The 288,358-nt window shown below is 39.8% G+C and overlaps 6 protein-coding genes across 7 annotated transcripts; 2 read left to right on the plus strand and 4 right to left on the minus strand.

The window, feature by feature from the left end:
- Positions 1-53,152: 53,152 nt before the first annotated feature.
- On the minus strand, positions 53,153-73,732 carry otomp (otolith matrix protein). Its single transcript, XM_020919152.2, has 9 exons — positions 73,648-73,732; positions 72,469-72,605; positions 72,083-72,185; positions 67,749-67,934; positions 63,837-64,011; positions 61,832-61,899; positions 56,096-56,280; positions 54,738-54,909; positions 53,153-53,292 (listed from the first exon to the last, which is right to left on the minus strand). Exons 1-9 carry the CDS (start codon positions 73,730-73,732, stop codon positions 53,282-53,284), a joined length of 1,122 nt encoding a protein of 373 aa, XP_020774811.1. The 3' UTR covers positions 53,153-53,281.
- A 4,613-nt stretch (positions 73,733-78,345) lies between these two features.
- On the plus strand, positions 78,346-99,282 carry acvr1l (activin A receptor, type 1 like). The gene is given in 12 exon segments (XM_055158435.1): positions 78,346-78,379; positions 78,420-78,548; positions 87,405-87,479; positions 88,337-88,585; positions 89,834-90,045; positions 90,440-90,539; positions 90,626-90,772; positions 94,358-94,415; positions 94,417-94,631; positions 95,801-95,998; positions 96,378-96,508; positions 98,573-99,282. Coding segments are annotated over 10 exon segments (1,512 nt in total). The 5' UTR covers positions 78,346-78,379; positions 78,420-78,548; positions 87,405-87,409; the 3' UTR covers positions 98,705-99,282.
- Positions 99,283-104,837: 5,555 nt separating this feature from the next.
- Positions 104,838-123,665, minus strand: d2hgdh (D-2-hydroxyglutarate dehydrogenase). Its single transcript, XM_055158426.1, is given in 11 exon segments — positions 104,838-106,582; positions 106,584-106,645; positions 109,956-110,121; positions 112,508-112,650; positions 112,739-112,882; positions 114,430-114,598; positions 115,975-116,168; positions 116,381-116,520; positions 118,928-118,985; positions 120,090-120,426; positions 122,013-123,665. Coding segments are annotated over 10 exon segments (1,596 nt in total). The 5' UTR covers positions 120,409-120,426; positions 122,013-123,665; the 3' UTR covers positions 104,838-106,381.
- A 152-nt stretch (positions 123,666-123,817) lies between these two features.
- On the minus strand, positions 123,818-163,568 carry LOC110163880 (RNA polymerase II elongation factor ELL-like). The gene is made up of 12 exons (XM_020928889.2): positions 163,296-163,568; positions 159,580-159,624; positions 159,372-159,493; positions 153,452-153,612; positions 139,401-139,705; positions 137,823-137,947; positions 135,593-136,061; positions 132,883-132,955; positions 131,308-131,371; positions 127,629-127,800; positions 127,487-127,531; positions 123,818-126,060 (listed from the first exon to the last, which is right to left on the minus strand). Exons 1-12 carry the CDS (start codon positions 163,422-163,424, stop codon positions 125,932-125,934), a joined length of 1,839 nt encoding a protein of 612 aa, XP_020784548.1. The 5' UTR covers positions 163,425-163,568; the 3' UTR covers positions 123,818-125,931.
- On the plus strand, positions 163,423-179,045 carry LOC129411059 (ankyrin repeat domain-containing protein 34A-like). The gene is made up of 5 exons (XM_055160793.1): positions 163,423-163,585; positions 169,314-169,534; positions 170,691-170,870; positions 176,213-176,414; positions 178,106-179,045. The coding sequence occupies exons 1-5, from the start codon at positions 163,423-163,425 to the stop codon at positions 178,621-178,623; spliced, it is 1,284 nt and encodes a 427-aa protein (XP_055016768.1). The 3' UTR covers positions 178,624-179,045.
- A 5,881-nt stretch (positions 179,046-184,926) lies between these two features.
- zgc:110158 (uncharacterized protein LOC553590 homolog) lies at positions 184,927-257,507 on the minus strand. Of its 2 annotated transcripts, XM_020928885.2 has the most exons (18): positions 257,268-257,507; positions 234,843-234,915; positions 231,316-231,377; positions 220,772-220,856; positions 200,768-200,857; positions 194,001-194,084; positions 189,638-189,697; positions 189,494-189,560; positions 189,105-189,169; positions 188,940-189,001; positions 188,800-188,851; positions 188,672-188,707; positions 188,534-188,588; positions 188,337-188,407; positions 188,099-188,177; positions 187,995-188,023; positions 187,803-187,904; positions 184,927-186,337 (listed from the first exon to the last, which is right to left on the minus strand). In XM_020928885.2, the coding sequence occupies exons 1-18, from the start codon at positions 257,321-257,323 to the stop codon at positions 186,308-186,310; spliced, it is 1,158 nt and encodes a 385-aa protein (XP_020784544.1). In that variant the 5' UTR covers positions 257,324-257,507; the 3' UTR covers positions 184,927-186,307. The 2 variants fall into 2 exon arrangements, with proteins under 2 accessions (XP_020784544.1, XP_020784547.1); XM_020928888.2 differs by lacking the exon at positions 194,001-194,084.
- Between the last annotated feature and the right edge of the window lie 30,851 nt (positions 257,508-288,358).

A 288,358-nucleotide genomic window follows, 5' to 3' on the forward strand; every position in this document is an offset into this window, starting at 1 on the left:
TTTCCTCAACCCAAACAGACCTGAAATTGCCCGTTTCTACTGAATTACAGATAAAACGGTGGCTGTTCACTTGAAAACTACCACTACAAGTAGAACAGAGCATTTTGAGATTTGGAGATGTAGACAGACAAATAATAAATGGTTGCTTAAACATGTGTGGGGCGTTTTGGGGCCTCTCTTCTTCACCTTCACCGTATGGATTTCCTCACACGTGGAGAGGGAAGCCTGGGGATCGCTGTACGGAGACGTGGAGGAGCCTGGATTCATGTCTTGCTGGAGGGGAGATGGCATGATTCAGTGTGTGATAGTGCTACAGGGAATAGTGTGTGTCTGAGGAGAGGCGGTTAGATCCTGCAGCCCACAGATCACAGGGAATTTCATCGACAAAAGACAGCTCCACAAAAGAGGAAGTTAGTGAGCGCAGTTTCGACGGGCAGTACATGGAATGGATTGGATCTGTCTGGTGTAAAAGTGTAACTAAGGCTGTGTTCAGACTGCAGGGCTTAATTTGGATTTTTTGAGAAATCCAATTTTTTTGGTGAGGTTGTTCACATTTCCAGTTAAATGCGACTTGTACGTGATCTCCAGTGTGAACTTTCAACGCCCCGGAAGTGTCCTACATGCACATTGGAGGACACGACGACATCACACACAGCGAGCGTGCTCAGTGTTTACGGAAGTCGCCTAAAACATGGCATTTTAAAGTTGCAGTCTGTCAGAATAATTTTATTATCCCATATTTGCTAAATACTTGTGTGATATTCTATGCCTATGAGTTAACCATTTATGTACTACAATTCTTTGATTTATAATGTACCAATCACTTGTCACTTGTTGAATAACCTCTCTGTGTTTGACAACTGTGTGCAGTGTCCTATCGCTCTAGTGAACCTCGAGATGATTCCTCACATGAAGCCAACTCCCACTGTCACACATGCAAGAGTTATGATGGTGTCTGACCTAAGACACCCCCTGATTGTTAATCATGTTTTATGTGTTTGTACTATGCATAGCTGCATCAGTTTCTTATTATGTCTTTGCTGTTTCCCCTTCCCCTTGAGAATTATCATTCTGTAACTAGGGCCTCCTAATGAAATAAAAAGAGGAGAACGGCCTTGAGGCATCAGAACGTGTGGAGACTGTTGGTTTTGATGCCCACTCTCTGCCCGTTCTCCTCGCGAGTAAAACTGAATTAATCTCTTGTCTTTCTTCTTGTTTTTAATGTTTAGATAAACCTAACAAGTCGTAGCCAGAACATATACAGCTTATTTGTTTTAAAGGGACAGTCCGGAATTTTGGACATAGGACCTCATTTCCTAGTGAGCCAGAGTGTTGGAGACGTGTGGAGACACTTTTTAAAATATTCCATCCAGTCCTTGTCTTTGCAGAGGTCTCTGGTGCTAGACTAGTGCATGTCAATGGCCATAGTTATTCTGCCACTAAAAACCCACCCAGTTTTACCCACTCCACAAAGTAGAGGTCTGCGTGGGACAGAATTTTCATTCCCACTCCTGCCAGCAAATCCAGCAAGATGGGGACGTTCGCTTTCTTAAGCTCTATCGAACACGGAGCAGGGAAAAGAATTGTCTAAATGTCTGTGAGATTAGACGACACACACAAATTTAGGCTGCTTAAAATGCTTAATGCCAAATAAAATATCCAGGACAAATTATGCATGATATACATACATTCATCATTTGGATATTTTACTTTACACTTATTTAGTTTGCAGGACTGCAGTTTATTATCCCACCTGCCGTGTAGACCCGCTCCCGCCCGCGCCTCAATGAGCTTTCAAACTGTTTTGCGTCAGGTCCTGTGGGAGTGCAGGGCTCTACAACAAAGCACCCGAAGCATTATTACGCCACACTGTCGATGCACTTTGTCAGTAAGATCGGTGCCAGGTGATATTAGTCCGCCGCTGCCGAGCTTTCTATCAGGAAGTGCAACTCGCTGCTGCTGCTCAGACATAAATCCTTCAAATGCAAGGTTGGTTTTACTTCTAAAATTATTCTGTCAACACAGACATTTACATCAACAAGCAATCAATAGTTGTGGAGCGGGTAAGTGTTTTTAGTGGCAGGAATAACTATGGCCATTGACATGCACTAGCCTAGCACCAGCGACCTCTGCAAATACAAGGACTGGATGGAATATTTTAAAAACTGTCTCCACACGTCTCCAACACTCTGGTCACAATGAGGTCCTATGTCCAAAATTCTGGACTGTCTTTAATGTAACAAGTATAAATACCGTATCATCGGAACCGATATCATAGAATCAATATTTGATCCAGGAAATGTTTCAGTATTGGCACCGATATCCAATACCAGAATCATATCAGTGCATAGCTACATATAATTTTACTTAAAGGTTGTATAGAGGATTTTCCAAGGAACGAGAAATCCAGCGACTGTTTGTCCTTTTTCAAATGTTGCGCATGCGTGAAACCACCCCCCCTCCCTACAGCTCCTACGTAGAAAGCCTCCTTAACCAGAAACCGGTGCGCTGCCATGACTTGTAAACAACTAACTACAGTGTTGGTTAGGCAAGCGGAGAAGTGAGGAGCGGGGGGAGGGGGTGCGCGGAATTTCATGCGCGGACAAGAAGTGAGAAGCAGGGAGAAGAACGGAGCAGGGAGCAGGGAGAGGAGAGGAGAGGGGAGCGGGGAGAGGAGATTCCGTGAGGAGCAGGGAGAAGAGTGGAACGGGCAGAGGGGCGCAGAGATTCCGTGCGAATGAACTAGCTACTACTACAACACGCAGCAGCAAGCGGACTCTTTCTTTGCCTTGAAAATTAACTTTCAGACATAGGATATCGCATTCGTGTCCTGAAAAACGTTTGTCTAACTCTTGGAAATAAAGTACGTTTTCATAATAAGCAGAAGTCCTGTCCAGGAGTAATTTGTGGACCAATGCGTCAGTCTTTAGACCCTCGTCTGCTTCATCGCACCATCGCTGGAATGAATCTTCAAGAATCACCTTAGTTTGGTTTCACTGCTTTTCCCCTTGTCTTCTTCTTTCAGCGACCTCAAAAACGGACTTTGTTTGGGGCTAACTGCTCATTCTTGTCGCCATTGCAACAAACTTTGTGCGAATGCGAGGAAGATATAGGTCAAAAAAAGCCGCTAAGAACTGTTGCGTTGGTGGAGTAAACAGCGTCTGTGCGTCTTGCGTCTGTGGACTGTGTGACAGTCGTACGTAAACCACGTAATGGCAGCGCGCAGGCAAGTCAGTTACGCTAGAAACGTAGGGAGATTGATTGACAGCCTGTCAGTTAACAGATAACGAGGCAGTGTCGTTATCTATTCAAATGTTTAGCCCACCACGTCAGAGTTGATGAATTTTTATTCTCTTTTTTTTGGTCATCATAATTACAAGGCTACTGCACCTCTATATTGCTATCATTGACAATTTGAAACAAAAACAAAAAAAAATAAAAATCCTCCATACAACCTTTAATATTACACTTTGGCATGACATGTCCTCTTTAAAGCTCATATTCTGTATTATTATTTATTATTTTAATGTTTATATGTCATTATGCAGATAACAAGGATTAACAAAAAGTCAGTTTAGCAGAATATTTTCCTCTTAAAAGGTATTTTCTCCCCAAATTTAAATATAACAACCCAACATGTGTCTCTTATCTAACTCATTCTCCACAGTCCAGCACCCGGACGCCGCTCACATACATCCTCATTAAAACCACTTACTTGACAATGCACACGTTCTGTAGGTTTGCCTGTCATCAGCGCGGCGGAAGCGTTCGCTGTAAATTGAAGCAAACGTTTCAGCCTCGTTACTCCCCCCGTGTCCCGCCGCACTAATTAGGAAGTAATGGGCGTCATTTAGCGCGCATAATTCGCACTATGTGACAAATGCAGCCTCTTTAAAGTTAATGCTGCGGCCTGATTATTTATAGGGGCCTGCTCACCTCTGGTACTGCTGGGTGGAAGTGGAGCCGCCGTAGAGGACCTTCAAGATTTATGCCTTTGCTAAAATACCATTAGTCTTGCAAGTGACTATATTTTCCTCAGTTAAATGGTGGAGTAAGTACATTCGTTTTATGAGTGTATTAGTGTGTAACTCTATATAGTGTTGGGATGTGAGGTAGAGTAGGGCATCATTTTGGAATTTGCTAAAAACGATACTCTTACTCATCCTGACAAACCTTTTCTCTTGTAGTCAGTACTGTCACACTTGTAAATAATTAGGACAAATCAAATGTACAATATCTGCGTACACTGAGTGCGTTTACATGCATATTACCATCTCGGTTATATCCTGGTTATGGCAGTATAGACGCATCAAGAATCTCGGACTTCCGGTCATTGCGCAGCACATACTGGGAAGGATTTTCCGAAAAAGTGAGCATCAAACCGCCATGTTTGATTTCCCAGTGGGACGTGTCTATTGACAAAGCTGATCTTTTCAAGTCTTTTGAACCATATCACTTTTGTTTCTGGTTCTGATATTGTCATATTTTAGTTTTGGGATTCAGACATCGTAATTGTGTGGTTGTTGGATCCTAACAGCAGAAAACTGCTCGAAATTTGTTTGCGAACTTCATAAATGCAAAAGGGAATCAGATCTGTGACTGCAAACCTCTGTTCAAACTGTTTCCCTTCCCAACAGAATTGAAAAATAGTGAAAGGCGAAGGCGATGGGCAACATTGATACACAGGAAGGACGAAAAAGGAAACCTTTGACTTCCTAAATCATCCCGATTTTGCAGCAAACATTTTGTATGAAATCCTACAGAAAACGTACATGATACAGACAGGACAGAGCAGGAGACATGCGCAGTAGAGCTCAGGGAGGTGATGCGCCGAGGAAAATGCTCATTTGATTGTGTTTTGAACAGTTATTTTGCACTTCATACACAGCCTCCTCATGGAAAACACAAAGAAATACAGATGATGCAGCTTTTAAGTTAAAGGTGACTCATGTGGCTGTCGAAGAAGGAAACAGACCTGCTACACGTGAGCTCGACATCAGTGAGTCGGTGGTGAGATTTTGGCGAAGGCAGACGGTCTGAACTTGAAAATGTTCTTGAAGACGTGGACACCTGCAGCTTATCTTCAGGTGCGGCCTATTTATGTACAATTTTAAAATGTTGTTCAAGTTTAGTTGATGTGGCTTATATTCAGCTGCGCTCAATAGTCCGTAAAATACTGTATAAACCATAACCACTATAGAGCCACATCAGCCTGTGTGAGATTATAATGTGTTTAATGCAGCTTTGCCACATTTGTTTAGTTTTTACAGAAATGAAACTTAAAACCACATGGCTCATTTGCATAAACTGTAAGCACTGGAAAAAAAACAACAGCTCATTCCTTGTGCCTTGATGCAGTTCAGCTTCTGTTGGACTAAAGGACAGTGGATTATATGTGTTCTTTCTGTGACAAAGGGATGTGCTGATGAAGGTGAGTTTGTTGGAGATGGTTCAGGTTTAACTTTTCAGAGCTCATACCTGTGCAGGTTATACAAGTGCATATTGTACATGTGCAGGTTCAGCACAGCTCTTTTTTTTTTTTTTCAAACTTTTCTTATATGTGTTTGAAGATTTTGATACATTTAAAGAACAAAACGAAACAAAAATGCAGACCATAATAAAACTAAATAATATTCAGAGCATCTAGTGTACGCAGCTTCTGAGTAAAATAATAATTATCTATCTTCACAGTATTATCATATCGAAGCCAAGACATCGGCCCATTTCCTCCAATATCTGATACATTTAGCAGTAGAAAGTCTCAGTGAAAATGTCAGTCTCTCCATGTCGTAAATTTCGTTAACTACTTTGACCCAGTCAGTAAGTACAGGTGCATCTTTACACAACCACTTCTTGGTAATGGCTTTCTTTGCTCCAGCCAACACTAATGACAAAAGATATTTATCTGATTTCTGTGTTCCACATGCAATATTACAAAAAAAGAAAGTAAATTCCAATGACAAGTCTAATCTGAATATACTTTGACTCAGCACGGCTCTTTAGTTTACAGTCATTTCATTCATGTATGGTCACTTTATTTATTTTGGTTACTGTTGTGATGAAAAGACTGAAAAGTGTTTGTCTTTTGGACGCATTCAAACTCAACTTTATGTTGCAGTAACCGGGATACTGCGTTTACATGCCACAGTATCCCGGTTACTATCGGAATATCCCAGCTACAGTATCCAGGGTTCTCATAACTGGGATACTGGATTATTTGTGATACTGAAACCGGGATACTGTGTATACATGCACTATGACCAAACTAGGATATTCAAAAAACCCAGTCATAACCAGGATACTGATGTGCATGTAAACAGTTCATTATAAATAATTTGTTCGTGTGCAGTAAAAGTTCATAGGGGCAATAGACTGGGGTGTTAATGTTACTTGTTACCCAGGGGCCAAAGGCTGCTGTGGGCTCTGAGGGGGGTCACTCTGTGTCACTGTTGACTCTTACAAAAACCTCCAGCAGATGCCCTCTGTGTATATGTGGCTCTGCAGGTCACATGTCGCGCCTCATCGTGTGGTGACCCTGCAGCAGAGTCGTGGCCGAAGGGAAATTAGCAGCATTTTCAAATACCTGGAAGCGGTGGCCAAGAGACTTTTCCTTCTCTTAACAGAAAATTACAACCGAGGCGGGCAGGGAAATAAGTAAGAACCCAGGCCCAGTGAAAAGTACAGATGGTAGTTTCCCAAATTATGAAATGCTGCAAGTGTCATGTCAGTCGAACACTTTAGCCTTTTTTGCTTTGATTTCTTGGGCGACAGATCTAATTCTACACCCTGTAGCACCTGTTAGCACGGCTCCCTGCTGAGAAAGTCTAATTAGCATGTAGCGCGGAACAGATGTGTAAATCTGCCTTTGGCTTTCAGCGTTTTTCAACCACGCACAACCTTACAGCCGCCTTTTGCATTCATGAGGAAAACTACATCTTAAAGGATTTTATGCTAAATATTATACGACTAAGAGCTTTTAACCGTGTTACAATTGTTTTCCTTTTGTTTGGTTTGTACTTTGTACTCAGGGCCCAGAATCTTTTGCTACACCCTTGCAAAGAGCCATCGCTAGCGGTTTATGGACTGCTTAGAAGAAGTCTAGAGTTTAACCCTACGTTCGATTGTCTTCGGACTTTCACTTGGACCTCGAATTTGACGTCACGTCCGAGCTTGAAGCATATTATTATGTTTCACGTGTTGGACTACGTGGATTATGATTTTCACTATTCCCTCATCTTATGAAAACACTGCCACTTTAATTAATTTAATTTTTGAAATTTTGCACTTCATTTTATGTTATGATTTCTCTTCCATTACAACCTTAGGGACATTAACGCTCATTAAATCAAGTATTTGTTCAATATTGGCCTCACCACAACACCAACTACCAAACCCACAGGCAGTGATACAAAAGCTGTAAGATTTTGCAGTAACACAAGTGACTGAAATTGTCATTTAAACCACCAAAGTTTCCAAACACTATGAAAACACTTCATATTTACACGTTACAGTGGGCGTAACCATCTTGAATTTTGACTCTGAATCTTTGCTCAGTCGACTTTTTTCACCACCAAGGTCCAAGTTGTGGCGTCCCAGGACAAGGGGCGTGTCACACAACTTCCTCGGAAAACCGATTCGGAACACAGGATTATCTGAGATGCAACAAAACAGACAAAATCAAACTGAGTTTTTGAAACATGTGAATGAAACAAGACACAAAGTCAGAACGCCGTAACATCAGGTTTGGTCAAAAATGAGTTCATGTCATTTTGTTTGTATTTGAGACCTCCTTTATCATGTGAAGAAATATTGTGAAAAATACTCAAAATGTTCCTTTGACCCTTATTTGTCAGTTCCTGTTCTCTGCTTTTATATCAAGTGCCAAAAATAAGGAGTCGTGCAAAGACAAAAGGAAGTAACAGTGTATGTTTTGTTTGTGATTTAGTTCATAAGTATAATTTATTTTTAAAATCCAACCTCTCACCTCCTTCTTTGGTCTTAACACATTAAATAAATATACCTTTTTATTCAATTATACTTATATACTTATGATGATATTTAATGTGAAAGTATTTTGTGTATTTATTCATACTGTACACACTATATTGCAGAGTCAAAGTGTGTAAAACTGTTTAACTGTGTAAAGTGTCGCGGCACGATCCTGATCAGCACTAAACAGGAAATCCAAAAGCTCTTCTATATCATTTCAAACAAACCCCATGATGACTGGAGCTTGGTGATGTGTTCTTATCATGGATGAAGTCTGGGGAAAATCAAGCAAATAATGATCATGTCAGTTTCTGCCTTTTGCTTTTGCACGACTTCTTATTTTCGGCTCATGATACAAAGGCAGAGAACAGGAACTGACAAATTAGGGCCAAAGGGCAATTTTGAGCTCAATATTTTTCGCATTCAAATATTTCTTCATTGTAGCAACTAGCTGACAGATTTTGGGAGTCCTACCTATTATACTTTTGTCCGGACAAAACAGAAACTGTGAAGTCATTTTTCTCAGTTTTACACTCAAGGCGAGTTAAGTTACGTTTATATGATGACAGTCTGAACAGAAGATGCAAAAGTGGTGTCAGGTCTTTACTTTTAATTAATTTAATGATTAGACGAGCGTTTTCAGGAGGAAATCTGCGTGCATTAGGTGACGCAAAAGTGTGTGGAATTTCATTAGGGAGGCAGGTCAGACGGGTACGTGGTGACGATAGATGGTGATGTATGCAGTGTTGGGGAGTAACAGATTACATGTACTGGAGTTACGTAATCAGAGTACAAATTATGAGTAACTGTATTCAGTTACAGTTACTGTTTCAGTGAGTGGTAATTGGATTACAGTTACTTTTGAAATAAGTGGATTACACGGCGGTATTTTCCTGTTTTTACATTTTGGGCTATATCCCTTTTTCTTTTTCTTTTTCTTTTTTTTCGTAATTCCACTCATTTCCGGACACTAAACCAGGACTAAAACCAAGGACTAAACCAGGACTAAAACCAGATCTAAACCAGGTCTAAAACCCAGGACTAAAACCAGGACTAAAACAGGACTAAACCAGGACTAAACCAGGACTAAAACCAGGTCTAAACCAGGTCTAAACCAGGTCTAAACCAGGTCTAAACCAGGTCTAAAAACCAGGACTAAAACAGGTCTAAACCAGGTCTAAACCAGGACTAAACCAGGTCTAAACCAAGGACTAAAACCAGGACTAAACCAGGACTAAACCCAGGACTAAAACCAGGACTAAACCAGGACTAAACCAGGACTAAACCAGGACTAAAACAGGTCTAAACCAGGACTAAACCAGGTCTAAACCAGGACTAAACCAGGACTAAATCATGCTGCGTGGACGTGTTTCCTCCTCTTCTATCAATAATATTTTTAATACAGTTCAGTAAAGTCTGGGCTTTTTATTTTCTTTTATCAGACAAAACATCTTACGTGAAAATATCCTCGTCTTTGTTTCTCTACAGCAAATCAAGTAATCCAAAGTATTCAGATTACGTTACTCACTTTAAGTAATTTAATGGATTACGTTACAAACTACATTTTGGGGTCTGTAATCTGTAGGAGAATACATTTTAAAAGTCACCTTCCCAACACTGGATGTATGTGACATAAACTTGACGTGAGCAGATCTGACCAGAGTTTTGCGTCTTGGGCAGTGTAGACAGAAAGGCTACGGCGGAGGGTATTCAACTTTTCCACTCTGGAGTTTGGTTTCACATTTTTGCATTTTTAAGCCCCAAAACACCATCACCGTCTAAACGAAAGGCACTTCCAATAAAATATTTCTCGTTTTCACTTGCGTTCTCGTGTAAACAGGCCCTTAAGGCACAGGTGTCAAACATATGGCCCTGGGGCCTGATCCGGCCCTACAAGACGTTTAATCTGGCCCTCGGCTGATTTTCTACATTTCTAAAATATTTAAATTTTCTATTAAAATCTTGTTAATTTTCTTCGGTGCTTATCACAGCAGCGTCTCTGTACGTGGCCCCTCCCACCAGAGCAGCACAAATGAAGACTTGTCTCTTTCCAAACACTTTTAAAGGACGATCGTTTTGACTGTTGACCGTGACACCCTCATCAACAAAATGTCAAAAATGAGAAAAGTGGAGCCGAGTGCAGGATTTTACAAGAAAAATTTACTTATTCCTATTTGCAAACAAGTTCATGTTAAAATGTTTATTTGAAATTGCATTTTTCTTAAAGTTTCAGGTTGTTCATAACATTATAATATTTTGTAAAAGAAAGAGTTCATCAATTAAAAAATAGATTTCTGTAATAGATTTGTGTTTCTCTGCACAAATATTTGAACTTATTGTTATTTTTGGGGTTTATATGACATGAGTTTTCTGATCCGGCCCCTTTGGGATCAAAGTAGGTTGGATACGGCCCCCGGACCAAAATGAGTTTGACACCCCTGCCTTAGGGTCTTTGTTTGTGTAGGTCAGACAACTCCGGGTCTGTTTTCGATGAGGTTACAACATTATAACACGGCTTAAACTTCACAAGAGTCAATTTTGCATCATACACGACCTTCAAAATGACTGAGAAAATCAATTATATGTCCTGTCTCAAGTGCACTGTATCTTTACATGCCCCCTGCTAATAACTGCATAGGTGGCACTCCAAGGCCGCGCTCGAAAGGTTGCCCCGGTTCAAGGATGCTCAGCCCGGTGAAGCTAATATACTTGTGCTCCTATTGCAACGCGTGGGGGTCAGATCTCACAAGGACGCCCCTGTATTTAAACCGGGAGAGGGGGGGGTTTAACAGAGCGTAGCAGCTGCCCACCGAGACCCAGAGGAGAGGAGAGGGGGCGAGCTGGAAGCGTTTAGCCCAGATTGGCGAGGCTGAGGGCGGACGATGCTCATTAGGGGAGAGTGGTATTTTGGGGGGGGGGGGCAGGTGAGGGTCCCGGGTCACGGTGAGCAGGGGGGGCAGGTCAGTGGACAGGACCTAGTGAGGTGAGAGGGGCGCGGGTTAGTGGAGAGAGGAGAGTGTGTACTAATGAGGAGGCAGGGTTACGTAATGTTTAATGATGTAGAATATCACTGGTGTCACAGTAGAAAAGGAGGAACTGATTTGTGGTGAGGACAAGAGCGTTAAAATAGGTCCACTCTAATACAGGCAGTGTTGGGAAGGTGACTTTTAAAATGTATTCCCCTACAGATTACAGATTACACATACCCCAAAATGTAGTTTGTAACATAATCCATTAAATTACTTAAAGTGAGTAACGTAATCTGAATACTTTGGATTACTTGATTTGCTGTAAAGAAACAAAGACGAGGAAATCGTAACAGAAGATGTTTTGTCTGCTAAAAGAAAATAAAAAGCCCAGACTTTACTTAACCGTATTAAAAATATTATTGATAGAAGAGGAGACATGTCCGCCCAGCATGGTTTAGTCCTGTTAAATCATGTTTTAGTCCTGTTTTAGTCCTGAGTTAGTCCTGGTTTAGTCCTAGTTTAGTCCTGGTTTAGTCCTGGTTTAGTTGTGTTTTTAGACCTGGTTTAGATCTAGTTTAGATCTGGTTTATATCTAGTTTAGATCTAGTGTAGACCTGCTTTTAGTCCTGTTTTAGTCCTGAGTTATTCCTGGTTTAGTCCTGGTTTAGTCCTGGTTTTAGACCTGGTTTAGATCTGGTTTAGATCTAGTATAGACCTGCTTTTAGACCTACTTTTAGTCCTGTTTTAGTCCTGATTTAGTCCTGGTTTTAGACCTGGTTTTAGTCCTGGTTTTAGACCTGGTTTAGACCTGCTTTTAGTCCTGTTTTAGTCCTGGTTTAGTTCTGGTTTAGTCCTGGTTTAGTTGTGGGTTTAGACCTGGTTTAGATCTAGTTTAGACCTGCTTTTAGTCCTGTTTTAGTCCTGAGTTATTCCTGGTTTAGTCCTGGTTTAGTCCTGGTTTTAGACCTGGTTTAGACCTGGTTTAGATCTGGTTTAGATCTAGTATAGACCTGCTTTTAGACCTACTTTTAGTCCTGTTTTAGTCCTGATTTAGTCCTGGTTTTAGACCTGGTTTTAGTCCTGGTTTTAGACCTGGTTTTGACCTGCTTTTAGTCCTGTTTTAGTCCTGGTTTAGTTCTGGTTTAGTCCTGGTTTAGTTGTGGGTTTAGACCTGGTTTAGACCTGCTTTTAGTCCTGTTTTAGTCCTGTTTAAATCCTGATTTAATCCTGAGTTAGTCCTGGTTTAGTCCTGGTTTTAGTCCTGGTTTTAGTCCTGGTTTTAGACCTGGTTTTAGACCTGGTTCAGACCTGGTGTAGATCTAGTTTAGACCTAGTTTAGACCTGGTTCAGACCTGGTGTAGATCTAGTTTAGACCTGGTTTAGTTTCCGGGAATGAGTGGAATTACTGGAGGGAGAAAAAAAAGAAAAAAAAAGAAGGGATATAGCCCCAAATGTGAAAACAGGAAAATACCTCTGTGTAATCCATTTATTTCAACAAAGTAACTGTAATCCAATTGCCACTCACTGAAACAGTAACTCATAATTTGTACTCTGATTACGTAACTCCGGTACATGTAATCTGTTACTCCCCAACACTGAATACAGGAAGGTCCTATTGCACAAAATCAACTGTTTGTTGCCTCCTCAAAAATGATGTAGGGAGTGTGTCTGTGTCATGGGAGAAAAGTAGGAACTGATGTGTGGTGAGGACATCTGCTTATAACAACAAGGCGTTCGTCAAATCTTTGGTTGATTAGTCTGGTTTTCAGTGGGTTCTGACTGTTCGACAACAAAGTGTAACATTTACTTTAATACAATAATCAGCATTTAACAATAATCAACATAAAACAAAACATAAAGCAACACCCACAGCAAATACAAAACAAAACAAAAAAAAAGCCCCCTCATTTCCCGCCGACCACACACACCAGCACAAATATGGTTAAATAAAACAAAAGTAATGTGGTCGTGCAACATAAACACACCGCTAGGCCACCTTACATTGAGTGCGTATACATGCACATCAGTAACCCGGTTATGATCGGGTTTTTTGAGTATCCCGGTTTCTTGATGGTGCATGTATACGCAGTAACCCGGTTTCAGTAACCCGGTTATGGCAGTATCCCGGTTATTAGAAACCAGGTTACTGTAGCTGGGTTATTCCGATAGTAACCGGGTTACTTGTGGCATGTAAACGCAGTACCCCAGTTACTGCAACATAAAGTTGAGTCGCATGCGTCCAAAAGACAGTTTCCAGCCTTTCACCACAACAGTAGTGACATAAATAAATTGACCAACATAAATAAAGTGACCAAACGAGTGAAATGACTGTAAAATAAAGAGCTGCGCTAAACCTGCACACGTACAATCTGCACTCGTACGACCTGCACTCGTGTGACGCTGAAAAGCTAAAACATGAACTATCTCCTATACTCTATATGCACGAAACACACTTACCATCATTAACACCTCTTCTGTCATAGAAATAACACACATAATCCACAGAGTCGTGTCATTTAGTCCAAAAGAAACTGATCACATCAGCGGCGCAAGGAGCGAGTTGTTTTTATCACCGCTAGCAGTTTATGCTAATTAGCCAAACGGTCTTAAGTTTCGTTTCTGTAAAACGTAAACAAATGTGATCACAGCTGAATTATATGATCAAACGGGCTGATGTGGCTCTATATCGTTTATGGTTTATATGTTGTAAAGTTGAGTTTATTTATGCAGAAGATTTTAATGAAGAATCTGCACAGTGGATTGTGGGAGATCTCGTAGCTCTTTAGCTTCTTATGCTAAAGGAGCTCACGGTTTGTATTTTTCCTGGTTTATGAAATTGATTTAAGTTAATTTTTGCGCCTGCGCATTTGTAAGATTATGTCAAGAAACCGGGATACTCCATTTGATCATGTATACGCGGATATGAGTGTCCCGGTTTCTCAGTGCGCATGTAAACGCAGTAACCCGAATACTGACATAACCGGGATATGGCTAATAACCGGGTTACTGATGTGCATGTATACGCACTCATTGATATATTTTGGTCAGTTTATAATTGAAATTGCTTTTGTCTCTCTTTCTTCCTTTTTTTTTCCCTCCCATTTTTAGCCCCTATACTTCAACTAATATTATTTTCACCATCATCATTTCCTTTCATCAAACTCAAAGCATCATTTTAAAGGCATTTCCATCTTTTCCCCATTTTAAGTAAACATTTTTAGTCCCTGTACTAATATTATTTTCTGTTGTCTATTCTCTGTTCGCTCCTTCATCACGTCTGTTTCTGTTTCTCTCTCTTCATTCCCTCGTCTCTCGCTCCCTGTCAAACTGCAAACACGTCGGTGAGGATTTTATCGTTTCTTCTTGGCTACATGCGATGAGATCTGTTACAGCTTCACTTGTACGCTTGTACGGAACTTAAAGGTTGTATAGAGGATTTTTTTAAGGGAAGAGAAATACAGCGACAGTCCTTGTGCGCGTTCAGAATTACTGTTGAAGTTTCCTGTCTAGAAGTAATTCAGCGACCGACGCGTCAGTTTTTAGACCCTTCGCCTGCTTCGGTCGCGCCATCGCTGGACGAGATCTCCAAGAATCACCTCAGTTTGGCTTTGCTCCTTTTCCTCTTCTCTTCTTCTTTCAGCGACCTCAAAAACGGACTTTCTTTTGCGGCGAACCGGTCGTGGATTCTCGTCCGCCGCCGCGATAAACTTCGTGCAAAATGCGAGGAAGCGACAGTTCGAAAAAGCCTCTAAGAACCGCTGCGTAAACCACGTAATCCCCGCGCTCCGACGAGTCAGTTACACTAGGGAGTTTGATTGACAACCCAACAGCCAATAGAAAATGAGGGAGCCTCGTTTTCTATTGGCTGATGTTTATCTGGCCTCAACACGTCCACAGTTGATAGATTTTCGTTCTTTTTTTTTGGTCATCATAATTACAAAGCTGCCGCGTCTCTGTAATGGTATTTTAATCTTTCACTGACAGTTTGAAACTAAAAAAAATCCTCCAATCCATCCTATCAACTGTTCTTCCTAGAGACTTACGTAGCATGTTTTGGGTTGATGGAGGAAACCGGAGTGCCTGGAGGAAACCCATCCAGGGTCTGCACTACTCAGGACGCTTCCTCTTTGTCCGTGGAGCGACTGGGAGAGGAGGGAGAGTTGTGTCTTTCCTCTCGCTCCTCAGATCAGAATGACCGGACAAGTTCCATGTCCCATATCAAACACTGTGAGTGTGCACTGTGACTCCTCTTTCGTTTAATAAGATCATTTTAAAAAGTTGCACTTTGTACAATAACAGAGTAGTTATATTTATACACTAAGCACAATTTAATATAAAACACACTTGTATGTCTCTGGTTTATTTGCCCCGGAAGTTCTGTTGGACTTACCTGAAAAATCATTACAATTTTGTGGACAAACATATGCTCATCTTTTATAGCGGTGTGTTTACTTTCGCGTCCTAGAAAGTAATTGTTGAACTTCATGACGAGAAACAGGAAGCAGCAATAAACTCTCCTTTGTTCAGCTGACTCCATAGAAGTGTAATAAAAGTAAATATAGATCCATGGTTGACACTGTGGCAAAACTTCTGGAGCAAATAAACCAGAGAGAATAAAATATCAAAACTGAAATGAATGGAGACAGTTTTTGTTTGGTGTTTGAAATAAACTTTAAATTAAATATTGGAAATAGAGGTCAAAATCTTTTTTTTTTGTTTGACACTAAAACAGAAATCTGCCCGTTTGCCTCCTTTACCGCTTGTAAAGGAGGGAAACGGGCAGATTTTTTACATTCAAATAGCTCTTCTTCAGAAACTAGAGGGACTATTGAAATAAGTAAAGTATCAGAATGTAGGACAAAGTTAACACTCCAACAGGGTAAAGTTAAACCTGTGATATTCTTTCAAGTTGTTGACAAAAAATTTAAAAACTCATGTTGGTAACGGAGGGAATGAAATATGCAGCATTTTTTGGGCAATAAATCCAAACAGTGATAACTCTTGGTTCTCACTTACATATCCTTAACAAACTGGTTTGAATATTTGCTTCATATAGTTTTCTACCATATGGTACAAGATTAGGGTGAAAAACCTCTTACTTTTTGACTCATGAGATTTTTTTATTAAGAAAGGTCATGGTAACGGAGGGAAAAGTAACGGAGGGAAAATTGTGCAAACAAGTAGAAGGTGCATGATTTTACATAATTTGTCAACTTTTTTCTTCCAAATACTTTAATATTACTTCAAAATGAAAGGAAACTATTTCTATAAAATATGTCAGTCCTTCCAAGCAATTTTTTATCATTTTAAATACTTTAATTTTTTTAAAATCATGTACATTCATCAACAGTTCAAAGATCGAATAACACAAGATATGATGAAATACATCAATTTATTTACATTATTTTCAGGTCTTTGAAATTTGGGAAATATTTTTTGTTCCATGTTTCATACATGATCTGTTTAAAACGTATGTAACTTTAGAACCAAAAATGGTACAGAAAAAAGGTCAACAGTTTCATAAAACTAGAGTACATATGTATCTGTTCAATACATTTTTATATCAGATGCATTAACTTGAATTTTTGGCCTTGCTGTTTACTTCTGCTTGACCGGGCCCAAATATGAAATAAACTGTTTTCCCATTTTTGCTTCTTGTTCTTAATTGAAATTCAAAAGAACGAACGGTACACGGATCTGTAATCCACATCTCTTTTCAAACAGCACTTTACATTAGATTATACTTGCTCCAGTTGTCTTGAATGCACATCACGTATTTCATAAACATCCCTTTTTAAACCGTATCTCCCTCTGTGCCTTGGCCTCCCGGGGAAGCCCTTCATCCCTCTTGACCCGGGGGCCGTCCTCACATCTGGCGCACCTGTCCCCCTGCCTGTCCCTGTCTCTCACCTGCGCTCACATGTGACAGCGTACGACAGCACGAGGGCTTTTAACGCGGCGAGCAGTGGAATATTCATAAGCGTGGCTCTACTTTACGCACTTAAAGCGGGAGGCGGAGTGATTTGTGCTTCTTTGTGGGGTGAGCTGGTTTAATATTAATGCTGCTGTGTGGGAGAGCTCCACTGCGGTTTGTTCTGCCCTATTTCCCTCATGTGAAGCCGTAGCAGTGGGTTTGTCAGAGCAGGTGAGATATTACGAGAAGTTATTCAGTTTCAGCACCAAGATTAAAAAAAAAAGTGGATCAGATTTTTTTTCCCCCAATCTTTTGTATTTAAGCAAAATGTGTCTCGCCCCAGTACAGATATAAGCAGTTCATAAGGTCAAAATAAACACACTGTATACTAGTGTCGTAGTACTCGACCACTTTTATACAGCTTTGGTCTTGTCTAGGACTTGTCTAGGACTAGAGCACATTTGGACTCATAGCGCTTGGTCTCGTCTTGGTCTCGTCTTGGTCTCGTCTTGGTCTTGTCTTGGTCTCGTCTTGGCCTTGTCTTTGTGGTGCTTGTTCTCGGTCTTGTCTCGGGTCTTGATGACACTTGGTCTCGGTCTTGTTTCAGTTTTAATAACGCTTGGTTTCAGTCTTGTCTCGATCTTGTCTCAGTCTTGATGGAGCTTGGTCTCAGTCTTGTCTTGTCTTCGTGGTGCTTAGTCTCGGTCTTGTCTCAATCTTGTCTCGGTCTCGATGGCGCTTGGTCTCAGTCTTGTCACAGTTTTGATGACTCTTGGTCTCAGTCTTGTCTCAATCTTGTCTCGGTCTCGATGGCGCTTGGTCTCAGTCTTGTCTCAGTCTTGATGGCAGTTGGTCTCGGTCTTGTCTCGGTCTTGTCTCAGTCTTGAAAACAATTATTTTTTTAAATGAATCGTTATGAGATTTTTTCATTTTGGTTTTGGAGACAAATAATGAAGAAAATAGTTCTTTTTTAATTTTCTTATTTTTGGTTTTATTTCATAAAACGAATGAACGAATGATACATGGATTCCTGCTGTTGCGTGGTGGTCTCTGGAGAAGCGAGTCCCATGTGCAAACCATAGACAAACGGGAAACAGCGAAGCTAGAACTACGTGCACAGAACAGACTCACCATTAGCAGAACACCCCCCTGTCACAGAAAGAAAACATACTGTATATTCCACTGAGTCGTGTCCTTTAGTCCGACAGAAGCTGAAGGAGAAGAGCATTAAGAGCTGTTTTTTGAGCCATGCGGTTTTAAGTTTCATTTCTGTAAAACATAAACAAATATGCGCAAAGCTGTGTGGATAGGGAAGGGTTGTGGACACAGAAACGACGAAAGGACGCAAATTATTTCCGATACAGTGATTTGTTTCAGTGTAAACATAACCTTATAAATGCACTCTCTCCCTTTACCCGTCACATACAAATGTTTGTTTAACAGCAGTATAAAGAGAAGGTATTTTACTTCTAAGGGGTATTAACTGCGTAACACATAACACACATTTTGATCACCACGTTTCCTTTTACGGTTTTGAAATGCTATATTTGCTGAAAACTAGTTTCTGACACTCTCCTCCCTTTGCTCTCGCTTCAGAGCGCTATCGCAACACAATCAGAGTGCATCCTGCTAATGAAACTTCTCCACATCTGCATCGTGTGTGAGTTGTATATTTCTGGAGAATTGTCGTGTGGGAGCATGGGTGTAGGCTTGTGGGCTGAATTTGGAATAAGAATTTACCGCTAACCACAAGGAGGGTTTGAATTGTGCAAGAGAGAGCACTAAATTACGAAAACATGCACGGATGACAACGAAAGCATGTTGTTGACGAGGAAACAACGTTGTAACATAGCAGAAAAAAGCTCAAATATAATAATAATAATACCACCTCTTATAGTTTGACTTTCACAGAGCTTCGCATAGAGCCACTACTCCTCCACACTTACAGCAGAACTTATTTTTATAGAAGCAAGTCAGATTTTTTTTTCCACTTTTCTATTTCGACTTTTGATTGCTGTTTCCTGCTCTCTTACTCACCGTAAAATCAAAACCTAATAAGTTGAAAATAGTATTCTGCTCCATGCTGATTTTATAACCAGTCTTTCTATTTTCTCCAGAGAAGAATCACACTTTTGGACTTACCTCATGCGGTTAACAAGTTATTTTCTCAAGCCCACATCGCTGACTGTCACATGTGATGAATTGACTTCAACAAAGCAGTTTCAACAGTTTGTGAAAAGAAACAACTTAGGAGCCATTATTCCAGCCCGAGTCACATGGTTCAAGAAATAACTCGAGTCAGAGTAAAACAGTATGTGGGAAAACGTCTACTCGAGTAAGAGTAACTTGTCCATATTATGCTGTTTTCTGATCTGTGTTATAATGTTGTTTCCTCATCACAAACAGATCTGGAGTTGTGTCTTGTTTCAATCACATGTTTAACACAAAAAACTGTATATTTCACATGAGATTATTTTAGTCCTGGATTTACAAATCTTCACTCAACAAAAGTAAAATGTAGCTGTTAACTTGAAAACACAACAGAACATTTTGAGCTTTATAGACATAATAATGCCGTTTTACTCAAACACCTGTGATTGAAACAAAACACAACTCCAGACCTGTTTTTTGAGGAGGTAACAACCTTCTAATACAACTTAAAGCTCACAAGAGTCAAGTTTGTGTGAGATAGGACGTTTAAAGAGAAACTGTAACATCTGGTTTATAATTTAAAATTAATTGGAAGGACAAACAGCATTAAATAATGCACAAAATCAGGTATTTCCAAAGGATAAACACAAATATTAGAAAAACTTAATTATATCTGAAGCAGCACTGCACTCCCTTTGGGGTCATACAGACCACAAATTTCTCACCCATCTCCCGCTTCCCTCCCCTTGGGGATCCAAGTATTATGAAGACAAGTAAACCTTTATCTCTTTGATTAACTTTGTTTATTACATCCATGATGATAACAACTGTAATACGAATAAAGACATCCATTCATCCATTTTCTTCTGCTTAATCGCTTTCCAGTCTAAGCAGGGACTCCCAGACTTCCTTCACCCCGGACACTTACTTCAGCTCCTTCAGGAGACCCCAAGGTGTTCCCAGGCCAGCCCAGACATAGACCCTCCAGTGTGTCCTGGGTCCTGCCGGAGCCTCCTTCAGGTGAGACATGCCCAGAACTCGTCCTGAGGGCAACGCCCGGAGGCATCTGGAACAGATATCTGAGCCACCTCTTGACGTAGAGGAGCAGTGGCTCTACTTCGAGCTCTTCCCACATCTAGCTCCTCCAGCGCCCGATCTCTCTCATGGTCATGGTCATGACAGTAATGATAATAAAATGTAATACAATGATAATAATACTAACTTCTTGGGGTCTCTGTAATATATTCTTGGTTTTACTCTCAGTCTAAATCTATGCTCAGGCACAAAAACAAGACACAATATGTAGCCTGTGTGTGTGTATTTTTAAAGGTTTCCAGATTTCTTCAAGATTAAAGTCCAAAGACCCCAGAGACACTGCATTTCTCGTTCCTGGGGAGCAGTCCTCTGTGGCCACAATTTTCCTGATCTTGTTTTGATCTCGATCCATCTCAAAGGTAACTCGTATGTCACAGTGTTTCTGTACGTTCACTGGTGGTGGTTCCTCACGTCTGTCTTCTTCATTTGCTGCTCTCACAACTGCATTGACCTTGCTTACTCTTCTGGGTGCAGCCGAACATTGTGCAGGACTGCGTTCAGACACGAGGACCATCTCTAACATGGCATCACTTATCGTCCGCATTTCTGCTTCACTCTCACCTGCTTCCACTACAGCTGCAATTATGGATCCATAGCAGCCGCTGTGGCTTGTGTTCCTTGTGTTCCTTGTGTTCCTTGCTCCAGACTGTCGATCCATGTTTAAAATTGTAATAACTTCTTTTATACAGACAAGGTGGTGGAGTTTAATAACTAGGCCAAAAACTTGACTCTGACTGTGACTATTTATACAGTCTGGAGAAGTGGAAGAGCTAGTTTGTGTGTGTGTGTGTGTTGTATTTATTTAATGATGTTTTCTTTTCAGGTTGGTGCTGTTGTTTCCTGCTGTTACACTCTAAATCGACGCTAGGGAGCAAAAGCAAAAGTGTAACTCTAAAAGTTTCCAGATTTACTCAAGGTCAAAGTCCACATACCCCAGAAGTCACTGCATTTTTCATGTCTAGGGAGCAGTCCTTGGTGGCAAAAATGTTCTTGATCTCATTTCAATCTTGTCTATCTCAGCTAATTAGTATGTCACAGTGTTCATGTATGTTAACGGGTGGGAAGTCTTGACGTCTGTCTTTCTTCATCTTAAGAGAGATCGAAGACTGCATGCTCCAGTTGAGCCACTCCTTGGGCTTGTGTACAGCTGTTTCACTTTCGTGTATGCACTAATGTCTGCACTAATGTCTGCATTGTGTATATATTGTGTATTTTGTGTATATATGGCTCAAAGCTGATTGTACGTGTGTATATGGCTCATAGAAGTATAATAAAATCTGGAAGATGTGCTCAATGATGCATGGGCCCCAAAAACATTTTCACTTCTGCATTTACTTCCTCAGTAGGGACTAGCTCCTCCCACCCGTGTGACGTCTGTAACGTGCACGGCATGGAGTGTTTGGACCAATCAGAGCGAGAGCTGTTAGAGCGGAGCAAGTGGGCTCAGAGCGGTGGGATGCTAAGCCTTACAATGCTAAATTTTAGGCGCATTGAGGATTTAAAACGTTTAAAACCTTATGTTTTGAAAATAGAAAAGAATCGTAGAAAATCTGCTCTTTGTAAAAGTTACTCATGTCCTGTCAGCTGAACACGGGCAGTTTTTCCCAAAAAGCGCATTGTGCTTCTTTGGGAGAATTCTTTCTGAGTCTAAGCTCCCTGGAGCTGCAGTACCTGGAGTGACCACTAGTCTGTCTCGAGCAGGGACACAGGGGCAGGCCTTTTCCAGTTTTTATTATAGCTCCATGATATGGCTCTGTCTCCCTCTGGTGGTCAAAGCTGATGGTACATGTCTGGTGGTCAGTGCAGACAGACGGTGCGCGCACACACACACACACACACACACACACACACACACACACACACACACACACACTGTATCTATAAGTCCATTTGACCCGGTCACATAACGGCCATGTGTGTCACAGTTCTGCTTTTTGTTACGTGTTTTCCCCAGTCCAGCTCCGTTTCCCAGTCTATTCCGGTCCTTCCTCCTTTACCTGCAGCTGCCCCTCATTCCGAAATCAGATTGTCAACCTGTCAAGACGTACACTCAAGCTTTCCCTGAACCTCTGTATCTCTGTCCTCGGTTGTTTGTGTTTAGTGCAATCTGATTTATTTCCTTGCTGGTCTTACCTGCTTGTGTGTTTATTTCCCTGCTTATTTTCCATGTAGAGTATTTCCCAGTTTTTGGATGATATTTTCGTTCACGTTTGATATAATCATATATGCCTTTGTTGTTGTCAGTCTGATTTATTAAATATAATATAAACTATAAATTATCATTACCTGTTAAAGGACATGTTCTGTTATTGAATGAAGCCTTTGTTTGCCTGCACGCTTGTGTTGCATTTGAGTCTTGGTTTTATATTGTCTCTGTTCTTCGTGCCCTGTGGTGTTTATGCTCTTTATTTATTTGGAAACTGTACATAAGTGATAAACACAAATGTTCAAATCATTTCATATTGTCAACATGAAGTCACTTGTAGAGGAACCACAACTTTTACTCAAGTAAGAAGAGTACTGTTACTTCAAGTAAAAATAATACACAAGTAAAGTACTCTGAGAACTACAATTCCGTTAGACATTTATTCCAGAAAATGTACTTGCTCCTTATGCCAGTATCAAAGTTAACTCATAAGCAGAAGTAACATTTAGCTGAGTTGTTTTCTAGGAAGACAAAAGCGTAGAAAGTTTTGTGCTGAGAACAGTTTATGTCGTCTTTATTTGTCTATCGATAATTACAGAGGCAGAGAAAGAGCTGTGAATGCAGACTCACAAATGAACCAGGGCCAAACAGCAACACGCAGATACAGAAGATACAACGCGCCGTTTTACTCTTTTTTTTTTTTTTTATTGATTTAAACGTGTGGAAAAATAGAATCATGTCTTGGTTAAACAGTGGAGAGTTTGAGGGACTAAAAGAGGGATTATGCAAACTCAACTTTCTTCTGTCTTTTACCTCCTCATCCTCTTCTCTGTCTCTTCTCCCTCCTACCTCCTCTTGTCTCTTCTANTGTCTGTATGCGGTTGAGGCCTCTGAACCACAGTATCTGGCCCCTCCTGAGCTCTCTCTCTGCACAGTCGATCTCCTCTTCATCCTCGGCCAGCTCCTCTCCCTCCTCCTCTCCCGGCTCCAGACCCAGCCCGGCCTCCTTCAGACAGGGCAGCCGCTCCGTGGGCACCGTGGCTATCAACTACAACAACAACAACAACAGCAGCCCATAGGACTCAGTTACATGAACTTGAGTAATTTTTTGGAGAAATTGTACTTTTCAGAGTACCTTTCTAGCAAGATGCTTTTACTCCTACCTGTGTATTATTTTATTGAAGTAACAGTAACAGTACTTCTTCTTGAGTAATATATTGTACATGTAACCACTGTGAGTAAGTCTAAAGTGACAGAAGCTTTATGTGACAATATGAAATGATTTGAACATTTGTGTTCCTTGCACCGCTCCTTCAGCTCTGATTTAGTTTGTCTAATTTTTGTGTCTGTCCTGTCTGTAATAATCAGACATTCTGACCTGACAGTTTGTGTTTCCACAAGTAATTAATTTTGTACTTCAGTACAACTGTTGGCTACTCTCGCACCCCTGTGCATTAGGTAGTTGCTTTTTTCAACAAAACTCTAGGTAAGTTAGTAAGTTAGTTGCGATTATTCCAATTTGCAGAATCAGCTAAATAAAGAATTTGCATATGATGTATTATTAAATAACAATTATTGATTGTAAAACCAGAATTTCTGACATGACTAAATATAACATATAATGTAAAAAATAATACTGTATATAATAAATAATGTATAATCTGATGAAATAAAGATATGTCCTCTGACCTGTCCCCAGAGCAGCTCTCCCACTCCCACAAACAGACACCAGAGCCACTGCTCCACGTTCAGAGGGGCACAGCTGAACGGCTTACCCCCGAACTGGACTATCACAATCTGAAAGAACAATAAAAACATGAGTTAAAACATAGAACTGGACTATCACGATCTGAAAGAACAATAAAAACATGAATTAAAACATAGAGCATGGAACTATCAGCATCTGAAATAACAGTACAAATACAAAACATGTTATATAGAGCAATGAAAACTGGACTATCACCGTTTGAAACATGGCTTATATTAAAGTATACACATGATGTAAACCAGTATACGGGTTATGTATACCAGTACAGGGGTTATGTAAACCAGTATACGGGTTATGTATACCAGTATACGGGTTATGTATACCTGTATATGGGTTATGTATACCAGTACAGGGGTTTATGCATACCGGTTATATGGGTTATGTATACCAGTATACGGGTTATGTATACCTGTATATGGGTTATGTATACCAGTACAGGGGTTATGTATACCAGTATATGGGTTATGTACACCTGTATACGGGTTATGTATACCAGTATATGGGTTATGTATACCTGTATATGGGTTATGTATACCTGTATATGGGTTATGTATACCTGTATATGGGTTATGTATACCAGTATATGGGTTATGTACACCTGTATACGGGTTATGTATACCAGTATATGGGTTATGTATACCTGTATATGGGTTATGTTACACCTGTATATGGTTATGTATACCTGTATACGGGGTATGTATACCTGTATATGGGTTATGTATACCTGTATACGGGTTATGTATACCTGTATATGGGTTATGTATACCCGGGTTATGTATACCATGGGGTTATGTATACCAGTACAGGGGTTATGTATACCAGTACAGGGGTTATGTATACCAGTACAGGGGTTATGTAGCAGTACACAGAGAGAAAGATGTCACGAGCATGGGGCACAGGGGTTAGGACTCTATTGCCTGTTGCACATTGTCACAGATTCAGTTCTTGAAATGAGTGAAGCCTTAGTAGTTGGTAGTTTTTTCAGTCCAGGTTGATCTTACAGGTAGCTTTTTTGTCCCACCTCTGTTTATCTTACACAAGACATTAGTGAGTTCAGTTTCTCTTGAAGCACTTGTGCGTCTGGGCTGGAGCCACTGGATGACCCGTCCAGTCACAGGGCAGAGATGTGGTTGCTTGATGCTTTTAGTGAGAGTTTCCAGATTCATAATGTGATGGTCTCCGCTCAGAAAGACAGATCAGTGTGAGCTGTGCAGGGTTAGGGCTGGATGTCGAAATATGAGTATAAGAAGTGACTGAATAATGCATGATATTGATATTTTTCAGCTGATGTCAACATTCCATGCTAACAGGAGGTACTGATTTGTGCTGTTAACAGGGTAACCAGATGTTCCTATTTACCTGGGACAGTCCCAGTTTTGAGCCCTGGGTCCCCTGTCCCAGCAGATTTATCTAAAATCAGTGATTTGTCCCAATTTTTTGCAAGACATGTCCCAGGTGTCCCTATTGTTTGTCAAATTCGATACGGCATAAGAGAGGTATAAATTGTCATTTGTTTAGGTAAAATACAGAAAAGCTGCTTAAAAATTACCAAAACACAAAGAAAATGTGACTATACTGACTCATGAAATGGGTGGAGTGCAGCACAGTTTTCTTTAATTATGCACTCGATAAATACCTGTGATATTCTTTCAAGTTGTTGACAAAAAATTTAAAAACTCATGTGGTAACGGAGGGGAATGAAATATGCAGCACTTTTTGGGCAATAAATCCAAACAGTGATAACTCTTGGTTCTCACTTACATATCCTTAACAAACTGGTTTGAATATTTGCTTCATATAGTTTTCTACCATATGGTACAAGATTAGGGTGAAAAACCTCTTACTTTTTGACTCATGAGATTTTTTTATTAAGAAAGGTCATGGTAACGGAGGGAAAAGTAACGGAGGGAAAATTGTGCAAACAAGTAGAAGGTGCATGATTTTACATAATTTGTCAACTTTTTTCTTCCAAATACTTTAATATTACTTCAAAATGAAAGGAAACTATTTCTATAAAATATGTCAGTCCTTCCAAGCAAATTTTTTATCATTTTAAATACTTTTTAATTTTTTTTAAAATCATGTACCTTCATCAACAGTTCAAAGATCGAATAACACAAGATATGATGAAATACATCAATTTATTTACATTATTTTCAGGTCTTTGAAATTTGGGAAATATTTTTTGTTCCATGTTTCATACATGATCTGTTTAAAACGTATGTAACTTTAGAACCAAAAATGGTACAGAAAAAAGGTCAACAGTTTCATAAACTAGAGTACATATGTATCTGTTCAATACATTTTTATATCAGATGCATTAACTTGAACTTTTGGCCTTGCTGTTTACTTCTGCTGGACCGGGCCCAAAAATGAAATAAAGTGTTTTCCCATTTTATTGCTTCTTGTTCTTAATTGAAATTCAAAAGAACGAACGGTACACAGATCTGTAATCCACATCTCTTTTCAAACAGCACTTTACATTAGATTATACTTGCTCCAGTTGTCTTGAATGCACATCACGTATTTCATAAACATCCCTTTTATACCGTATCTCCCTCTGTGCCTTGGCCTCCCGGGGAAGCCCTTCATCCCTCTTGACCCGGGGGCCGTCCTCACATCTGGCGCACCTGTCCCCCTGCCTGTCCCTGTCTCTCACCTGCGCTCACATGTGACAGCGTACGACAGCACGAGGGCTTTTAACGCGGCGAGCAGTGGAATATTCATAAGCGTGGCTCTACTTTACGCACTTAAAGCGGGAGGCGGAGTGATTTGTGCTTCTTTGTGGGGTGAGCTGGTTTAATATTAATGCTGCTGTGTGGGAGAGCTCCACTGCGGTTTGTTCTGCCCTATTTCCCTCATGTGAAGCCGTAGCAGTGGGTTTGTCAGAGCAGGTGAGATATTACGAGAAGTTATTCAGTTTCAAGCACCAAGATTAAAAAAAAAAGTGGATCAGATTTTTTTTCCCCCAATCTTTTGTATTTAAGCAAAATGTGTCTCGCCCCAGTACAGATATAAGCAGTTCATAAGGTCAAAATAAACACAATGTATAGTATCTAGACCAAGAGAGAGAGTTAGTGGGACCAGGACCAGAGACCAGGACGAGACCAGGACTCGACCACTTGGACTCTAGATCAGACTTAGACCAGAACTGAGAAAGGGACCAGTGAGACCGAAACCAAACCAGACAAGATCAGGACTAGACCAGACTGAGACCGGGACCAGGTCCAGGACTGAAACCAAGACTGAGACCAGGACTGAGACCGAGACCAAACCAGGACAAGATCAGGGCTTAGACCAGAACTGAGAAAGGGACCAGGACCAGGACTGAGACCAGACTGAGACCAGGACTGAGACCAGGATGAGACCGAGACCAAACCGGGACAAGATCAGGACTTGACCAGAACTGAGAAGACCAGGACCAGGACTGAGACCAGGACTGAGACCAGGACTGAGACCGAAACCAAACCAGGACAAGATCAGGACTTAGACCAGAACTGAGACCGGGCAGGTCCAGGACTGAGACCAAGACTGAGACCAGGACTGAGACCGAGACCAAACCGGACAAGATCAGGACTTAGACCAGAACTGAGACCGGGACCAGGTCCAGGACTGAGACCAGGACTGAGACCGGACTGACCGGGACCAAACCGGGACAAGATCAGGACTTAGACCAGAACTTGAGAAAGGGACCAGGACCAGGACTGAGACCAAGACTGGACCAAATCAGAACCAGATCAGGACTGAGTCCAGGGACCGGGCCAGAAGAAGATCAGGACTGAGACCAAGACTGAGAAAGGACCAGGACTGAGACCAGACCAGGACTGAGACCGACTGAACCGGACTGAGACCGCGACTGATATCGGGACCAGACTGGGACCAGAATCTGAACTGAGAAAGGACAAGGACGGGACTGAGAAAGGGACCAGGACCAGGACTGAGACCGGGACCAGACCAGGACAAGATCAGGACTGAGACCATGACTGAGGAACCAGGACAGGACTGAGACTGGGACCAGGACTGAGACCGGGGACTGATACTGGGACCAGACTGGGAACAGATCTGAACTGAGACCAGGACAGGACGGGACTGAGACCAGGACTTGGAGTGAGACCAGGACCAGGACTGAGACCAGACTGAGACCGAGACCAACCGGGACAAGTCAGGACTTAGACCAGAACTGAGACTGGGACCAGGTCCAGGACTGAGACCGGGACTAATATCGGGACCAGACTGGGCAAGATCAGGACTGAGACGGGACCAAACCGGACTGAGACCAAGACTGGGACCAAATCAGAACCAGACCAGGACTGAGACCAGGACCGGGCCAGAACAAGATCAGGACTGAGACAAGACTGAGAAAGGGACCAGGACTGAGACCAGATCTGAATGAGACAAGGACAGGACCGGGACTGAGAAAGGAACCAGGACCAGGACTGAGACCAGATGAGACTGGACCAGGACCAGACTGAGACTGAGACTTGGACTGAGACCGGGACTGTACTGGGACCAGACTGGGACAGATCTGAACTGAGACCAGGACAAGGACGGGACTGAGACCAGGACTGAGACTGGGACCAGGACCAGACCAGGACTGAGACAAGGACTGAGACCGAGACCAGACTGGGACTAGATGTGAACTGAGACCAGAACTGAGACCGGACAGGGACCAGACTGAGACCGGGACTAATATCGAGACCAGACTGGGACAAGATCAGGACTGAGACGAGACCAAACCAGGACTGAGACCAAGACTGGGACCAAATCAGAACCAGACCAGGACTGAGACCAGGACCGGGCCAGAAGAAGATCAGGACTGAGACCAAGACTTGGACCAAATCAGAACCAGACCAGGACGGAGACCAGGACCGGGCAAGAAGAAGATCAGGACTGAGACCAAGACTGAGAAAGGGACCAGACTGGGGCAAGATCAAGACTAAAACTAGGACCAGACCGGGACAAGATCAGGACTGAGACCGGGACAGAGACGGGACTGATACCGGGACCAGACTGGGACCAGATCTGAATTGAGACCAGACAAGGACCGGGACTGAGAAAGGGACCAAGACCAGGACTGAGACCAGGACCAGACCAGGACAAGATCAGGACTGAGACCAGGACTGAGAAAGGGACCAGGACCACGACTGAGATCAAGACCAGACCGGACAAGATTAGATTGAGACAAGGACTGAGACCAGGACTTGAGACTGGGACCAGACCAGAAGTGAGACCAGGACTAAGAAAGGGACTGAGACCAGAACTGAGACCGGTTTAGTCCTGGTTCAGTCCGGCATCTCATTTTAAGTCACGTAATAAATGGGAAACGGCCGCTACCTGTTTTTTTCATTATTCATTTCGAAAACTGAAAAAACAAATTGTTACCTGTTTTTTCATTTTGGTTTTGGAGACAAATAATGAAGAAAATAGTAGTTTTTTTCATTTTCTTCTTATTATTTTTTTTTTTGAAAAACAAATGAATGAATGACACATGGATTCCTGCTGGTTTTCTCTGGAGAAGCGAGTCCCATGTGTGAGCCGAGGTAAACTCAGGAAACTGGCTTATTGTCTCACTCTTAACTCACTGTCAGTCATTCTAAGGTCCCATCCACACTTGTACGTATTCGAGTTGTTTCGTTGTGGATGCAGTGTTTGTCCACACTAATCCTTCAGAGACGGAGCGATCTTTCATCGTACGGATCTTTGTGCTCTAGTTGCCGTCCTTATTGGACACGTCACTGTGACTTGCACCTTCCTGATTCGCTGGTTTGTGACATCCATGTGAGGCTATTGCGGAAAACTGTTTTAAACAAACCATAGACAAACGGGAAACAGCGAAGCTAGAACTACGTGCACAGAACAGACTCACCATTAGCAGAACACACCCCCCGTCACAGAAAGAAAACATACTGTATATTCCACTGAGTCGTGTCCTTTAGTCCGACAGAAGCTGAACTGAAGGAAGAACAAAGCATTAAGGAGCTGTTTTTTGAGCCATGCGGTTTTAAGTTTCATTTCTGTAAAACATAAACAAATATGCGCAAAGCTGTGTGGATAGGGAAGGGTTGTGGACACAGAAACGACGAAAGGACGCAAATTATTTCCGATACAGTGATTTGTTTCAGTGTAAACATAACCTTATAAATGCACTCTCCCTTTACCCGTCACATACAAATGTTTGTTTAACAGCAGTATAAAGAGAAGGTATTTTACTTCTAAAGGGTATTAACTGCGTAACACATAACACACATTTTGATCACCACGTTTCCTTTTACTGTTTTGAAATGCTATATTTGCTGAAAACTAGTTTCTGACACTCTCCTCCCTTTGCTCTCGTTTCAGAGCGCTATCGCAACACAATCAGAGTGCATCCCGCTAATGAAACTTCTCCACATCTGCATCGTGTGTGAGTTGTATATTTCTGGAGAATTGTCGTGTGGGAGCATGGGTGTAGGCTTGTGGGCTGAATTTGGAATAAGAATTTACCGCTAACCACAAGGAGGGTTTTGAATTGTGCAAGAGAGAGCACTAAATTACGAAAACATGCACGGATGACAACGAAAGCATGTTGTTGACGAGGAAACAACGTTGTAACATAGCAGAAAAAAGCTCAAATATAATAATAATACCTCCTCATATAGTTTGACTTTCACAGAGCTTCGCATAGAGCCACTACTCCTCCACACTTACAGCAGAACTTATTTTTATAGAAGCAAGTCAGATTTTTTTTTCCACGTTTTCTATTTCGACTTTTGATTGCTGTTTCCTGCTCTCTTACTCACCGTAAAATCAAAACCTAATAAGTTGAAAATAGTATTCTGCTCCATGCTGATTTTATAACCAGTCTTTCTATTTTCTCCAGAGAAGAATCACACTTTTGGACTTACCTCATGCGGTTAACAAGTTATTTTCTCAAGCCCACATCGCTGACTGTCACATGTGATGAATTGACTTCAACAAAGCAGTTTCAACAGTTTGTGAAAAGAAACAACTTAGGAGCCATTATTCAAGCCCGAGTCACATGGTTCAAGAAATAACTCGAGTCAGAGTAAAACAGTATGTGGGAAAACGTCTACTCGAGTAAGAGTAACTTGTCCATATTATGCTGTTTTCTGATCTGTGTTATAATGTTGTTTCCTCATCACAAACAGATCTGGAGTTGTGTCTTGTTTCAATCACATGTTTAACACAAAAAACTGTATATTTCACATGAGATTATTTTAGTCCTGGATTTACAAATCTTCACTCAACAAAAGTAAAATGTAGCTGTTAACTTGAAAACACAACAGAACATTTTGAGCTTTATAGACATAATAATGCCGTTTTACTCAAACACCTGTGATTGAAACAAAACACAACTCCAGACCTGTTTTTGAGGAGGTAACAACCTTCTAATACAACTTAAAGCTCACAAGAGTCAAGTTTGTGTGAGATAGGACGTTTAAAGAGAAACTGTAACATCTGGTTTATAATTTTAAATTAATTGGAAGGACAAACAGCATTAAATAATGCACAAAATCAGGTATTTCCAAAGGATAAACACAAATATTAGAAAAACTTAATTATATCTGAAGCAGCACTGCACTCCCTTTGGGGTCATACAGACCACAAATTTCTCACCCATCTCCCGCTTCCCTCCCCTTGGGGATCCAAGTATTATGAAGACAAGTAAACCTTTATCTCTTTGATTAACTTTGTTTATTACATCCATGATGATAACAACTGTAATACGAATAAAGACATCCATTCATCCATTTTCTTCTGCTTAATCGCTTTCCAGTCTAAGCAGGGACTCCCAGACTTCCTTCACCCCGGACACTTACTTCAGCTCCTTCAGGAGACCCCAAGGTGTTCCCAGGCCAGCCCAGAGACATAGACCCTCCAGTGTGTCCTGGGTCCTGCCGGAGCCTCCTTCAGGTGAGACATGCCCAGAACTCGTCCTGAGGGCAACGCCCAGGAGGCATCTGGAACAGATATCTGAGCCACCTCTTGACGTAGAGGAGCAGTGGCTCTACTTCGAGCTCTTCCCACATCTAGCTCCTCCAGCGCCCGATCTCTCTCATGGTCATGGTCATGACAGTAATGATAATAAAATGTAATACAATGATAATAATACTAACTTCTTGGGGTCTCTGTAATATATTCTTGGTTTTACTCTCAGTCTAAATCTATGCTCAGGCACAAAAACAAGACACAATATGTAGCCTGTGTGTGTGTATTTTTAAAGGTTTCCAGATTTCTTCAAGATTAAAGTCCAAAGACCCCAGAGACACTGCATTTCTCGTTCCTGGGGAGCAGTCCTCTGTGGCCACAATTTTCCTGATCTTGTTTTGATCTCGATCCATCTCAAAGGTAACTCGTATGTCACAGTGTTTCTGTACGTTCACTGGTGGTGGTTCCTCACGTCTGTCTTCTTCATTTGCTGCTCTCACAACTGCATTGACCTTGCTTACTCTTCTGGGTGCAGCCGAACATTGTGCAGGACTGCGTTCAGACACGAGGACCATCTCTAACATGGCATCACTTATCGTCCGCATTTCTGCTTCACTCTCACCTGCTTCCACTACAGCTGCAATTATGGATCCATAGCAGCCGCTGTGGCTTGTGGTCCTTGTGTTCCTTGTGTTCCTTGTGTTCCTTGCTCCAGACTGTCGATCCATGTTTAAAATTGTAATAACTTCTTCTTTTATACAGACAAGGTGGTGGTGTTTAATAACTAGGCCAAAAACTTGACTCTGACTGTGACTATTTATACAGTCTGGAGAAGTGGAAGAGCTAGTTTGTGTGTGTGTTGTATTTATTTAATGATGTTTTCTTTTCAGGTTGGTGCTGTTGTTTCCTGCTGTTACACTCTAAATCGACGCTAGGGAGCAAAAGCAAAAGTGTAACTCTAAAAGTTTCCAGATTTACTCAAGGTCAAAGTCCACATACCCCAGAAGTCACTGCATTTTTCATGTCTAGGGAGCAGTCCTTGGTGGCAAAAATGTTCTTGATCTCATTTCAATCTTGTCTATCTCAGCTAATTAGTATGTCACAGTGTTCATGTATGTTAACGGGTGGGAAGTCTTGACGTCTGTCTTTCTTCATCTTAAGAGAGATCGAAGACTGCATGCTCCAGTTGAGCCACTCCTTGGGCTTGTGTACAGCTGTTTCACTTTTGTGTATGCACTAATGTCTGCATTGTGTATATATTGTGTATTTTGTGTATATATGGCTCAAAGCTGATTGTACGTGTGTATATGGCTCATAGAAGTATAATAAAATCTGGAAGATGTGCTCAATGATGCATGGGCCCCAAAAACATTTTCACTTCTGCATTTACTTCCTCAGTAGGGACTAGCTCCTCCCACCCGTGTGACGTCTGTAACGTGCACGGCATGGAGTGTTTGGACCAATCAGAGCGAGAGCTGTTAGAGCGGAGCAAGTGGGCTCAGAGCGGTGGGATGCTAAGCCTTACAATGCTAAATTTTAGGCGCATTGAGGATTTAAAACGTTTAAAACCTTATGTTTTGAAAATAGAAAAGAATCGTAGAAAATCTGCTCTTTGTAAAAGTTACTCATGTCCTGTCAGCTGAACACGGGCAGTTTTTCCCAAAAAGCGCATTGTGCTTCTTTGGGAGAATTCTTTCTGGGTCTAAGCTCCCTGGAGCTGCAGTACCTGGAGCGACCACTAGTCTGTCTCGAGCAGGGACACAGGGGCAGGCCTTTTCCAGTTTTTATTATAGCTCCATGATATGGCTCTGTCTCCCTCTGGTGGTCAAAGCTGATGGTACATGTCTGGTGGTCAGTGCAGACAGACGGTGCGCACACACACACACACACACACACACACACACACACACACACACACACACACACACACACACACACACACACACACACACACACACACACACACACACTGTATCTATAAGTCCATTTGACCCGGTCACATAACGGCCATGTGTGTGTCACAGTTCTGCTTTTTGTTACGTGTTTTCCCCAGTCCAGCTCCGTTTCCCAGTCTATTCCAGGTCCTTCCTCCTTTACCTGCAGCTGCCCCTCATTCCAAAATCAGATTGTCAACCTGTCAAGACGTACACTCAAGCTTTCCCCGAACCTCTGTATCTCTGTCCTCGGTTGTTTGCGTTTAGTGCAATCTGATTTATTTCCTTGCTGGTCTTACCTGCTTGTGTGTTTATTTCCCTGCTTATTTTCCATGTAGAGTATTTCCCAGTTTTTGGATGATATTTTCGTTCACGTTTGATAATCATATATGCCTTTGTTGTTGTCAGTCTGATTTATTAAATATAATATAAACTATAAATTATCATTACCTGTTAAAGGACATGTTCTGTTATTGAATGAAGCCTTTGTTTGCCTGCACGCTTGTGTTGCATTTACCTGCGTGATAATGAGTCTTGGTTTTATATTGTCTCTGTTCTTCGTGCCCTGTGGTGTTTATGCTCTTTATTTATTTGGAAACTGTACATAAGTGATAAACACAAATGTTCAAATCATTTCATATTGTCAACATGAAGTCACTTGTAGAGGAACCACAACTTTTACTCAAGTAAGAAAGAGTACTGTTACTTCAAGTAAAAATAATACACAAGTAAAGTACTCTGAGAACTACAATTCCGTTAGACATTTATTCCAGAAAATGTACTTGCTCCTTATGCCAGCATCAAAGTTAACTCATAAGCAGAAGTAACATTTAGCTGAGTTGTTTTCTAGGAAGACAAAAGCGTAGAAAGTTTGTGCTGAGAACAGTTTATGTCGTCTTTATTTGTCTATCGATAATTACAGAGGCAGAGAAAGAGCTGTGAATGCAGACTCACAAATGAACCAGGGCCAAACAGCAACACGCAGATACAGAAGATACAACGCGCCGTTTTACTCTTTTTTTTTTTTTTTATTGATTTAAACGTGTGGAAAAATAGAATCATGTCTTGGTTAAACAGTGGAGAGTTTGAGGGACTAAAAGAGGGATTATGCAAACTCAACTTTCTTCTGTCTTTTACCTCCTCATCCTCTTCTCTGTCTCTTCTCCCTCCTACCTCCTCTTGTCTCTTCTACTTCCTCTCCCCCTCCTTTTCTTCCTCTCTCCCTCCTTTCCTACCTTTTTGCACCGTCTCTCCTTCTCTGCCTCCTGGGTCCCTAAATCTCCTCTCTCCTATGTCCTCTTTCTTAGCTTTTTGTCTTCTTTCCTACCTCCTTGCTCCCGCTTTTTGTCTCTGGCTTTTACCTCCTCATCTTATTCCCTTCTAAGTCCTCTCCTTCTCTCCTACCTCTCCCTCTGTGCCCTCCTCCTCTCTTCTACCTCCTTACTCCCTCTCTCATCTCCTTCCTTTTCTTTCTACCCTTCTTCCTGTCTCCTATCTCCTGGCTCTTTCTCTCTTTTCCCACATTTTTGCTCCCTCTCTCCTTCTCTGCCTCCTGGTTCCCTATATCTCCTCTCTCCTAGCTCCTCACTCACTCCCTCTCTCATCTCCTTCCTCCTCCTTCTCTCCTCTGTCCCTCTCTCCTTCTCTCCTGCCTCCTCCTCCTCTCCTCTAACTCCTCCCCCTCTCTGACCTTCCCTCTCCTACCTCCTCACTCCCTCTCTTATCTCCTTTGCCTTTCTCTCTCCCAACTCCTCTCTCCTACCTCCTCACTTCCTCTCTCATATCCACTTCTCCTTCTCTCCTCCTCTTTCCTCCCTTCACTCCTTCCTCCTTTTTTCCTCCTTTTTCCTACCTCCTCTCCTCCCTCCTCTCTCCTAACGCCTCCTCCTCTCCCCTACCTCCTCACTCCCTGTCTCATCCCTTTCCTCCTTCTCTCTCCTAACTCCTCTCTCCTACCTCCTCACTCCCTCTCTCATCACCTTCCTCCTTCTCTCCTCCTCTCTCCTAACTCCTCTCCTTCTCTCCTACCTCCTTTCTCCTATCACTCCCTCTCACCTCCTTCCTCCTTCTCTCCTCCTCTCTCCGACCTCCTCACTCCCTCTCTCATCCTCTTCAGCTTTCTCTCCTCCTCTCTTCTAACTCCTCACTCCCTCTTTCACCTCCTTCTTCCTTCTCTCCTACCTCCTCACTCCCTCTCTCATCTTCTTCCTCCTCTCTCCTGCCTCATGCTCCTCTCTTCTAACTCCTCTCCTTCTCTCCTACCTCCTTTCTCCTATCACTCCCTCTCACCTCCTTCCTCCTTCTCTCCTCCTCTCTCCGACCTCCTCACTCCCTCTCTCATCACCTTCCTCCTTCTCTCCTCCTCTCTTCTAACTCCTCTCCTTCTCTCCTACCTCCTTTCTCCTATCACTCCCTCTCACCTCCTTCCTCCTCTCCTTCTCTCCTCCTCTCTCCTCTCTCTCTAACTCTCCTCTCTTTCACCTCCTTCTTCCTTCTCTCCTACCTCCTCACCCTCTCTCATCTTCTTCCTCCTCTCTCCTCCTCTCTCCTCTCTTCTAACTCCTCTCCTTCTCTCCTACCTCCTTTCTCCTATCACTCCCTCTCACCTCCTTCCTCCTTCTCTCCGACCTCCTCACTCCCTCTCTCATCCTCTTCAGCTTTCTCTCCTCCTCTCTTCTAACTCCTCACTCCCTCTTTCACCTCCTTCTTCCTTCTCTCCTACCTCCTCACTCCCTCTCTCATCTCCTTCCTCCTTCTCTCCTCATCTCTCTTTCCTCCCCACTCCCTCTTATCTCCTTCTTCCTTCTCTCCTCCTCTGTCCTACCTCCTCCCTCGCTCCAGCGCTCTGTGTCTAATCTCTCTCGGTCTTGTGTGCATCTGTTGTGTGTTTGTGGGACAGGATCGGAGCGCTGGTGAGTGATGGTGGCCGGCGTGTGAGCTGATCGCATTAATGCTGCTCTGATTGGGACACATCCATCATTTTATTCAGCGCAATGAAGAGGTAATAACTAGCTTCATCCCGCTAATGGAAAGCACTGTTAGCGGGCGATTCGGACTAAACGCCGCTAACTAGACGCGCATTAGATATATGAACGTTATCGCAGCCCTGTCCTCCGTTTCTCCTTTAGGTCCCGGTTCAACTCGTGTTACTGTATATAGTGTTTATAATGATGTGTTGTATCATAATAAGTGAAAGGGGAGAGAATCAATAATCACTGACGAAGCTGTTTCATAATCGTCCTGTATAATGTGTTTTTCAAGCATAATCTAGATCTATTCTGCTTGTGTCTGCGATATAGTTCAACTCTATGACACTCGTGGATCATTATGTAAGAATTAGCACACTTTAAAGTTTAACATTTATCTATAATGACTTTAGAAAATGACTTTAAAATGACTTTAGAAAACTGTGATGCCCAATGGGAGCTGATGTTTCTCTAAACGTCACTACAACAAAGACCTGTGCAGCTGTCAACACCTCCAATGGACAGCTTCAGATCATGCTCGCATTTAGAGGATTTCTTTTTTCATTTGTACCAGAATGACTTTGCGACACTGCAGAATCCTACACGTACACCTATCACAGTAGTAAGTAGATTAAATTGATGAACAAAGAAAGAACAGAAAGTAAGTGATTAAAGATTACTCAAACATTCAGGAATCACTCCAAATATAAATTTTGCAAGTAAATGGTGAGAGGAAACAATTATAACATAGTTAAAAGCTCTGGAAAGTCATTTTTGCATAACAGGTCCTCTTTAAACCTGCACTATGTAATTATTTGCTAAAATTAGATATGAAGGACTCATACATCATCTATCTCCTATTTACAACTCCATCCTCAAACCTAAATCTATACAAACAAAGAAAACAATAGCTGTGGCCAGGTCAGGTCCAGAGGTATGAAAGCTTCATTACGGCCCGGAATGAAACTCTACACTCAGTGCAAGTTTAATAGGCCGAGCTAACTAACAGAAACTGTAAACAAGTAGGTGTGTTAGTTTCAGAGTAGTTTCATTGTTGTTAGTTCCTTCCTTCAGACAGGTATAAGGAAGTGTCCAACAGCGTCTGACCAGAACTGAAGAAGCACCTTGGAAGAGCTGCAAAACATATTTGACCAAATAAACTTTTGTCCAGTAGACAAATAAAATTTTTCCTTTTTCCATGGATTCTCCCTAACCAGGCTGGTGCCACCAAGGTCAGGAATCAGAATACACTCGATGGTTTGCAAGAAGCCCGGAAGTGCGAGTCCAGGCACTTCCGGGGCCTTCTTCCCTTCTTCCCATGGGATTTGGAAAAAGCTTAATATACCAGTTAGCGGTGCATTACATACATCACGACCAAATAGCAGCGATTGGTTAAATAAAAAAGTCTACTGTTGAGTGAACGAATTCTAATGCTGTGTTTTCCACAAAGTGAAACCAGCTGATGAATCAGGCTAGATTCTGCCTGGATGACTGAGGGATTGTACACAAAGCCAAAAATAAACTAAATCAAAAGCTTTTTCATTACATTTTTATTCTCATGGAATCACGTGGGTGATGTGCCACCTCCAAAGAGTTACATAATGCATTTACTTTAAGTAAATGTGGACACATTAATAAAGCCACCTATGTGCCGCCTCTTCACAAGAGCATCCAAACTGTGGTTATACTTTAATTCATAATCAACCATGCCAGCAATACTGAAAAATGCTGGTTGAATAAGCAAGCACTGTACTTTAGAAACATCTTTAAGTCAAGTTATGAGTCAGGTTTGTGAAGAGGCAAGCACGTTCATAGTACACATGGTTTTCAAACTTTCTTTTAGCCATTAAGATTATCCAGACTTTCAAATGTTCTGCAGCAGCGTTTTAAGAGGAGGTGTAAGAAAAGTTGGTCTGTATATCCGCTAAAGATTTACTTCTAAGCCACTGTCCCTTTTGTACTTTCTCACAAAACCTTAAGATAATTAACTACATTATAATAATTGAGTGATTTCATACGGCCGTGCACTCAGATGACATTTCAACTGGATTTTACCTCTCCTCGTTACGTCATCACACTCTGCTCATCTCGAGTGCTGTACTTTTCTTACGGGTCAAAACGGCGGACGACACTCAGACGCCCTTGAGCCCGACCTTACCTGGGAACGTCGCCTTCGGGTGCTCATTACCGCCAAAGCCCCCGCTGTCACCTCGCCTCACCCGATCTGGAGTATATGACCCCTTTAAACTGCGCTGGTAAAACACACAAGTCAAACATTGGAAACCCTATTAGTGCTAAATGTGACAGTTAAACATTTAGGTAATAGCCAATTAGAGATGGCAAGATCGGGGCCTAACAAGGCAGCCATTTTGGGATGTAGCCAGCGCTGGGGACACTGGATGGATGGCGAGGGGCGCTATAGGGAGCTGACTTGTCCCTCGTCTACTGTACAGCGCGGCGTAAGTGCTGTCAGACGCGCAGTAAAGCAGGGTGTGTGGGCGCAAACGCAGAGGAGGGAGCACTGCTGATTAAACGGTGTGGTGAATTTAGTGAGCGGCCGGGAGCGTTCAGAGCAGCACGTTTATCACAAGTACGAGAGGAACGCACGAGCCGGGACGAGCGACCGAATGTTAAAAAGAAATGGAAAGAAATATAGCCGTGCGTTTCAATCATAAATATACAAGAAAAACCTCTAGTGGCCGCTCCAGGTACTGCAGCTCCCGCACTGCAAAAAACTAAATCAAAAGTTAAGATGACTTGAATTAAGAAAGTTTTATCATGATTTGAGTAAATTTCAAGTAAAATTATCTGACTTTTAGTACTTAGAATATGAAAATACATCTTGCTACACTTAAAATAACAAAAACAACAACTTTTTGCACTTAAAATAAGAAACTAAATCTAATGTAAGCAACAATTAAGAAAGGCACACTTATTCCATTGGTAGAAAATTTTACTTGTCAGGTTGAATCTACTCAAATAAAGTAAAATGTTCTTAATTTACGTCATTTTAACTTTACTGTTCGGATGACAGGGCATTGACAACTTTCACAAAGGTTGGATTTTGTAGGGATTCTTTTCTATTTTCACAACATAATTTTTTTTTTTTTTTAAATCCTCAAAGCACCTAACATTTAGTTCTGTAAGACTTAGCCTAGCCCCGCTCTGAGCCTGCACCAGCTCCGCTCTAACAGCTCTCACTCTGATTGGTTCAAACCATTGAATGTATAAAAAAAGACTAAGTGTGACGTCACCCACAGCGTTCTGAAGAAGAGCTGAATGAAGCTCAAGATTCTAACGGTTACAGGAAAGAATTTGGAGCCAGGCTCAAAGACAAAATAGCGAAAAAAATAAATAAATTCAGGATCATGTAGAGCGGGTTAATACGAACATTTTAAGACGGGTGTCCAAACTTTTTTCATCAAGGGCCAAATATCTAAACACAGACAAAGCAGAGAGCTGATCGAGGGCCGTAGACTGGTGAATAATTGAAATATGTGCATGTTTAACATGTTAGAATGAGCCATCAGTCTTTATTCATGCTTAAATCCTTAAAACCACACACTAAATATAAAACAGTAAAAAAATTTTTTTAATTGATGCAAGGTAATTTGGGCCAATTCACCTCGAACTCTGAGGGCCAAGAAAAATTTGTCTGAGGGCCGCTTTTGGCCCCCTGGCCATAGTTTGGACATGCCTGTTTTAAGACCAAAATGACGAGGCTCACAGCAGCAGTTACAGAGAAAAGGACGACAATATTCCAGTGTAAATCAATGGGAGCCAGAGTGAGAAGCAGCTGGAAGAGCCACATGTGAACTTCCTATATGGAAAACAGCGGCAAGTGTGTTAACTATGTCCCTTTATATATAGAGTCTATGGTCCAAACGCTCCACGCTGTGCAGGTTACAGATGTGGGAGGTGTTAGTCTGTATTAAGGAAGTAAATATGGAAGAAAAAATTATTTTGAGCACAGAAATTTCACAGAAATTCAACTCAAGCCATCTGACTTATTTACATTTTCTGTAGAGCCTCTAGCCTCAAGAGCCAGAGGAAAGGTATGGGATTGAATTTGCTTTGGTTGCAGCGCCCCCCTAGTGTCCGTGTAAGTCTGCTGTTTCTCTCATCTGTCTCCAGTGGGCAGCGTCATTATGGAGGTGACATGAACCATTACCCAAGCTGAAAAGAGGACGTATTTACAACCAGGGCCGTCCCAGGAGCCCCGGGGTGGGTGTGGGGGGTGGGCAGGGCTGTTCTGTGGAAGAGGACTGGATCTATACTGCAGGAAAACACGGAGTATGAGGGAATATATGTGCTGGAAGTTCAAAAGTAATGTAGTCAACTTGGAACATTCAAAATCATAAACATTTTGCATATTAATATTTTGCGTCATCAGATTTAAATATCCATCTTGCAGCTATGTGTTTACTAAATTTACCTGGAATCTCCACTTTCTATCTTTTTAAACTATTTTTGATTTAGATTATAAGGAAGATTTTTGTAATTCATTTTCCCCAGAAACATTATTTCGAGTGTCTACATTTTAAGAGTGTAATAGTGCCATATTTTGAAACCCACGAGTAAAGCACTGTACAGTTTATCAGTAGAATTTCTTAATATTGTACATGCACTTATTCTTTAATTAAAGCCACAGTATGTTAGCCTGATTCATCAGCCGGTTTCACTTCGTAGAAACCATCTGACCTCGCACCGTTAGCATTTGTTCGCTCAACGGTAGACAGGTACTTTTTTAATTTAACCAATCCCCTTTATTTGGTTGTGACGTATGTAATGCGCCACTAACGGGGCTAACTAGTATTAAGCTTTTCCCAAATCCTGTAGGAAGAAGGGCAATAACGTCTTTCCCCTTGATAAAATCCACCAAACATTCTCTTTGTTCTGGCTTTAAATCCTCGGGAATCGTTGCCAACACAGAATATATGGCTCTTTGCTGATTGGGTGATGCCCGAACTCGCACTTCTGGTGTTCTTACAAACCGTCTAGTGTATTCTGATTCCTGACCTAGTTGCTGGAGAGAAATGAAATTGTGTGGAGACACTAGGTAGCGCCAGTTACAGTATGTAACTTTTGAGCCAAAAGATAGAGAATCTTAAAATACAATACAATAAAAGCCACAGGCCAGTGAGGTACAGATCTTAGCCAGAGAAAAGAATTGGTTTGAAAGAGGAGTTAAAGAAACTATTTATGTTAAGAAAGAGAATCCATCTTTGAAAAGAAATAGAGGAATCAGACACCATCTATCTCCTGTTTACAACTCCATCCTCAAACCAAAATCTATACAAACAAAGAAAAAAATAGGGTTAGCCAGGTCAGGTCCAGAGATGTGGAAGCTCCCATTATGTCCCTGAATGATTCTGCTAATATGACCCCAGACTCAGTGCAGATGAATAGGCCTAACTAACAAACAGAAACAAGTAGGTGTTTTAGTTTCAGAGTAGTTTCAGTGTAGTTAGCTCCTCCCTTCAGGCAGATATAAGGAAGTGTCCACCAGTGTCTGACCAGAACTGAAAAAGCAGTTTGGATGAGCTGCAAAACGTATTCGACTAAATAAACTTTTGTCCAGTTGACAAATTAAATTTCTCCGTTTTGCCACTGGACAAATGAGGGATTGTACACACACCTTGAGAAAAACCACGAGCCAACCATCTCTGGACGGGTAAGAAAGCTGGAAAAGGATACTAAAACCCAAAACATGCTGCATAGGTCTTCAGGAAGAACAGTTGATAGCAAAGGTCAGTTAAATACAATAAATCAATGAACCTGCCCAGGGACGACAGGTGGAAATTAACTCTAGTGCTACAACCTGGTACAATACATCTCTCCTGTTAAGATTAATGTAAAAATAGTCCGTCTAATTAAATACATACATACATACATACCTACATACATACATACATACGTAGCTACATGCATACCTACATACATACATACATACATACATACATACATACATACATACATAATACATACATACATACATACATACATACATACATACATACCTACATACATACATACATACATACGTAGCTACATGCATACCTACATACATACATACATACATACATACATACATACATACCTACATAATACATACATACATACTTACTTACATACATACATACATACATACATACATACATACATACCTACATGCATACCTACATACATACATACATGCATACATACATACATACATACATACATACATACATACATACCTACATACATACATACTTACATACAGACAGACAGACAGACATGCATACATACATACATAATACATAATACATACATACCTACATACACACTTACTTACATACATACATGCATACATACATACCTACACACACACATACATACATAATACATACATACATACATACATACATACATACATACACATACATACATACATACATACATACATACATACATACATACATATATACATACATACACACATACTACATACATATATACCTACATACATACATACCTACATACATATATACCTACATACATACATAAAAAGGTTAGTAGAGAAGAGGAATCATTTACGCTTTAACTTTAGATGTCGACAGAAGCAGCTTATACAAAAGACTTTGCAGAAGAAATCACCAGAACCAGGGCCATAGGGCGGTCAGGTTTAACCCGGCGTTACCTGAGGGGGAGTCTCAGCCTTAGAATTAGCCGTCTCAATCATGACATGGAAAACTTAAAATCTGAAATTAGAAAATTTCAGGATCACTTTTTTTAGTCCACAGAAATGAAGAAGCAGTTTGGATGAATAAACTTTTGTCCAGCTGATAAATTGAATTTCTCCTTTTGCCTGGTTTGATTCTACCTGGACGACTGAGGGATTCTACACAGACATCCAGCTCCAACCGTTCACGACAAGGAACCGTTCAAAAGAGCCGGTTCATTACTAGCGCTGCCCGTATCACATCTCTAACATTAGACATAGGAGATGTAGCGGGGAGAGCGGGTAGATCCAATAACAACTAATACGATTTAAGGCTAGGCTACGCTAAAAGCTTGCGCGGACCCTGAGCTAACAACCGCGCCACCCATCATCCCATCCGAGCGCCCGCCGCCCAGGCCGACGCAGCCCCAGCCGGAGCGCGCGCGTCCTGGGGTTATCGGCGGAGCTAAGCATGGCTGGTAATTGAATAATGACAGTAGAGCCTTTGATGGATCGCCTGTCAGTCTGCCCCCTCCCCGGTCTCCATCACTGTCACACGCAAACGCTAGCGCTACAACCTCTGCCCAATCGTCTCCGGCTGTTGTCGTTAGCCGCTAACAGCAGCGCCAGACACATAAACAAGCGCACGTTAGCATTTAGCCTGCGCGGGTGTGAAAGTAGCTGTCAGGGCTGATTACAAGATAAAAGTAATCAGCTTAAACACAAGAAAACAACCGGGTTAACCTAAGGAGCGCTGGTTACGATATTGGTTCACTGTGCAGGTCTGTGCTTGGCTGTCACTGTTTTTACCTTTTGGGCTTTTTGGTTAATGTAGTTTGGTTTATTATTGTTGGAATAATTACATTAGGCTTAATGTTTTTCTCAGAGAATGTGGCCAGTTTGCTTGTAGAATCATTTATTTAGCCATTTCATTATAAATTTCACATTGAACAAGCACAACAATAGCCTACATATGTGTGAAATTTGTATTCTATTCTATTTTCTATTTTATACTGTTCTGAACACACATTTTTTCTTTATTTAAAGCTACACTCAGTAACATTTTAGCCAAAAATAGACCATAGTAGAATCAGGGTTATCAGAGTCATGGAAATCCTGGAAAAGTCATGGAATTTTGTAAAATCAATAAAAGTTTTGGAAAAGTCATGGTATTATCTTTCACGCAACTACGGCGTTCTGTTAAGTTATCATTAGTCTATTATGAATATTTCCGAATGCTTGTTTAAAAGAGACGACAATAAATGCACTGACAGTATTTTGAATGTTAAAAAACTATAATCCCAAACCATAAGGTGAGTGTAATATTTAGCCCTAAAAGTCTGATCAATTCTATATATGTAGGTGCCGTAAAATTCACTTTAGGTCATGAAAAAGTCATGGAAAAGTTTTAAAATTTTGTCAGTGAAAAAGAGTGGGAACCCTGTTGAGTAAAATTAAAGCATCTTTTATTGCATTGAAAAACATGCGTCTTTACTGTGAGCGGGCTTGCATCTCCACAAGCCTGACTCTTACTTGGCCTAGAGGAACACCTCGTCCTGCTTGTTTCCATGGAAATATTTCCTCCGGCTGTAATCTTCAACAGTATGGCATAAAACATATCTATCTCCATGGAGAATGCTCTGAAATCGCCTATGGATCTCATCAGTGAACAGTGAGTACATTTTCCATTCATTTTTTTCCATAGATTTTTCAAAACATTCTAATATTAAAGAGTTCAAAAACATCACAGAGACTAATGAGCTACATGCGAACTAATATCCATAAGGAAGTGGCTGTAAGTCCAAAAAGCACATTTAAAACACAAGATTCTGCAAAATGTTTTTATAAGTTAAAATTATAAAGTTATAGGTTGTGTGGTTGTTAGTTATCACACAGCTGATGAGCTCTGAGGAAACTTTCAATCCTTTTTTCTGTTTTTTTCTGGGAAGTCTATGGAAAAAATTAGCGAGAAATTGAATTCCAAGAACCGGGTGGTGGGCAGTCACTGTCGAGCTCCTTTGTTTTAATTTTCTGTCTTTATGGAGTCATGCAGGTGACATGTCACTTCACAGAGAGAACATGCAAACTCTCACCCAGGACCTTCTTGCGATGAGTCTGACGCACTAATCGCTGTGGCTCTTTACAGAACAGTGATAGCGTAAAAAGAGCATAGCCAAACATGTAATTATGGTAGTTACATGGTAATTACTCTTGAAAACAGCACATCTGGACAACCACTTAATGTCACTGTAGTGTGATCAATCCTAATCCTAAACCTAAACCAGCATGAAGACTAGAAATTACTACCAAACCTTGTTAGTATTTAAAATGAATTGGCAGAGAAAGCTTTTAAAATAATGTGTCCGCACCTGTTTGTCTCTGTGAAGGTACTACTCTGTCTGGAATGTTCCACTTTAAAATGAGGTAATAATGCCTGTTTTTCAAGGTCTATAATTTCACCTGTAAATGAATAAATGTAAAACTTAAGATCCTGTGTTACACAAAATTGACTCTTGTGAACTTTAGGACATGTTTGAATGTTTTTACCTCATCAAAAACAAACCTGGAGTCATGTTTTGTTTCCTTCTTGTTTGAGTAATTCTTTGTTATTAGTCTGTCTACATCTCCAAAGCTCAAAATGCTCTGTTCCACCTTGTGATGTCATGCAGAAGTAGTTTTCAAGTTAACAGCTTACCTTTAGTTCAGTGTTGGTTATTCCAGGTCTGAAAATATCCAGATGATTGTAGTGAAGGTGGGTAGTGTTTAAAAATGCAGCGGAGCTCTTCCTGCAGTGTTGTAGTCAAAACTGCACTAATCGAGATCAAGACCTGTCTGAGACCACAAGGTCCCAAGACCAGGACAAGACCAAGACCTCTGAGGGTTGAGACCGAGACAAGACCGAGATCACGGCCCATCAAGACCAAATCAAGACCATCTTTGTAATTTTTGACATTTATTTGTATTTTAAAGTGGTTTTGGCACATATATATCAATGGTTTTATAAATCTATCTCCATTTTATCACTTGTCGAGTGTCAGACCTCAAGACCAAGACAGGACCGAGTCCAAGCGCCTTCAAGACCAAGACAAAACCGAATCCAAACGCCTTCAAGACCGAGTCCAAGCGCCTTCAAGACCTGAGTCCAAGCACCTTCAAGTCCAAGTCCAGGTGCTTCAAGGCCAAGTCCAAGTGCCTTCAAGATCGAGACAAGACCGAGTCCAAACGCCTTCAAGACCGAGTCCAAGCACCTTCAAGATCGAGACAAGACCGAGTCCAAACGCCTTCAAAACCGAGTCCAAGCACCTGCAAGCCCGAGTCCAAGCACCTTCAAGACCAAGTCTGAGCACTTTCAAGACCAAGTCCAAGCGCCTTCAAGACTGAGTCAAAGCACCTTCAAGGCCAAGTCCTAGTGCCTTCAAGACCGAGTCCAAACACCTTCAAGATCAAGACAAACCCGAGACCGAGATGAGACTAAGACTGCAAAAAAATAAAATTTAAATACGGTCTCGAGGCTGGTTTCTGAGTACTACAACACTAGCTTCCTGTATTACCACATGACATCACAAGGTGCAACAGAGTGTTTTCTGTTTGAGAGAAGAAGGGTTTTTGTTTTGAAATGAAATACAACGCAATCAGATCTGCCAGATGTTTTTGCTGAAGAGACAAGAAAATTGCGTCATATAGGCCCTACTGTGGAACATTCCAAACATAGCAACATCATCTCCATGGAGACAAGCAAGCAGCAGACCCTTCATCAGAAAAAGAAATGTGACTTACTCTCATTCAGTTCTCAGTCCTTGATATCAGAATTTTCCCATTTGCACTCCACTGTTTTGGAATAATTAGAAGTCCGATTCTACAGTATCATAATGAAAGGGGGATTTGGCATTGTTGGGATAATTGGCTGCTGTATTAAGACTCCGCAACACAAATACTCGCGTGTGAATGACATTAGGCGGGATAAGCCTGCATTAGCCTCCACTAATGAGGTGCACTGGCTTCACAGACATCTGCAACAGTGCACACCCAGCAAACAGTCAGAGCAAACTGCACTTTATTAGCCGATAGCAAGAAGTTTAACCCTGCTGGTCCCAGCCACACAGTGAGACTGATAATACTCAAGAATAATACACAATTTGTCCATTATTATTATAGACCTTTTAATAGCTGCACAAATTCATACAACAACTATAAGTGGATTTAACACAATATAGCATTTATTTATTTATATGCATGGGAGTAAGAAACACAATTTCAAATCTTTATGGTTTTTTATATGAAGAATTGACAATAAACTTTTTGAACTTGAACTATAGTAAAAAGCAATTCTACTAAACAGTATAGTACTTCGGTCTGCCACTTTCTGCCACTCTCTCCATGGAGATGTCTTTGCTTGGCTTTTTTGGAATATTGCACAGTATAGCATTACACTAATCATCCATCCAGTTTCTTCCGCTTATCCGGGGTCAGGTCGCGGGGGCAGCAATCTAATCAGGGACTCCCAGCCTTCCTTCACCCCAGACACTTCCTCCAGCTCCTCCAGGGGGGACCCCAAGGCGTTCCCAGGCCAGCCGAGAGACATAGTCCATCCAGTGTGTCCTGGGTCTTCCCGGAGCATCTGGAACAGATGCCTGACCCACCTCAGCTGGCTCTTCTCAACACTGAGGAGCAGCAACTCTACTCCGAGCTCCTCCCGTGTGACTGAGCTCCTCTCCCTATTTCTTAAGGAGCGGCCAGCCACCCTGTGGAGGAAACTCATTTCAACCGCTTGTATCCACGATCTTGTTCTTTCGGTCATACCCAAGGCTCATGACCATACAAGAAATTTGCTACTGTCATGAAAATCCTGGAAAAGTCATGGAACTTGAAAATGTCATTTTCCAGGCCTGGAAAAGTCATGGAATTTTGTAAATTCAATGAACGTTTTGTAAAAGTCATGAAACTTAAGTATCTCTTTCATGCCACTACAGCGTTCTGTTAAGTTATCATGAGGCTATTATGATTATTTCCAAATGTTTGAGCCTTTTGTTTAAAAGAGACGACAATAAATGCACTGACAGTATTTTGAATGTTAAAAAACTATAATACCAAACCATAAGGTGAGTGGAAAGGGTTAACATTTCATATTTAGCCCTAAAAGTCTGATCAATTCTACACATGTAGGTGCTGTAAAGTCATGAAAAATTCACTTTAGGTCATGAAAAAATCATGGAAACGTTTTAAAATTCTGTCAGTGAAAAAGAGTTGGAACCCTGAGTTTGTTAAAAATGTGATATTTGAGAAAACATTGTATGTGTTTCAGAAATCAATAAAAGTACATCAGATTTTGTAATACTCTTTAATACAATTATGAGATGAATTTACAAAGTGGCAGTAGATATAGTCACTGCTAGCAGGGTCTCTGATTGGAACCCACCCAGACCCTGTTCTTTCTTTTCCCTGTAACAAAACACTGATCCGCCCATACCAGACATGAGAACGCACTGATCCAAAAAATGTCAAGCTATACAAGCCATGGGAAACTAGGACTGCTAGCAACACAGTCACGTAACACAACGAGACATACACCTACGCTAGCTCCGGCTCGTGTGCCAGGCTGACAATTAGGGCAATAATAACAGTAGCGTACGTACAGGAAATAAGACGTCGATAAGCTTGAATGATAATAGCACCGTGTTGTTCAGTGCCAGAGACTGCAGGCCCTGTGAGAGAGAAAAAGAGGGGAGGACGCTATGTACAAAAGCTAACGCTAAGCTAATGTGGCTAACGTGTGACTTGTTACGTTTATACATTTATTATGTTTGGCTTGCCTATGTTAAAAGTTGTACTATGCTGAATATTGGGCTGGAAATAATAGTATGTTGTTAAAATGTGTTAGTTGTGTTGTTAAAATTCTATATATTTAATACGTTTTACTTTTAATGTAAATGTAAACAAAAGTACAGAAGTTTACATTTTAATCTCATTGTTAACGTCACTAAAAACCGACACGTTTGATTATTAGTACTTGTATTGAAAATAAAGTGGGAAAATGATCTATTTCAGATTTATTATAATATTAATTTACATAATATTAAACAAAACTCTATATATAACTCTATATGCTATATCATAAACATAATTTAGCATAATAGCCTATTAGCCCTAACGTAGAGTGTCGAGATTTGCAAAATAAAAACAGGGACATCCCCAGTTTGAGTTGGTTGGTAATAATAAAATTGTGAAAAAAGTGCGAATTAAGGAAAATTGTTAAGCACTAATGCAAGTCAGTATAGTCAGGTTTTCTTTGTATTTTGGTCATTTTAAGTAGCTTTTCTGTATTTTATCTAAACAAATGACAATTTATGCCTCTCTTTACTGTTCGCAGGGCGCATGTTTCCTATGTTCCCACAGACTTATGTTCCCTCATTTCTAAGTTTTGCTTTGTTGTTGTTGTTTTGTTTTTTCCAAAATTGGACCCTATGTTCCCACATTTCCTTTATCATCAATTTGCATCAGATTTTATCCTCATTTCTCCCAATTTGGTCGTCAGTTACACCCAACCTATTCTCCAGCTGCAGTTGACCGATGTAATGTTGAGGTCATGGTGCAAAGGATCGTAGGTTGAAATGACTCTGAATCATCCCTTTAAATGCAGTATAAAAATAAAAATGATTTGAATTAGAGTTTCTTTTTTGAGAAAAATCTGAGAAATAAGAAAAATCTTAGAAATGAGGGAACATAGGGCTGTGGGAACACAGGGCTGACCCCGTTGGGAGATATCAAATTTGTCAAAGATAGGGACACCTGGGACATTTCTTGTATAAAACTGGGACAAATCACTGGTTTTGGATAAATCTGCTGGGACAGGGGGACACAGGGCTCAAAACTGGGACTGTCCCGGGTAAATAGGGATATCTGGTCACCCTACCCTAACGCTAAGTTACTGTATTTTTCGCACTATAGGGTGCTCTGTATTATAAGGTGCACTGTCATTGAATGGTCTACTTTCGAACTTTTTTCACAAATAAGCCGCACAGGACTTTAAACAGTAAACTACAGGACTGGCTTTGTAGTTTACTGAAGTCGTGCTGGGACACCCGAGTGGATTCATGTATAGGGCGCTCTGGATTGCGAGGTGCACAGTCGTTTTTTGATGGGGTTGGAGGCTTTTGAGCGTGCCCTATGGTGTCGAAAATACGGTAGCTCAAATGGCTATTGTGAACTCTGGAAATGTCCAACTATTGTAGCCTCATTTGTAACTTTTTAATTAATTCTGTAGGAGTCTTCTAACAGTAAGCTAGACTCACAAAATAGCATACTTTAATTATTATTTTAATCATAGTTTTCACAACATTTAATTTCTTTGGACACAGTTCCTGGCTGCTCTCCCCGGCTTCATTTCCTGCATCAATTCACACCAAAATGTTTGTGTTACAATGCAGTTTTCCTTCCATTTTTTAATATATATTTTTTTAAAGCTAAATTGTGGTAGCTAAATGGACTGCCACCACCTAAAAACAAGCTAACAAGCCGTTTGGTTTCCAGCCCTGCCATTGTTTGTTAGTGATGCCAAACTCCAAGGAACAGTAACATAGAAAGGTCGCTTTTTGAATTGTATTTTTGGCTTCCGTTGAATGAGATCGCCGCGGGGGCAGAGCCAGTTTTGAGTTGAGTTTTCCAACATAATAATTGAGGCTATGTCCAAACCAATGTCTTTTGAACTGCAAATGTCTTAACTTTTAACAGTTATATTACAAACTGATGTGAAAATTTGTGTTATTATATTATACATTTTTATTGGATAGCATAAAACGTCGAAGAATGGTATAAGCATCCAGGATATAGCATTTTGTTTACGGTTTTGTTTTCTTTATAGCTTTGATATTTTTTGATATTGAGAAACTATGTGAATCAAAATAAGTATTGGCTATATTTAAATATCTCTATACATTTACATAATCAAAATAAATAGGTTAAGAAGTAATGTAGATTTTATATATTAAGCCACATAACGCTAGATGGTTAGTCATGAGCAGTCAAAATGTATGTTAGTATGAATGTAGTATTAGTACAATATTATGAGATTATTTGAGTTAAACGTTAAAAAGTTAGATTGAAAAATTAAATTAGCCTATTTAATTACTAAAAACATCTGCCACTTTAAAATCATAATCTCTAATTTAGGGCAATAAAGGCCTGTGGTTTAATGTCAGTTCAGTCTTTACAAAATGTGCTTATGTCAAACCATAAGATCAAGTTTTTCCCTTTCTATAACTTTTAAAGGGACAGATCGGAATTTTGGACATAGGATCTCATTTTACTAGTGAGCCAGAGTGTTGGAGACGTGTGGAGACACTTTTTAAAATATCCCACCCAATCTTTGTATTTGCAGAAGTCGCTGGTGCTAGGCTAGTGCATGTCAATGGCCATAGTTATCCTGCCACTAAAAACAGTCTTAGCCACTCCACAAAACACCCGAAGCAAAACTATTATTACACCAGACTGTCGATGTAAAAGTCTGTGTTGATAGAATAATTTTAGAAGTAAAACTAATGTTGCATTTGATTTATGTCTGAGCAGCAGCAGCGAGTTGTACTTCCTGATAGAAGTAACTTGGCAGCGGCGGACTGATATATGAGAAAATAGTCCCTCAACATGCGACAATTCATGCGATGCAAGGTTAGTTTTATTTTCATAACATCATTCTATTGACACAGACATTTACATCGACAGTCTGGTGTAATAACAGATTCGCTTCAGGTGTTTTGTGGAGTGGGTAAGACTGTTTTTAGTGGCAGGATAACTATGGCCATTGACATGCACTAGTCTAGCACCAGTGACCTCTGCAAATACAAGGACTGGATGGAATATTTTAAAAAGTGTCTCCATATGTCTCCAACTCTATGGCTCACTAGGAAATAAGGCAACATGTCCAAATTCTGAACTGTCCCTTTAACTCTTAATGGGTGTTAATATATTTACATCTAAGTTTTATGGTTATGTCGAGATTGGGAGCAGGGCAAATGATTAGACTTTGTGGTATGGTTTGGTGATAGTGGGGATCACCCATATTGCTACTTAGCAGCTAATGTGATCAAAATTTCCTGGGGGTGTGATGCTAACTAAAAGAACTGTTCAATCTGAAGCTGCGAGACTTTAATCTGAGTTTTATTTTAACACAATCTGACCTTAAAGATCTGTCAACCATCCAGACCTTTTTGTTGAAAGTCAAACACTTAAACAGGACCATAAAAGCTCTTATTAAGCGCAGACTCTTGAAAATGTGTGACTATCTTAAAACTTTTTTAGTTGTGTTTTTTAATGTGTGCGTTGTGTGCCATAGTAACTAGCCTTCTGCTTTAAGAGATGTTATTTCTTTGGGAAATACCATAGAAAAACTCGAGGCCCATATGAGAGAGGGACATCAGCACATTCAAGAATCTGACACCAAAAACAACACCACAGTCTTAACATGCCCCAAAGGAAATGAAATGAGACACTTGTTTTTGTCTGAGCTACACAAGCCGGGGTTTTTAAATATCTTTCCAGTGACTATAGCGAGAATGTCTGGTTCACATGAGGACTTGGACAGTAACAGGGGAAAGCGTGGAGCCTAAAAGAGGGGAGCAGAGGAGAGGGCAGACGCAGCAGCGGCGGCGGGCAGATGGTGGGGCCGGAGCGCCGGATGGGAGGACAGAGATGGACGGATGCACTGGGGAAGGCCCTTCTGTTCCATCAGCAGAAGCCTATCGGACAGAGAGCACGCAATGAGACCAGTCATGTCACATGGGAGGTTTTATACGGCAATTTAGGTTTATTTTGGATTTTAGATATTGTTGGACCACAATACTGTTATTTTACATATACAGTTTAAAAATGTGTATATAAAACATGCTGTACTTTCAGTTTCACACAAAATGGTATTTGACTGATGCCATCTCACTGTTAGTATCTAGGGGAATAAGCAATAGCTGCACCATAACTACATCAAACTACATCGACCATGATCCTTTGCTCCGTTTTGGTACAAACTACATGAACAAATAACAGTTCTAAGCACTTTTAAATCTTAGTTCTTTGAATTAAGTCTTGTCAAGGCATTTTAAGAGGAAAAAGTAGCATATTCACATTTTTGTTAGCCTCCACAAAATATCACAATAAATATCGTACCGTGAGATGTATATCGTGAAAATATTATACTGTGAGATTTGGATATCTTTACATCCCTATTAGTGTCTGTTTGTATTCTCACTGCCTTTTTAATTGAACTGTTATGCATAATGGCACTTTTTTGTGTAATTCTTGTTGTGTTTTTATGGTGACCATGTTTACCATCTGTCCAGGGACTACAGATGAAAAATAGCCTCTGGTTAATTCTGGTACATTTACAGAAATGTTGATTAATGTACACTATCCCTGCTAAATAAACCAAATTTAAATAAAAAGTAGAGAAGCATTTTCAAGCTACAATTAGCAGCCTGGTTGCTGTCAATATTGCCTGAGGAATATCAGTCTGGTCACCATGCCGGTCCTCACGCCTTGAGGCAGACTCAAACATGGTCGTGCAATCAGATGTGGTTATTTCAGCAATGCATATGAAACAACAGAGCTCACTGGTCAACTATGAATTTTTTCCCACTGTGCATGGACGTTTTTGTTTTAAGTAAAAGACAATATCTCCAAATGCTTCACTTAAACATGTCTTGAAGAATTCATATTATGCAAAACTGTATCTTTTCATGCTGGTTTCATTAATCCATAAATCCAAAGTTGACATCTTTGAGCACTCAGAAATGCTCCGTTGGCGTATGGGGTGTCATACATAAAATTCTGCACAGTTTTAAAACCCATAAACCATCACCTGGATCTACAGTATTAGCATAACATTCACAAGGGTTTTGTCAACTTTTACGTTTATCATTCCCGTTGCTACAGCAGCGAGAGCTTTAATACCCAAATGTGTCTTTGGAAATGGAGGTGAAGTTTATAAAATATATTCTCCAATATGCAGACAGAAACTGTGAAATATTATAAAAAGTTAAAAAAGCATGTTGAAAAGTGAATTAAAGTGAAAATGCATGATACAGAATGTGTTTTTGAATTAAACAAAACTATTCCAAGTACAAAGGCTCTAAAAGTTGATTTAGCAAAAAGATAAACCCCTTTTATTATCTATAGCTGGTCTTCTTACCCTCACACTCGAAGGCCTGCAGCACGGCGGTGTAAGAGGGGCCCAGCCAGGAGGTGTAGCTGGTGATGATCCTCTGCAGGTGGTGGGTGGAGTCACTGAACATCAGGTCCGGTTCTCCGTAGGCCGCTGAGCTGTACATGTGGAAGCTGTCGGTGGAGTTCCCAAACGCGTTCTGCACCACACAGGGAATGAGTGACAGATGAGAGCCTCTATTACATCTGCTGACATTTGTGAATGACTTTATGAAGGCCTTTGAGATATGGGAAGAGTATATTATATTTAAATATCTCTTTGTCTTAAGTATGAGTATGGCAAAAGTGCACTCAACTCCCAATGACAATATAGTGCACACAATTTGACATAACTTTTTACAGTATTGATGCTTGTTCAAATGAGTACTTGTTTCGGTTTTAGTATCAGTTAGTATCTAGGTGTTGATTTATTTTTATTTTTTTTACAGTCCTTGTAAATAGTTGTTGTTATCTAGAATTACTTAAAGAAGACACAACCCCAAGTGTGTGTTTTTGATGCACAAACACCACTATAACATGGTCAAAAGCTGCACTACATAACTTTTCTGCTTGAAAAGAGAGACCTGCGTGTCTCCATGGAGAGTTATTGCTTTGCCTGAGATGTTCCACAGCATTAAAATAAACATATCTATCTTGGAAATAATCTCAATTAGGCTACGTGTGTTTGTAGAAAACAAATTGAGAAACATGCAATCTTAGGCTACGGTTATATGATGATGGTCTGAACAGAAGACGGGAAAGCGGCAGCGCGTCTTCACTTTTTATTCCATGTTTATACAAGCGTTTTCGGGAGGAAATCTGTGTGCGTACAGTGACACAAAATAAGTTGGTGAATCTAGGTGGTGATGTATGTGATGTAAACGCGTATGCGACGTGAGCAGATTTTACCAGAGTTTTGCGTCTTGGGCAGTGTAGACGAAAATGCTACAGCAGAACATATTCAACTTTTCCACTCTGGAGGGTGGTTTCAGATTTTTGTGTTTTTAAGCCCCAAAAACCCCGTCACCGTCTAAACAAAAGACATTCCTGATAAAATATTTTGTCGTTTTTGCCCACGTGTTCTCGTATAAAACATGGCCTTACTGTGAGTGTTGTCGTCTCTCCACAGATCTAAACAGCAACTTGGCCTAGTGACGTTACCTCCTTTCCTCCATGAATAATGCCATACAGTGGAACATGGCAAAGAAGCATCATCTCCATGGAGACAAAAAGGTGACAGACTCTCCCAGAAAAGTTTCAAGAGAAATAGATTCAAGATGTCCGGATCAACCAATTTCAAAGCCAAACAGTCTATGTAAACAACAGATAGACCACCAGCAGACAAACCTGAAGTCTCTCGAGGAACTTCCAGACCCTGCACCTGTCTTCAGGCCGGACCACCACAGCGTTGGTGGGCACAGAGGCCAGGTGGCACTGCTCGAACTCCTCTGGGTTTGCCTCAGTCCCATCAGGGCACAGCAGCTTCAGGTCCTCCACCTCCATGTCCAACGCCCACGACTCCTGGTTCTTCCCTGGGCATCAACAGAACAAGACCTCAAAAACATCAACGACTTGCCCTGATGTAAACCAAACAACTCGTAGCACTGGGTACCCGCAAATAGTTGATGAAACGGTTTTAACGTTCTGGAATTTTAATGCAGGTTGGTGGCGATTACACACGGGCGGGTCAGGTGAATCAAATGAACGACAAACGGGAAAAAAATACTTGACGAGCATCCAGGACATCCATTGCCCTGGACAGAAGTACCATTCCACGGCCTTTTCCCGGAACGATGGACCAGGCTGGTTTAGTCTTGGTTTAGTCCTGGTTCAGTCCTGGTTTAGTCTTGGTCCAGTCCTGGTTAAGTTCTGGTTTAGTCCTGGTTCAGTCCTGGTTCCATCCTGGTTTAGTCTTGGTCCAGTCCTGGTTAAGTCCTGGTTTAGACCTGGTTTAGTCCTGGTCCAGTCCTGGTGTAGTCCTGGTCATCGGCTCTGCAGTTATAGCGTGTATATATTTATAATTTGGAAATGACACGGCGTATTTTCAGTCCTGGTTCAGTCCTGGTTTAGTCCTGGTTTAGTCCTGGACTATTGGGCTGTCGGACTAATAGGTTGACCCCGATTTATCCAGGCGTGGGCGGGTAACTGGTGGAATGTTAACAGTCCGGGCGGGTGCGGATTTAACTTAGATTTAATCAGTCGGGTGTGGTGCTGTACTATGCGGGCGCGGACTTGTGCGGGTCTCCAAAAATGGACCCGTGCAGGACTCGGCCTCCCACCTCCCTCCAGCTGACCACCGAACCAGATCTAATCATCCTTCCAAGTACAGGACCTTAAAACTCTGTGTGATCCAGTATAAACATGTTTTTTTTTTTTTTTTTTTCCATGCACTGTCCTAAAATGGAAGCAACTACCACCCCCTTATCAGAAAAGTGACTTCAGCATGACTTTAGGGGGCAAAGTGAACAATGAAACTGGTATAAAACCACATAGGAGCTGAGGATTTTCATTCGATGACATCACGCAGTGGGACCAAGCCTTATTCAAACATGCATATTGTCTAAGCTGCTCTGAGGTTAAAATAAGGCTACTGCGTCCTGTCTGCATTAAAATTAAAAAGTGTTATATTGCTTGAGAATCAGGAAGTGTGCAGTTAGCATGCTAGTTGTTGTTAGCTTTACCGTCGCAGTGCAACTCCGCTCTGGTCTCTGAAAGTCGTAAAAAGAGCTCATTGTGGTGAATAATTAGGATGCTCGGAACGCACCTGCAAACCATTTAAAATGAACTAGTGCTGTTCATAGGTGCAGAAAATAAATTAAAAACATTAGATATATTAAGGGATTTAACAATGCTTTTTCTGTAATCAAAAAAATAAGAATCAGTCTAAAAAAAAAAAAGCAGTGAGTGAACCAGCAGGTCGTTCATCACCTCTGCCTCCTCGAAACGTCACATCCTTCTATTAAAGTGCACTTAGCAAATGGCTCATGTAAGACTGATGCTGTCATTGGGCCGTCATTGGCACGCTCCTAATGAACACGAACACATGAAGTTATAAATGGATAAGATGGCTGAACTTGACTCAAAAATCTTAGATGGGCATAACACCAAAAATCTGTAAAAAAATAAAAAAATGTTGGATTGAAAAATGAAACCGATAAAATAGTGTTGCTAGAAAAATGAACATTTCTAACTGGATTTTTGACGCTATAGTAACTAAAAACAAATAGCCTGCTGACTGCACACTTCTTGATTCTTGATCGATTGAAAAATGTATTTATAAATTAGATGCAGCTCAGATCAGAGAGTGTTCTTTTAGGTCTAAACCAACTGGATTTCATATGGAATAAGAAAGCTTTCAGAAATATGTGTGTGCATAGGATAGAAATCCGTGCATATTTGAGAAATTCGTGCGTATTTGGCTGTAGTTGAGCATAAATTAAATATTCATGAACTCTCGAATGAGTCCAGTCGTACATACAATGTGTTGTGTATCACAGATGTGACTTTACTGTCAAAAAATACATCACTTCAGGTTTAGTCCTGGTGTAGACCTGGTTCAGTCCTGGTTTAGTTCTGGTTCAGTCCAGACCTGGTTCAGTCAGTATGTGGCGCAAAAGCCTGGCATCTCGATCGATGTTTCTTCTGCACAGTAAATAATGCCTGTGAAGTGATGACGTATTTTTGTCTGTGAATTTGTATTTGTAATGAAGAAAGTGTAATCATAAATTTTCATTTAATGATTGTAATTCTTGATGTTGTAACTTTTCAATTTGTATTCTGATGGATAAAATACACACAACACATTGTTGTGGACTCATTTGAGAGTTTACGAATATTTATTTTATGCTGAACTACAGACAAATATGCACGGATTTCCCAAATATGCACAGATTTCTATCCTATGCACACAAGTATTCCTGAAAGCTCATGTGAGGCTCATTCCAAATAGGCTCTATTCACGCTTACGTCACAAACCAGGAAGACGTTTGGAAACATGTGATGACAACTTCCTGTATAGTTCCTGACACTGGGCTCGCCGACCAACTGTGATAAAACCCACTGAAGTAAATGTGATCAGCGGTAAAATGAAGACTGCAGATGTATGTGCTGTTTGGAATCATCTTGAATTTGGTGCGTCAGTGTGGAAATGATGAAAACTGAGATATTGTTGTAATTGTTGATTATCCGAACATAACGGAACGCTACAATGACATGGAGATGAAGAAAACTGGGACATTTTCTAATTTTTCCTAGATTTTGTCTTACTTGACTTACTACAGTCAACAGAGCCCGCCGGAAGTTGTCATCGCATGTTTCCAAACATCTTCCTGGTTTGTGACGTAAGCGTGAATAGACCCTAGTGTAACATAAAAACTTGACCATCATGTGTTAGGTCATGTTTATAAATTTAAACTCTAAATCTTACATACAGCTCCTTTAAAAAGATAAACTTTCTATGGAAATAATAATTGGTCGCGTTCAAAATCCTATCATAAAAGCAACAAGAACAACTCCCGGATTTCTAAATGACTAAGGCAAATCCCAGTGAAAAAGCCTGAGCGAGAATAACTCCGGTAGACTGGCCACAAGCTGGTGCAGCCCTGACCTCCGATAATTGCCGGACATTATTGACCATATGAGAAATCACGCTTGGTTTGCAGCGTCTGTATCTTTCCTTTCTCAGCTGTACAAGCCGAGTCTGTGTAGCGTGACTTGGGTAATGATCGCCATTCATTCTGGATCTGGCCCAAAGGGGGACCATATGCACCGAGTAACCAAGGGAGCCGGCCATTTTGTCGTCAGAGCGGGTGTCGCCGTTCTAGCTTCATTTTTTTTTTTTTGCCTGTTGTTTGGTTGTTTTGGTTTTAAAAAGTACAGCTGAGTTCATAAGCGCTTTTCACAACCCTCAGAGCCCAATCAAGGTAAAGCTAACAATGACTTGGACCTGCACTTGCTGATTCTCTGACAATAAAACTCCTTCAAATTAGATGCAGACTTTACACAGCTGACTTATTGTGACCTCAAGGACTGCTTATACAATATATCTGTACTATTTGCATAATCTATATCTATCTGTATAGTCTTGTACAGAGACTTAGAATTATTCAATTGAAAATTATCTGGGACACTGTCGTCTCCCAGAAATTTATGGGAAAGACCTGAGATCAAATTTTGGAATTTTAGAATATAAACTTTACAATATGGCCAAACCTCCTTGTCAAAGTTTGATCTCGTCAGATCTCAGAAGCTAAGTGGTGCCGGGCCTGGTTAATATTTGGATACCATATCATACCAACTTTTGTTATAAAGCACTTTAAAAACTTTACAGCTGGTCAAAGGATAGACAAGGACAATCACAATACAACCCAATACACAAATCAAACACAATATAACTATTAAAAAAAACAAAAAACAGTAAGCTCTTCAACAACAAGAAATGTACACCTCACTTGTTAAAAGCCAGTGAGAAAAGGTGCGATTTTGGGAGTTATTTAAAAACAGGTACAGACTCGGGATGTCTAATCTCTAATGGCGACTGGTTCCAGAGCCAAGAGGCCACAACAGAAAATGCACAGTTCCCATGCAGCTGCGTTTAGTCTTTGGGACGGCGAGCTGGAGCTGGATTGCTGACCTGAGAGTGAAAAACGGGGCATAAAGGTGAACTTGATCTAGCAAGGTAGGAGGGCTGTAGGCCGTGCAAACAGTTGAAAGTAACTAAAAGAATTATAAAATCAACTCTAAAAGACGCTGGGAGCCAGTGGAGAGAGGATAAAATAGGTGAGATGCTCTTGTGTTTCCGTGTTCCAGTTAGAAGTCAAGCCGCTGAGTTTTGGACTCATTGCAAACAGCAAAGTGCATTTTGGCTGACACCAACATAAAGTGCATTACAATAATCCAATCTAGTTGTCAGTATAACAGTTTCGAAGTGTTCTGCTGACAAAATAGGCTTAATTTTGGCCAGTTGCCTCAGCTGGAAAAGAAAAAACTAGACTTTACAACAGCACTAATTTGCTGATCAAATTTTAGATCTGTGTCCATGGGAGGCCGCTGGGAAAATCAGGTGTCACCACAGGACGCCAGTAATAAAAAACTGTTGTTGTGGTATTTACCCACATTGCCCAGTATGAGAGTGGTGTGTTTGTGAGTGTTGGTGGTGGTTGGAGGAGCAGATGGCACAGATTGGGAGCCTCGCTTCTGTCAGTCTGCTCCAGGGCAGCTGTGGCAACAATAGAAGTTTACCACCACTGAGAATGGAGTGAATGAATAATGCACCAAATTATAAAGCGTCTGGAAAAGCGCCATATAAGACTAATGCATTACAATTGTTAATGTCATGAGAGAAAATTTGGAGAGTCCGTATTTCATGTTCACTTCACTGTGGGTCCATTCATATCTCTTATCAAATCTTTTTTTTTTTTTTTTTTTTAGGAAGTATAGTTTACCGTAAAATCCGAATCACTAACTTGAATAAACTGCATTCAAAAAATCTTGGTTACCCCTGTGTTTAACCACTGCTTCTTCACTACAAAAAAATTAAATGCTGACTCTGTTTATTTGAATATTGTTTCACCTTTATCCATCTCAATATTTTATCTTAAATGAATGTAATTTAAAGCTGCACTATGTAACTTTTTGGTTGGGGGACCATCACCTACTTGCTCTACTTTACATTTATTCATTTACAGATGGTTTTATAGCCCAAAAACGCCTACAAAACCAGGCATTCTGACTGTAAGCGGGGTCACCTCTCCACAGATCTGACCTGTAACTTGGTCTGGTTTGGACTCCATGAAAATAGAAAGAAGAAAGGTTTGATAATTACTGTTAAAGGGACAAACGCATTTAACGGACCCTCCAATGCAAATTTTTAAATATCACTATAAAATGTTAATTATTTGCTTCCAAGATAAAATAATTAATTGAAAAAAAGATCATCATATATTTAAATCGTGTCAACATTTTATTCTTTTCTAATCAGTGAATCTTGTGTTAAACTGTTGAGCCACACTGACATCCTGTGGTCGGAGATGGAACTGCAGCAGACTCTTTTGTAAAATAATAATCCCTTTTTCAAACACTCACCATCCAGATTGTCAAATACTGTTGTGTGCTTAACAAAGGCCACGTCACCCAGGTTCTCCGCCACGCACCTACACAATAAAACACAATCAGAGCCATTCAATTAATCCAAACATGAACCTCCGTGCGTTTATATCAACACGACTCAAGAGGGCGGCGATAATCTCCCTCCAACCCCACGGTTCTAGTTACACAATTTATTAAACCAACTTGAGTGGCGCTGTATTCCCTTCTCAAATACAATTATTACTGTGCCAAGGGCTTGTACACACAGACCTACTGCAACGTGATTAGGGTACAGAGGGGGACTTACCGCGGTTTAATATACACAGTGACAGTGGAGTGTAAGGATATGGGGCTAACGATGGAGCCACGGGAATTCATTACCAAATAAAGACAAGTCTCAGTTTCCTGTAGGAACTAGCTGCAGGTCCAAAGCTTGCAGATGAAATAAGTCAAGTGTTTTAGCTATTTATTTCATTTCAGCAACCGTTTCTGGCTTTTATTCACTTCTAGATACAGCACAATTCTGTATTTTGTGAGCCCAGTATAGCCCAATATATTTTTGGTAAGTGTTATAAGTAACATTTTATAATAATGGTGGAACATGTAAGATTTAGATTTTCAAAAATGGCATACAGATCATCAGGTCATCTGTCTGTGTCCCCAAATATGAGCTAAACATGTTCAATTCAAGCATAGATTTTACGGTAACACTTTATAATAACTACACCTTATTTAGCCTTAAAGCATGAATAAAGACTTAATTAATAATGAACAAAGACTTAATTAATAATGATTCATGCTTAGTAAATGTTTAATAAAGGATAATTAGCCTTCACTTTAGAAAAGCTCTCCAAAAGACTTAACAGATAACAGCTGCCTGAATTATCATTGCATTGCATTATTAGTAAATCATTCTCTCATAGCTTACTAATGATTAATAAATGTTCAAATGGTTAGTTCATGAGTAATTAAGTATGAAATAATTATGAGTAACTCAAGACACAATGGATTCCAGGCACTCCAAAACAGTAGAAAAAATGAACACATCGCACGAGGAAAAATATAATTAAAAGGCCTTTATTTGAATGGCCAAAGCCAACATGTTTTGACCTTAACTGGTCTTCATCAGGGCTAGCCGTTAAAATATTGCATAATAGATTTGGATATTGTTACATCCCTAATCATGAGCCTCTCCACCATATCATGAGCTTTCTCACGATATCACAATAAATATCATACTGTGAGGTTCATACTGTGAGGATATCGTATCGTGAGTTAAACTGGGGCTTCTGATTTTCAAATTGCGAAAGGAAGAAGTATATATTTAAATGTATCAAATAGAGGATGTAACGATATCCAAGTCTCACAATACGATATCGTCACAGTAAGAACCTCAAGGTACGATATTTATTGCGATATCGTGGGAAAGCTCACGATATGGTGGGGAGGCTCACGATTAGTGATGTAAGAAAATCCAAATCTCTTACGATATTTACTTTATTTTCACGATATACATCTCACGGTACGATATTTATTGCGATATTTTGTGGAGGCAAAACCGCTAAAACACTTAATATGCTACTTTTTCCTCTTACAATGCCTTGGCAAGACTTAACCCAAAGAAATACGACTTAAAAGTGCTTAGAACTGTCATTTCTTCTTGTAGTCTGCACTGAAATGGAGCAAAGGATCATGGTCTATGTAGTTCCGTCTGTCTCTTTTTAGCTATTGCTACAAAACAACTCTTAATTTAAGCAAAGATACTTGTAATTCTATATATTGTGATGGTCCATGATATTATTGTGAGAACTTTAACGATACGATATCACGATATTTTGGTTATTGTTACTTCCCTAGTATCTAACATCAGTAGCTTTCACAAACCACTTGGTAAATTGTTAATATGCACATGAATTCATTCTGTGTTGCTTTTACTATATACTCTTTGGTCGAAAAACTCAGATTTTCCCCATAATCTTTCCCTGTCCAGATTGCAGCGTACCTGAGGGCCCCGGTCTCTCCGTAGTGCCTCTCGCGGTGGTTGTTGGCGCAGATGTGGCGGTCGTTCTCGTCTCCGATGCAGGCCTCGCACAGGTTCTTGGGGTTGGTTCCTCTGGGGTCGTGCTGGGGGTCCTTCACGCCCGGGACACAGCTGTAACCGAAGAAGTTCCCCACGGCTGCTCCGGGACAGAAGACGAAGTATGTGAGACGCTCAAAGAAGGCATTGATGGAGAATGAATGGTGACGCGGTTTTAGAGCAAAAGTTCTGTTTCGAACCAAGCAGCTGGAACAGTCCAAGTGTCAGATTTGCCAGGAAAGTAGAGCAACTTTTTTTGTACAAATTATATATACTAGGATCATTTAGTAAGTATTATTTGACAGAGCAAACCAAATTTCTATATCAATTTCAGTACTAAGGAATAGACTCAATACTCAATACAGATTCAAGTACCACCATGATAATAAAAACACTTTCTTTAGACACTAGAGTGTGATTTTTAACTTATAACAAAATCATAGTACTTTCATTTATACTACTATTTATACTATTATTAAGAAGTTCCCAATACGATACATACCTCGATACGTAGGCCACGATACAATGTATACCTCAATACAATGCACTTTCGATTCGATATGATATATTTCAAATCGATTCAATATGGTTCAATAAAAATATTGACTAAACGATGGCTGTGGTTTAACAAAGATGTGTCTTTGTTAAACCGCTTCTTATGCAAAGTTGATGAAACACATTCATTTTAATAATCAAAGCAGTGAAAATGTCAAATAAATGAGTTTCCTTCCCCTAAACAAGCAACAAATCTGAAGCCTGATTCATCAGTTGGTTTCACTTCGTGGAAACCGTCTGACCTCGCAGCATTAGGATTTGTTTGCTCGACGGTAGGTGGGTACTTTTTTTATTTAATCAATTGCTGCTATTTGGTCGTGATGTATGTATTGTGCCAAATCCCATAGGAAGAAGGGCAATAACGTCTTTCTCCTTGATAAAATCACCAAACATTTTCTTTGTTCTGGCTTCAAATCCTCAATCTTGGGAATTGTTGCCAACACAGAATATATGTCTTCGTCTACATCAGGGGTGTCAAACTCATTTTGGTCCGGGGGCCGTATCCAACCTACTTTGATTCCAAAGGGGCCAGATCAGAAAACTCATGTCATATAAACCCCAAAAATAACAATAAGTTCAAATATTTGTGTAGAGAAACGCAAATCTATTACAGAAATCTTTTTTAATTGATGAACTCTTTCTTATTATAATATTATAATATTATGAACAACCTGAAATTTTAAGAAAAATTCAATTTCAACACAATGTTTTAACATGAACTTGTATGCAAATAGGAATAAGTCCATTTATCTTGGAAAATCCTGCACTCGGCTCCACTTTTCTCATTTTTGACATTTTGCTGATGAGGGTGTCACGGTCAACAGTCAAAACGATCGTCCTTTAAGAGCGTTTGGAAAGAGACAAGTCTTCATTTGTGCTGCTCTGGTGGGAGGGGCCACGTACAGAGACGCTGGAGACGCTGCTGTGATAAACACCGCAGAAAATTACCAATATTTTAATAGAAAATATAATTAAAATATTTTTGTAGAAAATCACCCAAGGGCCACATTAAAGGTCTTGGAGGGCCGGATCTGGCCCCCGGGCCTTATGTTTGACACCTGTGGTCTACATCTCGACTGCTTTGTTTACTGTTGTGCTGTTCCACAAAAGGGACCCAGACAGGTGCTTGAGTTTGTCATGGCTTCACAGCTCTTCTCTGATTGGCCTCCGAGGTTCTTGCAAACCGTCTAGTGTATTCTGATTCCTGACCTAGTCGCTGGCAAGAAATGAAATTGAACGGACATACAAAAGCACTGTGATAAAATATTTTAGTAAAATATACCCAAAAATACTCAATACAATAAATTGATATTTCGATATTTTTGCACACCCTTACTCATATCTGCGTAGTGGTCCAGGTTGGTTCCATATTGGTTCATGGGCGTATATGAGTCTTTGTGCTCTTATACTTGTACTGATACAGCTCAAGATCATTCTAAAGCCATTCAGAAAAGGTTCATTTCTGTCCTGTGAATATGACTTTTTTTTTTTTGTGTGTGTCAATACTTGCTCTAGTTTCAGTACTAGTTTTACTTTCGATTAGTATCTGATTCTCGATACTTGACAACCGTAGAGTTTTTCCAATTAGCAATTCGCAGGTTCCAATTATCTATGTATAATGTCTCTGCAGTCACATTATCCTGTCTCCATGGGGTCTCATTATGTAAACTCTGCCTTTTGTACTTACGTTAGCAGTTTACAATTCATTTCTCAATTGTTAAAGCTCATTATAGTGCACATGAACTCTGAGCTAGAGCTCTTGTGGGCGTGGAGCTGGTTGCTATCTGCAATGTTTTGATTCTGTCCTGTAAATCTTGACTTCACAAATGTTTAACACACAAACCCTTTTCTTCTCTCAAACAGAAAACACAGTAATACAGCAAGTGCTCCATTGTGTTTTTAAACTCCATACACCTTGACTAGAATAATTTGGAAAAATGTTCTGCTTTAAGAGGAGAGATGCGTTGTACCTGGTTGAAGCATCAGTGCTCATTTCCACCTGTAGTCCCTGGGCAGGTGATTGTATTTAATTGACCTGAGCTATCAACTATCAGCTGTTCTTCCTATGGAGCATGTTTTGGGTTGATGGGGGAAACCGGAGCGCCCGAAGGAAACCCATCCAGACACGGGGAAGAGAAATGCAAACTCCACACAGAAAGGCCCGGGTGACCTGGGGATTGAACCTGGAACCTTCTTACTTGCACTCAGCATCATACTGCCACACTGCTATTTAGTAGTCTTAGTAGTTCTATTTCCCTGTGTTTGAGTGGGTTTCTTCTGGTTTCCCCCCAAAACATCCTCCAGCTATGGTAGTCCTGACCAAGACTAGCTCAAGATCTGGAGATGGGTCCTCTGAAGTGACACTGTGGCACCTTCTGCTGCTGACAGGTTTAACCCCAACAGCACTGAAGATGGGTCAAATGCAGAAGACAAATTCCTCTACGTGGACAATAAACGATAACCTAACAACCTTTTAATTACTGTATTGTATTATTTCCCCATTGTGGGACAAATACAGGTTCTCTCGTCTTCTTATCTTTGTCTTATCTTTCTCTAATCTCACCTCCCTGTCTCCCCACCGCAGCAACAGCAACAGCAACAGCAGCCTCTCCATCTCCTCCTCTTCACCACCACACCTCCCAGACCACATACGGCCCTTTGGTTGACTCTGACCGGCCCATTTAAAATAATTTGGAATTACGAAATAAACAGGAGGGAAGGAGGCCCCAGGGAAGACCTAGAACACGCTGGAGGGAATATGTCCCTCGGCTGGCCTGGGAACACTTTGGGGTCCCCCGGAGGAGTCGGAGGAAATGTCCAGGGTGAAGGAAGTCTGGGAGTCCCTACTTAGACTGCTGCCCTCCTGACCCGGCCCCAGATAAGTGGAAGAAAATGGATGGATGGATACAAAATTTTATAATTTTACCTATTGCAGGGACTAAAGCGGCATTGCTTTTTATTTTTCAGGTGTTTTTTGTAATGCAAACCTCACTTTTTTCATTGCTTAGTCATAACATAAACTCTTACCAGTCTCACCAGCTCATCAAAACAATGATATTTACTGCTTTTTTATAAATAAATACGATTAATATTATGCAGAATTGAGTTAAGCATTTTGGCCGCCACAATATTTTCTGTTTCTCATGTGACCCGATGGAAAAAATCATTGCCCAGCCCTGCTCTAACTCACTGGAGGATATATTTTCTTTAACAATCCCACCAATTTCTCCATGTTCCCCTCTGACCTCTCTTCCTGCAGGGATCTGTGCACCAGGCTCTCACCTCGGGGGAAGTTGCACTGCTCGCCCACGCTGATCTGGGAGGTGTTGACCAGGTACCCGATGGGCACGGTCCAGCCCACGGTGGTGCGTATCCCGGGGTGACACGAGCTGCGTTCGTGCATCTCCAGGAGGGACAGGTCTGCGGAGGAGCGACGCGCCAGGGCGACCACGTAGTAACTGATGCCATCTAGAGGAAAGAGGAGGGAAGTATTTTAGATTCTTGGCTTATTTTCTGGTGGAAGGTCCGCCAAATGCTTTTTTTTTTTTTTTTTTTTTTTTTTTTTTGGAAATGCTGTTGTTTTGTCTGGATTCTTTCACAGTATGGCATTAAACCTTTCTATCTTCATGGAGACTGAACCAGACCAAGTTACAGGTCAGATCTGTGGATTGGCGGTACCGTTCACAGTCAGAATGTTTGTTTTTCTAGGTATTTTTGAGCTATAAAACAACCTGTAATTGAAAAAAATGTAAGGTAGAGCTGTTTAATGTCACACTGTGGAAATTTCCAGGCAGAGCAATGACATATCCATAGAAACAAACACGTAACAGACCCGTAACCAGAGAAATTACACAATGCACCTTTAAATAACGCTATAAACATTAACATTCCTAGAGAGGGTGAACCTAACTGGAGGCACTGCTCTGTTCTAAACTTTGTTACTCCAAATTATCTGACATTAAAGTGCTTACTTACATACTGATTTTGTGTTGCTAAAGGAACATAGGACCTCATTTCTTACTAATCTGGCATCGTATTGTAATAGGAAAATACTGTTATTGCTTCTACTTGTAGTTATTCACAGTTTTCATTGTGTCTGATTTATATCCTGTTTTGAAGAAAGCTGCTCAAGTCTTATTGGGGAGTAACTGTCCTTGTATAAATTTTGGGGCATCACGACCCAGCACAAATGCAGATGTTTCCTTTCTTTTGGTAATACTTGTTTAGACACTACTATACGTGTTTTGTGAGTCTGATGCTGGTTCAGACAGAGTTACATACTTGCACTGAACAGACTTGTCCTCTTATCCTCTGCCTCTCTTTGCAAAGATATGTAATAAGCTTTTATTTTGTTGCTTCAGTGGATGTTCATTATTTTTAAAAGATAATTTTCCACGACCGCATGAATCGTTGCGTGTTGAGGGACTATTTTCTCAGCAGCAGCGGAATTTTACTTTGCCGGTAAGATAGGTGCTAGGTGATATCAGTCCGCCGCTGCTTTCTGCCGTTTTCTATCAGGAAGTGCAACTCGCTGCTGCTGCTCAGACATAAATCCTTCAAATGCAAGGTTGGTTTACTTCTAAAATTATTCTATAGACACAGACATTCACATGGACAGTCTGGTGAAATAATAGATTTGCTTCAGATGTTTTGTGGAGTGGGTAAGACTGTTTTTAGTGGCAGGATAACTATGGCCATTGACATGCACTAGCCTAGCACCAGTGACCTCTGCAAATACAAGGACTGGGTGGAATAATTTAAAAAGTGTCTCCACACGTCTCCAACACTCTGGCTCACTAGGAAATGAGGTCCTATGTGCAAAATTCCAGACTGTCCCTTTAAAAGAAGTCCCTCTCAAATAATTTTATCAGGCTGTATTTGTGTCTGCTGAACCCATAGACATAGACATATATGCAGAACCCCCATAGAGCGATGTGCTGCAAAGTATGTGGTGGTTTTCAGAATCTAGAATGAAATAATGTCATACTGCCAGATCTCCTTGTTGATTACATTTTACTTTGCCATGAAATATCCAAAAGGTAAATTCAGTTGAACCTGATCATTTCTAGAGTAGAGGTAAGATCTTAAGACCGAGCCCAAGCCCGACCCGACCCGAAATGTCAATCATTACTTCGGGTCGGGTCGGGCTCGGGCTTCAAATAAATATATGTTTATAAAATGTATGCTAAAACGATGTGTGGATACTAAACTAAGGAATACTTGTTATAAAATAAATAATATGGATAAAACAGAGAAGTAATGTAATGTAATTGCTATTTAACTACTAAACAGGATCCGCAGAGCCAGAGCTCTGCGCACGTGAACGCCCCCTCTTAATTTAATAATCTTCCCCTCCGCAAGTCTGCATCTATTTTGACCTGGTATCCCCAATATGGAGGAGCAAGAAGTTAAACTAAAGGCAGGAGAACTGAAAAGACAAACACGCACCGGTAAGAGTGAGGTGTGGAAAAGCTTCAAATTGATTGTTGAAAATGCTACAGAAACTTGCGTTGGCTTCGCTGAATGTCGTCAATGTGGCGCTTTGCTTTCATACGAGAGCAAAAAGACTGGCACCTCGACGCTGAGCACTGCTCCTCCTCCCGAGTCCTCACAAATAAAATATGACATTTCGGGTTTGCTTCGGGCTCGGGCCTGCAAATCAAGTTAATTGGTCGGGCTCGGGCCGGGTCGGGTTTTAATACCCGCGGGTCGGGTCGGGCTGGATTTTTTAGGCCCGATCTCACCTCTATTCTAGAGACCAGACCCAAGAGCTCCCTGTATTACAATATAAATACAAATCTGCATGTCAACAATATTTATTTTAGCTGCTCTCCATCTTTATTGAGTAGTATTGACCTAAGAATGTTGTGATGTCATCTGAAATACAGCAATAAGTGATGATTACTGATTATTGTTTTTCCATGTGGTTGAAAATGTGCAATATTTGTCTTGCCCCAGTACAGATATATTATATAAACAGCTCTTGAGATCAGAATATGTCCACTACCTCTAATTATAAAGCATTTCATTGTGAATTAGTTGTAAAAAGCGCTCAGACTCATTGCAATTCATATTTATGATGCTCTGAATGTATAAGTTAAGAGAGGAATAACTTTAGCTCACAGCAAAACATTCAGAAAGAACTAGAACGGGTAAACATCATGGACATCATCATTAGGGTTAGGGTGAACACATTTTCAAAATCAAAAACTGGCACACCCCTGATTTGGTGTGGTTGGTAATAATAATAAAACTGTGAAATGAGTGCGTAATTAAGGAAACTTATTATGCACTTGGTCCATTCATGACAAAAATGTGAGTCAGTATAGTCACATTTTCTTTGTGTTTTGGTTGTTTTTAAGCAGCTTTTCTGTATTTTACCTAAACAAGTGGCAATTTATTCCTCTCTTTACTGTTGGCAGGTATCAAATTGGTCCAAAATAGGGACACCTGGGACATTTCTTGTATAAAACTGGGACAAAGTGGTTTTGGATAAATCTGCTGGGACAGGGGACACAGGGCTCAAAACTGGGACTGTCCCGGGTAAACTGGGACGTCTGATCACATTAATCATCATTAGCTCACGCAGTTTTGTATTATATCTGCTTATTCGAGTCTAAGTCTGGTTGGAAGAGCAAACCTGCAAAATTATAAAGCTATAATGCTTTATATGTACAAATGTAAGAATTTATCTATGACTTTAAAGCAGAACTAAGCAACATTTTTTACCTAATTAAATGGCTTTGTAAGTCCATGTGATGGTTAAAGGGACAGTTCAGAATTTTGGACATAGGACCTCTTTTCCTAGTGAGCCAGAGTGTTGGCGACGTGTGGAGACACTTTTTAAAATATTCTATCCAGTCCTTGTATTTGCAGAGGTCACTGGTGCTAGGCTAGTGCATGTCAATGGTCATTGTTATCCTGCCACTAAAAACAGTCTTACCCACTCCACAAAACACCAGAAGTAAATCTATTATTACACCAGACTGTTGATGTAAATGTCTGTGTTGACAGAATACTGTTTGAAATAAAACTAACCTTGCATCACATGAATCGTCACATGTTGAGGGACTATTTTCTCATATATCAGTCCGCCGCTCTCAAGCTTTCTATCAGGAAGTGCAACTCACTGCTGCTGCTCAAACATAAATCCTTCAAATTCAAGGTTGGGTTTACTTCTAAAATTATTCTATCAACACAGACATTCACATAGACAGTCTGGAGTAATAATAGTTTTGCTTCGGGTGCTTTGCATGCACTAGCCCAGCACCAGTGACCTCTGCAAATACAAGGACTGGATGGAATATTTTAAAAAAGTGTCTCCATCACTCTGGCTCACTAGGAAACTCTGGACTGTCCCTTTAAATACATATTTTTGGAGTGTTTGAGGCATTTATTGTCTCCACATGCTCTCCCTAATATTTGGCAACATTATATTGTTCTCATGTGAATATACTGCCTTATTTCAACAAAAGAAGAACACATTTTATTTTGTGTCTGTTTCCCAACAGTTTGTTCCCATAAGGAAGCTGGGGAGCTCTATTGTTGAAAGTGACTTAGTTCTACTTTAACTCATGAGTGTTGTGTTAGTTTGTCAGTTAAACCTGTGGACTCACCGATCCCATTGAAGGACTCTCCTGCGGTCAGCTCCAGCCCGTGGCACAGACCGGCCGCGTAAATGTCATCTGCAAACATGGACGCTGCATCTGCTGTGCCATTCTAAGAAAAAAAAATGTTAAGAAGTATTCATATGTCATTATATAATAAAATCAGACATAAGAAAGTGATTTGCTCAAAGACACAAACCACAATAGGAATTATCCTCCAACCATCATCAAAAATGTTAAAAGCCTGCAATAACAGATTTATATTTTTAAACTTTTGTGTCTCATTGTATCAACTTACTTCTAATATACAGTAGACCAATAAACAATATATCTTGGAACTGAAAAGTTCACAAAAATACAAACACGTTTTTCTTCTTCTTAAAGTCTGCACTTACTTTGATTTTGGTGATACAGTCCTGGGCGTTGTCTCCTCGCACACATTCTAAAGTGCCTCGAATGTTCTGTGCTGTGGCGTTACTGGACAGATCCAGACACTTCTGCTCCTCTGCCTCTGACACCACGCACCAAGAAACTGGGAAAACAGAAGCACACAGTCAAATCTTCATCACACCACATACAGGACCAGCATACATCAGTTCTGATTTTAATCCTGATTATTTTGTCAGAACTCAAGAAGGATAATTACATAATTTCATAGATTATCTGACCTTCAAATTTAATTTAACTGAGAAACTTAAAATGTTTGTTCGTGCAGCAAAAGACACTGAACACTGAAGCAGTATGCTGATCTCTGATAATCTGTTACACCCTTGTTTTTCAAAATGTGGTACCAGTACAGTAGTACTGGTGATGGTTGTAATCCTTTAGTAAAGCTACAGTATGTAACATTCTGGAGGTGACACATCACCTGCATGGTTCCATTGAAACAGGAAGTTAAAATCATATTTCAGAACATTCTCCTTGGAGACAGATGTGTTTTATGTCGTGTGGTGGAAGATTATAGCCAAGGAAACATTTCCATGAAAACAAGCAGGAGCAGGCCCTCCTCCAGGCCAAGTGAAAGTCAAGTTTGTGGAGATGCAAGCCCACTCACAGTAAAGATGCTTGTTTTTCAGAAAAAAATCAGTGCAAAAAAAATAAAAATAAATGACTGTGGCATTCAACTCAACATTATTTTCATTTCCACATTTGTAGAAGAACTACATTCTAGTCATGCTGCAGCGGAAGATCTAGTTAAGACCTTGTTAGATCAGACTGGAAACAAATGAAATAATACTGGAATGACCTTCACAGAACATCCCAAGAGATATTTAAATGTTTATTTCCCTTTGCAATAAACGATTCTTTGGATGTGCACCACAGGACTGGATGAAGAAGGATAGATACAGGCCTTGTTGGTTGAGAGTAAGAAGTGTATAACTAAAAAAAATGTCATCACAGAAAATGCCAAATTTGATAAAATAAAGAATAAAAAAATACCTTGTTAGATCCCAGATTGTTCTTTAGACAAGATACTGACATTTTTTTACTGATTTGACCGTTTTTGCTCAGACACCAACAGACACTAAACTTGGACTTTGCATCGCTCTAAAAATCGATGATATAAATCTTACCTGTGCTCTTATAGCCTCCCCTCACAGACAGCAGAGACAGTAGCAGCAGGAGCCCTATGCGGCCTGTTCTCTCTAAACACACCATGGTGACTCTGGCTGGGCACCTGAATGATCCTTTTTTACCTTAAGCCCAAAAAGCCAGAAAACCTGCTCCTTCCTGCTCCATCCCTTATAAAGCCAAGAGAGAAAACAGCAGGAGTCAGATTCATCATTCTGGCACCTCCTCCTAAGTGGCTAATCCTTACCACAATCTCAACATCTAGGATTTCTTTCGCAATTATCCCGAGGAGTTAGACATGGGAAGGCTGGGAGCAGCTGAGGTCACCTGGCGCACTAGGGGCCTTAATTAAAAAGGGCCCCAAACAATGTGTCTCTATGTGGGAGCAACGGATACGTCTGCTTCAGTCCTCCGGAGATGTGGCCCCTGAGCAGAACAGGAGCCCACAAGACCTGCCATTGTGCACCACTTCTGCTATTAGAACACAAAAGAATATATGTTAGCTGTTAGCACGATGACAGGAAGTGGAAATATGTGCTGTGTCACTTTTCTGGGGGCGACCGTCATGGCTGCACAATGTAAAGCAAGAGAATCGAAATCTGAATGGATGCAATTAGCAAATTAACCAGCACAGTAAGATAGATTTTCACAATATTTATGAGTTCACAAGCTCATAAATAAATGCTCCTGGCCTGGTTTTTGGTGGGCGGAACAATCACAGAGCAGCACTGAGGTTTGAACATCAAAACTGAAACGCCCCAAATGAACCAAAACAAAAATGGTGGCAACAACGAACATACTTCAACAGATTTAAGCTCCAATACAGATTATTTAGTTTGTGGAAAATGTACAGAAGAGAAGTGCTTTGTGCATTTGTGAATAGGGAAGATGTCTGTATGATGAACAGTGTTGTGCATGAACGAGTTCAAAAGAACGCGTTCATTGAACACGTTCATTTTTCAGTGAACTTTGAACTGAACGCAACACTTTTGTAAATCAAGAACTTGAACGTGAATTTGTTCAAATTATGTGTGATGAACGATGTACGTCACTGTTGGGGTTTAGTTAAACGTCGGAATTTGACGAGTGACGATCTGCTCGCACTTCACCTCGCGAAACCACAGCCGCGTGTCAACGCGAAGGCGACTCCACCGGCAGCTTTAGTGGAACATACGGGCTCTTGTGTCTCTCAATGAGAAGTCGCGTTTAGCTGCTTGTATTTACCTTCTGTACAGGCTGACCACGGCAAACACAAGGATTTCAAAGGTAAATTTCAAAGCACAAATTAACAGTGTATGTGGATCTGGACTCTTTCACATGATACAGAACTGCCCAGGGAGCACAATGTGCTGATGGTAAATGCACAAATACAACAATAGATACATGCTCTCTGTGTATTTTGACGGGGACGCTCGTGTAGAGCGTCAAAAAATAGGATGGATCCTTTTTTCTGAAATCTACACGCACAGGACGTGCTGCTCTGCGCGCGTATTATTTTACTTGGTACATATGTCAGTAACGCGCGTCATAATGCTTTTTTAACCTGGATTGAAATGGTGGGTTTTTCGTTTTTCTTCATACAAACTTGCTAAAATCACCGCGATATCAGCAGCAGTGAAACGCCGGAGGTGCGCCCGCGTAGACCGTGATCCTGAGCGAAAGGACCGACGCAGAAGTCCGCGCTCCACCGAACTAAACGCAGCTGACGCACGACCGCACTCGGGGTTCTCTCAGGGGCGGTCCTAGATTCCAAGTTCTAGTCCAGGATTAGTCCTGGTTTGGTCCTGGTTTAGTCTTGGTTTAGTCCTGGTTTAGTCCTGGTTGAGTTCTGGTTTAGTCCTGGTTCAGTCCTGGTTCAGTCCTGGTTTAGACCTGGTTTAGACCTGGTTTAGTCCTGGTTTAGTCCTGGCTGAGTTCTGGTTTAGTCCTGGTTCAATTCTGGTTCAGTCCTGGTTTAGTCTTGGTTTATTCCTGGTTTAGACCTGGTTCAGTCCTGATTTAGACCTGGTTTAGTCCTGGTTTAGACCTGGTTCAGTTCTGGTTTAGTCCTGGTTCAGTTCTGGTTTAGTCCTGGTTCAGTTTTGGTATAGACCTGGTTTAGTCTGGTTTAGACCTGGTTCAGTTCTGGTTTAGTCCTGGTTTAGACCTGGTTTAGTCCTGGTTTGGACCTGGTTCAGTTCTGGTTCAGTCCTGGTTTAGACCTGGTTTAGACCTGGTTTAGTCCTGGTTTAGTCTGGTCCAGTCCTGGTTCAGTCCATATGTATATGTATAAGATGCTGAACTTTTGCGCTGCAGCGCAAAAGTTCAGCATCTTCACAGTTATTTTGGTGAGAGTAAATTAAAAGTGCTGCAATAGTCGTGTAATGTTTTACATTTTAAATACAGTAATATTGTAATGTAACAAATGACTTTGAAATGACAGTAACAAGTCATAAATAACACATTACAGTTTTAAAGTCACTTGTCCAACAGTGTATCTTGTAAAGTTGTTGTAAACTAGAAGTCAGTTTGAAAAATAAATGCAGCCTTTCATTTACAGATCTCATCTAAATATAAAATGAACTGAACTTTGAACTAGTTCGAAATTAAAATTGTGAACTATGAACGTGAACTATTCACTTTGAACAAGTGTGAACTGAACTTTGAACTAGTTCATGAAAAGTGTGAACTTGCACAACACTGATGATGAATAATGCTGAATAATGCTCTGTAAAGCGTCTGTAAAAAAAAAAATGTCTGTGAAAAGCGCTATATAAATAAAGACTTACTTACTTACTTACTGTATTTTTCTCTTGACTGGATATAACAAAAGTTAGATTTTTCAGCTTGTGCCACTGCAAATTTTTGTCATGATTTTCTGCTAAATGCTCACTCCAGTCATGGTTCATTATGACTGGAATACTCTCTATTTGACTATTACTTCTTCATAGTACTTCAAAATAATACAAAAATTCTAAATGCATTGGAGTAGAAAAACTCGGGCAAAACAAACCACATGACTGAGTAAAGTACTGTTACTGCTCTACTTCTCACCACTGGAGGCTGGTGATTTTTGGATGGTTGTGAGAGCAGATTAGCTTGGTTAGAAGAAGGGCATATTAAGTTGCATTCACCTTTTAAAGAAAAGAGAGGTCTATTCACAGGGTCAGCAGAGGAAGCAGAGGAGTGAGACAAGCAAAAGTTGCATTTTTAAAAAAAGAATTGTATATTAAAATTTTGATTTTAAATTCCATAAGTTCCTATGTGTCTCCAGATACAAGGTAAACATGTTCAAATCAAATGTAGATTTTACTGATGACAATTCTTATGCTCTTTCTGGATCTGGACGATTATCCAATCAGAAAGCAGAACGAACCTCACATGAATCATTTGGGTTTTCTCTGATCTGAATGGTCACTACCTAAACTCCAGCACCAGCAGCCACTCATGAGTCAGTGCTAGTGCAGCCTCTGCAGCTCAGGGAGGGAATTCTGGATTTTCTGAGCTTTCATGTGAAGCCTGGTCTTTCCATACTGGGAATATGGGTGTCACGACATCAAATTATTATTCTACCTTATGCAAAACTGACTCTAGTGAGTTTTAAGTTATAGGTTAAGTTATAATGTTGTTACCTCATCAAAAACAGACCTGGAGTTGTGCTTAGTCATTCCGCACTCTTCTCTCTAATTTATGTCTCTCTTTTCTAATTTTCATCTTTATGATTATTTATGTTTTGATTTGTTTTATTATGATTTTAATGTATTTCTTATTCTGTAAAGCACTTTGAATTACTTTGTGTACGAATTGTGCTACACAAATAAACTTGCCTTGCCTTGCCTTGCCTTAGTTTTAGTCAGACATGTTTGAGTAATCCTTTATTATTAGTCTGTCTTCATCTCCAAGCTCCAAATGCTCTGTTCCACCTTGTGATGTCATGGAGTTAGCAGCTACCATTTACCTTTAGTTCAGGTCAGAGACTGGCATTTCCAGGTTAAAATTATACATATGAATCTATAAAAGGTCTATTAAAGGCTATTTCAGAGAAGAACTCATCTTAAATATGTACGATCTTTTATTTATTTATTTATTTATTTTTAATTCAGCATGGTCAAATAAAGCATCAAAGACACATAAAAACACATAAATAACACTTACGGTACCTGGGGTGATATGCAGTCAATTACACAAGAGAGCAAAAAACAAAAAACAAAACAAGACCAAACAAAACAAGTACACTTAACTAAAAAAAAAAAAAGTCACATAAAATTTAGCAGGGAGTGATACTGTTATTAAGTATTTCCTATACTGTAGATAGATGTATGTTTTAATAGCCTTTTTGTTTGTTTGTTTTTGACCGGTTTTATTGTCTGGAAATATAGATTTAGACAAACATTATTGATCCACAAGGGAAATTATCTGGACACAGTAGCTCACATGTCACAATGATAGAATAACAAAGAGCAAAAATATAAATAGCAAAGTAAATTCTAAATAAGTAGCAAAATTATTGTTATTTATCATTATTTATTATTATTTTAAGTCCATTTTGTTTCGTGTATATGATATTTGGCGAGCACGATCAGAGTTTGAATGAAAAAACAAACAAACATAAAACTATAATAAAAAAAACAAACGTGCTGGAGGATCGTCCCGCCCCACAATGCATCTGGGTGCTAATGTTTTGATGACGTCACGGCTGGGCGGGCAGTGGGTGGGCTCAGGGTGATGCTGGGTGCTGTTGGGTGCTGTTGGGCGCCGCTCCGCTCCGCTCCGCTCCGCTCCGCTCCGCTCCGCTCCGCTCCGCTCCGCTCCTCTCCCACCGAGAACCACAACAACAACAACAACACGACCCGGGCTTGTCTTCCACCGCGATGCCCCCGTCTCCCCACGCCGCGCGATGAGCTAGTTCCCCCGGGGGCCGCAGGTAGGTGCGCCCGCTCTCCCGCAGCCTCACGCCGGCCTCCGTGCGCCTCTTTGTGCGGTTAGCCTAGCATGCGGCTAACACACCACGGGACTCCCTAAAAGCTCGGCATTTCGTCCGGGGGCGGGCACAATCTGCACATGTAATTAGATAAAATATTACGGTTCAGACACATTTACAGTATTTTTGAACAAACTGATCCCTTTATTAGTTAGCTATCTGTATTCTGCACTAAACCATCTGCTGCTTTTACTACTATTATTACTTCTGTGTGTACAAGCCTTCAGTCGTGCAGGAAGAATCCATGGCAAAAGGAGAAATTAAATTTTGTCAGCTGGACAGAAGTTTATCGAATACGTTTCGCAGCTCATTCAAGCTGCTGGTCAAGTGCTGGTGGACGCTTTCTTATATCTGCCTGAAGGGAGGAGCTAACTACACTGAAACTACTCTGAAACGACTCTGAAACTAACACACCTATGTGTTTATTTTTATATTTTTTTAGATTTTAGCCAGAAAAAACAAAACAAAAATAACATTGGTTTGAGAGGGGGGTTAAAGTTAGCCTGATTCATCAGCCGGTTTCACTTCGTAGAAACCGTCTGACATCACAGCATTAGGATTTGTTTGCTTGATGGTAGGCGGTTACTTATTTTATTTAACCAATCGCTGCTATTTGGTTGTGACTGGTATATTAAGCTTTTCCCAAATCCTGTAGGAAGAAGGGCAATAATGTCTTTCCCCTTGATAAAATTCAACAAACATTCTCTGTGTTCCGGCATTAAATCCTCGGTCTCAGGAATTGTTGCCGACACAGAATGTATGGCTCTTTGCTGATTGGCTGGTGCCCGAACTTGCACTTCTGGGGTTTTTGCGAACCGTGTAGTGGATTCCGATTCCTGACCTACTCACTGGAGAGAAATTAAATTGAGTGAAGACATTCGGTGGCGCCAGCCTGGCTAAGTTAAAGTAGCTATTTTTGTTAAGAAAGAGAATTCTTCCTTAAACAGAAATGGAGGCCTCAGACACCATCCATCTCCTATTTACAACTCCATCCTCAAACCTAAATCAAAACAAAGAAAACAGTATGGATAGCCAGGTCTGGCCCAGAGGTTATGGCCCTGAATGATTCTGCTAATATGACCTTACAACTCAGTGCAGCTCAGTAGGCCTAACTAACAGAAACTGTAAACAAGTAGAAGTGTCCACTAACATCTGACCAGAACTGAAGAAGCAGCTTGGATGAGCTGCGAAATGTATTTGATTAAATAAACTTTTGTCCAATTGACAAAGTTAATTCCTCCTTTTGCTATTATTACTATTACTTATTATTATTATTATTATGCATGGGATAAAGAGAGATTTCAATTACTTTGTATATCCATTACATTTTAAGAAATTGACAATAAAGCTCACTTTGAACTTCAACTGATCACAATATAGTTAATAATTCTTCAAATTTTCTTTTGTCTAAGAATTACAGCTCAGTTTTGCCGAGATCCATTTAGCAAACCTGTCCCAAAACCTTAAATGTCCTAAATTACACAAAATGGACCCTTTGAGACATGTTAGAATGGCTCCTCAAATACATACCTGGAGTTGTGTTTTGTTTCAGGTATATTTTTGATGAAGAAACAACATTTTAACATAGATAAAAATAGCATGATATGGGCCCTTTAACGTACCTATTCCTAAAAATATATTGACAAAACTCAAAATTTTTGAGCCTAACCACTAACGCATAGTGACTGTTGTTTGTCATAAGTATTTGGGGGAGTATGGTGCCACAGATGCATCAACAGAAAGTAAAAGAAAAGTCGGATGTGTTTTTGGTTAAGGTGATCAGACATACCCGGGACAGTCCCAGTTTTGACCCCGGTGTCCTCGGTCCCAGAAGATTGGTCCAAAACCAGTGAGTTGTCCCAGTGTTATATAAGAAATGTTCCAAGCTGTTCTTGACAGTTGCTCTGACTTAAGTCTCTCAGATTTTATCATTGCTCACAAGTGAGTCGTGAATAAGTCATGAATGGACCCATTTTTTTATAATCACGCAGTCCATTCACTCTTTTATTATTACCAATTTGAAAATCTGGTTACTCTAACCATATTGCCTCAGAGATTTATCAGGCCCAAGTATAGCCCCATTCACAAATAGTTCCCAGTAAACTGCTGAGTACAAAATGCCAGAACACTCTGTGGCCCCCATTCACACGTGCCACAGTGTCAGAAGTTCTGTGTGAATAGAGCAGACCTGGAAATGTTCTGACTCAGAACATTTCCAGGTCTGCTCTATTCACACAGAACCTGCATCTGGCTCTGTGCTTTTTCTCACATAGCAAAGCACCGCTACATCCAATTCAGTGACAATGGAACACATTCTGCATTTATGTGCTCTTCAGAAGCCCAGGATTCTGTAGAGCTGGGTATCATTAAGAAGTTGTAAATACCATACGTACCTCGATACACAGGCCACGTTACGATGTATATCTCGAAACAGTGCACTTTCGATTCAATATATATATACAGTCCCAGACAAAAGTCTTGTCGCTTATCCATTTTGTAGAAACAAAAGCTTATAACCTGACTTTAGATTAATCGATTGGTTTTAGAAATGTCTCATATGAAAGCTAAAACCCTCCCAAATTATGCTCAATATACTAAAATAAATTTTCTTCACTGAAGAAAGATTGATCATTTAATGAACACAGAAAGGTCAGATTTTGGCAAGACAAACGTTTTGTCGCCTACAGAAAATTGAACAAATAATTTACTTCAAATACAAAAATATGTTGCATAACGTCAGTGAATTAAGTAGTGGTGCTGTGAGATCTATATTTAATATCTTGTATGACTTCCATGAGCTTGAAGGACTGCATCCATGCGGTTCGACAAAGATTCATACAATTTGTTGATGAAGTCATCAGGAATAGCAAAGAAAGCGTCTTACATGCCTCCCAGAGTTCATCAAGATTCTTTGGGTTTGCCTTCCATGCTTCCTCTTTCATTCTACCCCAGACATGCTCAATGATGTTTATGTCTGGTGACTGGGCTGGCCAGTCCTGGAGCACCTTGATCTTCTTCGCCTTGAGAAACTTTGATGTAGAGATAGAATTATGCGATGGACCACAATCCTGCTGCAAAATTTGACCCCTTTTATGGTTGGGAATGTAAGAGGAGCTAATACTTCTTGATATTTTAGGCTATTGATATTGCCTTCCACCCTGCAAATGTCTTGCACACCCCCATACTGGATGGAACCCCAGACCATGATTTTTCCGCCACCAAACTTAACTGTTTTCTGGGTGAATCTTGGATCCATGCGGCTCCAGTAGGTCTCCTGCAATATTTGCGGTGGCTGTGATGTAATTCAACTGAGGATTCATCTGAGAAATCCACCTTCTGCCACTTTTCCAGTGTCCATCCTTTTAGCAGGCTGTGGGCCTTGGCAAATGCCACACGGTTTTTTAATTGCCTTTTGTTTAGTGCTGGTTTCTGTGCACTGATTCGACCATGGAGGCCATTTCAAGACAGAATTCTACAAACTGTTCCGGTTGACACAGGGACTTGAGGTGACCAGGCCTGGTGGAGTCTGCTGCAGTGGAAAAGGGGCCTTGGATTTTCGAATCAACAAACGGTCCTCCCGAGCAGTTGTCTTGCGGGGTCTGCCGGACCTGGGCTTGTCAAAAACATCTCCAGTCATTTCAGATCTTTTTCTTATTCTTTGTACTTGACGCTGAGACACATTGAAGGTGTCAGCCACCTCAGCAGTGGATCTGGTCTTCAGCCTCTTGATAATTAAAGCTTTGGTCTCAGGGTGGATCTTAGGCATGTTGTCAGAGGTCAAGTTGCAGTTGATGTGAAGGTCTGGTGTGCTGGGGTTCTTTTTATACACACCCACTAATTGATTGATCAGTAACTGATCACAGGTGAGGCTGTAATCTAGGATTGGGTGCATCATATGACAAAGCGACAAGACTTTTGTCTTGCCAAAATCTGACCTTTCTGTGTTCATTAAATGATCAATCTTTCTTCAGTGAAGCAAATTTATTTTAGTATATTAAGCATAATTTGGGAGGGTTTTAGCTTTCATATGAGACATTTCTAAAACCAATCGATTAATTTAAAGTCAAGTTATAAGCTTTTGTTTCTACAAAATGGATAAGTGACAAGACTTTTGTCAGGGACTGTATAATATATTTCAAATCAATTTGATATGGCTCAATAAAAAATAAAGACTACATCATGACTGTGATACTCAAAGTCTTTGTTAAGCCACTTCTTGTGCAAAGTTAATATGAAACACAAACATTTTATTCATCAAAACAGTGAAAATGTCAAATGTGTTGCATAAACGAGTTTCCTTTCACTGAACAAGACAAAACTGTAGCGCTAATATTTTAGTAAATTATACCAAAAAAATACTGTTGGCAATGTATCAATACAGCAGCCCCCGATATCGATACACATTAAACAATACAATATTTCAATATTTTTGCACACCCCTAGGATTCTGAGATGCGATGTTCGGGTTTGGACTTGTTTGCATATCTGATTTTATGTTGGAAAGTCTGGATAGTAATGTCACCATCAATTACATCAGTAATGGCCTACCCAGTAGGCTAAGAGCTGGTTAATTAGGTTGTTTGTTCTTGTTAACATTACATCACTAATTAATTCAATTGTAGCCTCTGGTCTTTTTTGTGCAGATCTGTCTTACGATACGGATAACTGTCGGTAAAGCCTTAAATGTAATCACTTTTAGTCAAAGAGCTCCAATGTGTAGATGCATAAACAGATCAGATGATTTTGGTTCATCTCCTCAGAGCGGTGACGTCAGGTGTGGCACAGTTTTGCCCTGAGTTCCCCGGTTGTTTTTCTGATTTGTGCTGCGTTCAGGTGCATTTTCAACTCAGGAAAATGGACCGCATGAACGTAGAAGATTACAGCTCAAATTGGATAAAGGAGTAGTAGTGTGAGTTCTGAATCAAATTATTATGTGTGGCTATTCAATTGTGCACTACTACTAAAAGGCTCTTGAATACAGGGCCTAGTACAAATTTATCTCACTTCTGCTACTACTACTACTACTACTACTACGACTAGGCCTACCACTACTACTTCCACTTTTACTGTTGTTGAGGTCTGCACTATTATTACTGCTAATAATACTACTAGGCTATTACTACTACTACTACAAGCCCCAGTACTACTAGACTTACTACTACTGCTACTACTAGTACTACTACACCTTCCAAAATACCTCTACCAATGTATTCAACTACTGATAGCGGTAGTACTGCTGTTATTACTGAACCGACTACTACTCTTCCATTTTACCGATATTGGAATTACCATAAATTCTTCTGTATTATGTAAATTGTACACAATGTATTGGATATACGATATATAGATGTGTGCAAAAATATCTAAATATCGTATCTTTTATGTGATAATACAGTATCGATATCGTGGGCTGCTGTTTTGATATAACACTGAAAGTATTTTTTAGTATATTTTGCTAGATTATTTTGTTACAGCTACAGTTTTGTTGCTTGTTCAGACGAAGGAAATTCGTTTATGTGACACATTTGACAGTTTCACTGTTTTGATGATTAAAATGGGTGTGATTCATGTTCACTTTGGTTTAACAAAGACTTTTAGTATCACAGCCATGGTTTAGCCTTTATTTTTTATTAAACTGTATCGAATCAATTTGAAATATATCATATTGAATTGAAAGCTCACTGTTTCGAGATATATATCGTATCGTGGCTTATGTATCGTATCGGCCGCTTCTTAATGATACCCAGCTCTAAAGATATATTGATATTTTGATATTTTTGTACACCCCTAGTCCTGTTTTAGTCCTGGTTTAATCTTTGTTTAGCCCTAATTTAGACCTGATGTGGTCCTGGTTAAATCTTAGTTTACTCCTGATGTAGTCCTGGTTAATCTTAGTTTAGTCCTGGTTTAGACCCGATGTAGTCCTGGTTTAGTCTTCGTTTAGTTTTAGTTTAGTCCTGGTTTAGATCAAATGTAGTCCTGGTTTAATCGTAGTTTAGTCCTGGTTTAGACTTGATGTAGTCCTGGTTTTATCTTAGTATAGTCCTGGTTTAATCTTCGTGTAGTCCTGGTTTAGACTTGATGTAGTCCTGGTTTAGTCTTTGATTAGTCCTGGTTTAGACATTGTGTAGTCTCAGTTTAATCTTAGTTTATTTCTGGTTTAGACCTGATGTAGTCCTGGTTTAGTCTTCGTTTAGCCCTGTCTTAATCTTAGTTTAGTCCTGATGTAGTCCTGGTTTAGTCTTCGTTTAATCCTGGTTTAGACATGATGCAGTCCTGGTTTAGTTTTAGTTTAGTCCTGGTTTAGACCTAATGGAGTCCTGGTTTAGTCTTCATTTAGTCTTCATTTAGTCTTTGTTAAATCGTGGTTTAGTCCTAATTTAGACTTGATGTAATCCTGGTTTAATCTTCGTTTAGTCCTGGTTTATACCTGATGTAGTCCTGGTTTAGTCTTCGTTTAACCCTGGTTTAATCTTACTTTAGTCCTGGTTTAGACCTGATGTAGTCCTGGTTTAGTCTTCGTTTAGCCCTGGTTTAATCTTAGTTTAGTCCTGGTTTAGACCTGATATAGTCCTGGTTTAGTCTTCGTTTAGACCTGATGTAGTCCTGGTTTAGTCTTCGTTTAGCCCTGGTTTAATCTTAGTTTAGTCCTGGTTTAGACCTGGTATAGTCCTGGTTTAGTCTTCGTTTAGACCTGATGTAGTCCTGGTTTAGTTTTAGTTTAGTCCCGGTTTAGACCTAATGGAGTCCTGGTTTAATCTTTATTTAGTCTTCGTTTAGTCTTTGTTAAATCCTGGTTTAGTCCTAATTTAGACCTGATGTAATCCTGGTTTAATCTTCGTTTAGTCTTGGTTTAGCCTTGGTTTAGATCAAATTGGTCACAAAATAGGGACACCTGGGACATATTTTGTATAAACCTGGGACAAATCACACTGGTTTTGGATAAATCTGCCGGGACAGGGGGACACAGGGCTCAAAACGGGGACTATCCCGGGTAAACAGGGACCGTCCCGGGTAAACTGGGGACGTCTGATCACTTTAAATAAAACGCTCCGGACGAAATGCCCAGAGTTTAGCGAGTCCCCGTTCGCTGTGTTAGCCTAGCATGCGGCTAACAGCAGACGGAGCCGCGGCGGTGGACTGGACGGAGCCTGCCCTGGCGCCGGGGAGTCTCCTCGGCCATCAACAGCCTCGTTAACCCGGACAGATCGCCACCCTCCCCCCCCGGGCCTGGAGCTCCGGGAGGGGGCGAAATCACCGGGATAAATCACTGAATATCCCGGTGAACTCTGGGATCAGGTCGTGTATGGATGGTTAGCATGAGGAGTAGCATAATGTACAATAACAAACCAGATACAGAGGTGGACACTTCATAAATTAACCTGTTCTGACTCCAAATATATTTTTATTTTTTATTTTTAGCTGCATTTTGAAAGTTGTGGCGTTAACATGTTATAGGTAGGGCTGCTTGTTATTATTTTGGTCAATATTGAAATCACGATTATCCATAAAAAAAACCAACAACACTTAGTTATTGATAATTTACGCAAAACTTTAAAATTGAAAATAAATATAGGCTACAAATATGTGCCTCAGATCAGTTTTGCAACCCATAAAACATAAAATGAATAAAATATAGGGCTGGGTATCGTTAAGAAGTTGCCGATACGATACATACCTCGATGCAATGCACTTTCGGTTCGATATGATATATTTCAAATTGATTCGATACGGTTCAATAAAAAATAAAGGCTAAATCGTGGCTATGATGATACTAAAAGTCTTTGTTAAACCACTTCATAGTTCATATGAAACACAAACATTTTAATCATTAAAACAGTAAAAATATCAAATGTGTTGCATAAATGAGTTTCCTTTCAATGTCAATGAAATGTCAGTTTATGCCTCTCTTTCCTGTTGACAGGGATCAGTTTGGTTAACAATAGGGACACCTGGGACATTTCTTGTATAAAACTGGGACAAATCTCTGGTTTTGGATAAATCTGCTGGGATAGGGAACACAGGGCTCAAAACTGGGACTGTCCCGGGTAAACTGGGACGTCTGGTCACACTAGCACAGTGGACTGAATTTAGTTTTATTTAGTTTTTCATGTTTCTGCTTTGTTGTAATGCAAATTGTATTTCTCCTTTTTATTTCTCCTTTCTGCTGCTTAATATATTATACTCTTTATTGCAATGGTGTTTAAGGTTTGTCACAAGTATCAAAAATCTGAAACTAAAACTAGTATTGAAATTAGAAACTCATTTGAGCAGGTATTGATACTAAAAAAGTCATTTACAGGACAGAAATTAACCTTTTCTGAATAGCTTTAGAATGCAGATACACAAAGGGTGAGCAGACGTCCCTGTTTACCCGACACAGTCCCAGTTTTGTGCCCTGTGTCCCCTGTCCCAGCAGATTTATCCAAAACACAGTGATTTGTCTCAGTTTTATACAAGAAATATCCCAGGTGTCTCTATTTTTGACAAATTTGATATTTGCCAACAGTAAAGAGAGGCATATATTGTCATTTGTTTCGGTAAAATGCAGAAAAACTGCTTAAAACTAACCAAAACACAAAGAAAATGTGACTGTACTGACTCACGTGTTAGTCACGAATAAATCATGAATTATTATCATTGTGGTATCAGAATCAGTATTAAGCACTGAGTCTATTCCTGAGCATCGAAATCGAGTTTGACATTTTGTGACGACACTTACTATGATAAAATAAAATAGCGTATAGTTAATTATGTTGTAAATTGTAACAGTCTGTTGTTGTGTCCCTGTCAGTGCAGTGAAGATGGGAGTGTGCAGTGTCCCTGTGCTTCTGCTCCTGCTGCAAGTCTTGCACATATCAGCTGAGGACACAGGTAATTTCTATTATTTTTTACATTTAGAAAAAAAAAATTTAATGACTGATAAGAGCCACATATCAGTGTAAGGGTCTGGAGAGTTGATAAGCTGCTAGTCCTCCCAATGATGCTTTGTTTTGGTAAAGATTACAGTGAGTATTCAAATGTGTGCTTGTATTTTCACATATTTTACAGTATATGGGTAAATATTTGTTGTGGTCTTCTATATGAAGATGTTTAAGATGTATGTTTATGGTTTTATATTTAGTGTAGTGTAGGATCTGTAACATAGGATCTTTAAAAGGTATAAAAATAGTCAGGGATGCACCAATTTATCTTTTTAAATTCTGATACTAATTTCGATCCTATGGTTTGATCAACTGGTATCAGTGCAGAGACTGAAAACAGCAAAACACAAAACTGATCCAAATTTGTTATGTAACTGTTATTTATCTGTCAAGTAACGACAGAAGCACTTCGTATAAATCTAACACATTAAGAGGCTCTCTGGGACAACTACAAATAATCTTATTACATCCATTTATATGTCCAATCAGGATATCGGCTGAACTGATATTTGGAAGCCGATATGATATATTTTCAGTACTGGCAGCAATACTCAATACTAGTATCAGAGTCCTCCTTCCTAAAGAACTACTTCCACCATGGTTAAGTCCCATTGTAGACTCAGTATAGTCCTGTTTTAAGTCTGGTTTGGACCTGATGACCAGACTTTCTTAATGGTGCTTGGTGTAAAAAGTTCTAATTTTCCAAAAAACTTGAGAATGCTTGAGAAAAAAGAAAACATTGCCTGTCGTAGCAACCCTGATAACCCCCCTCCCCTTCTCTCTCTCTCTCTCTGTTTCTGTGTGCAGATGGTCCACTGGTGTGTGCGTGTGACCGGTGCCAGGGGGCGCTGGAGTGCCGGGGCGCCCGTTGCTTCTCCTCGGTCAAACTGGAGGGCGGCGCTGCTCTGTTCGAACGAGGCTGCCTAAAGAACGACCAGCAGACCCTCCTCCAGTGCTCCACCTCCCCCTCCCTCAACAAGGCCATCCTCTGCTGCGCCCAGGACCTGTGCAACGGCAACAGCACCCGCCGAGCGCTCATGGCCCTGCTGCCATCAGGTGAGACCACCGCTGACTGGAATGGAACAATGTGGTTTTGGACTTGGCAATTTATCTTGTATTGCAGGGCTGAGTGATTTGGAAAAAAAAGTATGTTTTAATAATAGGAGTCTGTTCAAAGTTCAGCTTTTAAATGCAACCTGAACAGGATTAGCTGTTTTTATTCAGAATAAGACATGATATTTTGTTGTTTTGCCGCCTTTGCTTTTGAAAATTGCGTCCATTCAAACTGCGATCTCAGTTTGCCCTATGGTTTAGTAAAATATATAGTTGGGTTTTAGCATTTGGCGTGGAACATGTCAGCAGCAGTAACAATGGTGCTGGGTTTGTTCTTGTCACATAATGATGAGTTTGAATTGACATTTGAAAAACTATCGTAATTTCTGGACTATAAGCTGCTTCTTTTTTCTCACACTTTGAACCGTGTGGCTTATACAACAATGCGACCAATTTATAGACGGATTATTTGTTTAACTCAGCTCAACACAGTGGATGTGCATATAACCTGAGTGCAGAAAGCGCCGCTGTCTGTGCAGTTGAACCTGAAGCTGCAACACAAACTAGTGCTGTTGTCAGAACTAGTTTAACAGAAAAGTTTACCGCCGTGTGATAAAATTAATTATGATGCTAAATGAACATTAGTGAGGGGGATACATCTTAATAACCCATATGCGTTAAATGCAGTTGGGTGCGTAAATGATGAGAAGAAATGTTTCACACTTCAGTCGCCGCACATCCAATCAAACCTGATTGATAGAACTAACCCCGCTCCCGAGAAAGTCTGAAATCTGCTGAAATCCTACAAAACACTGACATGATACAGACAGGACAGCAGCTCTTTCTGCAGGAGACATGCGCAGTAGTTTAGAGACAGGTGGAAGAGATGGTGCGCTGAGGAAGATTCAAGTTTGTGTTTTGAACAGTTATTTTGCGCTTCATGCACACCCTTCTCATGGAAAACACACGAAGAAATGCAGATGATGCAGCTTTTAAGTTAACGGCAAATGATCTGGCTGTCGAAGAAGGAAATAGAGCTGCTGCACGTGAGCTCGGCATGAATGAGTCGATGGTGAGACGCTGGTGATGGCAGCCACCTCCAGAAAGTTACATACTGTACTTAAAACAAAAATAATAGCAATACTTACTCATTTATTAGTTACTCTGATTAACATTACACCATTTACCAGCTGTACATCCTCACTGGAATTACCCTACCCTACTCTAACCTGCTTCCTCTCTCCTCCACAGCTCCAGAGGGCGAGCCGGTGCCCTATCGCGTGGAGACTCTGGCCCTGTTCATCCTGGCCCCTGTGCTGGTCCTGGTGCTGCTGTCTGTAGTGTCCGTGCTGGCCTGCAGGAGGCTCCACCACGGCAGACTGCAGAGGCTACAGGAGTTTGACACCGAGCAGGGCACCATCGATGGACTCATCTCCTCCAACGTGGGCGACAGCACTCTGGCGGTGTGTGCGCTGTGAATGTCAAGACTAAGACCAATCAGTGATTACAAGACTAAACCAGGTCTTAATCTGGATTTAAGAACTAAACTGCAGCTAGAAGTAATGGAATAAAAAGGCAAAACTACTAAACTCAGATTAAACAAGGGTTAGGGTTAGGATTTGAAGACTAAACTTGGTCTTAATCAGGCCTAAAGAAGACCAAACCAGGATTTAAAAAGCTAAAGGACTAAAGTAGTATGAAGGACATACCATGAATAACTGAAACTTAAAGGCTGAAACTAGGACTAAGCAAAACTAATCCAGGACTAGAGCAGACTAAACCAGTTCTAAACCAGGTCTAAAGGGAGTGTTGACATGAAGGATCTCCGTGAGCTAAAACCTGACTGTCTGTGCGCAGGATTTGTTGGATCACTCTTGCACTTCAGGGAGCGGCTCTGGTCTCCCCTTCCTCGTCCAGAGAACTGTGGCCAGGCAGATCAGTCTGGTGGAGTGTGTGGGTGAGTCAAACATTCACAAAGCATCTTAATAAACCACCTTATTTCTGTGGTAGCGTCCTGTCTAAAGCAGCGAGTGTCTCCTCCAGGAAAAGGGCGGTATGGGGAGGTGTGGAGGGGCCAGTGGCAGGGCGAGAACGTGGCGGTGAAGATCTTCTCGTCCCGGGATGAGAAGTCCTGGTTCAGAGAGACGGAGATCTACAACACGGTGCTGCTCCGGCACGACAACATCCTGGGTGAGTTCAGCTCGACTCGTAGCTACGACTGATGAATGTTTGGGCCAACCAGCTTCCTAGAGAAAACAGCAGGGAATGGGAACGTGATGTCGCGCTTGAGAAGGAAACGCCCACTAGGTACCACACTTTTTCCTTGTTCGGTGTGGACTGGTTCAGTGAAAGTGGGAGATAACAGTCTGTGTATCATTCGTTAATTCGTTTTTCAATATAAAACCCAGAAATAAATAAAACAAAAAAAACAATGATTTTCTTCGGATAACAATTAGTTTTTTCAATTTTCGATTTTGTGTTTAAATGAATAATGGAAAAAAACTGATAACAGCCATTTCCGTGACTTAAACTGTGATGCTGAACTGAACCAGGACTAAACCGTTTTCAGTCCTGGTCTGGTCCCAGTCTCAGTCTCGGCCTGGTTCTGGTCTGGTCCTGGTCTCCGTCCCGATCTGGTCCCAGTCTCAGTCACGGTCTCAGTACTGGTCTGGTCCCAGTCTGATCCCAGTCTCAGTCCCAGTCTCAATCACCGTCCGGTCCTTGTCTGGTCCTGGCCTCAGTCCTGGTCTCAGTCCTGGTCTGGTTCGTGGTCTGGTTCCTGTCTGGTCACGGACCTGGTTTAGACCTGGTTCAGTCCTGGTTCAGTCCGGCATCTCAGTTTAAGTCACAAAAATGGGAAACGGTCGTTATTTCGTATGTCGTATGTTTTTTTCCATTATTCATTTAAACACAAAATCGAAAACTGAAAAAACAAATCATTATCTATTTTTTGGAGACAAATAATGAAGTAAATTGTTGTTTTTTTGTTTTCTTATTTTTTATTTTATATTGAAAAACGAATGAATGAATGATACACAAATTGATAACGCGCTGTCGGTCTTTCCGCCATGGGACAACTTGTTCTGTTGTCGGGTGTATGATCCGTTCACATGATCTGAAGGTCAAAAAAATACACAATGGAATATCATTTCATTGTTTTCCTGCGTGGAAACAGAATGAAGAGAGTTTCATGGCCAGATAAATGCGCAGGAGCTGAACAAGGAGTCGTTGTGCAACAGCAGAACATCCTGTTTCATGGTAATAATGAAGCTAATCATGAAGATTTATCCCAACCACATTACAAACATTTGGGAAGCACTGCACGAACTACACCAACTGAAAAGGCTTTGCAGAATCAACACACTTACAATATCTGAGAATATCAGCGGAGATAAAGCGTCGGGGCCTCGAGTCCATTGTTTTGCAGGTATCTCGTAAGGATCCGTATCATCGATCAAACGGATTTTTTCCAGATAGCGTCTCCTCTTGTCCGGCAGGAGTTTGTCCCTGTACCATGGCGCTCTTTTCCACTAGTTTTAAGCATTCCAAACAACACAAAACTATACTAAACTAAACTGCAGCTACTATTTCACTCACTTCTCACTCAGTTCTTACTATCATAAAGACACGCATTGTTCCCATTCCTGATAAAATACAATTGAATAAATTAATCACATTTTTTCCCCCCTCTTTATTTTCAGTGTTGTTTAGTCTCGTAAAACAAAAGTAAATGGGCTCATTACTAATAACTACATGAAAATAAACAATACAGGCTTTTAATCTGTGTCGTTTAGCCGCGAATATACTCACATTTATTTTTCTAGTCTCAAGTCTTCAAGTCTTCCTGTCTGCTCCAAACCACATGCTTTTACTGACAGAGGATTTTCTGTGGGCCTCTCCATTCAAAAACCTCAGCCGTATAATTGACAATTAGACACGAACATGACTACACTGCTCTCTTATCCAGTTTGTGGTAAACCAGCAGTGGCTTGAGTTCATTGTAAAATTTTATCATTTGAGAGAATATTGTAAATTGACCCGACATATCCGCATTGGCCATGGAAAAAAATAAATAAAACATACCGGTCAATCTCCCTACAGCCTCAGTATTGATCAAATGTGTATATCAGGTGTCTCAAGCCTCCACCCCCTTCCAAGTAGCTGACCAAGGGATTTCTGAATTACACGTATTGTGCTGAATAACTCAAATCTGATTAATTAAATGGCTCGCTGTGGCTCTTTTATATACTGACCTTTTTTAAATGCTAAAATGAGTACCGTATTTTCCGGGGTATTAGGTGCTCTGGATTATCAGACGCACTGTCATTAAATAGTCTATTTTCAAACTTTCTTCACAAATAAATCGCACCGGACTTTAAACGAAACACAACAGTTGGATGGGTCAGTGGGACGTTGTTTGGCGCGTTCACGGTGACTCTGGGCTTTGTTCAGTTGTGGCGTGTAGGGAGGGTGCTGTCTGGGACCACTGGATTGTCGGCGTGTTCGCATTGACTCAGTTGTTCAGTTGTGGCTTGAAGTGGCACATTGGACTCTAGGGCTGGGTATCATTAAGAAGTTGCCGATACAATACATACCTCGATACGTAGGCCTCGATACGATACATATTTCGATACAGTGCGCGTTCGATATGATATGATATGTTTCAAAGCAATTCGATATGGTTCAGTAAAAAAAAAAAAGGCAAAATCATGTCTAAAGTTAAACTATGTCTTGTGCAAAGTTAACATGAAAAAAAATGCCCATTTTACTCATCAAAACAGTGAAAATGTCAAATGTGTCGCATAAATGATCTACAAAACTTTAGCAATGTTAGTAAAATATACCAAAAAAAAATACTGTTGACGTTATATCGATACAGCAGCCCATGATAACGATACTGTATCATCACATTAAACGATACGATATATCGATATTTCAGTATTTCTGCACAGCCCTTGGACTCGCTTTTTCGGTTCGTTCCTCCGTTCCGTTCCTCGTCGGCGTGGAGTGATGAGTGTGGCTGCAGGTGTTTTTCGCTGTGCGGTCGCTGTCTGCTCCGTGCGTGTTTGCGTGCGCTGCGGGAGGTGCGGGTTTGTAGTTTACTAAAGTCGTGCTGGGACACCCGAGTGGATTCATGTATAGGGTGCTCTGGATTGCGGGGCGCACGATTGTTTTTTTTTTGATGGGGTTAGAGGCTTAAGAGTGCGTCTAATAGCCCAGAAAATACGGTAGCTCTCTGGTATTTTTGTTTTGTAAATGTAGCTCACCGGAGGAAAAAGGTTGGAGACCCCTGGTGTATATGATGATGTCTGTCAAAAACATACCCTTAATCCTTATTACAAGGTTAATTTTTTTTGTTTCTGAGCACTCTGAAATCACTCTGTATTGACTTTCCTCAGATTGTTGAATTACCGGGCTTGTTCTGAGCAGTTCTGACCCCGTTGCTAAATGGCTGCTGAAATACTTGATTTTTTATTAGTTCGTGCCTTTTGATGTCATCTCTAAGTGGAGACTGTGTTATACAAACAGGGGAATTTTTTCACATTCCTTCAACTGTAATTATCACGGCAAAGTGACAGTTTAATCTTTGTGATTATAAATGTACGGTTTAATCATTATGATCATAAACGGGATGATACACAAAAGGCAAAAGCTGGTTTTCAGTGTTCAAAGCGTGCTGTATCCCCCTGTGTGCGTGCGTTTGTGAGTGTGTTTCGCCTTCCTCACTCCTCCTCCCTCTGCTTTGTTCATCCTCTTATTATCTTTGGTCTCCAGGCTTCATGGCGTCGGATATGACCTCTCGGAACTCCAGCACGCAGCTGTGGCTCATCACATTACCATGAGAACGGCTCGCTCTACGACTACTTGCAGCGCGTTGCCGTGGAGACGTCGGAGGGGCTGGCCATGGCGGCGTCCGTGGCCAGCGGGTTGGTGCACCTGCACACGGAGATCTTTGGCACGGAGGGCAAACCGGCCATCGCCCACCGAGATCTGAAGAGCAAGAACATACTGGTGACCAAGGACCTGCGCTGCTGCATCGCCGACCTGGGTCAGATTACGCTCAGTACTGTCGCATTCACGCTCTAGATTATTAACCCAGATGTCATTTTTGAAAGAAACTTATGGAACTTATGATCCACAAATGTTGAACCTTATCTAGGGTTCCTACAGTCATGGAAATCCTGGAAAAGTTATAGAATTTTTGTATCTCTTTCACGCAATTACAGCGTTCTGTTACGTTCTCATTAGGTTATTATGATTATTTCTGAACATGTGCGCCTTTTTGTTTTTAGGAGATGACAATAAATGCATGACAGTAATTTGAATGTTAAACTATAATACCAAACCATAAGGTGAGTGGAAAGAGTTAACATTTCATATTTAGCTCTAAAAGTCTGATAAATTCTACACATGTAGGTGCCGTAAAGTCATGGAAAATTCACTTTAGGTCATGAAAAAGTAATGGAAAAGTTTTGAAATTTTGTCAGTGAAAAAGAGTGGGAACCCTGCTTATCATAAGTTACAAATCCACTTTATTTCTGTAGCACATTTTACAAACAAAGTGCTGCACAGAGATCATAAAATGAAGACAAAAAAGGCAAATAGCTAAAATTTGGTCACACCACTTCTAAAATAATAAAACCAGTAAAATCTAAATAACAGCATAACCATAAAAATCATAAAAGCAATAAATAAGTAAAATAAATAAAAGACACAGAGGACCACACGACTCACGCGGTTTTAAAAGTTAGAGAATTAAAGTGCGTTTTAAGACGAGACTTAAATCATAAGGATAATAGGAATAATAGGAACTGGCTTTAAAAACAGTCCCTGACAACAATATTGTCTTTGGGGTTGAATAATGGCACCACTTTCTGAAGCTATTAAAAAATGACATTATAAAATTAAATTATTCTCATTGATGCAGAGAAGACATTGACTTTGTGCCAGTTTTTGTCTCATAAACTCATGACATTGAATCTGTCTTTATATAAATACATTGTTTTCTAGTATTTTTCTGCATAAATAGTTGTTTTTCAGATCGGCACGTCACGTCTTTAGTCAACCACAGCCCATAGTGACTTAATGACACAATGACTTATTTTGGCTTCTGGTCATAATCACGATTATCGATTTAACCACATAATCTCATCAGGAATCCATGTTTCCTTATCACAGTATGGTTGTGTAATAGTGCCTCTGTGTTCACTCTCTCAGGTCTGGCAGTGACCCACTCGCAGGCCGACAACCTCTTGGACGTGGGCAACAACCCGAAGGTGGGCACCAAGCGCTACATGGCCCCGGAGGTCCTGGACGAGAGCATCCAGACGGACTGCTTCGACGCCTACAAGAGGGTGGACATCTGGGCGTTCGGGCTGGTGCTGTGGGAGATCGCCCGCCGCACCTACAGCAACGGTGAGACCACAGAGCCAAGGTTTAGTCTGGAGGCAGTGATGAGGGCTAAGGCTCATTTATTCTGTGTGTTGTTTCATCTGACTCTTGGTCCGTCTCCTCAGAATGTGGAATTTCAATGTGCTATTGTCTGGGGATAGTAGTGAACACAGGTCTATAGTACTAGCAGGACTTTTAGTGACTAGGACCTGCTGCACAATATATGGTTTACCTTATTTTCTTAGCTCTTTTCCAACAAATACAATATTTACCCTTTAAGCGTTCAGATAGTTTAATGTCTTTTCACTTAAAACTTGTCTAGCCCACAAAACTGTAATAATAAAATAATGAGAGTACTGTCTGTTTACATGTTTCAAATGCTTTTCCGTTCTCTTTTCCTTAGGCATCGTAGAGGAGTACAAGCCTCCGTTCTACGACCAGGTGCCAAACGACCCGAGCTTCGAGGACATGAGGAAGGTGGTGTGTGTGGAGCAGCAGAGGCCATTCATCCCCAACCGCTGGTTCTCAGATCCAGTCAGTATTTGACTCTTTTATTTCAATGTTAATGTACCGTATTTTTCAGACTATAAGGTGCAATATCAGTCATGTTGAATTCTCTCGTCTATTTTCATACATAAGGCGCACCGGATTATAAGGTGCATTAAGCGAAACAAAACAGTCAGATAAATCAAAGTTTATTCAACTCATTCACAACTAGAAAAGCACTCAGAGAGCGCAGACCTCCGCCAAGGACTACCCCCATTTTTTATATAAATTGCGATAAAATCAGTCTTCTGGATTAGATCCGGATCAGCCTTTGGAATATGAAAGAGGATCCCATTGTCCATCCCTGAGTCAAATTTCATGGGGTTTAGTCAATAATTAACCGAGATATTGAGAAACAAAATTTTTGGCCCCATTTACCACAATGTTAACTAAAATTTCAAAGTGATCCAGAATCCAGGATTTCTTCCGGATCACCCCCAAAATGAAATCAGTTCTTCCTTTTCACATTTCCAACAAATCCTGAAAATTTCATCAAAATCGGTCCATAACTTTTTGAGTTATGTTGCTAACAGACAAACAAACAGACAAACACCGGCAAAAACATAACCTCCTTGGCGGAGGTAATAACTCAGCCTCCAGGCGTCCACGATCCATTGGCAGATTGTGGTGTATCTCGCCCGGTCTCGTCTTCTCGTCTTGGTGAGTGTGTGTTACTCCACGAGGCTCCTGACAATCCATCAAGCGGTGCGGCTTTGTAGCTTACCACTCATATTAAAGTCATATTAAAACATTTTGACAGATTTTTGAGCTCCATGTACCACGTAAAATCAGTTTGAGGTCAGTAAGCACAACCAGAATTAATACATAAGGCGCAGGGTCGTTTTTTTGAGAAAATGAAAGGATTTTAAGTGCGCCTTATAGTCCGAAAAATACGGTAGACGTTAAATGCCCTTTACCTGACTTTTATTCTTTCAGTTCTTTACTCTGTGTAGCGTAATGTAAAAGCAGGGTCTTCCTTTAATGTAGGCAACAAATGTGCGGTGCAGGATATATGGATTTATGTAGCAAAGAAATAAAGGTTATATAATTTTATATTCACATGCTCAAAGTAGCCACTCATTGCTTTGTCAACAGTGGTGCAACCCTTGGCCTTTTCTGTTCTCGTTTATAATTCTGTCATAACTTTACTCACTTCAGTAACTATAGCAACATTATCCTTTCTTCACTCTTCGTATCAGTACTTTTTTAGTAAAACTGTATATACCACATTTAACATGACTACTGAGCCACGCGATTCTAGTTGCCATGTATTTGAGCTTAGAGCAGTGAGCTTCATGCAGGGTTCACTTGGTCATGGAACCACTGGAAAAGTCATGGAAATTGAAAATGTCATTTTTCAGGCCTGGAAAAGTCTTGGAATTTTGCCATTTCTTTCATGCAACTACAGCGCTCTGTTAAGTTATCATTAGGCTATTATGATTAAAAAAAAAAAAAAAAAAAGAAAGGAAACGTTTTGGGGTTAAAATTATATTTTACTTGCATAATATGTAATTTATTTTTGCTATATGTAAATATTAGTTAAGTTCCGTGATCAATGTACAGAAGCAACCACATAATTTTTTGAAACTACGTCATGAATAGGGGTGGGTTCATATAAGTTTTTCTTCTTCCCACTCCTTTTCGAGAAATGTGCTTTTCTGTTGTTTACAATGTATATGTAAACAAACATGAAACATGATTATTGTTTCTCTCTCTCACAAACTCGAAATAAAAATGAATGAATCAATCAATCAATGATCATTTTCGAAGATTTGCACCTTTTGTTTAAAAGAGACGACAATAAATGCACTGACAGTATTTTGAATGTTAAAAAATTATAATATCAAACCATATTTAGCCCTAAAAGTCTGATCAATTCTACACATGTTGGTGCTGTAAAGTCATAAAAAATTCACTTTAGGATCACGAAAAATGGAAATGTTTTGAAATTTTGTCACTGAAAAAAAATGGGAACCCTGTTTATGATTAAGTTTTTATTTCACAGTTGTGCTTTGTTAAAAAAAAAAACATATTCTGTGTCTTTCTCCTCAGACTCTTTCGGCCTTGGTGAAGCTGATGAAGGAGTGCTGGTACCAGAACCCGTCGGCGCGCCTCACTGCCCTGCGCATCAAGAAGACTCTGGACAAGATCTACAGCTCTTTGGAGAAGGGCAAAGAATCCTGAAAACCACTCTCCAATGTGGCTCCTGACATGGACCTAAAGGAGGACCACTCATTTTACTGTCCAGGCTTTTTTTGGTACCTTCCACCACCTCGGCTCTCTTCCCTTGTCTTAAATACAGACCACTCCATGTTCTTCTCGAAACTTGACGCCTATTACGGACTGCCTTAGACCCTGGAACGGTTGTGGTTTTCCAAAGTTTGAGATGGGACTGGCATTACGCTGAAAGACAATCAACACATGCCAAGAAATGCCACAATATCAAATGTTCACTTAACAAAGGAAAAAGCCAACTTAAACCACCTTAAAGAACACATATTATGCTTTTTTTTTTTGGCTTTTCGTTAGTTCTCTTTTAACATGTTTTTATCTGTTGGAGCTCCCTCTGCTGTCAACAATGAGAAATTAGCTGTGAACACTATTTGACAGAAGAAGCTAGAGATGCACCGATCCAGTACTGATATCGAATATCTGTGCCGATCCTGAAAGATTTGCTTGATCGGAATATTAGTTCTAATATTCTGATGGGTTTTATAATAAATTGATGCATTAAAACTATTTAGTGGTTATAGTTGAGCCCCAGAATTAGGTGCTGGGAATCATTAAGAAAGTTGCCGATACGATACATATCTCGATACACAGGCCACGATACGATACGATACATATCTCAAAACAGTGCATTTTTGATTTGATATATATTTCAAATCGATTCAATACGGCTCAATAACAAGTAATAAAACTGTGGCGCTGTAACAAAATAATTTTGTAAAATATACCAAAAAATACTCCAGGCAATATATTGATACAGCAGTTCATGATATCGATACTGTATCATCACATTAAACGATGCGATATATCGATATTTCAATATTTTTGCACACACCTACTCAGAATGTTTGCATTTTTATTTATACAAAGCTGTTCTGTTACTTGAAAAGTTAAAAAAAACAGCTATGGATTAGTTTTGTCTTATTTTAGTTTAGTTTTAAGGAAATAAATGCTGTTTTCTTCCTCTGCACTGATATCTGTTCATATCAGGTAAGGGCAGATACTTCAACTACTATCGAAACGAGGGCTGGGTATCATTAAGAAGTTGCCGATACAATACTTATCTCGATACGGTGAGCTTTCGGTTCGATATATTTCAAATTGATTCGATATGGTTCAATAAAAACAGTTACTGATACGATACATACCTCGATACATAGGCCACGATGCGATACATATCTCGATACAGTGAGCTTTCGGTTCGATACGATGTATGTTTCAAATCGATACACTATGGCTCAATAAAAAAACAAAGGCTGTGATACTAAAAGTCTTTGTTAAACCATTTCTTGCGCAAAGTTCATATGAATCATCAAAAACAGTGACAATGTTAAATGTGTTGCATAAACAAGTTTCCTTCCTTAAATAAGCAACAAAACTGTAGCTGTGACAAAATAATTTAACTCTTCGTGATATATCGATACAGCAGCCCACGATATCAATACTGTATCATCACATTAACGATACGATACATCGATATTTCAATATTTTTGCACACCCCTAATTGAAACTATCAGAACTGGATCGGTGCATCCCTACGCAGAAAGAGTCTAGAAACGCACAGGAAACATTAGGATTTTTACCTATGACGCAACAAAACTGGGAAAATCCAAACTGAGCATTTTTGAGTGCTCAGAGAAGAAAAAAACAAATGAAGCAAAATAGAAAAGTACATTTTGAACAAGTGGACAACAAAAAAGCCAATTTTGCATCATATGTGTTCTTTAACCATTTTAAAATATTGGAAAAATTGTGTATAAAAATGCCACTGGTACTACACTGCTGAGAATACGTGGATTTTAATGGTGCGATTGTATCCATAGGAATAACACTCATTGACATTTTAACAGGTTTACGGTAAGGATTTGTAAAAAGTATATATATATATTGGTGCTTGGTTGAACTGAAATAGGTGAAATTCGCAGGTTTTAGGCGGAGGAAGCACTTGCGTTTTAGGAACTTGCCTTTATTATAGACGTATCGATGTAAAGAAAAGGAACTAAGGTATTAAGATGTAGCAAGCCAGACCCAGACTCATCGAGTGACTGCGCACAAGCTGCCTGCTGCGTTCTCTCCAAAACACACTACAATGACTGGAGTTACATGTTTCAAAGTGAGAAAGTTGCCTAAGTAAGTGTGTGGTTCTGTTTGAGAAAATGTTGTCGTCTTTTTATATGTAATAAATATATACTGCACTCTTAGGGATAGATGGAAGTGTGTCGTGTGATTTCTAGTCACAGTTTGTCATTTTTAGGCATCGATTTTTAAGTTTTAAAGGTGGATTGTGTAACTTTTCTGGTGGAGGGTGCGTCAAATGCTTTTCTCCATGGAGACGTTATTGCTTTGTCTGGAATATTGTTACCTTTCTATCTTGAAGGACAAAACCAGGCCAAGTTACAGGTCAGATCTGTGGAGAGAGGCGACCCCGCTCACAGTAAGAAATTGTGAGTGTTTGTAAGATAAGAAATGCAAGATATAAACACTTAAATCTACCAGAAAATTACTTAAAAGTAGTGCTGCAAGATAATTTTATTTGATTCAGTTCAAGTTTATTTATATTAGCACATTTAAAATAACTTCAGCTGACCAAAGTGCTTCACAGAAAAGTATACATATATACAAATAACATGTGAAAACTACAATAAAAATACCAAGATAATATGACTAACGAACTAAATGCCAGAGAAAAGAGGAGAGTTTTCAGTCTAGACTTAAACTTTATTACAGACTGAGAGAATCTGACAGGAAGAGGCAGAAAAGGCTCATCACCTCTCGTCGTTTTGGGTACGACAGGAGCTGGTCAGCTGATCTCAGGTTATCTTAAAATAAATAACCTCTAGATGAGAATGAAGCACCTCAGAACTAGTAAATAGATAATAAATCTGAAAACAAGATGAATAACCTGACATAAGTTTCAAAATCTTGGCTAGATCAGAGAAATTTGCTGTGTAATTTTGAAGTATTTTTGAGTAATAAAACCACCTGTGACTGAATAAATAAGGTAGGGTGCCATAATTTAATTTAATGCCATACTGTGGAACATTCAATGCAGAGTAATGAGCTAATCATAGAAACAAGAAGGTAACGAAGCCCAACCGAGAAGTTACATAATGCTCCTTTAAATATATTCATTAGTACTATAGTCAAGTACTAACCAGGCTTAACACTTCTGAAATCAGTGTGGCTGGATTTTTATAAATTTAAGTGTTTTTTCAATATTGATTTTTTTTTAATGTCTTTTTAAATTGGGGAAAGACCAGGCTGGTGCCACCTAGTGGTGACTAGGTCAGAAATCGGAATACAGTAGAGGGATGGTTTGCAAGAACCACAGAAGTGTGAGTGTCGGCATCATCCAATCAACGAAGAGTCAGACATTCTGTGCTGGCAACAATTCCTAAGCTCGAGGATTTAAAGCCAGAACAAAGAGAATGTTTGGTGAATTTTATCAAGGGGAAAGACGTTATTGCCCTTCTTCCTACAGGATTTAGGAAAACCTTAATATATCAGTTAGTCCCGTTAGCGGCGCATTACCTACGTCACGACCAAATAGCAGCGATTGGTTAAGTAAAAAAATAAAAAAAAGCATCCACCTACTGTTAAGCAAATGAATCCTGATGCTGCGAGGTCAGACGGTTTCCACGAAGTGAAACCAGCTGATGAATCAGTCAGAACACGATGTTAGTCAATACTCAGTATCAGTCTAAAATTACACTAATGTAATATAACTTTGGACAAGAGTGGCATAATGTGTTTTGTGTCCATGCACCAACAAAAAGGTGTTAAGTTCAAACTTAACCAGAGCAGCACACACTGTCGTGTCAATAAAACAAACAAACACTTCACCCTGATTGCAAGGTTGAAAAAAGAGCTGGAAAACAAAGATCCATATATAGTATTTTAAATCATTGTTCACATTTATTCACGATTACTCCATATAGAAAAAGATCACAGTAACCAGCAGGCTCATCCTCCAGCTAGGTACTCCTCCTGACTAAGGTTTTTACTAGTGCTGTCATGCGATTAAAAAAATTGAGAGATTAATTAATTATGATCTGTAATTAATTAATCTAATTTTAATCTCACCTAAAAATTGCTGAGAAAAGCCTTCAATTTGAGGTATTTTCATTTAAATTCATTATTACACTATTGTGGCAGATCAAAAGACTGATATAGATTTAAAAAAGTGACTTTATAAAGTCATTTATTGTTTAACAAATCTCTCCAAATTGGCTGTTGAGCCCAAGTCTCCATGAATAAGAAACTGTTTGCTGTAAAGTAGCAAAGACGAGGAAATCTGAACATAATAACTTTTGTTTACTTAAAGACAATAAAAAGTCCAGTCTTTCCTTAACCATATTAAAAATATTATTGATAGAGAAATGCTTTATATATGAGATCACTGGTTTTAGTCCTTGTTTTAGTCCTGGTTTAGACCTGCTTTAGTCCTACTTTAGTCCTAGTTTAGTCCTGGAATGGATTAATCCTGGTTTTAGTCCTGGTGTTAGTCCTGGTTTAGACCTGGTTTTAGTTCTGGTTTAGACCTGGTTTAGTCCTGGTTTAGTCCTGGACTGGATTAGTCCTGGTTTTAGTCTTGGTGTTAGTTCTGGTTTAGAGGTTCACAGGAGGAAGCGCGGTTTACGCCGCGTACGCGAGAAAACATGATCCACACGCGGCTCACGGGAGCACGTCGGTGTCCACGCAGTGTCTACGGAAGGAAACGTGGTCCGCGCGTTCTCAGGTTAATGACGATGATGAAGGTGTGTGTTTGTGTTTGTGTGTGTGTTTGTGTGTGTTTGTGTGTGTTTGTGTGTTTGTTTGTGTTTGTTTGTTTGTGTTTGTGTGTGTGTTTGTGTTTGTGTGTGTTTGTGTGTGTTTGTGTGTGTTGTGTGTTTGTGTGTGTTTGTGTGTGTTTGTGTGTGTGTTTGTGTGTGTTTGTTTGTGTGTTTGTTGTGTGTGTGTGTGTTTGTGTGTTTGTGTGTGTTTGTGTGTGTTTGTGTTTGTGTGTGTTTGTGTTTGTGTGTGTTTGTGTGCGTGTCCCCTCATGTGGCAGGTCACTATAGGACAGTAGTGCAGACATCATGAGTCTATGCAGGTTGTTTTCACCAGTGACATTTAAGTTGTAGGCGATTTTATATTTGTTATTTTCTTTTATATTTCACGTCGGGAGAATAAGTTCCAAGACACGAATGTGTTTTTACGTGTGCACTGCTGCCTCTGTTCTACTGGCTCTTCGACCTCGTCCATTGTGCGACTGACACCGCCAACGTTAACAAGACGTTTACATCACTCTTACTGCGCGCGTTTTTGTGTGGGTTTCCGACAATGAGTGGAATTACCGAAATAAAAAAATTTATAAATGTGTTTTTTTTTGTGTGTGTGTGTGTGTGTGTGTGTGTGGGTGTGTGTGTGCGTGTGTGTGTGTGTGTGTAGGTGTGTGTGTGAGTGAGTGAGTGTGTGTGAGTGAGTGTGTGAGTGTGAGTGAGTGAGTGAGTGTGTGAGTGTGTGTGTGTGTGTGTGTGAGTGAGTGAGTGTGTGTGTGTGTGTGTGTGTGTGTGTGAGTGAGTGTGTGTGTGAGTGTGTGTGTGTGTGAGTGAGTGTGTGTGTGAGTGAGTGAGTGTGTGAGTGTGTGTGAGTGAGTGAGTGAGTGAGTGAGTGAGTGAGTGTGTGAGTGAGTGAGTGAGTGAGTGAGTGAGTGAGTGAGTGAGTGAGTGAGTGAGTGAGTGTGTGTGTGTGTGTGTGTGTGTGAGTGTGTGTGTGTGTGTGTGTGTGTGTGTGTGAGTGTGTGTGTGTGTGTGAGTGAGTGAGTGTGTGATGTGTGTGTGAGTGAGTGAGTGAGTGAGTGAGTGAGTGTGTGAGTGAGTGAGTGAGTGAGTGAGTGAGTGAGTGAGTGAGTGTGTGTGTGTGTGTGTGTGTGTGTGTGTGTGTGTGTGTGTGTGTGTTGTCCCAATAACACATACAAACAGATTTTATAATAAAGAAACTCACATACAGAAACACTAAAGTTAGAGATTAAAAATGAGATTAACGCGATTAAAAAACATAACGCGCTAAATATGACTGTAATTAATTAATCGCAATTAACGCGATAATTTGACACCCCTAGTTTTTACACTGGTGGAACTGTTTGAATGTCAGATGATGATTTTATAAAAAGTTTTACCATCCAGTTGAAATTTTGACATAATAAACATACAAGTTCTTATAAATATGTGGGAAAAAAATAAATAAAAATCAACATTCGGCATCAATAATCAACACATTACACAAACAAAACACATTGACTGCATTGATTGTGCTTAAAGGTGCGTTATGTAACTTTTCTACTGGAGGGTCTGTTACCTGTTTGTCTCTGTGTTTTTATCACCTCACAAAACAAGCAGATGGTGGATAATCTGGCCAACAAGATGAATTCACAAACTGAGAATCCATCTGGCTAAGCTCTCGTAGGTGTCATTGCTCAGTGAACCAGTAGCAGCATCGAGGTTTGGGCAGAACTCAAAATGAAGTGGCCACCAACCTGAACAAACAAGGCCACGAACTTCAGGCTTTTTTAGCAGAAAAATTAACTTTGTACATTTGTGAATGAGGAAGATGTCTGTGCTTTTCTCTCAACTGGATTATCAAAAGTTTGACTCCTCGGGGTCTGAAGCTTCAACTAGCGATGGGCAATTACTCAAATTAATTCAACTAATTTGTGCTTTTAATAATAGAGATTTTGAAAAATTGCAAAATTATGAAATCGAGAATTGTTATTAAACTTTCTTATTTGCAAAGCAGATTTATTGTGCAATTAAAATATCTCATAAATAAAATATCTCATTCTAATTTAAACTATTAGATTATGTATCAATACAAGTGTAATTAAAGGCAGTTTACATTTTCCTTCTTTTTATTGTAAAGAGATTAAGGCTGTACAATTAACTGAATTTTGATCGCGATTTTGATTTGTGTGTCAAACGATCTCCAAACTCATATAATCGAGTTGAAATGATAAGCTTAACAATTCTGGGATATTTTATATATAAATAAGTATATTTATTTAATTTTTTAAAATACAGAGATTGTAGAACAGCTGGATATATAGTTTATTTTGGATACATTTATGTTTTTCTATGCTTTATTTCATGTTCAAAGTATATTTTATTCATTTTTTGTTTTATACATCACAAAACTGCTCTAAGGTTCATATTTTTAGCCTATATTTATTTTCAATTTGAAAGTTGCGCGTAAATTATCAATAACAATGTGGGGTTTTTTTTTAGAGAGAAATGCTGAATAAATGCATCGTTGAATAATCGTGATTTCAATATTGACCAAAATAATCGTGATAATGATTTTTTTCCATAATCGAGCAGCACTAAAAGAGAGTCTCCTGTTTGAAAAGACCAGCAGCTCATGCTCAGATTTTGACTCAAATTCTAATCGTCCAGTCCAAGGTTTTATGTTTGGTTTTATTTTTGGCTTAGTTTCGACCAATCAGACTTAAATATTCATCATGACGTTCTGCCATTTCTCAGCTGCTTTTAGCGAGAGTCGTCTTGGGTCGAGGTATAAAACTCAGTTCAGAGTGCTACAAATATCAGAAAAGTTACACAGTGTACCTTTAGTGTAATATCACATTTGCAGAGGTGTTCATGTGAGGTGGTCCGGCAGAGTCTTGTAGGGGTTGAGGATGCCTTTGGGGTCCAGCATGTGTTTGATGTCACCCATGAGGGTCACGGCCTGAGGGGGTTTGCTGTAGTAGATGTAGTTCCTCTTCTTCAGGCCGAGTCCGTGCTCCGCGCTGATGCTGCCTCTCCTCTCCGCCGTCCACTCGTACACAAAAGGCTCGATTAGCGGCCAGGAGAGCAGCGTCTTTAGCGGGAGACGTGATGTTCAGGTGGAGGTTACCGTCGCCTAAAAAAATACACAAGAAATTAAAGGGTTTTTCCATGTGTTGTTACAAATGCCGTTAAAGCAAACACCTATAAAGGGAGAAATGAGAGATATCAGAATAGCAAAATTTAGCTTTATTCATATAGTGAGAAGATACATTAAAGTTGTTCATGATTTATAATATCATGATCAAACAACAATGAAACCCTTAATTTTCTTTCCTTCACATTGTCCGATACATTACCATTCCTCGAGTATGTGACCAGCGACCAGCTTTATGAGATCTTTTTTTTTTTTTTTAATGATCACGTAAAATGTATGCGAAAAAGCCAAAAGCCAGCTATAAAAAGTATGCAAGTTTACTATTAGGGGTGTGCAAAAATATTGAAATATTGATATATCGTATCTTTTAATGTGATGATACAGTATTGATATCAGGGACTGCTGTATTGATATATCCCCAAGAGTATTTTTTCTTATATTTTACCAAATTATTTTGTTATAGCGCTACAGTTTTGTTGTTTGTTTAGAGGAAGGAAATTTTTTCATGCAACACATTTGAAATTTTCACTGTTTTGATGATTAACTTTGCACAGGAAGTGGTTTACATGAGTTAGGCTTTATTTTTTATTGAACTGTATCGATTCGATTTGAAATACATCATATGGAATCGAAAGCTCACTATATTGAGATATGCATCTGTAGCGGCTTCTTGACCAGTCTTATGGACGCTCGGGAAGATCAGAGTGGGTCCTGGGGTCATAGTTTTGTGACGCACTTCGAAGCTGTTGTAAATTAATACGCTGGGATCCAGAATGCATTTTGACCAGACATACAGCTGTCACAACGCAGCAAAGAAGATGGATAAAACCAGTTGGAAAATAAAGGGTGAGTAATAGAGGAAGAGTGGCAATCAACAAAAATGACGGCTACTCAGTATCGTATCGTGGCCTATGTATCGAGATATGTATCGTATCAGCAACTTCTTAATGATACCCTGCCCTATTTACTATTATTAGAAATTACAAAATTCTCACAAATATATCCTACAATATATTATTATTTCGTTATTTAGTCTTTTTGTCTTTTTCTCATGCTTAAAGTAGAATTTCTTTCTTTTTTTTTTTTTTTTTTTTGTCTACTGTTAAGATGATACACAATTTTTCTTTTTCTTGCTAAATTTAAAGGCCAAAAAAAGGCGGCAGATGAGAGGACTATAAATAAGTTGGTGACAATGGTTGCCATAGCTGCTGTCACTAGAGACTCCTCTGAAATAGATACTAGTGTGTACAGTAATATACTTTAATACACTATAATGCACCATTTCAGTGTGGAAAAATCAACAGGCACTAATGTAGAGTCAATTATAGCTTTTATTTTACTTTATAATAATACAGAAGACACACTACCGGTCAAAAGTTTTACAACAGCCTAATTTTTTCCAGTTATTTATTGCAAATCAAGTCGTGCAAGTCCAAAGAAGAGCTTGAAATGATACAAAGGTAAAAACTGAACAGACAGAGGTAAAAAAAAAAAAAAAAGATAAAAGATACAAAACACAAGTCCAAGCTCTGCCAAAACTACCTCAGGGAAAAAGAACAAGATGGTGAGTTTGAAAACTTGGAGTGTCCAGCACAGTGTCCAGACTTAAACCCGTCGAGCTGGTTTGGGATGAACTGGACAGAAGAGACAAGAAACCTACAAGTGCCACACATTTATGGGAACTTCTGCAACAGACTTGGGAAGAACTTTGTGAAGAATATTTGATCTTTTCTATTGTAAAAAGAACGAGCCACGAGTGTGTTCAGCTGTTATATCTGCCAAAGGTGGACACTTTCCTCAATCAAAAGTTTAGAATATGTTTTGGTCAACAGTAAACAGTAAAAAACTGGAAAAAGTGTGGTGTTCTAAAACTTTTGACCAGTATAATCTGCTTGTGTTTGGATTGAATGTGTCCTGAGCTTTGTTTCACTAAAAGGTAAAATTACTACTTTGTATGAATTCAAAATTATTAATGAGAAAATTTGAGGGCTTTAAAAAAAATTCGTCAAACCACACATTTTAAGAAAATATTAGTATATTTTCTTAACTCACTGTGACAAACTAACCAATTTAAGTATATGGTTTCAATTAAGGATTTTCCCACCAACTCCAGGGTAGATGTAGTCAGGCCGGCGCCACCTAGTGTCTCAACACAATTTAATTTCTCTCCAGCGACTAGGTCAGGAATCAGAATACACTAGACGGTTCGCAAAAACCTCAGAAGTGCAAGTTCATGCACCAGCCAATCAGCAAAGAGACATACATTCTGTGTTGGCAACGATTCCTGAGATCGAGGACTTAAAGCCGGAACAAAGAGAATGTTTGGTGAATTTTATCAAGGGGAAAGACGTTATTGTCCTTCTTCCTACGGGATTTGGGAAAAGCTTAATATACCAGTTAGTCCCGTTAGCAGCTCATTACATACGTCACAACCAAACAGCAGCGATTGGTTAAATGAAAAAAAAGTACCCGCCTACTGTCTAGCGAACAAATTCTAACACTGTGAGGTCAGATGGTTTCCACGAAGTGAAACCGTCTGACCTCACCATCATGATGAATCAGGAGTTGCTGGTCCTAACCTTACGAAACAGGAAAACACACACAAAAGTTTTTGTAGAAGTGCAAATGCAAGGGACAGTAAAATAAAAGTGAAAAAATGCATAGCGCACTCAGATGGCCGATGTCCAAAAGCTTTTTTTTGCATTTTTAAAATAACGTTTCAGCAAAAAAAAGCCTTTGTCAGATCATTTTTATTGCTTTGGACCACAAAATACAAACCTTAACCCAAGCGCATTCAGTTTTTTTCTAACTTTGTTCACACAGAAGCCTTCTTTAAGCATATTCCCAGTATTTTATCTGATCAAAAATACAGTGAAATCAGTTGTGGCTTTGTTCTCACATGATCCTGTTCTGGTAAATGCAGATAAACTCTAGAGTCAGAGAATTTAAGTCTTTTATCCTCCACCTACATCTCTCAGTTTAACATTGACTCACAAAAGCTGAATTTACACCATGATCTTCTCTTGGTACACTATTGGCATACTAAATTGTGGCATATTGCTGACTAACCACTGCCTACTGCTTTGATAGTCTCTCCACACTTGCTTTATAAACCTTTGGAAGCAGAGTGAAAGGGCTTGAACACTCAAAGATCACACTATGTTCACTTTTGAAATCATACTATGTTGATTGTTGAACTTCTCCTGCTTATGACATCCTTTTAGTCTACACCCTTTTACTTTCACTCTTTCTTGGACATTTAAAGCCCCGTTTGTTGTTGATTTCTTACCCACGTGTCCGTATCCCACCACACTGCGCGCTCTGGGGCCCAGGTGCTGCCTCATGTCCTGGACCAGGCTGTAGATGAGCTCCACGGGGAGGGAGATGTCGTACTTATACGTGAAGCCGTCATGGGTCAGAGCCTCGGTCACTCGCTCACGCATGGACCACAAGGCCTGGAGACGGAGAAGAGCTTCAGTGTCATTACAGGACAGGCACAATTAGGTTCACACGTAAACGTTTAATTCAATAAATATACATGATTATACATAAATACTCAAGTCATTAAAGCCACATGATGTTAGCAGAATTTTCTTTAATGTTAGTCTTAAAAGTTCAAATATTTATGGACACCAATGGCTAAAACGTATTTGAATCATTTACAAAATATGTTAATAAATTACTAGGGATGAAACAGCTTGGGGGCTGCCACAGTGAAAGTCTGTAACGCAGTTTAAGACTAGACTGAAAACTCACCTCTTCTCGCTGGCATTTAGTACGAGCTAGTCAGGTTATCTTGGTGTTTTTATTGTAGTTTTCACATGTTGTCTGTATACCGTATTTTCCGGGCTATTAGGCGCTCTGGATTATAAAGCGCACTGTCATTAAATGGTCTATTTTCAAACTTTTTTCATCAATAAACTGCCCCGGACTTTAAACGAAACACAACAGTTGGATGGGTCAGAGGTTTTGTTTGTTTGTGGTTCACGGTGACTCTGGGCTTTGTTCAGTTGTGGCGTGTAGGGAGGGTGCTGTCTGGGACCAACGGATTGTCGGCGTGTTCGCAGTGACTCAGTTGTTCAGTTGTGTCAAGAAGTGACACATTGCACTCGCTTTTTCGGTTCGTTCTTTCCTTCCTTTTATGTGAAACACTTTGGTTAGCTGAAGTTGTTTTAAATGTGTTAATATAAATAAACTTGAATTGAATTGACACTTGAAACAAGATCAAAATTGTGCACGTGAGAAAAATTATCATGAGATTTTTTCCTCCCAAATTTACCTTTGGCTTGGACAAAAAACAGGCTAAGAGCTGGTGAGTTATACAATTTGAGAAGCTGTAGTTCCAAAAAAACGTACAATGACCGCTACAGTATTACATAAAATGAATAAAAATTGTATCCCTATAAATTACATTTGGCGAACCCTACACCAGAAAAGTTACACAATGTTCCTTTAATATCATGATGTGATCAGCTTTATGAAATCAGTTTTTCCTGAATGATCAAATAAAATGTATATGACTCCAAAAGCCAGATAAAAAAAGCACACAAGTTTACTATTACTGAAGTATTGAGTGAATTGAAATGAAATCTTGCTTACTAAATTCTCTTCCAAAAAGCAGTACTACGATGACCGCTAAAGTATTACATAAAATAAATAAAAATTGTGAAGCCAGAAATGTGAAATGAATTGCACTTCTTATTTATTACAAATTATGTCAAAATCTTGTCTCGTCTCTTTTTCGTGGACCTGATCTCGTGGTGCGTCTCGTCTCAGGAAAATTGTGTCTTGTCCCACTCCTATAAATTACATACGTTCATTTTTTTCACTCTTATTCTGTATACACTGTATGTTTTTATACTTTGGTTTTATATTTAGTCAGAATCTTTATTCTAACACCGTATTTCATGCATGTCTTTTATTTTATCATAGTTCATATGTCAACTAATATAATTTTTAGTTAAACATTTCACCAGAGCAAATTCCTAGTTGGTGAATTTTGTTCACCGACAACGGCAATAAACCTTTTTTCAGAATTTTGTTCTGAAAATAAATACATTTTAAAGTCATTTAAAAGCCAAAGCAGGCAGTGAAACCTCTGCACTTAGTTAAAATGGATAATTCAATGTAAAGAAATATATTTTTTATGAGTGAGAATATTTTAGTAACATTTTGATGGGTCGTTCCACGCCAAATCTCCAAATGCCCTCCGCTCGACCATCTCAGATTTGACTGAAAAAAATTCTAGGAGGTTCACACACTTTCCCCACAGGAAAAGTCCCACATTTTAGCTCCAAACTCCTTATAGCTTTGTCATTAAAAAATATTTCGTTAGCTCCCCCCTGATCTGTTTTGAGTTTTCCAAGGAGCCGCTTTCAGATGCTGTATTTAAAAAACTATCTAAGGTCGGTCCTTCAAATTTTCAAGGGTTAAAATTTGGCAAATGTACTTGTAGAATCTGGAATTTACACATGTGCTTTTGATTTAACACAAATTTCTGAGAGCTTGAATTTGCTTGGAAATTCTCCTCTTCAAATATGAGTGTATCTTTGAAGGACTGTGGAAAGTGCAATTTCAAAGACAGAGGTTTGATATCGAACATACACCTTCCCACACATGCTGGGTACTTTGTATTTTAAAACTGACCCTCTGTGATGAAGCGCTAATTTGGTACTTTTCCAGTTGGAAAGTGTGTGAACCTCCTAACATTTTTTTTTTGTCAAATCTGAGATGGTCGGGCAGGGGCATTCGGAGATTTGGCGTGGAGTGACCCTGATGGTAAATAGAACGGAAATCAGCACTGAAATCCACTTTTTGAATCATTTAATATTCAGTTTGTACCTTGATTTTGGACTCCTCTGTCGCCACCGTCCCATCAGTAACCACAGACGTGTTCATTGCTTCGTCGAGGAAATTGTGGAGCTTTTCGCTGTCGTGATTCGGGTCAGATCCTGCCGTTTCTATGACGATGTAAAATGGGCAATCTGAAAAAAAAAAAAAAAAGTCCAACATTTTAATACATATTTCTGGTTTTGTGTCATATTACTGCGTGTTGTTTACTCTGTGCGGTACCTGAGATGGGGTTTGGCAGTTTGAGGTGTGTGTTGAGCAGCCTCATGCATTCACTGTCCAGAAACTCAAACGCAGACAGGATTTCTCCCAGCATGCCTCTGCAGAGCTGGAACGTCTTCAGGAGTTGTTCAAATGTATCACAACCTGAAATAATACAGTAATAAATAACAGCTCATTCACTTCACAAACTCACAAAAACAGTGACAATACATTTTAAAACGTAAAAAGGTTGAATTAATAAGTTTGTAGACAAATTAAGCATTATAGTGTTTCATTCTGCTGTTTATTTATTGCTTTTTTTATTTTTTTTATCACCAGTGCCAGTACAAATGAATGACTGTAACTGAACAGGTAATATTCAGCTATTTCGGTTTTCAAAATAAACACTAAAATAAGAAAACAAAACAACTATTTTCTTTGTTATTTGTCTCCAAAACCGAAATGAAAACATGGATAACAGTTTGTTTTTTCAGTTTTCGATTTTGTTAATGAATGATCCCAGGACTGAACCAGGACTAAACCAGGACTGAACCAGGACTGAACCAGGACTGAGTGTCGGGACGGGCCCGAAGGTGCGCCCGCGTAGACTGTCGGGTGACATCCCTCGCTCTCAAGTCCAAGGTAAGACCTGGTTTAGTCCTGGTTTAGACCTGGTTTAGACCTTGTTTAGACCTGGTTTAGTCCTGGTTTAGATCTGGTTTAGTCCTTGTGTAGTCCTGGTTTAGTCCTGGTTTAGTCCTCGTTTAGACCTGGTTTAGACCTGGTTTAGTCCTGGATCAGACCTGGTTTAGACCTGGTTTAGACCTGGTTTAGTACTGTTTTAGACCTGGATTAGACCTGGTTTAGTCCTGGTTTAGACCTGGTTTAGTTCTGGTTTAGACCTGGTTTAGACCTGGATCAGTCCTGTTTTAGACCTGTTTTAGACCTGGTTTAGTTCTGTTTTAGACCTGGATTAGACCTGGTTTAGTTCTGTTTTAGACCTGGTTTAGTTCTGTTTTAGACCTGGTTTAGTTCTGTTTTAGACCTGGTTTAGTCCTGGTTTAGACCTGGTTTAGTCCTGGTTTAGACCTGGTTTAGACCTGGTTTAGTCCTGGATCAGTCCTTGTTTAGACCTGGTTTAGACCTGGTTTTAGACCTGATGTTCTGTTTAGACCTGGTTTAGACCTGGTTTAGTCCTGGTTTAGTCCTGGTTTAGACCTGGTTTAGACCTGGTTTAGACCTGGTTTAGTTCTGTTTTAGACCTGGTTTTAGACCTGGTTTAGTCCTGGTTTAGACCGGGTTTAGTCCTGGTTTAGACCTGGTTTAGACCTGGTTTAGTCCTGGATCAGTCCTTGTTTAGACCTGGTTTTAGACCTGGTTTAGACCTGGATCAGTTCTTGTTTAGACCTGGTTTAGACCTGGTTTAGTCCTGGTTTAGACCTGGTTTAGACCTGGTTTAGACCTGGTTTAGACCTGGTTTAGTCCTGGTTTAGACCTGGTTTAGACCATATGCAGCGCAAAAGTCCGGCATCGCAGCAGAAAGGGGAAACGTCCGTTATCAGTTTTCTCCATTATTCATTTCAACACAAAATCGAAAACTAAAAAAACTAATCATTATCCGTTTTTTTTTTTCATTAAATTTTTTTCATTTTGATTTTGATTAGATTTTTTGGTTTTATTTTGAAAAACAAATGACCGGATTATTAGCGTACCTAGGAACACCACATTGACAGACTTGGGTTTGCGTGGACAGAGCACAGACACGGCGGTGATGACTCCCAGCGTTCCCTCTGAGCCGATGAACAACTGTTTGAGGTCGTATCCTGTGTTGTCCTTTCTCAGAGTGTTCAGACAGTCCAGCACCCTCCCATCAGCCAAAACCTACACAAGAAAAGAAATAAAGACGCATTTTATTGGGCTAAGTGATTGGACTGTTGTGGGCAGAGTTGTGGTTTAGTTTTTGGTTTTCCAAAAAATTATGCAGAAAAGAGGGAGCCACTGTCTTTGAATGAGCATAAGTTTGTTGTCTGTAATGACATTTCCATGGAAACAAGCAGGAGAGGCCCTCCTCCAGACCAAATAAGAGTCAGGTTTGAGGAGACGCAAGCACAGTAAGTTTGTAAAATCCCTCAGTCGTCGGTAGAGTCCATGGCAAAAGGAGAAATTCAATTTGTCAACTGGACAAAAGCTCATCCAAGCTCCTTTCAATCTTTGTCCAAGCAAAGTAAGGACACATAGTTTTCCAAGTTTTACAGTGCAACAAAAACATCAAAGTATTTTGGCTAAAAAGTTACATACTGTGACTTTAAGTTGTCTGATTATAGAAGACGCATCACCCACAATACCCAGAAAAAATAAAAACAAAAACTGGTTCAAAATGTATAATGTATGAGCCAACAGAAGACCAAAATGTGAATAGTTAGGGCATGTTTTCCACATTATTGCCTTAATTCATTCTAGATAAACTATACAATATACACAATAATAGCAGCGCAGTGGCCTCACAGCAAGAAGGTTCCGGGTTTGATCCCCAGGTCGCCCAGGTCAGATGTGGAGTGGAAATTAGCACTGGTGCTACAACCTGGTACAATGCATCTCCCCTGTTAAGTTTCACGTAAAAATTGTGCGCTGTCCCTGTCTCATTAAATAAATAAACTAGGGGTGTGCAGAAATATCAAAATATCAATATATCGTAACGTTTAATGTGAGCATCTGTACAATGAGCTGCTGTATCAATATTTTGTGAAGAGTATATTTTGATGTATTTTACTAAATTATTTTGTTGTAGCGTTACAGTTTTGTTGTTTGTTTGGAGGAAGGAAACTTGTTTAAATGCAACACACTTGACATTTTCACTGTTTTGATGATTAAAATGTTTGTGTTTCATATTCACTTTGCACAAGAAGTGGTTTAACAAAGACTTTTAGTATCACAGCCATCATTTACTTTTTATTTTTATTGAACCGTATTGAATCGATTTGAAATATATTGTATCAAAATGAAAGTGCACTGTATCGAGATATGTATCGTATCGGCAACTTCATAATGATACCCAGCCCTAATAATAAATTCATAGCAGTGTTACCACAATCTATGATCTATACGTAGATTAACCACAATGACAATAATTATGGCATTCTGGAAAGATACATCTCCTTCACAAAAATACATCAACTTCATCTTGTAATTTAGCCCGACCTTGTATAATAACGGACTTAACTGTGTAGCAATTGTTATTTCAGTCCCAGACAACTCACCACTTCCAGCCCCAGCACAGTTCCTCTCAGAGAGCCGTAGCGCAGCAGCCTGAGCCCGCCTGCGTTTGTGGCCACGTTTCCTCCGATATGGCAGCTTCCCTTCGCCCCCAGGTCCAGAGGCATGATGTAGTCCCTCTCCTCCAGGTACTGGGACAGACTCTCCAGCACACAGCCCGCCTGGCACGTCACTATACCTGCAAGTTAAACAAAACAAACTCCGGGTAAGTTTTTGAGGCAGTAACAACATTCTAACATGACTAAACGCTCACAAGAGTCAATTTTGCATAATAGGGGATCTTTAGACGACTATTATAATATTTTGTAGTTATATTTGTTGCCATTTATGCCGATATGAAACAACAAAGGATTATTGTCTCTCATTGTTGCTGCCCAAATCTGCACTTACCAGAGACGTGGTCGAAGTTGAGCACGTTGTTCATGAGAGCGGTGGACAGGATGATCTCGTCATACACCGGAACACTGCCCCCCACCAGACCAGTGTTACCCCCCTGAGGGTTCACGGCCAGGTTACGGCTATTACAGTACCTGTCATTACAAGAGGAATGAAGCAGTTGTTATATTATTGTGCGTATTGTAAACATTCTAACGTAAAAGTCTTCAAATAGGGCTGGGTACGTTTCCATAACCATAAAACCACAGACTGAATAAAGACGTGGACTAAGGGAGTCTGACGTCACCCACCCAGGTCTGTATTAGCAATAGGAATTGATTTACAGAAAACATACAAGGTTCCCATGGTTTTTCACTGACAAAATTTCAACATTTTTCCATGCCTTTTTCATGACCTAAAGTGAATTTTACATGACTTTACGGCACCTACATGTGCAGAACTGATCAGACTTTTAGGGCTAAATATGAAATGTAAGTAAGTAAGTAAGCTTTTATTTATATTGCACCTTTCACAGATGAAAAAAAGTGCTTTACAGAATGCAATAAACAACATAAACAAGAACAGAGGAATTACAGACACAGTCAACTAAAAGCCTGTCTAAAAAGCAGTGTCTTGAGCTGCTTTTTAAAAGAGTCTAGAGGGTCTGCCTCATGGAGGGCTAGGGGAAGGGAATTCCATAATTTGGGAGCCACAGCCTGAAAGCACAAGTCACCCCCGGTTTTAAATCGGGTCTTTGGGACCATCAAGTGACCCTGACCAAGAGGACCAGAGGGTGCAGCCTGAGCAGTAGGGGCGCAGTAAGTTACTGATGTACTGCCAGTCCATTTAAAGCTCTGTAAGTTAAAACCAAAATTTTAAAATCAACATGAAAGTTAACAAATGTTGGTACTGGTTTTTTTTTTTTGTTTTTTTTTTAAATACTGTCATTGCATTTATTGTCGTCTCTTTTAAACAAACAAACAAACTCTTTTAAAAGGCACAGACGTTCAGAAATAATCATAATAGCCTAATGAGAACTTAACAGAACGCAGTAGTTGTGTGAAAGAGATACTAAAATTCCATGACTTTTCCAAGCCTAGAAAGTAACATTTTTAATTTCCATGACTTTTCCAGGATTTCCATGACCATGGGAACCCTGAAAATAGCAAAACAAAACCACCAGGATCATATAGATTGGGTTCATATGAACATTTTAAGGCCAAAATGACAAAACTCACTGCCATAGTTACAGAGAGAGGAGAATTTTTCAACGTAATGTCAATTGGAATTTATATTATTTGTAACGGGGGGGCTAGCGGGTTACCTATGTCCATTTATATTTACAGTCTGTGCATAAAACTGAAAAACATGGTTCATTATGACTCTATGAAAAAGTAAGTTGGCCTTCGCTCTCTATCAGAAGAGAATAACACTGTATAAAATATTTTTATAAGGGACTACTTGATAGACTGAATGATAATCTCACTTGACACTGGAATTTTTAATAATAATATCTCATTACTGTCTAAAAACTGGCCACACTTGAACTGGGTAATGGGAGCTTTCGGTTACTTTGCTTCCCGAAAATGGAATACATTTCAAGGACATGCAAAACTGGACACACTGGAGCGACTACTATTTGAATAATATGGTGATAAACATTTATAATCACGCCCGCACCTGTTTTCAGTTTTGTTTGTTTTGTTTGTTTGGTCTAAACAGAGCTCTCATGAGAAAGAGTCGTGTCTGGTGCTTTCCTCTCTAAACAGATCTGACCTGTACAGAAAACCGGCCTGGTTGCATCATCTTCTTGTAAGTATAAATAGTATAAATATAAGTATAAATATAAGCCCTACTGTGGAGCATTTCAGGCAAAGCAATGACGTCTCTGTTGGGACAAGCTTCCACCAGAAAAGTTACATAGCGCCCATTCAATTCTTGTTTTCAATACTAAAATATTTGAAGCATCATCCAGTGGTGTTTACTAGTTATACCTGTGTTTCCAAAAAAAAATGTTCTGGGGACCCATATTTTAAAAGTCACAAACCTTTGCTACCCAAGTCAATAGACATTATTCATAAATCACAAAATAAAGTTGGATTTGACCATTATTGAACATTAATGAGGAGATTTTATTGTGTCTCTCTGAGCAATTAGTATTACTCAAGTTTTAAACAATGAAAAACAGAAAATTAACCAGCAATAAAAGTCCATAAGTCGCCTATTTGGACATTAAATGTAGCCCATTTCTTTTTCTTTTTAACATTCAACTGAACCAGCAATATTGGAACAAAACAGGCAATAAAATAATGTCAAAAAGATTAAAAATTATTCAAAACATGTCTTAATATTTGAACATTTTTAATGATATATGTGGGCCTGTCTGCGTTTTTGTTCCAGTTTGGGCTGCAGGAGGAGAGCGCAGCAGCAGATCAAGAAGTATAGACAGAACTGTATATTGTAGACCTACATGCAAAAAAATCTCTTGCAACCCACCTGAGGGTCATGACCCAGTCTTTGAGAAACAATGAGTTGTATTATATGACCACATTCAGTACTAACCGGAGTATCTGAGAGACTTCAGCTGTAGTCTGAGGTCGTAGCAGCACCTCACTGGAACCTGTGGAACAAAATGAATTAGTTTTGAATCGCCCACAATCACCCAGAGGCGTAAACCAAGGATAAACTAAGACTAAATGAGGACAAGACTAGTTTTAAATATGGACTAAGAAAGAAAAGGTCAAAAAAGGTGGTAAAAAAGGTAAAATCAAATCTAAATTAAACAGAAATTGCTTATTCAAATTTTATATTTTACATAACACATGGACTGGATTGTTTTTTATGTTTTTAAAGGGTCCACATTTCAATATTTTGTAGTTTTCTGATTTACGGTATAATGTTATATAATGTATAATTTCCTCATCAAAAACATAAAGTGTTTAGCTTTATTCAGTCCATTTGTCTCTTTGTTAATTTGGGACAGTAGAAAAAAGGGGTGAGGTTAAACAAGGTATTTACTTCCTCCCAATCCTTTTCGGACACAAGTAAAATCTGCGTGACATTTATTTTTGTTTATTGTTATGGAAAAGATGTCTTTAATTTTTGTATTATATCTATGTATTTTCATTTTCTATACATGTTTTATGCATTACTGTGCGAACATTAATAAACACTGGTTAATTCATTCACACATGTTTAACACACAAATGCTGCAGAAAAAACCCTGCTCTACTTTGTGATGTCATATGCTCCAGGAAGTGCTCCACTCCACTTTTAAACTAAATACGGCCTTCACTAGAATCATTTGGAACATTTCAAAATCTTCCGAAGTAAAGCCAAAAGGTAGCTGCTAATCTGAAAACTACCGCTACATGACGTCACAATGTGGAACAGAGCGTTTTGAGGTTTGGAGATGTAGACACACTAATAATGAAAGGTTACATGTGTGAATGAAACAAAACACAACTCCAGGTCTGTTTTTGATGAGGTAACTACATTCTAACATGACCAAAAGCTCAAAAGAGTAATTTTTTTTGCAATATAAGACTTTTAAAGTATAAAAACAATAACACAACTACTAACGACACTAATATTTCCATGGGGACAATCACCATACCGATTAACAATTAAAACTGACGGGTATAAAATGTGAACTTTGAACAGAATCCTGCTATTAACACATACATCTCAAATCTAATCAAATCTAAATCACAAATTGAGTTACCTCTGACAGATTTGAGCCAGTCCACGTTACTAGACTCCAGCAGGTCCGGGTCTGTGATGGTTCTGCCGGGAAGAATGCTCCGGAAAAAGTCCAGGTCTTCCTTAGTCACCCTGGAGAAAGGCAGTCTCTCCGGGGGTGAAGATTTGGATCTGTCTGCATTTTCTGTGGTTACATTTCGAGTGTTGCACCTGGACGGGTAAAAATGGCTGGTTGCTGTGATGCAAGGAGAGTCGGAGGGAGCGAGTCTGTGAGCGGAGGACACTTGGGCGTATCTTAGAGTTGACTTGAGGCCGAATGCTCTCTGGAAAATCCTTGCCATGTCTGGTTAGTAAAGAAGCTGAGAAAAGAATAGTATTTGTTTAATATAGCTACAAATACAATACATCAACAATAAACAACCTTTTGTTATTAAAAGTAGAAGGAAGTATCGCATAGGGGTGTGCGAAAATATCAAAATACCGATTTATCTTATTATTTAATGTGATGATACAGTATTGATATCGTAGGCTGCTGCATCAATGTATATCGTCAAGACGAGTATTTTTTGGTATATTTTACTAAATTATTTTGTTACAGCGCTACAGTTTTGTTGCTTATTTAGAGGAAGGAAACTCGTTTATGTAACACTGCTAAACATATCTATCTCTATGGACACAAAGAAGTGTTGCCATCAAGCCAAGGTGCAGGTCAGATCTGTGGAGAGGTGACCCCGTGTTACAATAAGAATGCATATACTTGCAAAGTTTAATGCCCTACTGTGAAATATTACAGTCTTTAAGCTCCTTGGAGCAGTACATTTCCCAAATACTTTATTTTTTTTTTTACTTAAGTAATTTCTTGGACCACTAATTATGTACTTCTACTTGAGTAATATTACTTTGAAATAACAATATTCTTACTTATGATCAACAATTTTTGGCTGCTCTTCCCACCCCTGAGTCCTGGAACATGTAGAGAATAGATGCCAATTCATAAAACCCATTGTTAATAATTCAGTGTGTAAGTGCAGTGTTTTCAAGGTACAACTAAACCAACTTTTGTAAACATATATAACAAAAACATCTCAATAAATAAATAAATAAATTACTAATACTAGAAACAGAGACGCTTAAAATATAATACAAGTTTTATTTTGTAGTACACCACAGCATACAACATTGAACATTTCATTCTAGCAGTATTTGGGCCAAGTACCTCTTTACTGCTGCCCTGCTACAATAAGAACGCACGTATATGCAAAGTTTAAAGCACTACTGTGGAACATTCCAAAATAAATTAAAATGAATAAATATGTATATAATGAATAATGGAAATTGTGAAACTGGTGCTCATTTAAGGAAAACTGTTCTGCACTCAGCCCATTCCTGACTAACATGTGAGTCAGTATAGTCACATTTTCTTTGTGTTTTGGTCATTTTTAAGCAGCTTTTCTGTATTTTACTTAAACAAATTACAATGTAGGTCTCTCTTCACTGTTGGCAGGGATCAGATTGGTCCAAAATAGGGACACCTGGAACATTTCTTGTATAAAACTGGGACGAATCAATGGTTTTGTATAAATCTGCTGGGACAGGGGACACAGGGCTCAAAACTGGGACTGTCCCTGGTAAATAGAGACGTCTGGTCATTCTATCACTATTATAATTATCAGCTACAATATTAAATAGATGGATTTTACTGCATATTGTGGACATTTCGAATTAAAAAAATGCTTAAACACTGTTCAATCTAAGCAGGTACCATCTCCTTCTCCTGTCTGACTGTTGTTTATCTCATTATCATGTTTTATCATGTTTGTCTCATATGTGTATAAATTATCTTTACACAGTTTATGGTCTGAGTACATGTTTAGTACCACGCTGATCAAAGTCAATGCTTACTAGTAAATAACTCATGCAAAATACAAAATATCTGTATACGTACCACCGTGAGTCACTTTAAAATGTGCATTTTTGCCTTGGAGATTATTCCGATTGAATTTGTGCAGGACAGAGTAAGTTAAAAGTCAAAGTTACGCCACTGTTTACAACTGTTTTACCACCTGAAAGCGGCTGACCCCTGAACAGGAAGAGATCCGGGGTGGGCGGGACAAAGAGTTAAGAGCCAATCAGAGCGTCGCTTCGGGGACACGGACCAATCACGTGAGTTCTTGGTTATCACGTTTCAGCCAATGACATAACGCAAAAGAACGCGGCACGTGAAGCGGCATGTAAACAACTTATTCATTCAAAAAATAATCGTACGCAGTAAAATAAATCGTTGGCTTTTGAAAGCACTTTCTGTTGATATACTTTCATGGTTACTGGTATTAGCATGAATGCAGTAAAAATATTTGTAAAGATTTTTGTTTGTCAGGTTCAAATGCATTATGATTTGTTTAAAATGTGTTAATTCATAAAATAGACTTCTTGTTATAGAAAGCATATTAAATGTTAAAGTATATAGGCCATTTAAACAACGTAGTACAACTTATGTGTGATACTATTATTAATTGCCTATAAACTTATTAGTGATGTAAATTATTATTAATAAACGTATTAATAATGTAAATTAGTAGTAACCAATCATATCAGCCCTTACTACAGCCCTTAGTACTCAGATACATTTACTTGAGTGACCTGAGAAAATTTAAATTTTCAGATAACTTTTTTGTAGCATGCTTTCACTTCTATTTGAGTGATATTTTTTATTGAAGTAACAGTACTCTTACTTGAGTAAAAGATTTGGTTAGTGACAAACGCTTTATGCTGACGATATGAAATTATTTGCACATTTGTGTTTCCTATGCTGCTCCTTCAGATATGATTTAGTTTGTCTAATTTTTGGGTCTATCCTTGAAAAATACCAGATTTTGTGCATTATCTGATGTTTTGTTCTGCATTCAAGTCAAATTTTATTTTAATTTATTTCTATTTCTATTTTATATTCCGACAGTTACTCTTCAAGTTACTTGAGTAGTATATTTCCCAAATTTCTAAAATAATTTTTTGAACCACTCTTCTGTACTTCTACTTGAATATTACTTTGAAAAAACATTACTCTTACTTATGGTCAATTTTTGGCTACTCTCCCCACCCCGAGCACTAGTATCAGAGCTGGGACCAAGTCTTTGTTGTCCAAGTCTGCAAGTCCAAGTCAAGTCCCAAGTCAAATAAAGGTAAGTCTCAGTCGAGTCTCGAGTCATTGGCCCATGAGTCCAAGTCAAGTCCAAGTCGTCTGCTTTGAGCTTCAAGTCATTTCAAGTCTTTAAACCAAAGTACCAAATATAGCTTAGATTTTTGCAATTTATTTGACTTTTAAGATTAATTGTACTTTAAAAAAATCATAGTATATTTATATATGAGTATTTATATGAGAGTTGTAGAAATTAATTTAGTTATTTTTTCCTTTTTAAATGTCTGGACAAGATCTTAGTGTGAATCATTACAGTCAGAATAGAAAGAATTCAGATTTAAAAGTTCTTCTCAAGTTTTCTCAAGTCACAAGCTTAAAGTCCGAGTCAAGTCCCAAGTCACTGACCTTCAAGTCAAAGTCGAGTCCCAAGTCTTAGTCCATTTTATCAAGTCAAGTCTCAAGTCCTAAAAATAGTGACTCAAGTCTGAATCGAGTCTGGCCCTTCTTATAATTCAGTGTGTAAGTGCAGTGGTTTCAAGGTACAATTAAACCTTTTGTAAACTTATAGCTAAAGAATATAAACAAATATTACTAATACACTGAAACGGAGACGCTTAAAATATAATACAAGTTTTATTTTGTAGTACACCGCAGCATGCAACATTGACCACTTCATCCCAGCAGTATTTGGACAAAGTACCTGTTACTGCTGGCCTTATAACACTTCTAACAAACAGGATGGCATCTCAGTGTCTGATCTGAATACTCTGAATTGATTTTACATCTTGATTTTAGGCACATTTTAGCGAAACATTGAAATCCAGAAATCAAACCTTGGACGTATGAACACTGACAGACGTATACTGAAGTCACAGAACTGAAAATTTAAAGACAGTATTTTTCACGACACACGACGTGGAAACCGAACCAAAATGTAATTACTTTGGGAATGTAAGTATCACATGCTTCCGACGTAGCAACACTGACGGTAACTGAACACGAGCAAAAACATCACATTTGATTTTATGATTGAATGTAAACCCATACTTAAACATCCCAGCTGGGTCAACGCGCCAGTTCACGACAGTCTAACGTTTCATTTCATAATTTCAGATGGAGGGCAGTGGCCATTATAACTCTACGGGAAATTTGCCATTATTAAAAGAAGTAAACAAGCTGAAAATCTACAAATGTGGAACTGTTATTATTTGTTAAGGATTCGGTCCACAAATCAGGGTTCCCACTCCTTTTCACCAACAAAATTTTAGAACTTTTCCATAACTTTTTAATGACCTAAAGTGATTTTTCCACGACTTTACGGCAGCCTATATGGCTAAATATGAAATGTTAACCCTTTCCACTCACCTTATGGTTTGGTATTATAGTTTTTTAACATTCAAAATACTGTCAGTGCATTTATTGTCGTCTCTTTTAAATAAAAGGCACAAACGTTTGGAAATAATCATCAACAGCCTAATGAATGAATAAAACTTAACAGAACGATATAGTTGAGTGAAAAAGATACTAAAATTTCATGACTTTTCCAAAACTTTCATTGAATTTACAAAATTGTGTGACTTTTTCAGGCCTGGAAAATGACATTTTCAGTTTCCATGACTTTTCCAGGATTTCCATGACCGTGGGAACCCTGGCAAATTGAAATGAAAACTGGCTTGAAGTGTTTCTAACTGACTACAGCATCGCATTTTGAAACTATTCTGAAGTTTTATGATTGAGATGACATTGAACTTCTGTTTCATGTAGATAGTCGGGATGGGACAAGATCTTGCGAGAGAAAATCGCCACAAGATTGTGCACACATGCTGAAAATTATCTTGTGAGATTTTTTCCCCTGTGTTTTTATGTCTGGATTGGATAAAAAATTTAGTTAAGTAGTGGTGAGTTACATTTTTTTGAGCTGTAGTCCCAAAAAGCGCTGCTACAGTGACAGCACAAATATTTAAGTAAATTAAAAACAGCGAGGCCATAAATTGGGAACTGGATTACACAATTTATTTTTTTATGAAGAATGTCAAAGTCTTGTTTTGTCTCGTTCTCGAAGATCCCATCTCGTTCCACCCCTAGTAGACAGGTCCAGTAATTACAGAGATATTAAAAGGGAATGTAACCCTGTATATTTAAGCAAAATTTGTCATGCCAAAGTGCAGATATATTGTATAAGCAGCTCTTGAGGTCAAAATAAGTCCACCGTGTCCTGTTTGCATTTAATTATGAACCGTTTTATTGTCTGATAAGTTAGTTTTTTGTTATCTTTACAGTCTTTACAGCCAAAACTACTCACTGGTGTTTCAGAATTGTGAAAATTGTGGTGAATAGTTAGGCTCTGAATGCATAAGGTAAGTGAGGAATGACTTCGGACCACTGCAAGTCGTTCTGTTTTTCACATTTTTCAATCAGGTACAGCAAATTCTACCACAGAACTCTGACCGATCCTCCATCTCGACTTTAACCTAAGGAGAATGCTTTATCACGTGAACCCAACCTATTTGTAATCTTAAACGAACCCTTTTCTTCAGTACTTGTAGCTGCCATTTTGAATACCGCTTTAAACCGTGAGGAGCGCCGCGAACACGGGCAGTAGTTAGCAGACCACGCGACGCGCAGTTGAACAGAAACTAGCAAAGTGGTCCTCCGTGGACGTCGGCAGCGGGCTCGCCAACATACAGTACAAAAGCCAGTTCTTCTTCTTCTTCTTCAGTAGTGCTTTTCAGCGCGGCCCGGGGCTCTCTCCTCTCATCTGCCGCTGGTCGTACTCAGAGATCAGCTTCTTGATATGTGCCAGTTTGCTGTGCAGGTACTCGCAGCGGATTTTGTCCTGGCTGTAGTTGGGGTTGGACTGAAGAAAGAAAAAGAAATTCAGTTATTTTTCACGTTGTATTTTATGTTTTTTAATAGATGTGTTCATGTGAAAGATGTGATATTGGAACACAGAGACATGCACATCCAACAAACATGCAAATGCGTGCTGGGTCCAAAAATAAAAACTGTGCAAAAGAAGAAAGAGGTCGTACGTTTTTGTATATGTAAATCCCATTGTGTGTTTGTGTTTTATTTATGATCTCTATTATTTTTATTTTTTTGTATCTATTTTATCTTTAATTTTATATTTTATTTTATTATTATTTAACTATTTTTACATATGTTTTTGTTATGCAAGTCATATAGAATTTGAATTCAAATGTACTGATTTATTTTTGTTTATTTCATTAATTTATTTATTATTATATATTTTTTTGTATTTAAGGCTTACAGTGTATTTTAAGGATTTTTTGGCACCAACAATAAGCTTGTCCGTATCAGTTTTTTGGTTGCTTTGTAGAATATTTTTTCTAAACTGAAAATCTTAATAAATAAAGTTATTTAATAATAATAATAAGAATAAGAAGAATAAGAAGAAGAAGAAGAAGAAGAAGAAGAAAGAGGCACTGCAGTTCTTTGAAGCTGCCAAATTTTAATTTCAATGACGCCACGATGTGACATTTTGAGTCATGTCTGAAGAAGAGCTTGACCTGAAATGTCAAAACAATATCTGGCTAAGTTAAAATGACTTAAATTAAGAACATTTTACTTAATTTGAGTAGATTCAACTTCAACTAAAGTTCAACTAAAATTGTCTACCAATGGAATAAGTGTGTTTTTCAACATTAGAATTTGTTTCTTATTTTAAGGGCACAGAGTTGTTGTTTTTTCTTATTTTAAGTGTAGCAAGATGTATTTTCATATTTTAAGTACAAAAAGTCTTGTTCCACTGGCAGATAATTTTACTTCAAGTGAAATTTACTCAGATCACGATGAAAATTTTTCAACTTAACTTGGCTAAATTTTGTTTTTTTGGAGTGAAATAAAAATTTGGCAGCTTCAAAGAAAGGCAGTGCAGATCTATTTCTTCTTTTGAGAGTTGGATGTGGTCAACATTTGTAAAAAAATTTTAAAAAGTCAAAAATGTTTAAATGTTTAAGGTCATCACAGACAAGAAGGTGACGGACCTGCCTCCAGGAAAGTTACATAGACACCGAATGTCCTGACTACTGTACTGACTGAAGCTATCAATTTTTTTTTTTTTTTATTTAAAAAAGTATTATTGTCACAAAAAAACACCACGTTACCTTTGTGCTGCCATAGAGACATTGTGCTTAAATGTGGCAGTTTCTTTTTCATGTGGACAGTAATAATAAAGATATTGACCATAAACAAGAGAAAAAAAACTGCATTTGTAAAAGAAAAAATAAATAAATAAAAAGGAAAACTATACAAAATCTCACCTTTTTAATCTTGCGATATTCTTGGACGATTTGATTATGAACAGTCTGCAAAAAGAACAATAACGTATGTATTTACATTGCCACACAAAAATAACTAAACATAACATTGAAGGTTAATATTAGAGTTCTTTCTGATGATCACCTTGTATTTCTGTGAGTCGTGCTGCAGCTGCTTGAGCTGAGAGTCCAGCTCCATGAACTGTCTGGTGACGGAGTCGATGCGAGCGTGCAGGTCTCTGTACTCGCTGTACTCGCGGTTAAAGTCCAGTTTGTAGCTCTGCCTCTGCTGGGACGACCTGATGCTGGTGTACTTCCTGAAAAATGACAACGAAATTAGAGAGGGAATATTTCTGTTTTTTTTTTTCTTTTGTTTTTTTTTTTATTTATAATTGGCAATTTATTCAGTGCTTTTTTGTCCACATAAATCATAATATACATGCCCTATTATTCCCCCCCACACACACATAAACTCAATATAAACGTAGAAAGTAGATTTAAAAAAAAAAAAAGGGCAAAGAAAAAAATAATAAAATAACATAATAGCAATAATAATGATGATGATACTTAATAATGAAAAGGATTATATATGTATGTATATAATACAATTATATACATACATGTATAGATTGAATATTTCTCTGTTTAAAAATCATCAGTGTTTTAAAAGGTTCATATTATGTTCTTTTCTGATATATTATAATGTTGTCTCCTCATCACAAACAGATCTGAAGTTGTGTTTTGTTTCATTCACACATGTTTAACACACAAACCTGCATATTTAGGCTGAGTTCTTCTCTCAATCATGAAAACACTTTGACCCACTTTGTGATGTCATGTGGTAATACACAGGGTTCCCACTCTTTTTCATTGACAAAATTTAAAAACTTTTCCGAGACTTTTTCTAGCCAGGCTGGCGCCACCTAGTGCCTCTGCTCAATTTCATTTCTCTCCAACGACTAGGTCAGGAATCAAAATACACTGGACGGTTTGTAAGAACCCCGGAAGTTGAAGACCGCGCACCGGCCAATCAGTGAAGAGCTGTGAAGTCGTGTCTGGGTCCCTTTTGTGGTACAGTACAACAGTAAACAAAGCGGTCGAGATGGATGTACACCAGGACATATATTCTGTGTTGGCAACGATTCCCGAGATCGAGAATTTAAAGCTGGAACAAAGATTTGTTCCAGAAATGTGTGAATTTTGAAGTTTGGTGAATTTTATCAAGGGGAAAGACGTTATTGCCCTTCTTCCTATGAGATTTGGGAAAAGCTTAATATACCAGTTTGCCCCGTCAGCAGCACATTACATACGCCACGACCAAATAGCAGCGACTGGTTAAATTTTTTTTAAAAGTACCCGCCTACTGTCGAGTGAACGAATCCTAATGCTGTGAGGTCAGACGGTTTCCACAAAGTTCAACCTGCTGATGAATCAGGCTAGATTTTTTCATGACCTAAAGTGAATTTTCCATGATTGTACGGCACCTACATGTGTAGAATTGCTCAGACTTTTAGGAGCTAAATATGAAATGTTAACCCTTTCCACTCACCTTATTGTTTGGGATTATAGTTTTTAAACATTTAAAATACTGTCAGTTCATTTATTGTCGTCTCTTTTAAACAAAAGGCACAGACGTTCAGAAATAATCACAATAGCCTAATGAGAACTTAACAGAATAATGTAGTCAAGTGAAAGAGATACTAAAATTCCATGACTTTTCCAGGCCTGGAAAATTACATTTTCAATCTCCATGACTGTTCCAGGATTTCCATGACAGCGGGAACCCTGAATACAGGAAGTGTTCCACTATATTTTGAAACTCCACACATTAATTTCCAATAATTTCAGCTTTGGAATTCCCAAACTCTACTAACAGTAAAATGAGCTGCTCATTTGAAAACTACCACTTCATGACATCACAAGGTGGAACAGAGCATTTTGAGCTTTGGAAATGTAGACAGACTCCTCAAATATGTGTGAATGAAATAAAACATAACTCTGGGTTTGTCTTGAGGAGGTAACAACATTCTAACATGAGTCACAACAAGAGTCAGTTTTGCGTAACACAGGACCTTTAAATTTCACTAAAACACTATTTATCTTTAGTCATTCCCTCTCGAGAATGATCTCATCCGCTCTCTGAAGCGAAGCAGGATTAGACCGGGTTAGTGCTCGGATGGGAGACCACAGGGTGTCACAGTGGGGCAGCAGTGGCTTTAGTGGAAACTGTTGCTGTGTCCTCAGGCAAGACACTTCACCTACAATGTCTAGTTTGAATGTGGCAGGTGTGAATCATCGGTGTTGATGAATCATACACTGTGAATCGCCTCGGGTGTCTTCAAAGACGCAATATAAATCCAGTGCATTACTATTAGAATTCATATTTTCTGAACAACACAGAGCTTCCTGTTTGCTTCATGTTAAACCAATCTGAACTTTAAGCACGGATCTATAATAAAAACTGGCATTCATTCCCCCTCTGTCCTGGCTCGAGACAGACTAGTGGTCGCTCCAGGTACTGCAGCTCCCAGGAGCTTAGACCCAGAAAGAATTCTCCCATAGAAGCACAATGTATTTTTTGTGAATTCAAACCACCCGTGTTCAGCTGACAGGACATCAGCAACTTTCACAAAGGTTGGATTTTGTGGGGATTCTTTTCTATTTTCACAACATAAGTTTTTTAAAATGAAATCCTCAAAGTGCCTAAAATTTAGCTTTTTGAGACTTAACCTTGCTCCGCTCTGAGCCGCACTAGCTCCGCTCTCAGCTCTCACTCTGATTGGTCCAAATGCTCCAAGCCGTGCACGTTACAGACGTCACACAGATGGGAGGCGCTCGCCCGTACTTAGGAAGTAAATGCGGAAGTGAACTTTTTTTTTTTTGGGCACAGGCCACTGAAAACAACACAGCGCCATCTTGGATTCATCTTCCAGATTTTATAGTTCTATGATTTTAAGTGAGTTAAAAAAAAACTTTTATTTAACTTAACTAATTATGCATTTTTATTTTAATCCATTATATTATTTATTTTATTTTTTTATTAGTCAATTTTGTTATTATTATCAGGGTTCCCATTCTTTTTCACAAAATTTCTAAAGTTTTCCATGACTTTTTCATGGCCTAAAGTAAATTTTCCTTGACTTTACGGCACCTACCATGTGTAGAAGTGACGTTAACTCTTTCTACTCACCTTATTGTTTGGGATTATAGTTTTTTAACATTCACAATACTGTCAGTGCATTTATTGTCGTCTCTTGTACACAAATGGCGCGTATGTTTGGAAATAATCATAATAGCCTAATGAGAACTTAACAGAACGATGTTGTTGTGTGAAAGAGATACTAAAATTCCATGACTTTTCCAAAACTTTCATTGAATTTACACAATTTCAGTGACTTTTCCAGAATTTCCCCGACTGTGGGAACCCTGCAATATATTTTTTTTCTTTGTTTATTTGACTGTCTCTTATAAAATTCACTAAAGAAAGGCATTAATTTATTTTTTTTTTCAGTGGTGCTGGACCCCAATCTATAAATGTACATAGGCTCATAGAGTGTCCATGTTTTTCACAGTGTCACGTATATTGGCATAGATGTATTTGAAAAAGTACGTGTACAGTATAGATTTGTGTAAGTTGTATGTATGAAGCAGGAGAATATAAATGTGCATGTGTGTATTTGTTACGTGGGTGTGTTTGTGTGTTCTGTTTACTTTGCGTGTAGTTTTTAGCCAATGCATCATCTCTACGCACTATTTTACATATTAAACAAACATTCACGTCACACTAATAGCCTATTCAAAATGATCTTTTAGACTTGGCTTACGATAAATAGTCCATTGTGTCGTAGGCTTGTAGTATGTTGGAGTCTAACAGCTTTTCACAAGAATCTGGATGAACAAAAAAGAGACAAGTTCAACAACATTCAGCAAAACACTAAGATCTGAAAATCCGTGTATCATTCGTTGTTTCGTTTTAAAAACTAAAAATAAGAAAACGAAAAAGCAACTATTTTCTTCATTATTTGTCTCCAAAACCAAAATGAAAAAACAGATAACGATTTGTTTGGAATGGAAAAAACGGACAACGGCTGTTTCCCGTTTCCGTGACTTAAACTGTGATGCTGGACTGAATCAGGACTAAACCAGGACTAAACCAGGACTAAACCAGGACTAAACCAGGACTGATCAGGACTAAACCAGGACTAAACCAGGACTAAACCAGGACTGAATCAGGACTAAACCAGGACTAAACACGGACTGAATCAGGACTAAACCAGGACTAAACCAGGACTGAATCAGGACTCAGGGACTAAACCAGGACTAAACAACAGGACTAAACCAGGACTGAATCAGGACTAAACCAGGACTAAACAGGACTGAATCAGGACTGAATCAGGACTAAACCAGGACTAAACCAGGACTGAATCAGGACTAAACCAGGACTAAACCCGGACTGAATCAGGACTAAACCAAGACTAAACCAGGACTAAACCCAGACTGAATCAGGACTAAACCAGGACTGAATCAGGACTGAATCGGGACTAAACCAGGACTAAAAAAGGACTAAACCTGGACTGAATCAGGACTAAACCAAGACTAAACCAGGACTAAACCAGGACTAAACCAAGACTAAACCAGGACTAAACCAGGACTAAATCAGGACTAAACCAAGACTAAACCAGGACTAAACCTGGACTGAATCAGGACTAAACCAGGACTAAACCCGGACTGAATCAGGACTAAACCAGGACTAAACCCGGACTGAATCAGGACTAAACCAAGACTAAACCAGGACTAAACCCAGACTGAATCAGGACTAAACCCGGACTGAATCGGGACTAAACCGGGACTAAACCAGGACTAAACCAGGACTAAACCTGGACTGAATCAGGACTAAACCAAGACTAAACCAAGACTAAACCAGGACTAAACCAGGACTGAATCAGGACTAAACCAGGACTAGACCTGGACTAAACCAAGACTAATCCAGGACTAAACCAAGACTAAACCAGGACTAAACTGGTCTCAGTCCTGGTCTCAGTCAGTTTCAGTCCCAGTATGGTCACGGTCTGGTCTCAGTCCCAGTCTCGGTCTCAGTCCTGGTCTCAGTCCTGGTCTCAGTCCCGGTCTCAGTCCTGGTCTCAGTCCCGGGTCAGCCCGGTATCACAGTTTAAGTCACGTAAACGGGAAACAGTCGTTTTCCATTTTTTCGATTATTAATTTAAACACAAAATTGAAAACTGAAAAAATGAATCGTTATCTGTTTTTTTCATTTTGGTTTTGGAGACAAATAATGAAGAAATTTGTTTTTTTTTTTCATTTTCTTATTTTTGGTTTTATTTTGAAAAAAGAATGAACGAATGATACACAGATTTCTGAAGAGCAGAATTTTAACCCACCTGTGTAATCTTGAGAAATCTGGTTTGCGTCGTCTTCTACTTTAGTTTTTCTCTCTTTGCTCTTGTCTTTCTCCTAAAACCACAGCACCAGTTGTCAAAAGTATCCAAAATAACATACCAATCCATAATAAAATAATAGAATCAAAAATAAATACTCCATTTATTTGAGAAATGAGAAGTCTATATGTTCTTTGTTCATTTGGGACAGTAAAAAAAAAAGTGATGGGTTAAACAAGTATTTACTTCCTCCTTTTTCAGACACAAGTAAAATCTGCGTGACATTTAATTTTGTTTATTATTATAGAAAAGAAATATTTACTTTTTGTATTATATCTATGTATTTATGTTTTCTATGCATGTTCTACGCATTGCTGTCCGAATAAATATTCATTCACAACAAACATCCATTCATTCAACAAGATATCGATATTGAAAAAAAAAAGCATAAACATGACATTTTTTTCCTTTCTTAAACTTTATCAACATCAGTGTAAAACCACATGGAAACTTAAGGAAATTACTATTATTTTGTGCTGAAAATTACAATGTCTAAGTGTGTTTTTTTTCATCATTGTGGTATCAAAATTGGTTTTGACTTTTCCTTATTAGTATTCTAGTCAGGCTGGTGCCACCTAGTGCCTCTGCTCAATTTAATTTCTTTGCAGCGACTAGGCCAGGAATCAAAATACACTAGACGGTTCGTGAAAACCCTGGAAGTGCGAGTTCAGGCACCAGCCAATCAGTGAAGAGCCAAACATTCTGTGTTGGCAACGATTCCCAAAATTGAGGACTTTAAGCCGGAACAAAGAGAATGTTTGGTGAATTTCATCAAGGTGAAAGACGTTATTGTCCTTCTTCCTACGGGATTTGGGAAAAGCTTAATATACCAGTTTGCCCCGTTAGAGGCGCATTACATACGTTACAACCAAATAGCAGCGATTGGTTAAGTAAAAAAAAAACTACCAGCCTACCATCGAGTGAACGAATCCTAATGCTGCGAGGTCAGACGGTTTCTACGAAGTGAAACCGTCTGAGGAATCAGGCTAGTAGTATTCTGCCCTACAAAGGGAAAAAGACTGTATCTGCGTTGAGAGTTAAACTGAGAAAAATGGCTTTAAGGTTCAGATGTCGTCCCACTTTTCCATGTCAGAGGTAAATGATGGTAATGATAGTGTGTTTTACCACATGTTGAGTTAATATTTATCAATCACAACCATCACCACTGGTTAACCTTTGACCTCTGAGTGTTTGAGAAGTTTGAGAAGATCTTTTAATCATTAAGCATTTTAGTTTGTCTGTTGAATAAGATATTGTGAAAGTTTCAAGTCTGTATTTTGTCCCATTTCACAATTAGACCTTAAAACATGCAGCATCTGTATCTGAGAGTCGAAGGGTGTAACGATATCCAAGTCTCACGATACGATATTTATTGCGATATCGTGGGAAAGCTCACGATATGGTGTGGAGGCTCACGATTAGGGATGTAACAATATCCAAATCACTCGATATTTTCATGATATACATCTCACGGTACGATATTTGTTGCGATATTTTTTGGAGGCAAAACTGCTAAAACTGTTACTTTTTCCTCTTAAAATGCCTTGACAAGACTTAATACAAAGACTTTAAAGTGCTTAGAACTGTTATTTCTTCTTGTAGTCTGCACTGAAATGGAGCAAAGGATCATGGTCTATGTAGTTCTCTGTCTATTTTTAACTATTTACGCAAAGAAACTTGTAATTCGATATATTGTGATGGTCCAAGATATTATTGTTGAACTTTGACGATACGATATCACGATATTTCAGTTATTGTTACCTCCCTTTATTGTGAGTCATGTGAAATTCTCCAGTAAAACGACGGAAAAGTGCAGCATCAGCGTGTGAATTCATCAGCTACAAAATAAGCTGCTGTAGTTAACACACGGTTCCTTTGAATCACTGAAGAAACTGTGGTTACTGCAAATTTCATATCAGGATGACTCAAAAACGAAACAGAGTTGAGTTGAGGCTGCGCATTTAGTTGAATTTTGATCACGATTTTCTGATTTGTTTGTCAAATAATTTCCAAACTCATATAATCAAGTTGAAACGAGTTTATCTTGGGATATTTTTTAGATAAATAAGTATATTTATTTAATTTTTTTTAAATATAGAGATTGTAGAACAGCTGGATATATAGTTTATTTTGGCTAAATTTACGTTTTTCTATGCCTTATTTCATGTTCAAAGTATATTTTATTTATTTTTTTTATTTTTAATTTCATTTAATTTCATTTTTCATTTTTTTTATACATCGCAAAACTGCTCAAAAAGGTCCATATTTGTGGCCTATATTTATTTTCTATTCGAAAGTTTTGCGTAAATTATCAATAATTAGTAAGTGTTTTATTTTATTTTTTTTTAGAAATGCTGAATAAATGCATCGTCTAACTAAAAAAATAATAGTTTGAATAATCGTGATTTCAATATTGACCAAAAATAATCGTGATAATGATTTAGTTGAGCCATAAAATTGTCACCAACTAAAACAGGTGTTAAGAAGGTGTCTTAATTTTGACAAAACTGCTGCATTTTTCCTTAGTAGGGCAGTAGAAAAACGATACTAAAACTTTGAACCCCATTTTGATACGAAGGAAAAGACTCGATAATCAATACTTGCTCAAACGTGTATCCGATTTCAACAGTTTGTAATTTAAAACGCGTCCTACCTTTTCTTTATGCTTGTGTTTGCTTTTCCTCCGTGCCACTTTGGGTCGGGGCAGATCCGGGACGACGAGAGGCGACGGGGGATGATCGATGTTGCTATGGTGATTTTCTGCCACTTCCGTCCTCTCCTCCTTTTCCTCCTCCTCCTTCTCACCTTTCCCCGGCTCTAATCTTTTGTCCATCTCCGATAACGACTCAAACAGCTTTTTAGGGTCTAAGCGGTTCTTGTTCTCCGTCAGCCGGCTCGGGTCCGGCCTGGGCTGAGCCGGGTCGGTGCGTCTGGGCCTGCTCGTGTCGGTTTTGGCGGACAGGTGGGATATCCGGAGGCGTTTGGAGAGGAGGGGGTCGGTGTAGTCGTCGTAGAGCGAGTGTTTGGGGCGGTGGGCGGGGGAGGAGTTGGGCGTGTCTCTGAGCGGGCTGACCTGGGCCTCCGGGACCGAGAGGAGGTTCTGCTGAGGCTGGAAGAGTCTCCTGTGGAAAATATACAGTAAAAGATTTAATTAGAGCAGGGAGAATTGAAAGTGAAGTTATAGTTATGTGTTTGTTTTTGTACATAATGAATCTGTGTATCATTCGTTCATTCGTTTTTCAAAATAAAACCACAAATAAGAAAATGAAAAAACAACTATTTTCTTCATTATTTTTCTCCAAAAACCAAAATGAAAAAACAGATAATGATTTGGTTTTTTTTTTCAGTTTTCGATTTTGTGTTTAAATGAAGAATGGAAAAAAACGGATAACGGCCGGTCCTGGTTTAGTCCTGGTTTAGGATTGAGACCGGGACCAAACCAGGATTGAGACCGGGACTGAGACCGGGACCAGACCAGAACTGAGACCAGGACAGAAACCGGGAATGAAATCGGGACCAGACCAGAATTGAGATCAGGACCGAGACTGGCACCAGATTGGGACCAGACCGGGACCGAGACCAGGACCAAGACCGGGACAAGACCAGGACGAGACAGGGACAAGACCAGGACGGAGACCGGTTCAGTCCTGGATTAGTCCTGGTTTAGTCCTGGTTTAGACCTGGTTTAGACCTGGTTCTGTTCTGGTTTAGACCTGCTTCAGTACTGGTTTAGATCTGGTTCAGTTCTGGTTTAGACCTGGTTTAGACCTGCTTCAGTACTGGTTTAGATCTGGTTCAGTTCTGGTTAGTCCTGGTTCAGTTCTGGTTTAGACCTGGTTTAGACCTGGTTTAGTTCTGGTTTAGACCTGGTTTAGACCTGGTTCAGTTCTGGCTTAGACCTGGCTTAAACCTGGCTTAGACCTGGTTTAGACCTGGTTTAGACCTGGCTTAGACCTGGCTTAGACCTGGCTTAGACCTGGCTTAGACCTGGCTTAGACCTGGTTCAGTTCTGGTTTAGACCTGGTTTAGACCTGTCTTAGACCTGGTTCAGTTCTGGTTTAGGTCTGGTTTAATCCTGGTTTAGTTCTGGTTTAGGTCTGGTTTAATCTTGGTTTAGTTCTGGTTTAGGTCTGGTTTAGACCTGGTTTAGACCTGGTTTAATCCTGGTTTAGATCTGGTTTAGTTCTGGTTTAGTTCTGGTTCAGTTCTGGTTTAGTCTTGACAGCGCCATCTGCAGTCCGACTTCCTCAGGACAGTATCCCAGGTGTGAGAGACTAAAAAAGCCCCCTCGTCCCGGTTTATCGTCCCGTGGGCACGTTTCCGTATTTCATTAGCCTCTTTAATCCAGCGACGATGTTTGTCGTCCTCTGTCCCAGTGACATTTGTCCCAGTCCATAAAGTGGTTCTCTCTTTTACAGTGGTCGATTTGAGTTGTTCCTGTTCTGCTTTGTGTTTTGTTGCTCTTGTTTTGTTTCGCTGTTTCGCCGGACTGAACACCCTTCCTGTTTCATTACATTTATTACTGGGTTTTGTTTGGTTTGTTTGGGTGCTTTTTGGGAGTTATTGCCTGAGTTTTCCGTACGGTTTCACTGCTGTGTTGATATTGTGGGGATTTTTTTATTGCCGTCTGCACTTTTTCTGTTATGCCCCTGATGTACAGTAATGTTACCGTGCCCGTGTGCTTTTTTTTTTTCAGTTTTATTATTGTTTTTCTGGTTTTGTCCTTCGTTTATTGTCCATTTTGGGTACTGGCGTTGCTTCAGAGCTCTGTGAATGTGTCTGTCTTTGTCTGTTATAATGTTGGTTCTGTCAAATAATGTTCTTACAGCGTGTTTTGCTCGGCGTAGTAGTGTGGTGTTTTCTAGCGTAATAACCACAGTTACCTCACGAGTATGCGCTTGAGCAGCTGCTGGTCTCCTGCCGTGTACCCGGGCCAGTCCTTCTGCAGCTCTTTGAACAGACTGTCCTTCAGAACAAACGCATTGTCTTTACTGCTCTGCTGACCCACCTGCACAGGAAACAAACATCTCATTTAGAACATGAAGTGAACAGAACTGAAAGGACAAAACATTACATTAAATACAGTGAAATTTAAAAAAAAAACATTGTAGTGGTGCAAGAAACACATGTTCAACCAATTTCATATTTCCCACGTTTATATGAGAGTTTTAATTCCAAATAAAAATGATTTAATTCTGAATAAAAATGTATTTGGCTTTAAAAAGACCATGTAAACACTTAATTCCTAATGAAAATGATTATATTGAATTAAACTTAATCCCGAAATAAGTGGGTGGTTTATTCCGATTTTAAAGCCGAATTTATTTATTCCTCGATCAACTATTCTTCTTCAAAATAATTCTAGTCGTCTGATCGTCTCCACCAGTCGTTGCTTCGGACTTTCCTCCACGTCTCTTTGGATTTGTGAGCTGGATGCGGGAGTGGGCTGAGGTAGAGCAGCCGTTGACTCAGTTTGTCTTCTTCCTCCTTCTCCGACACTCTTCCCTTCCCAGCTGCTGCTTAACTATCATCGGAACAAATGCGGAAAAAGTTTGTATCATGTTGGTGTCTGTGGCGTAACGACAAACCGAAAAAGCCGGTAGCAGCTGAAGTGTGTGTTTTCTTCCGGTCGACATAAATACGTTTGTCCCCCTGTCCAATCAGAACTCTTCCTGACGTTGAGAGGAATTAAATTCAGAATTCAATTCAGAATTATTATTTCCATGTAAATTCAAAGGAGAATATTTTAATTCCAAACAATTTCCTTCAGAGTAATTAATTAGGAAAAAAAAAACATCATGTAAATGTGGCCATTGTCAACATAGACTTATTCACAGGTGGAAGAATAACCACAACTTTAATCAAAAGAACTGTTACACTGTAAAATATAGTATTAGAAGGGGTAAAAGTATGATATCTGAAAACTAGAAGTACAATTGAAAAGTTTCTTAAGCAAATAAGCTTGAGCCCCGTATTTTTCAGACTATAAGGCGTATTGGATTATATATACATTGAGTAATAATGTGTTTAATGCAGCTTTGTGTACATTTGTTTATGTTTTACAGAAACTAAACATAAAACCACATGGCTCATTTGCATAAACTATAAGCATTGAAAAAAACAGTTCGCTTCTTGTGCCGCTTCTGTCGGACTAAAGGACACGACTCCGCGAGGCTCCTGACTTCTGTAGCCGTAATGAACCGACAATCCATCAAGTGGTGCGGCTTCATAGTTTACCAAAGTCATACTAAAAACATTTTGACAGATTTTTGAACGCTGTGCACCACATAAAATTGGTTCGAGGTCAGTAAGCACAACCAGAATCAATACATAAGGCACTGTCGAGTTTTGAGAAAATTCAAGTATTTTAAGCGCGCCTTATTGTCCGAAAAATATGGTAAATGTAACCAAGTTTACCTCACATCTGTCTGTAACTTCTCTAGCTTTAGTGTTGTCCTCACCTCCTGCAGCACGTTCTCCAGTTGCCCCTTGTCCTCCGGCCTGAGCCCGTCCCTCTGCAGCCGGAGCAGCAGTTCTGGTTTCCTGTAGGGTTTGAGGGCGAGCAGGTGGGTGACTCTCTCTCTCAGGGGCCTGCGCTGGACCTCCTCCGTACCGCTGTTGTGTTGACCTAACGCGGCCGTGGCCTTTGTGACCTTTGACCTGCTGACACCTTTCTTCATACTGCTGAGGAGGGAGTGGCTCTGAGGTTTCGGCTTGGTTTGGTTGGAATTGGCCGCGGCCGGAGAGCGCACGGTCACCTTTCGACCTGAGAGACAGAAAAGACATCGGAAAACTTAATAATACTGCAGTAGTTGTTTTGAGAAAAAATGAATGTTGAGCCTATAATGAAAACTAACTCAAAAGTCTGCAAAAAAATTACTGATTTAAAATAAAACATGCAAATATTTCTGCACTTTGGCGGTTCCTTTTATACTCCTTTTGTGCGAAACCTCAACCAAGACATTTACAGACACATTTTAGCACCTTTTTGATAGATCCCAACAATATTATCTGAATATTATCACCTGGATTGTAAAAAACACTAACAAAAAACTCGCTGAATGAGTAAAAATGAAAAGAACTATATGTTTTCTGCGCTCTTAAACTTTATTGATCCACAAGAGAAATTATTTGGACACAGTAGCTCACACATCACATTATATCACAATAACAGAGCAAAATATATTAAAAATGGTTAATACACTTCTAAATTCATAGCAATAAAAAAATAGCAAGAGAACTTTTACAGTTTTTTTTTTTTTTAATAATTTGTCAAGTTTGAGGGATTGGATACCCAGCACATCAACAACAAGACAGACATAACTAAATATAAAACTAACACTCATACAAAGAAAATAAGTAAATAAAATAAAATTAAAGCCGCAAGCGGCGTCGAATCGAACAGGTGGAGAATACACGCCTAAATGCTTTAAGTGTGCCAAAACCTTGAAAAAACATGTCAGAAATATATGTTTTTGCTTCTAGTCAGTAATAGAATTGAATTCCAAATTTGATACAGATCCAATAATGTTGACATTTCCATGTCTATGGTAGGTGGGCTATAGTGTTTTTCATATGTTTTATAGTGTATTATATTCAGGCTGAGATCATGCATTAGTGATTCAAATTCAAGTTCAACCGGACTAAACATGTGCGTGTAATATAATATTTCATATTTTGGGGGGAGTCTTTGCGCCCTGCTGGCAACAATGAAAAATTTGAAATATTTTTTGGCTCGTAAATCATCATAGAAGTAATTCCAAATTTGGTACAAATCCGACAATGTTTGACGTTTCATGTCTTGGTAGGGCGCTATAGTGTTCACTTTTCATATGTTTTTATAGTGTATTTACAGTGAGATCACACATTAGTGATTCAAATTTCAGCACGATTGGACTAAGTCTGTGCGAACAGAGCAAATAATGTCACCTTGAAATTAGGCAAAATTTGATCGAAATTTGTGGCTTCGCCGCGCGTAAACCGTGACAGTTATCAAAAAAAATCAGCTAACTTTAGATGTTCCACTTGTGTAGATGATGTACGGTGATTTTTCAGCCCTGTGGGTGAAGCGCCTTCAGAGGAGTTCGTTCAAATGCAACGTCAGCGAACACGGACTGAAATTTCAAATCCAAGATGGCCCTTCTGGTTTTCAGGGGGCGTGGCCATAATAACATTTTTTGTTTGTCTTAAATGATGAATGTGTGCACCGAATTTCATGGCTGTACGACAAAGTTGACGGGACGTCTCCCTTAGGCGCAAATTTGAGTCTTTGCGCCTGCTGGCCAACAGTGAAAATTTTAACATGGCCAATATATATTTTTACTCGTAATCATATATAGAATTTAATTGCCAATTGGTCAGATCCCGAAATGTTGACATTTCATGTATAACGGTAGGGGCGCTATAGTGTTCACGTTTCATAATGTTTATAGTGTATTATATCAGACTGAGATCATTAGTGATTCAAAATTTCAGCATGATTGGCTGCCGCTCCTGTCGGACTAAGGACACGACTCCGCGAGGGCTCCATGACTTCTGTAGCCGTAATGAACGACAATCCATAAGTGGTTGCGGCTTTCATAAGTTCATCAAAGTCGTACTAAAAACATTTTGACAGAATTTGTTGAACGCTGTGCACCACATTAAAATTGGTTCACGGGTCAGTAAGCACAACCAGGAATCAATACAAAGGCACTGTCGATTTTGAGAAAATTAAAGTATTTAAGCGCCGCCTTAGGTCCGAAAAATATGGTAAATGTAACACGTTTACCTCACATCTGTCTGTAATTCTCTATCTTTAGTGTTGTCCTCACCTTCCTTGCAGCACGTTCTCCTGTTGCCCCTTGTCCTCGGCCTGAGCCCGTCCCTCTGCAGCGGAAAGCAAGCAGTTCTGGTTTCCTGTAGGGTTTGATGGCGAAGCAGAGTGGGTGACTACTCTCTCTCAGGGGCCTGCACCTGGACCTCTCCGCTTACCGCTGTCAGCTGTGTTGACCTAACGCGGCCGTGGCCTTTGTGACCTTTGACCTGCTGACACCTTTCTTCATACTGCTGAGGAGGGAGTGGCTCTAGGTTTCGGCTTGCGTTTGGTTGGGCAATTGGCCGCGCCGGAGAGCGCACGGTCACCTTTCGACCTGAGAGACAGAAAAGACATCGGAAAACTAATAATTACTGCATTAGTTGTTGAGAAAAAATGAATGTTGAGCCTATAAGAAAACTAACTCAAAAGTCTGCAAACAAATGACTGATTTAAAATAAAACATGCAAAATATTGTTTCTGCCACTTTGGATGGTTCCTTAACTCCTTTTGTGCGAAACCTCAACCAAGACATTTTACAGACACATTTTTAGCCCTTTTTTGATAGATCCCAACAATATATCTGAATATTATCACCTGGATTTGTAAAAACCACTAACAAAAAAACTCGCTGAATTGAGTAAAAATGAAAAGAAACTATATGTTTCTGCGCTCTTAAACTTTATTGATCCCAAGAAAAATTATTGGGAACACGCTAGCTCACACATCACATTATATCAAACAATAACAGAGCAAAAATATTAAAATGGTTAATACACTTTTAAATTCATAGCAAAAAAAAATAGCAAGAGAACTTTTACAGTTTTTTTTTTTTAATACATTTGTTTCCAAGTTTGAGGATTGGATACCCAAGCACGATCAAACAACAAGACAAGACCATAACTAAATATAAAACTAACACTCATACAAAGAAAAATAAGTAAATAAATAAAAATTAAAAACCTTTACAGTTTTAAAAAGGTAGAAAAAGATAGTGTCAGTGCCTATTACGAAAGCCCTGAGCGGCAAGCAAAAAAAGAAAAAAAAAAAGAAAAAAAAGAGGCACGTCATTCGGGCTCTATTTTTTATTTATTTATTTACTTTCCCATGTGTAAAAGTCTATACTTACACATGCAAAATTCATTCTCGATAGAACAGGCCAGTCCAGATCACATTTAATAATGAGGTCACACATTTGCATTGCTCTTTTTTAAACTTGAAATATTGCAAAATTTTTGTAACGTCACGGAAGGAACTCTATAGCCTGTACTCACTTCATATGATGTTTCTCAGACCTCCAGAATGACGAGCAAAAGCTGCACTAGCACTTATTCGGGATTCATGGCTGCTTTGGATGTAACGATATCCAAATCTCTCGGTACGATATTATCACGATACGCATCTCACAATACGATATTTATAACTTTATTTATTCACATTTTCAATTTAGAACAAACACTCCCAAACAACAGTAAAATAAATAATAAAAAAATATAGTAATAATAATATCTATATACATACACATATACGTACATACATACATAAATATACATATATACACATACGCATACATTAAATAAACGGAATTTAAATTCACATTCTATATGACTTCAATAACAGACACGTGTAAATGAGATGGCCAAATAATAACAAAAATAAATATAAATATACATATAAGATAAAATGAAGCGTAACATTAAGAAATAAAATAAATGCTAAATAAAATAAATAAACAAAAACAAAACACACAAACACACCATGGGGCACACTCATACAAAAAACAAACAAAAACAATACGATATTTATTACCATATTTTGACGAGGCTGATATAATTGTAGATAGGACGCATTTTTTTGTTTTTTGTGAATTATTTCCATGATAATCCCAAGAATTCAAGTAAAAAACATCTCTCTTCATGTTGCTTGTGCTGAAATGAATCATGGGATATGTAGTTCCCGATGTTTATAAGCTGTTGCTACTATAAAACCTATGCATTTAAAGGTTGTATGGTGGATTTTTTTTTGTTTTTGTTTCAAATTGTCAATGAAAGTTCAAAATAGAATCATAGAGATGCAGCAGCCTTGTAATTATGATCATCAAAAGTAAAAGAATGAAAGTCTGTCAATCGTGGACGTGGTGGGGGCAGATAAACATCAGCCAATAGATAACAAGGCTACCTCTTTATCTATTGGCTGTTGGGTTGTCAATCAAACTCCCTACGTTTCTAGCGTCACTGAGTTGCCGGCGCACGCTGTTTACTCAACCAACACAGAGGTTCTTAGCATCTTTTTGGAACTGTATTTTCCTCTCAGTTTGCACAGAGTTTGTTGCAATGGCAGACAAGAAATCACGACCAGTTCGCCCCAAAAGAAAGTCTGTTTTTGACGTCGCTGAAAAAAGAAGAGAAGGGGAAGAGGAGCGAAGCGCGACATTTGAAAAAGGACAAACAGTCGCTGCATTTCTATTTCCTTGGAAAATCTTCTATACAACCTTTAAGCAAAGGAACTTGTAATTCGATATATTGTGACAGCCCACGATATTACTGCGAGACATTTGACGATACGATATCACGATATTTCTGTTATTGTTACATCCCTCATGGCTGCAGGTGCTGGGGTTTAGGTAGCGCCCATTCAGATCAGAGAGATGCATTTTAGGTTTAAACTAACTGGATTTCAGCTCTGAAACTGGCAACACAAACGAGAGACTGATTTGACGATTGAACCAAAAGTAGACAGTTTTATTCCTTTAACTGTACCTTAGTATCTGAGGTGTGCCAGCCCCGTGCTCATACAAACACTGTGTTGCATTAGACATCCCAAATTACCAGAATCCAATGACTCACTGCCACAAAACCCAGACATAAACACATTTATTAAAGCAGTCATCTTCTTTTTCTTTTCTCCACTGTCTCTGTTACAGAATAACAACAACATTACAGCCGTCTTACTCATCCTTAAACGACACATCTTGCGCAAAACTGACTCCCGTGAGATGTTGGTCATATAATAAAGCTGTGACCTTGTTTTGTATCATTCACACATGTTTGAGTGATCCTTTATTATTAGTCTGTAGTGCTCTGTTCTACCTTGTGATGTCATGAAGCGGTAGTTTAAGTTAACATCTACATTTTACGTTTTTTTTGTTCGGAGACTGCTTCCTATTCCGACATCTCTTCATTACGATACGCTTCTATTTAGACGTGCCGGTTTTCCGAGACTTTTTAGTGTCACTGTTCCGACACGTCATACTGAATGTGTGTTTTGGGCTGCGAGAGTGTCTCATTGAGCTGGCGCAATAAACTTGATCGGTTATTTATTTAGGCTATATGATGTTCTCCACAGATGACATGACGAAATGAATGAAGCACAAAGGGCCCATGCAGCCTCCTTCCGTTTTAGAGTTTTTTAGTTTCGATGAGGGGTCCCCAACCTTTTTTCTCCAGTGACCTTTACAAAACAAAAATGCCAGACAGCTACTAATTTTAGCAGCCGCAAGAAATTGAGAAGATTATAAGAAAGAGGGCGAGCCTTTAGGTACAGTTAGATGTCTATAAAACATAAACCAGTGTCCATTTATAAGTGCACAAAGTTGGGCTTCAAAATGATCCATTTACAACGGTAATAGGCATTTAATTAACCACGTTTTTGTTATTTAGCACAGTGGTTTAATTCAGAAATCCCTTGGCGAGCAACTTGGAAGGAGGTGGAGAGCTGCTGGTAGGTCCCGAGCTAGAGGTTGGAGACCCCAGTTTAGAGATTTTCCCGAAGGCTGGCCTATGCTCTTTCTTAAATGCATGACTGTTTCCCACGGCTCAGTTAGGACATTTTCCCACTGTCTGATATCCTCTGCGGCTGTAGTATTCTCTGATCAAGTGCATCTTATGATATATAGGAGCGCAAAGTATAATAAGCTATCACGTTAACGTTATTCATGTCGGAAAAATAGTGAAGTGCCGCTACTTCGAGAATGAAAAAAAAAAGTCGAAGTAGTGGGATGCTTGAAAACTAATGCCGCTACTCTGACAATACATGCATCCTGAATTTCGGACTTCCGGTCATCTCGTAATGCATACTGAGAAGGATGGAGCTTCGCATGCAAAATGGTCGCTGCAAACATGGGATGATTTCTTAGGCAGCCAAAGATTTCCATTTTGGTCCTTCCTGTGTCAATCCTGCCCATCGCCTTCGCCTTTCACTACTTTTCAATTCCGTTGGGAAGGGAAACAGTTTGATCGGAGGTTTGCAGTAGGGATGGGCATGATTAGTCGATTAATCGATAACTGATCATTAAGAATTTCATCGATTACGTTCATTTTAATCGACAAACCGAATGTAGGTTGCTGTGCGTAATGTGACCAAACAGGGGTTCATACATGTAGCTCTCTGCACTCAGAAGGAGCGAACAGACACAAACAGTCAAGCACAAATGCGTATTTAACGATGACTTGTACAAAAAATTCCACGCTTTCCGTTGCGTTCGGGACATGTGTGAGGCCATGTGCACAGGGCATAAAGCAGCACATATGTTTCGGTGTCCAGTGGGAAAAAGCTTTGCCAGGTGAGAGTCGCGCAATGTCGATGACGAATCCCCACCTCCCACCCTCCGTACGGTGTCCTGGTTTTGACAAATGCAAATCTGGTCACACTAACCTGTATTCCACTGAGTCATGTCTTTTAATCCGACAGAAATTGCGCAAAACTGAATTAAACACATTATAATGTCAAATGGGATGATGTGGCTCTTGAGTCGTTACGGTTTATATGTCGTAAAGTTGAATTTATTTATGCAGATTAGTAGTGCAGATAGTAATAATAATGATGATAATTTTTATATAAAAACGTTAATGATTAATCGATAATCAATCATTAATTCTCTCAACGATTACGAAAATTTCATCGAATGCCCATCCCTAGTTTGCAGTCACACAGATCTGATTCCCTTTTGCATTTACGGAGTTCGCAAACTTCTGAAGCCCGTTTTCCACTGTTAGGATCCAACAACCACACAATTACGACGTCTGAATCCCATAACTAAAATATGACAATATCAGAACCAGAAACAAAAGCGATATGGTTCAAAAGACTTGAAAAGATCGGCTTTGACAATAGACGCATCCCACTGGGAAATCAAACATGGCGGTTTAATGCTCACTTTTTCGGAGGATCCTTCCCAGTATGCATTGCACGATGACCGGAAGTCGGAAATTCGGGATGCATGTATTAGACGTCAATGACTAAATAGCGGCATGTCGGAATAGCAGCATGTAAACGCTTTGCTCAGTAGAGATATGCAATTCCAGGGCTGAAATGGCAAAGGTGTGTGGCAATGGAACACTTCAGGTGTGACATCACAAAGTGGAAGAGAGTGTTTTCCGTTTGAGAGAAGAACTCAGCCTAAATATGCAGGATTTGTGTGTTAATTAAACATGTGTAAATGAAACAAAACACAACTCCAGGTCTGTTTGTGATGAGGACACAACATTATAACAGATCAGAAACTAAAAACATTGGATTGGAGAGGAGCTTTTTTTTGCCAAATTACTGTGAGAAAATGGCGTCTGCAGAGCTACGTGAGGACTGTCTTGACTTGTGATTGTTCGTGTTTGGATGAAGGACAAAAATAGACATGTTTTTGTGCGTTTTCTTGGGAGCCATATTTGGGCTACAGAGCTGCCGCTTCACTCCCCTGCAAGAGGCTGTTGTGATTTTAGCCTCCTCTTAACCTCAGCAGCGAGCGAGCGAGCGAGCGTACAGTCACTCGCGCCTGCTCGTATTTCCAGAGCAGAGGTGGTGAACGTATATAGCAACATCTGTTTAGGGAAGTGGTATTGTGGTGCCTAAAAGTAAACAGCTTACATAATATCCTGTGTCAGCTCGGGTTAACATTGCGAGCTTAAATGTGTTAATGTGTTATGTTTGGATAATTCTAACACAAACACATTTCAATTTGGGATTCTTGTTTGCCGTTAGATCCAGAATACAGAATAATAAAATGTTTCTTTAAGCACATTAGGCTTCCTTCAGATCTGTGTTCTAATGTGGTTTCCTCATCACAAACAGACCTGGAGTTGTGTTTTGTTTCATTCACACAAACCCACAAAAAATATTTAGCATACGGGTTCTCCTCTTAAACAGAAAACACTCTGTTCCACCTTGTGATGTCATGTGGTAATACAGGAAGTGCTCCACTGTGTTTTTAAACTCCATACACCTTCAATAGGAGGTCAGCTCTATGTTCCCACACATCTATGTTCCCTCTTTTTTTCTTTTTCTTTTCTTTTCTTACAATACAACAATACAATAACAAAACAGGCGCAGTCGGTAAGGAATTTAACCTACATTTAGATGGAAAACAATATACATAATACACACACACACACTGTTTTATAGGTACATGGCTGGAGCGGCGCTAACTATTAACTCAACTTCACTGCGATATTTAGACCATTTAGCCCAGCTTGCATGATAAACATCAGCTTGAAGCCTGAGAGTGTTTGTCAGACGTTCCATTTTATGAGTTTCTTCGATATATGTTCCCTCATTTCTAAGATTATTCTCAAAATGAAACTCTAATTTGACTCATTTTCATTTTTATACCACATTTAAAGGGATGATTCAGAGTCATTTCAACCTACAGTTTCCATTTGCACCGTGAACTCGACATTACATCTGTAGTCACCTGCTGCTGGAGAATAGGTTGAGAGTAACTGACGACCAAACTGGGAGAAATGAGGATAAAATCTGATGCAATTGGATTATAAAGAAAATGGAGGAACATAGTAGAGGTGTGCATTGTCTTGAGTCTGAAGATACAATACATACCACGATATGCATGTTACGATTCAATATGTCCCAATACTAAAACATAGGAGGATATATTATGATTTAACAATATTTATTTCTATTAATACAGTTAATTGCACCTTCACGAGAACACACCTGTATGAAATATAATTATAAAAATGTTTAAATCATCAGAACAGTGAATGTAAATAATGAAAATCTGTAAAAAATATTATTTAAAAAATCGATTCAGATGCATTTTGAATTGATTCGAGAATTGTGCAATGAAGTATCACGATATTAGCCTGATTCACCAGCTGGTTTCACTTCATGGAAACCGTTTGACCTCACACCATTAGAATTCGTTTGCTTGATGGTAGGCGGATACTTTTTTTTATTTAACCAATCGCTGCTGTTTGGTCGTGATGTATGAAATGTGCCGTTAACGGGGCTAACTGGGATATTAAGAGGAGGCACAAGGTGGCAGGTGGCTATCACGATATATCACTGAATCCATGTTTTCCTAGAACATAGGGCCTAATTTTGGAAAGAAAAAAAAAAGTAGATTGATGGAATATAAGGTTGAGGGAACATAGGCACACTCATCAATCATTTAGATAATTTCAGATCTGGAATTTCCAATCTTTTGTTCAGTAGAGATTGGAAATTCCAGATCTGAAATTATCCAAATGATTGATGAGTTAACTTGAAAAACACCGCTTTACAACAGCACAGGTTCAACAGAGCATTTGAGCTTTAGAGATGTAAACAGACTAATAACACAGGATTATCTGTGTATCTAAATGAAACAAAACACAACTCCAGGCATGTTTTTGATGAAGTAACAACATTATAACAAGATTTAAAGTTCACAAGAGTCAATTCACTAGCAAGGACCGCGCCACAACAATGGAACACGATAATGATATTTATTGGAGGTGGATAGACGTGATGGCTGGAGGGAGGCTCAGGGTGGGGGTACGATCTCCAATCTAAAATGGTCACCCAGCTGCTTGAAGATGCTGCGTTTGGGCTGAAGGATGGACAAAAGACAAGGGTTGGAGGGAGGGGGTCGAGAAAGCTGACGCGGAAGATGTTGTCGGGATAGGCCGTATAAAAAGGACTTCTGGGTATTTGAAGGTGTGGTTGAGATAAGCCGTGAAGGTTGAGGTGTGGTCCAGCTCCTGAATCTCAGTTAATCATATTAACCCCACTTTTGCGTAACATAGGACCTTTCAGTTGCAGAACATCCAGAACGCTGCAGCTCAGGTCTTTACTCAAACTAGGAAGTACCAACACCTAAGTCCTGTGCTCAGGTCTCTGCACTGGCTCCTGTGGCTCAGAGAATAAACTTTAAAGCAGCTCTGCTTGTACAAGTCTCTCCATGGCCGAGCACCAAAGTCCATCTGTGACATGTTAGTGTCATATGAACCATCTCACACTCTGAGGAGCTCAGGGACCGGCCTCCTGCTGGTGCCCAGAGTCACGACTAAACAAGGGGAGTCAGAGTTTCAGGTTCATGCAGCTAAAACCTGGAACAGTCTGAACATGTGAGACAGACTCTTCTGTGACGCTGTTTAAATCCAGACTCAAAACATTTCTGTTTAACTGTGCATATAACTGAAAGGTTTTCATTCTGCACTCTTCTCTCCAATTTATGTCTCTCTTTTTTCATTTTAATCTTCATGATTATTTATGTTTTGATTTGTTTTTATTATGATTTTAATGTATTTCTTATTTTGTAAAGCACTTTGAATTACTTTGTGTACGAATTGTGCTATAAAAATAAACTTGCCTTGCCTTCAGTTGCTTTAGGTCAATATTGCGTTGTTTTTGAGGTAATTTTCAATTGTATTGACACTTTGCAACTGATGTCGTCACTGATGCTAACTGTAAGCTCTGCTCTGTCTGAAGCTCTGTTACTCAAGTTAGACACAATCTGACCATAAAGAACTGACTTAGCTGGAACTACTTCAGGTGAGATGATTTGTGAGCTTAAACAAGTCTCTCTCACACATAAAATGTGTTACAAGCTAGAATTGGCCAACAGTTTTTCAGTCACTCTCAGCTTTTCTGTTGAAAATCAAACACCTAAACAGGACCATAAACACTTATATGTATCATCACAGACTCCTGAAAATGAGTTGTTTGATTCCATATTGTGTGTTTTCTTCAGTTTTCAGGCAATCTTAGGTTATGTTTAAATGATGATGGTCTGAACAGAAGATGCAAAGGTGGCGTCGCGTCTTCACTTTTTATTCCACATTTAGACGAGCGTTTTTGGGAGGAAACCTGCGTGCATACGGTGACGCAGAAGTGTGTGGAATTCAATTGGGGATGCTTGTCAGGTGGCATTCACTTAACGCAACAAGGGCATCTTTTGACAAATGGAAGTTTTCACACCACGCATTTTCATCAGCTTCTCCTTTCACAAAGTTGTCCCACCATCGACTGGTTCTAAAGGGCTCGTCTGACTCGCCTGCGACGAACTGGCGCATCCAGAATTTGACGGAGGTGATTGCAGATCCTTCTCTGTTCACTAATAGTATCTCTGCAGATTCTCTACATTTGCTGGTGCCTCATGTAAGTTTATTAGAGCTGCCACAGCAACTTGAAGGTTCGATGCACGGAAATGATCCAACATGTTTGTTTCTGTGTACTGTATGTATGCAACGTAAACACATACGCGACGTGAGCAGGTCTGACCAGAGTTTTGCGTCTTGGGCAGTGCAGACTGAAATGCTACGGTGGAGCGTATTCAGCTTGGTTTCAGATTTTTGTGTTTTTAAGCCCCAAAAACGCCGTCTCCGTCTAAACGAAAGACACTTCTGATAAATTATTTTGTCGTTTTTACCTGCAAGCACTGTCGTGTAAACTTTCATGACAGTCTTTGCTGATGTGTGCATAGTGTAACCATGGTAACTAAGGTTAGGTATCGTTAAGAAGTCGCCAATACGATACATAGCCCACGATGCGATACATATCTCAATACAGTGCACTTTTGATTCGATATGATATATTTCAAATCAATCTGATACAGTTCACTAAAAATAAAGGCTAAATCACGGCTGTGATACTAAAAGTCTTTGTTAAACCACTTCTTGTGCAAAGTGAAAATGAAACACAAACATTTTAATCCTCAAAACTGTGAAAATATCAAATGTGTCACATAAACGAGTTTCCTTCCTCTAAACAAGCAACAAAACTGTAGCTCTGTAACAAAATAATTCAGTAAAATGTACCAAAAAATACTCTTGGCGATATATCAAAACAGCACTGCAATATATCGATACTGTATCATCACATTAAACAATACGATATATCGATATTTCAATATTTTTGCACACTCCTAATGGTAACTCCTAAACACTCCACGATTAGAGATACAAGTAGAACACCCCCAGAGTGATGTCGTTTCAAAGGATCAATAGCAAGGGCCACAAATTTATGTTAAGTTACAGTATATTAAAGTACACAAATCAACTTTACACTTACAATACTCAAAAAAAAAAACGCCTCTGAAGCACACAGACTGGAAAGCTCGATATTGGGAGGGAAGCTAAATTCTATAGTAAATTAAAAAGGTCAAATAACGTATGAAATATGTGACCAAAACTAAATTGACTTCCTACATCGAGGCAGCGAGTAAATGGTTTATAACATGTTGAGGGAAATTAGCTCCAGCAAAACCACTTCTGCGTATACAAATCACCACGGCAACCGAAGCAAAATGGCAGACGCTATATTTTGCACAGGACAAACTTGTCTTGAGGCCAGTCTTCATCTGGGTTGTGCAAGCTCGATGATGAGCGTGTTGCATCTGAAGCATGACAGATTCTATTGCACTGTTTGTGTAACGTCGGACAAATAACATCCAAGCACTCTGAGGATTATGAAAATGAGTGTTGGTAATGTTTTATCTGTCTTATCGAACATGCATTTAAGAAGGTAATTAGGTGATTAAATGCTCAAAAAGCCCACATCACATGCATCACTGAAATCATTTTAATATTTTTTCTCAGATCTGTTATTTAAATTCTCACCCTTTTACCACAAACCTTTGACAGAGCAGTGCAGTCACGTTTTATCTTTTCGCATTAAACTGTTCAAATAAAATATCGGCCTGTGCTGGAGATTTAAGACACAGGGTTCCCACTCTTTTTCACTGACAAAATTTCAAAACTTTTCCATGACTTTTTCATGACCTAAACTGAATTTTCCATGACTTTACAGCACCTACATGTGTAGAATTGATCAGACTTTTAGGGCTAAATATTAAATGTTAACCCTTTGGTATTATAGTTTTTTAACATCTATTACATTTAGTATTTATTACATTTATATTATATTATATTTTATTTTTATATTATATTTATTAGATATTTATTTTATTTATTTGCATTTATTATTTATTTATTAAATTAATTGTATTTAATTTTATGTGTATATTTATATTTATATATATGTATTATTTATTACATTTAGTCCATTTATTGTCGTCTCTTTTAAACAAAAGGCGCATACGTTCAGAAATAATCATAATAGACTAATGAGAACTTAACAGAACGTTGTAGTTGCATGAAAGAGATACTAAAATTCCATGATTTTTCCAAAACTTTCATTGAATTTACATAATTCCAAGACTCTTCTATGCCTGGAAAATGACATTTTCAATTTTCATTACTTTCCAGAATTTCCATGACTGTGGGAACCCTGAAGACAGATATGTTAAGCAATAAATATATATCATTTTATCTAAAATGTTGGACTTGCCAGGTCTAAAACTAAGCAGGAGATACTCAGTCAAAAATCTTTCAGTAGTTGTAGGTAGGACAAAAACTCAAATGCAGGAAACTTTCAGGTTTGACATAATAATCTGCAAAACAGTGGGACATTTTGAAGTATTTCCCATGTGTGGAGTTAGGTACATACCCTGGAATCGGCCCCCGTGCTTGATGACGATGGCCCCCCTGCTCCGGGTCTCCTCCTCGGCCTGGGCCATGCTCTGGATGGCCTTGTCGTACGAGTCCTCCGTGGCGTTCACCGTCATCTTCTTCTGGATCACGCCCAGACACGAGAGCTCCTCTGCAGCCCTGAGGGACACAGACAGGCCCTGTGGTCACATGACGTCCTCAGAAAACCTCAGGGATGCACGAACTCGATGCATGTGATCCATGACTAATCAATTTATGCAATAATCAGCAGACATTTCTTTTACTTTTACTTCTCCATATACTTGTTTACAATGACGCCTTATTTGACACCAGTCTCTTCCTATTTTTACAACTTATTTTGAATTTCTTATTACTATTTATATTGTTTTGTTCTTTGTTATTATATTATATTGTGATGCGTGAGCTCCTGTTTCCAAATAACTTCAATAACGTTTCTTTAAATCTATTAGGGATGCTTCAAAAGGGATTTTTTTGAGCCGATACCGATATCCAATATTTGTCCTACTGCTGTGGCTGATGTCTGATATTTGCTGATACCGATATTTAACTTTTAAAATCAATAGCAAAGCCCACGAATGTATCTTAAGCAAGGGTAGAAAGTCATGAATTACATTTACTCAGGTTACTGTAACTGAGTCATTTTTATGAGTAATTACCTCCGCCAAGGAGGTTATGTTTTTGCCGGCGTTTGTTTGTTTGTTTGTCTCTTAGCAACATAACTCAAAAAGTTATGGACCGATTTTGATAAAATTTTCAGGATTTGTTCGAAATGTGAGAAGGAAGAACTGATTTAATTTTGGGCGTGATCCGGAAGAAATCCTGGATTCTGGATCACTTTGAAATTTTAGTTAACATTGTGGTAAATGGGGCCAAAAATTTTGTTTCTCAATATCTCGGTTAATTATTGACCAAACCCCATGAAATTTGACTCAGGGATGGACAATGGGATCCTCTTTCATATTCCAAAGGCTGATCCGGATCTGATCCAGAAGACTGATTTTATCGCAATTTATATAAAAAATGGGGGTAGTCCTTGGCGGAGGTCTGTGCTCTCTGAGTGCTTTTCTAGTTTTTTTCCTCTATTAATCTGATTTGACTCAGTAACGAGGCCGGGTTCCAGTGTAATGAAGTAAAATCGTAAAAGTAATTATTACCTACTTCAAAAACTACTGAAAATATTACAAACTAGAGGATGTTAACTAAAATTTCAAAGTGATCCAGAATCCAGGATTTCTTCGGGATCACCCCCAAAATGAAATCAGTTCTTCCTTTTCACATTTCCAACAAATCCTGAGAATTTCATCAAAATCAGTCCATAACTTTTTGAGTTATGTTGCTAACAGACAAACAAACAAACAAACAAACAGACAAACAAACAGACAAACGCCGGCAAAAACATAACCTCCTTGGCGGAGGTAATGAGGTTTGTTGTTCGCAGTGAAGAGAGCACAGATTAGTGCTAGAAACTTTATAAATCAACTCCTGCTCAAACTGAACAAGAGCTTTACAGTCTGATGCCGCAGTGTCCAGTGGGCAGAATATTCTGGAGGGCATGGTACTTTTTCATTTTTTATATGAGCATTACTAAATGGTAAATGGTCACATTTTTATACACAGCTTTTCGACCTTCAAGGCATTCACAACAAGGAACAATACATTCATATACCAGTGTAAGAAGCACCAGTACAACATGTTCGTTTTGCATATTTGATTTTGGTTTAATTTTGTTTCTTTTTTATTGTAGTGTTGTGAGTTGGACCATATAATTCAGAATTTATTAAACTGTTAATTTGTTTAATTACAGCAATGGACAGATATAATGGAGGAAATTTATGGGATGGGAAAAATAACCTCTTATTTGAGACTGAAATCTGGTAAATTTGAGAAGCGATGATCAATCAAAACTATTTACAAAGTTCACTACAATTATGAGGTATTTTATTCTCCAATTCTTTTGTAGAACCCCACAGATTGTTTGTTCTTTTATGTACATTTGTTAACATTTCTAAAGAGCACAAAAAAAAGATAATTTGTTTAATTTGTTAAATTTGTTATGCAATTAAAGTTCTAAGTTCTGTAAAGTTCTATAAAAAGAAGGAAGAGCTCAGTGTTGGTAAGTGTTAAGCTCAGTTGTCTTTAAAATGTACAAAGTTTGTCTGTATCACCTAAAAGTCGAATAAAACTACTTGTGCTGGATTAGATTTATGACTCATCCTTTTTTACATCAAATAATTGAAAGTAACTAACTAACTTTTACTCAAATTACATTTTAAATTAAGTACTTTTTTACTTTTACTCAAGTAGATTTTTAGATGGTTACTTTTACTTTCACTTGAGTAGGAATTTTAATAAAAATTTTTCTGTATTTTTTCCACCTCTGATCTTAAGTTGAAGTAAACATGACTAATTCATTTTTCTCTTTTGTAAAATAACAAAATGTAATAACAATATGTATTTACTTACTTAATCATCTGCTACATGTTTGTGTGAAGATAACACAATATTTTAGCAAGATAAACATTTCCAAAACACAAATCATCCAATATTTCTGCACTTTTAAAATGTTACAGTCCATTTACTTTTGTCTAGTACTTCAATATTTGGTTAAAAACATATACAACAACAACAACAACAACAAGACGACGACACAATAAAAACGTTGAACCCGATGACTCATGACAAAGAAGCAGCTACGAAATAATAATTAGCAGAAGCCCGGTAGAAAAATACAAGTGCATTCTGACAAAAGAAGAAGAGTGGACTGGGTCGGTCAATAACAATAAACCATTTTATCTGAAGGTCATTTGTAGTTGAACAGCTTTTGAATACATAACAACACTTTGAACTGGGCACATTTTTATTTGGCCTTTTCCAGAACATCTTACGTAATCTGTTCTGACCCAGTTATGGGAGTTGTCCTCAAAAATCTAATGATTCTTGTACGTGCAAAAGTGGGCTAAAGAGAATAATAACCAGTTCAGAATATCATAGATTATCCTCTTAAAACAGTTTTTTCATTTAATATTTTTCCAATCTTGAGTAATTATTATATGAGACAGTGATCATACCAAGGACAAAAGTGTACATTTTGAGAATATTTACCTTGAGGTTAGATTTCAGACTGAATCAAGTCTGGATTAGTTAGTATTGATTTGGTTTAGTCTCTATTTAGGCTGGACATTTTTTTGTTTTTGTTGTGGTGTCATCTTGGTTTGGTCCTGGTATAGTCCTAGTGGTTTAGTCCTGGTATAGTCCTGGTATAGTCCTAGTGGTTTAGTCCTGGTATAGTCCTGGTATAGTCCTGGTATAGTCCTGGTGGTTTGGCCCCGACTTAGTCCTGACTTAGTCCTGACTTAGTCCTGACTTAGTCCTGACTTAGTCCTGACTTAGTCCTGACTTAGTCCTGACTTAGTCCTGACTTGGTGCTGGTTAGGTCATAGCTTTGTCATGGTTTGGTCCCATTTTGCTCCAGGCTTAGTCCAGGCTTAGTCCAGGCTTAGTCCAGGCTTAGTCCAGGCTTAGTCCAGGCTTAGTCCAGGCTTAGTCCAGGCTTAGTCCAGGCTTAGTCCTGGGTTTAGTCCTGGGTTTAGTCCTGGGTTTAGTCCTGGGTTTAGTCCTGTTTAGTCCTGACTTAGTCCTGACTTAGTCCTGACTTAGTCCTGACTTAGTCCTGACTTAGTCCTGACTTAGTCCTGACTTAGTCCTGGGTTTAGTCCTGGGTTTAGTCCTGGGTTTAGTCCTGGGTTTAGTCCTGGGTTTAGCCACAGCTTAGTCCTGACTTAGTCCTGACTTAGTCCTGACTTAGTCCTGACTTAGTCCTGACTTAGTCCTGACTTAGTCCTGACTTTTGTCCTGACTTTTGTCCTGGGTTTTGTCCTGGGTTTTGTCCTGGGTTTTGTCCTGGTTTGGCTCTGGTTTTGTCATAGTTTAGTTATGCTTTGGTCCCGTTTTAGTCCAAGTTTGGTCCAGGCTTAATCTAGGTTTAGTCCAGGTTGAGTCCAGGTTGAGTCCTGGTTTAGTCCTGGTTTAGTCCAGGTTTAGTCCTGGTTTAGTCCTGGTTTAGTCCTGTTTAGTCCTGTTTAGTCCTGTTTAGTCCTGGTTTAGTCCTGGTTTAGTCCTGGTTTGGTTCAGGTTTAGTCCAAGTTTAGTCCAGTTTTAGTCCTGTTTTAAATGTCTCTTATTTAATATTTTTTCAGTCCACCAGGTTGACTGGATGAATTACACGTCTGTTAAAGGAAATGTGTTTTGCAAAATCAACTTTTCAGAACTTTTAACGATGTTATAATTGTTTCCTCTTCTCATTTTCCCACTTGCAGATGTATTTACAGTGATTCATGCGGTGAATCACTTTTTAATCTGTGATACACGTCGGCTTCGGCGGCGGCGCGGAGCCATTTTGGTACAAATGGAAAACACAGCATGTGGTGCGCTGTAGCGATGTTTATGGTAAAGGAGCAAGTGGGATGTGATTTTTTTAACGAGGAAATCAGTGCACTTGTATCTTTTATTAAGTCGTTTTAGATCAATATTGTGATTTAAAAGATCCAAAATACAGAAAAATAACATGTTTCTTTAAGCATATTAGGCTATTTTCTATGTTATAATGTTGTTTCCTCATCACAAACTTACAGAAACTGGAGTTGTGTTTTGTTTCATTCACATGTGTTTACCACAAAAACCCTGCATATCTGTTCCACCTTGTGATGTCATGTGGTAAAACAGGAAGTGCTCCACTGTGTTTTTATCTCCACACAGCTTCAATAGAATCATCTGGATAATTTCAGCTCTGGAATTTCCCATCTCCACTGAAGAAAAGATTGGAAATTCCGGCGTTAACTTTAAAAAAATACAGTTTTATGACATCACAAGGTGTAACGGGGTATTTTGAGGTTTGGAGATGTAAACAGACTAATAAAGCAGGATTACTCAAACGTATCTGAATGAAACAAAACACAACTCCAGGTCTGTTTTTGAGGATTCAACAACAATACAACAAGACTTGAAGCTCACAAGAGTCAGTTGTGAGATATGGAGGACTTTTCAGGTGTTTTAGGTCAATTTTGCGATTTAAAATTACTAAAATCTAAAATAATGATGATGGTAGTGGGTTTACCAGGACCAAATCCTGGTTTAGCTCTGATTTAATCCTGGTTTGACCCTGGTTTGACCCTGGTTTGGTACTGGTTTGGTCCTAGTGGTATAGTCCTGGTTTGGTCCTGGTTTGGCCCTGGTTTGGCCCTGGTTTGGTCCTAGTGGTATAGTCCTGGTTTGGTCCTGGTTTAGTCCTGTTTTAGCCCAGGTCTAGCCCTGGGTTGACCCTGGTTTGGTCTTTGTTTGGTCCTCATGGTATAGTCCTGGTTTGGTCCTAGTGGTATAGTCCTGGTTTGGTCCTAGTGGTATAGTCCTGGTTTGGTCCTAGTGGTATAGTCCTGGTTTAGCCCTGGTTTAGTCCTGGTTTGGTCCTGGTTTGGTCCTGGTTTAGCCCTGGTTTAGCCCTGGTTTAGCCCTGGTTTGGACCTAGTGGTATAGTCCTGGTTTGGTCCTGTTTTAGTCCTGTTTTTGACCAGGTTTAGTCCTGTTTTAGTCCCTTTTAAGTTCCTGTTTAGTCCCAGCTTTAGTCCCAGCTTTAGTCCCAGCTTTAGTCCCAGCTTTAGTCCAGCTTTAGTCCAGCTTTAGTCCAGCTTTAGTCCAGCTTTAGTCCAGCTTTAGTCCAGCTCAATACTGCGATATTTAAAATATCCAAAATCAAAAATAATAATGATGATAATGAGTCTTCTTTACACATCCTGTTATTGCTTAATTTGCCGACTCTGGTTTATGATGATTTATGATGTATTTATGGTGATTTTTATGGTGATTTTTATGGTGATTTTTATGGTGATTTTTATGGTTCTTACCGGACATTGGTCTGTTGGACACACTCGAATCGTCCGTGTGGGTTGTGGCTGGACACATTGTTGAGGGTGAAGGTAAAAACCCTGACTTTGTCCTGGTTGTCTGAACAGGGGATGGAGATTTTCTGAAATAAGGGGAAAAATAGATGAGAAATGATTTTGATTGTCGGCAAGAAAATGATTACAAATGAACCGGAGATGGAATAGTTACCCCTTTGTTGTCGCCAAAACAGATGGTGGGAGAGGAGGTCCAGCCCTGAAAGAGAACAAAACTATTATTCAAAAGAGGTCAACAGGTCACTGTGTCAATGTACACACAAAACTCACAAAACTCACAAAACTCACGACACTTTCCAAGCCGTATTTGCTTTTCAGTGGTTTACTTTGGTTTTAATGCTCTATTATTGTTTGTAATTATTATATGAGGACGTGATCATACTAAGGACAAAAGTGTATGTTGTGAAAATCCTTGTCTAGAGATTTGATCCGATTAAGTCTTGATTAGTTCATATTGACTTGGTTTAGTCTCTGTTTAGGGTGTGTGCGCACATTTGTTGACTTAGTTTGGTCCCGGTTTAGTCCTCGTGGTGTCGACTTAGTTTGGTCCCGGTTTGGTCCTCGTGGTGTCGACTTAGTTTGGTCCCGGTTTGGTCCTAGTGGTATAGTTCTGGTTTAGTCTTGGTTTGGTCCTAGTGGTATAGTTCTGGTTTGGCCCTGGTTTGGCCCTGGTTTGGCCCTGGTTTGGCCCTGGTTTGGCCCAGGTTTAGCTCAGGTTTGGTCCAGGTTTAGTCCAGGTTTAGGTCCAGGCTTAGTCCAGGATTAGTCCAGGCTTAGTCCAGGCTTAGTCCAGGCTTAGTCCAGGCTTAGTCCAGGTTTGGCCCAGGTTTGGTCCAGGTTTGGTACTGGTTTAGTCCTGTCTTAGTACTGGTTTAGTCCAGGCTTAGTCCAGGCTTAGTTCAGGCTTGGTCCAGGCTTGGTCCAGGCTTGGTCCAGGCTTGGTCCAGGCTTGGTCCAGGCTTAGTACTGGTTTAGTCCAGGCTTAGTCCAGGCTTGGTCCAGGCTTGGTCCAGGCTTAGTCCAGGCTTAGTCCAGGCTTAGTCCAGGCTTAGTCCAGCCTTAGTCCAGGCTTAGTCCAGGTTAAGTCCAGGTTAAGTCCAGTTAAGTCCAGGTTAAGTGCAGGTCAGGTCAGGTCCAGGTTAAATCCAGGTTTAGTCCTGGTTCAGGTCTTCCAATACCAGTTTGATAAATGATAAGCAGGCGCGGACTAAAATCTAAACACACTTGATTCTATGCGAGGATTAAACATGACATTTTGAAAAATGATTTAATCTGGGTTAATGTTTTGGTTTAGGATCAGATTGGACTAAAATAAATCAGATTAGTAAAAATAACAGCGGTTACGGTCAAGACCAGCCTCCAGGAAATGAACAGTTCAATAAAATCTCTCAGTAATGCAGAACTAACATACGAGTGTTTGTACGTGTGAACGCAACTGAAGTCCCAACAAGTCACGTTTGGAGGTTAAAATTACACAAACACAATGAGCAAGAATTTCAGATAAACTTAAATACCCCCAAACAACACAATAAAAGTTCAGAATGGTGTAACATTTTAAGATGGGTTCTGTCTCGCCTTGAAGTTGCACCAAAATGTTTATTATTGAAGATTTAATGGAGTTTCTTAATTTTTTTTTTTAGCAAATGTATAAGGAAGTTTGAAGGCCATCCACGCTAGTACTGCAAAATATTTCGCAATCGAGTCGAAATCTGATATGGCGCAATTATCCATTCACAAAGGCTGCAGTTATTTAAAGAAGAGCATGTTCCCTGCAAAGAACATATCCTGTATTTCTGTAGCTAAATCTTGTTGTACCAGTTTCGAGATCTACAAACTGAAAATAAACTGTTCTGAAATGCATGAGATTCTTGTATTGGTTTATCAGTTCAGATTTCAGACACTGCTGGAGTTTTTTTCTACAATGCACACTCTGAACTAGGGGTGTGCAAAAATATCCAAATACCCATATATCGCATCGTTTAATGTGATGATACAGTATCGATATCATGGGCTGCTGTATCGATATATCGCCAAGAGTATTTTTTGGTATATTTTACTAAATTATTTTGTTACAGAGCTACAGTTTTGTTGTTTTTTAGAGAACGGAAACTCGTTTATGCGACACATTTGACATTTTCACTGTTTTGATGATTAAAATGTTTGTGTTTCAGATTCACTTCGCACAAGAAGTGGTTTAACAAAGACTTTTAGTATCACAGCCATGATTTAGCCTTTATTTTTATTGAACCGTATCGAATCTATCTGAAATATATCGTATCGAACCGAAAGTGCACTGTACCGTATACTGACTGTGGCCTATGTATCGTATTGTAACCTATGTATCAACGTATGTATCATATTGTGGCCTATGTACCGAATAGTGGCCTATGTATCGACGTATGTATCATACCGTGGCCTCTGTATCGACGTATGTATTGTATCGTGGCCTATGTATCGTATCGTAACCTATGTATCGATGTATGTATCGTACCATGGCCTATGTATCAACGTATGTATTGGTATCGTGGCCTATGTATCAACATATGTATCGTACCGTGGCCTATGTATCGACGTATGTATCATATCATCGCCTATGTTTCGATGTATGTATAGTATCGTGGCCTATGTATCGACATATGTATCGACTCATGGCCTATGTACCGAATCGTGGCCTCTGTATCGACGTATGTATGATACCGTGGCCTATGTATAGACGTATGTATTGTATCGTGGCCTATGTATCGTATCGTAACCTATGTATCGATGTATGTATCGTACCATAGCCTATGTATCAACATATGTATTGTACCGTGGCCTATGTATCAACATATGTATCGACTCATGGCCTATGTATTGACGTATGTATTGTATCGTGGCCTATGTATCAACATATGTATCGTATCGTGGCCTATGTAATGATGTATGTACCGTACCGTGGCCTATGTATCGACATATGTACCGTACCGTGGCCTATGTATCGATGTATGTATCATATCGTGGCCTAAGTATCAACGTATGTATAGACATATATATCGTATCGTGGCCTATGTGGCCCGAGGTATGTATCGTATCAGCAACTTTTTAATGATACCGAGCCCTACTCTGAACAGAATTCTACTTTTTTAAACATGCATCTCGCAAATCTAATCACATAAGCAAAAATTGTCAGAAAAAAAAAATCACAATAACGCTAGATTTCTTTGATCTGCATGTGTTGTGATAACGTTGTGAACATTGCACTACCCAATTTTAATCCCCTATTATCCTTTTTTTTTTTGTAATTAGATCTGTCTGTGTTGCCAATTTCTTTCCATTTCATCAGAATAGGTGGAGACTCCCTGCTGGACTTTCCCGTGCGTTTCGACAGTCATAACAACACAACATCGCACAGGAAACTATACCCCATGCTCAATGTTTGACGTATGCTGATTCATAGACGACAAAATAAACCGACTTTCTGCAGATTTCCTCTCTAGGACCGATCTGACGCGCCGTTCAGTGTCTACAAACGAAACGTGCGGGCATGCAATCCACAATCCGACGCGAAAAACATCATTTATAATTCCATAGCATCGCGGTGATTTGCATTCCTAACACTTGTAGGGACTTGGACGGGGTACCTCGTTACGACCATCCATGCTCAAGCCATGTTTCCGCATTGTAGCCTATTATGCAACGATTATTACCATTTTAAAGCTGCATGGGGCTTTACGGGAGAGAGTTCGCTGCAAGATCGGTGCCAAAAATGCCCCAAAAAAGCCAAAAACGCAAACACAAAGCAACATTTTAGAGCAGCTCCAAGCGCGCGGCAACATTTTACGCACGACCAACTGGGAAAAGAAGAGTTTATTGTGGGGAAAAATCGCTTACCTTGGCGCTCTGAAAACCCCCGATAGCTCTTGCCGCGCTGTCAGTGAGTTTGACGTGAAAAACAGACACGTTCTCGGCGGGTTTGGCGCTGGACAGACCGTAGCTGTGGTTCTCCTTCAGTGCCGACATGCCGCCGTCAGTTCGGGGCGGGAGCAGCGCGGTTCTGGAGCCGAGACGAGCGCGCAGACATCGGTGGTGGTGGTGGGGGGGGGAGAAGGACACAGACGATCCGAACAAGGGGGTGGCGGTGCCCGTGGTGCCTGTGGTGGTTGGTGCTCGCTCCGACGCGCGTAATTCTGGAGTAGAGCGCATTACCGGGGTTGCCAGATATGGAGGGAGGAAAAAAGGAAGCGGGCATAACTTTTTTTTTTTCCTCTTTTGAATGATGATGATGATGAATATTATTATTATTATTATTATTATTATTATTATTATTATTATTATTATTATTATTTAGGAAAAAAGGAAGCAGACATAACTTTTTTTTGTATTATTATTTATTTGTTGTATTATTTATTTATTTATTTATTTATGAAAAAAGGAAGCAGGCATAAGTTTTTTTTTTTTTTTTTTTTTAAATGATGATGATGATGATGATGATTATTTATTATTATTATTATTATTATTATTATTATTTAGGAAAAAAGGAAGCAGACATAACTTTTTTTAGTATTATTATTTATTTATTTATTTATTGTATTATTTATTTATTTATTTATTTATGAAAAAAGGAAGCAGGCATAACTTTTTTTCTTTTTTTCTTTTAAATGACGATGATGATGATGATGATGATTATTATTATTATTATTATTTAGGGAAAAAAGGAAGCAGGCATAACTTTTTTAGTAGTATTATTAGTATTATTATTAGTAGTATTTATTTATTTAGGAAAAAAGGAAGTAGGCATAACTTTTTTCATTATTATTATTATTATTATTATTATTATTATTATTATTATTGTTATTATTATATTGTATTTATGTATGTATTTATTTATTTTTTACATATTCACATACACAGTCAACAAGAGAGGGGACAACCAGGGACGTCAGAAACACACAAACAGCACGAAATCACACAAACAACACATACAATACACGGGGCGACAACCAACAGCACAAGATAAAAAAATAAAACTCAAATACACTAGTTCATGTTCATGTCCATGTGTTTTTATTTGGTCAGTGTTTAACTCATGACAGTCTACATACTTTATATTCAATCTGATGTCATAAAATAAAACATATTCAGTGTGTAGAACAATCAAGTCAAATCCTAAATAAGTCAGTGACCATGCAGCACATTCATGGACATTCATCTCAAAATTAATATGACATTAATATAACATTTTACTACATCATAATAAAAAAAAATCTATAATTATTCAAATTTTAACAATGAGTTACTGGGTGAATCATAAGGTGTATGGTTAATCAGTCAAATTATTATTATTTTTTTGGTATAGAAGGACCAGATTAGTTCTAGTTTTATATGTTTTTCCCCAAATTTCAAGGTGTGATGAGCGAACACTTAACCACATAAAACAATGTGCAATTTTTTTGTTTTTTATCTGTTTTAAAGGTCTGGAAATATTGTTGTATTTTATAATGTTTTGTTTTGTGTATATGATATTTGGCCAGCCTGATTAGAGTCTGAATGAGGAAGGAGAGATTTTGGGGAATGGAGGGATTGTTGAAGAAGGAGGGTGATCACATGTCTGGTTTTGGTTTGGATGATTATTTCAGTTTCGCTTTGACAGAAGCCACAGTTGTAATCAATATCTAATTTGAATCTTTCTAAATTAAAAAAAATATATATTATGGAGAATTCTGAAATTGACTTCACTGGTTCCGTATACACAGTGTTGGGGAGTAACAGATTACATGTAACGGGATTACGTAATCAGAGTACAAATTATGAGTAACTGTATTCAGTTACAGTTACTGTTTCAGTGAGTGGTCATTGGATTACAGTTACTTTGTTAAAATAAATGGATTGCAGGGCAGTATTTCCCTGTTTTCACATTTTGGGCTAAACCAGGACTAAAACCAGGACTAAAATGAGATCTAAACCAGGACTAAACCAGGTCTAAACCAGGACTAAAATCAGGTCTAAACCAGGTCTAAACCAGGTCTAAACCAGGACTAAACCAGGTCTAAACCAGGTCTAAACTAGGTCTAAACCAGGGCCAATTTGAAGAGAACAAACATGAATTTCCAGGATGTGGTTGTTACATTCATGTAGTTTTAAAAAGCATGACAATATCAAGTAATCCAAAGTATTCAGATTACGTTACTCACTTTAAGTAATTTAATGGATTATGTTACAAACTACATTTTGGGGTATGTAATCTGTAATCTGTAGGCGAATACATTTTAAAAGTCACCTTCCCAACACTGCGTATACGTTGAATTTTCATCTGAATTATAATTTAGGGATGCAACAGTCTTTTTCCTGATTAGTCAACCAGTAAAACGAGTATTTTTATTCTACATTGCGAATTTTTTACACTATTTTTTTATTTTTTTTTAATGACACATGAAGGTAAAATCGGTTAAAATCGAGATAGAGAGAATATTGGTTTAATAATGTAGCTATCTTTGCTATAAAATGTAATGAGTAAAAATATGTTTAAATGGTCAACAATTATTTAAATAAAAATAATAAAAAATAAATTATAGCCAATAGTAATACACATTGCTTTTGAAAAATATGATATTTAGACCAACCAAATACTGATCTTCTGTTATTCTGACAAAGAGTTTAACTATAGTTGAAATAAATGTCTTTCTAATGTCACAAAGCAAAAACATTTACGATTTCCAGCAATTCCTAAGTTATAAATTTGCGGATCTGGCAACTCGGAGTAAACCGCATTACGTCATGACGGCTGGGACCAGGGCGGACGTGATTGGCTGCGGGACGTAAATAAACCCTTACGTACGGTTTTACGTAAGTACTTCCACTTTTTTTGTCTTCCTTCAATGCCACTGTTTCATGCGTGAATAAAGAAGGGAATCTCTCCATCTCAAGAGTGTTTTTTTTTTTTTTTTTTTTTTTTTTCAGAGTTTTTTATCTTCACGTTTACGCAGCTGTTGTTTATGTGTTCTCGCGCGTTAGAATTGCGTTCAAACAGCATTCCGACGGAAACATAACACGGGATTAAATCTGTATAAAGCAACCAGTTGTTCCTCAGTCATGCATGCCACAGCTTTCACTACCTTTTGTCTGTCTGTGAAAATAAAATCTGAACAGAATCGACATAAAGGTATCAGGTCTAAAAATAAATGTTTGCTTTCATTAAACTGTCTCACTATTTACATAAGATAGGCCCAGTTGAATGATGGGAAAATATATGTGTGTGTGTTATTTGTGTAAATCACAGGTTTCCTTTTTAAATGTTTTGTCAAGATCTTAGTGTGAATCATTACAGTTAGAACACAAAGTTTTCTCAAGTCACAGGGTTCAAGTCCAAGTCGAGTCCCAAGTCTTGGTCTATTTTATCAAGTCAAGTCTCAAGTCCTAAAACTAGTGACTCAAGTTTGACTTGAGTCCAAGTCACGACTTGCAAGTCCCACCTCTGGTAACTGCTGCAGTGAGCCTCGTCATTTTGGTCTTAAAGTGTTCGTAATAACCCACTCTACATTTTGTCTGCTAATATGAAACTCGGCTCCAAATTCGCTCTTATAACCGCCGGCCTCATGAGCTTCATTTGACTGGAACCGAACACTGTGGGTGACGTCACACTCCCTCAGTCCACTGCTTTATAAATACAGTCTGTGGTTTTTTGCCAACTAACATCAGTCATGGCAGTGAGAGCAGATGAATGGATATTGCATTTTGTTTTTGTTTTTTTATGTCTTATTCATAAACTTTAACAGAAACAGACTGTCCTCAACCCAAGAATGAAAAGCTGAAAATTACCTCAAACTAATTTAATAAAGGAATTTACACAGTGAATGCAGCTTTCCTTTGGTTTTTACCTTGGTTTAGATTGGAAAGTAGACCCAGTATGACGGCAAAAATGATTATAGGTTGCTAAAAATACCTTAAAACGTGCATTCTTACTGTGCCTTTCCACAGATCTGACCGGTACCTTGGCCTGGTGGTGTCACTTCTTTGTTTCCATGAAGATAGACACGTGTAATGCTATACAGTGGAACATTCTAGGTAAGTGGCATGCCCTTCTTCAGGTAAGTTCTCGTGTTTTTGCCATATGGATACTGCTCAGGTACATTTACTAAGATTAAGAGTAAGATTTTAAAGAAATTTTACTTTATCTGTATAGTTTTAATAATACTTTGGTCATATTTTATTGAAGTAACAGTACTCTTCTTACTTGAGTAAAAAGTTTTGGTTCCTCTTCCCACTCTGAGTAAATCTAAAGTGACAAAAGCTTTATGTGACAATATAAAATGATTTGAACATTTGTGTGTCTTGCAGCTCCTTCACATATGATCTAGTTTGTCTCATTTTTGTGTCTATCTTTTGAAAATACCAGATTTTATGACTTATTTAATGTTTTGTCTTTCAAAGCTGCATTCACTTCAAACTATAAATCAGATGTTTCCTCCCAACAGTCACAATTACAGTTTCTTGAGTAGTTTTCCCAAATACTTTTTATTCTACTTGAGTTACTTCTTGCATCACTACTTCGTACTTCTACTTGAGTAATATTATTTGTTATTATTTATAGTAAAGTCTCTGGCTGCTCTACCCACTTGACCAGAGGTGGAACCAAGACGTCGTTTTGCAAGTCTCAAGTAAGTCTCAAGTCTTTGACCTCAAGTCCGAGTCAAGTCCCAAGTCAAATACAGGCAAGACCAAGTCGAGTCTCGAGTCACTGGTCCATAAGTCCAAGTCAAATCCAAGTCGTCTGCTTTGAGCTTCAAGTCATTTCAAGTCTTTAAACCAAAGTACCAAATATGGCTTAGATTTTTGCAATTTATATGAATTTTAAGATAAATTGTACTTTAAAAAGTCATAATATGTTTATATATGAGTATTTATAGAGGATATAAGTGTTGTAGAAATGCACATTTTTTCTTTTTAAATGTCTTGACAAGATCTTAGTGTGAATCATTATGGTCAGAATAGAAAGAATTCAGATTTAAAAGTGTTTCTCAAGTCACAGGCCTCAAGTTCACACAAAGTTTTCAGTGACTGTAGGCATTCAGTAATGTCAAACCAGTTTTTTTTGTTTGTTTTTTTCTTCCAATGAATCAACCATGAAGTTACCTGTTTTGTGACACATTGTAATTGTGTAATTGCTGCTCCTTTGCACATGTTTAGACCAGGGGTGGGCAAACTACGGCCCGGGGGCCAATAGGGTCCCTTTAATCCTTTTAGTCTGGCCCCCCAATAATAAGAATAAGAGTCCCAAGTCTTAGTCCATTTTATCAAGTCAAGTCTCAAGTCCTAAAAATAGTGACTCGAGTCCAAGTCACTGCCAAGTTCTGCACTTGACACAGTAGTCTTGATGTTAATAGTTTCCTTTTACCTTTAGTTCAGTAGAAATGGACAATTCCAGGGTTGAAAAAATTAAAAAACACAATGAAGCACTTCCTGTATTATCACATGACATCACAATTTGGAACAACGTGTTTTCCATTTGAGGGAAGAACACAGCCTAAATGTGCAGGGTTTGTGTGTTAAACTTGTGCGAATGAAACAAAACACAACTCCAGAAATGTTTGTGATGAATAAACACCAATATAAGATCTGAAAATAATCAGACTAACCTTTAAATAAATTCCATACGGATAAGTTAATCGTGCTAGCTCCATGTTTATAACTGTGGCATTTGAAAGGAGACAGGCGCCTATAGGACCAGGTGAGTTCAAAGCTTGATTCTTGCTTCTGACGCTCTTTGTAGAACGAAACCTGCAGCGTGTGACATTTAGACGTCAGAGTCGATGAGCTCAGGAGAACACACTGGACACTGACCATTTAAAACACCAGCTGGTCACAGAAACACACAAGTTTAGCTCAAATATATTGTCTTTTTTTTGCCTCCAGAGCCATGGGGGAGCTGTCAGACTGCTGCCCCCTGGTCGGTGCAGCGTCCTCGGGGAAGCTGCGGCTGGTCCGGCTGCTGGTGGAGGGAAGGGGCGGACGTGAACGGGTCGAGCCTGAGAGGAGAGACGCCGCTGCTGGCTGCGTGTAAGAGTCTGCAACATCCCGGCGTGGAAACAGGAGCGGACATCGTCAAAGTGATCAACTACCTGCTGCAAAACAAGGTGAGTCTCGTGACGTTTTACTGAAGTGAAAACGTATCCATGGAGTTTAGAAAGAGAAATTAGGACCTTTGCCATAGAGATGAACAATTTAAAGGTTTTATATTACGCAAAATTGACTTTTGTGAGCTTTTAACCATGTTAGAATAAAAACATATAAAAATGTATTTATTTATTGCTCATGCTGTTATTTTGTTGGCATAATTTTAAAGAAAACAACAACAACAATGACAACAAATCTGGCAACATAAATATTCCAATCATTGTGTCTTGATAATTCAATTCATGTCTTAAATTGAATTATTTGCCTTTTGCTGCATGAACAAAAGGAACAGCAAAAAGATAAATCTTATAAACCCTACTCCTTTTACAGATAAAATAAATAAATAAAGAATAATAAATAAATTAATGAATTAATAAATACATTTAAAAATTAATTAAATTAAATTAATAAATTTTAAAAAGAAAAATTTAAAATAAAAAAATATATAAAAAATAAAATAAATTAAATAACCAAAAAAAAAAAAAAAAGTAAAATTATATGCCACATACACACATAGCTGGAGTTGTGTTTTGGCTCCTTCATATGTGTTTAAGTAACCCTTTATTATTCATCTGTGTACATCTCCAAAGCTCAAAATGCTTTGCTCCACCTTGTGATCTCATGAAGTGGTAGTTTTTAAGATACCTTTTACCTTTAGTTCATTAAAGATGGGCAAATCCAGGGCTGAAATTACCAAAATTATTCCAGTGAAAGTGTATGGAGTTTAAAAATTACACTGAAAAGTATTAGACAGTATCACCACATGACATCGTTTGAGAGAAGAACTCAGCCTAAATAAGCAGGATTTGTGTGTTAAACATGAATGAATGAAACAAAACACAACTCCAGATCTGTTTGTGATGAGGAAACTTTACATACGAGCCCTTTTAAACAAAATATTGTATCTTTTGAGTAGAAAAAGTTGCATTTGGTAGGAAGCTTAAACGATTTGAACCCTGTATGAGAATGTGAAGATGTCATAATTTCAGACGGAGGGGTCTATGTAAATCTTTGGGAGTCTATGTAACATTTCTGGTGGAGGGATTGTCACCTGGAGATGTTATTTTCTTTGTCCTGAATGTTACACCCACCTCCTGTATATGTTTTATTTTCCAGGCCGATCCAAATTGCCAGGACCAGAGCGGCCGGACTGCCCTGATGTTGGCCTGTGCGCAGAGGGCCACAGCTGTAGTGTCCGGGCTCCTGAGGGCCGGAGCCGACCCCACCGTACAGGACCAGTGTGGGGCCTCAGCGCTGGTGTACGCAGCCAGAGCCCAGCACACGCCCACACTCAAGGTTACACAAAATTTACTCTTGTGAGCTTTAAGTCATGTTAGAATGTTGTTCGCTCATCAAAAACAGACCTGGAGTTGTGTTTTGTTTCCTGGTTTATTAGCCTGTCTAAATCTCCAAAGCTGTTCTACCTTGTGATGTCATGAAGTGGTAGATTCCAAATTAACAGCTCCCTTTAACCTTTAGTTAGAGATTGGCAAAAGACTCTGTTCACGCTTGCGTCACAAACCAGAAAGACCCTTGGAAACATTCCGGCGGGCTCTGTTCGCGGTAGTAAGTCTGACAAATTCTAGGAAAAATGAGAAAATGTCCCAGTTTTCTTCATCTCCATGTCATTGTAGCTTTCTGTTATGTTCGGCTAATCAACAGTTGCAACCACACCTCAGTTTTCATCATTTCCCCACTGACGCACAACTCTGAGCGCACTGGACACACACTGGATTAGAAGAGATCCATCCATTTAACTCTGATTATTCGGGGCCAGGTTGTGGGGGCAGCAGTCTAAGCAGGGACTCCCAGACTTCCTTCACCTCAGACACTTCCTCCAGCTCCTCCAGGGGGACCCCAAGGTGTTCGCAGAGATATAGTCCCTCCAGCGTGTCCTGGGTCTTCCCTTTGGCCTCCTCCATGCCCAAAACTTCCCGAGGGAGGCGTTCAGGAGACATCCGGAACAGATACCCGAACCTTAGCTGCTCTTCTCGACGTGGAGGAGCAGCGTCTCTACTCCGAGCTCCTCTAGTGTGACTGAGCTCCTCACCCTATCTCTAAGGGAGCGCCCAGCCACCCTGCAGAGGAAACTCATTTTGACCACTTGTATCCACAATCTTGTCTTTTCGATCATTACCCAGAGCTCCTGACCATAGGTGAGGGTAAGAACGTTCTGTAGATTGACGGTAAATCGAGAACTTTGCCTTTCAGCTCAGCTCCCTCTTCACCACAACAGTCCGATACAGCGACCGCATCATTGCCGATGTTGCACCGATCCACCTGGTGGCAACCTTAGCGGTTTTAGGAGAAACAGAGTCAAGTTGAGCGAGTTTACAATGCAGATCCCAGTGCATTTATTAAAAACAAAACAAAAAACTATTTACAAAAGTTCCAAAAAGGTTAAAAACAGGCATAGCAGTTACCTGCGCTCACACAGCACCTCTCCTGAACAAGGTGAGGCTGGCTTCTTTTAAAGGCCCTGTCCTAATTGGGTGAGCCCACTTTAACGATCAGGTAAGCACCAATAATTTGTACATTTAATATCTAAAAACTAACTCTCAGAACAGTGCCCAAACAACATCCAATTACATTAATTACTTAAATTAGCAGTGTTCAATGTTTTAAAATACTAAATAGAACCAGTTAAAAATTTGTGCTCCCCTCCTCCAAACACATGGTTGGCTGCCCCGGAACCTTCTTAAGGTGCTCTGGCTACCCGGGGACTCTTTTGGCCGGAGCACCTGAGGCAGACCACACCAGAGGGAAAGTACAATTACTTTAACACCATTACTTCGATTTAAATGCACTTTTACTTTTACTTAGTGATGGGCAGATGAAGCTTCATGAAGCATTGAAGCCTTTCATCCAATTGGTTCACTCTGGTGCAAAGCTTCCTGGAGCTTCATTTGCTCTAGTAGGACGTCTACTGGATGCAAAAAATATCAGTTGACATGAATTTGAAGTGTGTTGCATTTTGCAGAAAGCCTGTGAATAAAACTGTCAGCAAAGTAAAGAAGTATGCAAAACATGTATATTGTAGTGATGTATACTGTGTGTGTATATATATAAATATAAATACTTTTATATATATATATATACTGGCAGTATGGAAAATTATTATTTGGAAATTATGAAAAAGCTAATGATCATTTCCAGTGAGGTGAGGGGGGTTGGGGTTGGAGTATGGACATTGATTGTGCTTTTGTAACGTTGGGTGATTATGGTTCAGGGACACATCATTGGTTTTTATTTAAAAACAACAGTTTCTCCACTGTGGCAGGTCTCAGGCGATTTCTTTTTTTTGACAATATTTCTCCTGCTTTCGAAAACACCCGCTCACAGGGCACAGATGAGGCAGGCGTACACAAGAATGCCACTGCTAATTTATATAAATGGGGATAGACATATTTCTGTCTCTCCCAGTATTGAAGGGGTCCTCCAGCCTTCCAATATTTGGCTCCATCATGTACCGTTGGACCTCAATATTTGCGTCTGCTATTACATTTTGTGTTTGTGTCTGCCTGACTCTGTCATCCAGGCGACACCACAGGTTGTTACCTAAGAAATAAGAATTGTTTTTTTGTGAGTTTAAACTGTCTCCAAACTTCCAAACTCTCACTGATCGCAACTCTCCATCAAACACCCACATTTTGAATGAAGACTGAGCAGTTTATATCGCTGTCAAAACTCGCGGCAAAACCCGAACCACTTCCTGAATCAGTCACGTGGTACAGCCGGGCAGCGAGGCTTCAGATGTCATCATTTTCAGCACCTCCCCTAAATGAATCAAGCCTCGATAAGCGCTTCGCGGAAACGCCCCCTCCCTACTCGGCACACGCCTCGAAGACTCGACACGGAACGTCACATCACTACTTTTAACTAGCCCTAGGCCCAAGTAATGGACTGGCTACATTACAACCTGTCAGTCTCACTCTCCGATACATCACGTCCTTTTGGTCATTACCCAGAGCTCATGACCAAAGGTGAGGGGAGGAACGTAGACTGAACGGTAAATCGAGATCTTTGCCTTTCTGCTCAGCTCCCTCTTCACCACAACGGTCCGATACAGCGACCGCATCACTGTCCACGTTGCACCTGTCAATCTCACGCTCCGTCCTCCCCTCACTCGTGAACAAGACCCCGAGATACTTGAACTCCTCCACTTGAGGCAGCGAATCTCCACTCACCAAGAGAGAACAACCCACCTTTTTCCAATTAGAAGAGACGAGGACGCCAAACTCAAGATGATTCCAAACGGCACATATGTATGCAGTTTTCATTTTACCGCTGATCACATTTACTTCAGTGGGTTTTATCAAAGTCGGTCGGCGAGCCCAGCGTCGGGAACTACACCCGAAACTGTCATCGCCTGTTTCCAAACGTCTTCCTGATTTGTGATTTGATTCTGAAATTAACCAAATGATTCCAGTGTGTAGGATTTGTGTGTTAAACTTGTGTAAATGAAACAAAACACAACTCCAGGTCTGTTTTTGATGAGGAAACAACATTGTAAAACATCAGAAAACAGTGAAATATGAGGCTTTCATACATGTAAAATATTAAAATAACATCAGAAAATGAAATAATCTACAGATAAAAACAATCAGGCCGTCTTTACTACTATTAATTTTTGTTTGAGTCTTTTGTTTGAGACACGAAAAACTCCCCTCCTAAAAAAGGAAATACGCAACCACAACATTGTAAAATAACTCGAGAACAGAGTTTATTTTTAGCAACTTTCCTTTGGTCTGAATAAAGCGTGACTCATACATTTGAATATAGCATCAGTCACCGCAAAACCGAGCAGACGATTCAGTCCAATTAGGAGAGACATGCAGCCGCCAGCAGGAAATACCGACAACCAACTCGTCGTATTGGGGCACGTGTAGTCGCTGTTGGTTATCAGCTCATTAGCATACAGGATCTTAATCAGCAGTGTTGGGAAGGTGACTTTTAAAATGTATTCCCCTACAGATTACAGATTACACACCCCAAAATGTAGTTTGTAACATTAAATGACTTAAAGTGAGTAAAGTAATCTGGATACTTTGGATTACTTGATTTGCTGTAGAGAAGCAAAGACGAGGAAATCTTCACATAAGGTGTTTTGTCTGATAAAAGAAAATGAAAAGCCCAGACTTTACTTAACCAATTAAAACTATTATTGATAGAAGAGGAGGAGACACGGTCCACACGGCATGGTTTAGACCTGGTTTAGACCTGTTTTAGTCCGGTTTTAATCCGGTTTTAGTCCTGGTTTTAGTTCTGGTTTAGTCCTGGGTTTAGTCCTGGTTTTAGACCTGGTTTAGTCCTGGTTTTAGTCCTGCTTTTAGTCCTGGTTTAGTCCTGGTTTAGTCCTGGTTCAGTCCTGGTTCAGTCCTGGTTTTAGTCCTGGTTTAGTCCTGGTTTAGTCCTGGTTTTAGTCCTGCTTTTAGTCCTGGTTTAGTCCTTCTTTAGTCCTGGTTTAGACCTGGTTCAGTCCTGGTTTTAGTCCTGGTTTAGTCCTGGTTTAGTCCTGGTTTTAGTCCTGGTTTAGTCCTGGTTTAGTCCTGGTTTAGTCCTGGTTTAGACCTGGTTTAGTCCTGGTTTAGTCCTGGTTTAGACCTGGTTTAGACCTGGTTTAGACCTGGTTTAGTCTGTTTAGTCCTGGTTTTAGTCCTGGTTTAGACCTGGTTTAGTCCTGGTTTAGTCCTGGTTTAATCCTGGTTTAGACCTGGTTTAGTCCTGGTTTTAGACCTGGTTTAGACCTGGTTTTAGACCTGGTTTAGTCCTGGTTTAGTCCTGGTTTTAGACCTGGTTTAGTCCTGGTTTAGTCCTTTTTAGTCCTGGTTTAGACCTGGTTTAGTCTGGTTTAGTCCTGGTTTAGACCTGGTTTAGTCTGGTTTAGACCTGGTTTTGGTTTAGTCCTGGTTTAGTCCTGGTTTACCTGGTTTAGACCTGGTTTAGTCCTGGTTTTAGACCTGGTTTAGACCTGGTTTAGACCTGGTTTACCTGGTTTAGTCCTGGTTTAGTCCTGGTTTTAGACCTGGTTTAGTCCTGGTTTAGACCTGGTTTAGTCCTGGTTTAGACCTGGTTTAGACCTGGTTTCCTGGTTTAGTCCTGGTTTAGTCCTGGTTTAGTCCTGGTTTTAGACCTGTTTCCAGTAATTTCTTCCTCTTATATAGTGGAAGCCTTTTTTGATAGAAGATATAGGCCTGTCGAAATGAGCTACCTCCACACAAATGTATATAAATGAGTGAACAATGGTGATTCTGCAGTGGGAGCATTATTCGATGGCTAAATTGGCCTGTCGATATGCGCTACCTTTACCTTTATGTTATTGCTTTGTCTGGAATGTTTCACAGTATGGCATTAAACCTTTCTAGCTTCATGGAGACCAAACCGGATCAAGTTACAGGTCAGATCTGTGGAGAGGCGACTCCGCTCACAGTCAGGATGTATATTTTTCTCAGTATTTTTGAGCCATAAAACCACCTGTAGTTGAATAAATGTAAAGTAAAGCTGATTAATTCCAGGCAGAGCAATGATATATAATTAGAAATAAGCAGGTGACGGACCCTCCACCAGAAAAGTTACACAGTGTACCTTTAAGCCATGTTATAATGTTGGTCATTGGTCACTCTTCGTCTCTCTCACAGCTGATCCTCGAAGCGTCCAGAGACATGGGCAGGGACATCGTCATCGTCATCGCTGCAGACACGATCGCGAACGGAACCAACCTGAAGGAACTGACCCAGGACCACCTGAGCGTCCCCCCGTCCCCCGACCCCGCCCCCCTCTGCACGTCCCCGTCCGACGTCGTCCTCAAAACCAGGGACGTCTTCACCTTCAGAGGAGACGGTGAGTCCTTTTAGAGGTAATTTTATATTTTCAAGGTGCGTTCGGACGTTCGTTGTGGGCGTGCAGTGTCTGGAGGCGGCAGACACAGAAGAATGTGGAACAGTATGTGCTGCTGGACGAACTGGACAAATAGAAAGAACAATCTGAGTGAAAAATGTTCTCTTCAAATGACTCAAATATTGTAACGTGTCTGCTTTTCTCCTGATCATGTGCGGTTTTGTTATTAGCTAAAGGTAGATTGTGTAACGTTTTGGTTGGAGCTCTGTCACCTGCTTGTTTCTGTGGATATAGTGTGTGGGGTCGCCTCTCCACAGACCTGACCTGTAACTTGGTCTGGTTTTTGTTGTCCGTGAAGATAGAAAGGTTTAATGCCGTACTGTGAAATTCTAGACAAAGCAATAACACCCTCCACCACAAAAGGTACACAATGCATCTTTGTTTTGATTTGATACGGTTTTAATTAGTTTTCATTGTTGTGCTTTAATACCTTTTATTGCTGAGAAAAACAGTTTATTGAGGAGTTCACAGACATAGACTCACTACACATTTAATTTTTTATCCATCCATATTCTTCATCTTATCCAGGGCTGGATTGTGGGGGCAGCAGTCTAAGCAGGGACTCCCAGATTTCCTTCAGCCAGGACACTTCCTCCAGGGGGATCCCTAGGCGTTCCCAGGCCAGCCAAGAGACCATGGATCTATTAAATAACTGGATAGGGTATTGCTGCTCGTAGCTGCTTGTAGCTTCACTGGTACTTTAGCGAAAAAAATACTAGACTAAGAGCCAAGAGTCCCTCCAGCGTGTCCTGGATCTTCCCCGGGGCCTCCTTCCAGTGGGACATGCCCTGAACACCTGGCGTCCAGGAGGCATCCAGAACCGATGCCCGAGCCACCTCAGCTGGCTCCTCTCGACGTGGTGGAGCAGCTGCTCTACGCCAAGCTCCTCCCATGCGGCCTCACCCTATCTCTAAGGGAGCGCCCATCCACCCTGCGGAGGAAACTCATTTTGACCACTTATATCCAGACTTCCTTCACCTCAGACACTTCCTCCAGCTCCTCCAGGGGGACCCCAAGGTGTTCGCAGAGATATAGTCCCTCCAGCGTGTCCTGGGTCTTCCCTTTGGCCTCCTCCATGCCCAAAACTTCCCGAGGGAGGCGTTCAGGAGACATCCGGAACAGATACCCGAACCTTAGCTGCTCTTCTCGACGTGGAGGAGCAGCATCTCTACTCCGAGCTCCTCTAGTGTGACTGAGCTCCTCACCCTGTCTCTAAGGGAGCGCCCATCCACCCTGCAGAGGAAACTCATTTTGACCACTTGTATTCACAATCTTGTCTTTTCGATCATTACCCAGAGCTCCTGACCATAGGTGAGGGTAAGAACGTTCTGTAGATTGACGGTAAATCAAGAACTTTGCCTTTCAGCTCAGCTCCCTCTTCACCACAACAGTCCGATACAGCGACCGCATCACTGCAGATGCTGCACTGACCTGCCTGTCAATCTCACGCTACAATTTATAATACATTGTACAAATTTCAATACATTTTTGGCAGTGTAGTTGGACCGGAGGCTTGTTTCCACAGAAATCTTGTCCTGTAATCTTCCAGTGATTTAAATGCTGATCAAAAGTCTATTTATTATGATTATTGTGCATTGTAACATATCCAATTAGCTTTTCTTTTGTTCCTCCAGGCAGCAGAGGAGCTCACAGCCCCAGCTCGCCCGGGCAGAGAGCGTTTTCTGAACCGTGGCTCAATATTCCCCACCAGGCCCACCTCCACCGCGACCACAAGAGGGGGATAAGGCAGAGAGATCACCCCGACGTGGAAGAACACCATCCAGGCATCTCCCAGTCACTCCTCACCCTGTCTGACCCAAGCTCCACCCCTCCTGACCGGTTTCCCCCCTGCCCGGCGCCTGGGTCCTGGGGTCGCAGAAACACACTGCCCTCGCTAACAGCGGTGCCCTCCATGCTGCGCTTTCCGCCTCTGAATGGGAAAGATCGAAGTCAAAAGTTTGCATCCAAAGTTGGCGTGTTGTTTGTGCCACGCCCGCCCAGCTCAGCCCCGCCCCCCTCCAGCAAAGGGTCAACAAGAGCGGCTATTCTGAAGCCCAGAGTCACAGGGTCCCCCGCACCCTCTCCTGTGGCGCCGACTGAAGCTTGTAAGATAAAAAATTTAGGAAAACACGTGAGGAGAGGACAACAGTAGTAATAGAATAGCATTTCAACCCTAGACATTCATTTTCTGATGTATTTTATAATGTATTTTGTTTCTTCATCACAAACATACCAGGAGTTGTTTTGTCTCATTCACATGTTTAACACACAAACCCTGCAGATTTCTTGAGATCTCGCTGTATTTTTAAACCCCATACACCTTCACTAGAATCATTTGGACGATTTCAGCTCTGGAACTGCCAATCTCTACTGAACTAAAGGTAAAAGGAGAAGTTAATTTGACAACTTGAGAACAGAGCATTTTGAGCTTTGGAGAAGTAGACAGACTAATAATGCAGGATTACTCAAATATGTCAAATATGTGTGAATGAAACAAAATGCAGCTGCAGGATGTTTCTAACATGACTTAAAGCTCACAATATCTTTAAATGATTCTGTCAGAAGGCATTTTACACAGATGGTTTCAGACTGAATGTCTATTTATCATACAAAATATGAAAAAAAAAAAAAAGTATTCATTTAAAAGAATGACTCTAAAATCAGTCACAAAACCTGTTGTTGTCTCACACCTCACCCACATTGCCTAGTATGAAAGCAGTGTGTGGGTGAGTGGTGGTTTTGGTTTGATTGGCATGGAAGTCGCACTTCCGTCATTCTGCCCCAGGGTGGCTGTGACTACAACAGTAGCTTACCATCACTGAGGGTGGAGTGAATGAATAATGCTGAATAATGCTCTGGAAAGTGTCTTTGTGACATGTCTGTGAAAAGTGCTATATAAATAAAGACTTACTTAAAATAAATGAATACACACATAATGTTACATGTTTAAACCTAGTAGTCATAAGTACACTAGACGTTTGGTTCAACATGAGGTCAGTGGTTCTGTTTTACCTCTCAACCTGTGGGCTACAACCTGGAGTCCAGGAAGCACTAATGGATTTAATGTGAAATAAATGAAGCAAACATGGATGGAAAATGTATTTTCAAGTTGCTGTTTCTGTGGTGTCCTGTGTCTGCCAGTAAAAACACAGTTACTATGACATTTTCCCCTCAGACTTTTCACTCATGGAAAACACAGTTTGGTGCAATTTCCAAAAAGTGTCAAAAAATCCATTGGTCGTTTGTGTCAGTTCTGATGATGGACGTTTTAGCCACAGTGAAGTGCAGAAGTGAAATTAATCTATTATTGTGATCATTTTAATATAACTAAGAGAGCTTAAACCTGCTGTTCATATTTGCAGTGTAGTCAGCAGTTTGCTCATATAATACAGTAACACATATTTGTTTCAATCTTTAACAGCTTTAATTTTAAGGTAATAAACATTGACTGTCACAACCCATAGACTTCATTTAGACTCATTTAAAGTTGCTCATTTGCTGGTTTACAAGCAAATGTGTGGTTGGGTTCAGACTGGAGTGTGACTGACTGCCACCACTTGAACCACCTCCTCTTCTCCTTCCTCCTCTTCTTCCTCTTCTTTTTGTCCACCTGGGCTTAGAGCTCCTCTGCTGTGACCTTGGTCTGCTGGAGCTGATCACCAGACTCCTTCAGGGACACCTGCATCTCTTCACATCCGAGGAGGGCAAACGTTCTTTCCTCCTCGCTGTGGTTCAAAGCTGCACTCAGCTACATACACTTAAAGTGAGGCATTATGCTGATATATGTTATATTATATTATATTATTAAACCAGGACTAAACCAGGCTGATGAAGCCAGGACTAAAAAGCAGGACTATACTGGCTTTGACTCTGTTGCTCTTTTAAATTCCATTTTGATACATCACACTTTAAACACTAAAAAATATAATCTGGTGTTTTCTGGACTTCAAGATCCCCCCACACATTTTCATGATATCAAAGCAGCCGAGATCCACGGCCTGTCAGGGAGAACCCATACATGACTTTTACTATTGGGTTTGGTGCCGTGCTGTTGTTATTTCACAATGTGAATCAAAATTAGGTCAATTTTGCGTTTGTGTGTGACTCCGAAAGCTGTGCCTGTTTTTGGGTCAAATCTGAAGGAAAAAAAAAAAAAAAAGAATCCTGAAAATAATGTTACTTTCAATCAAAATATTTCTTTTTCACAGCTCCCAGTTACAGATATTATGAGTCTCTTTTGGCTCCACACATTAAACCCCAAAATCACTTGAAAACCAAAATTATTTTTTGTGTATTTGTTTGTTTTTATGAAAATGCCTTCAGGACAATGTGACAAGAGCTTAGGAAATCCAACAGTCAGTGAAAGCAGTTCTGTACTTTGCACCACGGTTTGTACTTAGTTACGAATATTTAAACTGCACTTTTCACATTGTTATCATGAAAGAGAAGACTGAGCACATCCCACACATTATTACACTTAACTATTTCTCTCTAAAGGTATACAGGACCATCTGCCATATATTATTAATAAAACAGGCTATAGTTGTAAATTGTCCATTAAGCTATAGGCCTATTTAGCCCGGACAGTCCCAGCAGATGTATCCAAAACCAGTGATTTGTCCCAGTTTTATATGAGACATGTCCCAGGTGTCCCTATTTTTGACCGATGTGATCCCCACCATCAGTAAAGAGGAGAATTTTTTATCATTTGTTTAACCAAAATACAGAAAAACGTGCTTCGTGTTGGTGTCAATGTTGCACTGTCTCTCGGATGATACAATTTTGATCATAATTATGCTCTTTTTGCTGTATAATTATTACCAAATCACCCCAAACCAAGTATATGTGTAAATTTGTTTACTTACTCATTGTTCATTCCCGTTCCTGACAGCAGAGGGAGCTCCAGCAACATTTAAGTGTAATATTTTTGTGTACTATAGCTCCTTTAAGCCAATGTTGCGAAGACAAAAAAAAAAGAGACAGATTCATGGCAAAAGGAGTGAATTCATTTTATTTGTTTTAATATGTATCTACAACAAGGGGGACACAGGCAAAAACGACTGACAACTTGAGAAACTGAAAACAAAAATAAAATAAAACAAAACAAAACAAAAAAAAAACATTTATCATTGATGCAGTTTTCCCACCTTTTTCTGATAACATTTTTGTCTAAAGAAATTGTACAATATAAAGAAACATACGAAGAAGGAATCTCTTATTTTTACTACACGAGACATTTAGGATCTAGCCTAACATGATACAAATCAACTCCCTGTGTGGACCTCAAATACTGCTGTCTCCAAGAGGAACGCCGAGGAAGTCCACCAAAAATATTCTTTCCTCCGAGTCCTCTCTCTGCTTCCGTACTCCTGAATGTTACAGTAATTTACATCAGCACGATAGAAATACAGAAGTGACCCAAAGTTTACAGACAAAGGACTGCGTTTGTACAACTGATTCAGAGGGCAGGGGAGGAATCGCCTGTACTAGATTTCTTTTTTTTTTGCATTTTTCTAGGTATTTGAGTAAAATCTGACATGTCCCAGTAGTAATATAATGTATAAGCAGCTCTTGATGTCAAAATATGTCCGCTGTGTGCTGTCTGCGTCGAATTAGAAAGCATTTTATTGTTCGATAATCACAACTCCGCTCTGAAACATGGTAAAAGAGCTTCTAAACTCATCACTGTGAACAATTAGAAAGAGTTTGGACCAATGCAAAACAATTAAATTGTGAAAAGTGTAGTTCAAAACAGTAAAAATCAGGTACAGAGCTTTTAAAAACAATATCATATTGTACTTCTAAAACATGTTATTGTTGTTGTATGTTATGTTATTGGGAGTTGGTCCAATTTCTATTTCCAATCTTTAACTCCTTAGCTGTTAATCGCAACCAATCACAGCTTTGAGGAGGTACGAGAAAAGAAACTTGACGCATGTATACAAAAAGAATAACAGAACCTAGGAGTGTCCAAGTTGAGATATTAAAAAATGCAGTACACGAGTAAGATGCTTAGTACAATGATTCTCAATTTAGCTGCGGCTTTAGTGTCGACTCTTCACTTTTAGCAAAATTGCGTTGATTAAAATTGTAATATGTGACGGCAGTATCGGTCAGTTTCAATACTTAGTTCAAGAATCAATAATTGCAACAACAGAACAGAAGTAGAAGGCAAAATCTGAGGTTTTTGGACATTCAGTTCAAGCCTTTTAAAAATATCGACAGCAAGACAATTACGCTGAAAAAAAGAGGCAGTTTTGTCCACTTTCTTAAAATTTGTAGATTTAAAAGGTGCAATGTGCAACTTTTCTAATCGAGGGTTTAATGCTTTGCCTAGGATGTTCCACAGTATGGCATTAAACAACTATATCTCAGATCTATTCAATTACAGGTGTTTTTATGACTCAAAACTACAGTAAAAACATTCATTGTTACTGTGAACAGGCCCACTTCTCCACAGATCTGACCCATAACTTGGCCTCGTGATGTGCCCTGCTCGTCTTGAGACACTTAAATGCAATGCAGGAACATTCCGGAGAAAAACATTAACATTTACATGGAGACAAGCAGGTCTCTACCAGAAAAGTTCCACAGTGCACCTTTAAGAGTAGAATGTTGAATAATGTTCGTTGAAGATCACATTCTATTGTCTATAATGTGTTCCTCAAGGTACTGGAACTGGAGTATTGAGAATATATCCCTTAATATCGAAATCAAGCTTGAAGTTTTAGTATCATGACAACACTAGCAGTTTAAACTTTATGTTTTGAGTCTGAACGAGGATCCACAAATGTATAATTAACATCTACCCAAATCTAAAATAATTTGTTTGAGAATCACGCTTGTAACACTCAAGACAAAAGGTTTTTTATCGAATACGTTTTGCAACTTCTTCAGTTCTGGTCAAACTCTGGTGGATATTTCCTTATATCTGCCTGAAGGGAGGAGCTAACTACACTGAAACTACTCTGAAACTAACAACAGACCTAGCTGACAAAACAAACTGTAAACAAGTAGGTGTGTTAGTTTCAGAGTAGTTTCAGTATAGGTAGCTCCTCCCTTCAGGCAGATATAAGGTAGTGTCCTCCAGCTTCTGACCAGAACTGAAGAAAAACCTTGGACGAGCCGCGAAATGTACAATATTCGGCCAAAAAACTTTGAATTTCTCTTTTGCTATGGATCCTACCCGAATGACTGAGGGATTACACAAACTCAAAGCGTGAGAATAAATGCGTGGAAAGTTGGAGAACATTCCTCCCCGGCCCTGCTCTGTCTGAGAAAGTGAAATAGCATATTATTGATCCGCTCCACTCTCTCGCTCATATTAGACACCGATCTCTGAACAATTATCAGCATGACCAACTGTTAGTTTGTGTATATCAAAACATGTCAATGATATCAAAATGCATTTTACAGTATTTACAAAATCAACAGATGGAGAGTTGTACAAAAATAAGCAAGGAGAAGAGGAGGTGGCGTCGTGGGAGTGGCTATGACGAAAAAGGGAGGCCAATCACCGGCGAAATGACGACATGAATCGGCCGATCGGAGAGCAGCAGCCACGAGTCCTTGCGCTTCAAGATGGCCGACCGCTCGTATAAGAAAGACATACATCACAGTGTGTTGAGTAACAAAGTAGTGGTCAGCAGACACAAGAGTCCGACGTGGAAGCAGCATGAACGGGGACAAAATCAAAATAATGCATGTTGAAATACAGGAGCACCTCAGGGATCAGTGATGGGACCTTTGAAAATGGCAGTATTGACAGAGAAATCAGGACAGGATGTGCATATTTACACAATTGCTACTAGTTCTGCAGTTAACAAAAACAGGATTAACACTTTTTAAAATGAAAAATAATTAAAAAATACAAAGTAATAAATAGCTGTGCATTTTTACTGCATGGAAGCTACCGAAGCGGGGGCAGCCTCTCTTCTGTGTTGTTAAAAACGTCTGTAGTTCAAAATGAAAGTAGAAAAGTGAAAGAGGAGCAGGGCAATGTGGGAGTACCATGGTGGTGAAATGTTGCGCGTGTGCCGGCATGGTCAGCTTATAAGGCTGTTGGTATTGTATAGAAATGTATAAAATGTTGACTTAAAGGAGTTTAAATGAAGAGTGTTGTACCAAATCTTAACCCTATCCCTTAAGAAAACAAATTGATCTGAAAGAAAACGTTAATAGGCAAAATTTTAGGTATAGCATTTTTTGGACTATAAGTTGCACTTTTTTCATGGTTTGGGTGTTTCCTGTGACTTACACTCTGGTGCGACTTATATATTTAAATGTTTACATCGACAGCAGCAAGAGGGCGCTCTAGTCTTGTGTGTCAGTATCTGCTGCTCCTGTTCCTCCTGTACCACTGTCACTTCACTCTACTGCGCATGTCTCCTGCAGAAAGAGCCTCTGTCCTGTCTGTGTCATGTCAGTCAATCAAACAACCCTCGACCGAAAAATCGACCACTGAAAATTTTAAATTTAAACAAACTTATAAAGACAATTGATAAAACTAAACACAAACGCCCCAAAAATAAAATCATATTTTGCAGATTACAAGTAGCGAAATATGCAGCCGAAAACGATAATCGAGGAACAGAAAGAAAGTTTGGAGTGAGCGACAAACTTCAGAAAGTAAATAATTCTAACTGGAACTGATGCTGAGTCTGACGACAGCTACACAGAAGAGGAAGTGGTGCTCTGTTTACCTTCAGAGGTCATGGAGTTGCTGAGAAGTGACACCGAGGATGAAGAATTCAGTGGATTTAGTGATTTGGAGTGAGATGGAGAGTTTGGTAAACTTGTTCTGTTCTGTTGTTTATGTTATAGTTTATCTGAAGAACTGTTCATATGTGACGTTAACAGCCTGTTGCTCTCTGTTGTATTGTTATTACTAGAACTTGCCTCAGGTCTCTGATTTTATAAATATACGCATTTTTTGGCTGGTGCGACTAATACTCCGGAGTGACTTATAATCCGAAAAATATGGTAGTAAGGGACTAGCTTGTCTTTACAAAACCGGTTGTAATTTCACTATCCAGTCAGAAAATCAAAGCGCTCCTAATTTTAGATTTTGAATTCACAAATGTCAAATTCCGAAATATTTCACCAAAAAAGTACGACTGACCATGCCAGCACACTGCGGTCTTCTTGTGAGTGATGTGCCTTTAGAAAAATTATAACAGATTAGAACCTAACTTTTAAAATGATCATACCAATATCATTAATAACAATAATAAAAATAGCAATGATACATTACATACACAAAATGAAAAAAAAAAAAAAAAAAAAAAATCACGGATTATCACAACACCTCTGCTAAAATGTACATAGAAAGACGATAACGTTGCGCTCTTTCCGTCCGACCCGAATCCGCCGGGAATCAAATCTTTAAGTGTTTTGGAATTCCAGAGGGCTGCTTTATCCGAGTCTCCTCTTCCTCCCCTCTCCCCTCACTGCCCCAGTAGCAGATCAGCCAACCCAGAGCTAGAGTTCGGCAGTGTATTCCTCATGCCGCCCTGGGTTCGCTTTTCATCCGAGCCGGCGGCCATTTTGAGAGTCCTTTCATGCTGGGGGGCTGTTCCGGACGAGGGCGGCTTCTGCTAGGCCATAGAGGTCCCGAGTGAGGAGGGGAGAAGGGGGGGGTGGGGCGGTGGACGGGCGGACGGCGCGAGGGTCGGATCCCCGGCGAGCGACGCGTGTGTGGGTGAAGAAGAGGAGAGGACAGGTTGCGGTGGTCCGATTCCGGGTGGAGAAAAAAAACAGGTGCCAAGGTACAAAAATTGAAAGAAAAACAAAAAAAGAACAAAAAGAAAAAATACAAAAAGTAGGGGAAAATTAAATCACACACTCATCGTCATGTTGGGTGAATACTGTGAAGACAGGAGGGGGAGGGAGAGGGGAGAAATGTAAGTGATGTGGCACTGGCACGCTTTAGACACCAGAGGGCGCTGCAAGACCGCTCATAAGCAATGGATTTATGGTTCTATACAGTGACTTATCTATAAAATTACTCAACTAAATAAATTCTAGATTTGAGATTAAAATTTTTTATATACATACACTACCAGTCAAAAGTTTGGACACACTTTCGTTTACGTTTCGTCTTTATTTCCGTGATTATTGTAGATTCTCGTGGAAGATATAAAAGCTACAAATGGATATGAATGTAGTAAATTTTTAAAAAAAATCTACTCAAAATAACTCTTTCAGATTAGAAAAATAAATAAACTAGCCACCTTTTGCACAGCTGTGAAGTAAAAACCACTTCAGGAGCTCATTGAGAGAAGGTCGAGAAGAAAGGATGGCAACTTTGAGGATTTGAATACAAGATATATAAAAAAATATTCTGTTATTTTGACTTTTTTTCCTTTGTAGCATAACTACAAAACTCTTGCATCATATATTTACATACGTATAAAAAGGTAGAAAGCTGTAAACAAAGATACTGAGTGAACTGAATGAGATGTGTCCAAACTTTTGACTGGTAGTTTTGTGTATTTTCTCAATTGGAATGATACAAGGAAAAAGCATAATGTATTTTTTATAGCAGCATGTGTTCCATGTATTTTGATTCGCTCTACACAATATAATTTACATAATTTATAAATAGATGTATCATGCGTATTCATCACTATAACACTGAATAAATTACAGCTAGAAATGATGTTCAGTATTGCCAATATGTGGAAATGCAGATGAAGATACAGTGACGCTCTAAAGTTTGGAGAATTATAATTATCAGAGGTGGGTAGTACTCAAGTTACATTTACTTAAGTAACTTTTTAAGGACATCACACCATTAGAATAGATTTGATGGTGTAACAGTGCTCTTATTTGAGTAAAAGTTTTGGTGACTCTTCATGCTGCAAGAAAGTCTAAAAGCTTAATGTTGATAATACGAAACGATTTGAAGTTTGAACGTTTGTGTTTCTTGCACCGCTCCTTCAGATGTGATTTAGTTTGTCTCATTTTTGTGTCTATCCTTTGAACATACGAGATCTTTGGGATTATTTAAAATTTTGTCCTCAAACTTAAATCAATTTCAAACAATAAAATCAGACAGTCTTACAGTTACTCTTGAGTCATTTTCCCAAATCGTTTTTTACTCTTGGGCTACAACTTTGTACTTTTTCTTGAGTATTATTATTTTGAAGTGACGCTACTCTTGCTTGAGTAAAATCTTTGGTTACTCTACCCACCTCTGCTATCCAGTGACGTGCGCATAAGGCAGTAAGCACGTCAAAAAATAATACTTTTAATCTCTTTTTCATCTGCTTGTGCTTAGGACATAGCGACTGCTGTTTGGTTCTTCGAGATGTGATTGGCCCCACTTACACTTTCACTTTGGAATGGGTTCAAGAAGTTCCCGCCCATCTCGCCGTCGTCCCGCGGCGTCCCCGGAGGGTTGTTCATGCCCCCCATGTTGTTGGGAGAACTCTGGAGAGAGAGACAGAAGAGAGGGGAGTTAATGAGAGCGCTTCACACGCTATTCAATGCTTCCACGTTTGGGAGTTGGACTTGACTTACCTTTGGCAACCCATCCATGTCCCCAGACCCTGTGGAGATCAAGTGAGCGAGTTTAGCATGTCTACGAGTAATGCCGTAATGATAATGTTTATTCTAGAGGATACCTAGTGATCCGTTCATATGATGCGGCTCCATGGACCCCATAGCCCCCATTGGCCCGTCAGGTCCTGGCCCCATCGGGAACTGGAGAGAAAAAGTTAAAAATGGGAAAACAAGTCTTATTTCTATGGTAAAGTCTTTTTAATGGCACTTGGAACACATCATGAATTCTTGTAGGAGAGTTTGTGTATTTTTATTTCCTCAACAAAAACATGCAACACAAGTAATCCAATCAAGGCTTACATTCGGTCTGTTGCCTCCAGGACCAATGGGGTTCATCATTGTGTAGATGTTTTCACTGGAGTTTGTAGAGTCTGAAATGGAAGAACAGAAACTTCAGTTAGGAGATACTGACATGTAGACCATAGGAGTTAAAGGGAAACAGAAGGATCTTTAAGTTTGTACTGATTAATCTAGAGGGGAAATAAGAGGTGACGCACCACCTGGGCTGGGCATGATGGGAGTGCCTGGTGGACCGCCGCCCCCTGGAGGACCCTGAAGAGAAGACACACAGAGCCATGAGAACATACAGTGGGTTTAGAGGAACATTGTGAGGATCTGCAGAGGCTCACACTCACCACATAGTTCCCTGGAGATGAGGACGAGTATGCTATCTGTAAGAGCAAAGGAGAGGAAGAGTTTAAACACCACCCACACGTGAGGCACTTACTGTGACAGGCACACACACAAATGCAGTGCGACTTACAGAGTTAGCATTAGGTCCTGGACCAGGCCACGGCCCTCTGCCTCCGGGGCCCCTGAAGTAATAAAGGAAAAAGAAATAAGCAAAAGCAGTGAGTACCAGTCCAAACACAACAAGGACAACAATGGAATATTTGTACTTACATGTTCATGCCAGGCATCGGACCCCCCATGGAGTTTGGAGGAGGCCTCATGCCTCCATAGTTCTAAAAACAGGACATTTCTAATTATTCACCGTGTAATTATGAATGGGAGTGTATATGTGTGAGTCAGTTCAGTCACTGATCATGTGCACAGTGGGACGTGTACCTGTGGGCCCATAGCCATTCCCCGGGGAGGGTTCATCCTCATGGGGCCTCCCATGTTGGGATGTCCTGTAGAAACAGAGCGCAGAGCGTTCGCATTAGCACCAGGCTTAAGCCTGACCCAGGTTTAATAAACTCAGGACTTAGATCTGAGCAGACAAAGCTGGATCCTAATTCCATTAGTCCTAACCCTGTGGCGTCCAAAGCTCTAATCTGTATTAATCTCCATGGAGCACCTCTCTGCATGGGCTGTGTGTAGTTTGGGCTTTTCACATTGACCCGCTGCTGTGGTGTCTGGAGTGAGTTTTACTGCTGTATCCAGTATCACAGAATGTCTGACAGTAACTGATCCTCACACATTGAGCACAAGGCCACCTTACATATGCCCATTACCTTGTGGTCGTGTTGGGTCCAAACTGTTTGGCAGCAGAGGCTGAGATCCAGGGATTCCCCCAGGAGGCTGTGAGCACAGACACACAGTTACTCTACAAATGTGAGTGAAAAGCCTCAAAACACTCAGAAGAGTCAAACTAATACCTGATTTGGCATTCGGAGTGAGGGGCGTGGTCCGCCCGGATACCGCGGCGACATGAACGGCTGAAAGATGAACAGAGAGAGAGAGAGACAGAAGATTGAGACGAGCAAACAGGAGGAAGAGAAGAGAAAACTGCATGTTCATTATTCATAAGTCCAGAGCACTCAGACGCAGGCAGCACCGAGGACACATGGATGAACACGGCGAGGCTGAGGATGGAGATGAAAACTATCCGTGCCGTGCCAAACCAAAAGAACTACCGGAGCAGAGCCCTTTTCAGCACGCTACAAACAAAAGAGTGTGTGTGCGCTTGATGTGGACGGCGGCTAACTGCGGTGTAAGCCGATTCGGCCCTGCGGTCTGCCTGCCGGAGTTAAAGACACCTCCAAACCTTTACACAAAAACTGGAGTACGCTCGCTCGCACTCAAAACCGAAACTGGAAACCGCAAAAGTGGTGGAGTCGTGCCGGACCACAGTTAATGGGCGAAAGAGGGCTAGCTTTACCCGCCGCGGTGACATCTTAAGCTACTGTTGTGGACAAGTGGTGAAACGCAGCCGGGCTTGTTTTGGAAAGGTCTGAATACGGGACATGTGTTTGGGGAGAGGGGAGAGTAACCCAAAACTATAGAGCGGCGTGTTGACAGGAGGTGGTAAGAGAGTGGAAGTGGGAGAAAAACTGATCCCACACGGAACCAATGTAGAAATGTATGGTGCTTTTGATTGAGTTTTAGAAAAGTCTGATTGGTTAGATTAAGAAGTTCCATAATAAAAACAAATATATATCAACATTTTCCGGAATTCGTGATGTTTCCCTAGATTATCTGCAGCCCTTAAATTGGTTGTTGACGGTTTTTAGACCAATATGTCATAATAAAATGTATATTAAAACATTTCACATTATTATTTGCAGCCCACGATTTCAATATTGAACATTCCATAATAAAATATCTAAAATGTTTCCAGAATGTTATTTTTCCTTTTTTATTTGCAGCCCATGAATAGATTGTTGACAAGTTAATACTTTTGCAAATATTTCTTGTCATATTCGTCTAAAATGTCAAGAAATCTCTCCTATAATTTCACTAAATCGTCCTGCAATTGGCTCAATAAACGAGATTCCCAAAGTAAAGAGACAATCTGTAATGTTTTGTAATAAGAGTAAACTTGGAAATTGCTGAGTAGCACTGAGAAATCTTTTAGACAAATATGTTGTCTTATCAGGTTTTCACAAATATTTCTTGCCATATTTGTAAAAAAAAAAGTAAAATCCCAAGCAAATTTCTCCTACAATTTAAATTTGTGTATCATTCGTTCATTCATTTTACAAAATAAAATGAAAAAACTACTAACTATTTTCTTCATTATTTATCTCCAACACAAAAATTTAAAAATGATCCGATCCGACCTGTTTTTACAATTTTCGGTTTTGTGCTTAAATGAATAATGGAAAAAACAGACAACGGCCATTTCCTCTTTCCGTGACTTAAACTGTGATGCCGGATTTTTGTGCCGCATTCGGACTCATAACAGGACTGATTGCAAAACCAAACCAGGACTAAACCAAGACTAAACCAAGACTAAACCAAGATTAAACCAAGACAAACCAGGACTAAACCAGGACTAAACTGGTCTCAGTCCCGGTCTCAGTCCCGGTCACCCGACAGTCTACGAGGGCTGCACCTCCAGGCCTGTCCCGACACCCAGTCCTGGTTTAGTCCAGGTTTAGTCCTGGTTTAGACCTGTTTTAGTCCTGTTTTAGTCCTGGTTTAGACCTAGTTTAGACCTGGTTCAGTCCGTATGTGGCGCAAAAATCCGGCATTGCAGTTTAAGTCACGAAAATGGGAAAAGGCCGTTATCTGAAAAACTGAAAAAACAAATCATTACCCGTTTTTTCATTTTGGTTATGAAGAAAATTGTTTTTTGTTTTTGTTTTCTTATTGTTGGTTTTATTTTGAAAAACTAATGAACAAATGATACATGGAATAATTTAACTAAATCATCCAGCAACTAGGTTTATAAACTAGATTAGTTTTATTTAAAGAGACAATCTGCATTTTTTTGTTGTGCAGGTGAACTTTGGCCATTGGAGCATCCCTTATTTTTCTTTTTATGCCAGAACATGATCGGCCAAGTTTGTGCATTTTTTATAGACTAATTTGCATTCTTCATAATAAATCTAAAGTTACATTTGAATCTCCCATATATAATTTTAACCCAATAATGTCCCACTTTCTTTTCCACATCCTCCAGTAGAAATCGCAATCTTTCATTTGGGCGACATTTTCTTTGGTCACTTGTTTTATTTAGCAGCAGCTGGAACGTAGAACCGGAGAGCGGCGGGGCTGTGTGCATGAGTGTAACCCCCGCAAACCGCTCGGGGGGGGAGGGGCGCCCGATCAATTATTCATCATCCAGGAGAGACCGGGTCCTGCCGCGGGATGCAAGGCCCTCGCCGCGGACTGGAGGACGGGTTCGCGCGGCGTCTGTGGGGACTACGGCTGTGGAGGGGGCCCCGGGGGGTGTGTGGGGGTGAGTGGAGGCAAAGGGGGGGGTAAGATTGATAGCGATGGGGGGGGAGAGGGAGGGAGGGGGGTACACTGTAAAAAATTACTATCTACAGGAGTTAAAATGACTTGAATTGAGAGTTGTTTTAATTAAAGGCGCTGTACCTGATTTTTACTTTCTCAAAAACAAGAAAAAAATCTGAATTGTTTGCCGTCATCTAAAGTTATTTCTCATCTTCTTCATAATTCACATCATAATTATTAACCATTATTAATTTATACACGTGTTTCACAATTTCCATGCTAACAACAACTAGCATGCTAACAGCACTTACACAAAAGTACATCTAACTTATTCCTAGAATCATAATTATTCACAGTAATTTGATTTTATACATATATGCGTTTCGGTTGTGCGAGTTTAGCCATCACGGCAACGCTAACAACAACTAGCATGCTAAAAGTGACGCTAACTTATTTTTAGCGTCGTAATTTAGACTTTGACAAACTTTATTGATCCTCTTCACAATATAATATAATAACCAAGAGTAAAAAACATAATAAATAAATAATTATTCGCTTAATCAGTTTATACGTGCGTTTAATAAGGTTGAGTTTTCACAAAGTTGAGTTTTGATGGTAATGCTAGCAACAACTAGCATGCTAACAGTGACACTAACTTATGTTTAGCGTTGTAATGTAGATTCAGACAAACTTTACCGATCCACAAGGGAAATTATTTGGACACAGTGCTCACTCTTCACAATATAATATAATAACAAAAAGTAAAAAATATATAATTAAGAAATAATTATTCACCTAATTAGTTTATACACACGTTTCACGAGTTGAATTTTGATGGTAATGCTAACAACAACTAGCGTGCTAACAGTGATGCCAACTTATTTTTAGCACTGTAATTAGATTTAGTCAAATTTTATTGCTCCACAAAGGAAATTATTTGGACACAGTAACTCAATCTTCATAATATAATGTAATAACAAACAGTAAAAAATATAGTAAATAAGTAATTATTAACCTAATCGCTTTATTCGCACTTCCAAACTTGAGTTTTGAAGGTAATGCTAACAACAACTAGCATGCTAACTGTGACGCTAACTTATTTTTAGCATTGTAATTTTGACTTCAACAAACTTTACTGATCCACAAGGTAAATTATTTGGATACAGTGCTCACTCATCATAATATAATAAGAAAGAGTAAAAAATATAATAATTATTCACCTAATCAGTTTATATACGAGTTTCAGAACTTCCAGAGATGAGTTTTGGCGGTAATGCTAGCAGTAACTAACAAGCTAACAAAGCCGCGACCTTATTTCTTGGTTTCCAGATGATAAAAATACTTATATATTTACTACTTCTTTATATAATTCGATGCATAGAGTACAAAGTGGTCTCATTTTAACCTCAAAAACTGCTTATGCAATATAGCTACTTTTTTACGTAAAAAAAAAAAAAGGTACAGCCCCTTTAATTTGAGATGGAGATGTTTTAGTTATATTATGTATAGGTTTGACTAATTTCAATATTTTTCTGTTTGACTTTCAACAGATTTTCTTTTATCTATAAGTCCATGAGGTAACATTTTTCCATCTTTATCAACAATTATTCTTATTTTAACCATGAATCAGTATTTTTCTATTGAAATCAAAACAGTTTGTATGCAAATAGTCAAAAGATCTAAACATACGATAGGTTAAAACCTCTATAGACACAAGAGATAAGTTCAAACTGACTAAAACTAAGAACAAATACTTCAAATGCCAAGTCATTTAAGCCCCTGTAGACGGTCGTTTTTCGGCAGTGGACTTGGAGGTAGAGTTTGTGTGCTGCTTACCTGGCCGTGGGGTCCCATCATGGGGTTGCTGGGGTTGTGAGGGGGGGGCTGTGCGTGGGGTGACTGCTGAGAGCCGGGTGGTCCCTTTAAGAAAGAAGAGCCATATCAGAGAGGAGAGGGGCCAGACGGGCACGACGCTGCACTTTTCACAGGGAAAATTTAACGTTTTTTGTTTTCTTTTTTTTTCTTTTTTTTTTACAATGATGGAGGTTTTCGGGGAGGTTTTTTAGAAGGAGAAAAATGGGATGCAAGAATGGACAATTTGGTCAAAGAAATTAAAGTGCACATGACGGGTTTTCATGTTGTTCTAGTTATGACTTGGTCTGGTGGGAAAGTACCTGTGGTTAATATCTATCGTAGTTTTACATCAGATAAATGGCAGTCTGTGGAAAAAAGTTCAGAGGTACAAAAATACAGGAAGTAGCACCGAGTTCAAAACAGAATCCCTCTACCCACATCATCAACACGGAAAATTCCATCGAAAATAAAGGTGCTGTCATTTAATTGTATTAGTCTAATCATGACTATTGCGTAATTTAAGCACGTTTTGACAATTTTTTGTAAGTATAAGTCGGGTTGCTAGGTAAATTTTACAGAATTAACTCTACCTGTGTCATATCTACTGTCCACCAAGAAATCTAATTATAAACTTCACAAAAAACTAAATAAAAAAAAATAGATTAAAAGAACTAAAAAAATAGGCAATCTTAAAGCGATAATATTTCTGAGAGTGGAAAGACAACAGCATGAGTCCATGGAAATTGAATGTTAAAAATCATACTTCGCAACATTGTCCATGGAAATAGATCGGAATAATATTCCACAGTATGCCATAAAACATACTGGAACAACATGGCCATTGAAACAAGCAGGAGCAGGCCACATAGGAGTCAGGTTTGTGGAGATGCAAGCCTGCTCACACTAAAAAAAACAACAACAACAAATTTTTCTGCTTTTCAGTGCAATAGGCTCTTGTCACGCTTACGTCACAAACCAGGAAGACATTTGGAAAGGCATGATTACAACTTCCGGTATAGTTACAACAACAATGGGTTCGCTTAACCCATTTCATGTTCATATGCTGTTTTTTTTCTTGGAATTCTGTCATTGTTTAATAGGGTTAGGCAGTATAAGTACTTTTTACTTCAGCCTAAACCCTTTTGGTCATGATCTATGGGATTGTAGTCAATGTTTTGTTTTGTTGTGCTGCAAAATGACCGAATATACTACTGATACTACTACTACTACTACTACTACTACTACTACTACTACTACTACTACTACTACTGACTACTACTACTACTGACTACTACTACTACTACTACTACTACTACTACTACTACTACTACTACTACTACTACTACTACTACTACTACTACTACTACTACTACTACTACTACTACTACTACTGACTACTACTACTACTACTACTACTACTACTACTACTACTACTACTACTACTACTACTACTACTACTACTACTACTACTACTACTACTACTACTACTGACTACTACTACTACTACTACTACTACTACTGACTACTACTACTACTACTACTACTGATACTACTACTACTACTACTACTACTACTGATACTACTACTACTACTACTACTACTACTACTACTACTACTACTACTACTACTACTACTACTACTACTACTACTACTACTACTACTACTACTACTACTACTACTACTACTACTACTACTACTACTACTACTACTACTACTACTACTACTACTACTACTACTAGAACTAGAACTACTACTACCACTACCACTAGAACCACTACCACTGTCAGTGGTACTACTACCACTACTACCACCACTACTAGAACCACTACCACTGCCACTACTACCACTACTACTACTAGAACTACTACCACTGCCACTAGAACTACTACTACCACCATTACCACTAACATTACCACTACTACTACCACTAGAACTACTACTACCACCATTACCACTACCACTACCACTACTACTACCACTAGAACTACTACTACCACCATTACCACTACCACTACAACTACTACTACCACTAGAACCACTACTACTACTACTACCACTACCACTACCACTACCACTACCACTACAACTACTATTACCACTAGAACCACTGCCACTGCTGCTGCTACTACTACTATCACTACCACTACTACTACTACTACTACCACTACCACTACTACTTGGATCTATTAAAATCACAGACTGTATAAAAGAAGTGGACTAAGCGAGTGTGACGTCACCCACAGCGTTCAGCGTCGCTCAAATGAAGCTCACGATGCTCACGGTTACAGGAGCGAATCTGGAGCCAGGTTCTATGTTACGAATAGGATTTTTTTGATGGACAATATAGCAAAAAAAAAAAAAATTAAAAAATTCAGGATCATGTAGAGCGGGTTAATAGGAACATTTTAATTCCAAAATGACGAGGCTCACAGCAGCAGTTATAGAGAGTGGCACGACAAGATCCTAATGCAAGACAACTGGAGCCAGCGTGAGAAGAAACCGGAAGAGCCTCCTGGAGCATTTCCTATTTGGCACACAGAGGCTAGAGCGTTAACTATGTCCACTCATATATATATACAGTCTATGATTAAAACCGACTGTGGTCAAACTCACTGAAGTAAATAATCAGTGGTAAAATGAAGACTGAATACATATGTGCTGTTTGGAATCATCTTGAATTTGGCGCTTCATCTCTTCTAATCGCATGTACCCAATGCGCTCGGAGTTGTGTGTCATTTCAGAAATAATGAAAACTGAGGTATGGTTGTAATTGTGGAATTCCGAGGTAATTCCGAACATAACGGAACTCTACAATGACACGTAGTTGAAGAAAACTGTGCTTGGGAAGTTGTAATCGCATGTTTCCAAACGTCTTCCTGGTTTATGACGTAAACGTGACTAAAGCCTATAAAAGCAACCAAAATTAAAAGAAAATAACATGATATTTTTTGCTAAAAAGTGACATACTGGGGCTTTAAATATAATCATGTCATGTCATGTTTACTAAATTAACCGTCTAACCTGTCACATGCACTTTAAAACAATTCCAGTTGAGTAAAAAAAAAGAGAGCAGGAGATCAGGGACTAGAACGGCATATGGAGCTGCAGTGTCTGTTCGGACCACTGGGAGGCGGTGTTGTCATTAGCACCAGCAGGTAGAGGGGCAGACTGGCGCTGGGACCAAAAACATGGCAGTAAAGTGAGGCTTGTGTCTGCTTCCAAATGATTGAAATGATGATAAAGTATGTGAGCGAAGCCTGGTGCTGGGAGGGCATCCACATCAAGCACACGCACTCGTCCCTGTCCCCTGAAACCAGAGGCTAACCACCGCTAATAAATAAGTCATTAGCACGTTCTGCCTTTTGTCGGATCCCACTTTTCTGCTCGTATTAACTCCATGTTGCCAGCTAATGCTACTGGAAGAATGAAGAGAGATTTGGGCACTAAAGTTTAAAATTTTCGGTTCAACATGTGTCATGTTTGGATAGATCTGCAAGTACGTTCATTTGTAATTAATAAATAATACAAATATCATAAGAAACTGTGTGAAGACTACTTTATGACGAGACAGTTCAGACACAATTTTAAAAAGGGGAAAATGAAAGTAACATTTGTAGGTAAACACAATTTCTGAATTTAAGTAAAATGACATTACAACATACTATACTGTCTACAGTTGCTGTTGCCATAGTAATTAACAATTCAAAACTAATATGTCTTGGTGACTGTACGGTGAAAAGTCTAATTTTAACAAAACAATCTCTGTAATCAATCTGGATAAGCTCTGTGCCCACCGATCTGAGAGTACAACGTTACACTCCGCAATATGAAAACCACAGATTCAAAGTATTGATTGTTTTTTTTTTAATAAATTAAACAGTCCCCTTGAAAAAGAGACGATGCATCTCAAGGGGGCTATCGAAAATACGTAGATTAATTAAATGTATATTGTATACAGGAAGAGTACATGATGACAACAAAAGATATAAAAGAAGTAGCATTGTTCTAATTTGATAAATAGAAAAGCAGTGGTTAAAGGAACTGTATGCAGCCTCACAACAGAACCTGTGTTGCCAGATAGAGGACACATACACATACAAGTTTGTCTCATTCTCAGTTTATAAACAGGTCTCAAGTGAAAGCTCAGAACCTCTAGAATTCAATCCCTGAGCTGCAAAGGCTGCACTAGCACTGACTCATGACTGGCTGCAGGTGCTGGGGTTTAAGCAGTGACTATTCAGATCAGAAAGAGGCATTTTAGGTTTAAGCCAGCTGGATTTCAGTATTGAAACTGGCAACCCAAATGAGAGACTCATGTGCGGCTCATTCTGCTTTCTGATTCGACAATTATCTTGGGAACCAAACCACCAAATTATAACAAAAGAATGTGCGATCATGTCCAATGTTCTGATCCGATTTGAACGTGTCTACCTCGTATCAGGAGACACACGCCACGTTTATGAAATTTTAAATCTAAATCTTCCATACAGCTCCTTTAAAACCTCCATCCTTCTTTCTTGGAGTCGTTTTAGTCTAAGTCAGAAAAACATGCAGAAAAACACAAACTGTCGCCTGCTCGCACTCCCCCCGCGCTGGTTATAAATAGCACAGCCATGCATCCCTCCTCTCCCCCTCTCTCCCTCTCTCCCTCTCTCTCTCCTCCACCCCTCTGTCCCTCATACTCTGAAAACATACTGTCAGTGGTGAGCAAGCGAGCCCCCAGCCCTCCTCCTCCTCCTCCTCTTCCTCCTCCGCGCTCCCCCGACTGCGCAATGCAACCCCCCCGGCCCTCCTCCTCGCCCATCAGCGCACAAGAAGAACCATCACCGGGTTTCTTAGCTAATGTCACAGAACGGCTCTTCGTGGACATGTGGAGGCTAAAAGAAGTTCTGAGCTGGAGGCGCGGAGAAGGTGAGAGATGGTGCGAGATGGTTCAAACGGACCACAGAGCGCAGGAGATGGATGGAGGCTGCAGGAGAACGTAAACAAAGCTGCCAAAATACCGAGAAGCTGCTCTACATTGGTGCACAACGCCCAATGGGAGGTCAAAGGGTTTAGTACGGTTCTAGTGGCCTTTAAACTATGAAAATGCAACTAGGAACATCTTAAAACTCACAAAAATAAATACACAAAATGGATTCTTGTGAGGATTTACCCATGGTAGAATATCGTTTCCTCAAAAAAAACTATCCAAAGCTTTGTTTTGTTTGATTCAGACATGTTTGAGTAACAATTTATGAGTCGCCTGTCTACATCTCCAAAGCTCAAAATGCTCCGCTCCACCTTACGATGATGATCCAAATGATTCTAGTGAAGGTGTACGGAGTTTAAAAACGCATTGGAGCACTTCCTGTATTGCCACATGACATCACAAGGTGGTACAGAGTGTTTGCCGTCTCAGTTTGAGTGGAAAATTCAGTCTAAATAAGCAGAGTTTCTGTGTCAAACATGTGTGAATGAAACGGAACACAACTCCAGGTGTGTTTTTGATGAGAAAACAACATAATAACAGCGAGCAGAAAATAGCGTAATATGGGCACTTTAGTAGTAACTATGAAAAATGTGGGTAGGGATATCTTAAATGGTCTTAAATTAGCCTAATTAACCATTTCTGTACATTCTTCAGTAATAAACATGGTATTTTTGCTACAATAGGTCAAAGTGCGTCTATCAGTGTGACTAGGAGTGTGCAAAAATATTGAAATACCGATATATCGTATTGCTTAATGTGATGATACAGTATCGATATGTGGGCTGCTGTATCGATATATCTCCAAGAGTATTTTTTTGGTATATTTTACTACATTATTTTGAAACATTCACTGTTTTGATGATTAAAATGTGTGTGTTTCATATTAAATTTGCACAAGAAGTGGCTTAACAAAGACTTTTAGTATCACAGCCTTGATTTTTTATTGAACTGTATCAAATCAATTTGAAATATACCGTACTGAATCGTATCGAATCGAAAGCTCACTGTATCGAGGTATGTATCGTATCGCCAATTTCTGAATGATACCCAGCCCTGAGTATGTCCATGTGTGTTTTGATGGTGACGCTGGCAAAACTTTTTGTTCTCTACGGTCAAAAACTCTTTCCAACACCCTCTCCTCTTCTCCTATTGGTCAGTCCATCATGCCCTGAGTGACTGACAGGTGGATTCAACCAATCACAGTGAAGAGTGAACTTCCACAAACAACCTATAGCTTTAGTTACCTCCAAGACTCTATAAAAGACACTAAGAAAACACAAATCGTAATAAAATCAAAATAGTGATTAACTTTTGGACCCATATCTGGAGTCGTTTTGTTTCATCCACACATGTTTAGGCAATCCTCTGCATTTAGTGTGACATAATGTGATTCAGAAGTGCTCCACTGTGTTTTTAAAGCCCACTAACCTCCACTACGGTCAACTGGATGAGTCCAGCTTTCACGCTTCCTAAAATAGCCCTGAAAAACGAAAGCAGCTTCCGTTTTAGCCTGATTTAAACTGCTTCACTCTTCGTTCCGCCGGCACCTGCACCGTCTTACGATTATCAAAAGCTTTCTTGAACAAATTCACGAAGAAACAGTCAAAAACACTTAAAGAATGTAGTGTTAAGTAACCACAGCTTTTATAAACCGTCGATGTGAACACGGCCACTGTAGGACTCATGTCAGATGGATGCGTACAGGTAAAGTGATGGGACAGAGGTGACAGCGGACTGGGTGATGGAAGAGGAGGAAGGGGTGGGGGGGTCTACGTACCTGGAAGAAGCCTGGGGGCATGGGACCACCGGGCATGGCGTCGTTGGGAGGCATGTTTCCCATGACGGGGCTGGGGGCCGCTGCTGCGCTCTGCAACACACAAACACACACACACACATATGAGCTTTAGACTATAGAAAGTTTGTTAGTGCCCAAATTAAAGCTTAGAAACGTAAGAATATATATAATTTTTTGTAATTCACCTTTCGATTACAGTTACAGTTGTTTATGTTATAATCTGGTGTTTTGGTTCGAGACGATTACGCAATTAGAAAGCAGAATGAGCCTCACACGAGTATCACATTTCAGTTGCCTGTTTCGATGCTGATATGAAATCCAGTTGGTTTAAAGTAGAAATGGCTCGATATGGATTTTTTTCTGATATTTGGCTTGCTACTGTGGCCGATAATCGATATTTCCAGATACGATTTGGCTTTTAAAATTCATAGCTAGACATATAAAGTGCTTCTATTTCAATTTGTGCTCGTTAGTGTGTTCAAAAAGGGCACAAAGAGAATGGGGAAATGTAATAAATATCAGTATAGAATATCAGTATAGAATAGGAGTGTGCAAAAATATCAAAATATTCATATACTGGATTGTTTAATGTGATATTACTGAATCAAAATCGTGGGCTGCTGTATCGATACATCACCAAGAGTATTTTTGGTATGTTTTACTAAATGATTTTGTTACAGCGCTACAGTTTTGTTGCTTGTTTACAGGAAGGAAACTTCATTTGACATTTTCACAGTTTTGATGATTAAAATGTGTGTGTTTCATATTAACTTTGCACAAGAAGTGGTTAAACAAAGACTTTTAGTATCACAGCCACAATTTAGCCTTTATTTTTTACTGAACTGTATCGAATCGATTTGAAATATATCGTATAGAATCTAAATCTCACTGTATCGAGATATGTATCGTATCGGCAACTTCTTAATGATACCCATCCCTTGAATACAATATCAAAATTTGATGATACAAGCATCAACCAATCAGTGTCGATATCCGATATTGAAACTGAAAACATAGCCCTGCCCTAGTTTAAACCAAGGTCAATATCTAAACCCCAGCCAGTCAGGTTATGAACCAGTGCTAGTGCAGCCTCTGCAGCTCAGGGAGGGAATTCTGGAGGTTCTGAGCTTTCGCATGAGGCCTGTTCATAAACTGAGAATGGGACAAACTTGGATGTGTTTCTATCTGCACGTTAAGACTCTGGAGACACAGGTTCAGTTGTGATTGTAGTGAAGGTAAGATAGAACATAACATTACAAAAAACAATTATCAACATAAAAACAAAACACAAAAACATAGAGCAACACACCTCCTCCATCCCCCAAACACACACACACCATCACAACTTTAATTAAATAAAACAAAAGTAATGTGGTAGTGCAGCATAACCACACTGCTAAGCCCCCTTGTATTGATATTTTGGCCAACTTATAATTTAAACTTCTTTTGTTGTCTGTCTCTTTTATCCCCTAAAAATGTGACTAAAAATAAACATTTTTAGTCACTATACTTAACCAATATTATTTTCACCATCATTTCCTTTTTTCCATCTTTTACTATTTATTACTAATAATTTTAAAGGCATTTTCTTTTTTAAAACGATCCATATTACGCTGTTTTCTGATCAAAAACCGACCTAGAGTTGTGTTTTGTTTTATTCATATACGTTTAAAGACACAAAACCTGCATATTTAGGCCGAGTTTTTCTCTCAAACTGGAAAACACTCTGTTCCACCTTGTGATGTCATGTGGTAATACAGGAACTCCATACATCTTCACTAGAATCATTTGGATCATTTCAGCCCTGGAATTGCCAATCTCTACTCAAGTAAATGTAAAATACAGCTTTTAACTTCAAAAAGACCACTTCATGACATCACAAGGTGGAACAGATTAAGAGTTTGGGAGATTTAGAGCGATTACTCACCATGTGTGAATGAAACAAAACAACTCCAGGTCTGTTTTGAATGTTTTTGAACATGGTTTAAAGCTCACAAGAGTCAATTTTGTGTAATATAACAGCTTCGAAACTGTAAGAGCACAGACTACACAGCTCCTTTAAACTCAAAAAGACATATCGAACATTTTTCTCAGACTATTTTAATGGGTTCATATGACCGCGCAAATGAGCCTCTGGTTAAATATAAATGTATCCTTGTCAACACGTAATCGGCAGCATGTTCAGAGTAGACATAAGCTTATATAAGGCAGCAGAACAAACAGACACAGACACACACACGCACACACGCACACACACACACAGCCAACTGCGCGCACACCCAAAGCACACACAAAAGCACACACAGGAAGTGCAAACATGAGCTGCGTAGTCCGGTCTCTTTAACACAAGAGCCGAGCTGTAACCAGGAGAAGGGCTTTAACCTAACATTTATCTATCAATGTTTAATGGATTACGACGGCCATTTCGTATTTCCATAATTTTATAAAGGGGCAGAGTTTTTAAGTAATAGAAGAAATGGGGGCAGCTGGGCTCATCTCCAAAACTACAAATACACAATATATCACACTAGTATTGATTAGGGATGTAACAATAACCAAAATATCGTGATATCGTATCGTCAAAAGTCTCACAATAATATCGAGGCCTGTCTCTTTGCTTAAATGAATAGTTATGGTGATTTTAATGTCTTTCTTATTCTGTAAAGCACTTTGAATTACTTTATGTATGAACTTTGCTATTCCAGTAAACTTGCCTTGCCTTGGTGCTAGCCTGATTCATCAGTCGGTTTCACTTTGTAGAAACCGACTGACCTCACAGCTTTAGAATTCGTTCGCTCGACGTTAGGCGGGTACTTTTTTTAAATTAACCAATCGCTGCTATTTGGTCGTGACGTAAGTAATGCGCCGCTAACGAAGCAAACTGGTATATTAAGCTTTTCCCAAATCCCGCAGGAAGAAGAGCAATAACGTCTTTCCCCTTGATAAAATTCACCAAACATTCTCTTTGTTCCAGCTTTAAATTCTCGATTTCGGAAATCGTTGACAGCACAGAATGTATGTCTCTTCTCTGATTGGCTGGTGCCCGAACTCTTTCATTTCCAGGGGTTCTTGCAAACAGTCTAGTGTATTCCGATTCCTGGCCTAGTCGCTGGAGAGAAATTAAATTGAGCAGAGGCACTAGGTGGCGCCAGCCTGGCTACCAAGGTGCAGCAATAGCAGAAAACACATTGGAAACTACATAGACCATGATCCTTTGGTGTTGCCGTGCAGACTACAAGAAGAAATAACTTATTAAGCACTTTTAAAATTTAATTCTTCACATTATAACAGTACCAAAGGATTTTCAAGACCTTTCCAAGACTTTTAAAAGTAAAAGTCACATTTTCACAATTTTGTTAGCCTCCACAAAATATCGTAATATTGAACCGTAAGATGCAAAACGTGAAAATATTGTATCGAGGGATTTTGATATCGTTACATCCCTAGTATCGATATCACTTCTAGTACAATGGCTGACGAGATAATCGATATTGTGACAAGTTAAATGTACCGCAATAACGCTGAGTTTCTCCATCTGACAGACAATGGACAAACTAGTTTTAAGGAAGTGCACAGTTAGCATGCTAGTTGCTGTTAGCTGCATTACCGTGATGGCGAAACTTGGCTTTGGAAAGTCGAAAAGTTGCGAAAAGCGCTTATAAACTCATTGCTGTGAATAATTAGGATGCACAAGGTAAGTGAGGAGTAACTTTGGATCACTGCAAACCATTTTAAATAAAATAACTTCTCTTTTTTCATGTTTTTAAGATGGTAAAAATCAGCTACAGTGCCACCTTTAACAGTCAATGCATCTCAAATCTCAATTTTTTGAAGCCCCATCCAAAACCTAAGATAAATGTCGATTCTCTACCAATGTTTTGAAAGAAACTAGTCAAATCTAAATGGTTCTTTCTTCACGTTTGCCGCGTTTGGAGCAATGAATCATGGTCTATGTAGTTTACTGGGTTTTCGCCGTCCAATTACTGTCTACTCTTTAAATGAAAACTACGGCGGTCTCAGTGGGTCAAAACTAAATGAAGGAGCCTCAGACGTCCAAACAGTGTGGACTCGGATGGCCTTATAGGGGAAAAACTGCAGCAGCAAAAAGTACAGTAACCAGCGGGTACATAGTTTATCTGAGATTTACTGGTACGGGCACTAACCTGCAAAAATACGAGAAATTATGCAAGCATCATAGTTTTTCATTTACAGAAATCCAAAATGAGGGGGTGGAAGAGCCGTTAACAACCTTATAAACTAAACGCAAACAAATTAACGTCAAAATTTAATAGTAGATTTTTAAGTGGATATGAAATTGGCATTAAATTTAAGCCCGAAGTATTAAAGGAGACGGATTACGCACGATCAGCTTTTTACAGTTGTTTCCCTTCTCATTTACCCTCTCGAAGTTGTATTTAGAGTGATTTGTGCATATCTGAGTAATCTTCATCATTACTTGTATCTACCCCCATTTTTACCGTCAAAAGTACACGCCCATAGCTCTCTACTTTCTTTGTTCTCCACTTTTATTTTCTTAAATTGGTCATACACGTCGGACTCAGCAGCGTCGTGTAGCCATTTTGGTACAAAATTATTATTATTATTTTTAAAAATTCTGGTACTATGTTTTTTTACTTTGTTCCCCTTTTCATTAAATGTACATGTTTTGAAAGTCTGGCAAGTATAGAGAGACTTTATGTTGTGCTTTCTTACATTTTAAAATACTCAAATAAAGTAACTAAATCTAGAATGAGGTACGCTGTTGTAAGGGCGTGCAGTTAATCGAATTTTGACCGCGAAGATCTACATACTGAAACGATTTAAAGCTTAACAAAGTTTTTTTTCTCATTTTTTAAATATAGAGATTGTAGAACAGCTAGATATACTATTTAATTTTAGATACATTTATGTTTTTCTGTGCCTTATTTCATGTTCAAAGTATATTTTTTAATTCATTTTATGTTTTATACATCGCAAAACTGCTCTAAAGTACGTATTTGTAACCTATATTTATTTTCAATTTAAAAGTTTTGCGGAAATTATCAATAACAAAGTGTAACAAAATAATCGTGATCATGATTTTTTCCATAATTGAGCAGGCCTACTCTGTGGTGATGACATTTATAGGGATGTACTGTAAATGGGAAAAAGGGACAGGTGGGAATTGGCTCCTCAGTTTTCCAACACAGAAATCAGCAGACTTGTATGTTTTATTAACACTGTAACTTGTCTGGTGGAGGGTCTGTCATGTGTTTGGAGTAGGGATGGGCATTCGATGAAATTTTCTTAATCGATCGTCGGAAGAATTAACGATCGATTATCGATTAATCATTAACGTTTTTATATTAAAATGATCATCATTATTATTACTATCTGCACTACTAATCTGCATAAATAAATTCAACTTTACGACATATAAACCGTAACGACTCTAGAGCCACATCAGCCCGTTTGACATTATAATGTGTTTAATTCAGTTTTGCGCAACTCTCACAGAAACGAAACTTAAAACCACATCGCTAATTTGCATAAACTCAGCGAAGATAAAACTGCAGCTCTTGTGTCGCTGATGCGGTCAATTTCTGTCGGATTAAAAGACATGATTCAGGTGAATACAGGTTAGTGTGACCAGATTTGCGTTTGTCAAAACCAGGACACCGTACGGGGGGAGGGAGGTGGGACTCGTCATCGACATTGCGCGACTCTCACCTGGTAAAACTTTTTCCCACTGGACACCGAAACATATGTGCTGCTTTGTTACACTGTGCACATGGACTCACACTTGTCCCGAACGCAACAGAAAGCGTGGAATTTCTTGTACAAATCATCGTTAAATACACATTTGTGCTTCGGTACGCTGCAGACTGACCGACTGTTTGTGTTTGCTCGCTCCTTCTGAGTGCAGAGAGCTACATGTACAGACCCCTGTTCGGTCACGCTACACACAGCAACCTACATTCGGTTTGTCGATTAAAATTAACGTAATCGATGAAATTCTTAATGATCAATTATCGATTAATCGATTAATCATGCCCATCCCTAGTTTGGAGGATATTAAAGATATTTTGAGAAATAAATAACACCTGTAGTTGAATAAATACAAGACAGATTAGTTTAATGCCATACTGTGGACAATTTAAACCAAAGCATTAACATCTCGGGTTGCAGATCCCCAGACTGTTCGTTTTTTGGTGGAGGGCTGGTCAAATGTTTTTCTCTCCATGGACATGTTTTTGCTTTGTCTGGAATGCTTCATAGTATGGCATTAAACCTTTCTATCTTCATGGACGACCCCGCTCACAGTCAGAACGCATGTCTTTCTAGGTATTTTTGAGCTATAAAACCACCTGTAATTAAATATATGTAAGGTAGAGCTGTTTAAAGCCATACTGTGGAACATTCCAGGCAGAGCAAAGACATCTCCATGAAAATAAGGACGTGACTGACTCCCAACAGAAAAGTTCACTGCAAATTTCTCTGATCTGGCCAAGATTTTAAAACCTACAACAGGTTATTCATCTTGTTTTCAGATTTATTATTTACTCATGAGTACTGAGACTGCTTAATTCTAGTCTAGAGGTCGTTTATTTTAAGATAACTTGTCAAGTAAAATGATCTTGCTGCATGGACAGATAATTTCACTACTTTTAAGTCATTTTCGGATAGATTTAAGTGTTTACCTATCTATGAATGCAATGTCTGTCTGTTTGTTTGTCTGTTCCATGCATTAATAAATCGATAAACACTTAAATTCAGGGTGGTTGGGCGCTCCCTTAGAGATAGGGTGAGGACCTCAATCACACGGGAGGAGCTTGGAGTAGACCTGCTGCTCCTCCACGTCAAGAGGAGCCTGCTGAGGTGGCTAGGGCAAAAGGAGGCCCCCAGGGAAGACCCAGGACACGCTGGAGGGACTATGTTTCTCAGCTGGCCTGGGAACACCTTGGGGTCCCCCCGGAGGAGCTGGAGGAAGTGTTTGGAGTAAAGGAAGTCTGGGAATCCCTGCTTAGACTGCTGCCCCTGCGACCCGGCCCCGGATAAGCGGAAGAAAATAGATGGATGAATGGAAACACTTACATCTATCAGAAAATGACTTAAAAGTAGTGAAATGATCTGCCCATGCAAAAAGATCATTTTACTTGACAAGTTATCTTAAAATACACTAAGTCTAGGCTAGAATGAAGCAGTCTGTGGTCTAGAGGTCATCTATTTTAAGATAACTTGTCAAGTAAAATTATCTTGCTGCACGGACAGATCATTTCACTACTTTTAAGTCATTTTCTGATAGATTTTAGTGTTTATATTTTAAATTTTGGCCAAGCTTTGCTGCAGTGTTAGACAAAGCACCTTTAAAATGTCCAAAATATAACATAATGGTCCAAAGGTGTCGTAGATTATAACTATAGCAGACAAAATCGCAATATGTCTTCTAATCTCATTTACTCAACTGCGCAATTTCAGTAATCGTTTGCCGCAATAATCATAATCGCAGCTGAATTTGATTAATCGCGCAGTCCTAACCCACATTAGAATTATAACGGGCTGTTCCGAAGCTCCGCCCACCAGCGAGTGCAGTAGGTGACCAGCGGAGGCTCGGTTACCAGCAGCGCGCAGCCACGCACCCCTCCCCCGCTTTATGCTAATTCTGATCCGAACATGAGCAGGCCACAGAGTCCCTGGGGGGGAGCAGGGTAGAGCGGGGTCGGATCCTCTCCTCCACCACCTCCTCCCACCTCTCCCTCTCTCTCTTTTACTCTCTCTCCGTCCATCCTTCTCTCTCTCTATCCTCCTTTTTCCCAGCAAAACCAGTATATACGCACTGCATGATATAGAGAATAAATGAGCGAATTATTCTTTTAAATACTTTTTTTTTTTTGCAATTTTAATATGTAATTTTGGCATGTGTTCAAATTTTGATCTATAAAAAGCATTATTTATTCTTTACAAGTCAAATTATCTCAAAATTTGACTAGTAAAATGTAAAAATTGACTAATAAAAATTGTCTCAAAATCTAAACTTGCACTATGACATGAGAGGCGAAATATCATTATAATTATAAGCAAGACTAAAATTTGACCTTTAACAAAAAATAGGATCTTGTTGGAGAAAAATAACTCTTCGAATTTCCAATCTATGAGTTTCAGAATCATGAAAAACTTGCAATGTTGACCTGGCAATAGGAGTGTGCAAAAATACTGAAATATCGATATGCCGTACCGTTTAATGTGATGATACAGTATCGATATTGTGGGCTGCTGTATCGTATTTTGATATATTTTACTAAATTATTTTTTTACAGCTCTGCAGTTTTGTCGTTTGTTTAGAGGAAGGAAGAAATTATGCAACACATTTGACATATTCACTGTTTTGATGAGTAAAATGGGCGTTTTTTCATATTAACTTGGCACATGAAGCGGTTTAACAAAGACTTTTAGTATCACAGCCATGATTAAGCCTTTATTTTTACGGAACCGTATCAAATCAATTTGAAATATATCGTATTGAATCGAAAGTGCACTGTATTGAGATATGTATCGTACCGTGGCCTATGTATCGAGATATGTATCGTACCGTGGCCTATGTATCGAGGTATGTATCGTACCGTGGCCTATGTATCGAGGTATGTATCGTACCGTGGCCTATGTATCGAGGTATGTATCGTATCATAGCCTATGTATCGAGGTATGTATCGTATCGTGACCTATGTATCGAGGTATGTATCGTACCGTGGCCTACGTATCGAGGTATGTATTGTATCATAGCCTATGTATTGAGGTATGTATCGTATCATAGCCTATGTATCGAGGTATGTATCGTACCGTGGCCTATGTATTGAGGTATGTATCGTACCGTGGCCTATGTATCGAGGTATGTATCGTATCATAGCCTATGTATCGAGGTATGTATCGTATCGGGGCCTATGTATTGAGGTATGTATCGTATCATAGCCTATGTATCGAGGTATGTATCGTACCGTGACCTATGTATCGAGGTATGTATCGTATCGTGGCCTATGTATCAAGGTATGTATCGTATCGTGGCCTATGTATCAAGGTATGTATTGTTTCGTGGTCCATGTATAGAGGTATGTATCGCTTCGTGGCCTATGTATCGAGGTATGTATCGTATCGTGACCTATGTATCGAGGTATGTATCGTACCGTGGCCTATGTATCGAGGTATGTATCGTATCATAGCCTATGTATCGAGGTATGTATCGTACCGTGACCTATGTATCGAGGTATGTATCGTACCGTGGCCTATGTATCGAGGTATGTATCGTATCATAACCTATGTATCGAGGTATGTATCGTACCGTGGCCTACGTATCGAGGTATGTATCGTATCATAGCCTATGTATCGAGGTATGTATCGTATCGGGGCCTATGTATTAAGGTATGTATCGTATCGTGGCCTATATATCGAGGTATGTATCGTTTCGTGGCCTATGTATCGAGGTATGTATCGTATCATAGCCTATGTATCGAGGTATGTATCGTACCGTGACCTATGTATCGAGGTATGTATCGTATCGTGGCCTATGTATCGAGGTATGTATCGTATCATAACCTATGTATCGAGGTATGTATCGTACCGTGGCCTACGTATCGAGGTATGTATCGTATCATAGCCTATGTATCGAGGTATGTATCGTATCGGGGCCTATGTATTAAGGTATGTATCGTATCGTGGCCTATATATCGAGGTATGTATCGTTTCGTGGCCTATGTATCGAGGTATGTATCGTATCATAGCCTATGTATCGAGGTATGTATCGTTTCGTGGCCTATGTATCGAGGTATGTATCATATCGTATCGTATGGCCTATGTATCGAGGTATGTATCTTCGTGGCCTATGTATCGAGGTATGTATCGTTTCGTGGCCTATGTATCGAGGTATGTATCGTTTCGTGGTCCATGTATCGAGGTATGTATTGTATCGTGGCCTATGTATCGAGGTATGTATCGCTTCGTGGACTGTGTATCGAGGTATGTATCGTGCAGTGGCCTATGTATCGAGGTATGCATAGTATCGGCAGCTTCTTAATGATACCCAGCCCTACATGGCAATAAACAATTCCAAACAATTCTATTTTAGGAACAGAACAAAAATGTCAAAATGGCCATCCAAAATGGGAGGAAGTGATGTGACTCAAACCCGCAGAGAATATGAACATTGCGTGATCCAAAACGACAAAAACCGTCATTTCACAATATTCTTTTCTCTACCTATTGGAATTCCGCACCTAAAGCCGCTGTACTTTTCCCTCAGTCCCCTCGCCTCCCTCTCCCTCCCCGTTCCCCGTCCCTCCCGCCCGCCCTCCCCGCCCCGCAGTGGGGTGTCAGCGGCTCGCGCGAGAAGCTGTTGCCATGGAGACGGGTCCTATCAGCGCTCCGTCCCCCTGGCATCCCCCTCGACGACGGCGCGCAGTACGAGGATGGAGAAGGATATGCAAAACACGCTGAGTTAATAACGGACATGTGAGACGGACTGAGAAAGCTTTTTTTTTTTCCAGTCCAAGAGAATGACTTTAAATTTACTTAAAAAAAAGGTTTAATATTGGATTTTTACCCAAAATCTGTCTTGGCCCAGTACAGATATAATGTATAAGTGGCTATTGAGATCAAAATATGTCCAAAATATGTCTGGAAGTGCACATTAGGATGCTAGTTGTTGGTTTGACCGTAATACAAACTCCGTGCTGGTCTGAGAGTTATGAAAATTGCTTATAAACTCATCGTGGTGAATAATTGCAATGCATAAGGTCAGTGAGGAATAACTTTGGACCACAGAATCTGTTTAAAATGACCTAATTCTGTTTTTTAAGATAATAAAAATCAAATACTGCAGCTTTAAACTGAAACTTTGAGCGTAATGTTCCAAACAAGGCTATATATGGTAGTAGTTCTGCTTTTTTGTGGTCAGTTGTACAGCCAACTCACTATTTTGCAAAACTTGAATCTTGACCAAAGGTTAAAAGGTTAAAAGGTAAGTTTTGGCAAAATTCTGATTAGCCATATGAACTAATTGTTGTTACCAAATTATTCCAAAAATAAACTGTGATATTCAGTTTTCGTCAGTAGGGCTGGGTGTCATTAAGAAGTTGTCGATATGATACATACCTCGATACAGTAAGCTTTCAGTTCGATAAGATATATTTCAAATTGATTTGATACGGATAATTTAAAAAGTAAAGGCTAAATCATAACTGTGGTACTAAAAGTTTTTGTTAAATCACTTCTTGTGCAAAGTTAATAGGAAACACAACCATTTTAATCATCAAAACAGTGAAAATGTCAGATGTGTCACATAAACAAGTTTCCTTCCACTAAACAAGCAACAAAACTGTAGCTGTAACAAAATAATTAAGTAAAATATACCAAAAAAATAAACAATATGATATATCGATAATATTTTTGCACACCCCTATTCGTCAACATCGCTCACTCCATAAACCAGTTCGGTTTTATGTTAGCTTCAGCATTTTTTGTTAGCATGTGCTTTGTTGATTGGTCACATTTCATAATTTAGAATCGTTTAAGGAACACGTATACTTTCTCAGCATCCGTTCACTAATAATTGTTACCAAGTTATTAAAGTAATCTAATAAACTAACCAAATTTTACAAAGAAAGCTTGGATTAGGTGTCTGACGCTCTCTGCTGGCAACAATGGAAAGTGAAACCCATTGAAATGGAAAAAAAAAAGGGGAAAAAAAAGCATGGCTGTTGTAAACATGGTGCTAATGGATATGACGCTAAGTAATGTTACGCTAACAAGAAGTATAAACCAACCAGCCAATGAAAGCAACTTTGCATCCAGTTTAAATTATGATATTGCCAACTAGCACTGAACGATTTGCGGAAAATACCCCATTATGATTTTTCTGATAAGCATTGTGAACTTTAAACAGAATCCTATTATTAAAACATAAATAACAAGTCTAATCGCACTTTAAAGCAGTCCTTCTCAAATAGTTGGCCTCAAATAATGTGCTGTTTCTATGTCCGCAATGAATGCCTTCCCTATCCACACAGTATCACAAAACTGCCTGAAACGCAAGGCTGGCGTCACGACGTCACGTGGGCGATAAAAACAAGGAAGTGGAGCACTGTGTCTGAAGTCGCAGCAGCCGATTTCGAGCCGAGGAAGATGGCAAGTGTGAAAACGTCTTTTCGTGGACAGACGACGAGGTTCAGTTGTTACTGAACGCAACACTGGATTTTAAGATTGGATTGTTTAAACTGTTTTCTGCAACAGTGTCACATGACCCAGTGAATCAAGAAGGCACAAGTCCAGTGACATGGTCCAATAAGGATGTCAACAAGAGCTCTTACGTCAGCATATTAGCGTTTTCAGGCGTACTGTGATGAATTCATGGGAGCTGGTGGCACCAGATTGTTCTGTCTCTGGAGCCGTTTTCCATCGGATTAGTGTGGACGAACACTGCAACCGCAATGAAAAGGACTCGAATACGTACTATGGCCTAAAACGTTTGCTCTTGTATGTAGGCTACTGAAGGCGATGGTGCGATTTGTCCACGATTGGTAGTGGTTCAATCATTTTGTCACGCCCCCCTAGGAAGCGGTTCTTCGTAGGGGGGCATGACAGAAAATAATTAAGAAGCACTGCTGTAGCTGCATCCAGAAGAATTAACGAAAAGCCTGAAATCTGAACTGACTAAACATGAATCACATTTCCGTGAATGTTTGTGCAGATCTAAACTACAGGGTTAGCAGGTTTATGCAGAATAGAACAAATTGGTGTTTGTGGAGGAAATTATGGTACATCAAAAATTGCACCCTTTGCGATTTGCTAATTGCGTCCATTCAAACTGCTATTTCGACCACAATTCATCTTGCCAGGCTACTACACCACCCCTACTTAGAAGATACACAAAATAATAAATAAAAAAACAATTGCGCGCCTTGCCTTTTGCTAGCCCTCCCCTCTCATTACTCTTATATGACCCAAAGCGGCGTTCCCTCCCTCGCCGGAAAACACAACGTTGATGAATAATCTATTAGAGAGCCCTGCGTGGATCTGATTGGCTGCTGCTGGTTACAGTCTATGTGGAGGGTCCATCCATACTGAAAGGCATTGATCCCGGGTCTCTGTTTCTCCGCCTCTCCCTTCTCAGCCACAGCACCTGGGCCGATCAATAGTGCTCAACACATTATTGAGCGCTGCTGATGCCTCCGGGGGCCCAGACATAAACAGTGGACTGACAAAGTATGGCTGAAGCGATATAGAAATGCCTGCACTCATCTGCATTCCGGACTGCTTCTCCGGCCGGCGCACCTCGGCGTCTTCTCCTTGACCCGGGGCGCGTGGAACGGGGAAGGAAGAGAGGCTCGCGGGGGTGTCCGGGCTAATTTATGAGCTTCGACGAAATGGTGGGCTTTTCAGTGGGATCTTAAGAGTTATTAAAGTCGGCGAACAGAACACGGCGAAATTATTTAAGGGCTAAACTGGAAAGTCCCATCTGTCCCGGTCAAGCGTCTGTCTCCTGCTACTTGCCTCTCAACAGCTCTCATATTCATATAAATGCACTCTCTCTTCTACCCACTATTTCAACTCTAAACCAGTCTCCAACCCGCAGCAGCAGCAAAACCATCAGCCTCTCCATCTCCTCCTCTCCGGTCTGTAGAGCAGGGGTTCCCAAAGAGGAGCCCATGAGCAAAATAAAACCTCCTGAAGGGTCCAGTTTGGGGGATTGCTAAGACATCAGAAAATCTATTTTGATTCAATTTAGCAGTGACTAGACTGTCCATATTTGGAAGGGAGACATGCAGTCCAATCTCCCAAACAACACACGCAGTCTCTGTCTCCTGGTTGAAACTCTGAACTAATTAATTGACAGGTTAGATTACTCATTTCTCCAAAACATAGATAACACGATTATAAGAGTTTACTGGAAATCCTGTCTAGTCATCTCTAGTTTTGTAGTTTCAGTGAAGTTATAATTGTAAGTAAGTATAATTTTGCTTTCTTGTTGGACATGTGCAGCAAATATGACATATTGACTTTTTTTTTAATCTATAGTAAGAACTAGGGCTGGTATTGAAGACGAAGACGAAGACTCACATGTTCACGCCCTAGTTTAAATGTTGTTTTTTCTAGAGTGTTGAGAATCTAAAATTAAGCTCAATATACTCATGTCTTCTTGGCGAGACTGGGTCACAACAACGCAAATATTCACACACCCTAATTTTGGATTTTTTCTTAGAGTGTTGAGAATCTAAAATCAAGTTCAGTGTATCTATGTCTTCTTAGTGAGATGAGACTGGGCCACAACAACTAAAACAACAACCTGCAACAACTCACATGTCCACACCCTAGATTTAGATTTAGATCTAGCGTGGTGAAAATCCAAAATCAAGTTTAATGAACCTCGTCATCTCTAGTTTTGAAGTTTTGGTGAAGTTATAATTGTAAGCAAGTATAATTTTACTTCCTTGTTGGACATATGCAGCAGATTCGACACGCTCACATTTTTTTAAATCTATAGTAAGAACTAGGGCTGGTATCATTACGAAGTTGCCGATACGATACACAGGCCACGATACGAAACATATCTCAAAACACTGAGCTGTCAATTCGATACAATTCAATACAATACTTTTCAAATCAATTTGATACAGTTCAATAAAAAAATAAAGGGTGTGATCCTAAAAGTCTTAAACCACTTCTTGTGCAAAAGTTAAAATAAAAAACACCCATTTTAATCATAAGAACAGCGAAAATGTGAAATGTGTTACATAAATGGGTTTCTTTCCTCTGAACAAGCAACAAAACTGTGGTGCTGTAACAAAATAATTGAGTAAAATATACTAAAAATACTCTTGACGATATATCGATACAGCAGCCCATGATATCGATACTGTATCATCACATTAAACAACAGGAAATATCGATATTTCCATATTTTTGCACACCCCTAGTAAGAACCACAAACTGAAGCAAAGTTGAAGATGAAGTGACAGGTTAATTTCTACCTTAAGTGACTAATCATCTTGGAGATAATTTGTTGTTTTTATGATGACTGTGTAAACATAGCGCCTCCTTTTCGTCGTCCTTTTCTTCCATTTGAACTCGCTAGTCTGTTTAAAAACCCACATCTGATGCAGTTTAGAAAAACATTGGTGTTATATCAGGGAATTTCCCCCCGTATATGAGTGTTGAGTACTGATTAATGATAAAAATAAAATAAAATCCCTATCCCTAACCATTGCCTCTCCTCTCAGTCTTCACCATCGCTGTACTGTATCTGCAGCGTGGACTGGCTGTCACTTTGCCCTAGCACCTTCCTCCTCCTTACCAGCTCATTGTCAAAGATGGCCTATCCAAAAATACACACAAACACACACAGACACACACAGACACACACACGCACACACACGAGGTCACACACACACAGCTAAATCCCGGTTTAGCTGCGGACCAGTGCGAGGCTTAGCGGATTAGAAGTCTATTCCATTATCTCCAACACTATACGGCTAGCAGACACAATGTACCTCTGTCTTCGTGGCGAGACCAGACTGGACCACAACAACTCAAATGTTTACACCCTAGTTTTAGTTTTTTTTTTTTTTTTTTTGTGTGTAGCGTGTTGAAAATCCCAAATCAAATTTAATGTGCCTTTGTCTTGTTGGCAAGATGAGGCTGGGCCATAGCAACTCAAATGTTCACACCCTAGTTTTAAATGTGTTTTTTTTTCTAGAGTGTTGAACATCAGAAATCAAGTTTATTGTACCTTTGTCTTCTTGGCAAGACTGGGTCATAACAACTCAAATGTTTCTACCCTATTTTTTTCCCTAGAGTGTTGAGAATCTAAAATCAAGTTCAATGTACCTATGTCTTCCTGGCAAGATGAGACTGAGCCATATCAACTCAAATGTTCACAACCTAGTTTTTTTCCTAGAGTGTTGAAAATCCCAAATCAAGTTTAATGTACCTTTGTCTTCTTAGCGAGACTGAGCCACAACTCAAATGTTCACATCCTAGTTTGAGATTTTTTCATAGAGTGTTGAAAATCTAAAATCAAGTTTAATGTACCTTTGTCATCTTCAAGGGACCAGACTGGACCACAACAACTCAAATGTTCACACCCTAGTTTTTTCCTTTTCCCTAGAGTGTTGAAAACCTAAAATAAGTTTAATGTACCTTTGTCTTGTTGGCAAAAAAAGACTGGGCCACAACAATGCAAATATTCACACCCTAGTTTTAGATTTTTTCCTACAGTGTTGAGAATCTAAAATCAAGTTCAATATAACCATGACTTTTTGGCGAGACGAGACTGGGCCACAACAACTAAAACAACACACCACAACAACTCAAATGTCTACACCCTAAATTTAAATTTAGATCTAGAGTGCTGAAAATCCAAAATCAAGTTTAATATATCTTTGTCTTCTCGGCGAGACAAGACTGGGCCATAGCAACTCAAATGTTCACACCCTAGTTTAACATGTGTTCTTTCTAGAGTGTTGAACATCCAAAATCAAGTTTAATGTATACCTTTATCTTTTTGGCGAGACTAAACTGGGCCATAGCAACTCAAATGTTCACACTTTAGTATAAAATGTGTTTTTTTTTCTACAGTGTTGAGAATCTAAAATTAAGTTCAATGTCGTCCTGGCAAAATGAGACTGGGCCACAACAACTAAAAACACACCGCAACAACTCAAATGTCCACACCCTATTTTTATATTTAGATATAGAGTGCTGAAAATCTAAAATTAAGTTGAATGTACCTTTGTCTTCTTGGCAAGACGAGACTGGGCCATAACTACTCAAATGTTCACACCCTAGTATAACATTAGTTTTTTCTGTGTTGAGAATCTAAACTCAAGTTCAATATACCCATGTGTTCTTGGCAAGATGAGCCTGGACCACAACAACTCAAATGTTCACATCCTAGTTTGAGATTTTTTCCTAGAGTGCTGAAAATGTAAAATCAAGTTCAATGTACTTATGTCTTCCTGGCGAGACGGGATTGGGCCACAACAACTAAAAACACACCACAACAACTCAAATGTCCACACCCAAGTATTAGATTTAGATCTAGAGTGCTCAAAATCTAGAATCAATTTTAATGTACCTTTGTCTTCTTGGCGAGATTGGGCCATAACAATAAAAATGTCCACACCCTAGTTTTAGATTAAGATATAGAGTGTTGAAAATGTAAAATCAAGCTTAATGTACCTTTCTCTTCTTGGCGAGACTGGGCCTCAACCATAAAAATGTCCACACCCTAGTTTTAAATGTGTTTGAGTGTTGAGAAACTAAAATCAAGTTCAATATGTCCATGTCTTCTTGGCGAGTCAAGACTTGGCAACAACAACTAAAACAACACACCACAACAACTCAAATGTCCACACCCTAGTTTTAGATTTACCTATAGAGTGCTAAAAATCTAAAATCAAGTTTCATGTACCTTTGTCTTCTTGGCGAGACTGGGCCGCAACAATAAAAATGTCCACACCCTACTTCAGTATAACTAAAACAACAACGCAACAACTCAAATGTCCACACCCTAGTTTTTTATTTAGATCTAGAGTGCTGTAAATCTAAAATCAAATTTAATGTACTTTTGTCTTCCTGGCGAGACTGGGCCGCAACAATAAAAATGTCCACACCCTAGTTTTAGATTTAGATATAGAGTGTTGAAAATGTAAAATCAAGCTTAATGTACCTTTGTCTTCGTGGTGAGACAAGACTGGACCCACAACTCAAACGTTCACACCCTAGTTTAAAATTTGTTTTTCTAGAGTGTGGAGAATCTAAAATCGAGTTCAGTATATCCATGTCTTCTTCACGAGATGAGACTTGGAAAAAACAACTAAAACAACACAACGCAACAACTCAAATGTCCACACCCTAGTTTTAGATTTAGATCTAGAGTGCCGAAAATCTAAAATCAAGTCCAGTTCTGCTCAGTTTAGTGGACTTACTGGTGGTCTTGTGGTATTTTTAGTCCAGTCTGGTCACTTCTGGTAAAATTCTTCATGATTTTAAAAAGGCACAGGTCAATGCAATGTAAATAGATGTGTTCTGCTTTTCTTGTGGCTAATTTTACAAATGTTTAATATGTAAAATGAATGATTGTTAGTAGTGAGAGAAGTGAAATTCACAGAGAAATTATCCGAATTTTCAGATGTAAATATGGTCAAACGTAAAAATGTGTTTAAATGATCAAAAAATTTCTGTCTGTGCTGATGCGTATTGATGTAGATAATTTAGTTTTTTTGACAAAAGCTAAAACTTGGAGTCTTAAAGATTCAGTATAAAAATGAAAGTTGCCAGGAGTGGTACTTTTGAATTCTGAATATTCATTCCTAGTACTTTTGACAAGTAGAAACTCTTTACTTGAAGGATTAGAGATAACTAGTTAAGATTTTTCTCAACTGTTTCAAAATATCGTTTCATACTTCAGGCAAAATGATTTTCCAGCGAAATAAGATTTTTGTTTCTCATTTCAAGAGCATCTTTGCTTGAAAACAAAATGAGATGCATATTAAACAAAACCAATTTAAATCCAATATAATCAAATCAAGTCAGAACTACTCGAATGATTAATGCTGTAAACTCCGCTCATTTCAAATCACTGTAATGCTGAACTACGGCAGCCTCAAAGGGTCAAAGCTAAAGTCAGAATTTGAATTTCTTAAAGCATTTACATGACAAGAAGCCAGGATCAACAACTAAGAAATAAACAGGGAATTGAAAAACTTACAAGTGACAATCTGACCAAAGAACTCACTTGGCGGGAATCCGTTCATTGGTTTTTCAAAATAAAACAAAAAGTATTTTCTTTAGCATTTGTCTCCAAAACCAAAATGAAAAAACAAATAACGATTTGTGTTTAAATTAAAGTTTCCGTGACTTAAACTGCGATGCCGGACTAAACCAGGACTGAACCAGGACTAAAACAGGACTGAGTGTCGGGATGGGCCCAGAGGTGCACCCGTGTAGACTGTCCGGTGAGAAGGACTGAGACCGGGACTGGGACTGAGACCAGGACTGGAATCAGGACCACACCAAAACTAAGACCGGGACCAGACCAGGACTGGAATCAGGACCACACCAAAACTAAGACCGGGACCAGACCAGGACTGAGACTGGGACCAGGACTAAGACTGGGACCATGACCAGACCAGGACCAGACCAGGACTGAAACCGGGACCAGAAAGGGACCAGACCAGGACTGAGACCAGGACCAGACCAGGACTGAGACTGGGACCAGACCAGAATTGAGACCAGAATCAGACCAGGACCAGATCAGGACTGAGACCAGGGTTGTGATCGGTTTAGTCCTGGTTTAGTCCTGTTTCATTCCTAGTTTAATCCTGGTTTAGTCCTGTTTCATTCCTGGTTTAGTCCTGGTTTTGTCCTGATTTTGTCCTGGTTCATTTCTGGTTTAGTCCTGGTTCATTTCTGGTTTAGTCCTGGTTCAATCCTGGTTTAGTCCTGGTTTAGTCCTGGTTTAGTCCTGGTTTAGTCCTGATTTTGTCCTGATTTTGTCCTGGTTTAGTCCTGATTTTGTCCTGTTTCATTCCTAGTTTAGTCCTGGTTTAGTCCTGGTTTTGTCCTGGTTCATTTCTGGTTTAGTTCTGGTTTAGTCCTGGTTCAATCCATATGCGGTGCAAAAATTCAGCATCACAGTTTAAGTCACAGAAACAGGAAACGTTATCTGTTTTTTCCATTATTCATTTAAACACAAACAAAAACTGAAAAAACAAATCTGTTATCCGTTTTTTTCATTTTGGTTTTGGAGACAAATAATGAAGAAAATTGTTGTTTTTTGTGAATAACACATGGATTGTTCATATTGATTTGTGTTGTTTAAAACCATATTGTGATTCAATTCAGATTTCTAAAATTATTCGTCAGTGTTTACATTGCGTCACTATGGTAACTACCGAAACATTCCGCCACAGACACACACACACACGGTACCAATCCCTTTATTCCCGGTGTACTTACATAGTCATGGAAGGCTTTGGCCTCGCTGGAGTGCTCACACGTTTCTCTCCGGTCCGGCGCCGCGCAATACAAATCCCAGAATACACTGCAATGGAAACAAGAGAGGGAGACGGGGGTCAGAGGTCAGCCCGCAGAGCAATACAGGAAATGGAGTGGCGGCAATTCACGAGCCATTTCTGCCTCTCGTATCTCCGCAGTGCTCTCGTACACTTGAGCACCATCGTAGGGGAACGCGACGCCCCTCTCAGCCAGACCCTCACTCAGCATATGCACTTGTCATTTGTCATGTCCGTAGGGCCCTTCAATGTACACTTCGACTACAAGATGTGCACTTTACTTATCAGGCAAATGAGCGCGTGAGCAGACCAGTGTGCAAACTTCTGGATTTAGTTACAAAAAGCAGTAAACAGGGCCACAAATGTAAAGAAAATTTGCGATAATGTTACAAAACGCTGCTTAAAGGGCCCATATTACGCCATTTTCTAATCTGTTTCCTCATCAAAAACACACCCGGAGTTGTGTTTTGTTTCATTCACATAAGCGTAACACACAAATCCTGCAATATTTAGGCTGAGTTCTTCTTGCAAACAGAAAAAAGTTGTGATATCAGGTGCTCCACTGTGTTTTTAAACTCCATTCACCTTCACTAGAATCATTTTCAGTCCTGGAATTGCCGATCTCTACTGAACAAAAAGGTAAAAGGTAACTTGAAAACTTTCACTACATGACATCACAAGGTGGGACAGAGCGTTTTGAGATTGTAGCGATGTAGACAGACTAAGAATAAAGAGTTAAACATGTGTGAATGAAACAAAACACAACTCCAGGTAGGGCTGCTTGATTATGGAAAAAAAATAAAATAAAAAAATTCACGATTATTTTGGTCAATATTGAAATCACGATTATTCAAACGATTATTTTTTAGTTACACGATGCATTTATTCAGTATTTCTCTCTCAAAAAACCCACTTTGTTATTGATAATGTATGTAAAACTTTCAAATTGCTCATATTTGTAGCCTATATTTATTTTCAGTTTTGCGATGTATAAAACAAAATGAATAAAAAAAATACTTCAAACATGAAATAAGGCACAGAAAAACATACATGTATGCAAAATAAACTATATATCCAGCTGTTCTACAATCTCTATATTAAAAAAATAAAATAAAGATGTTTATTTATATAAAAAATACCCCAAAATAAACTTGTTAAGCTTAAAATCGTTTCAACTCGATTATATGAGTTTGGAGATCGTTTGACACACAAATCGAAATTGTCTTAATTCCAGGTATGTTCTTGAGAAGGTAACAACATTCTAACTTAAAGCTCACAAGAGTAAATAATACGTAATATAGGACCTTTAAAGGCTGAAAATTATAAATGCAGATCTACAAGTAGCTCATTTTAAACAGTTTGCAGTGGTCCAAGGTTATTCCCCACTTTACCTATGCATTCTGTTTATGAGCATTTCTCACAACTTTGAGAGGAGTGGAGTTTACAAAAGCTGCTTATATAATATTTAATACAATATCTGTGATGGGGGAAGGCAAATTTTGCTCAAATACAAAACTGGGGACAGGCCCTTTTATAACATTCGTTATTTAAATTATATCTACAAAGCAAGTTGAGCTTCCTTCCACCCCTAATGTCTTATCTCTTTCATTATTACATTTTTTATTTTTTAACTCTGTGGGGAGCCTCCACAGACAGTGTTTAAGTTTCTCACAATGTTATATATTGTATAACACATATCTCCAGTGCTGGAAGAAGAAGTATTCAATTTTGTTAGTTAAGTAAAAGTACAGCTAGAAAAACTCAAGTAAAAGTATTATATGAAAAAAATCTACTTGAGTATTATAGTACCCGTTTAAAAATGTACTTAAAGAGTAAAAAGTAAAAAGTATTTCATGTTGATTTTCTAATAAAGCTTCAAATGTAGTGATTTTGATATTAAGATTTGTACTGAAAGAACTGAATTTATTTTTCCTACCTGTTTTTAATTGTGTATTTTTGTTATATTTTTGTTTCCTCAGACTATGAAAGCATCAAAAATAAACCCCTCAGCCTTTCAAGCAGGTCTCGAATTATAATAAAAAATACTTTTACTTTTCTGTCCTGTTCAAAAACGTAGTAGAGTAGAAAGGACAGACACCCGCTTTCAGATGTAGTGTAGTAAAAGCAAAATGTATCTGCTTTAAAACCTACTTAAGTAAAAATTATAGTTATTTTACTTAAGTACAGCACTTATTTAACCATCAGCACTTTCACTTTCACTTTATGTTGATCTGATAGGTATTAACAGCCTCCCGTAGTAATAAAGAATACAAACTTCCCACAACATTAAGAAGAAATTACAAAGAAATTACTGTATTACTTCAACTGCCTCACTCAAATGTACTTAAAAACCTGTTAAACAAAGTCAGAAAATAACCTGAATTCAGAAAATACCATACATTAAAATACTGTTATGTTTGTTTTGGAAGTACACAAATTGCCCATAAAAAAGCCTATAACTAGTTGCAAGATTTTAGCATTCAGTTTTGTAGTTTAAATGCTAAAGTGGCTGACTCACACAAATTTAAGCTCCTTTTCACTCTGTATTGTTAAAAGGCCCATTCTGTTCTTACTTGTGGTGCACTTTATACATATAGCAGAAGTTCTATATAAAACGCATACACCACTTTTGATGCATTAACAAAATTAAATACAGCGGCCTATAGGGATGTAACTAGGGGTGTGCAAAAATATTGAAATATAGATATATTGTATCTTAATGTTATGATACAATATCGATATCGTGGGCTGCTGTATCGATATATCACCAAGAGTATTTTTTTGTGACATTTTACTAAATAATTTTGTTACAGCTACAGTTTTGAAACATACAAAAACAATATAAAATCAAAAACAATGTAACAACAGTCTGGAGTTACAGGTTCTTGTTTAAACATGCATTTGGTATGGACATTTTTATGTACTATGTTGTTTTACTGGTGTCACTTATAAATACATTCCATTTTTCCCATTACTCATCGTATTTGTCCCCTTTCAGTTTAAGATTATATGTTATTCTTTCCACAATCCTGATCCAGTCTTGTTGTGCAGGTTGTAACTAGGGACGGGTATTCGATGAAATTTTCTTAATCGATCGTCGGAAGAATTAACGATTGATTATCGATTAATCATTAACGTTTTTATATTAAAATGATCATCATTATTATTACTATCTGCACTACTAATCTGCATAAATAAATTCAACTTTACGACATATAAACCGTAACGACTCTAGAGCCACATCAATCCGTTTGACATTATGATGTGTTTAATTCAGTTTTGCGCAACTCTCACAGAAACGAAACTTAAAACCGCATCGCTAATTTGCATAAACTCAAGATAAGAAGATAAAATTGCAGCTCTTGTGTCGCTGATGCGGTCAATTTCTGTCGGATTAAAAGACATGATTCAGTGGAATACAGGTTAGTGTGACCATATTTGTGTTTGTCAAAACCAGGACATCGTACAGGAGGTGGGAGATGGGGACTCGTCATCGACATTGCGCGACTCTCACCTGGTAAAGCTTTTTCCCACTGGACACAGAAACATATGTTCTTGCTTTGTGCACTGTGCACATGAACTCACACTTGTCCCGAACGCAACGGAAAGCGTGGAATTTCTTGTACAATCATCGTTAAATACGCATTTGTGCTTCGGCACGCTGCAGACTAACCGAATGTTTGTGTCTCGCTCCTTCTGAGTGCAGAGAGCGACATGTATGGAGCCCTGTTTGGTCACGCTACGCACAGCAACCTACATTCGGTTTGTCGATTAAAATTAACGTAATCGATGAAATTCTTAATGATCAATTATCAATTAATCGATTAATCAAGCCCATCCCTAGTTGTAACCAATTCTTTGTAATTCCCTTTTTAGATGCAGCTAAAACTATTTTTGTCAAATACATGTCCTCCTTCCTTATTACATTAGAAGGAAACTTTTTTATGTGACACATTTGACATTTGATGAATAAAATGTTTGTGTTTCATATGAACTTTGCACAAAAAGTGGTTTAACAAAGACTTTTAGTATCACAGACATGATTTAGCTGTTATTTTTATTGAACTGTATTGAATCGATTTGAAATATATCGTATTGAATTGAAATCGCACTGTATCGAGATATGTATCGTATCGTGGCCTATGTATCGAGATATGTATCGTATCGTGGCCTATGTATCGAGATATGTATCGTATTGGCAACTTCTCAATGATACCCAGCCCTAGATGTAATGATATCCAATGTCTCGATATATTTTCACGATATATGTATTGTTTTGTGGAGGCTAACAAAATTGTGGATGTCTTTTTTTTTTCATCAGATTTTGAGTTTTAAATGCTGTTGAATTTCTCACTTGGAATTTTTTAACTCTCAAAAAACATGTTTGAATCATTTTTATTCTGAATTTTTGTTGCTGAAATTTTAAGTGTATATTTTCAAAGTGTTTAAAATTCAACATAAAAAATAAATAAATAAAAAAATCATCATTTAAATATTCAGCACAAATATTTTCAACAGTCAAAATTCTGAAAAGAGCAAAAATCCAAGATGCCAAGGCTTAAGGAATCAATCCAAAGTGATCCCAATCTAACTCAGTAACAAGCAGCAAATGGTGTAATGGAGCGATCTGATTGGTCAGAATTTACCTCATCAAAACGTCATCATTTTTATTTCTTAAGTGTAAGCCCCGCCCACAGATGAGAACAGCCAATAGGAAACAGCCTCTGTCCTCCTCATTCAATGATCGATTGCTTCTGCCTTGGCATCTTGGGTCTTTGCTGTGAAAATTCTCCCTGTGAATTTTACACTTTGAATTTTCACTGTTGAATTTGTAGTGAGAAATTCAGAGGTATTTAAAATTCAAAATCTAGTGGAACAAATTATCTCCATATATGCTACCTTTTGTGTCATAATCCCAATAATTAAGATTTAAAAGTGTTTAATAACAGTTATTTCATCATGTAGATTGGATTGAGAGAGAAAGCAAAGGATCATGGTCTATGTAGTTTTCTGTCTTTTAGCTGTTGCTGCACCATAAACAATGAATTTAAGCAAAGAGACTTGTAGTTCGATATATTGTGATGGCCCCACGGTATTATTGTGAGACTTTTGACGGTATCATTAAGAGGTTGCCGATACATATCTCGATACACGGGCCACGATACGATACATATCTCGATACACGGGACACGATACGATACATATCTCGATACACGGGCCATGGTATGACACATATCTTAATGCACAGGTCATGATACGATACATACCTCAATACATAGGCCACGATACGATACATATCGCGATACACAGGCCACGATACGATACATATTTCGACACACAGGCCACGATACGATACATATCTCAATACACGGGCCACGATACGATACATATCTTAATGCACAGGTCATGATACGATACATATCTCAATACACAGGCCACGATACGATACATAACTCGATACACGGGCCACAATACATATTCCGATACACAGGCCACGATACGATACGTTTTTCGATATTGTGCACTTTCAATTCAAAACGATTTGATACGGTTCAGTGAATAACATACTAAATGATGGCTGTGATACTGAAAGTCTATGCACAAACTTTGTGGTTTAATAGTAAAAGTATTTATGAAAAACTCCCATTTTACTCATCGAAAGAGTGAAAAGTACAAAGGTATTGCATAAACAAGTTTCCTTTCTCCAAAGAAGCAATATAATTATAGCTCTTTCACAAAATAATGTAGTAAAATATACCAAAAATACTCTTGGCAATGTATCGATACAGCAGCCCGCGATACTGATGCCGTTTCATCAAATTAAACAATACCCTTAGATACGATATCACGATATTTTAGTTATTATTGCATCATTAATAGCCTATATGGCAGAGTCTTTCCATATGACAAGGCTAAAACTGAAAAGACTTGCACCTCAAATCTGCGTTGATGCGCCAGAGGTGACTCACCAGGCAGGTCCACATATTACACGTGTTAGGCAGGGGGGGAGGGGGGCGACGCAGAGAGCCGAGCGAAAAGGTACCGGCACAATGGATCTGGAATGCGACGGGTTAATCTGCTGAGAATCGAACAAAGGCCCGGGCGTTGGGGGGTGGGGGAGGGGGGCGCAGGGGACAAAGGGGTGACAAGGCAGCGGGGAGGGGGGTTAGGGTCCGAACCATCTGGGGCCATTGTCTGGGGGAGGGCTGGAGGAGGGGAGAGGGCGGAGGGGGTCACGGTCCGGGCCCAGTGGTCAAACCGGAGCTGATGGTTTTGGAGTCGGGGGGCGCTGCGAACGTCTGACCGCTGTGAACTAAAGGATAACGTTCAATCACTTAAAGGTGCTGTATTTTAGTTTTTACGGTCTTAAAAAAAAACTGAAAATCAAAACTAGTTCATTTTTAAAAGGTCCTATGTTACACAAAATTGATTATTGAGCTTAAAGATGTGTTATAATACTGCTACCTCCTCAAAAACACACCTAGAGTAGAGTTTTGTTTCATTTACAGATGTTTATTATTAGTCTGTCTACACCTCTAAATCTCCAAACGCTCTGTTCCACCTTGTGATGTCATGCAGTCGTAGTGGTTTTCAAGTTAACAGCTACGTTTTTTTCCTTTTTGTTTAGTAAATATTGGAAATTCAGGGGCTAAAATCATCCAAATGATTCTACTGAAGGTGTATGGAGTTTAAAAACACAGTGGAGCACTTAATGTTGAACCCCATGACATCACAAGGTGGAATAGATCGTTTTCAGTTTGAGAGAAAAACTATAAATAGTCTAAAACATGCAGGGTTTGTGTGTTAAACATGTGTGAATGAAACAAAACAAAACTCCGGATGTTTTCGATGAGGGAACAACATTATCACAACATAGATCAGAAAATAGCGCAGTATGGGCTCTTTAAACAGTTTGCAGGCGTCCAAACTTATTCCTCGCTTTTATAAACGCATTCCTAGCATCCAAATTATTCACCATGATGAGTTTATAAGCACATTTCACAACTTTCAGTGGCCAGCGCGGAGTTTCACAATCACAGTATTGCATTATACTAACGGCAAACCGTGCAGCATTAGTTATAAGGTTCATTTATTTATATTATTTTTATTTATTTATTACTTTGTGATTCACAGCAGGTAAAAAAGGCTTTAAAATGTTTAGATTTTTAGAATTTTTATATATTTTAAAATTATTTATCAATACTAATAACAATTGTGCAAACTAATTATATTACTTTAAATAATATGCCACTATAGGCTTGTCACAATAGCACATTTTGAACCACTGCTACTATATATTGCTGAATTAAATATAGACGATAAATGATAATATTTAAACTAATTTATACCACTGACACAAAAATTCAAATGATTTAAACCACAAAAACTGTTCTAAAGCTACAATATTGTTAAAAAAAACATGAGCTGCAATAAATAAATAGCAGAATGAACGTCTTTAGTAGTTAGTTTGTGTCTGTAATGAGTTTTAGAAGCTATTCATTCAAATTTACGGCTTAAATCGTATCATATAAACATAAAATACTCCACAAATTTCCCAGTAGTGCAAAGAAAATATACACATGGTAACTACTGACCACAAAAATATAATTTAATTATGAAAGCTGGAACAATATAACTGAATATTGTAATCATTATGACAGCAACTTCCCTAATCTGTAAGACACGGCATGATATTTCTATAGCCACATTTGCCCTGAGACAGACTGATGAAAGTGGCTCTTGATTAGGGTGACCAGATTTTCAAAATAAAAAACTGGGATACACCTGGTTTGTGTTGGTTGGTAATAATAAAATTGTGAAATGTGTGCGCAATTAAGGAAAATTGTTCTGCACTCGGCTCTAATGTGAGTCAGCATAGTCACATTTTCTTTGTGTCTGTATTTTACCTAAACAAGTGACAATTTATGCCTCTCTTTACTGTCGGCGAGGCTCAGATTGGTCAAAAATAGAGACACCTGGGACATTTCTTGTATAAAACTGGGACAAATCTCTGGTTTGGGATAAATCTACTGGGACAGGGGGCACAGGGCTCAAAACTGGGACTGTCTCGGGTAAATATGGACGTCTGGTCACCTTGTTCTTGATCGGCACGCAACAGATTTACACAGGCAAAGTGGGTGATGTATTTTGTCCAAGTATGCAAAGGCAGTACCACGAATTGAACCTGAGACCTTCGAGTTAGCTGGTCCTCGTTAAGCCTAGTCAACTCACACTATAAATAGATAGATAAATACTTATTTATATATAGTTTGCGTCAAGAATTTAAAGATTTTTTTGAATTTATTTGACATTAATATTTGTTTTGTGTAATCTAAAGCTGTACAATGAAACGAATTTTGATCGCAATTTTGATTTATCAAGTTGTTTATTTTGGGATTTTTTTATATTTATAGTATATTTATTTTATTTTTTAAACATAGAGATTGTAGAACAGCTGGATATATACTTTATTTTTGATACATTTATGTTTTTCTATGTCTTATTTCATGTTCAAAGTATATTTTTTATTCATTTTGTGTTTTATACATTGCAAAACTGCATTAAGGTTCATATTTGTCACCTGAATTTATTCTCAGTTTGAAAGTTTTGCGTAAATTATCAGTAACAAAGTGGGGTTTTTTTGAGCGAGAGGAAAAGAAATGCTGAATAAATGCATCGTGTAACTAAAAAAAATATCATAATCGTTTGAATAATCGTGATTTCAGTATTGACCAAAATAATTGTGATAATGACTTTTCTCCTTGTGTAACCTAAGCAAAAATTTAGAAATCTCTGATCTTGTCCTCACGATGGGGGCAGAGCGTTGAGGCTAAAACATGCGCCAGGCCCACATCTGCACGGTAACACATGCTAACAATTGAGAGAAATCTAAATACCTAACAAATACTCGCTATTTGTCAACCGTTGTGGTCCATCAAAACATAAAAATAGTGAACCGCTTTGTCCGCGTTTAGCCTCGCGTCGAACAGCCCGAATGTAGCTGCCATTTTCACAAATAATTGCAGAGAATTCAGTCATTAGCATTTAGCATGACACAAAAGCCAGTATTAGCCGAAATGCAACGCTAGTCAAGCATAGAGCAAACCCCAAGCATTTTAATCAAAGCCAGACATGGAGTTTATGCTAATGCTTGCATGCTAACGCTAACGCTAGCTCCCTCGCCGTCCGTAAACAGCGTTGGAGGAGGGCTGCTTATCTTGAGGTTTCCACTGACACTCACTTGTGGCGTGTTATGACTAATCTGATCCACTCGGCTAAACGCTAAAACCCCGACCATCACAACAACAACAATATTTAGTGTGGACCGCTGACGTGCTAATGCTACTGCTCTAAATAGACCGTTGTAGGATTATAAAATGGTCGATAAAACAATATGTAGCTCAAAGCGGCGCTCTCTATAGAGATGATAGGCAAAATGAGAATATCTCCGCCGTCAGGTCGAGTTACGGGGCAAGTGTGTGGAGAGGCAAGCCCCCTTTAATGCAAGAAAACCCTGGGAATGAAATGAATTACTTTATTTTATTTTTTATTATGTTTTAATAGGCAAAATTCTACTCTAGTAAACGTTTTTGTTACAGTTACAACTACCACCGCTACTACATCTACTACAATTACAGTTACTACTACGGCTACTACTACCACTACTACTACTACAGCTGCAGCTACTACTACAGCTACTACTACCACTACTACAGCTACTACTATGGCTACTACTACTACTACTACTACTACTATGGCTACTACTACTGGAACTACTACAGATACTACTATGGCTACTACTACCACCACTACTACTACAGCCACTACTACAGCCACTACAACTACAGCTACTACCACCACTACTACAGCTACTACAACGGCTACTACTACAGCTACTACTACCACCACTACTACTACAGCTACTACTACCACCACTACTACTGCAGCTGCTACTATAGCTACTACAACTACAGCTACTACAGCTATAGCTACTACTACAGCTAGTACTACAAATACTAGCATGACTACTACTACAGCTACTACAGCTACTACAGCTACTACTACAGCTACTACTACGGCTACTACTACGGCTACTACTACAACAGCTACTACTACAGATACTAGCATGACTACTACTACAGCTACTACAGATACTACTACTACTGCTACTGCTGTTGCTACTCTAATTTTAGAAATAGCAGATTTTATACAATATTGTATGTATTTTCTGAACATAACACAAAAATATAAATGAGACTTTACGTTCAAACAGTTACTCGAGTACTTGCGTAGAAGTTTAAACCACTGCTTCCATTGTTTTACCACTGTACGAACTTCTGACAAAATTCCAGTGAGACGTTTTCATCAAATCTGTATATAGTTGGAAGTTTTGCATATAAACTGTCTGCCTCTCTGCCACCCATAACTCCAGCCTTCAGAGCACCAAGGGAAAAGTAGAATAAATGTTTAGACCAAGTAGATACTCACCACCACCATGAATGGAGGAATCCGGGTGGCTCTCCTAATGTGATGTTCTTCTCCCATCGGATCTGGGAAAACAAGGCGAAAAAGACAGAACACTTTACTAACATAGAATAAAACTGGCAAAGCAGATTTAAACATTTCAGGTTGTTTTACTGTTCAGTTTTGCTGCAACCAACTACACAGTAATGTAACTTTACTATTTAGATAGATAAGTTTCTTGCTCTAGGACACAAGTATGGCAGTATGTGCAGATCTGGAGAGGTTTGAACTGGCAATCTTGTTGATATGCATGCTTATCCCAACTGCACTATTGTTGTCTTAATACTAAAAATTAGGGGTGTAACGGTAGATGTATTTGTGCCGAACCCTTTCTGTACAGGATGTTTGATTCGGTGCAGGGCTGTGCACGAGTGAGTTTGCGCAATTTGTGTGTGTTTACATTCCACCACTACATGTGCAGCTACACGGAAGGATCAGCTCTTTAATATTCACGAGGGAACTTGTCCGTGATTGGGGTGGCAGTGTTTCCCGCAGCGCTTTATAATTAGGGCGGCCACCTTGACAACAATTACCCCCTGCCTTGACTACGTCCCTCCGAACCACGTGAATCCTCGCAAAACTACGGTCTGGTGGTCTGTTTTTTCTGGCCAAAAATATGAAGATTGAGTAAAACTTCATCCTGGATCTGTTAGTGCTCATTGAAAAGTTTTGTTTACCATTTACAAGGAATTTATTTTTTATAATTTTTCATACACGTGTTGGCGTGACATTTCGCAGCTCACCCAGAAGCGACTTGGATGAGCTGCGAAACGCCTTCAACCAAACTAACTTTTGTCCTGTCAACAAACTGAATTTTCTCCTCGCCGTGGATTCTACTTCGACGACTGAGGGATTCTTCAGACACACACGTGTTGCTTATTTGAGGATATTTTATTTAACTTATTAGGATCATCAATCAGGATTTTGCATTTATTTTATTTTATCATTTGGATAATGTAAAATAAACAGCAAGAAAAAGTGTTTTGCATTTTGTTCCTATACTGTACCAAAAATGAACCAAACCGTGACCTCAAAACCAAGGTACGTACCGAATCATGTTACACCCCTACAAAAATGCAGGCCTAAAAGAGGGGGGGTAATACTTTAACTGTTTAGAGCGTCTTTAATTGTTGTGAAAATGCTATATTTGCCGAAAAACAATGTATTGAAATGTTTAATTAGTTTCAGTTTTGCTCCCACCTTCTTTTGCTAAGTCACTCCCCCTTCAGAGCGCCAACAACATGCACACTGGTGTCAGGTTAGTGAGGTTGTTGTAATGTTTACCATTTTGTAACATGTTTTTGTGCATTTATGAAAAATTGCTGTGCGGGAGCGTTGGTTAAGTAGGTTTGTGGGATGAGCACTGAACAGAATCTTACAGCTAAGTCTTTTATCAATGTTTTATCAAACTTTTCACAAGTACCACTTAAGAAAATGTGTGGCCTTTCAAGTGCCATCACATAAATTGATATAAATTTATGTTATGTACTATATTATTTTCTGTATGCTGCCTGAAAAATGAACTTCCTTCGAGATAATAAAGTATTTACCTAATCTTTCTATACCAGGTACAAAACTAGACTATTTTGGGTCTTTAGTACAACTCAAAAGGAAGACAACACTGACATAATTAGAAAAAATTCTGGTGAAGGTTTGTGGACTTTAAAAACACAGACTAGCTTCTTGTATCATTACCATACGCTGACGTAGCAGTGGTGAACAGCTTAAGCGTTGGGGCTGAGGAGAGGGAGACGGAGTAAATCTGCAGGCGAGCGGATGACGGCATGGGCTTGTTGTTCGCACCTGGTCTGAGCGGGCCGGACAGGAGCATGATCTAGCGTGGCTTTATCGGATTTCCATGAAAGATTGATGTAACAGCGCGCGCCCTGTAATCATGTTAACCGTGTTTAGTCTCCGCTGTATGTCCCCACAGCGCAGAGGTGGTGGGAGCATACGCTTTGGACTCTATTCTGTGATGTCAGAAAATAGATATTGGCGACATTAAACAAGTTGGCCGAAAGACTGTGTTCTGCAGTGAAAAAATAAGATAATTCTAGAGTGAACAAACAAGAGGCAATTAAACAGAATGAACTACTTTAAAGGCCATTATATTATATAAAATTGGCTTATTCAACCATTATACCAGTTATTAGACCGTATCAAGGAATAGAGCTGGGTATTGTTAAGAAGCTGCAGATACGATACATACCTCGATACATAGGCCACGATACGATAGATATCTCGATACAGTGCACTTTCGATTCTATATATTTCAAATTGATTCGATCCAGTTCATTAAAAATAAAGGCTAAATCATGGCTGTGATACTAAAAGTCTTTGTTAAACCACTTCTTTTGCTAAGTTCAAAGCACACCCATTTTAATCATCAAAACAGTGAAAATGTCAAATGTGTTGCATAAACTAGTTTTTTCTGCAACAAAACTGAAGCGCTGTAACAAAATAATTTAGTAAAATATACCAAAAATACTTTTGGAGATATATCGATATAGCAGCTCACAATATCAATACTGTATCATTACATTAAAAGATAGGATATATCGATATTTCAATATTTTTGCACACACCTACCAGTTATCAGACCATATTTAAATGGTAAGTTTTCCATCTTCAAGGCACTCAGAGCACCTGATATGATGCATATCTTGCTACATAGGCCACGATATGATACATATTGTGATACAGTGCACTTTCGATTCAATACGATACATTTCTAATCGATTCTATACGGTTCAATAATAATAATTTGTTTATTAAACCACTTCTTGTGCAATGTCAATATGAAACACACCCGTTTTAATCATCAAAACAGTGAAAATGTCAAATTTGTTGCATAAACTTGTTTCTTTCTGCAACAAAACTGTAGCACTGTAACAAAATAATTTAGTAAAATATCCAAAAAAATACTCTTGGTGATGTATCGATACAGCAGCTCATGATATCAATACTGTATCACCACATTAAACGATACGATATATCGATATATTCAATATTTTTGCACTCCCCTATCAAGTAACCACTCAGTGAGGTGGGTTAAGTGTCTTGCCCAAGGACACAACAACAGAACTCATTTGTGGGAGCTGGAATCTCACTGCCAACCTGTGGGTCAGTGGATATGACATCTCTACCAACAATGTTTACATCAAAGCGGGATTCGAACCACCAACCTTCGGATCAGTGGACAAACACTGTCAGTTCATTCAGGTGTTAATGAGTAATCCTGTATTGCCCTGCATTTGAGTTTCGAGTGCTCAGATCTATCGCCGCCCACTGCCCCCAATTTTAGATTAATATTGCGGTAAGTACAAATGTTAAATATCTGTTATAATTTTATTCTACACACCTACTTTATGTTGTGATTAGTGCTGCAATTATCTACTTGGTGAAGTGTCAAACTCTGCTTTTCATGTAGCATATATTTCTTAAACTATGAACTTACTACTTTTCTAATGCAGATATTGTGTTGGTCTTACCTCGGATAGGAAGGTCTGTGCGGACTTCTGGGCTCCCACATGTAGCAGGTACTCGTATACATATAACGCCAACCTGGAAACGCAACAAAAGAGGGATTAGTGTTAAACTGTCTTCATCAAATACAACAATAAACTGCATAATGTAAAAGTGCATGACAAAGCTGGGAGATAATACATACAAAAATCCTCATAATTTAAGAGTAGATTTCATATTGTTGTAGAAAGAATTGGTGTAAGCAAGAGTGGGAGCTGGCAGTGTGGGGTTGGCACAGCACAATATCATATATAAATGGATTTTCAATATTGATTTCCTGCATGTAAACAATGCAGACTTTCAATCACTGGCTGTCCTTGTGAAATTCATTTCTACCCTGATAAATCTGTACTTGCTAGAAGTGTTGGTTAGGTAGGTATTGAAAATCAGATGGTAATCTTAATGCGATACTAAAACTCGGAATTCAGATGCAAAGTCCTCTGGCTGGAAGGTCCCCAAGTTGGAAAGCAGGGTGTTCATCCTTCCCAAATCATAATACTTGCTTAGGCTCAACAATTCCCATCACTTTACATCTTCAACTATGGATATAGCAAGAGTTTCTTGATGCTCTGGATGCTGTCAGGCTGTTGTTCCAGGATTTCATCAAGCCCTGAAGTGTGCCTCGTGTAGCAGATACAGGCACATTTACTGTAGCACAGGATTATCAACCATGTGGTCCAAACAGATGATCCACATAGTTAAGACCTTCCTACAAGCGATTCTGAATGATTTTTCAACATATTCTGTAGCTTTCTAAGTTTCTCGTGTTGCGCTGCTTACAAATTATGTTCACGGTGGCAGGTAAAGAAATAATTTATATTTCTTCCCAAATCAATAATTACAGATGCTATAGGACAAAAACAAGAAAAAATATTTAAAATACGATTTCACCGTAAAATTCTGCAAGAAAATAAGGCAGCAATAGCTAAAATGCTCCATTTCAGTGCAGACTACAAGAAGAAATAACAGTTCTAAGCACTTTTTAAGTCTTAGTTCTTTGGATTAAGTCTTGTCAAGGCATTTTAAGAGGAAAAAGTTGCATATTCACAGTTTTGATTGTAAGCTTCCACAAAATATCACAATAAATATCGTACCGTGAGATGTATACTGAGAAAATATCGCACTGAGAGATTTGAATATTGTTACATCCCTAATCGTGAGCCTCCCCAAAATATTGTGAGCTTTCCCACGATATCGCAATAAATATCGTACCGAGAGGTTCATACGGTGATGGTATCGTATCGTGAGAGTCGTTACACCCCTATAACATACAGAAAAAATGTGTGCAGCTTCGGGAAGATCGGTAAAATGACGTAAACAAGGCCCGACATTTGGTCTGGCTACATTCACATTTCATTTTATTATGATATAGGAGCTGATTTTCTAACTCAATACATCACATACTAAAGGCCGGCGAGAACGTCCCTCCTTTCCGGGGCACAGGAGTTACCCGAGTGCCACCCAAGAGAAGGGGGCTCGAGCTGGGACTTTCAAGCCTGAGGGGGACTTTCAAGCCGGTATTCTAAAACTCGTATTGAAACCACGCAGACTTGTATAAGCCCATGGACCCCAATATGGATGACACAGATATAAGACCGCATTGTAATAAAAAATAAAAAAATACTTCTATGATTTGATGTTGAAAATCCCATTCTATTGTCTAAAGATGTTTTTTATTATTGTCGTTTCGGAATGGGTATTGAGTAAGCGCCTTTTCCTTATCAAAATCGTGTTTGCTGTGCTTGGAAGTGGTGGTGTCACAGCGCTAAAATGTCAGAGTGTCTTGCCAAAGAACACAACAGCACGCAACACAGGCATCCGATACCAATCAATGAACACTAAACACAAAACATCCAGCTCAAGTTTACAAAGCTCAATAGACTGTTAACATTTTACGAGCTCACACAGCCAAATCGCAGGTATTCCATTCTTTTGTTATGACAATTTTACACATTGAAAAGTAATTAGCAAAATAAGGCAACAGTCTGGGTCAATTAGCCAGCGTGGGAGCCCCCTACACTACACCAAGTCATGTTTAATTGTCTGTTAATAGGGCATCAATGAAGTGGAGTGCGCGATGACAGAATCCCATAGTGTTCTAATGGGAGGAACTGCGAGGCTCGATACGTGATCAATGCAACAAGCTTCGGATAATCAGGTCCTTATATGCACCATCGGGGTTGATCTGTCTCCTGTACTTTTATGTAGAACGGTTTGGCGTAGGGTTGTCAGAAATATCGAAAATCAGATACTAGATCGATGCCAGAACTAATACCGAAACTAAAGAGTCATCTGAGCAGGTATCGATACGAAAAAAGTCACATTATCAGGATAGAAATTAAAGTTTAGAATGATCTGGAGCTTTATCAGACCAAGTATTTACAAACGATTACACAGATATAAGACCACATGGAAATATAAAAGAAAGTACTACCATTTAATGTTGAAAATCACATTCTATTGTCGAAATAAAGAGTGTTTTTTATAATCATTTTGGTATCGGAAATGGTATCTAACGGAGTCTGTTCCTTAGTATCGAAATCAAGTTTGAAATGTTAGTATCGTGACAACACTAATTTGGAGAAAAGTTGGAATATTTGGGATGTTGGAAGCCATTAGGGCTGGGTATCATTAAGAAGTTGCCAATGCGATACATACCTCGATACGATACATATCTCGATACAGCACTTTCGATTTGATATGATATATTTCAAATCGATTTGATAAGGTTCAATAAAAAATAAAGGCTTAATCATGGCTGTGATACTAAAAGTCTTTGTTTCATATTCACTTGGCGCAAGAAGTGGTTTAACAAACATTTTGATCATAAAAACACTGAATATGTCAAATAAAAGAGTTTCCTTTCTCTAAACAAGCAACAAAACTGTAGCGATGTAACAAAATGATTTAGTAAAATATACCAAAAAAAATACTCTTGGCGAAGTATCGATACAGCAGCCCACGATATCGATACTGTATCATTACATTAAACAATAAGATATATCTATATTTCATTATTTTTGCACACTCCTATTGGGTATCATTAAGAAGTCACCGATACAATACATACCTCAATATAGTGCACTTTCGATTCGATAAGATATATTTCAAATCGATTCAATAAGGTTTAGTAAAAAATAAAGGCTAAATCGTGACTGTGATACTATAAGTTTTTGTTAAACCACTTCTTGCGCAAAGTTCATATGAAACACAAACATTTTAATCATCAAAACAGTGAAAATGTCAAATGTGTCGCAAAAACGAGTTTCCTTCATCTAAACAAGCAACAAAACTGAAGCGCTGTAACAAAATAATTTAGTAAAATAGACCAAAAAATACTCTTGGCGATATATCGATACAGCAGTCCACGATATCGATACTGTATCATCACATATTTCAATATTTTGCACAGCCCTTGATTTGATAAATATGTAAATTTTTCTATCAAATATTGCGTTTAGTTTTGCGTTTTATGTTTTAATAGTGTTTGCAGGGTGCATTTTAAACCCGGAAGCCTGAAATCTGAACTGTTAAAAACTCATACAAGAATCCCGTGCATTTGGAACATGTTTGTAGAGGTCTAAAGTAACGAAAAAAACTACAGGGTTAGCAGCTTTTATACAGAGAACAAGTCTCACTTTTTGCCAGCATCAAAAAATGTGAAAAACAGAACTACTAAAATTTAAATGGTTTGCAGCAGTCCAAAATTATTCCTCACTTTCCTAACGCATTCCTTGCATCCTAACTACCCACCGCAATGAGTTTATAAGCTTGTTTCGTAACTTAGAAACCAGGACGGAGTTTTGACTTGACAACAGCACTAAAAACAACTAGCATGCCAACAGCGCACCGGCCTAACTCCCTGGTTTGCGGACAATAAAAAACATTCACTACATCAAGAAGTCTCATTTTGACCCCAAGAACTTTTACTTTTACAAAATATCTGTACTGGGGCATGACAAATTTTACTTTAACACATGAATTACTACATAAATTAAATAAAGTACAGCGCCTTTAACCATATAACAGCTAGAGAAATTTAGATACTGCGTTACTAGGCGTAGGAAAACCACTATTTCGCAATATTATTCTCCATAATTAACGCAGAATATGCATATCCTGTCTGCATATAGTCGAGGTCGAGGGGCTAAGTGGCCATTACACAGAGCTTTTGCCCACTTCTTCTGGACTATGCAAATATTTGACGTAATTATTCAGAAGCCTTGTACATATAGAACCGGTGAACTGACTACTGAGAACATGACATTTTGACCATTGTTGTGATTGGAGGATAAAACTAGTGGAGTTTCTTTATCCCTTTGGTTCACTCTAGTCCTGCTTTAGAACTGGTCTAATCCAGGTTTAAAGGACTTGACGCAAAATCTACTTTTTGAAGCTTTCTACCATGTTATAATGCTGTTCCCTCATCAAAAATACGTCTGAAGAGGTTTTAGATGTCATCCATACATGTTTCAGTCATTTCTGATCTCGATAATTTCTAATCTCGATCATTTCGATCTCCCCAGGCCCTGTTCGAACCCTCCTTGTGGTTTGCGGTAGGATTCTTTCCAATGCTCAGCCCACAAGCCTACGTCACCCATTCTCCCACAGACAGTAATTCTCCATAAATATACAAAAGCATTATACAAAACAATACACTACAACTTCACAAACCCGATGCGATGTGCAGTAGTTTCTTTAATTCTGGGTTTAATCCAAATTGTAAGTGTTATGTGTGCATGGATGCAGTCTTAAAAACTCAATTACTTACTTTTGGACAGTGTTTCTTTTAAATAAGGTTTGGGTATCATTAAGAAGTTGTTGATACGATACATACCTCGATACAATGCACTTTCGATTTGATGCGATATATTTCAAATTGATTCGATGCAGTTCAATAAAAAATAAAGGCTGAATCATGGCTCTGATACTAAAAGTCTTTGTTAAACCACTTCTTGTGCAAAGTTCATACGAAACACAAAACATTTTAATCATCAAAAATGTGAAAATGTCAAATGTGTCGCACAAACAAGTTTCCTTCCTCTAAACAAGCAACAAAACTGTAGCGCTGTAAGAAATAATTTAACAAAATATACTCTTGGTGATATATGGATACTGTATCAGCACATTAAACGATACGATATAGTAATATTTAGTTTTAAAATCATTGATCACTCTTCCTATATTTTTTACAGTTCTACAATGATCTTCTAACAATTCAGTAATCTTGATATCCTTTACACAACAACACACTACTATGACACTAAGGAATATACTCGATACTCAATACATATTCTGATACCACAAAGATAACTAGAAAAGCACTCAGAGCGCAGACCTCCGCCAAGGACTACAGTCCCCCTCATATTAATTGTGTTTTCCATAAATATTTGTCTCGTATCTTTCAATTTGGAATATGAAAGAGGATCCCATTGTCCATCCCTGAGTCAAATTTCATGGGGTTTGGTCAATAATTAACCGAGATATTGAGAAAATAAATTTTTGGCCCCATTTACCACAATGTTAACTAAAATTTCAAAGTGATCCAGAATCCAGGATTTCTTCCGGATCACCCCCAAAATGAAATCAGTTCTTCCTTTTCACATTTCCAACAAATCCTGAAAATTTCATCAAAATCGGTCCATAACTTTTTGAGTTATGTTGCTAACAGACAAACAAACAAACAAACAAACAAACAGACAAACAAACGCCGGCAAAAACATAACCTCCTTGGCGGAGGTAATAAAAACTTTCTTGAGACAAAAGAATGTGATTTTGATGGTTTAATGTGATGGTCCTTGGGCGTATACTAGTCTATGTGCATGTACTGATACAGCTCAAGATCATTCTAAAACTATTCAGTAAAGGTTAATTTTTGTCCTGTAAATGTGACTTTTTTAGTATTGACACCTGCTGAAATGAGTATCTAGTTTTGATACCAATTTCAGTATCGATTAGTGCCCGATTTTCGATACTAGTGAGAACCCTACAGTTCGCAGCAGTCCTTTAAAACTCCGAGTAAAAGACCGTCCCCGCTCCTCTAGACCTACATAGACCTAATGGACGACTCAAGTGTCAATACTGCGCTAGTTTATATTAGCACAGATCTGTCCACCGTGACCCAGCCGCACATGTCCCCAACATGTGAACACGCATAAGCCCGATATAAACCCAGGCTTCATCAATGCACTTCACAGCTCCACATATAGAGCGCTGTGGAGTCGGTCTTACAGGATAACCACAGACTCGGCACCAGGTCCAGGAGCAGACTCACCACGCACACTAGACTCTCAAATCAAAACTGTAATAACAGAAATCCCAAATGCAGTTCTTTTTTGATTAGGTGTGTACAGATAACCGAAATATTGTGAAATCGTACCATCAAAATTCTGTCAATATATAGAATTATAAACTTCTTTGGTTAAATTTGTTGTTTTATAGCAGCAACCACAAAGAACAGATACACCAATAGGGCTGGAAATCACAGGGAGCTGCTCGATTATGGAAAAAAATCTTTCTCTCGAATAGTTTGGTCAATATTGAAATCATGATTATTCAAACAATAATTTTTTTGTTACACAATACATTAATTCAGCGTTTGTCTCTCTCAAAAAAAAACAAAACACTTTGTTATTGATAATTTGAGAAAATTGAAAATAAATATAGGTTACAAATATGAACCTTACAGCAGTTTGGCAATTTATAAAACATAAAATGAATAAAATATACTTTGAGCATGAAATAAGGCATAGAAAAACATAAATGTATCCAAAATAAACACTATATCCAGCTGTTCTACAATCTCTATATTTAAAAAACTAAATACATATACTTATTTATATAAAAACTATAACTATAAAAAAACTAGCTTTAATCATTTCAATTCGATCATATGAGTTTGGAGATTGTTTGACACAAATCTAAATTGCGATCAAAATTCAATTAATTGCAGTGTCTTAACAAAATACATGATGATATTGTCACAATATGGCAATCCATTTGATAACTGATATGCTGCATATGATATACTGCCGTTTTTAAGACTAAAATACATTTTACAGCAACAATATTTCTTTGTTAAACCAAATCAAAACAGATGTATTTCATATTATCAAGACAGTAAATAGGTCAAGTGAATCGCATAAACAAGTTTCATTTCACTACATAAAGCAACAAAATTGTTGTGTAATCACAAAAATAAAAAATAAATCTAAAAAGATACCAAAAAATACTCTTGCCTATATATTCTGTATATATATATATATATATATATATTAGGGATGTAACGATATCCAAATCTCTCAATACGATATCATGATATGCATCTCACGTTACAGTTTTATTACGTTATTTTGTTGACACTGATATAATTGTAGATGGGACATTTTTTACTTTTAAAATACCTCGACAAGATTTTGATGTGAATTATTTCCGTCATAATCCCAAGAAATCAAGTAAAAAACATATTTCTTCATGTTGTCTGCGCTGAAATGAATCATGGGATATGTAGTTCCCAATGTCTATAAGCTGTTGCTACTATAAAACCATGCATTTAAGCAAAGGAACTTGTAATCCAATATATTGTGATGGTCCACGATATTATTGTGAGACCTTTGACGATACGATATCACGATATTTCGGTTATTGTTACATCCCTAATATATATATACACACACATTGATACAGCAGCTCATACTCTACTGTACGATACTGAATCATCAAATTTAGTATCACGATATTTTGACATTTTTGTACAGCATTACAGACCACGACCTTTTGTTCCATTTCATTGCAGAAAACATGAAGACATAAATGTTATAAAAAACTTTTCTATCTGAATTGTTTAGACTTTGACAGTAATATAGTCCCCAAAGGTTTGTCAAGGCTTTTTAATCGGAAAAAGTTGCATTTCTTCAATTCTGTTGGCATCTACACAATATCATAGTAAATACTGTATCGTAAAATGAATATCGTAATTGTATCATACCCTTAGATTTACATATCGTTATATTGCTTTTTTGGTGGTATAATGTTCCTAGCAGAGAACGTAATAACCTCTTCATATGTTGTATAAAAGCCGTATAAAAGCTGCCGTCGCTTAGAAATCCATCTGTTTTTGTGCAAAGTCTAGTTAGCAGTTCATATTTCAGTCTTCACTCTCTTTTTAAATGTTCCCAAATGAGCGCAGTGACCTCAATCTCAAAGTTTTTTAATATACTGCGTTCATTCAAGCTCACAGCAAAATAACAAATTACCTGCTAGCTAACCGGCTAATTATGTGCCAATTGTTTTGTTAAAAAAAAAAAAAAAGGGTTGTTGACGCATGTTGGTTCCAAACGGTATCTCGGCCCCAGTACAGACGTATCGTGTAAGCAGCTCTGTCATCTCATTAGGAAGCATTTTAAATGGTCAGAGAATCAGGAAGTGCAGTGTTAGCATGCTATTTTTTGATAGCGTTACACTTGTTTTCTATATTATGGACATTAAGAACAATTCCTGCTTAACTTTTTTTAGCCTAGGGATGTAACAATAACCGAAATATCGTGATACCGTATCGTCAAAAGTCTCACAGTAATATGGTTTTTATAGTAGCAACAGCTTATAAACATTGGAAACTACCGTATTTTTTGGACTATGAGTTGCGCTTTTTTTCATGGTTTGGGTGGTCCTGCGATTTACCGTATTTTCCGGCCTATTAGACGCGCTCTTATGCCTCCAACTGCATCAAAAAACGATTGCGCGCCCTGCAATCCAGAGCGCCCTATACACGAATCCACTCGGGTGTCCCAGTACGACTTCAGTAAACTACAAAGCCGCACCACCCGCAGTGCACGCAAACACGCACAGAACAGACAATGACCACGCAGCGAAAAACACCCAGTCACACTCATCACTCCACGGCGGCGAAGAACGTAGGAACGAATCGAAAAAGCGAGTGCAATGTGCCACTCTGAGCAACAACTGAATCACTGCGAACACGCCGACAATCCAGCGGTCCCAGACGGCACCCTCCCTACACGCCACAACTGAACAAAGCCCAGAGTCACCGTGAACGAGCAAACAAAGTCCCACTGACCCATCCAACTGTTGTGTTTCGTTTAAAGTCCGGTGCGGTTTATTTGTGAAAAAAGTTCGAAAATAGACCATTTAATGACAGTGCGTCTTATCATTCAGAGCGCCTAATAGCCTGGAAAATACGGTATACTCCGGCGCGACTTATATATTAAAATTCTCAGACTGACAGCCGTGAGAGGCTCTAGTCTTGTGTGTCAGTATCTGCTGCTCGTATTACTCCTGTACCACTGTCACTTTGCTCTACTGCGCATGTCTCCTGCAGAAAAAGCCGTTGTCCTGCTGCAAATAGTGAAATACTCAGCCGAAAACGGTAATCGAGCAGCAGAAAGAAAGTTTGGAGTGAGGGAGACACTTGTAAGGTATTGGCGAAAGGTGGGGATGCAGCTTCATGGTAACCAGGAGGGTGCACCATGCAATTTTCCTGGAAGTCACTGAAGTTCGGGCATTGAGGATTCATCCAGCGACAACCGAAACTATCCTGTCGAGATTCAGAAAGGTCAGAATAATTACCTCCGCCAAGGAGGTTATGTTTTTGCCGGCGTTTGTCTGTTTGTTTGTTAGCAACATAACTCAGAAGTTATGGACCGATTTTTATGAAATTTTCAGGATTTGTTGGAAATGTGAAAAGGAAGAACTGATTTCATTTTGGGGGTGATCCGGAAGAAATCCTGGATTCTGGATCACTTTGAAATTTTAGTTAACATTGTGGTAAATGGGGCCAAAAATTTTGTTTCTCAATATCTCGGTTAATTATTGACCAAACCCCATGAAATTTGACTCAGGGATGGACAATGGGATCCTCTTTCATATTCCAAAGGCTGATCCGGATCTGATCCAGAAGACTGATTTTATCGCAATTTATATAAAAAATGGTCCTTGGCGGAGGTCTGCGCTCTCTGAATGCTTTTCTAGTTCTAACTGGAACTGATGCCGACTTTGACGACAGCTACACTGAAGAGGAAGCGGCGCTCCGTTTACATGATGGATCTATGGTTTATCTCCGGAGGTCGTGCAGAAGTGACACCGAGGAAGAATTCAATGGATTTAGTGATTTGGAGTGAGATCATGAATTTGGTAAACTTATGTTCTGTTGTTTATGTTATAATTATCTGAATAACTGTTCATATGTGACATCTGTTGTTCTCTGTTCTATTGTTATTACTAGAACTTGCCCTTAAGATGAAATGTCGGTTCCTGGTCTCTGATTTTATAAAATACATTTCCCCAAAAAGTGCTTATACTCCAGAGCGACTTATAATCTGGAAAATATGATTCATTTCAGTGCAGAAAACATGAAGAAATATGTTTTTACTTGAATTTTTGAGAAATAATTCATTCCAAAATCTTGTCAAGGTATTTTAAAAGCAAAAAAGTGTCCCATCTATAATAATATTGGTCTCTCCAAAATATCGCAATAAATATCGTACTGTGAGATGCATATCGTGATAATATCGAACAGAGAGATTTGGATATCGTTACATCCCTATTAACAGAAACAGAAGTTAGTAAATGTCTATGAATGTTTTTAGGGAAAGTGGTCACCTTTAAAACGTTTCCATTTACATTTTCCTACCTTTAAAAAAAAAATGTATTCAAATTTAAACATCAAATTAAAATCAAATCCTCAGTAGAGCGATTACTATTATGTGTTCAGCCGCGTTGCATTCACACACGGGTCAGCTCCGTCTTCATCTGATGATCTAGCAGGTCATCTTTGACGTCAGACTTCCACTAAACCGTGAACGATGTGCACTTCTGACTCAAAACAAAAACAACATAACCACATCTACAATGACCTTTAACGCGGTTTATTGGGTCAACCATATTCAGATAGTACAGATAACATTTAGAATTATAAAAAAAGGTGTGCTCCCTGGTGTGATATACTGCATTAAAGATCATAATTTGATAGGGATGTAACGATATCCAAATCTCACAGAACAATATTTATTGCGATATTTTGTGGAGACTAACAAAATTTTTCTTCTTAATCCAAAGAACTAAGACTTAAAAGTGCTTAGAACTGTTATTTCTTCACTTAGTTTGCACAAAAACGAAGCAAAGGATCATGGTCAATGTAGTTCCCTCTGTTTTTTTAGCTATTCCTGCACCATAACAATGAATTTAAGCAAAGAAACTTGTGATTCGATATATTGTGATGGTCCACGATATTATGATGATGTTATGATATCACGATATTTTGGTTATTGTTACCCCCCTATAATTTGAGTAACTTTATCAAATCACAAATCGTCTGCAGTTATTTCGATATTTGAACGATCTCTGCAAAGAACAAAATAAACAAAAGTCTTTTTTATGGAAAAATTATTGTGACATCTTTAGTACTTTAAGCCAGTGTTGTCACGATACTAAAATTTCAAACTCGATTTAAGTACTAAGGAAGAGGCTTGATTACTTTATACCAATTCAGATACCGTGATGTTAACTAAAAAAACAAAACAAACAAAAAACCACAAACATTTTTCAACATTAAATCATAGTACTTTGCTTTGGTCTTATATCTGTGTAATCCTTCAATGGTTCAGGTAGGTTCAATAGAGGTCCATGTGTTTATACTAGTCTACATGCTCTTATACTTGTTCTGTTCTAAAGCTATTCAGGAAACGTTTATTTCAGTCCTACTACCGATACTCCTCAAATTCGTGTCTAGTTTCGATATTAGTTTTGGTTTCCAGTTTCGAAACATGTTCTCAGATGCACGGGATTCTTACAGTAGTTTTTCAGTTCACGTATCAGTCTTTTCTCAAATGTTGATGCACCTGGTCATGTTTAAAATGTTCTCAAGACTCTAATCGCAATATTTAGAAAAAATAATCATATTTCGTCACGCTATCACAACCCTACCATGTCTTAAGTACGGCCCTTTACGATAATTACTATATCAACTTATCGTTCAATTTATGCTGGATATTTTTTCCAATATTTCTGGAGTGTATCGTTTCTTTGTAGTTGTGGGGAAATTTGTCTTAAATTGAGCCATGTTCCAATGTCCTTACCTCTTCAAAAATGTACCTGGAGTTGTGTTTTGTTTTATTCACACGTATTTAATAGGATTGTAACAATATATAATCACGATAGGCATCTAACGGTACGATATTTATTGCGATATTTTGGAGAGGCTGATAAAATAATAGGTAGATATGACATTTTTCTGCTTTTAAAATACCTTGACAAGATTTTGGGGTGAATTATTTCCGTCATAATCCCAAGAATTCATATAAAAAACATATTTCTTCATGTTGTCTGAGCTGAAATGAATCATGGGATATGTAGTTCCCGATGTTTATAAGCTGTTGCTGCTATAAAACCATGTATTTAAGCAAAGGAACTTGTAATTCAATATATTGTGACAGCCCACGATATTATTGTGAGACATTTGACGATATTTCGGTTATTGTTACATCCCTAATATTTAATTAACTCTATTTGTCTTCATCTCCAAAGCATAAAAAGCTCTGTTCCACTTTGTGATGTCAGGAAGCCGTAGTTTTCAAGTGAACAGCTCCTTTTTACCTTTTATTCGATAGAGATTGGGCAATTTCAGGGCTGCAAATCATCCAAATGATTCTAGTGAAGGTGTATGGAGTTTAAAAACACAGTGGGGAACTTCTTGTATTACCACATGACCAGAGTTTTTTTCTGATTGAGAGAAGAACTCAGCCTAAATATGCAGGATTTGTGTGTTCAACATGTGTGAATGAATCAAAACTCCAGGTATGTTTTTGATGAGGAACATTGCAAACAGAAAAGCGATAGTTTCGGAATCAAAATATCATCACAGGCCTAGTTGAAAGCAGCTGATCTTGTACGCGTAGTGTAGTGAAGGCGAGAGTTACCTGAGGCGGACTAGACAGGAACAAACCCGGGGCTAAAGACGTGTTTGACCACTTTAGGGAATCTGACCACTTTCTGAGGCTTCTGGCAATTTGTAGGTCACAACGCCGTGTCTGACCGCTGGTGTAGAGTGCAGCGCCGGACTCACACTTTCACACTAACCGGCGAAACTACAGACAACTCTGAAGGATGGGTTAGAATGCTTTGTTTTAAAAGGGCCCATATTTCGCTATTTTCTGATTTGTTATGTTTTCTCGTCACAAAAACAAACCTTGAGTTGTGTTTTGTTTCATTCACACGTGTTTAAAGTCTGTTCCACCTTCACCTTCACTAGAATCTGGCATATCCAATCGTTGCTAAAATAATGATAAAAGGTGACCGTTATCTTGAAAACAACCACTTCATGACATCACAAGGTGGAACAGAGCACTGGAGATGTAATAATGCAGGATTACTCAAACATGTGAATGAAGCAAAGCACCACTCCAGGTATGTTTTTTGATGAGAACATGGTTAAGGCGCACAAGGTAATACAGGACATTTAAAAAGGTTCAATGTTCTGCTCGCTAAACTGAACTATTACCCAAGGTTGTTTTCTTCATTCAACTTTAGCTTGGTTTTGTTTTATTCACATTCGAGTATCGCTGCATATTTAGGTGTCCCTCGAGAGTTTAAAATGCTTCGAGTGAGTGTGCGGTGTCACCAGGAGGGTAATCTAAAAAGTAAGGCTGTGCAATTAATTGAATTCTGATCGCGATTTCGATTTGTGTATCAAACGATTTCCAAACTCATATAATCGAGTTGATACATTTGTTTTATTTTTAAATATAGAGATTGTACAATAGCTGGAGATAGTTTATTTTGGATACATTTGTGTTTTTCTATGCCTTATTTCATGTTCAGTGTATATTTTATTATTTATTTTAAGTTTTATACATCACAAAACTGCTCTAAGGTTCATATTTGTAACCTATATTTATTTTCAATTTGAAAGTTTTGCGTAAATTATCAATAACAAAGTGTTTTTTTTAAGAGAGAAACGCTGAATAAATGCATTGTGTAACTAAAAATAATTGCCTGAATAATCGTGATTTTAATATTGAATGATTTTTTTTACACAATCGAGCAGCCGTAGCTCTAGTCGTTTAGTCGATTAATCGGTTAATTGTGTCTTACTTGATGAAAACTCATATTAGTCGATTATGAATCATTAGTTTAACGATTTCTATGGGACAACAGGAAATTGGAGAATTTATAGTGTGTTTTAGCTGATGATTTGGGAGTTAATCTGTCTTTTTTATACATAAATAAACACACGGTTTCCAAGTGCATTTCAATAGTCTAATTCCTGTGCAGGTGTAGCCTCAACATCTCTTTAGTCGGCGTAGAATTTAAGTCGACTACAGGCCTAATAGAAAGTTTCATTTGTGTTTTTAAAGTCCACCTTTATTTCAGCTAACAAACGTCATTGTATTGTATTGTTTTGGCACACATTAGTACTGCTTTACTACTAGGATCTTGCGCAAAAACAAGTACAACACTAGAAAACAGCATCGTCATCAGTCTCAAAGGTTTAAACTGTCCAGTCACTCTCCAAACTCGAGCTAACTCTCTCTGTGTATTCTCCTTTCTGTTGTGGTCTATGTAAAAACCTTAAAACTTGGTCGATTAAGACTGCGTAGATCGATTAATCGACTAAACGAGTAAAGGACTACACCTCTAAAAAGGAACGTCCAATATTACAGCTCACATCAAATCACTTATCTCAAGGTTTCTTTGCCAAGTTCAAAACAATAACGCATTAGATTTATATAGCGCTTTTTAAGACACCCAAAGTGCAGTGCATTATTCATCGTCTCCATTCGCTGTGGAGTAGTTGTACTGTAGCCGTACCTGCCCAGGGGTAGACTGATGAAGTGTGGCTGCCAAATAGACCTGTCACAATCATTTCTATATCGACTTATCGTTCAATACATGATTTTTGGGGTCAATATTTATCGTGGGTTGCTTTTCTCTGTACTATTTAAGGAGTATTTTCAGTACTATGATAAAATTTCAGCTGAATAAATAACTTTTGTGACTCATTCTAGAAGATTTATCATAACTGGGGATGCGCTGATACGTTTCTGGCATCGGATATTGGCGGTGATACTGAACATTCTGATGGGTTGAATGTCGGTTCTTCTCATTTCGGTCTATATACTGGTGTAATAAAAGCATTTACTGACCATCGTTCGCCCAAAAGAGCTCATATTATTGATTTCAAAGCTGTTCTGTGGTCACTTTTAATGATAAATAAAAGTTAGAAAACATATTTAGTAAGGGCGAGACAAGACGAGTAGCCCGATTCATCAGCTGGTTTAATTTCATGGAAACTGTCTGACCTTGCAGCATAAGAATTGGTTTGCTCGACAGTAGGCGGGTAATTTTTAAAATATCAATCAATCACTGCCATTTGGTCATGACGTATGTAATGCGTCTCTAACGGGGTTAACTGGTATATTAAGCTTTTCCCAAATCCTGTAGGAAGAAGGGCAATATGTCTTTCCCCTTGATAAAATTCACCAGACATTCTCTTTGTTCCGGCTTTAAATCCTCGATCTCGGGAATCGTTGCCAACACAGAATGTCTGGCTCTTCGCTGATTGGCTGGTGCCCGGACTCACACTTCCGGGGTTCATGCAAACCGTTTAGTGTATTCTGATTCCTGACATAGTCGCTGGAAAGAAATGAAATTGAACGGAGGCACTAGGTGGCGCCAGCCTGGCTACAAGACAAGACGAGAAGAGAAACAAGCTTGGGTCCACGAGAACGAGACAAGATGAGATTTTAACTTATTTCATACTAAATAAATATTGTGCTTCAGTTAACAATTTTGGCCTCAACATTTATGATTTGCTTTATTTTTTATGACATTACAGCCCAGTTTTTTCAGTCCAACATCTTCTCAAGAAATTCAACTTGCCAGCACTTAACCTTTTTTGACCAATCCAAATTTAAAAACTGTAGGACAACAATCTTACAAGATCATTTTTTCTCACATATGCACGATTTTGTCTCTTGAGAGCTTGTGTCCTGTCCGTAATTTGTAGACAATATTTAACCACACGCCTCAATCTGTGCCCTAGTATCGACTGATATCGGGTATCATCAGAAGATACTTTAAACCAAAATATCAACAATGGTATCGGAAGAGAAAAAGTCCTAACTCCTCAAGTCTGTCAGTCTTTGCAGCTAATATTTTTAAGTATATTGTACATTTAGAATACTTCTTTGTGATGATCCTGCTTTTGGGTGACTGTAAAACTTAATGGGATAAATTTGTTTCAGTATTAAATTCAATGTCATCTATACCTCATAAAAATGTGTTATCACGACAGGCCAACCGCCAATCACTCAAGAAGTTGCGAGTTCCTTCCTTCCAGTAAATCAGTCACTGTCAGCCAATCATAGCCTTGGTGCATTTAACTCTATATAATCTCTACTTATCTGGATCAGAGCGCCAAGGTTAACAACTTTCACTGCATCTCACTTGTCACTCCAAGCTAAATTCTAAAAAGTTGCACTGCAAGACTTTTCCGGTACTTTGGAAAACGTGCATTCTTGCTGGATCTGGTGGTATCGTTGCCTGTTCTTGTTGTCATGGAGATAGATAAGGTTAATGCCATACTGTGGAGCAACAGACCTACGGAGACAAGCAGGTGGTTGACAACTTGACACGCCAATAGAAAAGTTACACAGTGAATCTTTTAAAAGCATTTTAGTAAAAGACCGAATTAAAGTTCTAAATTTTAAAAGGGACTACAACCAATTTTTTCATGTAACAAAGTAAAATGTGTCTTGCCCAAGGACAGATAGCTGCTCTTTGGATCAAATGAAGGTTGAAATGTGCTGAAATGTGTATCCAATTATAAAACGTTTTAATCATGCGCGAACCAGAAAGTAAGGTGTACTAACTAGTAAGTAAGGGTGTAGCGGCACATGTATTGGTGCCAAATTGTTTCGGTATGGGATGTTTGGCTCGGTGCAGGGCTGTGCACGAGTAAATTCAGGCAATTTGTGTGTGTTTACATTACTCCACAACATGTGCAGCTACACGGAAGACTCAGCTCTTTAATATTCACAGTGATTGGGGTGACAGTGTTTCCCGCAGCGCTTTATAGTTAGGGCGACTGCCTCGACAACAATTGCCCCCCGCCTTGAGTATGTCCCTCCAAACCACATGAATCCTTGCAAAACTACGGCCGCTGCGCTCCAGTTCTAACTTTCGCCTTTCGTCGGCATGGAATCTCCACTCCTACACTTACTGCAGACACTTGCTGTGGATAAGTTGTTTTTTCTGGCCAAAAATATGAAGATTGATTGACTGCTTGAATCCTCGCAAAACTACGGCCGTTGCGCTCCAGTTTTCACTTTCGCCTTTCATCAGGACGGAATCTCCACCCCTGCACTTACTGCAGACAATGTGGACAAGTTGTTTTTTCTGGCCAAAAACATGAAGATTGAGTAAAACTTCATGCTGAAACTGTTAATGCTGCGATTTACTTTTTGAAAAGTTTTGTTTACTGTTGACAAGGAATTTATTTTTTTTATAATATTTCATACAATTGTTGCTTATTTGAGAATATTTTACTTAACTTATTAGTATTACTAAGCAGCACTTTGCATTTATTTTATTTTCCCGTTTGTATAATGTTAAAACAAATTGTTGATTTAATAAAAAGACACAAATGTACAACAAGCAAACGGTTTTACATTTTGTTCCCATACTGTGCCGAAAATGAACCGAACTGTGACCTCAAAACAGAGATACGTACTGAACCGTGATTTTTGTGCACCGTTACACCCTTACTAGTAAGCGTGCTAGTTATATTATTGGTAAAATGGTAAAAAGGCACATTTTTATATAGTGCTTTTCCACCTTCAAGGCACTCAAAGCGCTTTACAAGAAGGATTCGCACACATATTCATACATGCAGACACAGGGAGCAAAGTGGGTTAAATGTCTTGCCTAAGGACACAACGACAGCATTCATCTGTGGGAGCGGGATTCAAAACGGCAACCTTTGGATCGGTGGACCAACGCTCTACAAACCGAGCGACTGTTGCCCATATTGTTAGCATTACTGTGACTCCAAAACTCCACTCCGGAAAGTTTTGAAACGCACTTATAAACTCATCGGCGTGAATAATTAGGACGCTAGGAATAGGAAAGAGAAAAAATAACTTTGGACCACTGAGAAGCGATTAAAAATTTGTTCTGTTTTTCACTTTCAGCACCGATCCCACGCAGCTAGTTTATATTGCAACAGTTAACAGCGAGTTATCATTTTAGGATCCGCAAAAAAACGTAAAATATTCATGTTGTTTACCCTCTGTACAGTTTCACCTGCTGTTAGTGCGAGGTGAAGCGGCTAACGTCGGACTTGTGGGTTGCAGCTAAGGCCTTTGCTTCTGCTCCTCGGCCTGGGGATTGTTGGATCACAGCGCGGATCCCCCCCGAGAGGCCCTCTATGAAACTTTTATGCGTGGTGTGTGTGTGTTTTTGTCCCGCTTGTAAAGGGGGCAGAGCATGCGCGCACCTGGCTCTCTGCATTATTAAAACCAGGGAGAAGGAAGGAGGAAGAAGGGGAAGTCGGAGGGGCCGGAGAGGTGCGGGACGGGCCCGGGGAGGGAGAGGGGAGGCCGGGGTAGGATGGGAGTTACACGGGTATGCGCTGGGCTATAGGCGGTATTGACAAAAGCGGATTTCTTGCTATTTTTTGCGTTATTTCACTTATTTAAAAAGGTCCTACATTGCGCAAAATTGACTCTTGTGAGCTTTAAGCCAAGTTAGAACGTCGTTACCTCATCAAAAACATACCGAGAGTCGAGTTTTGTTTCATTCACACATGTCTGAGCGATCATTTATTATTAGTCTGTCTACATCTCCAAAGCTTAAAATAGTCTGTTCCACCTTGTGATGTCATGAAGCGGTAGTTTTGAGCTGCACTTTAACATTTTTGTTCAGTAGAGATTGGTAATTCCAGGGCTGAAATTGTCCAAATGATTCTAGTGAAGGTGTATGGAGTTTAAAAACACAGTGGAGCACTTTCATGACTTCACAAGGTCGAACAGCGAGTTTTCTGTTTGAGAGAAGAACTCTAAAGAACCTAAATATGCAGGGTTTGTGTGCTGAACATGTGTGAATGAAACAAAACACAACTCCAGGTCTGTTTGCGATGAGAAAACAACATTATAATAGATCAGAAATAGCATAACATTTAATTTAATTTAATTATACATCAGGAATGACTCTAGATTGACGTTCAAGTATCAAACAAAACATGAACAGACCATAAGTTTAATCCACAGAAGTGCAGAAACATCACATTAGACGTTTCAGCTTATTTAATTTTTAACTCGCTCTTTTTGTTGTCATTTGTAAAAGTAAATTTTATAATTTCAGACAAAATGGAAATCAGCTGGAAAGTCCCCCTGGCTGTAATGTCCCCAAGATGGAAAGTACCGTTGAATTGTACCCTTTATGAAACTAAGTTAATTAATCTATATACATATTAAAAATAAAAAAATATATAATAATAACAACATAACAATAATAAAAAAATATATATAAAAAAAAAATAATAATAATAATAATAAATAATAATAATAATAATAATAATAATAATCTATCCAAAACTATCTAAATTTCATTATCTGTACTGGGTAACACTTTAGATTAGGGATCACATATTAATAACTAGTTGATAATAAAATTTATAATAAGTGCTTAATTACATCTTTGTTAGTATTTATAAAGTACTTTGGATGCATTTTTGTCTAACACTGTATTTTTTCAGTACTAACCCATTAACTATTTTCTTTCGCAGTGGAGATTACAATAGATATTTTTTGTGCATACAGCGAAATCTTAATGAACATTAATAAGTGTTTGATTAATACCAAATAATAGCTAAGTAATAGCTAATAAGCATCACAATTACTACTTGGTTAGTTATTAATATGTGGTCCCTAAACTAAAGTGTTATCCTATATTGTATTAATCACACCCTCAAGTTATAATATACAAGTTACAATATATTTTAAAAGTAATTCTGAATGATTTTTTTAACAAATTCTGTAGCTTTCTAAGTTTCTTGTGTTGCGCTGCTCACAAATTATACAAATTATGTTCATGGCAGGTAAGGAAATAATTAATATTTCTTCCCAAATCAAAAGTTACAGATGCTATAGGACAAAGGGAACAAGAAAAAATTTTAATGAAAACGCGATTTCATAGTAAACAAGGATTATATTGATATTATGGGACAAAATGCTCAATATTCGACAAAAAGCTCAATATTTATTTTGCAAATCTCCAGAACAGCTTCAATATTATACATTTTCGATATAGAAAATGCTATTAGAAATAATGCAAATATTAAATTCGCAATGGCTGCAGTTATTTAGATATTTTAAAAAGACATAATCGATATAATCTTGTTTGTAAAGGTCTAATCAACAAGTATAACAAGTTCTGAAATGCATGGGATTCTTGTATGAGTTTTATCAGTTCATTTTTCAGTCTTTTCTCAAATCTTAACACTCTTGGAGTTGTTTACCCTGAACATAATCCTACTTTTTTAAACATGCATTGCAAATCTAATCGCTGTACATTTTTTGTGCAGCCCTGGTATGGGTCCTGTGTAGGCACAAAGTTAATGGGAAGAAATGTGCAGTAGATGGGTGAGAAATTGAAAGTCAAAACTGTGATTGCTTCAACTACAGCTGGTGCTAAAAGTTAGATCTCATTTTCAGCAATTTCACACGCACAAGTTTTGGGAGTTGCATTTGCTGTTTTTATCACAATATCTTAAACTTAAAGTGCTTTGGAAAACTGGCCAATAGCCTTTTGCCCATTGTTGACCCATCTGAACTCTGTCATGCTAACCAAACAACTACTAATCTCACAAGTATGTCCACAATATCAAAGCCAGCAAACCTTTAACACGTGAAACTTAAGGACAAGTCAACAACTGTCACCTGGACGAGGAGGACAATACGCTGCAATTTAAAGTAACTCATCTGTTAAACTATAATGAGACTTGTTCCACTATTGTAAAGACGAGCGGAGACACAGACAAGCCCCGTGTTAAAGATGGATGAGAGGGTCCACCACATCCCTGCTCCCCCTCTCCTGTGTCCTCCTCCAGTCCCCTCTCTGGGCTGGAGCCGGAGCCACTGCCGGTCGCCTCAATAATTTAACACAGGAGTGAAGGATGGAGGAGGGAGGCTGAGAGCTCAGGCAGGGGGACACTGTGGAGCAGAGCTGTGGAGCTAAAGACCCGCTGATGTCCACACAAACACTGAGCCGTGCCCCCGGAGGTCCCAGGCTGACCACTGTTCCACACACAGCACCATAAGGCTCACCTGTGTGCAACCCCTCACCTCTTATTTACCCCGGGGTGAGTGAACTGTGAGGGAACAACAACTCCTATAAACCTTTTACACACTGCTCCTAACACCATTAAAGCTCACGGTCACAGCGCTAGTGCCACTGAGTAATAATCTGCCCTGTCGTGGTGCACATGAAGCCCAGGCCAGACCATGAGGAGCGGAGCACACTGAAGTAGAGCAGCAGAGAGCGGAGTGCGCCCGTCTCCAGCGCGAACAACAGGCTCCATGCTCTGCAGCCACAGCAGACAAAGAGCTCCTGAGCTAGGCTCGGAGCTAACGCTAACTCTACTGACAAGAACCGAGCAGTACAGGCTCACAAGTCCCGCTGTTTGCTCATCTGGCACCAGGTCCAACAGCTCTGCACCGGTGTGAGCAGCGGAGCTCCAGCGGACCCCACAGCAGCACCAGGGCCCCAGAAGTTGTGGAGCAGAGGAGTGAGCCTCTCCCGGCTTCAGGTCTCCCCTCACGGACAGAGTCAATGCAAACATCGGCTCGTTTCGAGCGGACCTGTGGTGTGTTCATGATCACTTGAGTAACAAAGCTCTCAACAGCTGTACTCTATTTTAGCCTGTACTCTGTCCTAGCGACACAAAGCACCAGCCACAATGCCCAGCGCCGCTCCACACGCATTGTTCCCGGTGTGAGGAGCATGAGGAGCCCCGGGATCCCCGGCTCCGTTTGTGCACAAAAATCACCGTGAGCTCAGAGTCCATCTCCCCTGCACACATGTGCGCCTGCACTCTGCTCAACTACAGCTGCAACTTTCCGGAGTTTGCTGCTGGGACAGAGCAGAGTACCAGCGGAGCTAGCTCCCGGCTAACTTAGCACTCATGCCTGAGTTTGAGGATGCTGTGACCGCCACGTTAGTGTGCCAAAGCCGGGGGCACCCCTCAGCTCCCCGGTCCACACAGCCTGGAGGACAGGGTCCCCCGGCTCTGCTTCCCCGGCTCCCGCAGCTGAGTTCGGCTCCAGCCCGGAGTGGATGCGCCTCTCGGTGTCTGTGGCCAGGCTGGAGGTACTTACTTTTCTCGCGCTTGGCTGTCGGAGGGGACCACGGCTCCTTTGCCCTTGCCGTACATCTTGGAGGCTGTTGTGACACTTTATCTGAGCCCACTCGGCACCTGTCAAAGAAAGCTCCGAGGAAAAGCCAGTGTCTCCATAGCTCCAGTGAGTGTTGTGTCCTGTCTCTCCGCGCTCTCTCTCGCTCCGCTCCGCTCCGTTTTTTCTACCTCCCCAACATTGCCCACAAATCAGGAGCCTGAGCCGGGCCACTTGAAACCGTCCGCAGTGGAGCTTTTTTTTTTTTTTCAATCGCTGTTCCGGGAGTCGGCCTGCCCCCCTCCGCTGTGCGGCGGTGGGGGCTTCTTAAAGCGACAGCGGCGCACTTTTAGTCAACTTCGCTCAAGTTCAAGTTCTTTTCTGTAGGCCTTCAACTTTAGGCCCAACATGACACGTATGTGTCTGTGCCATGACAGATTTAAGATCTTTATTTCAGAGAAAAGCACGTCCTCGTCCGCTCTCAGCCGACACAAAGAGTGTTATTCTCAAAACAACACGGCACAGGCTCAGACAGTTTCTTCTGCGTCTCCAAACACAGAGGGTCAGCCATAGGTCAATAATAATTACTCATATGAAGGGTTTCTCATCAGACTGTATCATATCTGCTTTGACTTGAGTCTAATACTTGGACCAAACCAATACATCACAGAATATTACATCAAGTCTCATCAGGTACGGCCCATGTTTGACCAAGGCCCAAAGCTGGTATTTCTTATCCGGCTGTTTGTGCCCAGACTCATTAACCACCTGAACAATGGTCTTTTCCTATAAAGCCGCTCTCAGGTCACAGGCTTCAACAATCTTACCAACTGAGTTAGCGTCCCAATTGTAGCCTACATGCTATTTATAGCTAAACTCCATTTGATCTGAAGTACGGGGTAAACACTATTGCCCCAAGTCTACAGCCCCACGCTGAAGGCCCCCAGTCCAGTAAAGTGGCCCTGCACTATTAAACCAGCAGCTCCAGTGTGGAACATGAGTCTGGAGTTATCTCAACATAAAAACATGTTTACCAAAGACAAGGCTTAGAGGCCGTAAAGCCTACGTGTAGGCTCCAGACGGCCTGTTTCTACAGGCTCTGTCAGGGCCCCACAGTCGGACTCTCCTCTGTCAGACCGCGGCTCTTAGAAGCTCCAGCGTTGACCAGTTTGCAGATGCACCATTTCTCCCATGGCCACATGTGCTGGTCCGGATCCGCGTGGAGCGAGCGCACTGTCCCTTTAAGAGTGTGCGCCGAGGCTGGAGCGGGTTTGTGTGGAACCTGCGCGCGCGTGTTTGTGTGTGTGTTTGTGAATGTGTGTGTCAATGTGTGTGTATGTGTGTGTGTTGTGTGTGTCTGTGTGTGTGTGAGCGATAAAGTGTGTTGTGTTTTGCGTTTCTTGCTCTGGGAAGGGCACAGCTGACTGTCTGTCTGCACGCGCCCCTGTCAGCGTGCACAGCGCGGGTGTGCGCGTAGGCGTGTGCACATGCGCGTGCTCGTGTGCGTGTGTGCGTGTGCGTGAGGGAGAGAGAGCAGAGTAGGACAGAGGAGGTACATTTATGTGAGCGCTGCACGCCTGTCTTTTTACAAGGGGATACACATACCACATAAGGAGAGCGCAAGATTTGAGTGTTAAGGCAAAACGCAATGGAAAAGGTTTCATTTGACACAACTTATCATTTTGTGTCTGTAAATACGGTCTGATAATCAGCATTAATACACACAAATGTAGAGTTAACAGACTAAAAATAAAATGGGTGTGATGTCACTAAAGGCTAAAGCTAAAGTGGCAATGCTAAAAGAAAAGAGGAGCGTGTTCTGTGTTCTTTCAGCTCTATGTTCCCTCAGCTCTATGTTCCCTTATCTCTATGTTCCCTCAACTCTATGTTTCCTCAGCTCTATTTATGTTCCTTCAGCTCTATGTGGGAACATAGAGCTGAAGGAACATAGAGATGAGAGAACATAGAGCTGAGGAAACATAGCTGAGAACATAGAGCTGAGGGAACATAGAGCTGAAGGACATAGAGCTGAGGGAACATAGAGAGGAACATAGAGAACATGAGAGAGGAAACATAGAGCTAGAGAGGAGGGAACATAGAGCTGAGGGAACATAGAGCTGAGCTGAGGAACATAGAGAGCTGAGGAAACATAGAGAGGAACTGAGGAACATAGAGCTGAGGGAACATAGAGTTGAAGGAACATAGAGCTGAGGGAACATAGAGAGGAACATAGAGAGAGGGAACATAGAGCTGAACATAGAGCTGAGGGAACATAGAGCTGAGGGAACATAGAGCTGAGGAACATAGAGGAAACATAGAGCTGAGAGCTGAGGAACATAGAGATAGAGAGGAGACGAGGAACATAGAGAGAAACATAGAGCTGAGGAAACATAGAGCTGAGGGAACATAGATGAGGAACATAGAGCTAGGAACATGAGAGCTGAGGAACATAGAGCTGAGGAACATAGAGAAACATAGAGCTGAGGAACATAGAGAGAACATAGAGCTGAGGAACATAGAGCTGAGAGCTGAGGAACATAGAGAGCTGAAACATAGAGCTGAGGAACATAGAGAACTGAGGAACATAGAGAACTGAGAGGAACATAGAGCTGAGGAACATAGAGCTGAGGAACATAGAGCTGAGGGAACATAGAGCTGAAGGGAGAGCTGAACATAGAGCTGAGGGAACATAGAGCTGAAGGAAACATAGAGAACATAGAGCTGAGAACATAGAGAACATAGAGAGAGGAACATAGAGCTGAGGAAACAGCTAACATAGAGCTGAGGGAGGGAACATAGAGCATGAGCTGAGGAACATAGAGCTGAAGGAACATAGAGATGAGAGAACATAGAGCTGAGGAAACATAGAGCTGAGGGAACATAGAGTTGAAGGAACATAGAGCTGAGGGAACATAGAGTTGAGGGAACATAAATAGAGCTGAGGGAACATAGAGCTGAGGAAACATAGAACTGAGGAAACATAGAGCTGAGGGAACATAGAGATAAGGGAACATAGAGCTGAGGAAACATAGAGGGAACATGAGGGAACATAGAGCTGAGGAACATAGAGCTGAGGAAAACATAAATAGAGCTGAGGAAACATAGAGCTAAAGGAACACAGAGCTGAAGAAACATAAATAGAGCTGAGGGAACATAGAGCTGACCCCAAGACCAAGAAAAGATCGACACAACCAGCAACATCTTGTCAGGTCTCCATATTTAGTACATTTGCATTTTAAAGTAACACGACACACTTATTAAAGAGGAGATAATACACGTTTGTGGGGTATTCACTGCTAATACACAACATATTTAGATTGTTTTGAAAATGCAATATTCGCCGAAAACAACAAACTAAAATGTTCGATTAGTTTCAGTTTTGTTTTTGATGCTCTGTGTCCCCCCTCCTTTTGCTCTCTGCTCTAAGTTGCCCTCCCTTCAAAGCTTTATCACAACTCAGTCTGCACATTTGATTAATTCACACATGTTTGAGTTTTGTTTTATTATTAGTCTGTCTAGATCAGAAAATAGATAGATCCTATTCTTCCTCCTCCCCTCTTTCCTCTTCTGTTCTTCTTCCTGATACCATCCTCCTCTTCTTCCTCTCTCCTCTTTCCTCTCTTCTTCCTCCTCTATTCTTCCTCCAGATGACCACTCCATCTTCTTCCTCCTCTCCTCTTTCCTCTCCTCTTCCTCCCCCTGACGTCCTCCTCTTCTCTTTCTCCTCCTCTTCTCCTCCAGGTCTGTTTCTGATGAGGAAACAACAAGATCAGAAAATAGATAGATCCTCTTCCTCTCCTCTTTCCTCTTCTCTTCTTCCTCCTGACACCATTGTCCTCTTCTTCCTCTCTCCTCTTTCGTCTCTTCTTCCTCTTCTGCTCTTCCTACTCCCTGTCTTCTTCCTCCTGATACCATCCACTTCTTTCTCTTCCTCTTCCTCTCCTCTTTCCTCCCTTCTTTCTCCTCTTTCCTCTTCTTATTCTTCCTCCTGATGTTCTCTTCCTCTTTGCTCCTCTTTTTTCTTCTCTTCTTCCTCCTGATGTCCTCCCCGTCTTCTTCCTCCTCTCCTCTTTGCTCCTCCTAAAGTCCTCCTCCTCTTCTCTTTCACTCTTCTTTCCATTCTCTCTTTCTTTTCTTTCTCCCCATTCATTTCATTCTTTTTCTCCTCTTCCTCCTCTTCTCCTCCAGGTCTGTTTGTGATGAGAAACCAATATTATAACATAGATCGGAAAACAGATAGATCTTCTTTCCTCTTCCTCTTCTTCCTCCTGATACCATCCTCCTTTTCTTCCTCTCTCCTCTTTCCTCTCTTTTCCCTTCTCTATTCTTCCTCCTGATATCATCCTCCTCTTCTTTGTCCTTCTCCTTTTTCCTCCTCTCTTCTTTTCGCCTATGATCCTCCTCCTCTTCTTCCCTCTGTCCTCTTTCCCCTTCTCCTCTTCCTCCTCATGTCCTCCTCTTCTGGCTCATCTCCTTTTCCCTCTTCTTTCTCTCTTCTTCCTCCTGTTGCCATCCTCCTCTTCTTTCTCTCTTCTTCCTCCTCCCGTCTTTTCTCCTGTCCTCTTCTTTTTCTTCTCCTTTTCCTCCTGACGTCATCCTCCTTGTCTTCTTCTGTTCGTCCTCTCAACTTCCTCCTGATGTCACCCCTCTTTTCTTCTTCCTCTCCTCTTTCTTCCTCCTCTTCTTCGTCCTCTCTTCTTCCTCCTGATGTCATCTCTTCCTCTTTCTCCTTCTCCTTTTTCCTCCTCTCTTCCTTCTTTCGCTTCTCTCTTCCTCTTCCCTCCTTCCACCTCATTTCATCCTCTCCTTTTTACTGTCATCCTCTCTTCCTTCTCGCTTCATCCTCATCTCCTCTCCCTCTCTTCTTTCTCTTCCTCTTTCTCCTCTTCTTCCTTCTACTTCTCTCTCCTCTTTTCCTCATATCGTCCTCCGCTTTTTTCTCTCATTCTCCGCTCATCCCCCTCTCTCCCTCCTCCTTTCCTCTCCTTTTTTTTCTCATCCATCTTCCTCCTGATATCATCCTCCTCTTCTTCCTCCTCGCTTCTTCCATATCCTCTCTTCCTCCTCTTCTTCCTCGTGCTTTCCTCGCACTCTGACCCACTTTCTCTCCATCTCGGTTGGTTCTGTCCCACATCCCCACATCTCTGCCCTGGTCACATGACACTTTTATTTTTTATTTTTTTACCTCCTTTTTCTCGCTCTGTCCATCTTTACAGACCTACAAACCTCCTTTATCTTCCTCTCGCTCTTCTGTCCCAGCACAACATTTTACGCATTTGCACCACATCTTGTCCCCAAAATAGAAAATTGTGTCAAAACTAAAACGAAAAAGCTGCCAGTAACGTTTTTTTCTTTCGCTATTAAAGATTCACTGTGGAACTTTTTGTCGTCTCCATGGAAATCTTACTGGACATGAACATTTAGCTGACGTGTTTTGTTTGATTGCCTTGAAATACCTACGTTCTTGTCGTAAGCAGGGTCGCATCTCCACAGATCTGACCGGTAACCTAATGCCGTACTGCGGGATCTTCAAGGCAAAGCAGTAACCATGGAGACAGAGGAGGGGACTTGTCATGACTTGGACTCGAGTCAGACTTTTGTCACCGTTTTGAGACTTGAGACTTTACTTGAACGTTTGGTGTTTACTGTAAAGATGCATTGTGTAACTTTTCTGGTGGAGAGTCTGATATATATTTGTCTCCATGGAGATGTTCTTGCTTTGCCTGAAATGTTCCACGGTATGACTTTAAGGATCACCTATTGTGCTTGAGTCTGCTATAGAGTTCAAATGTACAACACCCGTGGATCATGATGTTATTTTTTTACACATTTTAAATCCCAATATTCATCTAAAACAATTTAATTAAAGTAAAAGTCTGCAAATTACGACTTTAGAAAGAAAAGAGTGAATAGTATGGAAGCGGGACTCTATTTTCTGACGGACCGATCAAGCGGCAAGTGAAGAAGAAGAACTACAACGTGAAAACTAAAGAAACGGAGAAGTTGGAAACGTAAGTAAAAGAAATTTATTGTTTTATCATTATTCGTTTCACGTTGTAGTTCTTCTTCACTTGCCGCTTGATCGGTCCGTCGGAAAATAGAGTCCCGCGGTCACTTCTGTTGTGGCTTTTTGATGTGTTGTGGCTTTATAATGTGTTGTGGCTTTTTGTGTTTGTGGCTTTTGATGTTTGTGTTTTTTGTGGCTTTTTGATGTGTTGTGGCTTTTTGATGTGTTGTGGCTTTTTGATGTGTTGTGGCTTTTTAATGTGTTGTGGTTTTTTGATGTGTTGTGGCTTTTTGATGTGTTGTGGCTGTTTTTGTGTGTGTGTGGCTTTTTAAATGTGTTGTGGCTTTTTAATGTGTTGTGGTTTTTTGATGTGTTGTGGCTTTTTGATGTGTTGTGGTTTTTGTTGTGTTGTGGCTTTTTGTGTGTTGTGCTTTTTTGTGTTTGTTGTTTTTATTGCGGCGTTTGCATTAAAATAGAGTCCCTGTCATTTCCGTTGTGGCTTTTTGATGTGTTGTGGCTTTTAATGTGTTGTGGCTTTGTTGGTTTTGTGTGTTGTGCTTTTTGATGTGTTGTGCTTTTCATTTTGTGGTGTTTGTGGTTTTTGATGTGTTGTGGCTTTTTTGTGTTGTGGCTTTTTCATGTGTTGTGGCTGTTTGTGTGTTGTGGCTTTTTGATGTGTTGTGGCTTTTTTAATGTGTTGTGGCTTTTTAATGTGTTGTGGTTTTTTGATGTGTTGTGGCTTTTTGATGTGTTGTGGCTGTTGTGTTGTGGCTTTTTTGTGTTTGTGGCTTTTTAATGTGTTGTGGTTTTTTGATGTGTTGTGGCTTTTTGATGTGTGGCTGGTTTTTTGATGTGTTGTGGCTGTTTGTTGTGTTGTGGCTTTTTGATGTGTTGTGGCTTTTTAATGTGTTGTGACGTTTGTATTTTATTGCGGCGTTTGCATTAAAATAGAGTCCCGCGGTCATTTCCGTTGTGGCTTTTTTTGGTGTGTTGTGGCTTTTTAATGTGTTGCGGCATTTGCGTTTGTGTTGTGCTTTTGCGTTTGTGTTGTGACGTTTGTATTTATTGCGGTGTTTGCATTAAAATAGAGTCCCGTGGTCATTTCCGTTGTGGCTTTTTTTTGGTTTTGTTTTTGTGGCTTTTTTGGTTTGTTGTGGCTTTTTGTTGTGTTGTCGCATTTGTATTTGTTGTGGCGTTTGCGTTTGTTGTGAACCCTCCCGGCTTCCGTAGAATAGGCTCTTTTCACGCTTACGTCACAAACCAGGAAGACATTTGGAAACATGCGATTACAACTTCCCAGACCCAGTTTTCTTCATCTCCACGTCATTGTAGAGTTTTTTTATGTTCGACTAATCAACAATTACAACCACACCTCAGTTTTCATCATTTCCCCACTGACGCACAACTCCAGCGCCAAATTCAAGATGATTCCAAACAGCACATACGTATGCAGTCTTCATTTTACTTTAGTGGGTGTTATCACAGTCAGTCGGCATGCCCAGTGTCGGGAACTACACCGGAAGTTGTCATCGCATGTTTCCAAACGTCTTCCCGGTTTTTGACATAAGCGTGAATAAAGCCTATGAGAGCTGACGTCGCCGTAAACATCATAACGAACAGAGTCGGTGTTACAGACTTGTCGGGGCCGATGTGTGTCCCAGGGCCTCTAAATCTAACCTCTGCCTAACAAAATCTAAATATTTTTCTGTAGCTTCCTTTCCGTCCTTTCTGAAGTGGAGATATGGATTTACAGATTCGTCCACACTAAAGGAAAGCAGTGAGAGGTTTGTCTACATGCGAATCACAACGAGCTGTGATCAGCCCAGAGAAACGAACTTATCGCTACATTCATGAACTGACATGCCCACTTTGCCTCATATGTACCTTGCGGATGATTTAATGAAGTGAAAAAGCTCTCAAAAGAAACACGGATACCACATTTAAAACCAAATCCATCCATCCATTTTCTTCCGCTTATCCGGGGCCGGGTCGCGGGGGCAGCAGTCTAAGCAGGGACTCCCAGACTTCCTTCACCCCAGACACGTCCTCCAGCTCCTCCGGGGGAACCCTGAGGTGATCCCAGGCCAGACGAGAGACATAGTCCCTCCAGCGTGTCCTAGGTCTTCCCCGGGCCTCCTCCCGGTGGGACATGCCCGGAACACCTCCCGAGGGAGACGCCCAGGAGGCATCCGGAACAGATTCCCGAGCCACCTCAACTGGCTCCTCTCGACGTGGAGGAGCAGCGGCTCTACTCCGAGCTCCTCCCATGTGACTGCGCTCCTCACCCTATCTTTAAGGAAGCGCCCAGCCACATTGTGGAGGAAACTCATTTTGAGCGCCTGTATCCACGATCTTGTCCTTTCGGTAATTACCCAGAGCTCATGACCATAGGTGAGAGAAGGAACGAAGACTGACCGAAATATTAGGTTTATTAAAGCTGCGTCCTTGCAAGGCCACGCCCACATCGCCCCATGATGACTTATCACCACCAACAGATCCGCAACACTGACAACTCAATGGTTATCTGCACATCACAATAGCGAGCAGCAGATTATTTTTCATTCTTACCAAAATTACTACATGATGCTGCTGAATATTATGCGTATCACTGATTGAGAAAATAAAATTGTAGAACGATGTCTGTACTAGGATGGGCATGATTAGTCGATTAATCGATAATTGATCATTAAGAATTTCATCAATTACGTTCATTTTAATCGACAAATTGAATGTAGGTTGCTGTGCGTAGCGTAACTAAACAGGGGTCTGTACATGTGTCTCTCTGCACTCAGAAGGAGCGAGACACAAACATGTCTGCAACATGCTGAAGCACAAATGCGTATTTAACGATGATTTGTACAAGAAATTCCACGCTTTCCGTTCTGGTCAGGACAAGTGTGAGTCCATGTGCACAGTGCACAAAGCAGATATATTTCGAAAGCATGATAAAGCTTTGGCAGGTGAGAGTAGCGCAATGCCGATGACGAGTCCCCACTTTCCACCCCCTGTACGGTGTCCTGGTTTTGACAAACGCAAATATGGTCACGCTAACCTGTTTTCCACTGAGTCGTGTCGCATCAGCGCACAAGAGCTGTTTTTTCCTTCGCTTAGTTTATGCAAATTAGCGATGCGGTTTTAAGTTTTGTTTCTGTGAGACTTGCACAAATCTGCATTAAACACATTATAATGTCAAACGGGCTGATGTGGGTCTAGAGTCTTTACGGTTTATATGTCGTAAAGTTTAATTTATTCATTCAGATTAGTAGTGCAGATAGTAATAATAATGATGATAAATTTTAATACAAAAAACGTTAATGATTAATCGATAATCGTTCGTTAATTCTCCCGACGATCGATTAAGAAAATTTAATCGAATGCCCATCCCTCGTCTGTACGTCACAGTACACAGGGCATGATCGGCAACATGACGTCTTGAAAATAAGTGATTAAAGATTACTCAAACATGCACAAATCACCCCAAATACAACTTCAAGAGAGTAAATGAAAATGAGAAACAGCTATAACATGATTAAAAGCTCTGAAAACTTTAAAACTTTAAACATATCCATCCAGCACTGATTCATCTCAAGTGTTTCTGTTGTTCCAAAATACAATCATTCCTTCTGAAAATACGGGCGACTCTAAAAATATGTATTATTTTGTATTAAACATCTTAAATCTTTGGATGACGACAGATAATGACTCATGTGAGCTTTAGCCATGTTAGAATATTGTTGCCAAAACAAACGTGGCGACTCCAAAGTGATGTACTTGAGCCTATTTTATTTATAGCTTTGTGCGTTTGAGGACTGGAAAGATGTTTATTTAGATTTAGATTTAAAGAGGGCGTATTATATTTCTATGGGGTCTTAACTGCTAAACCATAACATAATTAGATCACCATGTTGCCTTTTATTGTCTTGAAAACGCTGTATTCCCCGAAAACAGCCTAGTTTCACTTTCGTTTTTCGATGCTCTGAGTCTCATCCTCCCGCTTGCGCTTTAGAATCTTAAGGAGGGTTTGAATAGGGCCTGGGAGAGATCGCTAAATGACTCAAACATGCATGGATGACATCTAACACCTCTTCAGGCTTTTGGTCTCAGGTGGTCTTCAGGTTTTTGATGAGGGAACTACGTTTTGACATCGTAGAAAGTCGTTTTGCTTTTAAAGGTCCTATATTACGCAAAATGGATTCTTGTGAGCTTTTGGCCATAGTTAAAAATGTTGTTACCTCGTCAAAAACATAGCTGGAGTTGTTTTGTTTCATTCACACGTTTGAGTAACTCTTTATCATTAGTCCGTCTTCATCTCCAGAGCTCGAAATGCTCTGTTCCACCTTGTGACGTTCAAATAAACAGTAGAGATCTGCAATTCCAGGGCTGAAATAATCCAAATGATTCTAGTGAAGGTGCATGAAGTTTAAAAACACAGTGGAGCACTTCCTGTATCACCACATGACATCAAGGTAGAACAGAGCGTTTTCAGACTGAGATAAGAACTCAGCCATCTGTAATTATGTAGGATTTTGTGAGTTAAACATGAGTGAATGAAACGAAACACAACTGCAGGTCTGTTTGTGATGAGGAAACAACATTAGAACACAGATAAGAAAACTGCGTCATAAGCAGTGTTGGGAAAGTTCGTTTTCTATATGAACTAGTTCAAAGTTCAGCTCACAAATTTCAAAATGAACTAGTTTGTTCATGGTTCATAATTGTTTATATTTAATACGGTATTTTCCGGACTATTGAGCGAACCTGAATATAAGCGGCATCAACTAAATTTTAACTACATTTTTAAATTGTACATAAATAGGCCGCACCTGAATATAAGCCGCAGGTGTCCACGTCTTCAAGAACGTTTTCAAGTTCGGGCTGTCTGCTTTTATCGCCTCTGAAAGCTTTTGTCGTCTTTTTGCGTTGAGTCAGTTCGTCACGCTGCCGTCACCAAAATTTCACCATCGACTCATTGATGACGAGCTCACGTGCAGCAGCTCTGTTTCCTTCTTCGGCAGCCAAATCAATCACCATTAACTTAAAGGCTGCATCGTCTGCATTTCTTCATGTGTTTTCCATGAGGAGGGTGTGTGCATGAAGCTCAAAATAACTGTTCAAAACACAATCAAACGAGTATCTTCCTCGGCGTATCACCCCCGTGTCTCCTCGTGCTCTACTGGGCATGTCTCCTGCAGAAAGAGTCTCTGTCCTGTCTGTATCATGTCAGTGTCTTGGAGGATTTCAGCAGATTTCAGATGCTCTCTGGGCCGGTGTTAGTTTTATCAATCAGGTATGAGCGGATGTTCGGCTACTGAAGTTTGAGATGTTTCTTCTCGTCGACGTATCCCCCTCACTAAAGTTCATTTAGCATCATAACTTATTTTGTCAAACGGTGATAAACTGTTTGAGTGCGCTGACAATATGCGAGCTAGTGCAGCAACTTCATGTGAACCATAGATTCATGTGTCACCGCACAGACAGCGGCAGTTTCTTCACTCAGGCTGCGTGTATCCCCTGTGTCGCCAAACCATAGACCACATTTATGAATGGACAATGTGCCAAACAAAGAATCCCTCCATCGTTTTATTAGCCATACTACAAAGTGTGAGAAAAAAGTTGAGGCTTATAGTCCGGAATTTACGGTAGTTCGTTCCAAAAATGAACTAGTTTTTTTTTTTTCAATACCTTGCTGCGAGCTATATTTTTAAATATAATTTCCAAAGTCCGAATAGAACCACAGACAGCAATTATTTTATCAGTTTTACCAATTAAACTATGTGTTCGATTTCATTTTCATATCAAATTTTTAATCCTCATCCAACCAGGGCTCACATTTAGGAAACAGCATTTCCCCAGTGCTGCTGTCTGGTCAGTCTGCTACACTTACAGCAGCTGCAGCTTTCACTTTATCAACACAGCGGATGCAGCCTGAGTGCAGTTAACATGAAATATCAACACAAGCGAGCGATGTTGTCAGCGCTAAACGGTTTATCATCGTGTGATAAAAGAAGTTACGGTGCTAAATGAACATTAGTGAGCAGGATACGTGTTAATGAGCCGCATGCGTTAAATCAGGTGAGTGCGTAAATGACGAGAAGAAACGTCTCAGACTTCAGTAGCCGGACATCCACTCATACCTGATTGATACACCTATCCCTGCCCCCGGGAGAGTCTGAAATCTGCTGAAATCCTCCAAGACACTGATATATTACAGACTCTTTCTGCAGGAGACATGCGCAGTAGAGCGTGAAGTGACATAGTCTGATAATCCCTCTATATTCTTTTTAGTTTTGTCTTGTTTGGATGAAGCATGTGGTGATCCGACACTGGTGGCTCGTGTTGTTGCCAGATTGAATGTTTTTCCACTAAATATTAATGGATTTTTACGTTGTGTTTAGCCAAGTTTTCACCTGGAACGGTAAAGAAATCTGGCACCTTTATTGGACGAAGTTAAATAGAAGCCAGAATGAATGAGCTCACAGTTTCTAATACAGTGCGTTCAGTTCATGTTCGTCCAAAATATGAACGTTCAAGTACAACACTGGTAATATGGACCATTTAAAGATTCATTGTGTAACCTTTTGGTGTCTCCGTGGACATTTTACTGCTTCCAAGTGTTGCACATTATGCCCGTAAACATATACAGTCGTCCCTCGATATATCGTGGTTCAACTTTCACGGTCTCGCTGTTTCATGGACGTTTTTTTAGGGCAATTTTGCATTTTTTTTTTTTTTTTTTTTTACACGCGCATTGTGTCCCTCCCCCTGCGTTCTGATTATGGGGCGGGCAGTGATTACACACGGGTGGGTCAGGACTAAACCGGGACTAAACCAGGACTACACCAGGACTACACCAGAACTAAACCAGGACTAAACCAAGACTACACAAGGACTACACCAGGACTAAACCAGGACTACACCAGGACTACACCAGAACTAAACCAGGACTAAACCAAGACTACACAAGGACTACACCAGGACTACACCAGGACTAAACCAGGACTAAACCAAGACTACACCAGGACTACACCAGGACTAAACCAGGACTACACCAGGACTACACCAGAACTAAACCAGGACTAAACCAAGACTACACAAGGACTACACCAGGACTAAACCAGGACTACACCAGGACTACACCAAGACTACACCAGGACTAAACCAGGACTACACCAGAACTAAACCAGGACTAAACCAGGACTACACCAGGACTACACCAGGACTAAACCAGAACTAAACCAAGACTACACAGGACTACACCAGGACTAAACCAGGACTAAACCAGGACTACACAAGGACTACACCAGGACTAAACCAGGACTACACCAGGAATACACCAGAACTAAACCAGGACTAAACCAGGACTACACCAGAACTAAACTAGGACTAAACCAGGACTGCACCAGGACTACACCAAGACTACACCAGGACTAAACCAGGACTACACCAGGACTACACCAGGACTAAACCGGGACTACACCAGGACTAAACCAGGACTACACCAGGAATACACCAGAACTAAACCAGGACTAAACCAAGACTACACAAGGACTACACCAGGACTAAACCAGGACTACACCAGGAATACACCAGAACTAAACCAGGACTAAAACCAGGACTAAACCAGGACTGCACCAGGACTACACCAGGACTAAACCAGGACTACACCAGGACTACACCAGGACTAAACCGGGACTACACCAGGACTACACCAGAACTAAACCGGGACTAAACCAGGACTACACCAAGACTACACCAGGACTAAACCAGGACTAAACCGGACTAAACCAGGACTAAACCGGGACTAAACCAGGACTAAACCGGGACTAAACCAGGACTAAACCGGGACTAAACCAGGGCTAATCTTGGACTTAAGAGGGAGAACCCCGAGCAGGTTGTCCACTTAGCGCGATCGGGCGACGGCCGCGATTACCTCCGTGAGGTGCAGAGCTCTGAGCCGGTCTCCTACTGTCACCTCCGAGCCCATCCCGACAGTGAGTTCTGGTTTAGTCCTGGTTTAGTCCTTCTCTATAGTCCTGGAATCAGTCCTAGGTTCACCTTACTGGTTAATCCTGAGTTAGTCTTTGTTCAATTCGTGGCGTAGGCAGCACAAAAGTTTGATATAATCTCGGGTTAATGGGCGGCGTGTGGGCAGGTGCAGGCAGGTGCAGGCAGGTGCAGGCAGGTGCGGTGTTGTACTGCTCGGGTGCGGGTCTCCAAAAACTGACTCATGCAGGACTCTGCGGCTGTAGGGCTCCATTACGGAATAAATGAATCTTCGGTTCGTTACATAAAGAAGGAGGAAAATAACAAAAGGACGACGGCAGCAAAGAAGCAGTTTAAAGAAGGATGCAAAATGAACTGTCCTGTCTGAGAAAAATGTGTAAAGCTGCACTGAGGGGTTTTACAGCCTTAAAACAGATATAATAATTGTAAAAAGTAGAGTTGACTACTTCGCGGATTTCACGTATCGCGGGTTATTTTTAGAACGTAACACCCGCGATAAACGAAGGACCACTGTATACAGCTAGAGTGTATTTTGTTTGCTTGAAAAACCCTGCGTCCTTCTTGTAAGCAGAGTCGCATCAGTAACCTAATGCCATACTGCGGAACCTTTAAGGCAAAGAAACAACAACACCGTTTTGCTTAAAGTTAAATTTCCTCGCGCTCCGTTGTCGCGACGCTTCGCCCGATCACTCTTAAACCTTAAAAGGCCCCTGCCCTCCATCTGCAACCGTGACACCGAAGTCTAAAATGCCAAATTTATTCACATTTTAGCATAATTTATTGACTTTTATCAGCTTAAATGAGCGTAAACGCGCAGCTCTGGCTCCGTGTGTCTGTGTTTCGCCGTCTGCAGATTGCTAGGTGTGGATTCTGGAGTCTTAGGTTAATTGACGCTGAAAAAGCCGTGGGTGTGTCTCCCCCCTTTGCGCTGCCTTATTTACATAGTTAAGCTGTAATTAGCCTAACGAAGCCCCTCTCCCCCCCCCACCCCCACCCCACCCCACGTCGCCCTCCCCTCTTCCCATAACGGGTCGGGGGGCTCAGTCACAACCCCAACCCGTAGTTTCCGTCACTCCAGAGCCCTCGGCATTCACCCGCTCGCGTCGCAAAGTGAATGGGGAGCCTTTGCGACGCCAATCAAGCCGGTTTGTTGGCGTATTTCTATCAGGACTCACTGAAGGAGGAGAGAGAGATGGAGAGAAGGAGGGAAAAGAGAGAGAGAGAGGGAGGGAAGGAGGGCGTAGGGGGTAGGGGGGGGTTTAGTCATTCCAGCGTTCAGCAATCACTTCCTTCCTCCTTATCCCCGGCTCTTCTGCTGCGGCGGTTTTTAGCTAACACGCGAAGTACGAGCTCGCGAGTGTGTGATGAGAAAGAGGCTATATTTAACCCCATTGTTATTACGGAACGAGAGGAACCAGAGAATGTGTTAAAAGGACAGAAATGGAGTTTGTTTTGCGTTTTTTAAAGGGGCTGTACTCGATTTTTTGTGATTTTTTTCGCGTAATTAAGTAAAATCTGTCTCGCCCACGGGAAGATGTCGTAGATTTTGTACGATCAGCTTTCTTCGGGGTTAAAACGAGACCTCCATGTGCTGATTCTAAAGCGAGCCAGAAAGTGTGCTGTTAGCATGCTAGTTGTTAACAAAAGTCAGCTCTAGGCTCTGAAAGTTTTGAGAAAGCGTTCGTAGGAAAGGTTTGGAGCACTACAAACTGCAAAAACTGAGCAGATTGTTAAAAATCAAACACTCAAAGCTGCATTGTGTAACTTTTCCGGTGGAGGGTCCATCAAATGCTGGTCTCCATGGAGATGTTATTCACAGATGTTTCACAGTATGGCATTAAACCTTTCGATCATCATGGAGGCCAAACCGGACCAGGTTACAGGTCAGATCCGTGGAGAGACAACCTCGCTCACAGTCAGAATGCCATATAACATTAATTGTAAAGCGTTTTGATCGTCTGCGAACCAGAAAGTGCGCTGTTAGCATGCTAGTTGTTGGCAAAAGTCAGCTCTAGTCTCCGAAAGTTTTGAAAAAGCGTTCGTAGGGAAAGTTTGGCCCACTACAAACTGCAAAAACTGAGCTCATTTTGTTTTTCAGATTGTTAAAAATCAAGTAACACACTTTCTGTCTTCATGGAGACCAGACCAGACCAGGTTACGGGTCAGATCTGTGGAGAGGTGGACCCGCTCACAGTGGGGCGCCAGTGGGAATAACTGTCATTGTGTCCTTAGGCAAGACACTTCACCCACATTGCCTAGTATGAAAGTGGTGTGTGCGTGAGTGATGGTGGTGGTTGGAGGGACCGATGGCGCTGACTGGCATGGCAGCCGCGCTTCTGTCAGTCTGACCCAGGGCAGCTGTGGCTACAATAATAGCTTGTCATCACCAGATATAGAGTGAATGAATAATGTGACAAAAATATCTGTGAAAAGCGCTATATAAATAAAGACTTACTTACTTACTTACAGTCAGAATGCATGTTGTTCTAGGTATTTTGAGCTATAAAATCACCTGTAATTGAATAAATGTAAGGCGGAGCTGTTTAAAGTCACACTGTGGAACATTCCAGGCAAAGCAATGACATGTCAGGTTATGGATCCCGAACCAAAAAGTTACACAGTCCATTTTTAAGGCTTCAAACTTCCACTGTCCGCTGTTATAAAGCGTATTTTATTAGTCAGCAAACCAGGAAGTGCACTGTTAGCATGCTAGTTGTTAACAAAAGTCAGCTCTAGTCTCTGAAGGTTTTGAAAAAGCGTTCGCAGGAAAAGTTTGGAGCACTATAAACTGCAAAAACTGAGCTCATTTTGTTTTTCAGATTGTTAAAAATCAGGTAACACACTCAAAGGTGCATTGTGTAACTTTTCTCGTGGAGGGTCATTCAAATTTGTCCGGAATGTTTCACAGTATGGCATTAAACCTTTTAATCATCATAGAGGCCAAACCAGACCAAGTTACAGGTCAGATCTGTGGAGAGACAAACACACTCACAGTCAGAATGCCTGTTGTTCTAGGTATTTTTTGAGCTCTAAAACCACCTGTAATTGAATAAATGTAAAGTAGAGCTGTTTAAAGTCACGCTGTGGAACATTCCAATGACATATTCATAGCAACAAGCAGGCAACGGACCCCCAAACTGAAAAGTTACACAGCGTACCTCTAAGGGTCAGAATGAGGCCGCTGTGTACCGTCTGCATCTAATTATAGAGTGTTTTCATAGTCAGCAAACCAGGAAATGTGTTGTTAGCCTGCTAGTTGTTAATAAAAATGTGAAAGTTGTGAAAAGTGTCCATAAACTCACTGCAGTCAATGCTTAGGATGATAGGAATATGTAGGAAAGTTAATAAGTTCAGACCACTGTAAAAAAAAAAAAAAAAAAAAAAAAAAAAAAAGAGCTTGTTCTGTTTTTCACATTGTTCAGACAGAAAAAGTCATGTACTTTTAATATTTATAGAATATATTTTATGAAAATTTTAATGCACATAAAGTTGTTGTTTTCCATATTTATCTATTCTAGAAAAGAAATATTGTAGTTGACACAAAGCAAATAATTTGACTTAAGTTCAGGCACTGCCACCAGCTTGTCTCCATGGAGATGCTATTGCGTAACATAAACAGTATATTATATTCATTATAAAGCATTTTGATAACCAGAAAGTCCGCTGTTAGCATGCTAGTTGTTAGTAAAACTCAGCTCTAGTCTCTGAAAGTTTTGAAAAAGCATTTGAAGGAAAAGTTTGAACCACTACAAACTGCAAATAATGAAATAATTCCGAGTTTCAGATTGTTAAAAAAATCAGGTAACACACTTTCTATCTTCATGGAGACCAAACCAGACCAAGTTACAGGTCAGATCTGTGGAGAGGCGACCCCGCTCAGTCAGAATGTCTTTTTTTCTAGATATTTTTTGAGCTATAAAACCATCTGTAACTGAATAAATGTAAGGTAGAGCTGTTTAAAGTCATACTGTGGAACATTCCAGGCAGAGCAACAACATCTCCGTAGAAACAGACAGGTGATGGACCCCGAAAGCTTCAAAATGCGTCCACTGTGTGCTGTTATAAAGCGTTTTTTAAAGTCAGCAAACCAGGAAGTGCACTGTTAGGCTGCTAGTTGTTAGTAAGAATCTTGCTCTAGTCCCAGAAAGTTTTAAAAAAGCTCATCACAGTCAACGATCAGGATGTAGGAATGTGTAAGAAAGTTACGAATAAGTTTGGACGACTATAAACTATTTAAAAGACTCTAGATCAGGGGTGTCAAACTCATTTTGGTCCGGGGGCCGTATCCAACCTATTTTGATCCCAAAGGGGCCGGATCAGAAAACTCAGGGCATATATATATATATATATATCCCAAAAATAGCAATAAGTTCAAAGATTTGTGCAGAGGAACGCAAATCTATTACAGAAATCTTTTTATAATTGATTAACTATTTCTCTCTAAGAAAATATCATAATATTATGAACAACCTGAAACTTTAAGAAAAATACAATTTCAACACAATGTTTTAACATGATCTTGTTTGCAAATAGGAATAAGTCAATTTTTCTTGTAAAATCCTGCAATCGGCTCCACTTTTCTCATTTTTGACATTTTTCTGATGAGGGTGTCATGGTCAACAGTCAAAACGATCGTCCTTTAAGAGCGTTTGGAAAGAGGCAAGTCTTCATTTGTGCTGCTCTGGTGGGAGGGGCCACGTACAGAGACACTTCTATGATAAACATCGCAGAAAATTACCAATATTTTAATAGAAAATCACCCGAGGGCCAGATTAAAGGTCTTGGAGGGCCGGATCTGGCCCCCGGGCCGTATGTTTGACACCTGTGCACTAGATGATGACGAGCACAACTGGACACGACGCACTTTGTCATTTTTGGAGATTAAGCTTGAGGAAAGTACAGGATCGCCTTATTTCAAATCTTTAAATATGTATTAGTAAAGTATTAGTAAAATGGAGTTACTTTACTTTATTAGAGTGGAGAATTTGGGTAAAAAAATTGTACTTGTAGTGTGTCATTCCCCTGAAATATTAATCAAAATCACATAGAAATTGTGATTTGAATGGACGCAATTAGCAAAGTGCAAATGCTGCGATGTTTGAAGCAACAAACTCTGCAAAATACTTTTTTTATTACGTTTAATTTTCCACTAAAACTTCTGAAGAGCGTAGATCTGTGCTCGTTCAAAAATACATGTGATCACTTCATGTTTCAGTCTTTTTCTCATCATGTTTACAAATGCATCTCTTCCCAGAAAGTGTGCTGTTTGCATGCTAGTTGCTGTTTGTGTTCTCCCCTCTCCTTCCTGGCTCCTCCTTCCCTCTCCTCTCTGGTCTCCCCACTCCTCCCAGGAAATGTGTTGTTAGCATGCTAGTCGCTGTGAGCGTCCTCCCGGTCAGAATCTCTCCTCCTCTCTCCTTCCTCTTTCCTCTTTTCTCCCTCCTCTCCTCCTCTCTCCTTCCTCTTTCCTCTTTTCTCCCTCCTCTCCTCGTCTCTTCTCCCTTCTCCCCTTCTTTCCTCCTCTCTCCTCCTTCGTTCCTCCTCTCTCCCTTCTCTCCTCTCCTGCTCTTTTCTCCTCTCTCCTCCTCTTTTCCTCCTCTCACCTCTTTTCTCTTCCCTCCCCCTCTTTCCACCTCTCTCTTCCTTTCTTCACCCATCCCCTCCCCTCTCCTCCTCTCTCCCTCCTCTTTCTTCCTCTCTCCTCCTCTCTTCACCTATCTCCTCCCCTCTCCTCCTCTCTCTTCCTCTCTCTCTTCTCTCTCCCTCCACTCTCCTTCTCTCTCCTCCTCTCTCCTCTCCTTTCTCTCCTCTCTCCTCCTCTCTCCTCCTTATCCTTCCTCGCTCCTTCTCACTTTTCCTCTCTCCTCCTCTCTCCTCCTTGCTCCTTCTCGCCCTTCCTCTCTCCTTTTTCCTCTCTCTCCCCTCTCTCCACTCCTCTCCCCCTTCTCTCCTCCCTCTGCTCCCTTACCTCATCTCCCCTCCTCCTCCAACTCTCCTTCTCTCCTCTCCCCTCCTCCTCTCTCCTTCCTTCTCTCTCCTTTTTCATCTCTCCCTCCTTTCCTCCCTCTCCTCCCCTCTCTCCCTCCTCTTCTCTCCTCCCTCTCTTCTCCTCTCACCCTCTTTCCTCCTCTCTCCTTCTCTCTCCTCCCCGTTCCTCCCAGGAAGAGCGCCGTTAACATGCTAGTCGCCGCGAGCATCCTCCTACACCTCCCCCTTTCCTCTCCTCCCTTCTCCTCCTCTCTCCTTCTCTTCCTCCTCTCTCCTCCTCCCACATTCCCCTCTCTGCCCTTCCTATTTCACCAGGAATTTAATCTTTCCAGCCATCGTTGTTTTTCCTCTCCCCTATTTTTACTGCTTCTGCTGCTGCTGCTGCTGCTGCCGAGGAGGAGTGGGACCACAGGCTGCCTCTGTGCTCTCCCCGTGCCCCTGCCCCCCCCTGCCCCCTGCCCCCCTCCCTCGTCGACCCCCCCCCCCACCCTCCACTGTCTGTATTTGTGGACCTCTCTGTTACTCATCCGTCGGCCACGTACCTTTTTGTTTCAGTGTGATTCACGTCGGCATTTAAAGCTCCTATATTACGCCAAATCGACTCTCGTGAGTGTTAAACCGTGTTAGAATGTCGTTTCCTCCTCAAAAACAAACCCGGAGTCAGTGACTTTTAAAATGTTTTCCCCTACAGATTACAGATTACATACCCCAAAATGTAGTTTGTAACGTAATCCATTAAATGACTTAAAGTGAGTAATGTAATCTGAATACTTTGGATTACTTGATTTGCTGTAGAGAAGCAAAGACGAGGAAATCATAACCTAAAATGTTTTGTCTGATAAAAGAAAATAAAAAAGCCCAGACTTTACTCAACCAAATTAAAAATATTATTGATAGAAGAGGAGGAGACACGGTCCACACGGCATGGTTTAGTCCTGTTTTAATCTGGTTTTAGTCCTGGTTTAGTCCTGGTTTAATCTGGTTTTAGTCCTGGTTTAGTCCTGTTTTAATCTGGTTTTAGTCCTGGTTTAGTCCTGGTTTAATCTGGTTTTAGTCCTGGTTTAGTCCTGTTTTAATCTGGTTTTAGTCCTGGTTTAGTCCTGGTTTAGACATGGTTTAGTCCTGTTTTAATCTGGTTTTAGTCCTGGTTTAGTCCTGGTTTGACATGGTTTAGTCCTGTTTTAGCCCTGGTTTAGTCCTGTTTTAATCCGGTTTTAGTCCTGGTTTAGTCCTGGTTTAGCATGGTTTGGTCCTGTTTTAATCTGGTTTTAGTCCTGGTTTAGTCCTGTTTTAATCTGGTTTTAGTCCTGGTTTAGTCCTGGTTTAATCCTGGTTTTAGTTTTCTGGTTTTTAGTCCTGGTTTAGTCCTGGTTTTAGTCCTGGTTTAGTCTTGGTTTAGACCTGGTTTGAACCTGGTTTAGACCTGGTTTTAGTCCTGGTTTTAGTAGTGGTTTAGTCCAGGTTTAGTCCTGGTTTTAATCCTGGTTTTAGTCTGGTTTAGTCCTGGTGGTTTAGTCCTGGTTTAGTCCTTAGTCCTGGTTTAGTCCTGGTTTAGTCCTGGTTTAGTCCTAGTTTTAGTCCTGGTTTTAGTCCTGGTTTAGTCCTGGTTTAGTCTGGTTTAGTCTGGTCATCCTGGTTTTAGTCCTGGTTTAGTCCTGGTTTTTAGTCCTGGTTTTAGTCCTGGTTTAGTCCTGGTTGGTTTAGTCCTGGTTTAGTCCTGGTTTTAATCCTGGTTTAGTTCTGGTTTTAGTCCTGGTTTAGTCCTGGTTTTAGTCCTGGTTTAGTCTTGGTTTAGACCTGGTTTGACCTGGTTTAGGACTGGTTTTAGTCTGGTTTAGTTGGTTTAGTAGTTTTTAATCCTGGGTTTTAGGTTTAGTCCTGTTTTAGTCTGGGTTTTAGTCCTGGTTTAGTCCTGGTTTAGTCTGGTTTAGTCCTGGTTTAGTCCTGGTTTTAGTCCTGGTTTAGTCCAGGTTTAGTCCTGGTTTTAGTCCTGGTTTAGTCCTGGTTTAGTCCAGGTCAGTCCCTGGTTTAGTCCTGGTTTAGTCCTGTTTTAGTCTGGTTTAGTCCTGGTTTTAGTCCTGGTTTAGTCCTGGTTTAGTCCTGTTTTAGTCCTGGTTTAGTCCTGGTTTTAGCCCTGGTTCAGTCCTGGTTAGTCCTGGTTTTTAGTCTGGTTTAGTCCTGGTTTTAGTCCTGGTTTAGTCCTGGTTTTAGTCCTGGTTTTAATCTGGTTTTAGTCCTAGTCCTGGTTTAGTCCTGGTTTAAGTCCTGGTTTAGTTTAGTTAGTTTTAGTCCTGGTTTTAGTCCTGGGTTTAGTCCTGGTTTAGTCCTGGTTTAGTCCTGGTTTAGTCTGGTTTAGTCCTGGTTTAGTCCTGGTTTTAGTCCTGGTTTAGTCCTGGTTTAGTCCTGGTTTAATCCTGGTTTAGTTCTGGTTTTAGTCCTGGTTTAGTCCTGGTTTTAGTCCTGGTTTAGTCTTGGTTTAGACCTGGTTTGAACCTGGTTTAGACCTGGTTTTAGTCCTGGTTTAGTACTGGTTTAGTCCAGGTTTAGTCCTGGTTTTAATCCTGGTTTTAGTCCAGGTTTAGTCCTGGTTTAGTCCTGGTTTTAGTCCTGTTTAGTCCTGGTTTAGTCCTGGTTTTAGTCCTGTTTAGTCCTGGTTTTAGTCCTGTTTTAGTCCTGGTTTAGTCCTGGTTTAGTCCTGGTTTAGTCGGTTTAGTCCTGGTTTAGTCCAGGTGGTTTAGTCCTGGTTTAGTCCTGGTTTAGTCCTGTTTAGTTTAGTCCTGGTTTAGTCCTAGGTTTTAGTCCTGGTCCTGGTTTAGTCCTGGTTTTAGTCCTGGTTTTAGTCCTGGTTTAGTCTGGTTTAGTCCTGTTTTTAGTCCTGGTTTAGTCCTGGTTTAGCCCTGGTTCAGTCCTGGTTCAGTCTGGTTTAGTCCTTTTAGTCCTGGTTTAGTCCTGGTTAGTCCTGTTTAGTCCTGGTTTTAGTCCTGGTTTAGTCCCTCCTGTTTTAGTCCTGGTTTAGTCCTGGTTTTAGTCCTGGTTTAGTCCTGGTTTTAGGTTTAGTCCTGGTTTAGTCCTGGTTTTAGCCTGGTTTAGTCCTGGTTTAGTCTGGTTTAGTCCTGTTTTAGTCCTGGTTTAGTTCCTGTTTAGTGGTTTAGTCCTGGTTTAGTCCTGTTTAGTCTGGTTTAGTCCTGGTTTATCTGGTTTGTCCTGTTTTCTGGTTTTAGTCTGGTTTAGTCCTGGTTTTAGTCTGGTTTAGTCAAGGTTTTAGTCTGGTTTTAGTCCTGGTTTAGTCCTGGTTTAGTCCTGTTTTAGTCTGGTTTAATCTGGTTTTAGCCTGGTTAGTTGGTTAGTCCTGGTTTTAGTCCTGGTTTAGCCCTGGTTTAGTCCTGGTTTAGTCCTGGTTTTAGTCCTGGTTTAGTCCTGTTTTAGTCCTGTTTAAGTCCTGGTTTAGTTCTGGTTTTAGTCCTGGTTTAGTCCTGGTTTTAGTCCTGGTTTAGTCAAGGTTTTAGTCCTGGTTTTAGTCCTGGTTTAGTCTTGGTTTAGACCTGGTTTGAACCTGGTTTAGACCTGGTTTTAGTCCTGGTTTAGTAGTGGTTTAGTCCAGGTTTAGTCTGGTTTTTAATCCTGGTTTTAGTCCAGGTTTAGTCCTGGTTTAGTCCTGGTTTTAGTCCTGGTTTTAGTCCTGGTTTAGTCCAGGTTTAGTCCTGGTTTAAGTCTGGTTTTAGTCCCTGGTTTTAGTCCTGGTTTAGTCCAGGTTTAGTCCTGGTTTAGTCCTGGTTTAGTCCCTGGGTTAGTCCTGGTTTAGTCCTGGTTTAGTCCTGTTTTAGTCCTGGTTTAGTCCTGGTTTTAGTCCTGGTTTAGTCCTGGTTTTAGTCCTGTTTTAGTCCTGGTTTAAGGTCCTGGTTTAGCCCTGGTTTCAGTCCTGGTTTCAGTCCCTGGTTTTAGTCCTGGTTTAGTCCTGGTTTAGTCCTGGTTTAGTCCTGTTTTAGTCCTGGTTTAGTCCTGGTTTTAGCCCTGGTTCAGCCCTGGTTCAGTCCTGGTTCTGGTTTAGTCCTGGTTTAGTCCTGGTTTAGTCCTGTTTTTAGTTTTAGTCCTGGTTTTAGTCCTGGTTTAGTCTGGTTCAGTTCCCTGTTTTTAGTTTAGTCCTGGTTTTAGTCCTGGTTTAGTCCTGTTTAGTCCTGGTTTTAGTCCTGGTTTAGTCCTGGTTTAGTCCTGTTTTAGTCCTGGTTTAGTCCTGGTTTTAGCCCTGGTTCAGTCCTGGTTTAGTTTTTCTGGTTTTAGTCCTGGTTTAGTCCTGGTTTTAGTCCTGGTTTAGTCCTGGTTTTAGTCCTGGTTTTAGTCCTGGTTTAGTCCTGGTTTAGTCCTGGTTTAGTCCTGGTTCAGTCCTGGTTTCAGTTCCTGGTTTAGTTCTGGTTTTAGTCCTGGTTTAGTCTTGGTTTAGACCTGGTTTGAACCTGGTTTTAGTCCTGGTTTTAGTCCAGGTTCAGTCCTGGTTTAGACCTGGTTTTAGTCCTGGTTTAGTCCTGGTTTTAGTCCTGGTTCAGTCCTGGTTCAGTCCTGGTTTAGTTCTGGTTTTAGTCCTGGTTTAGTCCTGGTTTAGTCCTGGTTTTAGTCCTGGTTTGGTCCTTTAGTCTGGTTTAGTTCCTGGTTTTAGTCCTGGTTTAGTCCTGGTTTTCCTGGTTCAGTCCTGGTTCAGTCCTGTTCATCCTGGTTTTAGTCCTGGTTTAGTCCAGGTTTAGTCCTGGTTTTAGTCCAGGTTTAGTCCTGGTTTAGTCCTGGTCCCTCATGTCTCAGGTCACTCTAGAACAGTACTACAGACATCATGAGTCTGTGCAGGTTGTTTTCACCGTTGCCAGTAGCTCCGGTTTGACATTTAAGTTGAAGCTATTTTATATTTATTATTTTTTTACACCTCACGTCTCGTACCACACCCACTACACCAATGATTTTAGATTTAAACTACCTGGATTTCAGCTTTAAAACTGGCAACCCAAATGAGAGACTAAAGTGAGACTCACAAAAACACCATCATATAATTTAGTGTCATGTCAAATGTTTTTATAATAAAGAATAAATCAGGATTAGAGCTGTTATTAGTAAAAACTTTATCTGATTTGACCATGTTTACCTCAGATCTGAAGACATTTATTATCAAAAACTTACATTGTTCCTGTAAACGGACTAAGTTACAAAGAGACGGGCGATGATTGTTCAATGTAAATTCAGTTGGAAACAGTCGATGGAGCCGGAAACGCCCCCACGAACACTTCCTGTCTGGAACGTGGCGGGTGCAGACGTGGTATTAAAGTATTATTAAAGTAAAGTGTAAACCCGAGTGTGTGTGTGTGTGTGTGTGTGTGTGTTTGAGTTTTTACTTTTCTTCCAATTGTGTTAAACTTCGTGTCGCGAGATTTCAGCTCAGTGCAAAGATCCACAGAGTTCTGAAGAGTAAACGCAAACTGTACAGAGACAAGTTCAATGATGGAGAGAGAGAAAGAGAGAGTGTGACAGAGAGAGAGAGAGAGAGAGACAGAGAGAGAGAGAGAGAGAGAGAGAGAGAGAGAGAGAGAGAGACAGGGAGTGTGACAGAGAGAGAGAGAGAGAAGAGAGAGAGACAGAGAGAGACAGAGAGAGAGAGACAGAGTGTGACAGAGAGAGAGAGAGAGAGAGAGAGAGAGAGAGAGAGAGAGAGAGAGAGAGAGAGAGAGACAGAGAGAGAGAGAGAGAGAGAGAGAGAGAGACAGAGAGAGAGAGAGAGAGAGAGAGAGAGAGAGAGAGAGAGAGAGAGAGAGAGAGAGAGAGAGACAGAGAAAGGGAGAGAGACAGAGAGTGTGACACAGAGAGAGAGAGAAAGGGAGTGTGACAGAGAGAGAGAGAAGAGGAGAAGAGACAGAGAGTGTGACAGAGAGAGAGACAGAGAAAGAAAGAGAGAGAGAGACAGGGAGTGTGACAGAGAGAGAGAGAGAGAGAGAGAGAGAGAGAGAGAGACAGAGAGAGAGAGAGAGAGAGAGAGAGAGACAGAGACAGAGAGAGAGAGAGAGAGAGAGAGAGAGAGAGAGAGAGAGAGAGACAGAGAGAGAGAGAGACAGAGAGTGTGACACAGAGAGAGAGAGAGAGAGAGAGAGAGAGACAGGAGTGTGACAGAGAGAGAGAGAGAGAGAGAGAGAGAGAGAGAGAGAGAGAGAGAGAGAGAGAGACAGAGAGTGTGACAGAGAGAGAGAGAGAGGGAGTGTGACAGAGAGAGAGAGAAGAGAGAGAGAGAGAGAAAGGGAGAGAGACAGAGAGTGTGACACAGAAAGAGAGAGAGAAACAGGGAGTGTGACAGAGAGAGAGAGAGAGAGAGAGAGAGAGAGAGAGAGAGAGAGAGAGAGAGAGAGAGAGAGAGAGAGAGAGAGACGAGAGAGAGAAAGAGTGTGACACAGAGAGAGAGAGAGAGAGTGTGACAGAGAGAGAGAGAGAGACAGAGAGAGAGTGTGACAGAGAGAGAGAGAGAGAGAGAGAGAGAGACAGAGAGTGTGACAAGAGAGAGAGAGAGAGAGAGAGACAGAGAGTGTGACAGAGAGAGAGAGAGAGAGAGAGAGAGAGAGAGAGAGAGACAGAGAGAGAGAGAGAGAGAGAGAGAGAGAGACAAGAGAGAGAGAGAGAGAGAGAGAGAGAGAGAGAGAGAGAGAGACAGAGTGAGACAGAGAGAGAGAGAGAGAGAGACAGAGAGTGTGACAGAGAGAGAGAGAGAGAGAGAGAGAGAGAGAGAGACAGAGAGTGTGACAGAGAGAGAGAGAGAGAGAGAGAGAGAGAGAAAGACAGAGAGTGTGACAGAGAGAGAGAGAGAGAGAGAGAGAGAGAGAGAGAGAGAGACAGAGAGTGTGACAGAGAGAGAGAGAGAGAGAGAGAGAGAGAGAGAGAGAGTGTGACAGAGAGAGAGAGAGAGAGAGAGAGGAGAGACAGAGAGTGAGAGAGAGAGAGTGAGTGAGAGAGAGAGAGAGAGAGAGGAGAGAGGGAGAGGAGTAGAAAGTGAAGAGAGAGAGAGAGTGCACAGAAAGAGAAAGCACAGATAGAGAGAGAGAGAGAGCACAAGAGGAAAGAGAGAAAGAGAGAGAGAGAGAGAAGGAGGTCAGGCTGATCTTGTAGTGTGACGCGGCCTCGTTGTGACAGGGCAGGTCCCTGTTCACACTCACACGACTCCACACACACACATGTGCACCACTTTGTTTTCCGCATAGTTGAACAAAATGTGTCTCGCCCCAGAACAGATCTACTGTACGAGCCGCTCTTCAAGTGAAAATATGTCCGCGTCTAATCACAGATCACATGATTAAAGCGCCGTATTGTTCGATAACCAGGAAGTGCGCGTTAATCTGCTAGTTGTTGCTCTCCCGGGCCCCGTTTGGACCTTCTGTACGGTTGATTCTGTCCAAAAGTCCACGTGACCCGAACTCCGACACGACAATAGACTTTTATCACAACGATGTAGGTGTGTGGAACTACGGGTTAAGGACTGAGACCGAGACTGAGACCGGGACTGAGACCGGGACTGAGACCAGGACTGAGACCAAGACTGAGAGCAGGACTGAGACCAGGGACTGAGACCAGGATTGAGACCAAGACCAGACCAGAACTGAGACCAGGACTGAGACCGGGACTGAGACCGGGACTGAGACCAGGATTGAGACCGAGACCAGACCAGAACTGAGACCAGGACTGAGACCGGGACTGAGACCGGGACTGAGACCGGGACTGAGACCGGAACTGAGACCGGGACTGAGACCGGGACTGAGACCGGGACTGAGACCAGGATTGAGACCGAGACCAGACCAGAACTGAGACCAGGACTGAGACCGGGACTGAGACCAGGATTGAGACCGAGACCAGACCAGAACTGAGACCAGGACTGAGACCGGGACTGAGACCAGGGACTGAGACCAGGATTGAGACCGAGACCAGACCAGAACTGAGACCAGGACTGAGACCGGGACTGAGACCAGGATTGAGACCGAGACCAGACCAGAACTGAGACCAGGACTGAGACCGGGACTGAGACCGGGACTGAGACCGGGACTGAGACCGGAACTGAGACCAGGACTGAGACCGGGACCAGACCGCGATTGAGACTGGGACTGAGACCGGGACTGAGACCAGGACTGAGACCGAGACCAGACCAGAACTGAGACCAAGACTGAGACCGGGACTGAGACCTGGAACAGGACCAGGACTGAAACCGGGACCAGACCGCAAATGACACTGGGACTGAGACAGGGACTGAGACCGTGACCAGAGCAGGACTGAGACCGGGACCAGACCAGAAGTGAGACCAGGACTGAGACCAGGACTGAGGCTGGAACGAGACCATGATTGAGACCGTGATTGAGACTGGGACTGAGACTGAGACCAGACCAGGACTGAGGCCAGGACTAAGACCAGGACTGAGAGCAGGACTGAGACCAGGACCAGACCGCAATTGAGGCTGGGACTGAGACCAGGACTGAGACCGGGACTGAGGCCGGGACCAGACCAGGACTGAGACCGGGACTGAGACCAGGATTGAGACCGGGACTAGACCAGAACTGAGACTGGGACTGAGAGCAAAGACTGAGACCAGGACCAGACCAGGACTGAGACCGTCACCAGACTGCAATTGAGACTGGGACTGAGATTGGGACTGAGACCAGACCAGAACTGAGACCAGGACTGAGACCGGGACTGAGACCGAGACTGAGACCAGGAACAGGACCAGGACTGAGACCAGGACTGAGACCGGGACTGAGACTGGGACTGAGACCGGACCAGACCGGGACTGAGACTGGGACTGAGACCAGACCAGAACCGGGACCAGGATTGAGACCGGGACTGAGACCAGGACTGAGACTGGGACTAAGACCAGGACTGAGAGCAGGACTGAGACCAGGACCAGACCACAATTGAGACTGGGACTGAGACCAGGACTGAGACCGGGACTGAGACCAGGATTGAGACTAGGACTGAGACCAGGATTGAGACCGGGACTAGACCAGAACTGAGACTGGGACTGAGAGCAAGACTGAGACCAGGACCAGACCAGGACTGAGACCGGGACTGAGACCGGGACTGAGACCGGGACCAGACCAGGACTGAGACCGGGACTGAGACCGGGACTGAGACCGGGACTGAGACCGGGACTGAGACCGGGACTGAGACCGGGACCAGACCAGGACTGAGACTGGGACTGAGACCAGACCAGAACCGGGACCAGGATTGAGACCGGGACTGAGACCAAGACTGAGACTGGGACTGAGACCAGGACTGAGACCGAGACCGAGACCAGACCAGAACTGAGACCAGGACTGAGACCAGGACTGAGACCGAGACCGAGACCAGACCAGAACTGAGACCAGGACTCAGACCAGGACTGAGACCGGGACTGAGACAAGGACTGAGACCAGGACCAGACTGCAATTGAGACTGGGACTGAGACCAGACCAGAACCGAGACCAGGATTGAGACCGGGACTGAGACCAGGACCAGACCAGGACTGAATTTCCATTTTTCATTTAAACACAAACTCTAAAACTGAAAAAACAAATCATTATCTGTTTAGTTTTTTTTTTCATTTTGCTTTTGGAAACAAATAAATCAGAAAATAGTTTTTTTCATTTTCTTATTTTTGGTTTTATTTTGAAAAACGAAATGAACGAACAATACACGGATTTTCTATCTACACGACAATTTTAAAGCGGATGCCCTTCCAGTGTGGATGTAGATGTCCTTTTTGTTGTGAGGCTGAAAATGTCGAGGTCCACTTCTAGAAACCAGCTCCCCATTCATTTTTCCCAGAGACTGAAAATCCAATATTAAGAGTTTAATGGCTGAGACTAAAGAGCTGTGGGGTGACTAATGATAACTATAAAATAACCAATTTCACTTCACTGACACAGCTATACCATATGTTTATAGCAGCGCACTTAAAGCTTCTGCATTATAGGCGCTCTTCCTGATTTTTACCGTCTTAAAAACTTGAAAAACGTCCATTTTACGGTTTGCGGTGGTCCAAAGTTAGTCCTCATTTACCCTAAAATGACAACAACAACTAGCATGCAAATTTGTAAAGCCGGCGTTACTTCAACATCTTATTATTATTTGTGTATTATTCGTGTTTATCTGGTAGACCGGACTAATCGAGACCAAGACCAGTCCGAGACCGCAGGGCCCCGAGACCAGGACAAGTCCAAGACCTCTGTCTAGTCTATCTGTCTCTCTACTCTATTCTTTCTCTCTGTCTACCTCTGTCTCTATCTCTGTCCTCTATCTCTCTCTTTCTCTCTGTCTCTCTCTGTCTCTCTCTCTCTATCTTTCTCTCTCTGTCTCTGTCTCTCTCTCTTTCTCTCCTCTGTCTCTCTCTCTTCTCTCCTCTGTCTCTCTCTCATCTCTCTCTGTCTCTCTCTCTCTCTCTCTCTCTCTCTCTCTCTCTCTCTCTCTCTCTCTTTCTCTCCTCTGTCTCTCTCTTTCTCTCTCTCTCTCTCTCTCTCTTCTCTCTCTCTTTCTCTCTCTCTCTCTCTCCTTTTTCTCTCTCACTCTCTCTCTTTCTCTCTCTCCTTTTCTCATCTTTCCCGTTCTCTCTCTCACTTTCCTGTATCTCACCCTATAATGACAACAACAACTAGCATGCAAATTTGTAAAGCCAGCGTTACTTTTAAAGGTCGAGACCGAGAAAAGACCGAGACCACGGCCCATCGAGACCAAATCGAGACCATCTTTGTCATTTTCTACGTTTATTTGTATTTTACAGATATTTTGGCTCAAATATATCAGTGTTTTTTAAAAAATCTATCTCCATTTTATCTGGTTAATGTTCATTTAAGCTTAAAATAAGACAAGTACTACAACTGTACTGCACTTAAACACTCTGTGCCCCCTGTTTGGACCCTGACCCACAGTTTGAAAACCTCTTCTTTAATCCCACTTCCAATGACACTTTACAGAAAACAACTTCAAAATGAATCAAGTGGGTTTTTTCAGGTTCATAACATTTACAGTAACATTATCTTACTGGCACATTTACAGGCCGTAATGAAATATGATCAAACTCGTCAAGTGTCAGACCTCGAAT

This window comes from Boleophthalmus pectinirostris, unplaced genomic scaffold, assembly GCF_026225935.1.
Source record: "Boleophthalmus pectinirostris isolate CB_2022bp ecotype Guang Dong unplaced genomic scaffold, ASM2622593v1 HiC_scaffold_10, whole genome shotgun sequence".
In the NCBI taxonomy this organism is placed as follows: domain Eukaryota; kingdom Metazoa; phylum Chordata; class Actinopteri; order Gobiiformes; family Gobiidae; genus Boleophthalmus; species Boleophthalmus pectinirostris.

What these genes read in the sequence shown, in the direction of transcription:
- zgc:110158 (XM_020928885.2), bottom strand. Translation starts at nt 257,323, where the DNA reads ATGTACGGCAAGGGCAAAGGAGCCGTGGTCCCCTCCGACAGCCAAGCG. An exon ending in CACAGACCTTCCTATCCGAG is followed by an intron (nt 231,378 to 234,842) that starts GTAAGACCAACA and finishes TTGTTTTCCCAG; the next exon opens with ATCCGATGGGAGAAGAACAT. An exon ending in GGACCCAACACGACCACAAG is followed by an intron (nt 189,170 to 189,493) that starts GTAATGGGCATA and finishes CTGTTTCTACAG; the next exon opens with GACATCCCAACATGGGAGGC.
- otomp (XM_020919152.2), bottom strand. Translation starts at nt 73,732, where the DNA reads ATGGTGTGTTTAGAGAGAACAGGCCGCATAGGGCTCCTGCTGCTACTG. An exon ending in GGGAGGCTATAAGAGCACAG is followed by an intron (nt 72,606 to 73,647) that starts GTAAGATTTATA and finishes CTGTTTTCCCAG; the next exon opens with TTTCTTGGTGCGTGGTGTCA. An exon ending in AGTATTTGACAATCTGGATG is followed by an intron (nt 56,281 to 61,831) that starts GTGAGTGTTTGA and finishes GTTGATGCCCAG; the next exon opens with GGAAGAACCAGGAGTCGTGG.
- LOC129411059 (XM_055160793.1), top strand. Translation starts at nt 163,423, where the DNA reads ATGCCGCCGTCAGTTCGGGGCGGGAGCAGCGCGGTTCTGGAGCCGAGA. An exon ending in ACTACCTGCTGCAAAACAAG is followed by an intron (nt 169,535 to 170,690) that starts GTGAGTCTCGTG and finishes TTTATTTTCCAG; the next exon opens with GCCGATCCAAATTGCCAGGA. An exon ending in CTTCACCTTCAGAGGAGACG is followed by an intron (nt 176,415 to 178,105) that starts GTGAGTCCTTTT and finishes TTGTTCCTCCAG; the next exon opens with GCAGCAGAGGAGCTCACAGC.
- LOC110163880 (XM_020928889.2), bottom strand. Translation starts at nt 163,424, where the DNA reads ATGTCGGCACTGAAGGAGAACCACAGCTACGGTCTGTCCAGCGCCAAA. An exon ending in GGGGTTTTCAGAGCGCCAAG is followed by an intron (nt 159,625 to 163,295) that starts GTAAGCGATTTT and finishes GTTCTCTTTCAG; the next exon opens with GGCTGGACCTCCTCTCCCAC. An exon ending in GACACAATGGACTATTTATC is followed by an intron (nt 127,801 to 131,307) that starts GTAAGCCAAGTC and finishes GTCATTTTTCAG; the next exon opens with GAAGTACACCAGCATCAGGT.